Consider the following 225,783-nt stretch of genomic DNA (forward strand, 5'->3'; position numbering starts at 1 on the left):
ACTTGTTTGTTGATTTGGTTGCTCTCTCCCTTTTTTTTTTAATATAGATTTTTTTTTCCTTTTTCTGTTTTGGTGAGTGTGCATATGTATGCTTCTTTGTGTGGTTTTGTCTGTATAGCTTTGCTTTAACCATTTGTCCTAGGGTTCTGTCTGTTCATTTTTGTTTTCTTTTGTTTTGTTTTTTACTATAGTTTTTAATGCTTCTTATCATTGGTGAATTTGTTTTTTGGTTTCATTGCTCTCTTCTTTCTTTCTTTTTTTTCCCTTTTTTTATTACTTTATAATTTTTTTATTTTTTATTTTAATAACTTTATTTAATTAATTTATTTATTTTTCTCTCTTTCTTTCTTTTTTTCTCCCTTTTCTTCTGAGCCATGTGGCTGACAGTGTCTTGGTGTTCCAGCCAGGAGTCAGGTCTGTGCCTCTGAGGTGCGAGAGCCGAGTTCAGGACATTGGCCCACCAGAGACCTCCCAGCTCCATGTAATATCAAATGGGGAAAGCTCTCCCAGAGATCTCTATCTCAATGCTAAGACCCAGCTCCACTCAACGACCAGTAAGCTACAGTGCTGGACACCGTATGCCAAACAACTAGCAAGATAGGAACACAAACCCACCCATTAGCAGAGAGGCTGCCTAAAATCAAAATAAGGTCACAGACACCGCAAAACACACCACCAGAAATGGTCCTGCCTACCAGAAAGAGAAGATCGAGCCTCATCAGCCAGAACACAGGCACCAGTCCCCTCCACCAGGAAGCCTACACAACAGACTGAATGAACTTTAGCCACAGGGGGCAGACTCCAAAAACAATGGGAACTATGAACCGGCAGCCTGCAAAAAGGAGACCCCAAACAGAGTAAGTGAAGCAAAATGAGAAGACAGAGAAACACACAGCAGATGAAGGAGCAAGGTAAAAACCCACCAGACCAAACAAATGAAGAGGAAATACGCAGTCTACCTGGAAAAGAATTCAGAGTAATGATAGTAAAGATGATCCAAAACCTTGGAAATAGAATGCAGAAAATAAAAGCAACATTGAGCAAGGACCTAGAAAAACTAAAGAGCAAGCAAACAATGATGAACAACACAATAATGAAATTAAAAATTCTCTAGAAGGAATCAATAGCAGAATACCTGAGGCAGAAGAACACGTAAGTGACCTGGAAGATAAAATAGTGGAAATAACTACTGCAGAGCAGAATAAAGAAAAAAGAATGAAAAGGATTGAGGACAGCCTCAGAGACCACTGGGACAACATTAAATATACCAACATTTGATTATAGTGGTCCAAGAAAAAGAAGAGAAAAAGAAAGAGACTGAGAAAATATTTGAAGAGACTATAGTGGAAAACTTCACTAATATGGGAAAGGAAATAGTCAGTCAAGTCCAGGAAGTGCAGAGAGTCCCATACAGGATAAATGCAAGGAGAAACGTGCCAAGACACATATTAATCAAACTATCAAAAATTAAATACAGAGAAAAAATATTAAAAGCAGTGAGGGAAAAACAATAAATAACACACAAGGGAATCCCCATAAGGTTAACACCTGATCTTTCAGCAGAAACTCTGCAAGCGAGAAGGGAGTGGCAGGACATATTTAAAGTGAAGAGAGGGAAAGAACTACAACTAAGATTTTTATACCCAGCAAGGATCTCATTCAGATTCGTCAGAGAAATTAAAACCTTTACAGACAAGCAAAAGCTAAGAGAATTCAGCACCACCAAACCAGCTTTACAACAAATGCTAAAGGAACTTCTCTAGACAGGAAACACAAGAGAAGGAAAAGACCTACAATAACAAACCCAAAACAACTAAGAAAATGGTAATAGGAACATACATACCGATAACTACTTTAAATGTAAATGGATTAAATGATCCAATCAAAAGACATAGACTAGCTGAATGGATACAAAAACAATACCTGTATATATGCTGTCTACAAGAGACCCACTTCAGACTTAGGGACACATACACACTGAAAGTGAGGGGATGGAAAAATATATTCCATGCAAATGGAAATCAAAAGAAAGCTGGAGGAGCAATTCTCATATCAGACAAAATAGACTTTAAAATTAAGACTATTACAAGAGACAAAGAAGGACACGACATAATGATCAAGGGATCAATCCAAGAAGAAGATATAACAATTGTAAAGATTTATGCACCCAACATAGGAGCCCCTCAATACATAAGGCAAATGCTAACAGCCATAAGAGGGGAAATCAACAGTAACACAATCATAGTAGAGGACTTTAACACCCCACTTTCACCAATGGACAGATCATCCAAAATGAAAATACAGAAGGAAACACAAGCTTTAAATGATACATTAAACAAGATGGACTTAATTGATATCTATAAGACATTCCATCCGAAACAACAGAATACACTTTCTTGTCATGTGCTCATGGAACGTTGGCCAAGATAGATCATATCTTGGGTCACAAATCAAGCGTTGGTAAATTAAGAAAATTGAAATTGTATCAAGTATCTTTTCTGACCACAACGCTATGAGACTAGATATCAATTACAGGAAAAAAATCTGTAAAAAATACAAACACATGGAGGCTAAACAATACACTACTAAATAACCAAGAGATCACTGAAGAAATCAAAGAGGAAATCAAAAAATGCACAGAAAGAAATGACAATGAAAACACGACCACCTGAAACCTATGGGATGCAGCAAAAGCAGTTCTAAGAGGGAAGTTCATAGCAGTACAATCCTACCTCAAGAGACAAGAAACATCTCAAATACACAACCTAACCTTACACCTAAAGCAATTAGAGAAAAAAGAACAAAAAAAGCCCAAAGTTAGCAGAAGGAGAAATCATAAAGATCAGATCAGAAATAAACGAAAAATAAATGAAAGAAACAATAGCAAAGATCAACAAAACTAACAGCTGCTTCTTTGAGAAAGTAAACAAAATTGATAAACCATTAGCCAGACTCATCAAGAAAAAAAGGGAGAAGACTCAAATCAATAGAATTAGAAAGAAAAAGGAGAAGTAGCAACTGACGATGCAGAAATAAAAAGGATCATAAGAGATTACTACAAGCAACTATATGCAAAAAAAAATGGACAATCTGGAAGAAATGGACAAATTCTTAGAAAAGCACAACCTTCCAAGACTGAACCAGGAAGAAATAGAAAATATAAACAGACCAATCACAGGCACTGAAATTGAGACTGAAATTAAAAATCTTCCAATAAACAAAACCCCAGGGCCAGATTGCTTCACAGGCGAATTCTACCAAACATTTAAAAAGAGCTAACACCTATACTTCTCAAACTCTTCCAAAATATACCAGAGGGAGGAACACTCCCAAACTCATTCTACGAGGCCACCATCACCCTGATAACAAAAGCAGACACAGATATCACAAAGAAAGTAAACTACAGACCAATATCACTGAGGAACATACATGCAAAAATCCTCAACAAAATACTAGCAAACAGAATCTAACAGCACGTTAAAACATCATACACTATGATCAGGTGGGGTTTATCCAAGGAATGCCAGGATTCTTCAATATGTGCAAATCAATCAATGTGATACACCTTATTAACAAATTGAAGGAGAAAAACCAATGATAATCTCAATAGATGCAGAAAGCGTTTTTGACAAAATTCAACACCCATTTATGGTAAAAATAATAACCCTCCAAAAGCAGGCATAGAGGGAACTTACCTCAACATAATAAAGACCATATATGACACACTCACAGCCAACATCATTCTCAATGGTGAAAAACTGAAACCATTTCCTCTAAGATCAGGAACAAGACAAGGTTGTGCACTCTCACCACTATTATTCAAAATAGTCTTCGAAGTTTTAGCCACAGCAGTCAGAGAAGAAAAAGAAATAAAAGAAATCCAAATCGGAAAAGAAGAAGTAAAACCATCACTGTTTGCAGATGACATGGTACTATACATAGAGAATCCTAAAGATTGTACCAGAAAACTACTAGAGCCAATCAATGAATTTGGTAAAGTAGCAGGATACAAAATTAATGCACAGAAATCTCATGCATTCCTATACACTAATGATGAAAAATCTGAAAGAGAAATTAAGGAAACACTCCCATTTACCATTGCAACAAAAAGGATAAAATACCTACGAATAAACCTACCTAAAGAGACAAAAGACCTGTATGCAGAAAACTATGACACTGATGAAAGAAATTAAGAATGATACAAACAGAGGGAGAGATAAACCATGTTCTTGTATTGGAAGAATCAACATTGTGAAATGACTATACTACCCAAAGCAATCTACAGATTCAATGCAATCCCTATCAAACTACCAATGGCATTTTTCACAGACTACGACAAAAAATTTCACAATTTGTATGGAAACACAAAAGACCCCGAATAGCCAAAGCAATCTTGAGAAAGAAAAACGGAGCAGGAGGAATCAGGATCCTGGACTTCAGACTATACTACAAAGCTACAGTAATCAAGACAGAATGGGGGGGGCTTCCCTGATGGCGCAGTGGTTGAGAATCTGCCTGCCAATGCAGGGGACACGGGTTCGAGCCCTGGTCTGGGAAGATCCCACATGCCGCGGAGCAACTAGGCCTGTGAGCCACAATTACTGAGCCTGCACGTCTGGAGCCTGTGCTCCGCAACAAGAGAGGCCGCGATAATGAGAGGCCCGCGCACCGCGATTAAGAGTGGTCCCCAATTGACGCAACTAGAGAAAGCCCTCGCACAGAAACAAAGACCCAACACAGCCATAAATAAATAAATAAATAAATAAACCCAAAGTTTGGTCTTCCCTGGTGGCGCAGTGGTTAAGAATCCGCCTGCCAATGCAAGGGACATGGGTTCGAGCCCCGGCCCGGGAAGATACCACATGCCATGGAGCAACTAAGCCCCTGCGCCACAACTACTGAGCCTGAGCTCTAGAGCCCGTGAGCCACAACTACTGAGCCCATGGGCCACAACTACTGAGCCCATGGGCCACAACTACTGAAGCCTGCGCGCCTAGAGCCCATGCTCCGCAACAAGAGAAGCCACGACAATGAGAAGCCCGCGCACCGCAAGGAAGACCCAACAGAGCCATAAATAAATAAATAAATAAATAAATAAAAAAAAAAAAAAAAAAAAAGACAGAATGGAACTGGCACAAAAACAGAAATATAGATCAATGGAACATGATAGAAAGCCCAAAGACAAACCCATGCACATATGGTCACTTTATTTTTGATAAAGGAGGCAAGAAATACAATGGAGAAAAGACAGCCTCTTCAGTAAGTGGTGCTGGGAAAAATGGACAGCTATATGTAAAAGAATGAAATTAGAACACTCCCTAACACCATACACAAAAATAAACTCAGAATGGATTAAAGACCTAAATGTAAGGTCAGGCGCTATAAAACTCTTTGAGGAAAACGTAGGCAGAACACTCCATGACATAAATCACATCAAGATCTTTTTTGACCCCCCTCCTAGAGAAATGGAAATAAAAACACAAATAAACAAATGGGACCTAATGAAACTTAAAAGCTTTTGCACAACAAAGGAAACCATAAACAAGACCAAAAGACAACCCTCAGAATGGGGGAAAATATTTGCAAATGAAGCAACTGACAAAGGATTAATTTACAAAATTTACAAGCAGCTCATGCAGCTCAATACCAGAAAAAACAAACAACCCAATCCAAAAATGGGTAGAAGACCGAAATAGACATTTCTCCAAAGAAGATATACAGATTGCCAACAAACACATGAAAGAATGCTCAACATCACTAATCATTAGAGAAATGCAAATCAAAACTGCAATGAGGTATCACCTCACACTGGTCAGAATGGCCATCACCAAAAAATCTACAAACAATAAATGCTAGAAAGAGTGTGGAGAAAAGGAAACCCTCTTGCACTGTTGGTGGAAATGTAAACTGATACAGCCACTATGGAGAACAGTATGGAGGTTCCTTAAAAAACTAAACATAGAACTACCATATGACCCAGCAATCCCACTACTGGGCATATACCCTGAGAAAACCATAATTCAAAAAGAGTCATGTGAGGAACCAAGATGGCATAGTAGAAGGACGTGCTCTCACTCCCTCTTGTGAGAACACCAGAATCACAACTAGCTGCTGGACAATCATCGACAGCAAGACACTGGAACTCACCAAAAAAATACCCCACATCCAAAGACAAAGGAGAAGCCACAATGAGACAGTAGGAGGGGCGCAATCAGAATAAAATCAAATCCCATAACTGGTGGGTAGGTGACTCACAGAATGGCGAACAGTTATACCACAGAAGTCCACCCACTGGAGTGAAGATTCTGAGCCCCACGTCAGGCTTCCCAACCTGGGAGTCTGGCAAACGGGAGGAGGAATTCCTAGAGAATCAGACTTTGAAGCCTAGTGGGAATTAATTGCAGGCCTTCGACAGGACTGGGGGAAACAGAGACCCCACTCTTGGAGGGTGCACACAAAACAGTGTGTGCATCAGGACCCAGGGGAAGGAGCAGTGACCCTGGGGGAGACTGAACCAGACCTACCTGCTAGTGTTCGAAGGTCTCCTGCAGAGGTGGGGGGTGGCTCTGTTTCACCGTGGAGACAAGGACACTGGCAGCAGAAGTTCTGGGAAGTACTCCCTGTCATGAGCCCTCCCAGAGTCTGTGATTAGCCCCACCAAAGAGCCCAGGTAGGCTCCAGTGTTGGGTTGCCTCAGGCAAAACAACCAACAGGGAGGGAACCCAGCCCCACCCATCAACAGTCAAGTGGATTAATGTCTTACTGAGCTCTGACCACCACAGCAAGAGTCACCTCTACCCGCCACCAGAGCCTCCCATCAAGCCTCTTAGATAGCCTCAACCACCAGAGGGCAGACAGCAGAAGCAATAAAAACTATAATCCTGCAGCCTGTGGAACAAAAACCACATTCACAGAAAGACAGACAAGATGAAAAGGCAGAGGGCTATATACCAGATGAAGGAACAAGATAAAACCCCAGAAAAACAACTAAATGAAGTGGAGATAGGCAACCTTCCAGAAAAAGAATTCAGAATAATGATAGTGAAGATGATCCAGGACCTCGGAATAAGAATGGAGGCAAAGATAGAGAAGATGCAAGAAATGTTTAACAAAGACCTAGAAGAATTAAAGAACAAACAAACAGAGATGAACAGTACAATAACTGAAATGAAAACTACACTAGAAGGAATCAATAGCAGAATAACTGAGGCAGAAGAATGGATAAGTGACCTGGAATACAGAATGGTGGAATTTACTGCCGTGGAACAGACTAAAGAAAAAAGAATGAAAAGAAATGAAGACAGCCTAAGAGACCTCTGGGACAACATTAAATGCAACAACATTCGCATTATAGGGGTCCCAGAAGGAGAAGAGAGAGAGAAAGGACCAGAGAAAATATTTGAAGAGATTATAGTCGAAAACTTCCCTAACATGGGAAAGGAAATAGCCACCAAAGTCCAGGAAGCGCAACAAGTCCCATACAGGATGAACCCAAGGAGAAACACGCCGAGACACATAGTAATCAAAGTGGCAAAAATTAAAGACAAAGAAAAATTATTGAAAGCAGCAAGGGAAAAATGACAAATAACATACAAGGGAACTCCCATAACGTTAACAGCTGATTTCTCAGCAGAAACTCTACAAGCCAGAAAGGAGTGGCATGATATACTTAAAGTGATGAAAGGGAAGAACCTACAGCCAAGACTACTCTACCCGGCAAGGATCTCATTCAGATTTGATGGAGAAATCAAAAGCTTTACAGACAAGCAAAAGCTAAGAGAATTCAGCACCACCAAACCAGCTTTACAACAAATGCTAAGGGAACTTCTCTAAGTGGGAAACACAAGAGAAGAAAAGGACCTACAAAAACAAACCCAAAATAATTAAGAAGATGGTCATAGGAACATACATATCGATAATTACCTTAAACGTGAATGGATTAAATGCTCCAACCAAAAGACACAAGCTTGCTGAATGGATACAAAAACAAGACCCATATATATGCTGTCTACAAGAGACCCACTTTAGACCTAGGGACACATACAGACTGAAAGTGAGGGGATGGAAAAAGATATTCCACGCAAATGGAAATCAGAAGAAAGCTGGAGTAGCTATACTCATATCAGATAAAATAGACTTTAAAATAAAGACTGTTACAAGAGACAAGGAAGGACACTACATAATGATCAAGGGATCAATCGAAGAAGAAGATATAACAATTATAAATATATATGCACCCAACATAGGAGCACCTCAATACATAAGGCAACTGCTAACAGCTATAAAAGAGGAAATCGACAGTAACACAATAATAGTGGGGTACTTTAACACCTCACTTACACCAATGGACAGATCATCCAAAATGAAAATAAATAAGGAAACGGAAGCTTTAAATGACACATTAGACCAGATAGATTTAATTGATATTTATAGGACATTCCATCCAAAAACTGCAGATTATATGTTCTTCTCAAGTGTGCACGGAACATTCTGCAGAATAGATCACATCTTGGGTCACAAATCAAGCCTCGGTAAATTTAAAATAATTGAAATCGTATCAAGCATCTTTTCTGACCACAACGCTATGAGATTAGAAATGAAGTACAGGGAAAAAAACGTAAAAAACACAAACACATGGAGGCTAACCAATACATTACTAAATAACCAAGAGATCACTGAAGAAATCAAAGAGGAAATAAAAAATACCTAGAGACAAATGACAATGAAAACACAATGATCCAAAACCTATGAGATGCAGCAAAAGAAGTTCTAAGAGGGAAGTTTATAGCTATACAAGCCTACCTAAAGAAACAAGAAAAATCTCAAGTAAACAATCTAACCTTACACCTAAAAGAACCAGAGAAAGAAGAATAAACAAAACCCAAAGTTAGCAGAAGGAAAGAAATCAAGAAGATCAGAGCGGAAATAAATGAAATAGAAACAAAAAAAAACAATAGCAATGACCAATAAAACTAAAAGCTGGTTCATTGAGAAGATAAACAAAATTGATAAGCCATTAGCCAGACTCATCAAGAAAAAGAGGGAGAGGACTCAAATCAATAAAATTAGAAATGAAAAAGGAGAAGTTACAACAGACACCGCAGAAATACAAAGCATCCTAAGAGACTACTACAAGCAACTCTATGCCAATAAAATGGACAACCTGGAAGAAATGGACAAATTCTTAGAAAGGTATAACCTTCCAAGACTGAACCAGGAAGAAACAGAAAATATGAACAGACCAATCACAAGTAATGAAATTGAAACTGTGATTAAAAATCTTCCAACAAACAAAAGTCCAGGACCAGATGGCTTCACAGGTGAATTCTATCAAACATTTAGAGAAGAGCTAACACCCATCCTTCTCAAACGCTTCCAAAAAATTGCAGAGGAAGGAACACTCCCAAACTCATTCTATGAGGCCACCATCACCCTGATACCAAAACCAGACAAAGATACTGCAAAAAAAAGAAAATTACAGACCAATATCACTGATGAACATAGATGCAAAAATCCTCAACAAAATACTAGCAAACAGAATCCAACAACACATTAAACGTATCATACACCACGATCAAGTGGGATTTATCCCACGGATGCAAGGATTCTTCAATATACACAAATCAATCAATGTGATACACCATATTAACAAATTGAAGAGTAAAAACCATATGATCATCTCAATAGATGCAGAAAAAGCTTTTGACAAAATTCAACACCCATTTAAGATAAAAACTCTCCAGAAAGTGGGCATAGAGGGAACCTACCTCAACATAATAAAGGCCATATACGACAAACCCACAGCAAACATCATTCTCAATGGTGAAAAACCGAAAGCATTTGCTCTACGATCAGGAACGAGACAAGGATGTCCACTCTCACCACTATTATTCAACACAGTTTTGGAAGTCCTAACCACGGCAATCAGAGAAGAAAAAGAAATAAAAGGAATACAAATTGGAAAAGAAGAAGTAAAACTGTCACTGTTTGCAGATGACATGATACTATACACAGAGGATCCTAAAAATGCCACCAGAAAACTACGAGAGCTAATCAATGAATTTGGTAAAGTTCCAGGATAGAAAATTAATGCACAGAAATCTCCTGCATTCCCATATATTAATGATGAAAAATCTGAAAGAGAAATTATGGAAACACTCCCATTTACCATTGCAACAAAAAGAATAAAATACTTAGGAATAAAGCTACCTAGGGAAACAAAAGACCTGTATGCAGAAAACTATAAGACACTGATGAAAGAAATTAAAGATGATACCAACAGATGGAGAGATATACCATGTTCTTGGATTGGAAGAATCAACATTGTGAAAATGACTATACTACCCAAAGCAATCTACAGATTCAATGCAATCCCTATCAAACTACCAATGGCATTTTTTATGGAACTAGAACAAATCACCTTAAAATTTGTATGGAGACACAAAAGACCCCGAATAGCCAAAGCAGTCTTGAGGGAAAAAAACGGAGCTGGAGGAATCAGACTCCCTGACTTCAGACTATACTACAAAGCTACAGTAATCAAGACAATATGGTACTGGCACCAAAACAGAAACATAGATCAATGGAACAAGATAGAAAGCCCAGAGATAAACCCACGCACCTATGGTCAACTAATCTATGACAAAGGAGGCAAAGATATACAATGGAGAAAAGACAGTCTCTTCAATAAGTGGTGCTGGGAAAACTGGACAGCTACATGTAAAAGAATGAAATTAGAACACTCCCTAACACCATACACAAAAATAAACTCAAAATGGATTCGAGACCTAAATGTAAGACCGGACACTATAAAACTCTTAGAGGAAAACATAGGAAGAACACTCTTTGACATAAATCACAGCAAGATCTTTTTTGATCCACCTCCTAGAGTAATGGAAATAAAAACAAAAATAAACAAATGGGACCTAATGAAACTTCAAAGCTTTTGCACAGCAAAGGAAACCATAAACAAGACGAAAAGACAACCCTCAGAATGGGAGAAAATATTTGCAAACGAATCAACAGACAAAGGATTAATCTCCAAAATATATAAACAGCTCATTCAGCTCAATATTAAAGAAACAAACACCCCAATCCAAAAATGGGCAGAAGACCTAAATAGACATTTCTCCAAAGAAGACATACAGACGGCCACAAAGCACATGAAAAGATGCTCACCATCACTAATTATTAGAGAAATGTAAATCAAAACTACAATGAGGTATCACCTCACACCAGTTAGAATGGGCATCATCAGAAAATCTACAAACAACAAATGCTGGAGAGGGTGTGGAGAAAAGGGAACCCTCTTGCACTGTTGGTGGGAATGTAAATTGATACAACCACTATGGAGAACAATATGGAGGTTCCTTAAAAAACTAAAAATAGAATTACCATATGACCCAGTAATCCCACTACTGGGCATATACCCAGAGAAAACCGTAATTCAAAAAGACACATGCACCCGAATGTTCATTGCAGCACTATTTACAATAGCCAGGTCATGGAAGCAACCTAAATGCCCATCGACAGGTGAATGGATAAAGAAGTAGTGGTACATATATACAATGGAATATTACTCAGCCATAAAAAGGAACGAAACTGAGTCATTTGTTGAGACGTGGATGGATCTAGAGACTGTCATACAGAGTGAAGTAAGTCAGAAAGAGAAAAACAAATATCGTATATTAACGCATGTATGCGGAACCTAGAAAAATGGTACAGATGGGCCGATTTGCAGGGCAGAAGTTGAGACACAGATGTAGAGAACAGACATATGGACACCAAGGGGGGCAAGCTGCGGTGGGGTGGGGATGGTGGTGTGCTGAATTGGGCGATTGGGATTGACATGTATACATTGATGTGTATAAAATTGATGACTAATAAGAACCTGCAGTATAAACAAACAAATAAACAAAACAACTAATACTAAACTTTCATTGGGTTATTTGTATGGAAATATGTTAATATAAGTGTTTCAGACATTACATGAAATTTCTAAAAATCTTATATATTCTGGTATAATGTTATAAGTCATAATTCTAGTTATTACTTTAAAATGTACATCTCAGAAATAACTAAATTTCCTTGTCAATTGCATTATTATGAACTTTCATCAAATCTTTAACCGTGGTCATTTTTAAGTCTTTTGTCATTTACAGACAGTTCTGGGTGTACTCTGATGCTTTTGCAAATACGTTCCTATAAAAGGGTTTCATCTTCAAGGAATTCATGGAAAAGACTCCGACAAGTACAGGTTTCTGGTAACTGACTGTACTGCTGAACTGAATGAATAAGCATTTTCAGAACTCTAATGAAAAACTGATGAACTCATAAAAGTGCTAACAAAAGATCAAGATGAAAAAAAAAATTAATTACATGGGACTGAGTGAACTGATGAGGATGATTATAATTTTTGTGACTTTCTGTTTGAATTAAAAAAAAAAAAGAGTCATGTACCACAATGTTCACTGCAGCTCTATTTACAATAGCCAGGACATGGAAGCAACCTAAGTGTCCATTGACAGATGAATGGATAAATAAGATGTGGCACATATATACAATGGAATATTACTCAGCCATAAAAAGGAATGAAATTGAGTTATTTGTAGTGAGGTGGATGGACCTAGAGTCTGTCATACAGAGTGAAGTAAGTCAGAAAGAGAAAAACAAATACTGTGTACTAACACATATATTCGGAATCTAAAAAAAAAAAAAAAAAAAGGTTCTGAAGAACCTAGGGGCAGGGCAGGAATAAAGATGCAGATGTAGAGAATGGACTTAAGGACACAGGGAGGGGGAAGGGTAAGCTGGGACAAAGTGAGAGAGTGGCATGGACATATATACACTACTAAATGTAAAATAGGTAGCTAGTGGGAAGCAGCCGCATAGCCCAGAGAGATCAGCTCAGTGCTTTGTGACCACCTAGAGGGGTGGGATAGGGAGGATGGGAGGGAGACGCAAAAGGGAAGAGATATAGGGATATACATATGTATATGTATAGCTGATTCACTTTGTTATAAAGGTGAAAGTAACACACCATTGTAAAGCTATTATACTCCAATAAAGATGTTAAAAAAATAAATAATAAAAATAAAAACCTGGGCTTCCCTTGTGGCGCAGTGGTTGAGAATCCGCCTGCCAATGCAGGGGACACGGGTTCGAGCCCTGGTCTGGGAAGACCCCACGTGCCGCGGAGCGACTGGGCCCGTGAGCCACAACTGCTGAGCCTGCGCGTCTGGAGCCTGTGCTCCGCAGCAAGAGAGGCCACGATAGTGAGAGGCCCGTGCACCGCGATGAAGGGTGGCCCCCACTTGCCACAACTAGGGAAAGCCCTCGCACGGAAGCGAAGACCCAACACAGCCAAAAATAAATAAATTACTTAGTTAATTTTAAAAAATATATGTACTTAAAAAAAAAATCCATCCTCTATGCATTCAGCATGCAATGGTTTCCACTCAGGCAGACGTCTGCTCCATTTACCTTCAACAGCATCTCTAGCTCCACATGGAGAAAATCAAGTGTCTATTATCAACTACGTGGGGAAAGGGAAGAGAAGACCAGTTAAAGAATGTTTTGTTTGTATATACATGACTGAGAGGTAAGCAAAAGCTTCAAAATATTTGGATGAAAGACCCAATGCAAATGTGCAAGGTTAATTTAACACATTTTTTTCAGTTTGATTTCTAATATACTTTATCCTCTGAAGTCCAGAGATATGTTCCCTTTTAATTTTTTTTCCAGTCACTTAAGCAGCGTTATTTTAAGCACTGTATTTTTGACTTTCTCACAAGACAGTCCTGCAGTTTACCACATCTGGGCAACAGGAAGCTCCAGAAGGCAAACAACTGGGGGACATGAACAGATTCTTCTGTACACATCACAGTAGAATCCACACAGCATGTTTGACAGTTGAAAAAAAACTAAAGGTTAGCCTTTAACCTATTGCATAAACACTAACATTTGCTTCCCGTGTCCATTCACAAGTCTTATGAAAGCTTGGATAGACATATACAACTTTGTTGTACACTATTCGAGGGAGGATGTGCCAAACATTTCAATGGCAATTAATGTGTCATCAGGCTTGGAAAAAAAATAATAAGATGCAGAATCACAGAGCATTCCTCCAGGGAGGGTTAAGGATTACAATACCAGAGTTCAGCAGAGCTCTGTACCATGCAATAAATGGAGCTGTTGGCCGTGATACTCCCATCACAGCCTAATTAAAAGATTAGCACACAATTAATTTGTAAGGTGTTTAAAATTTTGGAACTGAACAAAATCTCAGCTGTTGGGAAGTTTTCAGCTAGTTTCCCATAATGCCTGGTTCATACCTCAACTATGCCATTTACCATATTGCTTGTCATCTGCTTGATTGTTTATTTCCCTCACCGGGCTCTGAACACACAGAGAGTGGAGCCTCTGTCTGGAAATGTTTGTAGTGCTGGGTACATTGAAGCCAACTAATAGATCTTTTCCTTTTATGATCATTATATAAAAGATTGAACAAACTTCTAAATGATTCAATTCAAAGAAAAAAGAATATTTACTCAAAATCTTTCAGCTTATGAGTGGCTTATAAACTCCATCACCCCAGCATTTCATGAGCTTAGACTCATCAGAGAAACTGGAGTAACTACTCTATCTTTCTGAGGCATTTCATTCAGGAAGTATACCTATAATCAATGAGGCGGATCAGGCCTCTCCAAAGACCTGGGTGGGTCAGGGCACTCTGACACTCAGTGTTACCTGACCCCAGGAAACATAGAAAGAGCAGGCCATCGTAGTGAATAAGGGCAAGATCCAACGGCCCTCTGCAATTGTCTAGACTGGCATCATACACAGTCCTTCATTTCTTTTATATCCTTTAAGAAGAAGGTTGCTCCAGAAACTGCAGAGAAAGTGGAGGGTGGAGCAGTAAAAATCGCACAAAATTGACTTTGAATTTTCTGGTGCAAGTGTCAGCCCTGCTACATTCTTTTTTTTTTTTTTTTTTTTTTTAATTTTTTAATTTTATTTTATTTATTTATTTATGGCTGTGTTGGGTCTTTGTTTCTGTGTGAGGGCTTTCTCTAGTTGCGGCAAGTGGGGGTCACTCTTCATCGCAGTGCGCGGGCCTCTCACTATCGCGGCCTCTCTTGTTGCGGAGCACAGGCTCCAGACGCGCAGGCTCAGTAATTGTGGCTCACGGGCCCAGTTGCTCCGCGGCATGTGGGATCTTCCCAGACCAGGGCTCGACCCCGTGTCCCCTGCATTAGCAGGCAGATTCTCAACCACTGCGCCACCAGGGAAGCCCCCTGCTACATTCTTGTCTCATGGCTTCCTGTAGTCTTTTGAACTCTCTAAGGCTCAGTTCTTCTCAACATAAAATAGAGGCCACTTGCCATCACCACTTGGCAGGGCTATGGTGAGGTCGGCGTAAGCTAATGGGAAAGGAAGAACTTTGTAAAAAGCCATAATATTTGAGAGGTTACCATCACCATTGTCAAGCAATAATGTATGGAACAAAATCCCCTAAATTTAGTCCTTTCTCATTGACAGAACCAAACCTCAGCATTTTTTTATTCCAGGAGAGGTGCTTTGCTTGAATCAAGGGGCTGTGACTGCATATTTGTTTCATTAAGCCTAGGAAATAACCATGCTACGATGAAAGTGACATTTTGGATTATAGCAGACTTTTACAGCAATGAGAGAAGACTCCCTAAATCAAAGGAGTGGGGCACCAGGTGTGACAGCAAGCTGGTGGCAGTGTGGTCATCGAGATGAGAAAAGCTCTTTTAAACTAGCTGTCTATGCTCTTTGAGCTAAATGTTCTCCTTTTGCCCCCAGGACTTCAGCTTAAAATCACTAAGTGCCATTAAACTGTTCTTTGTATCTTTTTTAAATATCTTAAATAGTTTATAATAAAATTTTTTAAGACAAATTGAAAAGAAACCACTAAATGCAGCAACACTAACCTATCAAGCCCTCAGAAAGATAAAGCTATTTCTTTACGGATTGTGGGATGCATTGGCTAGCCTACAGAACTTTCTAAAGGTTACCTAATTATAATCTGCAGATTCAGAATATTCACTTACTCCTTCCCTCTTCCTAGAAATCTGCACACCATTCCTCAGCCCCAATACATGTGCACACGTGCACACACACGCACACATACACACACACCGGCAGTCTTATTCATCTTTCAAAACCAAGCTCAAATGTCACCTCCCTGACTCCAGCCTGCTGGCAAATCGCTCCCTGTTCTGTGCTCCCTCTGAACTTTGTCCATTTATTTCAATAAATATCTGGGATTTGTTAAGACTGTGTCTTCATCACTTATATACACTCAGCACCTAGAACAGTTCCCATCTTGCCTCTTTCCTTTTTTTCTCCCTTCCTTCCTTCTTCCTCCCTCCCTTTGTTTCTTTCAGTTCCTGCACCTGTAGCCTGGGAGCACAGCCCCAAACCATGGAGTCCTCATTAACTCCTCTCCCATATGCCCACCCTAAATCCAGACTGTCAGGAAATCCTCTCAGCTCTGCCTCTAAAGCTGCATATTCAGAAACTGATCCTCTCTCCAGCCCTACTGCAAACAGCCCGGGTTGAGCTGCTGTCATCTTTCTTGCTTGATTACTGCAAGCTTCATGGGTGTCCCTGCTTTTAACCTTTCTCCCTGAGGTCAAATCTCAACACATATCCAGGGAAATCCTTTGAAAACCTAAGTCACCTCTGCTCAAATCCTTCCAATGGCTCCCTGTTTCACTCAGAGGAATGTTCTATACACAGATTCAGAGGCACTCTTGGGTAGATTGGTGCCCCCTAGGCCATTATTTTTTGATAAATGGAGGACCAAGCCACCTGGGTTCACTTTTACATTTTAGTGACAATTATATTTTTAACACATTTGTATTAAAAATATAATCAGAACAAACAGCATAAAACTAAACATTTGGCAAATTTTGTAGAATGAGTAAAACCAGATCATGGGCACAGTATTTGAAGGGGACTTGGTGTAAGACCTCTGAGAACTCATGACTGAACTGGTCTGGGAATGCAACCCATGACCAAGGTGGGGACAGAGGTGGTGGGAACGTTGAATCTTTCAAAACGCACAGCCACAAAGATTCATTTAGATTGTGAATTGCTCAAACATAAGAAACAAGTTTAGGTTGGAATATCAGGACAAAACATGATCTTTTTTAAGGAGTCATTGTGTCTTCAGTCTCAGGATATTTTAGGCCAACGTATCAGGTAGACAATATTCATCATTTCACTTCCTAATGCCTCTGTAATATGCCGTACCTGCTGTTTCTGCAAAACATGTACACAGGACCTCATCACTCTTGGCCAGTGGCAGAATAAACACATCCATAGACCTTTCAGTATCCATTCTTTCTTTTTTTTAATATATTTATTTATTTACTTATTTATTTATTTATTTGGTTGAGCCAGTTCTTAGTTGCAGCACGTGGGATCTTTGTTGCGGCATGCAAGCTCTTAGTTGCGGCATGTGGGATCTAGTTCTCTCACCAGGGATCGAACCCGTGCCCCCTGCATTGGGAGCATGGAGAGTCTTAGCCACTGGACCACCGGGTAAGTCCCCTCAGTGTCCATTCTTATGAGTCAGAAACTACCAGACAGAATTCTGTGATGGCCTGGGGGCTACACACTCAGGGGCCAAAACAAAAAAAGAATCCTTCTCTATTTTGTATGCCCTGGGCTTGTTTCTTAGCCTCTGAAGATCCATACAAAAGAGAATAAAAATGTGATAGATTTTTCCCCTGTAGATCTTGTGGAATAATTCTCAGCCAATATTTAATTTTTTCACCCCACACCTAGTAGTCTTCACCATCCCTATGTTTGCTCAGTGAAGTTAAATGTAGACATAACCCCAGTTATCTAAAAATTGCACACAAAATCTAATCCCAATCAATTTCATAAGACCTGTTCTTGAAGTGCTTTATAAAAATAAATACTTTCTTGAACTCTAGTAAATTATATGCATACTGAAGTATTTAGGGAGAAGTGTACTGATGTCTATAATTTACTTTAAAATGCATTTTAAAAAGATAGATTAATGGGTGGGTAGAAGGATGGATATGTGATTAAATAACTATATTAAAATGTTAATGGTGAATCTCGGTGATAAGTATATATGTATTCTCTGTGAATTTTTAAAATTTTGCTATATGTTTGAAATTTTTCATAAAAAATCTAAATAATCACCATAAAAAAGAACGAAACAATGCCATTTGCAGCAACATGGATGGACCTAGAGATGATCATACTAAGTGAAGTAAGGCAGACACAGAAAGACAAATATCATATGATATCACTTATATGTGGAATCTTAAAAAAAAAAAAAAGATACAAATGAACTTATTTAAAAACAGAGAGGAAGGAATCAAACCCCCAAGATGGCGGCGGCATCGGAGGAGCGGATGGCTGAGGAAGGAGGCGGTGGCCACGGCGACTGCGGCTCCCCTTCCGCCATCGGCTCTACCCAGCGACTGCCCCCAGCGACCCCGCCCCAGCCCCTGCAGCCGGGGTCCCAGGCGCCCCCAGCCTCGGCGCTGGCTCCGGACCAGCTGCCTCAAAACAACATGCTCATGGCGCTGCCCATCGTAGCCATCGAAAACATCCCCAGCTTTATGTCCCAGGACAAAATTAGCCAGCTCCACCTCGTTTGTAAAAGAATGGACTTGGTCTGCCAGAGAATGTTGAATCAGGGATTACTAAAAGTGGAGAGGTACCATAATCCATGTCAGAAACAAGTTAAAGCACAACTCCCAAGGAGAGAGTCAGAAAGGAGAAACCATTCATTAGCTCCTCATGCAGACGTCCTCGCTGCTGTTGAAACAAGGCTGTCTCTCTTAAATATGACTTTCATGAAGTATGTGGACTCCAATCTCTGTTGCTTCATCCCAGGAAAGGTGATTGATGAGATTTATCATGTGTTGAGATATGTCCATTCTACCAGAGCCCCTCAGCGAGCTCATGAAGTACTTCAAGAGTTGAGGGATATTTCCTCCATAGCAACAGAATACTTTGCTGAAAAGATTGTTCCAGTTCTAAAGAGGAAAGTACCAGGATCAGATGTATCTGCAAGGCTCATGGGCTCTCCTCCAGTTCCAGGACCTTCTGCAGCCCTGACAATAATGCAGCTCTTCTCCAAGCAAAACCCTTCAAGACAAGAGGTTACCAAACTCTAGCAGCAGGTTAAGACAAATGGTGCTGGGGTGACTGTTCTCAGGCGTGAAATTTCTGAGCTTCGCACCAAAGAGCAAGAACAGCAGAAACAGCTTCAAGACCAGGACCAGAAACTGCTAGAGCAGACCCAGATTGTAGGTGGACAGTAGAGCAGACCCAGATCATAGTTGAACAGAACGCACGGTTGGCAGAGCTGGAACGCAAACTACGAGGAGTAATGGAAAGTGCAGTAGGAAACTCCTCAGGGTCTGGGCAGAATGAAGAGTCCCCTTGGAAACGAAAAAGGCCGCAGAAGCCATAGACTCTCCTTAGGAAATCTAAACATCTCCGAAATAGAAAGTAAACCAGAATGTGCTTCTAGCTCCAGAGGAAGACCTGACTTCGTAGCTTGAGCAGTTCTGCATATCAGGACACTGTGAGCAACATGGTGTGCCTTAGCTCTAGGCTTTCAGAACACAACTTAAACTTGAACTCTCATGGTTGGGACAGTCTTTTCCTGCTTCTCCTGGTTGAACTGATGCACAGAATCCTTTTCTTTGCAATAGATTTGTACTAACCAGACCTATCCTATCGTGTTTTGAGAAGTTAACTTTATTTCTGTGCAGATAATGTTTAAAGCAAGTTTATTTGTTTCTGCATATATGCACATCACATAAGGATCTTAAACCAGTCTTGACAGACTAGAAGTTTAATACATAAAATGTGCTGTTCACTTGAAAGAAAAGACCTACTTTTTAAATGGACAGTATCTTGTTTTTAAAAAAGAAAAGTTGACTTTTTGTTATAAGTGACATTTGTCTGGAATGTCTGAAAAGTAGTCAACGCATTTTGGTATTGAAGTAATGGGTAACTAAAACGGACTTCCATAGTATTGACTGTAGAAGGTATCTCTACAGTATTGACTATATATTTTTATAGACTACTGGCAAGGGACTTACCCAGTTGTTATATACATGTTTTCGGTTCTCTTTTGGGGCCATGTCCTACATTTGCATGGATGGATGCATGCATTGCCTAGTCAACTCACTTAAAAAGCTCTTGCACTGGTATTGATCTTGAACCTCTACACTTCTCCACTTTTTAGAGCAGCGTCTTAGTTCATTTCAGCGCTTAACATCTTCCACCACAACAGCTTGCCTCTGGGGGCAGGGTGGTATTTGTATGTCCATTTGTCCTCCACTTTTACAAGAATAAGAGGGTATTAAAGCCCATTGTTTTATCTATTCTCTGTAGGGTTCAGGTACACTGGCTAAGGCAGAACCCCAAATTCTTTACCTTGAAATCAGACTTCTGGTAACTAGTATTCTTCCTTACTCACCACTGTGTATGCTCATTGATCAAATGTGGTCATGGCCAGTGGTGTGAGTAGGAAACCCAACCTGTGGGATGCAGTTTTGCTATTGAAAGAAAGTTCACTGAAGAAAATTATACTATGAAAAAGCATTTTGATCACTTCATTTCTGGAGGATGACCTGAGGGAAGCATTTTAATATTAATTTCAAGCTTTCCTTATCCTGCAACTTTAAACAAAAGCTTTAATTTCGTTTGCACTCCTGTTTTGAGCTTGTAACTGGAAAAGCATGTCTTGCACTGTTCAACCTTCCAAGTGGTCACTTTAACAACCTCCAAATTGTGTACAGTGGTTATTTTCCCCAGTTGTATATTTTTGAATATACAAAATATACAACAATTACTGTCCTAGTTTTACTTTAATGTACTAAATTATGTAGTCATTATTTGCCTGTTAGTTCTTTTAAACAACTGTTGCCTTGGGCTTTAATTCTTTAAAGTAAACTTAGGTGTAGTATAGAATACTATCCCTTTCCAGGTGAGAGTTTGACACCTGTATAAAACCTGAGGTTTTAGTAAGTACCTTAGTTGAATAAAAGCACAAGGTCACTACTTTTTTTATCTGTCCAACATGACATGGTTATGCATCCTTTAGATTAACCTCACCAAATGAAACTTTTTCTTGTCCACTTTTAACACTGTCCTTACATAATATTGTCCTTAGATTTTGATCAATTCTTTGTCTAACTTTGAAACTCCATTTACAATGTAGTATGTTTTCAATGAAAAGCCATAAAATAACATCCAAGTGTTTCATGGTTTGTTGGGAAGGTAATTTTAAAATAAACAATTTCCAAAAAAAAATTTAAAAAAATAAAAACAAAAAGAGACTCACAGACAAAGAAAACAAACTTATGGTTACCGAAGGGAAAGGGGGAGGGAGGGATAGGAGGTTGGGATTAACATATACACACTACTATATGTAAAATAGATAAACAACAGGACCTACTGGATAGCACAATATTTTGTAATAACCTACAAGGGAACAGAATCTGAAAAAGAATATTTATTTATTTATTTATCCACCCTGTGATCTTTTTTAAAGGAATCATTGTGTCTTCAGGCTGTGCTGTATCCCTAAAACTAACATGACATTGTAAATCTATACTTCAATTTTTTAAAAAATCTAAATAATCATTTATTTATCAAAATTGTGTATAGTATTCAAATGTAAAGGGAAAATGGTAGTCAAATTATATGAATCCTGGCAAGCTAGACAGAAGAAAACAACTCCTGTTTCTAACTCAAAATTCCACTATTGCCCCTGGGAATGCTCTGGGTGGGAGTCATTTTTTACCTGTGTTTTCTATCTCTTCTAAACTTGTTTGTTCATTAACTCTTTAAGTGTTTTCTTCTTCCTTTGGCCTTACCATTCTAACACTAAGCTTCATTTTAAAAGTCTCTCAACGATTTGCACTGGTGAAATAATTTATGGAACTCACGTGAGTCCCCATAAGTCACTTTCCCTGTCCACAGAGATGGTAAATTCCAGGTGCAATCTCAAAATATTTCACATCTTCCTACTCAATAAAAGTTCAGAGAATTACAGACCCCTTTTTAACATAGTTTTCATTTTAGAGGTTACTCTTTCTCTGTATATCTAACAGATATTATTTGGGGTTTTTTCTCTGTGTCTTTATCCCCATCTCTATTTCTCTCCATGTCTTTGCTGTCTGAGGTCTCCCAGTCTCTATCCGTTTCTCCTCTGTCTGTCTTCGTATCTCTGTCTCTCTCTGCCTGGAAATGAAAGAAAAGCAGTGCATTTGCAAAAATAGATGGAAACCAGCTAGAGTTCCCACTTACATAAAAGTATCCCTGGGAACAGGAATTTCATCTTACCTGGCCAAAACTTTCGGCCTGGTCCTTTCAACTTCTCCTGCTTACCTTCATTCCTTAAGAAGCTGCTTAAGCCTCATGAATTCCCTAGAGTGCAGGAAGGCCCAAGGGCACAATGACACTTCAGCCTTTCCAGTGTTTAATACTCTCCTTGGGGAAATGAAGGGGGTGAGGGGAGGAGCAAACACTGTGTTTATGGGGACTGACACAGCCCTTGTGCTCACGCATGTTTTCTTGCCATTAGATAAAATGGTCCTTCATTCTGTCAACACTGGTCTCAAAAATGAATACAAAAACTTGCCAGGGAGAGCATTCTCAAAAAATAGTACTAATATTAATAAAGTAATATAAATGAAACTAGCCTTTTTAATTTTAATTGGAATTTCCTAGAAGAAAAATTTATCATAATTATTCCTATTTCATTGATTTACTCTCCACCTAAAGTCTCTAAACTATAAGCTCCTTGAGAGCAGGGTGTGCTTACCATTCATCTTTGTGTCGCTCATATCCCCTAGCAAAGAGTCATACATATTAGGTCTCAAAGCAGCATGTGAAATGATTGGATGGATGGATGAATTAATTAATGAACTGAACAATGACAAACACTCCCTACACTGATAATCTTTACTCAGTCAGGGTAAAACTCAAGTGTCTGTAATCATCTTGGAAGCTCTAAACTAGCCCACACCAACCAGATTAGAGATCAGGATGGAGTCAGAGGAAATATAGAAGTATTTATAGAAGTGTATGCATGATTGAGCATAAGAATCAAGCTGCCATAGCATGAGACCTAACAATAATATGAGTTTAAGAACAAAGATGGTCATTTCCCTCTGAGATAGTTCAGTCCAAGGTGGGCATTCCAGGTCAGTAAGCGGCTTTCCTCCACACAGTCATTCAGGGACCCAGGCTAATGCAGACACACCATATTCAACATGTGACATCTGAGGCTTCTGTAAGTAGCACCAGGGTAGCAAGCAGGAAGTGTGAACAAGCTAAACCCAGAGACTTTCTCCTAAACGAAGTGAAGCAGAAGTTGTTCACATGCCTTCCACCTACATTTTGCTGGGCAGAGCTGAGTGTCACAGCCACACCCTGCAGCAGGGAGGGCTTGAGATTTGATTTTCAACTAGGCAGTCGTGTGCCCAGCTCAACTCCATTACAGTGGAAGGAGGAGAAGGATGGATGGGGGAGGGGTGTCAGCTACCATTCACATCACATTTGTAAACATGTTCATCACCGTTATCTAAATCTGAAGACACAACTTGGAATCAAGTGTTGTTTAGTTTTTGGCATAAGTATTTGAGGAAATGGAGTCAAATGAGGTTTCCTGAAGGAAAAAAAAAAAAAAAAACTGTCAGAGAAGGACAGTCTATCATTAACAGAGTTGAATTCAAGCTTCTGTATTTTTCCAGGATTGTTAAATGTGACATAAAACCTAGAGAGCCTTCTACACAGAGGATAACCTCCAAAGTGATAGGCTAGTTCACGCTTCACCAACTGTCCCTTAATCATTCATGATGTGGGGACAACAGGGGCAAAGTCACCTTCGACTTGGAAGTAGGGTCACCTCGCACGTAGCTGAGAGGCAGCAGGTGCTGACTAAATGTTCTGATTCCCTCAGGAAGATAATCAAGCTCTCATATGTAAAATTCTTCAGCAAAAACGGTGACACTTGGATATTGAATGCCAACCCGTGCTTTCAGTCTCCTGTTCCCTCTTCGGTTCAGAAGCCATCCACACATTCTCCCCTCTGACTCACCCACCCAACAGCATTCCCTTCCTGTAAGCTCCCCTCCACTCCGTAGGGCAGCAGCTTAGACCCCAAGATGACTTGAGGCTCAATGTCTTGAACTCTTTCCAACACTGACCCTGGTTAGGTAGTAAGATCCTTATTTCTTCTGCTACTTCAGAGTACTTCCCACTCTGCTCGGCTCTGGATCCTCTCCTTGACCTTCAAGCCATCTTCCCACTTCTCCCACAGGGAGAAAGCTTTCCATCTTAGTTCCCTGAGACGAGGACTTGGGTGTAGGCAATTTATTTGGAAAGTGATCCAAGGAAACAAGTGGGGGGATATGGAAAGTAAGACCTGAGGAATAAAGCCAAAAGTGTGCCTTCATGAAAGCTACCTCTGCAGGCAACTGGGGTTAAGTCCCTCTGGAGACCCTCTGAGAAACCGAGAATGACCCTCAGCACTGCTCCAGGGAGAGGCAGTTGCCTTAGTCACCAAATGTCGCCCTTCAGTGGGTGAGGACTGCCCCTGGTAGCAGGATGAGGAAGCCCCCCTAGTGAGGGAGAAAGCCCTTGGGCGGAATGGGAGGCTGTGCGCATGCTCAGGAACTGTCCACCTGCCACAGGTGAGCTCATAGGTGCACGGAGGGGACTGGGGCACGGCATCGACGGCGTCTTCCCAGCTTCTTCAAAGAAAAATCTCCTCACTTAAAACCTCAGACTCCCCCTCCCACTGACTGTTCTCACCATGAGTGGAACCAAATTCCTCAAATCAAAGTTCACAACACTTCGCCTTTGCTCTTGCAAACGTTTATGCCAAAATCCACTATTGAGCTCATCGTGGAGTACTGGGTTAGTTTCCTTCCATGATGTTTCCATCACTAAATTGTGAGCTCATCAAGGATAGAAATTCTATCTCTTTTGTAATGATTGGCACATAGTAGGATTTCAACAAATAATTGCAGAGAGAATAAATGGCAAATAATCGCCTCAATAATATACCTCAACTCCAAAAGACCTTCTCCAATTTCTCCTTGTAACTGACAGGACATTTCCTCTTAGCTCACTCCTTGTTGTTTGACTACAAAACTATTCTGTTATTTCAAGAGAGACCCTGATCAAGTGTATATCTGATAAGTCTCAGAAGAATCTCTTCTGAGAAGCTATGGGGGGAAAAATGCTTTTGTTAACAAAAGAACATGAGAAAACTTGTTCTCTAAAATCACAGACTATCAGAAACTTTGCTGTTTGCTATCACATTTAGTGAGAATGAAACACCTCATTCTTGCCTGAAGGACCTAAGTTCTTTTAATACAGAAAAATAGCCTCAGTTTCCAACCCAGGTGCAGAGGTTCAGATAATGGTTTTGCACACAACATTCCACATTTATCTTAACTTGGTCATTCCCAAGGAAACAGGACCCTGGATTGTCATCTCAGCCCAGGCCTGGTGTCAGCCTCTTTATACATGGCCCTGCCTTGCTTTGAGCCAGTAGAGCACTGTTTTGTTGAAATTTTACCTGAATCCCACCCCTCCCCCAAATACTATAACCAGCCTGTGTCTTCCTTTGTCCGGTGAGGCACTCCAGCATTCCTCATCCCTCCTTGCTCAGCAAGTTAACATAACTTTGTATCCTGTGTCCTTGGTGGTCTTTATCAAGTGGACTTTATCACCTGTGCCAATTTGTTTGTAGCATAGATTTTTTAAATTGAAGACTAGTTGATTTACAATATTGTGTTAGTTTCAGATGTATAGAAAAGTGATTCAGTTACACATATATTTTTTTCAGATTCTTTTCCATTATAGGTCATTACAAGATATTGAATATAGTTCCCTGTGCTATACAGTAGGTCCTTGTTGGTTATCTATTTTGTGTATAGTGATGTGTATCTGTTAATCCCAAACTCCTAATTTATCCCTCCCCCTGCTCTCCCGTTTGATAACCATAAGATTGTTTTCTATATATGTGAGTCTGTTTCTGTTTTGTAAATAAATTCATTTGTATTACTTTTTAGAGTCCACATATAAGTGATATCACATATTTATCTTTCTCTGTCTGACTTATTTCAGTCAGTATGATAATCTCTAAGTCCATCCGTGTTGATGCACATGGCATTATTTCATTCTTTTATATGGCTGAGTAATATTTCATTGTATATATACCACATCTTCTTTATCTATTCACCTGTCAGTGGACACTTAGGTCGCTTCCATGTCTTGGCTATTGTAAAAAGTGCTGCTATGAACATTGGGGTGCATGTAACTTTTGGAATTCGAGCTTTTGTATTTCCCTTATACATACCCAGGAGTGGAGTTGCTAGATCATATGTTAGTTTTATTTTTAGTTTTTTGAGGAACCTCCATACTGTTCTCCACAGTGGCTGCACCAATTTACATTCCCACTAACAGTGTAAGAGGGTTCCTTTTCCTTCACACTCTCTCCCACATTTGTTATTTGTAGACTTTTTAATGATGGCCATTCTGACTGGGGTGAGGTGATACCTCATTGTAGTTTTGATTTGCATTTCTCTAATAATTGACAATGTTGAGCATCTTTTCACGTGCCTGTTGGCCATCTGTATGTCTTCTTTGGAGAAATGTCTATTTGGGTCTTCTGCTCATTTTTTGATTGGGTTGTTTGTTTGTTTTTTGGTATTGAGTTGTATGAGATGTTGGTATATTTGGGAAATTAAGCCTCTGTTGGTAACATCATTTACAAATATTTTCTCCCAGCTCGTAGGTTGTCTTTTCATTTTGTTTATGGTTTCCTTTGATGTACAAAAACTTTTAAGTTTGATTAGGTCCCATTTGTTTATTTTTGCTTTTATTTCTTTTGCCTTGGGAGACTGTTCTAAGAAAATATTGCTACAATTTGTCAGAGAATGTTTTGCCTGTGTTCTCTTCTAGGAGTTTTATGGTGTCATGTCTTATATTTAGGTCTTTAAACCATTTTGAGTTTATTTTTGTGTATGGTGTGAGGGACTGTTCTAACTTCATTGATTTACATGTGGCTGACCAGCTTTCACAACACCACTTGTAGCACAGATTAACTTATCAAGGTTGCTGTTCTGTACCATGAAAAGTACCTAGGGTTCGACACAGAGAAGACTGGGCAGGTAAACTTCAGTCAGGAGCTCAGTCACAATTTTTTTTTAATTTATTTATTTTATTTTATTTATTTATTTATGTCTGTGTTGTGTGTTCGTTGCTGTGTGCAGGCTTTCTCTAGTTGTGGCAAGCAGGGGTGACTCTTCGTTGCGGTGCGCGGGCTTCTCATGGTGGTGGCTTCTCTTGTTGTGGAGCACGGGCTCTAAGCATGTGAACTCCGTAGTTGTGGCTTGGGGGCTGTAGAGTGCAGGCTCAGTAGTTGTGGCACACGGGCTTAGTTGCTCCATGGCATGTGGGATCTTCCTGGACCTGGGCTCGAACCCATGTCCCCTGCATTGGCAGGTGGATTCTTAACCACTGTGCCACCAGGGAATCCCTCAGTCACAATTTTTTAAAAGACCTACAGGCTTCCAGGGTGTAGTGGTCTTTTAAGAATGGCAAGTTTATATAGTGGACCTGACCTAGAGGAGAAGGGGTAAAGGGAGCAATCATGACAACATGAAACAGCTGCCCACCTGGAATGGTGACCACCCTCCTTACAGGAAAATTCCATCGACCCTCAGCTCCAGTGAGAGCTGTACCACAGAACACAGTCCTCATGCAATGATTGGCCAGGGAATCAGCATGTGACCCAAGCCGAGCCAATCAAAATCCTCCCTTGGGTTTTTTCCTAACATCTCTGGTTATGAAGCTTTAAAGGTATAATGCTGAAGTTGCCTGTTGCCATGGCTTCTGTTTTGAGAGGCAGTCAGCTCCCAAAACACAGAGGAAAGCAGAAATGAAATCCTGAGGACATTCAAGGACCTGCCCTTTCCACTTTCTCTTCTTTCCTTCCTTCCTTCTTCCGTCCTTCTTTCTTTCTTTCTTTCTTTCTTTCCTTTCTTCTTTCTTTCTTTCTTTTCTTCTTTCTTTCTTTCTTTCTTTCTTTCTTTCTTTCTTTCTTTCTATCTTTTCTTTCTTGTCAGTACATTACCTACCTTGCTTAAGCTAGCTCAATTATGAATTTTGGTCATTTTTAACTCAGAATAATCCCTATGACTTTCACATAGACCCCATGTAAAACGTTTTCCAGGATCCTATGTTATACTTTCTTACTTGAGCTTTATTCCAGCTCTGCAGATGCAAGCCTGCACTTTTTTTTGTCAGACAATGAACACCATATAATTCAACATCTATTCCTATTTTCTTCTGCTACCAGGAATCCAAAACCAAATACAACATCCAGCTGCAGCAAATGTTTGTACATTCACAGAATTTAGCCCTGGAAAGGATCTTGTGAATCATCTAGTCAAACCTTATTATTTTGCAAAGAAAACTTGAGGTCCAAAAAGGTGATGCAATTTGCCCAAGGGAGGCATAAGCAATTAATAGCCATTTTCTTGGGTAACTGATCACATCTCTCACCCTACTCTCATTATATTCTCCCTGACCTTTTATTTGAAAACTGCATCAGTAAGAGTGTCTCCATTTTCATCTTCACTGATGGGAGGGCAGATGGCAGAAAATGAGGGATGATCCCAGGAAAATAAGGAGGGAAAGGGGCAGAGATAATGACATTTAACCAAGGAATTAATACTATTCAGACACTACAAAAGCCTGGAAGTTTACCTAAGAGACAGAGTTCACAATGATTTCAGGAAGGGAAGGGATTATAAAGGAGCCAGGGAGAAGGACTTGTACATTGGCAAGAGAAGATTTTGACCTGTCCTGTGCTCAGGAGTTCCTAAAACATTTCAGTGCTCTAAAAACTTAAAGACATTTACTCATGCTTAATAGAATGAAGGAAACAATGCTAGTCACAAATGTGTAGCTTAGTGTATTCAATCAGAACTGTGTAAAAATCAGGCTGTGGAAGAATCTCAGATGTAAGCCACCCTTCACACACCCTTCGTGGGTGAGAAATGACGAGAAGGCAAATTATGCAATAAATGTAATCTGTGATTCAGAATATCTTTGTGGGAGCTTTGAGAGATAAGATGCTAGCAGCAATGAAGAAGAGGGGTCACTGTCAACTCCATGAGCCAATATGAGACTCCATCAGAAGAGCATGTGCTTATTAGTGGACAAACTAGCTTCCATTGGTAACATCAGACTCATCTCCCTCTCAAACACCTCTTGATCTGGAAGCTGGAGGAGATACTTAGGACCACAGTCTTGCTCCCTACCCCCCAGCCCCTGTAAACAGAGACATAAAGGCCTCTCATTTGGGGCCAGACAGGAAGGCATCAGGGTTTGAAAACTGTCTCCCTCCATCCTCACCCCCAAACTGGATCCCTGCAGAGACGAAGAGCCCCAGTCATCACCACCAAATGCTGGCTGAGTATCCACAGTGGGAACAGCACTCTCCTGGCCTCTTGAAATCCAAGACTAATCCCAAAATCTATGTTCCTTGGAAAGACATGATTGATGCACCCACGACAAAGAGCAGACAAGAAGGGATTGAGAAACCAAACATAAACCAACAACAACAACAAAAAATAACTAACCTTTGTACAGCCAAAGCTGGGGCTTTTTGGTCATTTGTATGATATCATTTTCACATCTATACCCAGAATGTTCAGTAATTCTGTTACACAACTTCATCAAGTTTCAGGGAAACAGGTCCAAACCCATTGTGGAAGAGAGAATTGGCTTTGTGTCTTCACCTGGAAAATCACATGTTTAACATTTAATTGGATAGAACTTGTAGAAGGAAAAATAGCATTCCTTGTTCCAAAAAAATTGCTCAATTTTCATATAATGACTAGTTGATTACAACAAGGTCAAGAGGTCATAGTCAAGGCATCAATTATCCCAAGGTTGGCCATAGATTCATCTTCTTGTGGCAAACATAGTTTACAGTATTAAGTGATAAACACTGCTCTCTGTAATAAATATTCTAACAAATGTAGTTCCTTATAACACAAACTAATGATCTCAAAGTTACTAGTCAATAGTCTTTCTAAGGTTTATATTAAGTAAACTTTTGACTATTCCAGGAAACTCTGCCTTTGTAGAAAACTGACTTAGCCCAAAAATCAACTTTCTGGTGAAAAGATACACGTTAAAAATAAGTTTAACCCCTGACATTCTTTAACAGTTTGGGGTATACGTAACCAAGCTGTGTGTATGTATGTAAAAGAAAGAGACAGCCAGCCAGAATAAATGTGATGAAATTGCCCCTGCTCCAAAAATAAAAAAATAAATAAGTTTAACCCCAATTTTTTTGCAACTGGCATGTAAGTATTTTCTAATCTTCCTAATCTATGTAAAGCAGTGTTTTGCCTTCTCAAAAGCACTTGCATTGACAACTTACTATTCTTTCAAATTTACTGCTATGGAAATTATTAAACTTAATTTTTTTTTTGATTTTAATTTATTTATTTTTATTTATTTATGGCTGTGTTGGGTCTTCGTTTCCGCGCAAGGGCTTTCTCTAGTTGTGGCAAGCGGGGGCCACTCTTCATCGCGGTGTGCGGGCCTCTCACTGTCGCGGCCTCTCTTGTTGCGGAGCACAGGCTCCAGACGCGCAGGCTCAGTAATTGTGGCTCACGGGCCCAGTTGCTCTGCGGCATGTGGGATCTTCCCAGACCAGGGCTCGAACTCGTGTCCCCTACATTGGCAGGCAGATTCTCAACCACTGCGCCACCAGGGAAGCCCTAAACTTAATTTTAATCAAGGCTGATTAATTCCTACACCGGCCAGATAGAGCACAGTGAGTTTTCCCATATCCTGGATGTGATGTGGTTGGTATATTCTTTAAAACAATTTCCCACAGTATAGCATGTGGATTGTAGTTTTCAAATGCACCCTAGGAGCAGTGGATTGCCCTAATGTGATGCTCAAGTAGCATTTAATCAAAAGGTCACACACTAGAGATGGCTACAGCCAGTGCTTCAGTTGTCTCTATCTTCAACCAACAGCAGGCATTTTGTTAATTAGCATAAGGACCACTGGAAATGGAATTTCTCTGGTGAAATCCATGATGTTCTAGATGGGTGGATTTGCCAGAAACACTTTTAGAAACACTCCCATTACAGGGTATAAGAATTTAACAAGCCTAGTGTACTTTGGGAATATTCCGCTGAGTCATGCTTCTCAAAGATTCTGTGTTCAAGCCCTGATTTGGAAGGATTCTTGATACCCTCACTCACCTAAGTAGTGAGCCAAAGCCTGAGCCTAGAACACTGTCACATTGGCCTCTGGAGAGTCATTCTTTCACGCAAAGAATGTCTTGTTTCTATAAGACAAATAACTAGCCCTTTCTTCCTCTTGCCAAGCAGGAGGTCTGTAAACTAATTCTAACCCTAACCCTCTGCCTGTTTTTGCCTGCTTATGTCTAACTGGGTACATTCAGTCTGAGACTTGCTATCTTCTAACATAATAGCAAAGACATATTTAAATATGTTGCTCTAGCTTTTAATGATTGGACATTACAGATATGAACCAAAAACTAAAATAAAATAAAAACAAAGAGCCTAGTAATTGTGAACAACCACATCAGCATAGGTCAGGGTGTGGTACTGAGGCATCTACCTTTTTTCTGTGGATTGATTTTTCTCTGCTTAGTTACAATAGGAATTTAAACAGCTTATAATAAGAAGGTACCTTAAATAATAAACACAGAACAAAAAGAGACAGACCAAGTGACAAAAAAGCAAGAAAGGAGGAAAATAAATCAAAAACCACTGGCTGAGTAAAGGAATAGCAGTTGAGCATAGAACTTGGCTCTGAGCTTCCAAACAGGGAAGCCTTGTGTGGCTGGTCTAGAATGGTGTCTTAAAACAATCCTGGTCCACCCCAGTGGGGATGCACCCAAACAGAGTGACACTTGGCAACCTTGTCGTGCTTATGGCCTTTATCCTGAACTGCTCACCTCAACGTTTCTCTTATGCCTTTGACTACTTTCCCGTTTACTGCCTCAGCTTCCTCCTCAGACCTAAAAATGCCCGATACACTTTGCCGAAAGCAAATTTGAAGGTTATCATAATTCTTCTATGAATAGCTAGTAAGCACATTCGAAGTTTTATTCAATTCATTAATGCAGAAACGAGCAGGAAAACAAAGCCAGTCCCAAGAGGCTTTGAGAAATTTGGTTTGTACAGTCAGTGGAATAAAGGCAAGCTGAAATAGGAGTGCTAAGTCAGATACAAGGCTGATTAACATCCTACAAGGCAATAAAACCTTAATCTTTGGGATTATCTTCTCCACTGGACAAGAAAAAAAAATGTCCTTTCTCAGTTTAATACAACTTAATCTCTGACTTTTCAGAGCTGTAAAACAAATGGGATCTAATCAAATTTCAAATACCAAGTCAAAGTTCTATTCCCTGGGATTCAGATGACCCTGAGGCAACCTTATTAGAAAATGCCCTAGCGTGGCATTAAAATGTCAGGTAATCCTCTTTTTACTTTATTCCCAACTTTTAGATAATTTTCCTGAACTGCTTCTTTTTTTTTAACTTTAATCTACAAGTAACCTGCTTTCTCTCTGACTGCTCAGCTGTGAACAGAAGCAACTCCCCCTGACATACACACACACACCATTGCCACCCCTTGCAACTGGGGCATATTCAGGAGGTTTGCACTAGCCATCCTGGTGGTCCTTATATATTACTTAACTTTCTTTGGTCAACAGTAGGATGCCAGTTCATGGGTGAAGCAAAAATTGTCCAGACACAGCAAGGAGATCGCAAACGTTGGTATACATAGAATCTTCTAGGGAATTCTGATTCCGTGAACTTGGAGTGGGGTTCAGATATCTTTAACCGTCGTCCTCAAGGGATTCTTGCTTTTCTACCTTCTAGTCCATAAGCTGTCCCATCTCCTGATTTGCTTACTTCACTTGTTGGTTCCTGGGAATTTACAAGATAAAAAAGATTTATAAACATATATTTGCTATCAGTCTGTCCTTCCCCAATTCTTACTTCACATGTTGGTTCCTGGGAATTTGCAAGATGAAAAAGATTTATAAACATATATTCGCTATCAGTCTGTCCTTGCCCAATTCCCACCCTGGTGGGAGGAATCAGCACTAAGATTCTTTGTCCCTCCCCCGGTCAACCTCATGAACTAAATGAAAACCCACTGTTTCAACACAACTGAGGAGGATTCAGCTGGGTGTCTGGGGAAGAGACAGCAGAGGCCATTACCTGGGTTGAGAAGGGGGGCAGAAATGTCCTGAGCCTCTCCCTGTGTGCCCCCTGAGCCCCAGGAGATGGCAGCCTGTGGTGGAGGCCTGACCAGGGCAAATCTGAAGCCCAGGGCAGCCCAGAGGGCTGCTTCTCTGGTTTGCTTGGTGCAGGTAGGAGAACCAGCCGTGTGGTGGCCACCACTGTGGAACCAGGGAGCAGTGGCCCAAGTGGAGGTACCTTGGACTCAGGACCCCCTCCTGCTCCAAGCTGAGGATTCTTATTTGACCCTGTGGAGATGAGAAGAGAATCCCAATAATGTCTGAGGTTGAATTTCCTACCAGCCAGGTAGAGGCAAGTAAAGGTAAATCCTTGGAAAACCCCATCACACTGAGAGAAAAAGACACAGAGAAGAACTTTAGTGTAGTCATCAAGAGCAGGGACTCTGGGGCCTAAAGTTCTGGTTTAAATCCTGGCCCTGCCTCTTACTAACTGTATATCCCTGGGCGAATTTCTTTCTTTTTTTTGATTCTATTGAAGTATAGTTGATTTACAACATTGTGTTAATTTCTGCCATACAGCAAAATGATTCAGTTATACATATATATTCTTTTTCATATTCTTTTCCATTATGGTTTATTACAGGATATTGAATATAGTTCCCATGCTGTACAGTAGGTCCTTGTTGTTTATCTATTTTATATATTGGGTTGGCCAAAAATTTCATTCAGGTTTTTCTGTAAAATGCAATATAATAGTTTGCATCTGCTAATCCCAAACTCCCGATCCATCCCTCCCCCACACTCCCTCCACCTTGGCAAGCATGTCTGTCCTCTATGTCTGTGAGTCTTTCTGTTCCATAGATAAGTTCATTTGTATCGTACTTTAGATTCCACATGTAAGTGATATCATATGGTATTTGTCTTTCTCTGACTTCACTTAGTATGATAATCTCTAGGTCCATCCATGTTGCTGCAAATGGCATTATTTCATTCTTTTTTATGGCTGAGTAGTATTCCATTGTATGTATATACCACATCTTCTTTATCCATTCATCTGTTGACGGACATTTACATTGCTTCCAAGTCTTAGCTTTTGTGAATAGTGCTGCTATGAACATTGGGGTGCATGTATCTTTTTGAATTATAGTTTTGTCTGGATATATTGGGCCAATTTCTTAATCTGTCTGTGTCTCAGTTTTCTTATCACTAAAATGAGGATAGTAAGAGCCCTGATCTTGTAAGATGACTGACAAGTTTGAATGGGTTAACATAGGCAAAGCATTAGAATGACGCCTGGCATATAATAAGTGCTACATAGGTGTTTTCTATCATATTATCCTAAAACTCAAATACTGTGGAGTAAAAGTCACACCAGCCACATTTACAGGGCACCCTGATGAACTTCGTCCTCAGGAACAATTTTTACCCCTCTTCACAAGTGTTTCACTTTTGACTGTTTCTAACTTTGTTCTTCAGCAGAAAGTTGGGTTCCTGAGATTAAATCTTATTTTATAAAGCTGCTCTGGGAGGGGGTGAGGGTTGATGTTGGGAGAGAGATTTGGACAAAGTTTACAGGAATTTGACTTAACTGAAGAATGATATCATATTTATAGAAAATTTGGAAGTTTTCTCCTAAGAATAGGAATGAAACAAGATTGTCTGCTATTACTGCTTGTATTCAACACCATTATAGATGTCATATTTGACGCAATTTAACAAGAAAAAGAAATAAATCTTATAAGACTTGGGAAGAAATAAAGCTATCACAATTTGAACTATTAACAAAAAGAACTGAGGAATGAAATAAGAATGTGATTTTATATAGATAGATAGATATAGATATATATACCCTCTATATTCCGCTGTTTTGATGATTCATTTCTTTATTTCACAAATAATCTGTGCACTGAATTTATTTTTTAACCAAATATGTTGCACACACACACACACACACAAATGCACACAAACATGTTCTAAGGTATTAACAGAAAATCTAAAAAAAAAAAGTAAGCCTAAAGAAAAAAGAAATATAACCCATAACTACAATCCACCACCCGGAAATAACTTCAGGGGTCCCTTTTAAAAAGGAAAGTGCACCTTGCTTTGCTCTTTGAAGGTTGTTTTCCTTCTACTGTGTTTGGCTATGGTGGAAGATGAGCTGGGTGCAGCTGAGAAAGAAGAGCTGGGCCCAGTGGGCAGAGATGAAGAAATGTCGTGGCCGCGTGACCCACCACTTGCTGAGCTCATCTCTCTGATCTACATTGAGCAGGTCACAGGCAGGGTTTTCTTGGCAGGTCTTTTCTGAATCCAAAGGCTAAAAGCTGAACTTTGAGCAAATTTTAGCCTCTGGCCCCAGATTCTAACCACAAAAGCTGGAGATGTCAGCCCCTCTGCAAAGCTCATTCAAAAGCTGGAATGAATGAGCTGATTGCTGGATGAAAGAGGAAAATCTCTGCTTCCCCATCTATCCAAGCAGAGCTTGGACCAGCATTCAGGCTGCTGGGCACACTTACAGCCCAGGGACACTGATCCAGCCACACTCCTGGCCCCCAGGACTGTGTTCTCCCTGAACGGTTTCCATATTTCTACTTTGGAGAAAGGCAGGTCTCTTAGTTAAAGCCTTAGACACCAGGACTTGAAGGGAGGTGATAACTTGGAAGATGAGTCCAGGAAGCAGGAGGGAGGGAGCAGGGAGAGCCAGGTATGAGTCTTTGTCTTTAGATCCATCGCTGCTGCTGTGAGCAAGGGGGGCTGGACCCCCTGCAACCTCCCAAGAAGTTGGAGAAGTGTGCCTCCTGGAATCGTCCCCCTAAAAGATGAGAGGCCAGGACACTTACCTGTTCCGTGTTGGTTGAGGGCTACTCCCAAGGCATCAACTTCAGGCCAAGCTTACTAGAAGGCCCAAAGGATTCCCTTTAGCATTAGAGAAAGCCCTGCGTTAGAAAGTGGAAAGACATAGGATACACACTTGAGGGGCAGGTCGCCAGGGTCGGGGGTCCAGGCTCTCCAGAACTCTCCACCACGGCTGCCGCTGAAGTCAGAGGTGGCCCGAGGGGGCGTGACCTGGGGGCCAGCAGTGCCTGCTCAGCACAGAATGAGCTGGCTGCACCCCACCCGGTTCCACACTTCCAGATGCCTGGCTTCAGGCCCATTTCACAGATAGAACAATCAAGACTTAGAGAGTTTGAATGGCTGCAATTTTGCACCCCCAGGAAGTGGGAGAAAAGCAATGAACCTGTGTCTCCTGCTGCCTGACCCACTCTTCCTTCAGCCCCCAAGCCCACTCGCAGTAGAAGAAAACTGGGATCTTCCTCTCTGTCCTTTTCTGCTAAAAAGTTCCCCCACCTGGCAGCCTAGAGCACACTGACTCTTCTGCTGGGGCCCCTGGTCCTGTCAAGAGGCAGTGTATGTAACCTGGGTTAAACACATGAGCTCTGGGTTCCTGGCTCATCCCAGCTGTTTGATCTTCAGCTGGTTACCCTGACTCTCTGTGTCTCAGGTTCCTCTGCTGTAAAATGGGATAATTATTGTACCCAATTCACAGCACTGATTGAGGATTAAATGAATTAATACTTGTAAAACACTTCAAAGGCAGCACTCAATAAATTCATTCAGCACTCACTCAACAGTATTATTGAGCAACTACTTTATTTTAGATACTGTTCTAAATTCTGAAGATGCCGCAGCAAATGAACAGACAAGGCCTCTTCTCACCCATTTCCTACAGCAGCGATTCTCATTACCCTGGACGAAATGGGCACCATTAGGGGCAGAGAAGTAACTTAGATCACTCTGTGAGGTGGGAAATAGGCTATTCCAGAGCAAAGATGGGAGCAGGGCAACCGTTGAAGAGACTATAAATATCGGTTTTAGAGAAGTATTATTGAAGGGAGGGGCTCCCGTAATAAATCTGGTGCTGCCCTGCCTGGAAGGACACACAGCCCAGACGTGCAGCACTTGCAAAAAACTCTTCTGCATCCTGTCTCAACTAACTACTGTGTGTTGAGACAATCAGTACTATGCATTCCTCCTACTTCATATTATTTAATGTAGGAAATTCCTATTATTGAATCAAGAACTCCATGAGCTAAGTATTATCAATACAGATAAATAGATCGAGACTCAGAGAGATGAAGTAGCATCTTTCCTGAATTCTCACACCGAGATCTCTCACGCGTCCTTGTATACCTCCTCGATAACAGTGGAAGATTGCAACTACCTAACGAATAACTTGTTAAAATTTAACTTAGTGTTCATTCAGTTTGTGTCTATAATGATACCATTCTTACTCGCTTTCTCCTGTGTTTTCTTTGGCTGGAGAGGACTGGAGTTGAGCCAGTGATCTAGAAACTACATCTACCCCCGGTCAACCTCTGGGAGCTGAATATAAAAGGTTTTCTGGGGAGGCTGAAAATAAAGTTTAAGAACCACCGTAGAGAGAGTCCAAGTTAATATTGCTACATAACAAACTACCCAATACTTAAATGCTTAGAACAATCATTTTAGCTTGCTCACAATTTCTTTTTTAGCATAGAGATGGTGTTTATTTGTATTATTTTTTTTAGATTCTACATGTAAGTGATATCATATGATATTCGTCTTTGTCTGGCGTACTTCACTTAGTACGATAATCTCTAAGTCCATCCATGTTGCTGCAAATGGCATTATTTCATTCTTTTTTATGGCTGAGTAGTATTCCATTGTATGTATGTACCACATCTTTTTTCTTTAATTTATTTTTTATTGAATTATAGTTGTTTTACAAGTTGTGTTAATTACTGCTGTACAGCAAAGTGACTCAGTTATACATATATATATATATACATTCTTTTTCATATTCCTTTCCATTATGGTTTATCACAGGATATTGAATATAGTTCCGTGTGCTATACAGTAGGACCTTGCTGTTTATCCATTCTCTATATAATAGTTTGCACCTGCTAACCCCAAACTCCCAATCCATCCCTCCCCCACCCCCTTCCCCCTTGGCAACCACAAGTCTGTTCTCTATGTCTATGTCTGTTTCTGCTTTGTAAATAAGTTCATTTGTGTCATATTTTAGATTCCACATATAAGTGATATCATAGGGTATTTGTCTTTCTCTTTCTGAATTACTTCACTTAGTATGATAATCTCTAAGTCCATCCATGTTATCGCAAATGACATTATTTCATTCTCTTTTATGGCTGCATAGTATTCCATTGTGTATATATACCACATCTTCTTTATCCTTTCATCTGTTGATGGACATTTAGGTTGTTTCCATGTCTTGGCTATTGTGCATAGTGTTGCTATGAATATAGGGGTGCATGTATTTTTCTGAATTATAGTTTTGTCTGGATATATGCCAGGAGTGGGATTGCTGGATCACATGGTAGTTCTATTTTTAGTTTTCTGAGGAACCTCCATACTGTTTTCCACAGTGGTGGCATCAACTTACATTCCCACTGACAGTGTAGGAGGGTTCCCTTCTCTCCACACTCTCTCCAGCATTTGTTATTCGTAGACTTTTTAATGATGACCATTCTGACTGGCATGAGGTGTGTACCACATCTTCTTTATCCATTGATCTGTCGATGGACATTTACATTGCTTCCATGTCTTGGCTATTGTAAATAGTGCTGCAATGAACACTGGGGTGCGTGTATCTTTTCAAATTATGGTTTTCTCCAGATATATGACCACGAGTGGGATTACAGGATGATATGGTTGCTCACAATTTTGTGGGTCAGGAATTCAGGACAGGCTTGGCTGGTGGTTGTCTCTCAGGGGTCTCTGATGTAGTCGGAGTCTTCGATATCAGCTGGGGTTGTGGTCATCTAACGGCTCCACTGTTCTGGACGTCCAAGGTGCCGCCCTCATGCACTTGGCCAGCAATTTGTCCTTTCTGTAGCTGGGCGTTCTGCTGGGCTGTTGATCAGAGTGCCTATACGTGGCCTCTCCAACTTGGTCTCAGAGTGATCAGATTTTTTCCATAGTGTCTGCTTTCCATAGAGTGAGCATTCCAATAGAACAGGTAGAAGCTCCATGGCCTTTTATGACAGAGCTCAGAAATCATAGTATCACTCCTAACACAACTATTTGTCAATGCTGTCACAGCCCATCCATATTCAGAGGGAGGGGACACAGACCTCACTTCCCAATGGGAGATGTGTCAAAGAATATGTAGACGTACTGTAAAACTTCCACAGAGAATTTGTCATCTGGCAGTGTTCAAGAACTGTCTGCCTAACTCATATACTTTGCTGGTGGGAAGGTAAATATATATTCCATGATATAAGCCTCATGGAAACCAATCTGGAAATATTTATCAAAATTATAAATGCATATATTCTTAGATGGAGCAATTCCACTTCTGGGATTTTACCTTATGGTATGGTCAACTCAAATCACTACAAGTCATCTTTAATATTTCAGGAGTTTTAAAGATGCAGGGCCAGCATTTTCACTAAAGAAAAGGTGGGTGCATTTGCTAAATTTAAGGAAACCACAAAATTATTTAGTAGTCAGGATTATTGAGTTTAATGCTAACTATTTTTTCTTGGCCTCCAATGTGGCCAGCACGCTACCTGCTTTACATCCATTATATCTAATCCTCTGTACAACTCTCTAAGGTTCATTATTTCTGTTTCTCTGCAGCTGTGGAAAAATGGAACTTGCCCAAGACCACACAGCTAGTTAAGTGGAGGACCTAAAACTCATGATCCAGTTCTGCCTGCGTGAACTATGGTTCTCCAGCTCACAGAACCATAGTTCAGTCTTTCAAGCTACATGCTTTCATGTGAAAATCTCTGGTCTCTCTACATTTCTAAACAGCACAATGTAAGAGACTATTTCATTACAAGTTGCTTCCTGTCAGAAGTAACATGTAAAGATGATTCTATACAATTCTTTGAAGGAGAAAGACTATGAGATTAATGTTTGTACTGAATATTTCCTTAGAAATGGAAATTATTCTTGCAGTGTGTAAGTAGAACACGTGTCAGTTTGCATAGCTTGTTAAGAAATTCCCTGGAAGTTGAATCTCAGTGCAGTTTGCCCCCATCTCTTCTCTTGCCAACACTGCACAAGGACAGCTGGAAGATTTGAGAACTGCAATTAATACAGATAAGTAATGGCCTTTTACCACCCAAAATAAGGAGTAGGCATAGATAATGAAACAAAATGTTTTGCCTTAGCAAATTAGCCCACATCCTCTCCACTTCCCGATTCCTCACAAGTGTCATTGGAGGGAGCTGCCCAAGTAGGAGCTGCCCCGTCCCAGCACCTACACACTTACACACTTACACACATAGGCACGTGTGCACAGCCACACTCTTTGCACCTGAAATTTACCCTTGCTCGTTTCCCTGAACTACAAACGCACAGAAAATGCTCCATCTTAGCAAACTCTTGGAGCAGTTTCTTAGGCTGAATGAATCACGCCCCTGCTGATTTACAATAGCTCCATATTGCTCTAAACTCCTTCCATGAATAAATTTAAATGTTCTTGTAAAAAAAGAAAAAAAAATATATATATATATATATGAAGTATCACTCACTCTGTCCCAGCTTTCTTTCTTCCTGCTTCACCTAATCCGGTCTCTGACACTTCTGCATAAACCAAATCCACTCCCCTTCCCAGGCTTTCTGTGTTCTTTTCCTCTCCACGTATGCCCCCTTCACTGTCCTCTACCTTTTCTGATTCTACCTGCCCTGTGAGCCCACATCGAGATCCAGCTCCTCCAAGAACCTTCCTGTAGTGCCTACCGTCCCCAGTGGCCTACGGTATTTTGATCCTTCGGTTGGAACTTAATAGTCTACGGCCCTGTGACTTTTCTAAGGCAGTGCTCCGCAAATGCTGGTGTGTGTAAGAACCACCTGAAAGGTCTGAACAGACTGCTGGGCTCCATCCCAGGGTTTGTGATTCAGCAGATCTGGGCTGGGGACAAGAATCTGCCTTTCTAGCAAGTTCCCAGGTGCTGCTGCTGCTGTGAGAATGGCTGGGGCAGAGCACAGAGCATGGGGCGTGCCATCTCTCTGAACCTGGGCAGTTAGTTACTTCTGTGTGCCTCAGTGTCTTCACCTGCAATGATGTTACTTCAGAGAATTGTTGTAAAGAACGGAAATAATGTATTTTAAAGGTTTAGTACAGTTCCTCGTGCATAGTGAGAGCTCAAAGCACGGTAGCTATTATTCCTAGCAGAAAAAAATATAAAACTTCTTGGGGATTACCTATATAACAAGCTAACTCTCAGACTGTGGCTTAACAAAGCTCTGGGTTGTGGGCTTATTGGCCAGGCTGCTGCATCCCATGCCAGGGTTTGAAAGGAAGCTACATGAATCTTTATCCACTCCCTTATTTAAGTCTTTATCTGGGAGGGGCAATTGAGGATAACATTTGTCATGTTTATAAGACCCCTCTCAAAGCTAAACACCTGCGATTGACTCAACTTTCGATTCGAAATAGCTATGTTTTCCAACTAGTTATTCTGTAGAAATATTATTTTTACTTTATTGTAAATTCTATGAGACAAAAAGCAAAATATCCTATAGTTTCCCCACTTGGTTCTTCATTAGGAAAAACAAACCCAAAAGAAAAAAACCAGTAGACTCTTAAGAAAATCTTAGGAAATCATTTATAATTGCAAAACCAGTTCTGACTACTAAGAATATCTGAGAAGAATGTCAAAGTTTATAGAATATTGGACTATGGGGGGCAGGGGGTGCAGCCTATTAGCTGCAGCCTAATCCAACCAGGGGAAAGGGATGGGATGGGGGGGGCGGAAGACGTAGCATCCAGCCTGCACAGACCCCACCCCACTCACCTCTGGCAGGCAGAGAACCGTCTTCTGGTTCCACAGAGCTGGTGCTGGGCCAACACACTGGCTTTGACAGCTGCAGTCTGAGGCCTGGACTTTTCCTGGGACCTCCCGGGAACTTGGAATCAAAGAAGGAAGCTGGCAGAGCAAAACCAGGGAGTCTACTGTGTCCTCCAAACCCCCCACCCCATTGTTTCCCCTGCCAGCTCCAGGCGGAGATCTCACATTTCTTTAAACCTAGCACCTCATTCACAGCACCTGGGGCATGAGAAACGCTGATTTAGTCAATCAAGCCATTAAACAAGGTAGTTGTTGAGAGGTCTTCTTATCTGATATGACACTAGTGCAGTGGCTGTGGTAAATTCAGGAAACTGTGTTGGCCATGAGAAATCAGTGTGCGTATATATAGGCATCAAAGTTCCTGACTGTGTTTTTTTCCACACCTGTATCAGTCAGGGTTTGGTCGGAGAAGCAAAAATACTAGAAGAAATATAAATAATAAAAGCTGTATTAAACAGATTTGAACTTACACAATCGTGAGAGCTCGTTCAACAGTTTATGGAGGGCTGCTGTTTCCACATCTGGTGTTGGGGACTGAGTCAGCAGGGCCGTCGGCCGAAGGAAGGATGGATGTGAAGTGGGAGAGAGCAGAGCAAGCTGGAGGGTGCCGGGAAAGCACAGGGCGGAGGAACCACGACAGCTCTCACCGCCTGCCAGCCTCCACCTTCAGTGATGTGATGACCTGCAGGTGAAGTTCCCTTTGTCATGGAGGGAAACACCACGCACCTGGCCCAGAAGTTGGAGAAGCCGGAGAGGAGATTTGGCAGAAGAGGGGAAGCTGTGGGCCTGGCTGGTGCCCCACATCCAGGTGAGCCAGCGGATGAGTGACAACCAGCCTGAGCGGCCACAGAGACAAGTGCCCAGCACCAGCCTTCAAACCTTAAAAACAGTGTCGTTGCTGAGTCTCTCCTGCCCTCCACGATTCACACAAAGTGTCTCAGGGGCCCGTGCGGGACGGGAACTATGCAGGGAAGGGAACTATGGGCAATGCAGTCTGACTTAGATAAGCTGACAGAGTACAATCCACCACCACCCCAGGGGAGCTGACACCCACCCAGTGCCCAGCGATGGGTCCAGAATCACATTCTCCTGAGGGTGAACTGCCTTGCTCCAGCTCAGAGGATCAGGTGGGCCAGCTGGCGATCAACCCTGACACACAATTCGTTTCTAGAAGAGACGCTGAGAAGAGGAACAGAGTTCAAACTGCCACCTTGTTAATTTAGTACATATAATTCATTTCAGAAGGTTTTAGTACCAGTTAGACACATGAAACGGCTAAGGATGTATTCCTGATGAGCTAGCCCTCCAGAGCGAGATAAGGAACATGAGCTAGAGTCAGGAATTCGACCGCATAAAAATCCCCTGCTGTTCAGGTGAGATGCACACTCCAAATCTGTGTTTAACTAACACCCAGAGACGCTCAGGCAGATCTGCACTTCCAGAAAGACTTCTCCAGAGGCCTGCAAGTCGCCTTGCAAACTCCTAAGCCTTTCCTGTCTGCAAAAGCAGATGACCGTAGGCTATTATAAGTGAGGGAACAGCAGAGAACATCTTTATAGAAAGGCAGCAGTGGGAAATAAAAACCGCAATTTATTTTAGCATGATGTTCTCAAGGTTATTTTAGAATTCTACTTATTAAGGGTTCATAAATGTTACTTGCTCTATTAATAAAGAACTTGAAGGCTGACAGATTGCATCCTCCACCCGGACTGGTCTAACGGCCCACGCATCTTCGCCACCGCCAAGCAGCCGCATGTGCGCTGGCGCCACCTGGAGGCCACATGAGCATGTGCTAAGCGCAAAGCAAAACATCTTTGTGCTTGTGTCAGAACTGAACTTTGGGAACCGACAATGGTTGGAATTTGATATCTTAGTCATAAATAACTTTGAGCATTTCTTGTGTGTCCTTCCTTGACTGTTTTAAGAGCACAGAAAGATCATGGAGTTTGGACTTTGGCTGACTTGGTTTAAATCCCTGCTCCAACACCTATAAGCCATGCCCTTCCTTCTGTGCCTGACGTCCCATCTACTCGGCTCAGCAGCTACATGCAGGAGCAAGGTGATGGCAGCCTGTCTCAGCTACACGGATTACAGCTTAGTGTCTGCCCTCAAGGCTTGTCTAAGGCAGGGGATGCTTGGGACAACAGTGGGAACTTATCAGCTGTGTGTACACCCCTGCAGTAACCTTAACCACAAGGATCCAGAACCCGTAACAAGTTATTCACTTTTCTCTCCTGGGCTGGCCATCCTAAGGAACATTCTACCCAACCCCTCAGAAGATTCCAGGACAAAACAGTGGGAAGCCCCCTTTGCCCAGAGTCATGACAAATTAAAGAAAATCCACCCTCGTATATTTTTTCTCCTTCCATCTCTGTTCCCTGAGATCACTTGCCAAAATAAACTTCACAAGCCCCTGTCTCATGTTCAGCACTCTCAGGGGATTCAGGGTAAGAAAAAGTAAAACCTTAGGCAATTCATTATCCTCTGTGGGCCTTTGTTTTCTCAGCTGCAATATGAGATTTTTTGTAATATATGACATCTTCACAAGGATATTGTGAAGATAAAGTGAAATTCTGTTGGAAAACACTTCAACAGTGCCTGATTCATAACAGAACCCTCTTTTCAGGGAAGACAGCCGCATCTCTGCTACCTGGTAACTTCTTGATGGGGCTATTTCTTCTTAAAGCTGGGCCATCACCACCAGCATCATATTCACCACCACCATCACCACCATCACCTCCACCCCCCATCATCACCATCACCTCCACCCCCCACCACTACACCATCACAACCACCCCCACCACTACACCATCACTTCCACCCCCCACCACTACACCATCACCTCCACCCCCCACCATCTCCATCACCTCCACCCCCCCACTACTACACCATCACCACCACCACAACCAACACCACTGTCACCACCACCATCACCACCATCACCTCCACCCCCCACCACTACACCATCACCAACAACAACACCACCATCACCTCCAGCCCCCACCATCACCATCACCTCCACCCCCCACCACTACACCATCACCTCCACCCCCCACCATCACCATCACCCCCACCCCCCCACCACTACACCATCAACACCACCACCATCAACACCACAATCACCTCCACCGCCCACCATCACCATCACCTCCACCCCCCACCAGTACACCATCACCACCAACACCAACCCCACTGTCACCACCATCACCACCACCAACACCACTGCCACCACCACCATCACCAACAACACTGTCACCAACAACACCATCACCTCCACCCACCACCAATATACCATCACCACCACCGTCACCACTAACCCATCGTCGTCATTATTCTCACCACCATCACTACCGTCATCACATATACACCACCTTTACCATATTCTCACAAGTCAATATGCAGGATTCACCTAGTAGAAGTCTAGTCAATTCTTTTCAGCTAGAGAAAATATTCGACGTGTCTCTGTTATACCTCTGCCTCTGCAAAAATCTAAAGACTAGCCAATGTCAACATTTCCAGCTATTCTTAACCAGAATTTTTGGCTAATTAAAATCTTGCAACATGGGAATTCCCTGGCAGCCTAGTGGTTAGGACTTGGTGCTCTCACTGCCAGGGCCTGGATTCAATCTCTGGTCAGGGAACTAAGATCCCACAAGCCATGCAGCATGGCAAAAAATATATATTTTTTTTTCACAACAGAGTTAACATTTTGGCTATGACATATATCTGCAGTATGTTTGAGTATCTTCTAGGAGTCGGGTTCAAGTAGAAAAGGATAGAAGTCTCATAGTAAAATCACTGAAGTCAGATGGACTGGATTTCTTTAATAAACTTAGTTTTTAGAGCAGCTTTATGTTCACAGCAAAATTGAACAGAAAGTACAGAGAGTTTCCATATGCCTCCAGCTCACACACACAGCCTTCCCCACTGTCACCATCCCGGCATCACAGTGATGTATTTGTTACAATTGATAAACCTACGTTGACACATCTTTACCACTTAAAAGTCCATATTTACATTAGGGCTCACACATGGTGTTGTACATTTTATGGGTTTGGAAAAATGTATAATGACATGTATGCACCAGTATAGTATCACACAGAGTAGTTTCACTGCCCTGAAAATCCTCTGTGCCCCACTTATTTATCCCTCCCTCCCTTCTAGCCCCTGGCAACCACTGATCTTTTTACGGACTCCATGTTGCTTTTTCCAGAATGTCATACAGTTGGGTCATACAGTATGGAGCCTTTTCAGATGGGCTTCTTTCACTTAGGAAAATGCATCTACGATTCCTCCATGTCTTTTCATGGCTTGACAGCTCACTTTTTAGTGTTGAATAATATTCTATTGTTTGGATGGGTCATAGTTTATTTCTCCATTACTAAAGGATATCTTGGTTGCTTCCAAGTGTTAGCAGTTATGAATAAAGCTGCTATATACATCTGTGTACAGGTTTTTGTGTGAGTATAAGTTTTCATCTCACTTGGGTGAATACCAAGGAGCATGACTGCTGGATCATATGGTAAGAGTGTGTTTGGTTTTCTAAGAAACTGCCAAACTGTCTTGCAAAGCGGCTGTACCGTCTTGCATTCCCACCAGCAAAGAATGTCAGTTCCTGTTGCTCCACACACTCACCAGCATTGGTATTGTCCGTGTTTTGAATTTTCACCATCCTAATAGGTTTAGTGGAACCTCATTGTTGGTAAATTTGCATTTCCCTAATGACATATTATGTGGAGCATCTTTTCACATGCTTATTTGCCATCTGTATATCTTCTCTGCTGAGGTGTCTGTTCAGGTCTTTCATCCACTTTTTAATCAGGTTGTTCATTTTCTTATTGTTGAGTTTTAAAAGTTCTTTGTATATTTTGGATGACAGTCCTTTATCAAATATGTCTTTTGCAAATATTTTGTCCCAGGCTGTGGCTTGTCTTCTCATTCCCTTGAGATGAACTGGATTTTAACCCTAATCATGTTAGTAATAAATTATAAAAGCCATAAACCATAAAAACCTTACAACTAAGTTTCTTCTTTCATCCAATAAGTACTTTAGTACTACTATGTGACAAGCATCTACTAGGCACCGGCAAAGAAGATTCCAGGCCTTTCTTTCAGGGAACTTTCTTAGTAGTGGGAGAGACTGACAGGCAAAGAGGTGGAACCACAAGGCAGCTCATGACAAGCTCCATAACTGGGGAAGGTGAGGAGAGCCTGAGCCAGTTGGAGATGGGGAGTGTTCAGGGAAGCCTTCCCAAAGGAGATGACCTAAAGGAGGAGAATCTAGCTAGGTGTAATTGGGAAGGGGCGGTAACAAGCCTCCGGGCAGTAGGGACAGCACGGGTAAAGTCCCAGAGGTGATTGATAGAACGTACGCATGGCTTCACAGGACTGACTATGGCTGTGATGCAGTGTGCAGGGCAGCAGGAGCTGGGACCACATCACAGAGGGAGCATATGCCACACTGAGGAGTTAGAACTTGGTTTTTCTATATAAACAGGTTCCCTAAAAACATTTTTTTTTTCTGAGAAGATGGCCTTGTAACAAAGCTAGCCCAAACCAGGTCAATGCTTCACAAAGGAAGGAATGTTTTATTAGCACCTAGTTTTCTGGAAGATTCTATCCACCAAGAATTTAGAGAGAGGGTGGGGTTCGAAGGGTATTGATGGACCTCATGGCCACTTTCCACTCCTCCTGTGGTGACATCCATCGAAGTCACCCTCACACATGGGCAGGCGTGTGCGTGAGTTCCCATATCGGTCTGACGGCTGTGTCTAGTGCTTCTAAGAACCTTCCTGCCCACACCCCTAAGCAAAGACAACCAAACCCTTAGTCAGTGCTGCCTTCTAGGAGTCATAGTATAAGGAAAACAGTACTGCTAACACTGAACCCAGCTATCAATTCTAAGAAGGAACCAGCAGGGATAATCTCTAAGGTGACCCTGTGTGCCCCTGGCCACCAAAGTGAAGGCTCCTTCCATGCAAGGTTAGTGTTTCTCCTTTGAATCTACCATGTTTAACCCAGTGCATGGTTTGAGGTAAACAAATGATAAACACATGCGTTAAATAGACTGAATTTAACACACTAACAAATGATGTAAAAGTCAGCATGGGGGTATTTGATAATTAAATGTTTCACTATTTATAGGCTAAAAGAAAACCTCTACAACTTTAACCTTTTACACTCACTCAGGAAAAATTTTCTTGAAAGAATAAATTTTTGAAATATTCTCCTAAATCTTCCCCTTTACCTTTTTCTTCTTTAGATAAACGGACCAAAATGCAGAGAAAGTGAAAAACTTCCTCTCTGTAAACAGAAAAAGAGAAACTGGAAAACACAAAGAGCTTGGTGGGACTGATTTTTCCTGGAATCCCCTGGTGCCATAGATACACATTTTTTCCCTCTCATGAAGTGACTCTTTAGTGCAAAGCTAACACAAAATCCCTTCACAAGGGGAAATTTGTCATCTTTCCTAGAATGAAACCTGTGAAATGTTTTATTAGAAATTAGTTTACTGGAAAATTTTAGTCACTAAGACAAAGAAAGAGAGCAGAAAACTATGCATGTTGGTCGACTTGAAAGTTGTGAGCTTTGCTCCCCTGTGGGAACTGGTGATAATAGAACTCTGGTCAATTGTGTTTTCCAACCATGGCTGCAGCAATAGCTCCCTGCCACATGCTCATCTACCTTGCCACTCCCCGATCAAGAGGTGGCATCCGTGTCCCTCCCCATTTAACTTACTTGTGACCAGTAGAATGTGGTGGAAACAACGCTGTGTGATTTCCAAGGCTGGAGCATAAGAGGCCGTGAAGCTTCTGCCTTGTCCTCTGGGCACTGGTGTGTGGAGCCCCACACCACCGTGTAACAAGTCCAACCCAGGCCGCCATGCTGTGAGGAAGCCACATCAGGTGGAGGGGCCACGCGTAGACTCAGTGGGCTTAGTCTCTGTGTCCTTCCATCCCAGGCGCCACACATGTGAGGAAACATGCTTCAGATGAGTCCACCCCAACTGCCTTGCCACCCCCAGGCTTTGGGGCTTCTCAGTCGAGACCCCAGACACTGTGGAACATGAACAAGCTGTCCCTGCTGTGCCCTTTCCCAATTCCTGACCCACAGAATCCATGAGCATAACGAAATGGTGGTTGTATGCTATGCCACCAACTTTGGGCTGCTTTGCTACATAGTAGTACTCAGTTAAACCACAGCTCACACACACTTAAAATTCACCGTGTGCTAGCACTCTTCTACGTGCATTACACATATTAACGTTGTTACTCTCCTCAATAATCTTATGAGGTAGGACCATTATTACCTCCATTGGCAATGCAAACATTCTATCCAGCACTGCATGATCAAGGTGAAGCAGAAGCAAGTGGTGCATTTGTGTTTTCATCTGAGAGGTGGGAAATTGAAATATCGCCTACAGACCACATTTTGGCATTTCGATCCTTTGCAAAATTAACACTTTTTAGTATTTTTGTGTATTCGTGCAATACACAAATATACCCTCGTTGTAAAAAGCATCAGACAACTGCTAGGCACCATTTCAGATCCTCTTGGCCCCAATAGTGTCTCACTACAATTGCTGCTGCTGCTGCCACCAGTTCTTTGTGGGTTTGGACTCCCTTCCACCGATGCAACCCACAGAGCCTCCCTGAAGCCCATGCCTCTTACCTGCTGTGCTGTCTTCCCGTTGACTCCACTGCAGAAGCCCACTCAGCACCCTCACTCATGCAACCCAGAAGGCCCAGAAGAGTTAACACCCCAGAGGCCAGTGGGGAAGGGTGGATATGTTCTTCCCCCTTTTCTCCACTACTCCTCACAATCCTGGGGCTCAGCTCTTTCGACAGCTTCTTGCCTAGGGGTCCCACGGGGTTAAACAAACAGTCACACTTGTAAATAGTCAATTCAGTAACATCTCTGTACAGTCCCCCCTCTTCCCTGCCTCACAACCATCACCCTCACCCCTGTTCCCTGGGCTTGTGCTTCCAAATAGCAGATAAGCCTGCGCTCTGGGGAACCAGATGACATCACTTAGTGTCCAAGCAGGATTCAGGTGACCTGAGCAATATGGGAAATCTTCCCTCATAAACCATCCCAGCTCTTCCCCCCACACCCCACTCCCTCCCCAGAGGAAACCACTATCAATAGTTTTGTGTACCTCCTTCCGGTCTCCTCTCTACATATACATATACATACACATACATGCATACATATGTATATACAAATAATGTTTTCATATACATAAATATATATATATCTTTTTTAATTTACGTATATAAAATCTACTATTAGCCCGATTCTGAGTGTTTTGGGGTTTGGAGGGTTTTTTAAATTGAAGTATAGTTGATTTACAATGTTGTGTTAGCTTCAGGTGTACAGCAAAGTGATTCAGATATATATATATATATATATATATATATATATATATATACATACACATATATATACGCACACACATATACACACACACACATATATATACACATATATATATTCTTTTCCAGAGTCTTTTCCCTTATAGGTTATTATAAAATATTGAGTATAGCTCCCTGTGCTATATAGTAGGTCCTTGTTGGTTATCTATACATAGTTGTATGTATATGTTAATCCCAAACTCCTAATTTATCCCTCCTCCCCTTTCCCCTTTGGTAACCATAAGTTTGTTCTCTATGTCTGTGGGTCTGTTTCTGTTTTGTATCATTTTTTTTAGATTCCACATATAAGTGATATCATATGATATTTTCTTTGTCTGGCTTACCTGACTTAGTATGATAATCTCTAGGTCCATCCATCTTGCTGCAAATGGCATTATTTCATTCTTTTTTATGGCTGAGTAATGTTCCATTGTATACACACACCACATCTTCTTTATCCATTCATCTGTCGATGGACATTTAGGCTGCTTCCGTGTCTTGGTTATATTGTAAATAGTACTGCTATGAATATTGGGGCACATGTATCTTTTCGAATTAGTTTTCTACAGATATACGCCCAGGAGTGTGATTGCTGGATCTATGGTAGCTCTATATTTAGTTTTTTAAGGAACCTCCATACTGTTCTCCATAGTGGCTGCACCAATTTATATTCCCACCAACAGTGTAGGAGGGTTTCCTTTTCTCCACACCCTCTCCAGCATTTATTGTTTGTAGACTTTTTAATGATGGCCATTCTGACCGGAGTGAGGTGCTACCTCATTGTAGTTTTGATTTGCATTTCTCTAATAATTAACAATATTGAGTGTCTTTTCATGTGCCTTTTGACCATTCTGTATGTCTTCTTTGGAGAAATGTCTATTTAGATCTTCTGCTCATTTTTTGATTGGGTTGTTTTTTTGTTTTTTGTATTAAGCTGTATGAGCTGTTGAGCGTTTTATTTTGTTTTTACTTATCAGTATATCTTAGATATCTTCCCATGACATTTATTTTTGTCAAAGAATGATTCGTACATATAGCTATCGATTCTGCACGTACTTTGTTGTTTCCCATGCAAAGGGTTTACTCCTGTGTGAGGGAGTCAGTTAGCAAAATGAGTGAGGGAACAAGGGCAAAAACAGAATTTATAAGAGACAGGAAGACCACAAAACTTACAATGGATCTTATTTGCACATTTTGGTGGGAAAATTTTTTAGCTGGCAAAGACGCATCCTGTCCAGAGTGATTCTGTAGTTGAACAGACCAACCGGGCACATGAAAGAATGCAATTTTAGTGGTTTCACAGATTATCTAGAAAACCCTGGAGTGAGGTGGTGGAGCTTCACGGTAGCTGATTCTGGGGAACGTCACCCAGGATGTCCTATATCACCTCCACCTGCTCCGCCAGGTCTGTGACATTCACCAGGGCAGAATTCGTCCAACGTTAAGCAACTCAGAAGTGCTTGGTCAAAATGCCCTCATCCCACCCTCCGTCTGTGGGGACCCCCACCCCCCATGGAGCTGGCAGAGACCGCAAGAGAGGGGTGAGCTCGAAAAGACTGGCCACACCCCTGCTCAGGAAGCCCACGCTGTTTTTGTTGAATCCCTGGCTCCCTCCCTACACACGGCTTCACAGGCAGAAGCAGCGAAGCATCCTTGTGAAATCCAGGCTTGCAGAGGCTTATAAAAACAGGACTGTCTGGGAATCCTCCCAGGTAGATGGGGGGAGACCTTTGGTTTCTCCCCTCTTCAGCTTCCTTAGAAGTTCAACCTCTCAGCCTCCACCAGAATATGGAGCCCCCAAGCATGGCTTTTCCTGCACGCTTGTGGAACACAGGGAATTTCCCACCATGTACACGGATCTCTCTCTCTCACACACACACACACACACACACCCTGGCATCATATGTTCTGAGGAGTGACGTGGAAGGACCAGGATAAAGGACAAGCCTGGCCCCATCCCCATCCTCCTAGGATGTAAGTACAATTTCCTGTCACAGGGCAGGTCTTCTAGAACTCTAACCTGTACGTGAATCCCAGGGAGATCTTGTTAAGGGCTGGTTGTTACTTAGCGGGCCTGGGTGGGACCAGCAAGGCTGCATGTCTAACAAGCTCCCAGGTGTTGCTAATGCTGGTCCAGGGACCACATCTTTTTTTTTTTTTTTTTTTTGAGTTTATGTCCATACTGACTTTCTGCCTGCTGGATCTATCTATTTGTGAGAGAGGGGTGTTGAAGCCGCCAACTATGATAGTGGATTCATCTATTTCTCCTCACAGTTCTATCAGTTTTTGCCTCATAGCATTTGAGCTCTGTTGGGAGGTACATAGATGTTAAGAATTGTTATGTGTTCTTGCAGAATTGACTCCTATCTTGTTATGTGATGCAGGGACCACATCTTGAGCAGCAAGGTCACAGAGCATGTGCAGGGCATCTCTGGAACTGGAGTGCACGGCCTAGGAGGCTGTGGCCAGCAGCCCCCGAAGGTACATAGGTCTGGCCTCCAACCTTGTCTGCGCCAGCTTTGAGTGCCCTGTCACCCTTCCCCTCCCCTCCCTATGGTCCCACACCCAGCAGTCAGAACCCCACCACCCCAGCTCTCCAAAGCACTCAGCCCAGGGCTTTCCTTCCATTTTATCACACCCAAGGCTGAGTCCTTGCCTCAGAAGAGCCATCACAAACTAACCACGTGACTTGGGCAAGTCACTAAACTGATTGGAGGGATGTTCTCCCCTTTCAAATGGGTAGTGATACACTTGTATATTTATCCATCCATTCGACAGGTATTTACAGACATTCACATGGGCCAGGCCCTCCCCTGACAGATCTCCCAGACTTTGTGAAGCTCAGAGAAGATGTGTATGAAACTACATAAAAGCAAAAAGTACTTTTACCCAAAGCGTGGTCACAAATGTTTATAGCAGCTTTATTCTTAAAAGCCAAACACTGGAAACAACCCTAATGTCCAAAAATGAGTGAATGGATAATCAAATAATGGTATATCCACACAATGGAATACTACTCAGCAAAAAAATACAAATCATTAATGATATACACAAGGACATAGATGAATCTTAAACACATTATTCTGAGCAAAAAAAAGTCAGACACAAAAGAATACAAACTGTGATTCTGTATTTCTAAAACTCTAGGAAAGACAAAACTAAAACATAATGACAGAAAGCAAGTCAGGGCTTGTCTGGAGTTGGAGGGGTGGGAGGTTGATTTGGGGTGGGGTATGTGGAACTTTTGGGAGTGATGGTGTTTACATGGGGTAGATAATTTGTCAAAATTAAAATGTGCACTTTAAACATGTGCATTTTATTATTTGTAAATTGTACTAAAATAAAGCTGCTTTATAATCTATAAAAAAATAAGAAAGACTGCATAAATATTAATTTTTATTTTTATTATTATTATTGCATTTTAAAGTTGCTAGCCAAGCAATGGTAATTTGTTATTTCACTCAACACATTTTTTATTTTTTTAATTTTATTGAAGTATAGTTGATTTACAATATTATGTTAATTTCTTCTGTACAGCAAAGTGATTCAGTTATACATATATATGTATATTCTTTTTCATATTCTTTTTCCATTATGGTTTATCACAGGATATTGAATATACTTCCCTGTGCTGTACAGTAGGACATTGTTGTTTATCCATTCTATATATAATAGTTTACATCTGCTAATCCCAAACTCCAAATCCATTCCTCCCCCACCCCACTCCCCCTTGGCAACCACAAGTCTGTTCTCTATGTCTGTGAGTCTGTTTCTGTTTCATAGATAAGTTCATTTGTGTCATATTTTAGATTCCACATATAAGTGATATCATATGGTATTTGTCTTTCTCTTTCTGACTTACTTCACTTAGTATGATAATGTCTAAGTCCATCCATGTTGCTGCAAATGGCAGTATTTCATGTTTTTTTATGGCTGAGTAATATTCTACTGTGTATATAACACATCTTCTTTATCTGTTCATCTGTCGATGGGCATTTAGGTTTCTTCTATGTCTTGGCTATTGTAAATAGTGCAGCTATAAACACTGGGGTGCAAGTATGTTTTCAAATCAGAGTTTTTTCTGGATATATGCCCAGAAACAACACATTTTTAAAATTCCATGGGCCAGGCACTGGGAGTTTTAGGAAATGGACAAAACAGTTTACCTAGTAGAACGAGAAAGACTCACACCCACAGTTTGAACACCAACTAATAATTGCTAAGAAAGAGATTGGTCAGGAACTGGGAGGCCCAGAGGAGCAACATCAAAATCAGCCCAGGAGAGTCTCACGTCATGTCCCAGAGGAAGGGATGCTTGAGTCAAGTCCCAAAGGTGGAATAAAAGCAAATAGGAGAGGAAGAGAGGATGTCTCAGGCTCAGCTAGAGGCCGGAGCACTGAGCCCTGGGCATGGGGAGGACGGTGACTCCTTGGGTCTGGCTGTGGGGAGGTGGTGGCCATGAGACCTGAGAGCCATGCTTCCCACACTTGGGCTGAATCAGGATCACCCAGAGGAGGGGGCCTGCTCATACCCAGATTGCTGGGCCCACCCCCAGGGTTTCTGATTCTGTGGGTCTGGGTAGGGACCTGGAATGTGCATTTCTGACAGATTCCCAAGTGATGCTGATTCTTCTGGCCCAGAGGCCACACTTAGAGAAGCACCATTCTAGATTTGAAAGGAGGCATGGGAAACTCAAGTCTGTTCCCAGCCAAGACCCTTGACCGTGGCCCATGACCTTGAAATTCCAGCACTCAGGGACTCAGCACATTGTGATGATGGTGCCGAGACGGGGTGAGTTGATTTCCTTCCCTGCCGTCCTGCCTCTGCAGTGTGGGTCTGTGTCCTTGAAGTGTCTTTCCTTCCTAATTGCTTCTTCTAAGACCCTTCAGGGTACTTTGCTTTTGATCCTGAGATGCGTCTGACCAAGCTTCACCATCTCGCACACTTGTAAGGAGATGGAGCTTTGATGAGTTACCTGCGTGCAGGTGAGTAACCCCGAGGTGCTCCCATACCCCTTTCAGACCCCATCCCTGATGCCTCAGGCCCCAACTTCTTACAGAAACTGTCAACCCCAGTGACCCCCTTCCCTTCCCATGCAATGGGAAAATGAAATAACTTCCCTACCCACAAACACCGCCTATGACTTCCCATGTGTGAAAAGCAAAACCAACTGTTTGTCCTTGGTTTCTTGGTAATATTGGCTCCCTTACTCTGATAAGGGACCAATTTTTCATGTCATTGACAGATTGGGGACATTAAAATTAGAAACTGATGGAATTCCCTGGCAGTCCAGTGGTTAGGACTCTGCACTTCCACTGCCGTGGACCAGGGTTCAATCCCTGGTTGGGGAACTAAGATCCCACATGCCACACTGCGTGGACCAAAAAAAAAAAAAAAAAAAATTTAGAGGGATAAGGTTCTAGTGAACGAGAACACAGATAAGTTTTGTTTTCTAACAGATATAATAACTTTGGTCCATTTGAAAAATGTTAGGTCCAACTATATAAAACTGCCATGTTGGAAGGCCAAAACACTCAGTTATTTGCAATTTCATATGGTTCAACATAACTATGTATTCTAGTTATATTAAATATATAAAATTCTATATACATCTTAATTTTTTGTAAATATTAAATATGTATCCAAAGTTATGCCCTAATTTCACATGTCCTAACTATATATTTTAATAGGTATTACATATTAATTATACATCTAATTTTAAAGGTATTTTAGCTGTGTATTCTACTATATAATCCTTCTATATGTACAAATCATATATATTTTAATCACATGTGTTACTTAAATATATGTATATATATATATCAAATTATGTATCTTCTAATTTTAAACTCCCGTATTGTATATGCATGTGTGTGTATGTGTAGATAAAGACATATACATCAGGATATATGTAAAATTACGATATATGTATATCATTGAGGTTACGTGCGCACTGTCACAGCAGATGGAATTCAGTCTGGCCAGTAAGGAAGATCAGGACTGATGTTCACTTTGTTTGCATGGCAGGCGCTTGTGGATTTCTGAGAGCACAGCACCACTGTGTGTCTCCTTGCAGAGCTACATGTGAGTATCAGCGTGTTGCCCTGGGGAGGACTTCGGGTCCCTTGTTTATCCATTTAATAAATATTTATTGACCACCTGCCATGAACCTCGCAGTGGGATAGACTCAAAGCAGGGGTTTTCCAGTCTGAAGCCTCCCTGGGACTCTCAGGGCACATTAGTTCCACCCACCCCCAGGCAAAGGATGTCAGTGAGAAGCATGCTGGTTGGAGGACGGGAGTTAGAGAGTGCACGTCCCACAGAGCTGGGGCAGCACGGCTCAGCCCTAGACAGCTGCTCCAAGAAGGGAATATGGGCCTAGAATGTTTTTTCCAAGAAAAACCAGAAATTCAAGTGTTGGTTTGAAAATCCCTGGTTTTTAGATAACAACTAATTCTAATTATTTCTAAATACCATGAGCCGATATCAGGCATCTGTGGACTACATTAAGCTCACACCCTGCCGGGTTTGAACCCTTGGTTTGTGCTTTCTTTAACCCTTCCCGTCATTCTAGGGTGTCTCGCCAATGAGAGGAGGCAAATGCTGATCCCTGAGATGCAGTGGTGAGCAAGAACAGACACAGCCCTCCTCTCATGAGGCTACAAAAATGGCAGTTTTCCCGAACTCCTGATTTATCCCTTGGGATTAACATATACACATTACTTTGTATAAAATAGATAACCAACAAGGACCTACCATATAGTACAAGGAACTATACTCAATATCTTGTAATAATCTATAAGGGAAAAGAATCTGAAAAAGAATATATATATATATATATATATATATACACACACACACACACACACACACATATATATATATACACACATATATATATATATGATCACTTTGCTGTACACCTGAAACTAACACAACATTGTAAATCAACTATACTTCAGTAAAAAATAAAATAAAATACTAATGATTTACTTAAAGTTATCATCAATAAACAAAACCTTAATGTGAACAGAAAGAAAATAGCAGTTTCCTAATATCTACATTAATGAGAGAATTTTCTAGACTTGGAAAAAGCATACCCACTGACCTTGCTCTAGAACTATCTGTCAGTCTGCCAGTCCTGAATTCTTGCAAGCCACAGAACAGAGACTAGGTGATAAAGGGGAGCTAACAAGAGTTCCTACAAAAGAGCTAAGCATCTCCTTAATCACATTTAACCATCCCAGGTGGGTGTTAAGTTGATAAAGGAAAAAGTACACAAAACTAGAGATCAACCATACCCCACAGTGTTGGTGGCTTGGCTACCCACTCACTGGGACTAGATCAGGAGAACTAAAAAATCTAAATTAGAACCCACTGGAATGACTAAAATTAATAGGCTGACAATATGAAGTGTCCGTGAGAATGTGGAGCAACTGGAACTCACACGTGGCTTGTGGGTATGTAAATGACTACAACCACTTTGGAAAAATATTTTTAAAGCTGATCATATGCATTCCTTCTGATTCAGCAATTCCCTTCCCAGGTATATACCCAGGAGAAATAGTGCTTGTGTCCACTAAAAGCTAGGTAGAAAATGTACCTAGCAACTTTATTCACAATAGCACAAAACTGGAAACAACCAAATGTTCATCAAGAATGGAATAGATGGGAGTTCCCTGGTGGTCCAGTGGTTAGGACTCAGCGCTTTCACTGCCGGAGCCCAGGTTCAATCGCTGGTCGGGGAACTGAGATCCCACAAGCCACGCGGCACAGCCACAAGAATGAAATGGATTAATAAATTATGCCATTACACAAATGAATATCATATGGTAGTTTTAAAGCAATAAACCATTGATACTGTACATTCAAAATTATAGATAAATCTCAAAGATATAATGATGAGTTAAAGAAACCAGACTAAAAGGGCACATAACTACGTGACTCCAACAGCATGAAATTAAAGAACAGGTAAAACTAATCTACAATGAACCAAGTTAGAATAGTCGTCATTTCTGGGAGTGAAGGGAGATACTGCCTAAGAGGTGACACAACGGAGTCTTCTAGGATGTTGAAGATGTTTTCTATTTTAATTTGGGTTCAGTTAAATGGGTGCACACAAATGTAAAAATTTATTGAGGTATACACAAAAGACTGGTGCACTTTAAGTGATTATTATAACTAAATTTTTTAAAGATTAAGCAAATTAGAATCCTTAGGGCATATGTAATTTGGAGCTGGATATACTAGCAAAAGAGTGGTTATTATTAAATTTTATATGAAATTGTTCAAACTATTGACCCTTATAGCAATCCCTGGAAATTGAGGGAGGGGATCTTGGAATGTGATACATATATATTTATAGTATATCACTTTCCAAGGGGTTATGAATATTCATTGTATACCACTTTCCAAGGTGTATGTGTGTGTGCATGTTTCATGTTAAAAAAAACAAAAACAAAACAAAACAGAAAAAAACCCATAATTTGGCGAACACAGAGATGTTCTGCTCAGAACAACAAGAAAGAACTCAGTGCCCAGCTGAGAAGTGTGGTTAGCCCCTAGCCTCCAGGTGTGAACCCCATCACACCTGCTTCAGCTCTCAGTGGAGGGCATGCTCTTCTTGGAAAAGCCCCCAACCAATAACCAAGCAAGGCAGCAATACAAGGCCTGGCCATCTGTGCCCAAAGTGGGACACATCTCCAGAGCAGTATTTGCTTGGTGTCCCCATTAGATTGGAAGAGACTTTGTCAGGTCTACGTGGCAGGCTGATGGCTCCCCTTCTCAATCTTTCTTCCTCCCATTCTCTTTCACAAACGTTCCAAATAAGACTCCTTTTTGTCCATTTCAACATCTGATTCCCTGAGAACCCAAAATATGACATATGAACAGAATACCACCAAGACGTTGCCTGAAAAGCAAATGTTACAGTCTGAAATGCACTAATGGAATGTCTTAGGATAATGCTGCTAACAGAAATATAATATTAGCCATGTCGATGGAAATAAGCAATAAGCAATCTATAATAGGAATAGAAAAGAGTTTTCTTTGAGTCAAACTGAGGACTACAGCCTGGAATACAACCTCCCAAATAACTCTGAGGAACTGCTCCAGAGAAGCACGGTTTTCAGCACAGTTTTATATCTTGTCAGAAAAAGAACGTCAAACAAGTCAGGAGTACATTCCTTCAATGTTGAAAAACAAAACGGACCAGCACATACATTGCAAGTCAGCGTGGCTTTGGCACCTGGGAAGGGAGTCTTATCATCAAAGGAGGACCAGCATTGGAGTGCCAGGAAGGGAGGCATTTAATCTTTATTTTTAACATAGACATTCTTTACTTCTGGTCAATGCACACTTTTCTTTAAAAATTAAAGCAGATGTATAATGTATGTTTGATAGGCCACAAACAGGCTGTTCTAGTTAGCATAAAATGCTAGTTAAATCATGTATAAGCCAGAATGACTTCCCCATACCTCAATGTGTGAAAATTTCTTTCATCAGCCACCTGTGTAATTTTAAATTTTCTAGTAGAAATATCGTTCCATAGAACAAATATTTAAAAAGGAAACCAAACAGGTGAAACTGATTTTTTAAATGTATTTTATTGAATCCAATATATTTTAAATATCATTTCAGCATGTAATCAACATAAAACATAATGAGATGTTTTACACTCTCTTTTGTACTAAGTCTTTGAGGTCTGGTATAAGTTTTATACTGCAGCACATCTCAGTTTGGACCAGGCATATTTCAAGTGTCCCAAAGAGGAGAGGTCTGCCAAAAATAGAGAAATTGAAGAGCATTGGTGGCAAAGGAAAAGAGTGGAAATGGCATTTGTATTTATAGCATGAATTAATATGATTGTTTCCTTCCGAGGTTCTGACTAGGTAGCTTCACCCCACCAGCCCTTCTCTTTTTCACTTCTGTGAGGTAGAACACCCCTCCTTTTCATCATTATCAGATCTCAAACCTTAGTTTGTTTCCTCAGACTCATGAAGATTTGGGCACTCGACACATTGTTGTCACCAGGCAGAGTCACCGATGACATTACTATCTCCGTGGATACCCCAGCCAGTGTTCTCTGAGGGCAGCCTAATGTTGCCCGGTGGGAGGATGTAGTCATGGGTCTCTTTGGGGATCTTAAAAATTATGGACTATTTTTCAGGGAAAATGTTTATCAACAAAATTTGCATCTAATTTCATGGTATTCACAATACTCCTGAAGCAGTATATGGACCCCAGGTTAAGAGGATCTGTTCTTTAGTTTATTATTTCTTCCATAGAACAAAGTCCAAGTTCCCTTACATACCATGTGAGGCCTTCTGTGATCCGATACCTGCCACTGGCCTCATCTGCTGCTTCTCATTTGCACTGTTCACAAGGGCTCCATCCATTCTGAAATTACCTTAGCTCGTTCTGCTGTTTAACTCATCTGCACATTTGTACGTCCTGTTCTCTCTACTTAGAACCCTTCCTTGCTCCCCAGGTGGACTCCTCTGCAGCTCAAATGTCAATTTGGAAAAACGTTCCCTGACTCACCCTCTTCCCATCATTAAGTCAATAATTTCTGCTGTGCATTTGCTCGCATGGGATACTTCTAGCCTCGCATTTGGTACTTTGTGATACAACTGTTTGCTTAAATGTCTGTCTTCTTCCACAAAACTGTGAAACTACACCTTCAGGGTAGAGACTCTGTTTTCCACATTGTACCCCTATCACGTTGCATAGCATCTGGAATATAATTAATGCTCAACTGATGTTGATAAAATACTGTTTACAGAAATGGTTTTTTAACCTTTAGAAATAGCTTAAACCGTGAGATGGTGGCAGATATATATGAATTTTATATATTAATTCTTATACTAAGGATATTTGTTTGGACCTTGAAGTAAACTTGATTTCTCAGAAAATTTAAATGTGAGAAGAAAAAAACATTTTTCTCTGCCTATACTTTCCCCTTCATTTTACAGGAGAAACATTGAGTGAATTCTGGACAGTTCTTTTAAAAAAATCAAGTCAACAAATGTTAAAGGAACACAAACTCCAATGAGAGCACTTTTTCCTCTACTATCTAGTTCCTTCCTGAAAAGCCTTGTAAAAATCCACAGCCATGTGACTCGCCAGGACACAGGGAGATGGGAGAAAAAAATGGAAATGCTCAGTAAGTCAGGAACTAGCTAATGACTCACTGACATGAAGAATTTTGTTAACATATCAAAGGCAGGTAACTTTGTCCTCATTAGGTTTGTCCTACTTTGACATTAGTCATAGTGTACAGTGTTGCTATTATGTAATTCAAAATTATATTATCCTATAGTTAAAATCTGAAATAAACTGATAAAATTTGTTACTTTTTAAAAATTTAGGGCTTCCCTGGTGGCGCAGTGGTTGAGAATCTGCCTGCCAATCAATGCAGGGGACACGGGTTCGAGCCCTGGTCTGGGAAGATCCCACATGCCGCGGAGCAACTGGGCCCGTGAGCCACAACTACTGAGCCTACGCGTCTGGAGCCCATGCTCCGCAACAAGAGAGGCCGCGATAATGAGAGGCCCGCGCACCACGATGAAGAGTGGCCCCCGCTTGCCACAACTAGAGAAAGCCCTCGCACAGAAACGAAGACCCGACACAGCCATAAATAAATAAAAATAAATAAATAAAAATCTTTAAAAGATAAAAAAAAAAAAAATTTATTTTATTGAAGTATAGTTGATTTACAATGTTGTGCTAATTTCTGCTATACAGCAGTGATTCATATATGTATGTATATATATATATATATATATATATATATATATATATATATATATATATACACACACACACACACACAGAGATACACACACATATTCTTTTTCATATTCTTTTCCATTATGGTTTATCACAGGATAATGAATACAGTTGCCTGTGCTATACAGTAGAACCTTGTTTTTTATCCATTCTCTATATAATAGTTTGCATCTGCTAATCCCAAACTCCCACTCCATCCCTCTGCCACATGCCCTACCCCTTGGCAACCACAAATCTGTTCTCTATGTCTGTGAGTCTGTTTCTGTTTCGTAGATAAGTTCATTTGTGTCATATTTTAGATTCTACATATAAATGATATCACATGGTATTTCTCTTTCTCTGACTTACTTCACTCAGTATGATAATCTCTGGGTCCATCCATGTTGCTGCAAATGGCATTATTTCATTCTTTTTAATGGCTGAGTAATATTCCATTGTATATATGTACCACATCTTCTTTATCCATTCGTCTGTCAATGGACATTTAGGTTGCTTCCATGTCTTGGCTATTGTAAATAGTGTTGCTATTGAAACTGCTAGGTGGCATTTCAGGGGGCCTCTGAGGAGTTCCAGTCCTTTGTCTCAGTGCAGAAAGAATTCAGCAAGAGGCAAAGTGATGGATAAGAAATGATTTATTAGAAGAGGATGCTTGTGGGATGTACAAGGGGGCAGGCAAGAGGGTGCCATGCCCCGAGAACTTAGTGAGCTACAGTTTTATAATCAAAGGAAAAGAGGGGAGGGGGAAAAGACCACCTTCTTCCTCAGTCTTGAGTAGATGTCATGCTTCCATCATCAGCTCCTCCTCCATATCAGGTGGGGGAGATTTCTTGTCCTTACATGGTCAAGCCCAGTCTGTCATGGCACAATGGAAATGAGCAAAAAGGCGGTAACATATGCTAAAAATGGTAAATCATCTCAGGGTTTAGTATAACATTACCCTTTCCTTACACTTTTGTCGTTAGTGCACGCAGAAGAGTGTGCCCTAGGAATCATTAAATTACTGAGCTCACTGGGCAGGATGTGGGTCTCATGCCACCATTGTTCTATTGTTTTGGGACATGTCTCATGCTTCTGTTGCATGGTTTTGTTGCTAAGCAAGCCTGCTTGGTTTTGTGGTTAAGCAAGCCTGCTTCCTTGTGTGATCATTAACTTATAGGGGACTCCCATACTTTTTTCTTTACTTACAATCCCCTAGTGGGATTAACTATTAAATCACCTATTTTGTCCCTTTACTCTGTCCCTATCACTATGAACATAGGGGTGCACGTTTCTTTTTTAATTATAGTTTTGTCCAGATATATGCCCAGGAGTGGGATTGCTGGATCATATGACAACTCTATTTTTAGTTTTTGAGGAACCTCCATACTGCTCTCCATAGTGGCTGCACCAATTTACATTCCCACCAACAGTGTAGGAGGGTTCCCTTTTCTCCACACCCTCTCCAGCGTTTGTTATAAAATTTGTTACTTCTAATACTCTGTAGTATGCATTCCTTCTAGACATGATACATGTTTCTGGCAAACCTGGTATTCTGCAAAATTAAGCACTGAAGGCTTATGGGGAAACACAGGCCTGTGAGTAGGTCACTCAGAACATAAACAACTTTGTCACCAAAGCCCTAACAAAAGAGATCATTGTTACCTTGAAATAATCATCTTGGCAGGTTTCCCTGGATGTCTAGAGACTGCCTCAGAGGATATTTGTAAATGCACGAAAACACCATGTGGGAATCCTGGATGGCATTCTGAGACAAGCAGGTGGACTCTCCATTCTCTCTGAGCCAGTGGCTTCTCTTACTTAGGGCCAGCCCAGGAAGAGGTACACCCCACTGAGCAGTGTGTAAATCCTGGTGTTCATTGTCAGTTTGTTTAAAATGGAGCTGAAAAGGCTCCTGGCTGGGTGGTAGCCATCTGAGAGCTTTGCCTTTTGTTTCCTGCTGATGTTTTAAATTCTGCTCATATTACCTGTCCCCCCCATGCCCAGGAAAAATTGTGTATAAACCAACACAACTGCGACCTATTGGATAATAGGAATATCTGCTATAGCAAAACATAATTTCTTTGGAATAGGGGGGAAACAATCATATTTTCAGTTTCTACTTAATAAACCAGGTTGAGATCATCAGAAAAGTATAAACTTGCTTCATTTGATATCATTACACATTTCACCTGCGGACGAGGAAGGTCGGCTGCCATATCAGTTAACAAAGGATGTTGCGGCCATCAAGCCTCAAGCCAGAAGCTACTGCAGCCACCCTTGACTGTGCACCCTGAGAGGATTCAGGATGGAGAAAAGCAGGCTACTGGTCCCAGGTAGCTGAGGTGCATATCAAAGGAATGATTTCAATGAGCTCAGACTCTTGCATCTTCCCATACATAGAAAAGCACTAAACTAATAAACTTGAGATGTCTGGCTTTTCTTTAATTAACAGTAATCTTTTGATGTTCCAACTACCTCTGTGTTGTTGCAAAAATGCCTGTGCATCCTAGCCCCTTCCTTAGCTCTGCGGAGCAGTTCCTCAGAGCTATCTGAGAGGCTGTCTCCCAGGCTTAAGTCCTCAAAAAGTCTGTCCAATAAAACATAATTCTCGACTTTTAGGTTGTGCTTTTGTTTTTTTTCAGTCTACACACCTCTGGGGATTTGTAGAGTGGAAGCACTTTTAAGTGGCTACCCAGAGAGGGATTGTGGATACTATTTTAGACATCAGCCAGATGGATGCTGTAACTACAGAAACAATGAGAATCCCATGTTCTAGTCCCAAGAAACTTTACCTACTTTACTGGAAACAATGTATTCTTTCTTTGTTCCGGATCCTACAATCAGTTGGCAGAGTTAACTACATTGTATAATAAAAAACATATTTTAATTATGAGATAGAAATTATTAGGAGATAGAAACCATACAAGTAATTTGAATAGGGAAATTAAATGTGAAGAAACACTAGATCTTAAAAGGAGGTAAACTACTAAAAGGGATTATTTTTAAGGGTTCTCAGTCCTATGGAAGTAGTGTTACCCAAAAACTGGGTTCGCCTCTTGGTGGGTGTTGAGCCAATAGACACAACCAAGCCAAAGATCAGGAGAAGGAAGGATTTATCATTACTTACGGCAAGTAAGGAGAACACCAGAGATCTTTCCCAAAGCAGTGTCTCTGTGAACAGCAAAACTGGGGAAGTTTTAAGCTCAGGGTACATGCATATTCATGAGGGGACTTGAGCAGAGGAGAATTCAGCATAGAACTGGGGCAAAGGTCGACAGAGTCCAAGCTTTAGTGGACTGAAGTCAGGAGGGTCAACGTCATCATTCCATCCTCCTCCTGGGTGGGGGCCTGAGTTCCAGCAGGACTCAAAGATATATTACTATGGATATCCCTTGAGAAGGATCTAGGACCCTGCTTTATCACTACACTGTTGTTTGACTGCTTTTTTTCTGTTCCTGCATTCCTTTGTTCCCTTAAGATCATTAATTACTGAGACCTGTTCAAGGGCAAGCACTGAGGCCAGGCTTAGGACCCAAAATAGCTTAGGCCAAAAGTGTGTTCTCTTACGTCAAGAAAGCCATGCTGGTTCTCTTTCTCTGGGGACCCTCTAATCTATCTACTTACAGTAGCAATTGCAGAAAGCAGCTACTGCTTGTAGGGCTGAGAGAACGTGAACAAGGAGGAAGTGAGAAATTTAGGCAAGGGCCACATGCCCTGGAAGGCTGAGCTGCAGGTCTCTTTGCAGAGGGATGTGCATCCTATCAGAGCAACTTGCCGGAGGGCCTGGGTGGAAACTGGTCCATATGAGTAACCTGCCTTCAACCATCATGGCATCAGCTTGATCTCACCATCTACATCAGGTTCAGGTGTAGATGAGACTCGCTGGGTGCGATTCACTGGGTGCTGCTCCTTTAATAAGAGTCCTTTGTATTGGAGAGCTGTTGATTAAAGAGACAAGTAATCGGCTTCCTTCTCCCTCCCCCATCACATCCAACAGACAACAAGAAGACAGCTGTAGGATGGTCACTACAGAAAATCCCAGCAGGTGGGGAAGGCGGGCACACAGCTATAGTCCACACTTATTCTGAAATCCAGCTGTGTTTGTGCAAGCAGCAGTTTGCCTGAAACCAACCTCAGCAGGAAGCCCCTTTCCTTGTCACTTTAGCAAAGCTATATTGTCACTAACTTTTAAACGAGGCACCCCCGTACTCTACTCATCTGTGGCCCGAGCACACCTTTCAAATCTTTTCATCACACAATACCTTGCTAACTTGTTGGTTTTTTCCACAGATCAAAGAAGTAGAAATGAAGAATAAGTAATTAACAGATGACCAGATCTCTTCCCTACCTTCCCCTTCAGTAATCTCACAAACAAACCGTGTGACCAAACTGTGTGAACAAGATAACACCTAGAGGAAAATCACTGAGGAGTTGACAAGCCTGCACACAGTAGGGGATGGCAACGACTCTGATCCCTTATCTCAATGGTTAACTGAGATTGATCTCGGCTGGCCTGCAGTGGCTTGAAGCAGGATCTCAGTTCCACAACCAGGGATTGAACCCAGGCTGCGACCATGAAAGTGCCAAATCCTAGCCACTAGACCACCAGGGACTAGTAGCTGGCTCTTTGTCTGCTTTGAAGAAGGAATTCAGCAAAATGATGGAAAGCAGCCAAACAAGTAAAGTGTTTATTAGGGGAAAATATGTATGTGTGGAGAGACACACAGGTGGGCTCAGAAAAAGAGCCACGTGCTTTTGGGGTGGATTAAATCACTTATATGGGGGCAGTTCTTCTGGGTTTCCTCTGGTCAATCATCTTGCTTTGTCTGGCTTTGAGTCCATATTTGGTCTGGCTCAGGGTCATCCCCTGTGTGCACACACATCTTGTAGCCAAGATGGATTCCAGCGTGAGGGTTTCTCGGAAGTTGACAGAATGTATTATGGCCTGGAGCCCCCTTCCCTTCTCTGACCCCTGAGGGACCTTTCTGCACATGTGTAGGGTGGGAGGTCTCCTTGACCTCAAGAATGAGAAATATGTGCTCTCTTTCTCTCGTATCAAAGCAGGACTCAGATCCTCCTTGATCCTGTCATTATCTTTGTCTTGAAGTATCTGTCCACAGGAGACAGATTCCAGCTGCTCAGCCTGGGCCCCATCTACCTCCTGCCTCAAGATTACTTCCCTTTTTCCCTTTAAAACTTTCATGTTCGAACAAAATCTTCAGAGGTGGTTTTTGGGGACCCTGAGTCCACCGTCTCCCCAGATTGCTGGCATTCTGGTTTAAAGCATCTTTCCTTTCTACCGACATTTGTCTCTCTCTTGAGTATTGATTTTTGAGTGGTGAGCAGCCAGACCTGATTCAGTAACATCTGGGCTTCCAATTCCTTCTCAGGACTCTCAGGGGGTTGTGTCCTGTGAATTCCAAATTCTGAAACACATCTGGCTCCAAGGATGTGATAAAGGACGGTAGACCTGCACTCATAGACTGTAAGAAAAGGACCTGATAAACACTCACGTTGCCTGTTAACAATGGAGCTCTTCAGATGATGCTGTTGGGCTTCTGTTTCCCCGCAGAGATCAGTCTCCAGGACATGGGATTCCAAGCAGCTCAGAGGCAAGACGGTTCCAGGACCACACGTTCTGCCCCTGAACTGACAGATCACTCCCTGAAACAGCCAGAAGAGTAATGAGTACAGTCAAGTGGAGCAGGACAGAGCTTGGTCAAATATCTCATATTCGCCAGGTGCTGTGCTAAAGGCTTTATCTCATTCAATCTTCCAGAAACTTAGCGAGGTAGGTACTGATATCCCCATCTATGTCAGCTCATTTGTCCCCATTTAGATGAGGAAATTGAGGCTTAGAGATGTTAAGCAGTGTGCTCAGGTTTGCAAACTAGAAAATCATAACAAAAATTGTGACGCAACTTTCTCTGTCAATTTTCTTATCTTTGCTATTCTGGTGGAAATTTAAAATTCTGACTTCTCAACTTTGTTCCATGAAAACTAAAAGGGTAAGACTGCTGTATTGTTACAATGCCAATTTCCTGTTCAGATATTGTACAATAGATTTGCAAGATGTTACCATAGGGAGAAAATGGGGAAAGGGTACCTGGGATTTTTCTGTATTATTTCTTACAACAGCATGTTAATTTAAAATTATCTCAAAATAAAAGTTTAATTTAAAAAACAAAACTAAAACTGCCCTACAAAGATGGTTTCTCCAGACTTCTTTTATATCTTTTTGAGAGATGATGCAGTACTTTGGCAATGCAATGAGAAAACTGAAGGGTGATGTAATAGTGATGATTTATTTCATTATTACTTCATTGATTTATGCATTCCATCCTTCTTCTGTTTTCCTGTTATCTTAGTATTTCTTAAGCACAGATTGGAATTATTAATAATGAAGTAACTTATAGAATGATAAAATAGCAAAATATTATAACACACAGAAAAAGATCCCCAAAGGTTGCTTAGATACTAAAAGGTAGCTGTGATCTCTAAAAAGATCCAATAGACCCATATGATAATTGCTAAATAGAATGATAGATTTTAGATAGATGGATGAATAGATAGATAGATAGGTAGATAGATAGTAGGTAGGAAATTTTTTCTTGGTTCCTTGGAACAACTTTAATGAAGAATAAAAGTCATTGAAATATCAATCCCTACAAATAATTAAAATTCCTCAAGAAAGCAACTCAGAAACTAAAATTGGGTCTAGTGGTCCTTATGGTGTACTGAGGGTTAAGACAGAATCCAAACCCTTAGCTTGGCCAACAAGGCCCTGAATAGTCAGTGCCTGCCCCCCGACCTCCCTGGCTTCTTTGTACACCTTGACCCTCTCATGCTCTCTGCACCAGCCACACCAGCCTTCTCCCCAGTCTTGTTCAGTCTTGTCACAGGGCCACTGTACAAGCAGGTCCCTCTATCTGGAGGGACATCTTTGCTGACCGCCTAGTTAAGGTCAGTTTCTTTTTCATAAGCTCTTACAGGATGGAGTTAATTACCTTTGGAGCACTCCCTCCATCTGTAACTATTCATTCACCACTGGATTTTTTTTTATTGAGGTCTGTGTCCCCTGGGAGACCAAAAGCCTGTGAGAGGAGGGCTGTTCCCATTTCCACACACCACTGCATCCACAGCTGTCAGCAGTCACCCGCATCCTCCCTGAGATCCCTCTAAAATTATGAAGAGAAATAAAGTACAAGCCAGAGGATCAAAATGGCAAGATGTGGGCCCAAGGTAGCCTGCAGATCTGCACTGTTGCCTCATAGTGTTTAGAAAAACACTGGAATTTGTGTTCATTTAAAAATCAGAGATTTTCACACTAAAATTTGAATTTCTGGCTTCTCTTGATTAAAAAAAATAAATTCTGGGCCCACATTCCCTTGAACTTTCTAGAGCTGAGCAGTGGCTGCCCCAGTTAGCAGGGCATCTCTCTTCAACTCAGCTGTCTACCACCAGCCTGCTTCCATTGTCCCTATTTCTTGCCTGCTTCCATTGTCCCTATTTCTTGCCTCAGGGATGGAGCTATAAACCCCATAGAGCCCCAGGGAAGCTTGGGACTGGGAATCACTGTGCTCTTTAGGGATCATGGTAGGTGTTTTAAATAACTGTTCATTGAAAGAATAAATCAGTGACCATAAACATCTGTGTGGTAACCTGCCACTACGCCATACAGGTGCAATGCCACATGGAAACACATGGTGACAGTGTGCTCTCAGAAATTCACAAATCTATTGTGGCTGGTAATGCTTTGCAGTAAACAGGATGAACTGTCCTACAAACCCTTTTTGTTTGGTTTTTGCTTGGTTTTCAGTTCTTGATATGCTTGTTTGTTTGTTTGTTTGGTGAGATGGCAATGTAATCCTGTGTCCAAACAAGCACTTTCTCAATTTTTATCACCAGCCAGACTTCAAATTCAGGACCATATGAGTGTGTGTGTATGTAGTTAGGACACGTATAATATTAGGATTGTATAAAATTAGGAGACATGTAAAATTAGGATTATGAAATTTGTATATTAAATATACACAAATAAATTTACAGTGTGTATAAATAAAATGAAGATATGTATATATAGTTAGGATATATTTAAAAATTAGAATAGAGAGACAGAATTAGGGTATCTGTATACATGTGTATATATGACACATTCTAATTTTGTATATCTTCTAATAGTGTGTGTGTGTATATTTTTATATATATATTCTAATTTTAGGTATATATTTGATTAATTGAACATATGTCATTTACATATTATATATACTTAAGCTATATATAATATAACCTACTATATATAATATGTAAATTACATATATATTCAATTAATATATCATTTATATATAGTTAAGACATGTATAAAATTAAGATACATGTATATAATTGAAATATATATTTAATTTAAGATGTATAATTGGAATATATAGAAGTAAATAGGATATATATACATTTTGGGATATAAAAATAATTAGGAGATATATATGCATAGCAGGTTGAACCATAGGAAATTGAAGATTGCAGCAGAAGATATTCAACTGTTTTTGACCTACAAAAATGGCAGTTTCATATAGTCAAACCTAATATTTCAAATGGGCCAAAATAACCATATCTGTTGGAAAATAAAACTCATTTTGTACAATCTTCCCTCAGAACACTCTGTTGTCTGTTTCTAGTTCCAGTGTCCCCAATCTGTCAATGATTTGAAAAACTGGTCCTTGATCATACTCGTGAGCAACTCTAACAAGAAACCAGGATCCAATGATGGTTTTTCTCTTCCCATGTGGGAGGTCACAGGGTACTGTTTGTGGGAAAGAATATTATTTCATTTTTCCATTAAAGGCAGACCTCATTACAGATAGCGTGTTTTTTACTAATTGAAGGTTTGTGGCAACCCTGCGTCCAGCAAGTCTATTTTTCCAACAGCATTTTCTCACTTGGTGTCTCTGTGTCACATTTTGGTAATTCTCACAATATTGCAAATTTTTCATTATTATATTTGTCACAGTGATCTGTGATCAGTGATCTTTGATGTTACTATTGTTATTGTTTTGGGGCATCACACACTGTGCCATATCAGATGGCGAACTTAATCCATAAATGTTGTGTGTGTTCTGACTGCTCTCTCTCCCTCTCCCAGGGTCTCCTTATTCCCTGAGACACAACAATACTGAAATTCGGCCAATTAATAGCCCTGCAATGGCCTCTAAGTGTTCAAGTAAAAGGAAGAGTCACACATCTTCATTTTAAATCCAAAGCTAGACGTGATTAAGCTTAGTGAGGAAGGCATGTCAAAAGCCCAAATAGGCTGAAAACTAAGCCCCCTGCACCAAACAGTTAGCCAAATTGGTGAAAGCAAAAGAGTTCATGAAGGAACTTAAAAGTGCTGCTCCAGTGACCACACCGATGATAAGAAGGTGAAAGAGTCTTATTGCTGATATGGAGAGAGTCTGAGTGGTCTGGATAGATCAGACCAGCCACGACATTCCCTTAAGACAAAGCCTAATCCAGAGTAAGGCCCCAACTCTCTTCATTTTTATGAAGGCTGAGAGAGGTGAGGAAGCTGCAGAAGAAAAGGTTGAAGCTTAGCAGAGGTTGGTTCATGAGAAGCCACCTCCATAACATAAAAGTGCAAAGTGAAGCAGCAAGTGCTGATGTAGAAGCTGTAGCAAGTTATCTAGAGGATCCAGCTAAGACATTCATGAAGGTGGCTACACTAAACAAGATCCCAGATAAACTCTTCTTATTCACAGCTTCCTGCATTAATTTTTCGGTGGACAAATTCAAGCATCCCTTCCTCTGGGACGTGGTGCGAGCATCCACTGGGCTGATTTGGATGCTGCTCCTCTGGCCCTCCCAGCCCCTGACTTACCCTTCTCTCAGCAATTATTAAAGGCTGTTTGAACTGTTGGCTTATGCATGTCTTACTCACTACAGAGTGAGGTGTTTTGGTCATTTTGTTTTGATCCCCACTGTCTGGCCAACAGAATTACTATTTGTTGACTGAAGTAATAAATTACCATTACTGGGTTAGCAGCTTTAAAAAAGAGTAATAGTACTACTACTACTATTTTTATTACACTATTGCTACTATTACTATTACTACTACTACAACTCTGTTTTCTACTTACAGTGGCTCAGATGGTGCTATTTCCATTAGCCTCTGCAAGGCTGGATTTCACAAGGATGCTTTGCTGCTTCCTCCTGTGAAGCCATATGTAAGAAGGGAGCCACAGATTCAACAACAACAGCGTGGGCTTCCTGAACAGAGGTGTGGCCAGTCTTCTTGAACTCACCCCTCTCTCTAGGTCTCTCTCAGCTCTCTGGAGGGTGGGGGCCCCCATACTGCAGGATGAGGGCATTTTGACCAAGCACCTCTGAGTGCTTAACGTTGGGCAAATTCTGCCCTGGTAAGCATCACAGCCCTGGCAGAGCAGGTGGCAGTGCTACTGGACATACTGGCATACATTCCCCAGAGGCAGCTGTCATGAGGCTCCACCACCTCACTCCAGGGTTTTCTGGATAATCTGTGATTGCAGAATATAATGTCAATATATAAATATCAACTGTATTCCTATATACTAGCAAAAACAATTGGAAATTGAAACTAGATAAACAACGCCATTTAAAATAGCATCAGAAATATGAAATGCTTGGAGATAAATCTGCCAAAAGATGGATGTATAAGACCTGTGCCCTACAGAACATTGCCGAGAGCAATGAGAGAAGGCCTGAATACGTGGAGAGGTTTACCATGTTCATGGATTGGAAGTCTCAATGTTGTTAAAGACTGCAGATACTTTGAAGCTTCGACTTGCTTTTACCCAGCTTTATCTCACACTCTCATTTGTCTTTGTATTTTCAATGTGTCACTCTGTGCCTGGCACCAAGCAGGCATCCAGTGTTCAGTGAATAAGTGAACAAGGAATAAGGGAATAAATGAGCAGGTCCCAGGAGGGGTCACAACTGCCTGGGAGAGTTAGAAAAGCCCCCTTCAAGGTGGGCTAGGAATTCTATAAGCTGAGATGAGAGGGGAACATTAGACACAGAAGTCCTCTTACGAGCGAGTAAAACTGCATTCATCTGCTGTAACTTGGGGATCAGTTCCTGCCAGACAGTGGCTACAGACACCTTCGGAACACACCCTGAGCTCCTGTTCTGAATGACCTTCTACTATGTGTTAAGGAATTTCTATTTCATTCTTTAGAATAAAGATGGGGGAGGGCGCATTGAGTATATTTAGTTGGGAGTTCACTCATTCAACATTTTGAAATATTTATCCAACAGCTGCTCTGGGCCAAAGCTTGGGCTTAATTCTGGGATAAAACTGGTGAAGACAGAAACCATCCCTGCTTCAGTTATAAAACTGTTGTAGCTAATGATGGGAATGATGTTTGTGCCAGGCAGAGTCAAATTCTCCACCTATGCTCTTTACAACAGTCCAATGAGATAGTTATTACTATTAACTTCACAAAATGTGAAGAAACGGTTAAATTAAGAAATGAGTCCCATTTAAATGCAGGCCAACTGACTAAATTAATTTTTTTTTTTTTTTTTAGAAAGTGAATTTTTTTTTTTAGTTTAATTTTTATTTATTTATTTATTTATTTATGGCTGTGTTGGGTCTTTGTTTCCGTGCGAGGGCTTTCTCCAGTTGTGGCAAGTGGGGGCCACTCTTCATCGTGGTGCGCGGGCCTCTCATTATCGCGGCCTCTCTTGTTGCGGAGCACAGGCTCCAGACGCGCAGGCTCAGTAATTGTGGCTCACGGGCCTAGTTGCTCCGCGGCATGTGGGATCTTCCCAGACCAGGGCTCGAACCCGTGTCCCCTGCATTAGCAGGCAGATTCGCAACCACTGCGCCACCAGGGAAGCCCTAAAACAATTTTATTGAGGTGTAATTAAGAAAAATTAGAAGCATGCATTTATCTTTTTTTGCTGTACAGCAAAGTGATTCAGTTATATATACATATATTCTTTTCATATTCTTTTCCATATGGTTTCTATATACAGTAGGACCTTGTTGCTTACCCATCCTATATATAATAGTTTGCATCTACTAATCCCAAACTCCCAATCCTTCCCTCCCCCACCCCCCCTCACCCTTGGCAACCACAAGTTTGTTCTCTATGTCTGTGAGTCTGTTTCTGTTTCGTAGATATGTTCATTTGTGTTGTGTTTTAGATTCCACGTATAAGTGATATCATATGGTATATGTCTTTCTCTTTCTAACTTCACTTAATATGATAATCTCTAGATCCATCCATGTTGCTGCAAATGGCATTATTTCATTCTTTTTTATGGCTGAGTATTATTCCGTTGTATATATTTACCACCTCTTCTTTAACCATTCATCTATCGATGGACATTTAGGTTGTTTCCACGTCTTGGCTATTGTAAATAGGGTAGTAGTACACATTTAAAATGTACAGTGTGATGGGTTTTAACAAATGGATGTACATTTTGACATCACCCACCAACAAGATACAAAACATTTCCGTCACCTCCAAAGGTTCCCTTATCCCTTCCCAACCATTGATGTAATTCTGTCACTGGATGGGATCTCTTTGAGGGCGAGAGAGTGGGCTCTTGTCCAACACTCGGAAATGAATTGTCCGTGGAGACACCGCACTGACAAAGCAAAAGACTTTATTGGAAAGGGTCCCTTAGGCGGACAGCAGCAGGGTAAGGGAACCCAGGAGAACTGCTCTGCCTCACGGCTCGCAGTCTCAGGTTTTATGGTGGTGAAGTTAGCTTTCTGGGTTGCGGTTGTCTCTGGCCAATCATCTTGCTTTTGCCTTCATTTGGTCCAACTCAGGGCCCTTCCTGGTGCATCCTTCAGTCAAGATGGTTTCCAGCGGGAGGATTTCTGGGGAGACTGGCAAGACATCTTATGGACTGGTGTCTCCTCCGCTTCTTGGCCTCTCCTGGATTTTCCCTGGGTTGGTTGTGGGTCCTTCACTGGTTTTGTGTTCTTTTGAAGCATCCTGAGGTGGGAGACTGAAGCAAAGGTGTTACGGTGCCCCGCCAAGGCAGGCAGTTTTAGTCAATGGCTCCCTAACAACTTCTTACGTTATTGATTAGATTCCTCTTTGCTAGTGTTCCCTGTAAACAAAGTCGCTCAGTCTGTATTCTTGTGTCTTGCTTCTTTGACTTGGCGTGAATTTTGAGTTTTATCCGTATTGTGGAGCCTCTCACTAGTTTATTTTTATTATTTCTGAATTCAGAGTTTTAAGGGAGAGAGAGAGACATTAATCAAATAATCACCTAATTGAGTATTTAATTACAACAGCATTAAGTTAACCTAAGGAGAAGTACACGGGAAAATGCATTACCTTGTTTGTTGACAATTCAACCAATACCATACACTGGGGCATGTATACAGGGTTAATTAAGACTCAGCTTGTGGATATAAATGTTATTAAAAAGTATCACATAAGAATCGTATATCCTTACTTCACTTCCCTAATTTAAAAAAAAAAGTCATCTCAGATGATGTTGGAAAGCACTGCTCACCTTCTCTTTACACTCAAGAGGGGAAAAATGTTCCAGGAGGCGCATGCGCCCCTCCTCCTAGCCTGGCCGGCAACAGGCTCCACAGTAACTGCCCGGACAGGCCGACTGCGAAGCCGGCAGCCGCTCAGACGTGGCACCTCTTTTGCCAGCCCAATCCCGGGCGCCCCGGCAGTCACGTGCACACGGCACCGCGCAGGCCGGGCCCTGCCCACCACCCGCGCCTTCCCGCACCCTCCGGCGAGCCCGGCAGCCCAGGCTACCGAAACACCTGCGCCGGCCGGGCTGCGCCTGCGCAGTGTGGCCGGTGGGCGGGACGGGGAATGCGGCGGCCGCGGAGCGAGGCTGCCCGCGGGCGAGGAGTCGGAGTTTTGCCGAGGGGCCGGTCGGCGTCCTCTCTCAGCCGCCGGAAGTGAGCTCCGCCGCTCTTTCCGCGCGGCCCGGGTCCTCGCCCGGCCCCCGGGCGCGCGGCAGTCGGCGGGGGTCCTCGGCGCTGGGCAGCCATGGACTCGGCGGCGCTGGAGCGGGACGCGGTGCAGTTCGCGCGGCTGGCAGTGCAGCGCGACCACGAGGGCCGCTACTCGGAGGCCGTGTTTTACTACAAGGTGGGCCGGGGACGGGTCCATGTGCCGATGGGACGGGCGCGCTCGGCGTGGCGGTCCCCCGTCCCGCTGTCCCTCTCGGGGCGGTGGCCGGGCTGAGGGGTCAGGCCTGCCCCCGCCCCAGGGTCCGGCCCGCGGCGGGCTTGGTCGCCGCTTTGGGGTCGGTCCTGGCCGGCGAGTCCCCAGGTGACCGCTCCTGAGGGCGGCGGCGGAGCTGGGCTGTCAGCTCGCAGCTTCTCACCGTCACGGATGTACACGGAAACAGTGCTCACGGAAGAACGCAGAAAGTCAATCAAAGAATAAAACATCGCGTATCCTAGTATCTGACATCTACGTATCTTTGTTTTTCTACGCATGTATGTGTACACACCTTTTTAAAAAAACAAACTTGGATCAGACTGTTTATACTTTTTTAAATCTGTTCTTTTCATTTGAACTTTTAAAAATTTTTGATTTTTTTAAGGTTTCATAGTATAAACTTGTTAATGATAGATGTATAGTATTCCATTATGTGGGTGTGCCATAGTTTATTTACAAACTCTTCTGGCCATTTTATGTTCATTGTGGTTCTTCAGCATCATAATACCCTTATAGCTAATGCTTTACACGTTTCTTTGATATTTCTTTTGGGTAAATTACTGGGGCCAGAAATATTAAATCAGAGTAGGAGCTCACAGCCTACCCCTGCTCCCCAATCCTGAGTATTTGCAAACACACCCCTCCGGCTCCCCGTGCAGGTAGCTGTATCCTCTTGACATTGTCATCTTTTCTTTTAGAAAGAATTCGATAATACAGTAGTCGTAATTTTTTTCCATAAACCTGTATGCTGTCAATAATGTGTGGTTTGCTTTTCTCAGATTAATATTTGATTGCCTTCATTTTATAATCTATATTTAGAGACTTTGGGTGTGTTTCAGAATCATTCTTTTTGGACTTTTTTTTTTGACAATTTCATGACGGTGGTATTTCTTTAAAAGTAAAACTGTGTTTTATTAGTTTTGTGAAATAACTGACAAATGTTCATAGGTAAAAATAGTGCCATATAAAATAGCTTTTTTAAAGCGAAAGGAAGTACTGTACAGTGCCTCTTGTTTTGCTGTAGGATGACACGCATGTTGTTACAAAGAATTTCTTTTCCTTGAGAGAATCAGAAAAGTGGTTGTGTTTCTAGGAGCTATTTATGTAAACTGTATCAGATATTTAGTGTTTTCTGTCTTCATGCTGTTCTGTTAGGGATGCCTTCATTGTTAATCACTTTCAAGTGTAAACAAAATGAGCAAAATAAGGTTGATACCAACAATTTAAAAAATTAGTTTTAATATTTACATGTAGAGTTATATTTTCCTCCCCTGAAATATCTGAATTGCAGAATCTAGGAAAACATATCTTTTCTACCCCCAATTTCCATTTGGATCAAAACTGTACTCATCTTACTGATTTTGTAGGTTCAGGGAAACAACTCCTGCTCCAATAACTGGATTCAAAAAGTGATGCTGAGTAGATGGCTTCTTTGGATCCAGATAACGAGGCGTGAGGTTCCTTGAAGTACACACGCTTAGATTACTGCAGGGAAGGTGGTGGTACTTGGGAAAGTCTCTCTGTGGTTCTTGTGTGTGGTAGCGTTGGTCACCCTCCTGGAATGGTGATGGCGAGAATGGAGGCTTTTCCTCGCGAGCACAGCCTAACTGGCTGAGAAAGTCATGGAATAACTGGAAGACAAATCCAGTTTTTCTTAATTAAAATAAGTTTATTTCATACAACTGAAATCTGCCTTAAAATGTGTCCCCCTTTTGACAATATTTTCTGTGGAGAAAAAGATTTTCTTTCCACTGTGAGATATTTAACCTTTATAATTTCTGATAACCTTTTATTGATATTTAATTTAATTGTATCAGGTATTATCTGTTCTAATGTTTTCGAGACTCAGTTCACCTTTTAACAGTGTATAATTTCAAGTCTGACCTATTGCATAAAGAAAAAGGAAAACAGAGAACATATAAATCACAGTTATTCTAAGAAAATACTATAATCAACCCCTTCTATTTGACTTCATAAATTTTCAACAGTAGGAGGAAGAGAGCATTGAGAACTGAAAAAAAGTAGTAAAGGAATATATAACTCATTTACTTTACGAAAAAAATTACTGGTATCATAAAGACATTCTTGTTTTGTCATTCATAGAAACCAATAGTTAGAAAGTGGTAAAGAAAATTCAAATTGTAATTGATCTGTTAGATTCCTTTGAATTCTTTTTTTACTTTTAGGAAGCTGCACAAGCTTTAATTTATGCTGAGATGGCAGGATCAAGCCTAGAACATATTCAAGAAAAAATAAATGAGTATCTGGAAAGAGTGCAGGCTTTACATTCAGCAGGTTGGTAAAGGACTACTAACCATGTCACTGTATTGTTTTTTCTTCTGTCCCATCACATCTTACTTTTCCCCTGTGTTTCTCTTTCCTTTTCGTTTTCATCTTTGATTCTTGATCCTCACTTGGTTGCTGCTCATTTCTTTTTTGGTAATCACATCTTTGAAAATCATAATGTGGAAATAAGTGATAAATCTGTGAAGAGGAACCTTAGAGGTGATATAGTCTGATATCCTAATTTCCCAGAGGATAGAGATGAACTATCTACATTTGAACAGTGTATCATTGGCAGAGTCAGTATTAGGACCCTGTTAAAATATGCTTTTAAACATCTGTCACATGCCCCCTCCTGCTATTAAAATTAAATGACTCCTCCTCTTCAGTGTCTAAAGACTTCAACAGTGGGTTCACAGTCTTTACTATATCGATATCCTCAACCTCAAGACCTTAGCTAAACTCTTGTTTTAAACCATATCTTGGAAAAGGGACATGTAAGCAGAGACCTGGAACAACCTGTAGTTATTTTTGCAAACGCTGTGAAACAAGTTCACAGGCTTAATGATCACAGTTCTGTTAGAGGTAAGTGGTTCCTGGCGAAATCTGCTGTTCACGTGGTAGGAAAGAAAATGATCATCTATTGACATTTTGTTTTAGGAATGCGTTCATGTCACTGAGGACTCTTTTTAACCCCTTTTTTTCTGTGGCTGTATAATAAAGCCACAAGCTTAGAGGAGTCTTATTCAGCATTCTCTGATGGACTTTGTGCTACTTTCTACCACTCATTCTGAATAGATATGAGCAGTTACAAGCTCATAGTTAGGATAAAGTAGATTTGATTGTTGGATTTCTTGTTATGACAGTCCCCTTACAGACATGGCACTTTTCTTTAAGACAATGCCCAGAAATTGCATGCATTGAAAAGTGGACTGCCTGTGTGTCAGGGCCTCACTTAATACAGAGTTATACTGATTCATGTATTCAAAATACCATGGAATTCAGAGGCACTTCATTTTCCCAGCTAAGTAAATGAAGTTTTTAAATTTATAAATGTGATGTTTATATGATACTCAGGCACAGAATGAGACAGCCCTAATCTCTTGAAGAATGAAAACTTACCAGTGAAACAGAAGTAAAGTTCAAAAAGGATTTTTAAAGCATAATAATACATTAAATGTTTTGCCGGTTTTTCGACCTATTTTGTTCAACAAATGGCATGTAATTTGTAGAGAATTAAATGGTTTACTTAATTATTATTTCAAGCAGGAGAGTCCTTTATCAAATAAAAATCTTGTTCAGAATCCCAATTTTTAAAACAGATAAAGTCTGCTGACAGTCAAGAGACTTTGAGAGATGGCTTGACTTTAGGGTTGGGGAAAGGTAACCCAGTTTGAAATTCACCAGTGTAGTATAAGAAACTCAAGACTTGGAATTAAAAGATCTAAGTTGAGTCCCTACCCTTCCATTGTAGCTGTGAAACCGTAGGCTAGATAGTTATTCTCAATTAGACTTGGTTTTGCCCCTCAGGAGACATGTGGCAATGTCTGGAGAGGTGTTTGGTGTTTATGCCGGGGTAGGGATGCAGTATACTACTAGCATCTGGTTGGGTAGAGGGCAGGGATAGTGCTGCAGGGAAAATCCTATAATGCATAGCGCCGTCCACAGCAAAGAATTATCCAGTCGAAAATGTCAGTAGTGCCAAGGCTGAGAAGCCTTGAGCTAAATATTTTAACATTCATTTAATAAATGGGATTAATACATACTTTAGAGAGGTGTTACCGAGGGTTACAGTTTTTAAAAGATCAGACACAATTTTGAGACAAACAAAATTTAAAACTTATTAAAAATAGTTTTATTGAGATGTAATTCACATACCATAACATTCAACTTTTTACAGTGTACAGTTCAGTGGTTTTTAGTGTATTCCCAGAGTTGTGCAACCATCACCTCTAACTTCAGAACATTTTTGTCACCCTTAAAGAAACCTCTTAGTCATTAGCACTCACTCCCCATTCCACACCCTAGGCCCTAGCAACCACTAATCTATTTTCTGTCTCCATGGATTTGCCTATTCTGGACATTTCATATAAATGGAGTCATCAGTATGTGGTCTTTTGTGTCTGGCTTCTTTTATTTAGCATCATGTTTTCAGGGTTTATCCATTTTGTAGCATGTATCAGTGCTTCATTTCTTGTTATGGTTAATACACCATTGTATTAATATACCACATTTTATTTATCCATTCATCAGTTGGTGGACATTGGCTTGGTTCCACCTTTTGTCTATTATTAGTAATGCTGTTATGACCACTTGTGTCTAAGTTTTTGTGTGGACATATGTTTTCAGTTCTCTTGGATATATACCCACAAGTAGAACTGCTAGGTCATATGGTAGCTTTATGTCTAACTTTTTGAGGAACTGCTAAACTGTTTCCCACAGTGGCTATACCACTCTACAATTCCACCAGCAATGTTCCATTTCCTTCACATCCTTATCAACACTTGTTATTTTCTGTCTTTTTTTATTTTAGCCACCCTAGTGGGTATAAAATGACATCTTATTGTGGTTTTGATATGCACTTCCCTGATGCCAAATGATGTTGAGCATCTTTCCACGTGCCATTTGGCCATTGAATATCTGCTTTGGAGAAATGGCTACACAGATCCTTTGCCCATGGTATAAGTCAGGCTTCTCCAGAGAAATAGAACCAGTAGGATGGACATAAAGAGATTTATTATGAGGAATTGGCTCATGCAATTATGGAGACTAAGAAGTCCCACTGTTTGCCCTCTGCAAGCTAGAGACTCAGGAAAGCCAGTGGTGTGGTTCAGTCCAAGTCCAAAGGCCTGAGAAGTAGGGGACCTGATGGTGTGAGTTCCAGTCCGAGGTCAGGAGAAGACCAGTGTGTCAGCTCAAGCAGTCCTGCAGTGAGGGCAGATTCTCCCCCTCTGCCTTTTGTTCTGTTCAGGCCCACAGTGGATTAGATGATGCCCACCCACACTGGGGAGGGCAGTCTGCTTTCAGTGTCAATGCAAATGCTACTTTCCTTCAGAACCATCCTCACAGGCTACCCAGAAATCTTGTTTAGCCAAATAGCTGGGTAACCTGTGATCCTGTCAAGTTGACACAAGTTGATGACATAATCATCACACCCATTTTAAATTGGGTTTGTCCTTTTATTGTTGAGTTGTAAGAGATCTTTATATGTTCTAGATGCAGGTCTCTTATGGATACATATCTTTATATTAAAAACAAACAGAAGCACTTATTTCAAAGAGCAGTAAAAATATAGCTTATTCTGGACCCAGATGAATGGGAAACGGCATGCATTTTATTATCAAGGCCTAGTATATTATATAATTATTGTCTATACTGAATAAAAATTTAAATTACCTTAAAACATAATTGAGTTTCTTTCGATTTAGTCTTTTCCAAGTTTCAGTTTTGTTTTTTGTGGGGAGAACGCCTATGTTTTATTTTTTAAATGAAGAAAGTGCTGGTAGGGACAGAGAGAAATTCAGGGGAAATTTTTTTAAGGATTTTTTTTTGACCTTGCTAAGCTTTTTAAATGAAGGATTATAGAGTTTTGGTAAAGAATGTATTAAAATGGTATGTTGTTCCCTGGATACATATATAGGTATGTGGCTTTCTTCCTATGCTAGTTCTTCTATGTGGCTTTTTTTCCTATCCTAGTTCAGTCAAAGAGTGCGGATCCTTTGAAATCAAAACATCAGTTGGACTTAGAGCGTGCCCATTTCCTCGTTACACAAGCTTTTGACGAAGATGAAAAAGGGAACGTTGAAGATGCTATAGAACTGTATACAGAAGCTGTAGATCTCTGTCTGAAAACCGTATGTATAATAGCTACAAGTTAAGTTTGGTGGAATTATGCTAAGAAATTTCTCCCCTTACTAGTGAGTTTTACTTAACAATTCCTTAAAGAAAAAAAATTATCCTGTTATTATACATGTAACTAAGTTACTCCTCATTAAAAGATAGTGAAGAATAGAAAATTAATAATGGACTTTAACATCTTGTTAAAAATTTGACAGTATTGAGATTGAGTCCCTTGGCAATTGTTTTTTAAATTATAAGTACCATTTTTGACCTTTTTATACCCCTATAACTAAAATTAACTTATTATAGGAAGAATTCACCATCACAATCTGTGAATTTAAAATAAACTTCCTTGGGGAGGGATAAATTAGTAGTTTGGGATTAATAGATACACACTACTGTATTTAAAATAAATAAACAACAAAGATGTACTGTATAGCACAGGGAACTATACACAGTATCTTGTAATAACCTATAATGGGAAGGAATCTGAAAAAGAATAGATATATATGTTTAACTGAACCACTTTTCTGTATACCTGAAGCTAACACAACACTGTAAATACTTCAATTTAAGAAAAAAAAAAAGGGAAAAAACAACTTTGGTTCATCACAAAAAAAATAAAACTTCCCCCTTTTTTTCAATTTCATACACTAAGAAATAAGTTAGTGGTTTGGGAGAGCTTTATTAATTTGCAGTGTAGAGGCTATATGTTGAGCGGTTTTTACTGCTTCCCGAGGAGCCCGGTGGGCCTGTTAGCTCTCCGGGGCATCTAGTGTGTAAGAGTAGCGCATTGACAGGAGCATGTGACGTGGTCGAGAGTGGTGTTCTCAGCATTGTTCAGAGGGCCGGCTCTTTGTCCAAGGACTTTTATTCAGAGGAACTATCTAGCCTCATTTCTGTAGGTACCTGAGTCTACGGGTAAGTGCTGGGTTTTTTTGTTTTTAATTATGTAAGTTTCGGTGCACAGTACAGCATTATAATTCGACATCTGTATGCACAGCAAAGTGATCACCACCGCAAGTCTGGTTACCTTCCATCCCCATACAGATGACCCCCTTCGCCCATTTCACCCGTCCCCCAACCCCCTTCCCCTCTGGAAACCACTAATCTGTTCTCAGTACCTATAAGTTTGTTTTATTTTGTCTGTTTATTTGTTTTGTCTTTTAGACTCCACATATGAATGAAGGCATAAGGTGGTTGTCTTTCTCCTGCTGACTTATTTCACTTAGTACGGTAGCCCTGCTCTTCTGGGGTTCCTGCTGCCAGGCCTGTGGCACTGTGATTATACGGTTGTGTTCACCCGAATTAAGTGGTGTTAGGGTTTACCTCAGTGACGAGTTTTCAGCACAATTTAAATGATACCTTTAAGGACAAAAATAAAGTGTCTTGGTTTATTCTCTCATAATTTTAAGAAGTGTAATGTGCATTGTAATTTTTTTTTTTTGCTTAGAAATATCATGGATCAGGCAAATTAATAATTATGCTTTGGAACATCTGTCTCTCTTTCTCTTAAGTCTTATGAAACCGCTGATAAAACTCTGCAAAACAAACTGAAGCAGTTGGCACGACAGGCACTAGACAGGTGAGTTTTGGTCCCTCGAGTTCGTATCTGTGGATGGCAGCGTACTGTGTTACTGCAGTGCGACAGGTTTATATGAATGTGTGGTGGAGCTCGTGGTAACAAACCTGAGATCCAGAGCAAAGCTGCCTTCTTCCTCTGAGTGAATTTACCCCTCTCTAGTTCCCTGCTGCTTTTTTCTACATGTCATTTTGGCTCATTAGATGGTGAACTCCTTAGGGGAACAGAGAGCATCTTAGTGTCTTCATCCCTGCTTTAAACTCAAAAAATAACAAATGAGTCAAGAAATATTTTATTTAGTTTTTGCTGTGTCTAAAACAAAAATGAGGTATTTGAAATGGAAGACTCCCTTCTGTTGTTTAATATCAGACTTCCAAAGAGAGAACTTCCAGAGAGCCTTCCAGAGCTACTACTAGAAATGGAGAAACAGAGTGAGCCAGCCGTGCAGATACCTCAAATTATACATGTGTGTATCTCCCTTAACTCTTTGCTCAAATGTCAACTTTTCAGTAAGGCCTGCCATCACCATTCTGTTTAAAATTTAATCTCCTCCAGTACTTTCATCCTGCTTTGTCTGTTCTAATATTCTTTCCTGTAGCTCTTACTGTTTTCTAAGGTATATGAAATTTACCAGTTTATCATATTTGTTATCAATGTCTATGTCCCTTCTAATCACTGTCCCCCAAATATAAGCTCTTTGAGGACAGAGAATTTTGTCTTTGTTCAATGCTGAAACCAAGCACCTAGCAGAGGGCAGACATACAATATGTGCTCAGTAGATATTTGTTGAGAAATAATGAATGTATTTGCACAAGAGAATTATACCTCTTGTATAGACAGAGCATTGTAGGCAAAGGAAAAGGGTGGAATGGCATTTATAGTTATAGCACGAATTAATAAAATATCTCCTTTTGAGGCTCAGACTAGGTAGCTGTGCTACCCCCAGCCCTTCTTTTTTATTGAGGTATAGCAGTTATCCCTCCTTTTCATTACCATCAGCTAACATTTAGTTTGTTTCTCCAAATTCATGAAGTTATGGGCACTCGACACATAGCTATCTTCTCCATTTTTACTTCTTTCCCCAGTCAGAATCATAGATGGCTTTTATTACCTATGTGGGTAACCCATCTAGTACTCTTCTGAGTGCATCCTCAGCGCAGGGGCATGGGTCAGTCATGGGATCCTTTGAGGATCTCTTCTAAAGAATGGACACGCTCTACGGAAAAGATAACGTAACATTTTATTTGCATATAATTTCAGTGTTAACAAGACTCATATAAGGACCTTAGATTAAGAGCTTCTGTTTTTAGCTTGTTAGTTCTTTGACGGAATAAAGTCAAAATTCCCTTAAATACCATGTGAGGCCTTCTGTGATCCAGTCCCTGCCACTGGTCTCATCTGCTGCTGCCTCTCATTCGTACTGTTACAGGGGCCCCGTCCATTCTTTTGAAATTACCTTAGCTTGTTACACGTTTGCTCATGCTGTTCACTCTGCTTAGAACCCTTCCTTGCTCCCCAGGTGGATTCTTCTGCAGCTCAAATGTCAATTTGGAAAAATGTTCCCTGACTCACCCGCTTCCCATCAAGTCAGTAATTTCTACTGTGCATTCACTTGCATAGAGTACTTCCAGCCTCGCATCTCACTTTTGATGCAACTGTCTCTCTCCCCACAACGCTAGGAGCACCTTGAGAGTAGGGTTTGTGTTTCGTACATTCTTGTATCCCCCTTACTTTGCATGGGATCTGACATGCAATAAGTGCTCAATTAATGTTGTCAATAAAATGTTGTTTGCAAAAATACTTACCTTTGGGAGTAGCATAAGTAGTGAACTGTTGACTAGTATGTAGGAATTTTATATACTAATTTTACATTAGGGATGCTTGACTGGTTCTTGAAGTAAATTTTATGTTCTGGAAAGCTTAAATGTGAGAAGAAAAACTAGAACAGTTTTTCTGTACCTCTCTCTATTGTAGAGCAGAAGCATTGAGTGAGCCTTTAACAAAGCCATCATGCAAAATCAAGGCAACGAATATTAAACCAAAGCCACCTCCAGTGAGAGCACATTTTCCACTAGGAACTAATCCCTTCCTTGAAAGACCTCAGCCAGTTATAAGTCCACAGTCATGTGATGCACAAGGACAGAGATACACAGCAGAAGAAATAGAAGTTCTCAGGTAAATAAATCAGTTTATGATTGGTTGTAATGAACAAAACCAAGTTTTGTTAACATAATCAATGCAGGTAATGTTACTCATTAGGTTTGCTGAGTTGTAGTCACATCTTTGGTATAATGTGTCGTGCTGTTATGTAATTATAAATTATGTTGTCACATGGTCACAACTTGAAATGGTTAAAATTTCTTCTAATATATTTTAGTATTCTCATTTCCACTAGATGTATTTTTTTCTGAAAATCTAGCATTCTTCAAAATTGAATAATAAAGGTTATGGGGCAAAGTAGAACTATGGCAGACCATTCATCATCTCTTCCAGCTTGTGACCAGAGCCCTAATTGTTACCTTGAAATAGCAGTCTAGGCCAGAGTCAGCAAAGGGCAGCCTTAAGCTATGAATGGTTTTTTTACATTTCTTTAAAGGGTTGCAAAAAAGAAAACAAAAAAACCCAGAATATGTGACAGAGACCTCACTGCAAAGACAAAACTAGATACCGTCTGACCCTTTACAGAAAAAGTTTGCCAACACCTGGGCTGGGAAGCCAGCTCAGTGTCTGGAAGCAGCCTCAGGGGATATTAAAAATACAAAAGAACAGGCTGTGGAAATCCTTGATCGCTTTCTGAGCCGGTGCAGCTGCTCTTCACTTGGGCTTTGAAGGAGATCAGCCTGCTTAGAGCTGCGCGCGCGTCATGAAGTTGCTCTTTCTGGTTTGCTGGAATTGCGCTAGAAGGGCTCCTTCCTCTTTAGCAGCCACCTGAGGGCATTTTCCTCTCTTCCTGCTAAAGATTTTAATTCTACTCCTACTAATCTGGCTCTCTTTGCCTAGAAAAAAATGCATATGAACAAGCACAATACAAAGGAGGACAGAAAGAGTGGTTTTGGACCTGAGAGACAAGTTAGTAACAGTCCAACACTTTGGCTACTCAGCGTCCACATGCTCCCTTCTGCACACGTTTGAAATTCCGCACTACTACAGAACAGCTCTGTGTTTCTACCTAACAAGATGCAGCTGTCCTTCATACAAGTGAAAAGCTCTCACCATCTCAAGATGAGGGTACACAGATGTTATGTTCGTCACCCGCTGTATTAATTAGTCCTCCAATTCAGTCATTGTCTCATTGTATATTGTTACCTAGAGACTAAATTGTGAAGTTACCCTGCAACTCCTTCTAAAGGAAAGGAGGGAAAGAAACAGAAGGAAATAGCTAATATATGCAAGTAAACATATAAACAAAACAGGAAGAGAACATGCAAAACTACTACAAGTCACATTTCTTAAATTTGTCAAGAGGCTGTAACTGTTATCTGTGCCACTACCTTCTTCACTACCCATTCCTTAGTCTAATAACCAGGAAATATAAAGAACATATTTCCCAGAATTATAAATGTTATGTTTTCTAAATCCCCAAATAACTAAGCAATTGCTTTCTCTCTTGGGGCTTAGGAAACAATTCGCTTTGTGTCCTGGTGACACTTTCAGTACCTCTAGTGTAGCCCTATCTTGAGACAGTTGTTTTGTTGTAAAGGATGTTAGTCTTAAAAGAATAACTCTGATTGAATTGAATTGGATTAGTTATTTTCTGGTATTCAACTATTTCGTGAAAATTTTGTTCAAATAAAGTTATCAACATTACATGAGGTGGTGAGTTTAATTTTATTACAGTACCATACCTTGTCATTTAAATTTTAAGAAGTTTAAATAAAACTGGTAATTAAGGTAGACTTGAACATCTACTTTAGATTTTTTTCTTGTATTTTATAGGACAACGTCAAAAATAAATGGTATAGAATATGTTCCTTTCATGAACATTGATCTGAGGGAACGTTTTGCTTACCCAATGCCTTTCTGGTAAGTAAGCACTACTGCAATGTTTACTTTCAAAATTATTTTGATTTTTCAGTACTTTTCCCATCCTCTAGAGTCCAATTAAATCCATAGCCTTGAAATTAAAATGCGTAATAAAAAAATTCGATTGGGAAGGAGGTGTGGCAGCATCGCGAGAGTGCCTCCGACCCTTCCCTGGTGACGGGGCGCGCGCATCCTTTTGCCTAAGGTTATACTCATAGTGTCTGACGTGGTACCTGGCACAAGGTAAGTAGTGGGTAAATATTTGCCCAGTTGGTGTTGGATCACAGCAGAAAGGCAAGTCAGCAGAGATGTTGAATGGAAAGGTGGAATAGAATGACAGGGTTGTTGTTTACTAAGAAGATCCAATTCAAGAAGAGGATTCATTATGAAAGTGTTAGCACAGCCTGCCAGGACAGTGGCAGCTTATGTCAAGAACCTTAAAACCATTGTTTGTTTCAGGACTCCCAGCTTCTAGCCTTCCCAAGGAAACTAAAATTTGGTCAAAGATGTATATAATAAGAGCATTTACCAAAGTGTCTGTTACAGCAGAAAATTATTGAAACAAAGTTGGTATCTAGCAATATGGGAGTGATTAAATAATGGCACGCCTATATTATTATATTACATAGTATGCTCTCCACAAAAAATAAGTCCAAAGAATATAGGGAAAACGCTTGCGATATATGAATTTTAAAAGATAGAAAATTATATATAACATCCAAATTTTATTTTTCTTTTCTTGTGTTTATAGATATATAGAAAAACATGATGTTAAGTTATACATCAAAATGTTTATAGTGGTTATCTCTAAGCAGCAAAATTAGGTGATTTACTTTTTAAAACATTTTTATTTTTCAAAATTTCTGCAGTGAGCATGTTATATTGTATTTATTATCAGAAAGCATCAGAGAGTTGAATGCTTATTGTGTACAGAATATATAAAGACTATAAAGAACAAAAGAGCTGCTCTCTCATTTCTAGTGTTTTGCTGTTCTTGGATAGGCAGAAGTTAAACATCTCAAAGTCAGTAAGTTATCAGCATAACGTTTTCCTTAGGCACCCATGTGATGCTAGTGACTGATTTGGATCTAGGAAATGTTTATATCTAAGAAGCTTATAGCACTGATGTTAAGGGTACAGAATCCAGACCACGCTCTCCACTGCAAGTTTTTTAATCTGTCTCAGATTTTAAAGTAATAATAGAATCCACCTCATGGTGTTACTGTGATGGTTAAATGAGTTAATAAAATATAAAGCACTTACAAGGGTGCTTGTTCTGTAGCAAGCGCTATATAATAAGGATTAACTATTAGAACATAATTATTTTGTTAAATACTAAGTTATATTACATAATTTGGCTGTACATTTCAAATACTTTAAAAATGTTTATACCCCTGTGACCAGTGATTTCAGTTCAAGAAACCAATTCTAAAAAATATTTACAGGTCTAGTCGAAGATTTATATAAAAGATATTCATCAATATTATTATAATTATGAAAATGTGAATTAGTTATTCTAGAATGCTCTTAAATGGTTATATCGAAGTAGAGATATAAACTTCTGTTTATAAGTAGTTCCAGTCTTTGTGTAACAGATTGAGATAAATCATATTTTTAGTGCTCATACAACAGAATGTCCCTAAGAAGAATTTTGTACAATCATGAACAATCAAGTTTTCAAGAAATTAAGTAACATGGGAAAATGCTTACAATGTAATGGAAACAGAAAAATATAACTGTACCAACTCCCTTAGTTTAGGCATGGCATTTGTCAGAGTTGGGATTTTACATTGTGTGTGTGACCCCTTGCTCTGTGCTTGTCCTCTACATGGGACCATAAGCTGCATGAGGACAGAGAACATGTGCCTGCACAGTGTCTGGCATGTGGCAGGTGCTCAGTGAATACTTACTGAGTTAATTAAATTTTAAGAAAAATCAAGTAAAATTAAATGCTCTAACTGGCAAGATTTTTCCTTTCTTGTTTTCTGGATTATTTTACAGTAAGAATAATCGGAAGAAAAAGTAACAGTAAACATTTTAAAATTCAGAGATAGCAGACTGATGGCTAAAAGCTCCCCAGTGTATGAATCTTTGGTTAGAAAGATTGGGTGACTAAATTTTTTTCTTTTCTGGTCATGTATTATAATAAACATTATATTTATAAAATATTTTAAATATTTTTAAAGTTCTAAGAAATAAACATTGAATTTGTTAATTTAGTGGTGACTTGAGAGAACAGATATTAAGGAGTCTTGGATTTACTGAATTCTGGTTTATATGGCAGGTTAGATTTGACTCAGCCTTATTTTTTCTCCTAAGTTTTATGATAGCTGTCTTTAAATTCTTCTCAATTCACCCAGCTCACTGTCTGTTTAGTCAGGTCCTGATATTACACAGGTACCAAAATGTTGCCTAGAACACCAGTGGTTCTATGAGATGCATGAGATGATCATCAAAAAAGTTTGAGAAGTGTTATATACCATATTCTGCTCTAAGAGAGTTCCAGTAAACATTGGCTTATTAAAGGTTTAGAGATGTCCTTCCAATGAGAAAAACCAATACTTTAACGAGGAGTTTTCAGATCCCATCTGACCACAAAACTCTCTCTCTCCTAATGTCTATCAACAGTTTTTTTTTAAAAAAAGTTATATTTTTTCGGTTTGCATATCATACAACTTATATTATCCTAGAAATCTTTTGAAACCCAAAGATTTGTTGCCCTTGCTCTAGAAGCAGCTTGAAGAAAGGTAGATTTTTAAAATTTTGTGCTGTACGTCAAGGTTACAGAAATATTACACAGTATATTCCTTACACAGTGTGAGTAGAGGGTAATGGGTAAGATGGTGGATTTGGCACCAGAGACCTGGATTCACATACCCTTTCTTCTTCTTAGCTCTACGACATTGCAAGTTATTTAATCACTTAAAGCTTTTTCCAGAAAATTTGCTTTAATAGAATTGTTTTGAAGATTAAATGAATAATGTATGTAAAATACTTTTGTGTGATGCCTGGCACATGTTTATTACTCAGTAATTAGATACTCTCATTATTAGCCTTGCAGAGAAAAGTTTGTCCAGAGCCAGCATAAAGATCTGTAGCTTCCTCGGTCCTTTTGAATGAATCAGTTTGTATTGTTGTTAATGGCTCCATTTTACTGAAACTGAATTTCTTGAATATAACCATGCTAAATTAAACTCTTAAAGTATATTCTTAAAATAAATATAAAAGAGTTTAGGTTGCTCTTCTGTTTTCAGTTTTCTATGTACATTTTTTTTTAATTGAAGAGGATAATCAGATTGGATTCAAGGTTAAGTGTAAAGAGCCAAATTTGACCAGAGGGTTTTTTTAGGATTATATAGTTTAGCTGTGATCACTATACCAAAAAAAATTCTCTAGGAAATTTAATTTTGCTTTTGAGTCATCTTTTAAGATTAATTTTATCATTATTATTATTATTTAATTTTTGTTATCACCTCAGTGATAGATGTGGCAAGCTACCATTAGCACCTAAACAAAAAGCTACATTTTCTAAATGGGTACGACCAGAAGACCTCACCAACAATCCTACAATGATTTATACTGTGTCTAGTTTCAGCATAAAGCAGGTAAACTTTTGTTTTGTATAATTTTATATAAAAAGCCAACATTTTAAAGTAATTTGAATATGCATTTGCCTTTTTTTCTTAGATTTTTATTATATATTTAGATGCGTTAGTATAATTGGAAAAATTATTCATCCTGCATACTTTGACTTAGACATACTGAGATATGATAACTGTTGAACAATTACAGATTTTTATATACATCCTATTTATTGATATGTGCTTGTGGATGAGAAAGTTGAGAATCTGAATTTCACCTTTGATAAGAGAATAGATATGAAAGATAGAAAGGTATTGGGCTTATTTAAAACACTTCAGTGGTAGAACAACTCTGTGACTTTATTGTAAACTTTATTAATGACATTTGAGCATTGAAGTCACAGATGTTTTCCACATGAGTATAAAAATAATGGTCCTGAAATACTATGATTCAAATCTTTTGATGTGCATATTCATTTTAATTGGTCATATTATAGTAAACCAACTTTTTAAAAATGCCCATAATTTTTTGTCATTAAAAAGAGTGTGGGGCTTCCCTGGTGGCGCAGTGGTTGAGAATCTCCCTGCCAATGCAGGGGACACGGGTTCGAGCCCTGGTCTGGGAAGATCCCACATGCCGCGGAGCAACTGGGCCCGTGAGCCACAACTACTGAGCCTGCGCATCTGGAGCCTGTGCTCCGCAACAAGAGAGGCCGCGATAGTGAGAGGCCCGCGCACTGCGATGAAGAGTGGCCCCCACTTGCCACAACTAGAGAAAGCCCTAGCACAGAAACGAAGACCCAACACAGCCAAAAATAAATAAATAAATTAATTAAGAATGCAAAAAAAAAAAAAAAAGAGTGTGATTCAGTTGAATATGCTTTTTATCCATGTAGGAATGCTTCATCCATATTTAATTATTCTAACTTAACTTAATTGAAATACTTTGTTTTTCCTAGGATTTGTTGGAACAAAATATGTGTTAGTTGGCGCTATGGCATTTCTATTTATTATTTTCCTGTTCAAGCAACAGTGAAGATATTTAGTGTAAAAAGTTAGGCTCTAGATGCAATGCTTAAATATTGTGGTAATGTTGAAATTGCATGAATAAATGAATGTATTAATAAATTCTTATTAACAGACAATAGTATCAGATTGTTCGTTTGTGGCATCACTGGCTATCAGTGCAGCTTATGAAAGACGATTTAATAAGAAGTTGATTACCAGGTAAAATTTTATATTTGTCCCTTTAGCCCTTTTCATAGGATTGTCTCTTAACTAGAAATTAAAAGCTTGGGCTTTATCTGCACAGAAAGTGAGGAGGGCATATCACTTAGAATATTAGGGCCCTTGTGTGTCAAGCAGATGGTTTGTGAGTGTGGAAAGATTTGCTAAGACAGTCTAAGAACATATGCACATATAGTTAGAATAATATAAACGAAATAAATATGTTTTGAAATAAATGAAATTGGTCAAATTAAAATCATATCATATTTATAATTGCACTGTACTGTATAGTAGCCATAAGCCATATGTGGATATTACATACTTGAAATGGGCTAGTCTGAATTCAGATAGGCTATAAGTGTAAAATGGATCAGATTTTGAAAACTTAGCGCCAAAAAATGTCTCTTGGAAAATATCTCAAATTTTTATATTTATTATTTATTGAAATCATAATGTTTTTGATATATTGGGATAAAATAAGACTTTAAAATATAATGTATGAAATATAAAATAACATTTTTGTTGGCTAGAACTGCTTTAGAATGTACTGAAATGGTACTGGGAAATACTTCTTCTTTCAATTTTTAAAAGTTTTATTACCTTAAAATTATTCATTGTAAAAATTAAGCATTATAATTTTTTTGTACAACTCTTCCTGAGTGGTTTTTGTTAAGTCCTGAAAGTACAAAGATGAATTAGATACAGACCTTAGTTTCAAGCCATTTGCCATTGGATAAACAGACCATGTAAGTAAATAATGTGCAGTTTGTGAAAGAAAATTGATACTGATAGTTTCTACAGGTTTCTTACTAGATAATTTTGTGTACTTTATCGGAGTTCTGCTAACTTTATCTCTGTCAGAGTTATAATTTCCTTAGTTGTGGTTAATTGAAATGGTCTTCTCTTTATGTCTTGGGGACAAAAGTAGATTATTTTAACTGGCTTAAAATATATCCACTTAATAGAAAATTTTTTATAGCATATAATTAAAAACTGAGCATTTTTCAGAATATTGTAAAATATATGCTCTGCTGTATGATTGCATAAGATATTTTCTTCATTTATTTATATTGAATAAGCACTTTGACTAGGGTAAAATTCTTTTTCTATTACAGGCCTATTATAGACAAATATTCTTATGTTTATTTTTATAAAATCTCTAAGACAATAGCATATGTTTAAATAAAATGTAATAATCTGCATAGTAGTTTATATTGAATATTAATGTTGGTATTTCACTATTTCTTTTCCTCATTAAAGCATAATTTACCCTCAGAATAAGGATGGTGAGCCAGAGTACAACCCATGTGGAAAGTACATGGTAAAACTTCACCTCAATGGTGTCCCTAGAAAGGTGAATGTTTCTCCCCATATCGGCCCCTTCTCTCTTCCCCACCTTTGGCTCTTGAGTAGAATCATTAAGAAATGTTATTTGTATAAACATTTTACAAGTCAGTTTAGTTGATTTTGACTCTGTGATATTATACATATTTCTACAGTAAGATCATCAGTAATAATTAAAAATAAAAATCATGACAAGCATAAAGTCTTTTAAAAAATGGGTTTGGGAAAATTTATAGAAAGTTCCCAGAAGTGACATTGAGCTAATGATTGCTAATGCTTAAAATGAATTTTAATCTGTTGTTAATTTTCTTTTTGATTAAAAGGATATCAGACATACTAAGTCTGTTAGGTCAGAACAATTTAAGTGTACAGTCATAAATTGAGATGTAAGATACCTTTAATATTGTTTTCCTTTGTGAAATATATACATAGTTTTTAATTGCACATCTTGGGACTTCCCTGGTGGCGCAGCGGTTAAGAATCCGCCTGCCAGTGCAGGGGACACAGGTTCGATCCCTGGTCCGGGAAGATCCCACATGCTGTGGAGCAGCTGGGCCCCTGTGCCACAACTACTGAGCCTGTGCTCTAAAGCCCACGAGCCACAACTACTGAAGCCCGCACGCCTAGAGCCCGTGCTCCACAACAAGAGGAGCCACGGCGATGAGAAGCCCGTGCACTGCAGCAAGAGTAGCCCCCGCTCACGGCAACTAGAGAAAGCCCACGCGCAACAATGGAGACCCAACGCAGCCAAAAATAAATTTAATAAATAAATAAATAAATAAATAAATAAATAAATTTCACATCTTTAACTTCTTTAAGGATTCCGAACCATGTTGTAAGGGCCTTGTGTTGTTAGGATTCTCTAGCTCCTTTCGACTCACGGAAGTCCAGGGATCAACATTAGCATCACCTGGGAATTTGTTAGAATTGCAGAATTTAGGCCTCATCCTGGACTTGCTGAATCAGAACATGCATTTAAACAAGATCCCCTAGTGATTCCCGTGTGAGAAGCTGAGAAGTTGCTCTGTAGTTGAATGATAATCAAACTGTATTGTGCACAGGATCACCTGGAGAGCTTGTTAAAAAAGATTGCTGGGCCCCATCCCTAAAGTGTCTGATTCAGTAGGTCTGCGGAGGGGGCCAGAATTTGCATATCTGACAGGTTCCTAGGCGATGATGATACTGTTGTCTGAGAACACCCTTTCAGAACCACTGCTCTAGCTGATTTCTTAAAAACTAAACAAAATTATTGAGGATGTGGTTTTTCTGAACTATAATTTTTAGATAACCTCTTGTTTAAAGAATCTTTCAAAATGCAGTTGCATACTTCTTCTGTTAATATTAGATAAAAATTCTTATCCTCTTGTTTCCCAAATCACTCTATAATGTGAATTAGAAGCCGTATCTTTGTGGCGATTACTTCTATATTTCTGTACTATTTAAATGTATTTTTTAGCCATAACATTTTACAACTAAACACAGCATGAATCTTTCTGCAGGTTTAGGTTAATATTGTTATTTAGCTTAATAGTGAGAAGCCCTTTTGTAATTATTTTAGATATAGTATACATTTCTACAATTTCTAACAATTTTGCTGGTAGATCCATAACATTTAACCAACCAGTTGGCTCAAAGTTAATACCTGACAGGGAGATTAACTTGTCAACCTGAAGAAAGACATCACAAAACATTTTATAATTGATCAGATTCTAGAAATATGAAACTATCATTACCTTAACAATAGGCATAGCATGCCTTTTATTTTATCGGTATGAAAGGTGTGGAGGTTTTTTGATAGAAAGGATTTTAAGATATTTTGTACCACCTAAGGAAATTAATGTTCTCTTTCTCCAGGTGATAATTGATGACCAGTTACCTGTGGATCATAAGGGAGAATTGCTCTGTTCTTATTCTAACAACAAAAGTGAATTATGGGTTTCTCTCATAGAAAAAGCATACATGAAAGTCATGGGAGGATATGATTTCCCAGGATCCAATTCAGTAAGTAGTAAGATGATCCAGGCACAGACTTTTGCTATCTGATATGATTGTTTCAAGTTCGAAAGATTATAGATGATATATTTGGTTTAAATGAAAACATTATCAGCCCCTGAAAAATGTTGATCAATCACCTTATCATGGGAGTACATATTTTCTTTTGTAAGATTATATTTGCACATTGTATAGATTGGGTGTTCAGGAAAGCCTAGAGTGTATGTGTCTACTGTTCTGGTGGGATATATGGCCAGTTAAATACAGTGTACCTTTCCAGAGAAGCCTCTGCAGATCAAAGGGATATGTCATATTGTCATCCTTGTATATTTTTTTTGATTTGTAAATTCAGGTTCAAGGAGTTTGGAGTTAGTTTTTCCCAACCTTAACACAACTTAACCTGTAAAATCAAGGTATGTGCCAGTGTCCTTTAGTTGTAAACCACTGGCCTTATGCCAGAAATTATTCAGACTAGCATGACTTTGAATTATAACACTAATCAGCCTGTTGCCTTAGAAAGGTATTTACCCTTTCTTAGCCTCTTTGCTTGTCTGTGATAGGATAATACCCACCTCTCAAGAACTGTAAAGATTAAATGAAGTAATATATGCAGACACCCATTATTCATACCTGGTTAGTATCCTTGCCTAGTACCCAGCCTCCTTCATCCTTCTGGTTCTTATAATGCTAGTCAAAGAATGTATAGTTCATAGTTAAAGGTAATAGGATGTTAAAATTTCTTCCCAGCCTCCATGTTCAGTTGCTCTGTCCTTCAAATATTTTTAGTTTAGCTTTCTAATCCATTGCCTGTTGATTTACCCAGTCAGCTTAAAGAGAGAAGGAATGAGCATATATGTAAAATGTTAGGAAAGGTGACTGTCATATTGTAAAAACTCAGCAAATGGTGAGTGACTGTCATCATCATCATCAAAGCAGTTTTTTCTGTTAAACGTTTTGAGTTTTCATCATATTTATCAGTAAAACAATTCTTTGAATTCAGGAAAAGCAGCAGAGATTGTAAGAAGAGAGGCTTCTGCTTAAATCCAGGTAGGAAGTTGAGTTAAATAAGAGATTTATTACTGGTAGAGAACAACTTACTACCTTCTGATTTATTTCTATCAGAATCATCATATCAGATCAAAGAGATTTAATAACTACCCTGGGGATTTATTTAAGAGCTTGAAAACCACGTTGAGAGTCCTGACTGTGTTTATGTTGCAGAATATTGATCTTCATGCACTGACTGGATGGATACCAGAAAGGATCGCCATGCATTCAGACAGCCAGACTTTCAGTAAGGATAATTCTTTCCGAATGCTTTATCAAAGGTAAACATTTCTCTGTCTCTGTCTCTGTCTTTTGTACTAAAAGAGGCTATTTAGAAACTTCATGTTGGGACTTCCCTGGTGGCGCAGTGGTTAAGAATCCGCCTGCCAATGCAGGGGACACGGGTTCGATCCCTGGTCCGGGAAGATCCCACATGCCGCGGAGCAACTAAGCCCATGCGCCACAGCTACTGAGCCTGCGCTCTAGAGCCCACGAGCCACAACTACTGAAGCCCGCACGCCTAGAGCCCGTGCTCCGCAAAAGAAAAGCCACCGCAATGAGAAGACCACACACCGCAACAAAGAGTAGCCCCCGCTCACCGCAACTAGAAAAACCCTGCATGCAGCAACAAAGACCCATACACAGCCAAAAATAAATAAATAAAGAATAAGTTTATTTAAAAATGTTAAAAAAATAAAAACTTCATGTCTTATTTAGAGTGGATATTGCAGAGGCTGTCATTTTCAGTTATTAGGGAAGTCGTGTTTTTAAAATAGACTTCACTTTATGCACTCCAGCCAGCCCTCAGTCATCCTCACTGATGCTTACAGTTAATCCAGATGGTAGATAATCCAAACATTTGAATCTAGAATATGTAATTTTGTACTTCCTGAGTACTTACCAATTTGAGGGAAAGTGGGAAGAGAGAAGGGTGAGAACATAAAGAGGAAGATAGCTTAAGCCTTAAATGGATAATCCACATGAAGAACCGGAAAACTGTCTGTACAATAATACACATTCAGTATTGAAACCAGAAAGCTCACTGATTTGATAAATGATGTGGCTTTGGGAAAAATACATTTGGTATTTCACATCTTCACCTTTATTTGTAAATCATTTGAAAATTTAGCATTTATTTGCCTTCACTGATAGGTTTCTACCTGAGAATTAAGTTGTCTAAAACTGGGAGGGAAAAGAAGGAAATGTGATAGTTTTTCTGATTTGCTGTAAAATAGAAATGTACTTGTTAAAAGTTCTCTGAGGGCTGTTGGAAATAGCCCATTTTGGAAAAGATTTCCACTTTGTGGAAATTTTCATGTAAACCATGAGGCTAAAGGAAAGATGGTGTGATCTGAGAGTACAGATGTGTTTTCCTTTGATTATTGGTCTGTCGGGTCCATTCCAGGTTTCACAAAGGGGACGTCCTCATCACCGCATCCACTGGAGTGATGACTGAAGCTGAAGGCGAGCGGTGGGGCCTGGTCCCCACACACGCGTACGCCGTGTTGGACATCAGAGAGCTCAAGGTTTTGCCTTGCATTTGTTTCCCTTGTTTTTCTTGTGTGCTAGTAAGACGTTGCAAGGATTCCAAGTGATACATGAGCCTTTTAAATACTGACAAATCAAGGTTTAGGCCAGGTTTTAAAATCATTCCACCTATTACATTAAACAACTTGACCTCTACCATTGGAAATTATGAATAAAAAGATGGGAAATGTAATGACAGTAGCAGCACAGATATTGATGACAGAACAGGAACATTGTATGCCTCTTTTTTTTCCCATAAAAGTAGCAGGGTCGAAGTGAAAACATGTCCCTCAAGGTTCTGGGCTGTCTGTTGGCGTTGGGGGTCAATCGCAGTGTCAGGCTATAGAGCATAGTAGACATTCAGTGAATAGCTATGCACAGACGAAAAAATAAGAGGATACCTATGAATAGGAAACATGCCAGTGGGTTTGCAGGTGTTTTCCTAACAGCCCTTGCATGCTATGAGGCTTTTTTCAGACCCTTTTTCTGTGTGTGGCTGTTGGCACGGTTGACTTCATTACTTCTCATGTTATTAATTAGTTATTTTTCACTGAAAAATAGATCTGTTCTATGGATTAGAAAATACAAAAATTATTAAGGAAGGACTCTTTTTCCCTGATGGTATAGAAACTAAGCTGTCTAGTTACTGGAAAGTTTAACTAGCAGTGTATTCCAGTTTCTTCTGTTTAAACTTATAGAAAGAAGTAGTGATTAATCAGCAAGAACAGAGTACTACTGTGTATTAATTAGTCTGATTTTCTTATGTGGCACATGGAACTGTATGAATTACAAAGGCAATTGGGACCTGCTGCAACATTTAAAGATTTATAGTCTCAAAGCTTTCTAAATCAGCCCCCATTGTGGTGCCTCCAAACATTCTGTGTAGAATTGTCTCTTCCTTTTAAAGTGGCATAAAAATTGACTACATAAAGCAAAAAATACAAAAATTTATGTGAAATTGAATAAGCTGAGAGGTTTGTGTTTGTTTCAGGAATGTAATTTGCCACAAACACCAATTAAAACATTGGGAATAACAGTTGCTATTATTTAGTAACAATTTTATTGTTAGAACATCCTTTGAGATAGGTGTTAATGAATGTGTCTGGCAAGAGATTTAAATTTAGATAATGAAACAGTATGAAAGTAAGCTTGAATATGAGGAAAATTTCTGTAAAGATGTATCATTTACTTCAAGTAATAAGACTGTTATGTTTGTTCAAGGGAAACCAGAAAAACAACATATTTAAGAGAAAAATAGGTACCTGTGGTTTGACTTGAAAACAAAACATTAAAAAGTTGTTAAATTTCAGTAAACATTTCAAATAATAGCCTTGTTAAAAATCAGTTAACATTGTTTACACAGTATCAATCCCATGTGTCAGTTATTCTGTAATGATTAAGGCTGCTTGTTTTTTATTTTTTTATACATTTTATTTTTTATTTTAAATTGAGGTATGATAGATGTACAATACTGCATTAGATCCAGGTGCACAGCATAGTGATGCGATATTTCTACATGTTTTAAAATAATCACCACAATAAGTCACCATCTGTCACCATACAAAGTTATTACAATATTATTGACTGTATTCCCAGTGCTGAACATTTCATCCCCATGACTCATTTATTTTGTAGCTGGAAGTTTCTGCTTCTTAATCTCTCTCGCTTATTTTATTCATCCCCCCCAGCCCATTGCCTTCTGGCAACCACCTGTTTTTTCTCTGTATCTAGGAGTCTGTTTCTGTTTTGTTATGTTTGTTCATTTGTTTTGTTTTTTAGATTCCACATGTAAGTGAAATCATATGGTATTTATCTTTCTCTAACATTGCACTTAGCATAATACCCTTTAGGTCCATCCATGTAGTTGCAAATGGCAAGAATTCATTCTTTTTTATGGCTAACATTTCAATGTATATATGTATACCAGATTTCTTTATCCATTCATCCATCAGTGGACACATAGGTTGTTTCCATATCTTGGCTCTTATATATGATGATGCAGTGAACATTGGTGTGGATACGTCTTTTTTGGATTAGCGTTTTTGTTTTCTGTGGACAAATACCCAGAAGTGAAATTACTTGATCATATGACAGTTCTATTTTTAATTTTTTGAGGAATCTCCATACTGTTTTCATAATGGCTGGACCCAATTTACATTCCCACCAAAAGTGCCCTTGAATGGAGTTAGAGTTCAATGTTTGTTGGCTGATGGGTGGCAGGGGCAGGGTGAGGCACAAATGGTGTAGAAGAGATTGAGAACAGAAACTGTATTAATGAGATTCTAGGGAATATGGCCTGAGAGTAATTAGTCTGGCTTATGTCCAGAAATCACATCTTCCCCAGGCCATGATTTGCCACATTTGAAATAGCAAAGGAATGGGGTTTTTTTTCAAATGTCTTCCAAATAGTTTGATTTGTGACATCATTAGAAAAAGAACTCAATTCTAAGTTGACTCCTTGAAATAAGACAAATCTTTTGGATTTACAGGCTCTTTTGTTTTTCTGAATTAATGTAATCAACTCTGTAGACATGCCCAGTATTTACTGAGCACATACTGTGTTCCATAAACTCAGTGGAGACATCTGAAAAAGGATAATAGTGTTACCATTTCAAGGAGTTTACAGTCGCACTGGGGAGACAAGACTCCTGCATTTGCACAAGTAGGAAACGTTATAAGATAGGATATTATTTGTTGTAAACTAACGTAATACAGATTGTTAGCACTATGAACTTTAAAGGAGAGGTAGTAATTAAAATGAGAAGGAAGTTGCTAAGTGCTAGAAACTTTGCATATGTTACTCCATTTAATCTTCACAACAACTCAGAGTAATGACCAACCAAGGCCCATAAAGCTGATAAATAGTTGAGCTGGAATTTGGTCCCATTTCATTAGGACTCCAAAGTTCATGTTCTTTTCATTGCTTCAGTCTTCACTGAGAGACAGTGGAGAACGAAGCTAAAGACGATCTAAAAGGGATCAGAGAGCGCCTTCCAGAAACAGGAGCAGTATGAGCAAGGGCATTTAGAGGTGAAACTGAATAAGGATCATTTGTGGGACTGTGAGAGGAAGGGCTCGATTAGAGCCAAATACGTGGGGGCATGGGTACTGGAAAACTGAGACCAGGGTAGAGTAGGCTCTGAAAGGACAGGAAATACCTGATGCTCTAAGGCAGGGCAGCCCAGTAGAACTTCCTGTGATGATGAAAATGTTCTGTGTCTGTGCTGTGCGATGCATTTAGCTACTAGTACACTTGGTCCTTGAACTTTTGAAATGTGGCTACTGTGACTAAGGAACTGATTTGTAAACTGAATTACATGATACCAATTTTTTTTTTTTTTCTTTTTTTGGCTGTGCCATGAGGCATGAGGGATCTTAGTTCCCCAGCCAGGGATCAAATTTGTGCCCCCTGCATTGAGAACTCGGAGTCTTAACCACTGGACTGCCAGGGAAGTCCCGATTTAATTTTAATATAACTAATCACGTGTGATTAGTGGCTACATATGGACAGCATAGCTCTAGGGATAGGTAGCCATTTATAGTTTTTGATCAGATATGGGATTCGGGGAAGTATTGATTAAAGAATAGTAATTTCACATTTATTTGTAGGGAAAAGAATGGATAAGTATTCAAATTGCATCCTCGCTTGGAGAATGATATAACTAATAAAAATATGGTAAAACTGTTTTGCAACTTCGTTATCTCCTGTTTTTTTAAATAGGGGCTGCGATTTATCCAACTGAAAAATCCTTGGAGTCATTTACGTTGGAAAGGAAGATATAGTGAAAACGATGTAAAAAACTGGACCCCAGAGTTGCAAAAGTGTTTAAACTTTGATCCTCGAACAGCTCAGAAAATAGACAATGGTAAATATCTTTTTAATTTAATAATATTTGATCTTTAAATAAATAACATGCTTTTACAGTGTGAAATGTACTTAACTGACAAGTCATTAAGATTTTTAGACTAACAAAGACGTCTGATTTTCAGGAATATTTTGGATCTCATGGGATGATCTCTGCCAGTATTATGATGTGATTTATTTGAGTTGGAATCCAGGTCTTTTTAAAGAATCAACATGTATTCACAGGTAACTTTTTTGCACATTTCAGAATATGCTTTATAGTAGTCTCCCTTTTTCCATTTAAAATAAAATTATTTGGGAAGACTAGTATTCTCTCTCTTTTTGTCATGCCCACAGATGACTATCGTGTAATATTCTCTGTATATGCTTCTTGGTTACGCCAAAAATTTAAAAAACAAGAAAACCCGATAACCTAATTGTATTTGAAACACAAAACAAAAATAGTATTTCAGTTTAGCTCTATGAGAAATTTAATTACTACTTTCTTTGTTGATTTTGTCCTTTAGCACTTGGGATGCAAAGCAAGGACCTGTGAAAGATGCCTATAGCCTGGCCAACAATCCCCAGTACAAGTTGGAGGTGCAGTGTCCACAGGGGGGCGCTGCGGTTTGGGTTTTGCTTAGTAGACACATAACAGACAAGGTACTGATACCCTTCTTATATCCCATACAGAAATTCTTTTAGACATAATTAGACCATTGTGAGCAAGATATGTAATTTGATCACCAGCCTGTTTCATTTATATAGGTTGCTTGAAAATAGTGTTTACTTAGATAAATGAATATTTTCCTCAAAGGAAATTGGTCATTTATAATTATACACTTAAAATCTCATTCAAAAATCATCTATGAAGAAAAATATGAGGGAGTTTATGCTTTCTAGAGAGGGTTTTAGTGTTGATTCTATATGCTTAGATCTTAAGAATATTAACATAAAAATATGCTAAAGAGGGTTTGGAAATGTTGATTCATTGGGCCTGATTTTATAAAGGGTAACCATAATTTTAATGGCTTTAGAGTGGTTTTTTTAGTATCTTGCTTCATACAATATGGTCATCTATTGAAATGACAATTTAATTCAGAAAAATGACATTTTTTAATAACACTAAATAGAAATGCTCTTAAACTTAGAAATAATCTCCTTCCCCTCCCCTCCCCACCTCCATACACAAACACACACACACAGGAGCATTTTGAGCCCATTTTCCTAACCATATCGGACTCTTTGTGCTTTTAGGATGATTTTGCAAATAATCGAGAATTTATCACAATGGTTGTATACAAGACGGATGGGAAAAAAGTTTATTACCCAGGTATGTTTAGTAAACAGACATTCAAACAAACATTAAAATTCTATTTGTGTGATTAATTTGAAAATGACAAATTTTATGTAGATAATATGCAGAAATTAATAATTATGCTGATAGACTAATAGAAACTACTCAAACAGTTGGGTAGGTATTTATGCTACTTGTGTGTTTTGTTTTGATTTATTTTTAATTTAGAGACCTCAGGAATTTGGGATTTCTGCACTCTTGCACATTGGTGTCAGAGCTTTGTTTCTAAAATTTAAATCCTGTCTTTTTTCCCTGATCAAAAATTCTGTGGTTTTCCATGGACTCTTGGATAAAATCCGAGCTCTTCAGCTTGATGTCTAAGGCTTTTTATATTCCGGCCTTCACCTCACTGTCCCCCTTTATCTCATGCCCCAGCATTTCACAGTGGGTCTGGCTTCTCCTGAACACACCCTGCCCTTGTTGCCCCTCTTTTCACACAGTTTCTTCTGCCGAGAATCTCTTCTACCTGCCCTCTGCCCACATATTCCCTTTACCCTATTCTGCGTAATGAATGTGGTTAGGATCCAGTTTATGTTATTTTCTCTGTGATAACCTTCTTGCCAGGCAAAGTAAATCTTTCCCTAAGGCATTAACATACTGTGTTGAGACCATTTTGCTTTCACATTAAAAAAAATTTTTTTATCACTTCATGATAGGAGCTGTTAGTTTATGTTCTAATTTGGGAGACAAACAATAAGAAAAAAAAGACCTGATAGTGACACATATTTGTAAAGAAATGCATAGGGTCACATTGGTTACTTTGGTTGGGTGGCCATGGAAGGCCTCTTTGAGAAGGGATAAGAGGAACTCTGAATCACGAACAGGAGTCAGTCATGCAAAGAAGTAGAGGTAAAAAGCATTAGAAGTAGAGGTAAAAACATTATAAGCAGAGGGAACAGCAAGTGCAAGGACCCTAAAATGAGGGAAAGATAGGTGTTTTCTGGGAACAGAAGAAAGGCCAGGAGACCTGGGAAGTGTGGTATCACAGAAATGGTCAGAGGTATGCAGGCTTAGATCACAGGAGGTCTATCAGCTCAGGAAAGGGTTTGGATTTTGCTCTAAGTGTGATGGGAAATCTTTGGAGGGTCTTAATCAGGAAAATGGCATTATCTGATTTTTTTTTAAGAAAATTCTTTGTAGAATATATTGGAGGGGACAAAAAATGGAAGCAGAGAACCCAATTAGGTGATTTTATTTATGTGAGAAGTGATGGTGATTTGAACTGAGGGTGCTAAAGTGGAGATGGGGAGTGGACAGATTTGGTTTGGGTTGGTTAGGGTTGTCAGGACTTTGGTTTGGGTTGGTTAGGGTTTGATTTGGGTTTGGTTAGGGTTGTCAGGACTTGGGTTAATGTGTGGTCAAAGAGGAGTCAAGGATGATCCCTGTGTTTTGGGCTTGAGCCATAGAAAGGTGTAACGTTGACTGAGATGTAAATGTTGGTGGGAGCAGGGGAGGGAGCAGATTTGTTGTGGAGTAAAATCAAAAGTTAATTATTGGTTTTGTTAAATTTGAGATCCCTGTTAGCTCTCCAAGTGAAGGTGCCAAGTAGGCAGTTGGGGTTTTGAGCAGAATTCTGGGACAAGGGTAGGGCCGCAGGTACAGACGGAGGAGTCGGGGATAAGGAAGGCATTTGAAGGTAGGACTGTATATAAATCACCTACGGAGAGAGTTGTAGGTTCAGAGATGAACACCCAGCACCTGGCCCTTGGACTCTGGCATCTTACGGTTGAGCAGAGGGCAAGTTACCACAGAAGAATTTGAACAGAGTACCTGACGAGACAGAGTAAGGTTTCACATAACCCAAAGGAAGAAAATACTCCGTGCGGGAAAGAGTGGACAGCTCCACCCATTGCTATTTCTGAGGTCCAGTGAGATTAGGCTAGAGAAGAGACTGTTGGACCTAGCGCCCTGGCAGCATCGTTGGCCTTGACAAGAACAAGAGTTGGCGAGAGGTTGGGCTGGAAGCCCAGGTGGAGTGGATTGAGGATGGCCTGAGGTAAGGAAGCAATCACTGACCGTTCTTTCAAAAAGGCTGTGCAGAGAAATGGGCACTGATGGGGGAGATGGGATCAAAAGTGGTTTTGTCCAGGTCGTTTTGCTTGATCATAGGAAAACATGGCCTTCTTCCCCATTATGCTGCACTGAGGGTATCCCAAGGTTTTCTGGGATGTGCATGGCACACTGTAGGTCCAGTGATAAATGTCAAGTTAAACTAGCTAAATTTTCCATTTTTCATGTTGGTCATTATATAACCAAAAAAGCACAAATTTTGTGAGTATATTCCTAGCATTAACATGTTACATAGCTTTTGAATTTCAACAACTTGTTACTCTTTGTACTTGGATTTTTTAAAAAACAATGCTTCCTCTCTTACACATAGTGACTTTGCCATTTCAGGATACTTTCTGGTTTATAGTTTTATTTTCATCACAATACTCTGAGGTAAATCAGACTGTTCTCCATCTGACAGGAGAGTAAACTGAGACATAGGTCACACCTTTCAGGACCACAGACGTGCCCATTCTTTTCCCCTTCACACTAGATCGCACCACCTCTAAGCTTGAGAGACTTATTACCTGTTTGAGATACTAAAATTTTTTCTACAAATTACATTATAAATATTCAGTGTTCCTAAATAACCTCAGTGATATAGCATTGATCTTAAATGACTTAATTGACATGCATGAAATGATTTTATTGTATCAGCCTTAATTCATGAGACTGTGAAAGAATATGACAGGCAGCATTGTGTGTGATAGCAAAATATTGGAAATAATCCAAATCTCCACATTGTCTGAATAACTGGATGAGGGAGTATAGATAAAATATATCCTATTCATATGATGGCATATAATACTGTTCACATGGATTTAAAAGGAATAAACTGTATCTATGTAGATCAACATGGATCTCAAAAACTTGAGTGAAAAATGAAAGATAAGACATATACTGTCTGTTTTTTTAGATATATGCTCGTGTGTGTGTGTGAGAGAGAGAGAGAAAGTCTGAAAGGATGCCCATCAAATCCATCAGAGCGGAATGGAATATTAAGGGTGGTGGTTGAAAGGAACTTTGTTTTATAAAGAAGCTAGTGTGACAAAAATATGTTAATTTAATTCTGAGTGGTGGGAAATAGATATATGTTTATATACTTCTTTGTATCTTTTTAAAAATTTTCCTTAAAAGAAAAAAGTTAATCTTGATTTTAAAATCCTCTACCAGGAGAGAAAAATAAAACATAGTGCAAATAGCAGGGATTATCATATACCTCATTGGATGTATTCCAAAAGATCTCTTTTTATTTATTAGAAACTATTTCATTTTAAAGTTTTAAATTGCTTAATTGTAAAGTTTTAAATTGAAATTGTAATTCTTTAGTACGTTATATTTTAAAGATGAATTAATTAAGGGGTTGTCCATCCATTTAATTATTTTTCCTACATCAACCATACAACTTAAATTAAAAACTAAAGAAAATAAAGTCCTGTCTTCTGTAAACCTACTTGTTTATTTGCAGCTGATCCACCTCCGTACATTGATGGGATTCGAATTAACAGCCCTCATTATTTGACTAAGATAAAGCTAACCACACCTGGGACCCATACCTTTACATTAGTGGTTTCTCAGTATGAAAAACAGAACACAATCCATTACACAGTCCGGGTAAGTAAACCAACATGACAGAACAATAATAGAAGGTACATAACATGTCTGCTTTGTAAGTGGGATTATCTACAAAAAAGGTTTATTTATAAAGATTGATCTATATATTGTTGAGTGTGTGTTTATCTGTATAACAATTCAGTATTAAATTATGATGATGCTTCATGCAGAAAATAATGCTTTTGAATGGTAAAATTTTTATTTTGAATGAACATTTTAGTTTTTAGAGTAGTAGTTTAGTCCTGAGGTAATTTGGTATGTTGGACTGATAAATTCACAGAGCAATAAAAGCTCCTTTAGTCTACATAATACTTTTATTGAATTAAAAAAGAAGACCTTGAACTTAGTGAAAGGAAATCGATTGCCTATAAACATGGCTCTCAGGTAGCTGGGAAGGTCATTGTAGTTTTGTTCTGCGTAGATCAAAATCTGTCGTAGATCAGTCAAGAAGCTCAATTTGAATAGATTCTTAGTGACGAAAGGGACTTTGGGAGCTGCTTTCACCCCTTCATTCTTCACATGCAGAAGCCAAGGCCCAGGGAGACTGTGGTGTGTCCTGAGTCATACAGTGAGCAGCAGACAGAGCCTTAGCTGCCCAACCCGCAGTTGTTTATTCCTGCCCTGATGCCAGGCTGCCTACAGAATCAGGACTATTATATACGCCAACTAATTTCTTAGTCTTCCAAAACATTCTTTCATCACTTCAGTGTTTTTATAAGCATAAATTTTATCACTATAATAATTTTTTTGTTTTGTTTTACTCTAGGTATACTCAGCATGCAGCTTTACTTTTTCAAAGATTCCTTCACCATATACTGTATCAAAACAGGTAAGAGAATTTTTTTCTCTGGGTCATAATCTCATTGAAATCTTAGAATTCCCTTTCCTTTTTCTCCTTTTCTCATTTTTTTTTTCATGTTTAACAATTTCTTACAAAGTAAAAACATTCTGGGACTTGACAGGACTACAAGGGAGGGAAATGTGAGTAGTCTCCAGTCTGGGTTGGAATACAAGCTCTTCAGTGAGCACCGTTAAGTGATTCTGTGGGAAAAAATTAATTCAGAGAAAGAAGACTGATGCAAACCTTGGTCAGAAGGGAAGGCCTTAAGCAGAATTTGAGGTTGACTCTGCAGGGCGGGCTGGACGTGTGGAAGAGGATTTTACGGAGAATTCTTGGCAGGGCAGACTTGAAGGCTGAGAGTTGGAGACAGGGCTGAGAGTAGCAACGTGGCCGGGCTGACTTGGAGAGGGATGCTGGCTGCCGGTGGCAATAAAGCCTGGAGAGAGAGGATGCAGCCACGGTGGAGAGTTGCTTTTTTTTTTTCTTTTTTCTTAAGGCCCAAAGGAATTTTGTCTTTAAGGTAGAATTATAGAATGTGAAGTTTTGTTAATAAAAAAGCTTTGTTTTATTAGATTAATGGAAAGTGGAGTGGTCAGAGTGCCGGAGGATGTGGAAATTTCCAAGAGACACACAAAAATAACCCCATTTACCAATTCCATATAGAGAAGACTGGGCCACTACTGATCGAGCTAAGAGGACCAAGGTTTGTGATAAGTAACTTTCTTAAATTAATAATGTTATATTAAAAATGAGTTTAGAGGAACAGAATAGGGTTTTGAAATATATATATGTATGGTCACTTAATTTATTATTAAAGAGGAGTGAGGAAAGGGCACCATTCAGTAATGGTGCTGGAATAATTAATATCCACATACCAGAAAGGTGATTAGACCCCTGTCTCACATCCAATCTAAAAATCAATTCCAGGTGGATTACTAATACAGGAGATAAGAACCTCAGGATAAGGAAAGACTTAAGACACAAAGAGCACATAAAAAGATTTGTAAATATCCTACATTAGTAAGAAAAAGTCTGCATTTTTGGTTTATCTTGGCTGCGTCGGGTCTTAGTTGCGGCACACGGGGTCTTCGTTGAGGCATGTGGGATCTTTTGTTGCGGCGCATGGGCGTCTCTGTAGTTGTGGCGTGTGGGTTTTCTTTCTCTAGTTGTGGCGCGCAGGCTCCAGGGCGCGTGGGCTCTGTAGTTTGCAGCATGCAGGCTCTCTAGTTGAGACACACGAGCTCAGTAGTTGTGGCATGTGGCCTTAGTTGCCCTGCGGCATGTGGGATCTTAGTTCCCTGACCAGGGATCAAACCCGTGTCCCCTGCATTGTAAGGTGGATTCTTTACCACTGGACCACCAGGGAAGTCCCAAGTCTGCAGTTTTTAAAAAATAAAAACAAAAATAAACAAAAACTTGAATAGGCATGTCATAAGAGAAATAATCCAAATGGCCAATAAATTGTGTAAGAGCCAAAAATTAGAAAAGCCAGTGTTCATCAGTGGCATTTAAGATTATAAAACAGTCATACAGTAATAGAGTCCTCCATAACAATGAAAATAAATTACAGCTCCCCACAACATGGGTAAGTCTTGGGAACAAGGCTGAGTGACAGAAGCCACATAACAGAATATGTGACTGTTTACCTGTTCTTGACTGTCACTTGTATGAAGTCAAGAACAGGTAAAACAACTGTTGTTGAAGGATGCACACTTAGGTAGTCAGACTATAGACAAAGCAGGAAAGTGATCACCAGACGAGTTAGCTCTGGGGGACAGAGGCGGTGACGAGAAGGGAGCACACAGGGACTTCTGCGGTGCTGAGAGGGTTTTGTCGACTGAGGTGGGGGTAACCCAGGTGTTTGTTCACTTTATGAATTATTTGTTAAGCTGTGTATTTGTTTTATGTGCACTGTGTTATATTTCACAATTTAAAAAGGTTTAAAAAATACAGAGAATACAAATAAAAATAGTACTAGCTTCTAAATAAAACTAGGCTTAATTTTGCCTTCCTGTAATTACAGACTATTTCGAAAGAAACTAATAATCCTTTAGATAAGACTAAGCTATTTTTCCACAGTCATTTTAAAAGGCTTTACCAGTTTGATAAGTGAAATAAGGTACCTAATTGCCCTTTTGTATTTCATTACCATGTAGCTTGAATATGGAAAAATGTTTATTGACGATATGTTTTTTCCTTTATTCATATATTTATTCATGTCTTTTGACCATTTTTCTGTTGGACTTGTCACGTTTTTCTTAATTGTAAGCGTGAATAAGGGTACGTATGTAAAGGTATTAACTCCTTCACATATTTGCAGGTATTTTTCCCAGATTAATTTTTTTCTCACATAGAAAAAAATTTTTCTTTATAATCAGATCTGTTTCTTTTGGTTTATTTTGCTGTGGGCAGGAACTCTCACCCTAATATCAAATAAATTTTCACCATATTTTCTTCTAGTTCTTTTATGGTTTTATTTTTTACATTATTTTTTTTTAGTCCATATGGATTGTATTTTATACTTGGTGTGAAATACAATTTAACAATTTTTTTTCTAAGCTTTTGTCACCTTATCACCACCTACATAAAGAATCCTTTCCCTACTGATTTGGAATGCCATCTGTACCATACGCTAATTATTTCTGTAAATTTAGATCTTATTTCAGGGTCCTCTCCTGTTCTACTTTTTCTGCCTAATACACTATTTTATCATTTAAATTTAACATTATTCTCTGAGAGCCTGTGGTAAAAATAGTCTCTTCTAAAGTAAGTTTAATAAAATATTAATCTTTATGGCATCAATTTAAAAATATAAATGGTGTTTTCTATAATTAAGAGTCAAAATAGTACGCATGTGTCTCAGAGTGCTGTTTCCTCCTACTGAAGCTTTTAGAAGCATGTACTTGATTCAATAGTCCATCTGCACTTTAGGTATAGTTATTTTGGGTATGTGTTTGAGACGACTTAATAACAGCAAAAATTTGTTTTTTACTGCTAGGCAATATAGTGTTGGATTTGAAGTTGTAACAGTTTCTGTGGTGGGAGACCCTGGTCCCCATGGCTTTCAGAGAAAATCTAGTGGTGACTACAGGTAATGTTGGCATTTTGATTGCTATCTAATTTACACTTTACTTTCTGTGGCATCATCACCTGAAAACCTTGTTCTTATTTTCCCTGAATATAGGTGTGGGTTTTGCTACCTGGAACTAGAAAACATACCTGCTGGGATCTACAATATCATTCCCAGTACTTTTTTGCCTAAACAAGAAGGACCGTTTTTCTTGGACTTTAATAGTATTATCCCCATCAAGACAACACAACTGCAGTGACAGAGAAACCTCAGCAATAGCTGGATCTTATACTCACCAAACATCAACTCTTCAAATGAGGACACAGATCTCCAGGACGACACTGAACACAATCATCAGAACAGAATTAATCTCTAAAAACGTTCCTGTGGAATCTGGTGCTGAAGTCAGGGTGTGTGGTGAGAACTGTATGTATGTAGTCAGAATTACCCTATGTCACTTAGGAGTACCATTCACATGGTTTTGTGTATATACGGAGTGGGCTTGCATTTAGGGGCCGCATTGTACAAAGAAGTGTAGATGCTTAAAGATTAGGCTCAGTCAAGTACTGAGATCAGTGCCCTTGCTAAGAGGGAACCGAGACCAGACGAGGAAAATGAGGGGTGTAGACTCACTGAGTGGAACAGTAGGCTGGGATAATATTCTGAAGTATTTACATTATGTTGTCTTCTTGGCAGAGCATGTTGTAAGGTAGACCTGCTTGTGTCGTGACTCTCCTGTACATCCTGGGCACCTAATTACCAAATGAATCATGTTAACCATGAGATTTTAATTCTGCATTATTTATGGCTTTAAATGTTTACTGTTGCCTATAGGTTATGAAAGGATAAAGTTTTAATACTAATTAACTTAGCATGAAGATGCTCATGCTTAAGAATGAAGGTTGTTGAAGTTAGATACCTGTCTCCCATTGACTCATGTAAAGAGAACTGAGGTATATTCATCATCAGTGTAGGTTTATCAGGTTGATGAAAGTAGTAGTCTGAGACATTGAAGACATTACAATTTAGTTTGTATAGTCTTTTTTAAATTGCTCTGTAGTTCAGTGTTCTTATGGTAACATCATCACTCTAAAGAAAATACAATTGAGGATTTAATATATGGTAATTGGGTTGCATTTGAAAAAATTCCCAGTTGTTTACATAAAAATTCATCAGAGTAGAATGATGCTCAAGATTTTAAAGATCTAAAAATTAACACAGTGGAATTTTTCATCATCTCTGATTATTAAAACTTCTTTTGTATTTCTATTATCATCTTTAATTGAAATAAAATGTTTATACTTATGGAAACTGCATAGTTTAACCTAGAGAAATTATTAGAGAACTTCATGTGGTATGTTCCATATAAAACAGAACTCATTACTTGCATGAAAATTCACACTTCTACAAAAAAAGTCTGTTCTTTTACATTCAGTGGTAGATTGTACTAGTGATAGTGAGATTTCACTTTGATAAATAGTGCTTTTACTTGTAGCATATTTTAGGTGGATTACTTTTCAATGACTTTTTAAAGAAAAATCTAAAGCATAAGAAGAGGTATATTTATTATAAACATGATCTGAAGCTTTTTTGTGTTAAAGATCTTATACGGGATGCAAACTAAGACCTAATCCCTGCCCTCAAAATCCAATGGAGGAGACCTATATAAACAATTTACTATATTGTAATGTTGAATTCTGTAACAGAGCTCTAAATAGAGCTCACGATGTACAAGTAAAGATTAATTTTGGTTGGGCCAATATAGAAAGAGAATAGAAACAACTGGGGAGCTTTTCAAAGTCCAGTGCCCAAGTATACCTGAATCACTAATCATCAACCTCTGGGGCTGAGACCTAGGAGATGCCCAGGCGCCACAGACAGACAGGAGAACCAGGCCTCCAGCATAAGCACCTCATCTTTATTTATTTTCCTGCCACTGCATCTCCGTACTGCTCGGCTTTAGTAGCAGCAGAAGTGGAATTCTAATTCAACCCTGGTAATCAGGGCTTAAATTGTTTGTTAGGATCCAGGACCTTAACTGAAAGTAAGAACAGATGACCACTGCATTCCAAGCTCTTCCTTATGGCAAGAGGATTGTCTGGAAGATGAGGCAACATCAAGATTTCTTATTTGAAGTCACAGAAAGACATTCTCGTAAGCCATTTTTATTACACTCAAGGTATTAAGACAAGTACAAAATAACCTTGTAATTAGGATACTGTATCGGTCATTAAAAAAGGAGAAAACAGGATAGTATGAAGGGATTTACAAATGACAAATATATAAGCTTGACAGACTTAATGGGCAACTTGAATGGGGGTTGCTTTTTTTTCTTTTAGAAATGCTAAGTTTTCTTAACAAAAAAGGACAAATAAAATACAATGCTCTAAATATGTGTAACCATGAAAACAAGAAAAGCAGTAATAGAACACTTATACACTATTAGCATAACAGACACCATTGCTTCTATTTAACAGCCTTTGCCAACATGTGCCTCCTCCCTTTCCTAGCTGTAAAGAACAATTTCCTCTAAGAAATACTAGTGCAGCATAACCCTTAAATAATTTTTTATTTTTAAAGTTACAGCCTACAGAGAAATTAACACCTTGTCAATCTAGAACAACACTGGCAACCATTCCCCATGCACTTCTTAGAATAAGTCCCCTGGGCCGGTAGGATGAGGCTTACGCTGTAGAACCTTTTCTTCCACAGCCACGAACCCCCTTCTGCGACAGGCCCCTGCTGCCCTCGTCCCCCCCATCCCCACACCGGCATTCACCTTTCCCACCCCCAAAAGTGCAGCTCTCGGTGACCTTTTACAGAAGATGATTTTAATGGGTGTCCCAGCAAATTCACTTTTTTAAAAGCCCCCTCTGAAAACCAGAGATGATGAAAATGAATTGTGTCCTTGGATTTTTTTTTTTTAAGCCTTCATTGGGTCGAAAAGGTGTCGTTCTGAATATTTGAGTTTTGTCTTGTGTACTTGTTTTCCTTTAGATCCCCTGGGATATAAAGGAGAGAACAAGGCAATTTTCCCAATTGAGCCAGCCATTGAGCCCGCTGGGGCTCAGCTCCCCGGCCCCTTTCCCGGCTCGGGGGTTTTTCCTGGGAACCGGTTACTGCGTCCACAGCACTGACAGGGGACGTTCCACAAAGCCCGTGGGCCTGGTCACAGCCCACCTGCAACGACTCTGTGCTAAAAAACACCAGCCTGAGAGCTCTTACCCAGAAGAAACATCTTCAGCTCTCAAGCTCACTGAAACATCATTAGTGCAGTTTAGAGGCAATGCTTGGGATTTGGCATATATTAAATGATTATTGGCACAATTGTTCTCCATACGGTTTCATGTCTAAATACTGATATGCGCTTGGGCCAGAGCCGCGGCTCGATCAGCCGATCTGCACCACGTCTATGTCCGCGATGACCCTGTCCCTGCCCTTCGAGCCCTGCAGGGACAGCTGCCGCATCCTGTCCTCCAAGGCCTGGCCCTCGGGGGACGTGCTGCTCGGGCTCTCGCCACTGTCACCGCTGCTGCTGCCGAGACCCCGAAGGTTGCTGGCTTTGTCACTTGCTTTATTCTCTGCCCCTTCTGCCCTGTCTCCTGTAGAAACGTAAAGATCACGGGGTGAGTACCGACAATTCCAAGGGTCCCCTGGGCCCCAGCCCGTCAGCCGGCTCAACCTCCAGACTCCCAGTGTGGCACCACTGTGCGCATCACACAAGGGCTTCCATCACAGGACTGCCTACTGCTTTCGTTGCGTGGGAAACCGTATATGTCCCTCATCTTTGCAGATGCAATCTGTCACACTCATGTTAACAGTTGGGAAACAGAAGCCTCTCTAGCAGGTGCTTGTCAAGAGGACTGTTGTGATGGGAGATACAGAAGGAAGCAGGTTGGGAGTGGAGCTGGGAGCCATCTCAGGCCGCCACACCACAGCATGTGCACCGAGGCCCTGAGCGCGGCCTCCAGGCGGGCACCCCCGGGCAGGGGGCTCAACTCACCTCGCTCCACCTCGCACTCAGGGGAGGAGGCCCCGCTGCACTCACTGCGGGGGCCCAGCACCGGGAACATCATCCCGAATTCCGACAGGGACATGGGGCTGGGCAGGTCCAGGCTGCCGGGCCTCACGGCTGCGGCGAACTGCTCGGGCATCTCCGACGGGCTCGTGGGTCCCGAGCTGAAGCTGGACACGGACTGGGTCTCCGAATCATCTTCAGACACAAAGGTGCTGCAGTTGTCATCTTCGAAGGCCTCGGAGGCCACTAGGAGGAGAGAGAACAGCCATCACCCAGGCCTGACAGCCAGCCACCCAGTTCCTTACACGTCTCCAGACGCGTCCGCTGCAGGCAGGAGCTAGACAGGGCTTGGCAGCTGCAGGGTCCAGCCACCTGATCCCAGGATCAGGGCGCTGGAGAGGAGTGACGTGGCCGTCCTGAGCTCGCGTGACCAGACTCCAGAGCACCTTGCAGGGAAGCCGCTGGACCCCACGGATAGTCAGTGTCCTAACCATCACTTTCCAGCCCCTGCCCTAGAGGTCACCGTCACCAGACACTGCCTGAACGTGGAAGCTGAATTCAGCCGCAGATCAGGGGTTTTATCCACCCCAGCCCCCGAAACAGATCCCCCTGTACACAGGAAGAGGGCTGGCCTGAGTAACGCACCCTGAACCAAGCCAGCCAGGCTTCAGGGCTGCCTCCTTCCACGGGATGGGCAGCGGAAGCTGCTGGACGAGACGGCCCTGCGTGGAGTGTCTGCTGGGACCATCTTCTGAGTAACTTGTGATCTCATAAAAGACATGCTCGGAGCCCAGCTAGATCACTACTGGCCACAGAAGAACACAATTCCCTTACAGTGCTCTGTGGCTTGTGCCTCGTTTGTTTTGTGGACCATTATGACCAAGGCCCAGAGACACGTCATTCTCACGGTTTGAAAGCCGCCTCAGCTTTGAACTATTTCCCCCTCAGCCCGCACGTGATCCCACTCCCCTTTCCTCCTCCCTCTGCTTTATAAACAGCCTGTAGCATCCCACAGATGATCATCCACGAGAAGTACTGTAATGCTGAGCACAGAAGATGGGCTCAGCTCTGAGTTCAAATCCCATATCCACTACTTGCTGTGTGGCCTTGGTCAAGGTACTTAACCTCTCTGAGCTTTTACGTTCCTCTCCACACAGGGTTTATGAGATGATGTATACTAAACTACTCACATCACTGTTGCTCAAATTAGTTTCCTTTTCTTTTACCTGGGGCCTGGCACTTGAATGTTTATTGGCTGAATTAAGGAACACCCAAGGGAGGAGTGTGGGGAAGGGCCAACAGCCATCATTCCACAGAAAAGGCAAAGAAGGATGTGCGCAGAGACAGTGCTGGGGTGGCTTTCTGGACTGACCTAGAGGGAGCCACCACAACCCTCTGTATCCATTTCCCAGGGGTGGTCCTTGGAAAACAGGTCCCCAAGGACAGACGCATGTGCGGTGACCACTGGGGGCCGGTGCTCCTTCATTTAATCCTGACTACTGCTCTCCGTAGTGGACGACAGGGACCATCACGTGCCTCCCGCTTTACAGGGGAAGAAACAGACAGGAAGTTACACCCTGGCCCATGTCACGTACTAGTCATAGTGGGAAGGTCAGGACTTGAATCAAATCTGATTCCCAAGTCCCTATTCCAGACGACTCTTCTTCCCTGCGGGACTTCTCAGAGCCTTCAATGCCCTAACATGTACTTGGAATCTCGGGGGTGCAAGTGTAACGTTTCCCAAACATGTCTAACCACAGAATCCTGACTCCGAGGATGCTCAGTAGCATCGTGGTGAACACAGTGTCCCACCGACGGGGGAGGCCCCAGGAAGCAGGCCGCACTAGCTGCACACGTGCCCCTGACTCACCAGAAACAGCGTCAGGCTCGGGCTTGCGCCCCGACAGGTCCTCGGCAGCCGGGCTGCCGCCCTCGGCCCCGACACCGCACCCACGGGGCCCCATGGCGCTGGAGCGCCGCCGCTCGTGGATCTCGTCCGAAATCGTCTCCAGGTTCCTCAGGGCCGTCTTGTACTCGCCCTTCGCCAGGGCCAGCTTGGCCTGCAGCTCGTCCACCGTCTTCTTCAGCTGCTGCTCGGGAGAACGGGAGGCTCTGTGAGTGAGGCCACCCCCGCCGGCCGGGCGATGCTCTTGAGTGACGGGTTCAAACATTTACGCCCATCACTCTACTCTCAAGACACGACTGGGGCCCTGATCCCCTTCCACAGCTCTCCACGCACCAGATACGAGAGCAGCCGCCACCCCCTAACTCCCAGCCAGGTGACAACTTAAGCCCTATACCCAGGAGCAACCACTGGGAATAAGCCCATCAGGGAAGCAGCAGTGGGAGTCAAGGTCCCACAGAAGCCCCACACTCCAGCCATCTGATCCCGGGGCTGTGGTCCTCACACTTGAGCTGCATCAGGACCCCCTGGAGGGTGTGTTAAAACCCAGACGGCTGGGCCCCGCCTGCAGAGCCTCTGTTCAGTCGCTCTGGGGTGGGCCTGGGAATCTGCACTGCCAGCAAGCTCCCGGGCCCTGCTGAGAACCACTAGCCGGGTACAATACGGAAAGTGACTGCAGCAGATTCAGAGGGCGTCAGAGAGCACTAAGGACGCAGCAAGACCACTCTGAAGCCTGAAGACTTGGTCAAGAACGTGTCCCCCTCACTGGCAGCCATGGGGCCATTTGAAAGCCCACTACAGAAAGGGGGGCTTTGAGGGCAGAAAACTCCGATCTGCTTCAAAGCCACAGGCCACACGTACCTCAAGCTGCATGTAGTACTTCGCCTTGAGTTCAAAGTAAGGCCTGTAGAAGACAGGAAGGAGACCCATAAGAGCACGATAGCAGTGCCCCCAAAAAACTCCACGGGGTGTCCAGGGGGCAGTGGCTGCAGCTGGCCAGGCCATCCTCCAGCATTTACTCAGCTCTGATGAGCCATGAGATAAGGGGGTGCTCCCAGCTCCCAGGCCTGATGGATACAGACGCTCCCCCAGGCCCGAGCTGCCAGAAGGCCTATCTCAAGACACGGGGAACCCACACACATGCACACGTATCCCAGGGCTCCAAACCCTGGCTCACTGTACTCTCTGGGGGGCTGTTCAAGGCCACATGGGGTGTGCCCAGCAGCTAAGGTGGCCCAGCCTCCTCTCCTAGGGACGCCTAGCAGATGAGGCGGAGAAGAAGCTGCCTCGACACACGCCAGCTCTGCCGAGCTCACCCGGGGGAGGGAGAGGCACCACCGTCCCTCACTGAGCACAGCGGGGCCACCACAAGGACAGGGGCTCAGGTCGGCCTCTCGGACTCTGTGCAGGACGAGGGGGCCTGGACAGCGTGCAGACCCAGCCAGGTCACGGGCAAGAGAGAGGACAAGAAAGGCCAGCATTCTACGGGCCGTGGGTTCTGGGTCAGCGGGAAGACCGCTGGCTCTTTCAGGAACTCGGGTGTCCGAGCATGAGGAGTTGACAATACTTTATTCTTGAGCCCTTCACTCTCCATGAGCTCGGGGTCTGTCTCTGGCTATGGGGTCTAGGCCATTCCAGGTCCTGTCTCTTTGCCTGGAGGCCCAGCAACTGTGAGTGAAGCTGGGACTAGTCCCCAAGATCACCGTCACATGACAACATATAGGAGTGGTAGTGAGAGAAGCGGAAGAAAACCTCCATTGAAACCAGTCTTCCCAACACTGTAAATCAACTATACTTCAATAAAAAATATATACATTAAAAAAAAATTATTCCTTTGGGCCCATCTGTGTGTGTAATAAGATGAATTGTGCTTTCAGTGCTGTTTTATGGCCTACCTTTATTACATATAAATATTATGAATATATTTATATACTAATGAAGACAGAATCTATGTCATTATTTTAACTGCTCTAAACTATTCCAGTGTTTGGAAGTGTCAAGACTTATTTAACCAAAGACTATATTGTTGGACAAATTAACTGTTCCTAGTGTTTGGTATAATTGTAACAGGGAAGAGGAAAATCTGACTCCATGTTGGATCTGTTTCTTTGACTTTAACCTTTGCTTTTCATTGCTTTTGTTATTATAATCATACATAATGGCCTGCCTCAGGAAACCCTGCCCCTCTGCCTGAATATTAAAGTGCCTTTGTTCAGCTCACAGGGAGACAATCTGACCCTGCCCACCTGAGAATGGCTGCAGAAAAGAAGAAATTAACACAACCCCTCCCCGATGCTGGCCAAGCCAGGCACAACTAATGGCCTTTTTACTTTACTTCCTCACTTCCTCCCCCTCTCTGTTCTATAAAAGAAACTGGCATCCAGACCCCAAAAAGTTGGTTTTGGGGGACACCAGTCCTCCATCTTCTCCGTCTGCCGGCTTTCTGAATAAAGTCGTATTCCTTGCCTCAACGCCTCATCTCCCGATTTATTGGCCTGTTGTGTGGTGAGCAGAGTGAGCTTGGACTTGGTAACATTATAAGAAACTTTTGAAATAAATATCCTGTGAAAGAAAGAAAGGAAGGAAGGGAGGGAGGGAGGGAGGGAAGAAGGAAGGAAGAAAGGAAGAAAGAAAGGAAGAAAGGGAGGAAGAGAGGAAGGGGAGGAAGGGAAGGAAGGGAAGGAAGGGAAGGAAGGGAAGGAAGGAAGGGAGGAAGGAAGGAAGGAAGGAAAAAAAGGAAAGGGAGGAAGGGAAGGAAGGGAGGAAGGAAGAAAGGGAGGAAGGGAGGAAGGAAGGGAGGAAGGAAGGGAAGGGAGGAAGGAAGGAAGGAAAGGGAGGAAGGGAGGAAGGAAGGAAGGAAAGGAAGGAAGGGAGGAAGGAAGAAAAGAAGGAAAGGGAGGAAGGGAAGGAAGGGAGGAAGGAAGGAAGGAAGGAAGGGAGGAAGGGAGGAAGGAAGGGAAGGGAGGAAGGAAGGAAGGAAAGGGAGGAAGGAAGGGAGGAAGGAAGGAAGGGAAGGGAGGTAGGAAGGAAGGAAGGGAAGGGAGGAAGGAAGGAAGGAAGGGAGGAAGGAAGGGAAGGGAGGAAGGAAGGAAGGAAAGGGAGGAAGGAAGGAAGGAAGGAAGGGAGGAAGGAAGGAAGGGAAGGGAGGTAGGAAGGAAGGAAGGGAAGGGAGGAAGGAAGGAAGGAAGGGAGGAAGGAAGGAAGAAAAGGAAGGAAGGAAGGGAGGAAAGAAGAAAAAGAAGGAAGGAAGGAAGGGAAGGAAGGGAGGGAAGGAAGGGAGGAAGAAAGGAAGGAGGGAAGGAAGAAAAGAAGGAAGGAAGGGAGGAAGGAAGGAAGAAAAGAAGGAAAGGGAGGAAGGGAAGGAAGAAAGGAAGGAAGGAAGGAAGGGAGGAAGGGAGGAAGGAAGGGAGGAAGGAAGGGAGAAAAGAAGGAAGGGAGGAAGGGAGGAAGGAAGGAAGGAAGGAAGGGAAGGGAGGTAGGAAGGAAGGAAGGGAAGGGAGGAAGGAAGGAAGGAAGGGAGGAAGGAAGGAAGGAAGGAAGAAAGGAAGGAAGGAAGGGAGGAAGGGAGGAAGGAAGGGAGGGAGGGAGGGAGGAAGGAAGGGAGGGAGGAAGGAAGGGAGGGAGGGAGGAAGGAAGGGAGGAAGGAAGGAAGAAAAGAAACCAGTCTTGCTCCATTTCATCAGCTCTTGGTCTACAAGGATGTGTATTATGTACATAGTTCACCCCATTGTGCTGACAGGTAATGAGGGACAGGGCCTCATCCACACCATCAGCCACAGAGCCAAGGGCACACCCTCAGCTTCCCAAAGCCCAGCCCCAGCCCATGGGCCAGCTAATGGTTTGCTCTTGAAGTTCCTCTTCCTGTGCTCCCAGGTCGGAGCAGCCCCACCCCTGGGGGCTTACAGAGAACCAGGGGGGCACAGGTAGCCTGGGCAGGGGGCTCTGGTGGGGCGGGCCACAGAAAAGGTTGAGACGATGAGGAAGAGGAAACAAGCACCAGCCCAGGGACCCGCTCGCCCAGGCTCACTTGGACTTGTTGATGGCTCGCTTGAGTTTCTTCTCCAGCTGCCGCATGCGGCCCATGGCCGCATTGTACCTGGCCGCCGTCTCCTTGTGCACCAGCTCGCTCCTCGTCTTGGTCTGCTCCGCCTCCATGACCTTCGAATGACAGCAGAGGTCAGCCCGGCCAAACCCAGAATGGTCCCTTGTTGGGGTATTACTTACGTCATTTAAAAAAACTAGGAATTTGGGATTACCATGTACACACTACTATATATAATGTAGATAAACAAGGACCTACTGTAGAGCACAGGGAACTAAACTCAATATCTTGTGATAACCTATAAGGGAAAAGAATATGAAAAAGAATATATATGTATATATATAAAACTGAATCACTGTGCTGTACACCTGAAACTAACACAACATTGTAAATCAACTATACTTCAATAAAAATTTTTAAAAATAAATGAAAAAAAATTATTTGAGGAAATTAGTGGGCAGACTAAGATTAAATGAACTTCCAAAGAGAACAGGATTATTTTTCCCTATTCATCTATTCTGGAAAAGTCATGTCAGATAAGATGAAATAGATCGGCTGAGGCAATGAGCAGGAAAGAAGAGAAGGAAAAACAAAAAATCAGAGGGGAAAAAAAAAAGAAACATTCTCTGATTCAGTTGACATCCACTTCCTCTGAGTAGCCACTGTGGGTTCCTCCTGCTCTCACCTGGGGTCAGGGACTGAGGGGCAGGCAGGCGGTACCAGCGGGAACTCAGACATCAGGGACCTGGGAGCCCTACAAAGCCAGGTATGTGCGCATCAGGACGGCAAGGCAATGGTGACCTCAGCTGTTTGGCTCCTTCCCAAATATCCTGAGTTAGCTGGTGGACAAGAATCCAGGATCCAGAGGGTCAAACTGAACAGATTTTGGGGTTTACAAAGATTTGTGACCAGGTGACCAGTCAGCGTTCTGGTGGGAAATTCTGGTTTTAAAAATGAGTTCAAAACCCAACAATCAAGGGCCCTCCGTGGCAGCTCAAAGGCACATTCCTAGAAACAGGGACAGTGTTGGTTCTCTCCCCCATCACCTAAAAAGCATCAGAACAAGGCCAGCTGGGAGGAGAGATGATGCAGGAGATAAACAGCAGTTTAGGCCACATCAGCGGCTCACAACTTCCTTCTCATCTTTTACTTACAACTCACCCAAGTGTTACGGGATGAACTGGAAAGGCAGCAGTGAGGTGGGGCGAGAGGGCTGTGCTTTATTTTACCCAAAGAGCAGCAGGGAGGAGCCCCGAGGGCTCTCAGGCCACTGGTCCACTGTCTCAGACCCAGCAGGACAGTTGCAGGAGGACACCACCCAGGAGGAAGCCAGCGGTCCATCACCCACTCCAGGCAACAGCCACGGTCAGCCCGGGGAAGTTTACTTATGCACTTACAATAAGGGGTTTTTTAAGTGTCAGAAAAAATTCTGAAAGACTTTGATATGAGCATAAAACGACTGGGTGTCCTGTCTAATACCCCCTTCCAGGTTATCTCTGCCTTTCGTTGTCTTGGAGCTATTTTATGACCCTGTAAGTTGGGGAAAACTGATAGTAATATAAATGATTCTTACCCCTAGAAATGAAGATTGTGTCCGGTAGAGATGCATTTGATTATTGATTGCCCTGTAAATATTGACCAATTTTGTATCTTGTAAATTCATTTCAGCATTCCTGAACTTCTGTATGAGTGTGTTTTTTGAATTCTCCTTTGAAAGAGCTGTAACATCTTATTAGTTCCGTCCTTAATGAGTTAAATAAAATCTTTGACAGGAGAACACTTTATACTTATCAGAGTTCAACCTTTACCTTCTTTAAAATGTGTATCTTTTAACAATCATTTTAATGCTTGAGATACTTTTAAAAACAGAATTAAAACAAAGTCAGAGAAGGGAAATAGGGAACCGAGACAAGTTGGCAATGTAGTGACAGGCTTGCTAAAATGACCTCTCAATCAAGACCAAGGGGCTCGGAGAACCCTTCCCCTTGGCTTCTAACACCAAAGATGTCACAGTGACATAAAATGCACTCAAAACCTCCCCAGCTTGGTCACTTAGGGAAACGGTAGTAACTCTTCAGTCTTGTCTTAAATCTTAAGCTTTAAGGATTTACTGGTGTAAACCTTTATGAACACACAAAACCCAAGCACAGCAGACAGATGAAGGCAACGTATTGTGGTGATCTGTTCCACTGCAAGAGGATTCAATGCAGGGTTCACCTTTAAGGACCTGTCTGAAAGCATTTTAAACAGACGATCTACAAAAGCTGTGATCTGAGGCTACAATACAGAGCATTCCCTGCAAGAAGCAGGGCTCTCACCGACTGCACACAGGCCCTCGTTCTTCCTTGGCCCTTCGCCTGCAAAAAGCTTCCTAAAATTAAACACTCGGAAGGCTCCGAGCACTTGGCGACATTGCCAGCGCAGAGTGAGGCCGCGGCAAGGATGCCGTCCCGATTCACCCCCACCAGGCCATCTACCATCCCCCGTCCCAACCCCCCGACCCCACGTGCACATAACCCCCTGCTCTCGGAGGAGAGCCCCCACTCCGCTTCCTGCCTCTAGGGAGAAAGTCCCCAAGCAGGTCACCTTGGTTACGTCTCCTAGGTAACCAAGCAGCCCCTGAAACATGGAACCAGCTGTGAACTGTGTGCCCAGGGGTGGGAAAGGAACGGGGGGATAAGGGCGGATGCTGGGAAGGTGGAAGCCACAAATGGAAGCACAACGCAGATGTCCCTGCAGACTTCAAGGTGGCCAGACGCACGTGCAACCCAGCCCTGGGGCGCCAGCGCCCAGACCTCCGCGAAGGCTGGGCTGACAGATATTCGGCCTGGACTCTGGGCCCCTGAGCCCCCGCTCAGCACCACGCTCTTCAGTTTACCACCAGCATATTCAACTCAGAGCTGCGTACTCTGATTAAGCACCTACTGTGTGCACAGAGCAGACTGGAGACCAAACCCGGACCGCCAGCCTCACGGGGCAGACGCCCAGCAGCACCGCGCTACTCGGGCAGCTGGGATCCAGGCTGTCAGGGCCACCGCGGCCCAGGGGGGTGGGTGGGGGCTGCCAGCAGAGGCTGCGCTGGGGGGCTCGGTGCGGGGTGCTGGGGGAAAGGGCGTGGGCGGGGAAGCACTTAGGGCTGGGGGTGCTTAGCAGAACCACCCGTCCACTCTCCGCGGGCAGCGCTCAGCTTCCCGCCTCCTTCCCCAGAGCTGGCAGACTCCCGGAGAAATCACTGTCTGGGCACCAACAGCCCTGGGCCCCTCTTCCTCAGGGGGACCATGTCCCGGGGCTGACCCACGGGCTCTGTGCTAACCTCTGGGGGCACTGGCCTCTGCGGATCCTAATGACTAAGAAGTCAGCATCCCTGGGGTTCCCAAAACCCACAGACACACGCTCCTGCCCCCCACCCCGGGCCGGCTCCAGATGCCCAAGGACTGACCACCCGCTGCTGCCCAATGGGAGGCTCTGAGGCCCCAGGCGTGAGGCCTGAGTGACCAGAACAGCCGCAGCACCACGGCCCAGGCAGGCAGCAGGTAGCGGGCCCCGGAGAAAGCATGTGGGGAGGCCACCGCTGGTGCTCGGGACCCTGAGAAGCCACAGGCCTCCCCCGGGGTCAGCAGAATAGACAGAATGGGGCCCAGCAGTGCTGACGGGCCCCCTCCCGGGAGCCACAGGGCAGCCCAGGTCCTCCGCTCACAGCAACACACAGATGATGCTCAAACAGATACTTCCTACTGGGACACCAACGGGCACTGCCAGCCAGGCTGGGTCCCCTGCCGGCAGAATGACCTCAACTGACCAGCAGACGTCCAGCCAGCCCGGCTCCTCTGCCTCACATTCAGCTCTCCCAACCTCGAGGCCATCCAGCCTCATCCCCAACATCCCGGAGCTAAGAGCAGGGTCCTCCGCTCCCGGGAAGGTGGTTTCACGGTCTCCTCAGATCCTCGGCCCATTCAGGCTGATTTCTGATTCCTCCTGCAGCCCTGGGTGCATAGGGCCAAGGAGGTAGCTTCCCAGGGCCTTGGGGGACGGGTGGTACAAGCCCACCAGCACAGAAAAGCTGGCCAGATGGCTCATGTGCATCCCAGGGCTCAGATCCACGCCCCCAGGGCTTTCCTCTCCAGGAGCTGCTGGTCCCTGACAGTTCATGCCTCCCCACACCCCCTCCCTAGAAGGGCTGCTTCGCGGCCGAACCGGGTGAAGCTGGAGGGGCCTCAGCTGCCTAAAGCCCAAGTGGGAGCGGGAGGGACCCCACATCCCCAGGGAGGCCACTCAAGTGCATCGCGGCTTCCAAAGCCCTGCTGATCCCAGCTCTGAGTGCAGAACTGTTCCTCTGTCCCTGCCCGGGGCACTGCATGTGGCGTAACAAGAGAGACCCCGGGGCTCCAGCCTGGCTCCAAGTGGGGCTGCCCGCTGTCACCCTAAGTCGAAGGAACAGAAGGGACACACGGACGGCCTCAGGTAAGGAATGTGGGGACCCCAGGGTCCTTCCACTGTGCCTGGGGTGGAGGTCACACAGCCCAAAGCACTGCCACTTGACCTCAAGACAGCCTGGACCTTTCTGAGCTCTGCATCTTTCTCTAGACTCTTACGTGGCAGTTTCTTCAGAAGAGGGTGAGATGACGCTCCCTTCTCCTGAAGAAACAGGCTTCCTGGAGGATCCAGAAGTCAGCCAAGGCCGGGGACATATTCCAGACCGTTCGTTGTCTTCGTCCACCAGCACTCAGGAGGCCGAGTGTGCCAGGCCCACATGGCCCCGGGAGCAGGCTCAGTCAGAGGGCGGCTCACAGCAAAGCCACACACGAGCGTCTGTACCATCCGTCACGTCCCTGGAGCGTGCCCCCTCCAGGCTGGATTTCTCAGTGACACGGGGACACGGTCGAGGACAGCTCTGCCAAGGGCTCTCTCTTGCTGGTGTCAGTTTCCAACTCTCCTTCTCCCTCATCAGGTCAAGGAGCAGCATCTGAGGCCCATAAAACTGGGGAGGAATCTAGGGAAGAGGAACAGCAGCCCCAGGGTGGCAATCCTGGCCTGTGACCCAGAAAATCTGCTCATCTGCAGGGGTTACCCCCATGACCAAGAAACCTCCAGTGGCCTCAGTGAGAGCACACATCAGATGACCCTCCCCGGGCCCTCAGGAGCCCCATGCGATGTCAGGAGGCCCAGGGCCATTTGGTACAGCCCCACAAGTTGCACACTGCACAACCCCAAGAAGCGCCATTCCCAAAGACTGGTGTGAATGATGCTTCCGGAGTCATGGGCTGTGGAGGTCTTGAGGACACCTCTCCTGGACTGCCACTCACCATCCACTACGGTCCCAGGACTTAAAGAGTAGAAGGAAAGAAAAAAAGCAGAAACCCATTTTGTTCTTTTTTAAAGAACAGATTAAGTGATTTCTGAATGATTCTGACTAGCTTGATTTGGATCTTGTTTGGGGTGGAAGGAAGGCAGGAAAGAAAGGCAGGCCTTCAGCTAATTTCTTGGAAGGAGCTACTCTAATTTTTTTTTTTTTTCCTGTCCTTTTCACTCTGTCAGGCTGTGGCTTGTAAATTTCCAAGATTTCCAACCTCCCCTTTGGCGTTTCCCCAGTGGACCCAGGAAAGCTGTGTTTGGCTCTCCCAGCATCGTGTCCACTAGGTGGCAGGAGGCCCCAGGCCACACAAGCCCAGCCGGGAGCCCGGGCTTCAGGGGAGGTGCTACAGAGTCGACCCGCATTTGACACCAAGTCCAAGCAGTTTGTGCGTCAGGCATTCTATTTAAGGAAGCACAAGGCCATCTTTAATTATCAGGTCCCCCAGGACTTGAGCCACCGTGGCAGGTGACACTGAAAAGGTTCTATTCCAGCCCCGCAGGCGGCCTCTCAGGGAATCCAGACTAGCTCCCACCCCCTACATCACCCTTCATCCAAGGCCTCACCCACCTCCCCACAGCAAGCCAGCTGGAGGAGGGGAGGAAAGAGGCGACAAGTCCAGCTATACCCACCACTTCTGATTGTCAGCAATGTGGCCAGAGGGCAGATCATGGGAGCTGGTAAAGGGCCAAACAATGATGGCACCAAACCTAGGAGTCAAAGTTCACTTCCTGTGCATACACTGGTTCCCCAGACCCCAGCCCAGCCCGAAGGCCAGCCTGCGCACCCCCTGTATTCTGGCCTCATCTGCTGTGGCCGCCGCTTCTCACCAACTGGCACCCACCCCTGAGTCCAGGGTCAGCAAGTAATCAAGGTCCTCCACCCGGGCTCCAAACCCAGCCAGACCCCTGGGACTCAGAGGGAGGGGACTCTGGAGAACGATCGGGTCCCTCGGGGAAGCCCCATCCACAGTCAGGACCGTCAGGGGTGATCTGAACCAGACGAACCTCAAACGACAGGGAAGGGGCAGGTACGCCTGTCACCGGGTGACTGTCATCGCGGAGTACGGCTCAGTCCCAGGCCCGCAGAGACCCCATGGAGATGACCAACTGTGACGTACAACATGCCTGGGGGTGTGTTTCCTCTGCTCGGGGAAACCAGCGGGGAGTCTGGGTGTGATGGGCACCTGCACCCCGAGGCCGCAGGAACGCAAGGCGGACGCAAGCCCAGCCCCTCTCCCCACCCCACGCCCACACGCAGACGCATGCCCCGCCCCGCCCGCCCCTGCCCACAGGCAGGCGCAAGGCAGAGGCGCGCACCCCGGCGCAAGCCCAGCCCGGCCCTCGTCCCACGGGCGCGCTCCGCTGAGACTCATACCCTCTGGGTGGCGTGGTTCAGCATCTCCTGCCAGGCCGAGTCAAACTGCCGCTTGTCATCCTCCAGCAGCCGCTGCTCGGCCAGGGAGATGGTCTCCTTGGCGGCGCGGAGCACCTCGGTGGCCCTCTGGAAGTCCTGCGTGGCTCTCTGAGCTTCCAGCTGCGCCTGCGCGAGAGAGAAACCGCATGAGGCCTCGGACACAGCAGGGGCTCCCGCTGGCTCATCACACCCTCCAGAAGGTGGGCGTCCCGAGGGCCTGGACGAGTCCTGTCCTCCTCTGCCTGGGCAGCCTGGGAACAGGCCGGGCACCCGCAGGTCTGTGTAGACGCTGGATGGGGGAGTGGAGGGTCTTCACAGCCCGGGACCCAACATACCAGATAAACATGCAGGCTCTGGGTCAGAGTTAGAGGCAGCGAACTGGCCCATCCGTGGTGGGTACAGTGTCGACCGTGGCCCTTCACAGAGATGATCTCATTTGCTAATGAGGCCAAGGGTATCAGTGTCCCCAGCAGCAACCCTGCCCAGACACATGGTTCAGCTCACAGCACGTGAGAATCAGAAAAGCCCCGGAGATTACTGTCCAGCAGCGTCATCCTGAGTGGGAACCGTGGCTTCGACAGGCCAGGGCCGTCCCTGAGCTCATGCAGCTGGGACCAGACTCCAGCCGCTCCGAGTCCCAGCCTCCCCGTGCGGTGACCCTGCGGGACAGGCCCCCACTCAAATCACACGCGCCGACACCTGCGATGGGTGGGGGGAAGGCCCTGATCGTCACGATGCTGTCCCTGCTTTCAGGGAACTTCAAGTGGGAGAATCAACAGAAGCGGCAGCAGAGCCCCTTTAGCCTGGATTATCGAGAACATGAAACGTCACTGATCCAAACTGAGTGTAAAACACCCCACATTTTAAAGTCTTAGAACAAAAAGAGAATAGCGATCTCCTTAATAACGACCATGTTGATTACATGATGAAATGACAATATTTTGTACCTAAGGGGTTAAAATATATTATTTAAAACTAATTCCACCTGCTATTTTTAAATTTTTTACTCGGACTAGAAAATTGTAAGTCACATAGTTGACTCGCATTCTGTTGTTTTCATGCAGTAGAAACGCGTCCCCCAGGAGTGGGCCATGAGGTTGCACCAGAAATTTGCAGCAAGTCCTTGTCACTGCTCTCAGCAGGCCCACCTTGAACTCCCCGCCAGGGTTCAGGCAAGCCGCTGCCAGATGCTGGCCCGCTGCAGCCTCCCACTCACCCCTGGCTAACCAGATCCCTCAGTCAGTTACATAAACTGGGGGACATCCCCGAGGCAGTCCCTGGGACCCAGGAGGTGGGGGGAACATCTGGGCCCACACCCATTCCCAGAGTGAGTCTCACGTGACTGAGAGGAAGTCTTCGGATACCACAGGCCAAGGACACTTTTCAAAGACAGTTGAGAGGAACAAAACCGGACTTGGAGCCCATCAGCCCCCAGGGTGAGGGACAGCTGTGTGACCCCTCGGTGTCCCCTCCATCTTTGTGATCGTGTAACTGCAGGTCACACCCGACCCGACCCGACCCTCTGGCGGCAACAACCTGGTCAGGGAGCCAAACTGGGGAGGGAGTGGACATTCAGAAGTAACAGAGTGAGGGGACATGAAGGAGAAATTTATTCCCATGGAGGGAATCCAGGACGGCTTCTTAAATGAGGACGACCCCGAACTGAGGGCTGGAGATGGGGATGATCTGAAAATGCGGGTTGGTGGGGGGCCTGGAGGAAGAAGCAGAGTTATGAAACAGTGTCTGTAGGAGGCTTGACAAAGGCTCCCATCAAGGTTTCAAAAGGGAGTCAAGAACAGAGGCTGTGCATGAATGCCAGGCTAAAGCTTCAACCAGGGGACCTGCCTGCTGCAGACCCACTGTGTGGCCCTGGGACCACACAGGTGTGCCTCAGGGACACAGTGGAGACCAGGGGCCGCCCTCTAGGACAAACCACTGAGAAGACAGCACCACCTGCTGTCAGCAGCACACTCACTGCTCCAGAGCCCGAGCTCCAGGCCCACCATGCTTCTCCAGTGTGAGGACAGCCCTCGGGGGCCCTCCACCTGCCCAGACGTGCTGGAGGGCACCTGGCACTAAGAAGCTGCCCCATGCTGAACCACAGACCACCTACAGGCTTCAAACCAGGACCATCAGAGCATAATTAACCCCACAGGATTCTAATATTTTCTAAGAAGGGATCTGTATTTAAGGAAATTTTAGTATTTCAATTCAGCCACGTCTCCCTGCTTGAGTGATGAAGCGTTTCTTTCTTCAAACAAACCAAAAACAGATGCCCTCATGGGGACCTTCTGAAATGTGGCTGCCGTGACCCAGGCCCAGCCCCTCCTGACCCGCTGCTATGCATCTGCTGTGTTCCAAATAAGGGAACCAGATCCCTACAAAGAGGGAAAAGAGGATGCCCATCTGAAGTGGCCCTGTAGAACATGCTCTCTTTTGAGTCCCTGGGGAGTTTCTGAAGTTTCCTTAAGGCTCTGTCCCTCTTGTGGTATCAGAAATGTGCTTTCCTTGTCATATTGTGGATCCTGCCAATATGAGGGTTTGGTATACATTTGGCCCAGATGGCATCTCTCCATCACTTATCCCCTCACTCATTCATTCATTCAAGTAAGTGCTGGGCATGTGTTCTGTACTCACTGTCTATTCGCTGCATCTTTCTTGGAAATAGAGCCCCCATGTCTCCAGGTGAGGCAATGTTCCAGCTAAAACCTACTTCCCAGCTGTCACTAACTTTTAGCTAATGAGATGTAAATAGATATTGAGTGACGCTTGTACCCCTGTTACCAACCTTGTTGCTAACTTTTAGCTAGTACTCCTGTTACTAACCTTTAGCTAATGAGATATAAATAGATATTGAGTGAGACTTTCAGGAGAGCTCCTTTGTCTTTCCATCTGTGATATTAATATGACAGCTGGTGCTTCAACAGCCTTTTTGGATCATGAGGCAACTCTCTTAAGGATGAAGGAACAGTAAATTAGGTCCCTGCCCTGAACTGACTTTTTACATGACAGAGAAAATAAAGTCTCATATTCAAGCCAGTGTTATTTGGGGGTTTTCTGTTATGTTCAGCCAAATCTAAACCTAAATGATAACACATCTTCCCCTCCACACAGCTGGGCTATTCTGTAAACCTGACAGACATGACTACAGCAGCCCGCATAGACTGGTCAGATCTCCCTCAACTTCTTTCTTGCTGCTCACAGCCTATTTTATAACTGTTAAGCCCAAGGAAACAACTTTGGGGGCTTCCTAAAGAACCCCAAAGCACATGGCCTCTTTGTAAGGCATTTCATAAAACATTTTCTAAACCCTCACACACAAGGAAGGACCAGGTGGGTGCACACAAGGTGGAGAGAGGAGCATGCCATCACACCCCCCCAGCAGGACACGAGCCACTGGACATTGATGAGGCATCTCCTGGGCGCTGAGTTCTGGGGGGGAGGGGTGATGGAATGCTCCCAACATTACCCCCAACATAAGGGGTTCCAACTCAGTCGGGTAAACAGACACATTCATTACAAACTCCAATTCAAGACAGACAGTGACAAGTGACCGGTGTAAAGCACATGGGAATGTTGGAAAGAGAGAGTGATTAGTCGAAGGTTTCTTAGGGAAGAGTTCTCGAAGCAGAGGGTGTCAGGCACCAGGCACCATGGAGCACAGGAGGCATATCCAAGAGCTCACACCCATGTCTAACTGAGGAGGCTTAACTCAGAGACTACTTCCCAGCCTCCTAACAGGAACACGGGACCTCGAAAATCAGAAGCCAACTTACAGTCCAAGAAAAGAGCAGGCTATCTGGCTCTCACCATCATATGAAAGATGATACCTAGAAATCTTTAGCACAGCCAACTAGGTTTGACCTTCAAACTCCAACAAAGGACCCAGGCCCTGGTATTAATACATTATCTGAATAAGGGCCCTACACTCCCGGGCTCCCCAAGCGTGCACACGGCCCAGCGGGGCTCACGCACGGCAGGGAAGCCCAGTTAGCAAACCAGAGAGCTGAGGCCTGCCCGACACAGCGCTGAGTGGGCGATGTTAGCAGAACCAGACTGGAGCTGTACAATGCAACACAGGAAAAAGGTGAAATATCTTCACGACTCGTGAACACTAATGGCTTTCACGGAAACAGCGCTGTGGAGAGAGTGTTAAAAGGCTGCTCGTGAATGGATTTGACAAGTGGGTTCCCACGGTGTCATCAACAAAGGGGGAGAGGGTGGAGAGGCCGGCCACTGTCGAGGCCACGGCCACGGCCTTCACTCCACTCCACGCCAGCCCACAAGCGGCCTCAGGAAGGAACAGGAGCACCCGGATGTTTGTGCTGGTTGCAGCAGAGGTAGAAGGCGGAAGGAGGTTTGCAGGTCAACCAGTTCAACCCCTCATTTTTCAAAGGAGGGCCCAGAGAAGCAAGGCCACCTGTTAAATGTCACACAGCTACTTGGTAGATGGCCAGAGCCAGGAAACCAGAGCCCCCAACCCTTGGTGGGGCTATTTCTGCTCTACCACAAGGTGCCCGCAACCTGGGTAACGTTGCCAGTGACATGATCGTGGGGCAAGTGGACAGTCTACCCATAAATAATACACAGCCAGAGGAGCTGCTGAGGGACCAAAGACCAGATGGCGGCTCAAACTGTGCAGGATTGCACCCCTACCTGGGATTCACACCAGTCAGTGAGCTGCAGAAACTGAAAAAGAGTAGGGGTCGTGTCACTCGGCTGCCCAAAGCCATGCTGTAGCTACGGGTGGCTCCAGATCACGCAGAAAGCCTGCAAGACGAGAGTAACGCAGTACCTGACTCCTAACAAACCTTAAATGTGGATTTAGATGATTACGAAGAAAATCATAGCAGCTACTGCTGGAGCATTTATTCTGAGTATAATATATAATAAGGTGTTCTGGGACACGTCTCATTTAGATCTCAAAATTACCCTGTGAGGTCGTCCAAGTGTCATCCCTACTTTATAAAGGAGACCAAGCTCAGAAAGGTTAAAGAAGTTGCCCAAGGTCACACAGGTAGCAAGGGTGGGTCCAGATTCAAACCCTGACCCAGTGCTTCATGCTAAACTTCTACCAAATACCACCCACTGGGCTACACACTCCTGACCAAGAGGTGCTGGTCAAGCAAGGTCCCTCTTTTTTAATTAATTTATTTATTTACTTTGGCTGCGGTGGGTCTTCGTTGCTGAACGTGGGCTTTCTCTAGTTGCGGTGAGCGGGGGCTGCTCTTCGTTGCGGTGCGTGGGCTTCTCATTGCGGTGGCTTCTCTTGTTGCGGAGCATGGGCTCTAGGCATACAGGCTTCAGTAGTTGTGGCTCGCAGGCTCAGTAGTTGTGGCTCGCGGGCTCTAGAGCGCAGGCTCAGTAGTTGTGGCGCACGGGCTTAGTTGCTCCATGGCATGTGGGATCTTCCCGGACCAGGGCTCAAACCCGTGTCCCCTGCATTGGCAGGCGGATTCTTAACCACTGTGCCACCAGGGAAGCCCAAGCAAGGTCCCTCTTACTTCTCCTCCCTAATCACAGGGCCACACTGGCCACTGCTAAATAGATGGGGACGGGTAGGGGGTTTGCAGGGAGAAAAGATGTCAGCCACCAAGGAGAGCACGTTTCCCTTCCACAGAGTGCGAGTGAGGGGGTAAGGGATGTGAGATCCCTGGTGTAAGAGCTGAGCTCATTCCTAGTCAGGAGCCGGGGAGCAGATGGTGGGGTCTATAGAGGCTGATGCTGAAAGCTCTCTGAGTGTGACCTCTCCTGCACCCCGACCCTGTTCCCTCACCTGCTCTCGGCAACAATTTGGACCCCACTCCCAGGGGAGCATGGGGCAGTCACAATTTCTATCAAAACCACACTCCCATTCAGGTCACAGGCCCCTGGATGGCTTTCCCTATTCCCTATGAACGCCATTAGCACTTGAAACCCAAAGGGATTCTCTGGGTTTACTTAGGAACCAATGGGCTCCATCTGCACGCACCTCCCAGTGCTCGATGGGAACAATCACGGATCAACAAGAGGCTTCTGGAAACCTCGGGACACATGGGGTGCCCCACTGCCTCCTAAAGAGGATCAGAAAGTCACCAGCCTGGGGAGAGCAGAGGCCGTCCAGAGTGTGAGGGCAGCAACAGCCCTTTGGTGGCCATGGGCCTCAGAGCACCACAGGGAGGCCTGCCTTCTATGGCCCGAGTGCTCTGGCTGGGATGACCCCACCCCACAGGAGAGCAGGACAACGTCAAGGTGCCTGCTGCACTGGACAGCCGCTGGGGGGAAGCCCCCTGTCCTTGCCTTTTTAAAAAAAAAAGATACAATTTTGTCCTTGCCCCTTTACGGTGACTGTTCCATGTGCTGCTGGAAGAATCCATCCCCCAGCTAGAAGCTCATGGAGAAAAGCCACAGATGCCTCTCCAAGCCATCTGAGGAAGATCAAAGATCCTCAGCGAGGGAGGGATATCAGGATGAACATCAAAGCGGGCAGGAGACAGGGCATGTGTTCTCGGTTTAACTCAAGCTCTGGTTGTCCGCCGGTGTTCTGAGCAATCCCAGGGACGGGAAGTTGCCAGAGTCTGAGACTTTCAATTCTGCAAACTTCCTCCTTCCACGCCCTTTCAAGCCTGTCTGAGGTTAATGGAAGAGTGGCCAGAGATGGGCATTGGCCACTTTGACCCTGAGGATGTCCCGGACACAAACATTTTAATCAGAAGCATTTTCTGGAGAGAATGTCATGAAGTCCATTTAGTTCCTTGATTATTTTTCATATCCAGTGTTCCTAATTTTTTTCATTTTTATTTAGTCAAAATTATTTTCATTAGGATCAGTTCTTTTCAATTTCAAATCAATTTGAGCCACGGAGCAGTTTCATCCACAAACTTTACTCATTATACAGCCTATGCCATGGAGTTTTCCATTATTTCTGCCAAACTCAATTTTCCTGGACCAATTTTTGCAGATCTAAAAATGTGTTGAACATATGGGACATCAATTTTTAATCAGTCCCGAATGTTACCATGTACAGTTTGAGCCATTATCAGTTAATATTAAACTGTATAATATAAAACATATTAAACAATATATATTACAAATTACATGAAAGATCTATGGTGCGTATCTCTCATTAGAGAAATACGAGGAAGCCGTGAGCAGTCTTAAGAGACATTGTACAGGGCGGCCTGCAGCTGGTTTAGTGGAAGGCTCGTCAATAAATCAGAATGTCAGGAGTCCTAAGGGATGAGAAAAAAGCAAGGTCAAATAGTTTTGCTCTGTCCTGGGGTTAAAGATGAGCGGTTTAAAAACAAAAATTAAAAAGCTATTATATCAGCTTCAAAATAACACAGAAGGGAGAGCTGGGGTGGTCGGGGTGTGGGGAGGTAAAGACGAAACAAGACTGGCCAGTGGGTTAGTGATTATAGAAGCTGCGTGAAGGGTATATAGGGCTCCACTACACTACTCTACTTTGTATATATGTGAAATTTCCTATAATAAAAAGTAAAGAAAAAAATGATTCTCATTTGCAATTACCTACTTACTATTCTCTAGATCTGCAATGTCTTATACAGGAGCCACTGGCCACAGGTGGCTGTTTACATTTAATTACAATGAAATAAATCAGGTTTTCAGTTACTCGGTCGCACCAGTCATATTTCAAGGGCTCAGGAGTCACATGTGACCGGTGGTCCCACACTGGACAGCGCAGACACAGAACACTTACAGCATCACGGGAAGTGCTACTGGACGGGCTGGCCTAGACACTGGCCAACAATGAGTGAAGGCTGGTGGAAGGTCTCAGCTACCATCCACAATCTCTGGTTTGTGTTCATCAAAACGGCATCTTCGGGCTTCCCTGGTGGCGCAGTGGTTGAGAATCCGCCTGCCAATGCAGGGGACACGGGTTCGAGCCCTGGTCTGGGAAGATCCCACATGCCGCAGAGCAACTAGGCCCGTGAGCCACAACTACTGAGCCTGAGCGTCTGGAGCCTGTGCTCCGCAACTGGAGAGGCCGCGATAGTGAGAGGCCTGCGCGCCGCGATGAAGAGTGGCCCCCGCTTGCCACAACTAGAGAAAGGCCTCGCACAGAAACGAAGACCCAGCACAGCCATAAATAAATAAATAAATAAATAAATAAATAAAATTTAAAAAAAAAAAAAAAAAAACGGCATCTTCATGCCCATCACTGCTAATTAGTAGAGAAATGCAAATCAAAACTACAGTGAGGCACCACCTCACACCAATCAGAACGGCGTTCATTAAAAAGTCTACAAATAACAGACGCTGGAGAGGGTATGGAGGAAAGAGAACCCTCCTACACTGTCGGTGGGAATATAAACTGGTGCAGCCATTATGGAGAACAGTACGGAGGTTCCTCAAAAAAATAAAAATAGAGTTGCCATAACATCCAGCAATCCCACTCCTGGGCATATACCCAGAGAAAACCATAATTCAAAAAGATACATGCACCCCTATGTTTATTGCAGCACTGTTTGCAATAGCCAAGACATGGAACAACCTAAATGTCCATTGACAGAGGAATGGATAACAAAGATGTGGTACATATAATTCAATGGATAAAGAAGGCATGGTACATATATTCAATGGAATATTACTCAGCCATTAAAAAGAATGAAATAATGCCATTTGCAGCAACGTGAATGGACCTGGAGATTACCATATCAAGCGAAGTAAGTCAGAAAGAGAAAGACAAATACCATGTGATATCACTTATATGTGGAATCTAAAATATGACACAAATGAACTTATTTACAAAGCAGAAACAGACTCACTGACAGAGAACAGACCTGTGGTTGCCTAGGGGGAGGAGGGTGGGGGAGGGATGGATTGGGAGTTTGGGGTTAGCAGATGCAAACTATTACATGTAGAATGGATAAACAACAAGGTCCTACTGTATAGCACAGGGAACTATATTCAATATCCTGTGATAAACCATAGTGGAAAAGAGCATGAAAAAGAATGTATACGTACGTATAACTGAATCATTTTGCTGTAGAGCAGAAATTAACACAACGCTGTAAATCAACTATACTTCAATAAAATAAAAAAATTTTTTTAAAGCAGCATTTTTGGTCCTGCTCTGTTTTATAAATAATCATACAGTTAAAAACCTGTCATAAAGGAACCCTGGGGGTACACTGTGGTGAGACCCTGGGTGCAGGGACGGCCCAGCCACTCAATAGGGTGCTATGACCCAGTTTCTGGCAGGACAATTCCCACTTCCCCGGGTCATCCAGGGCCCCAGAGTGACCAGGGCTGGGTCTGACTCAAGGGTTTCGGTTGGGGGCTTCGGGGAGGTTCATCTGGGATGGAGCCCACCTTGCTTGTCTCCTGTGTGAGGCATCAGCCTGCGCCTGACCTCTGGGCCCAGCACGCACGTCCACACCACACCCGGGGGCTTCCCGCTTCACTCACCTGCCACTTGTCCCTCGGCCTCAGGTGGGCACCATCTGCCTCCCTACAGACGGTCCCCGGTCCAGCCAAAAGCTGCTGGCAGGAGGGAGGGCATGGGGCTCTTAGCCCAAGTCAGCAGGTCAGGGTTGGCCAGCCACGGCCGTCTCTGACCTTCACACTCGGCTCTCCCTGCACGATCACTGTGGCTCACCCAGCCTGCCAGCCACGCGTGGCGGGGTCTCCGGGAACGGCACATCCCACGCGGGCCCCCAAATCAAAGGCTTGCTGCCGCTGCTGGGACCCAACAGATGCCGAGCCTCTCTCTGCGCCCCCCTCCCCAGCCAGAAAAGTGCCTCCACATCCACCCCCTGGGCTCCCTCTTGCTCCCATGCTCATGTGGCTGGGCTCCAAGCTGGCAAGAGTCAGTCCAGGGCAGGCCTGAGGCAGGGGACGGTGCCCAAGGCCAAGGCCCTCGTGACCCAGCAGCACGCCGGGAGCTACCACCACACCCAGACCCCTGGCCCACGGGGGTCAAATCACGAAGTCTTTGGGCTCGAGGAGATAGAAACAATGGAGACCAACCGTTTTCTTTTACAGAAGCGAAATCAAGAGGCTAACAAGTAAACTGGCCTGCTCAAAGGGACAAGTCACATACCACCTCTAACTTCCTCAAATACGTGCTCACTTGGGGAGCCTCTCTGCTGTGGAGGGTTCCCCAGATTCAGCAGGGCTGTACCTTCTTCCCCGCAAATCCTCCCATTTATTTCTATCTCCGCCTTGTCCCCAAACCGCCCCCCACCCCCCCCCAGGTCATTCCCAGGACACAAGAAGCACAGCATCTCCAAGTCTCGGGGTCAGAAATACACACGCACCCGTGAGGGAAGCTTCCCTGGAAAACAGCACAGATCCCGGGCACGACAGGGTGCCCGACCATGGCCCGAGGTTTTGAGGGAGGGGAGGGGGCTGCTTTGCGTGGGCAGAGCCCCGGGCTCTGTAATTACGCCTCATGACAGTCCTTCACAGCTCATGAGTGGCTGCTGGTTTCCCATGGGGAAGAGGGAGCATGGGAGCCAAGAGGTGGGTGGATGAAGAATCGGGATGCCAGGATGAGGAACGGCATCTCCCTCCGCTCAGCCACAGCCAGTCTCGCACCCGAAGACAGCAGCTGCCTTGGCAAAGCTCTGTCCCTGCTCTCACCTCCTACTCCTCTCCTTTCTCTCCGGCGGGGAGCCAGGAGGCTGGCTGGCCCTCACCCCGTTCTGCCTCTGTGGGCACAGCCCTCCCTCTACCTGGGGATTGTGAGCAGAGCTGCCAACATCTCCAGGGCCTGCTCTCCAGAAGGCAGGCCCACCAGGACCACGTGGACAAACATGCCCCTTGCAGCTCTCCAATCCCAGGGCCCCCAGTTCTAAACACACCATGGTGCTGGCGAAAGAAACCTTCCCCTGCCCTGCACAGAACTGGCATTGATCTCCTGGCACAGCTGGGCCACTGTGAGGCCCCGTCCTGTGTCCAAAGAACTGGGAGCAGCAGGGTACACTCCCAGCACCAACAATGACCATTGTCTTGGGTCTTCAACCTTGAACAAGTCACTGGATGTCTCAGACTGGAGGTGAAAGGGCGAGGCCTCTCTTATCTCCCAGTGAGCCTGGTTCCCAGTACAGAAGACATGTAATTACAGCAGGATTTTTGAGGCCGTGGCCTGGAACACAGCGTCTGGCTTAGACATGTGCAAACAGTCCATCAGCAGGTGAGTTTACCACTGAGCTAGTCTGCTTTTGCTGTCATCTTTATTGTATATATTTGCAAATTTTCCGTAATAAAAAGCTTACAAAATTGCTTCTTGATGCACTTCTTAATCAGCTGTTACTTTGCTATTTATCTACCACATAGTTCTTTCCTCACACTCAAAATTATGTCACTGGGTTGAGTAAGGGCATCACATGAGGGAAAAGGGGAGGCCCACCCTATTTATCAAATCAAAATATAACAGCTGTTTCTAGTCAAATGCTTTAAACAGATCATAAGAAAAATACATTGTTCAAACAGCCAGGGAAATCTGAAAAAGGATTGGGCATGAGATGATACAAAAAGAACTGTTATTCATTTTGTGAGGTGTGAAAATGTGATCTTTTAAAGGTTCTTATCTGTTAGAGATAAACACTTAAGTATTTATGGGTAAAGTGATATGGTATCTGTGAACAGCTTTACCATTAAAACTGGGGACACTGGGGAACACAGGATTGCAAGATATTGCTGCTGATGCTGGTTGACGGGTGCCTGGGGTTCACTGACAGTCTCTCTACTTCTGTGCACGCTTGAAACATGCCATAATAAAACGTGGTAAAGAAATGTCTTTTGAAGGCTTTGGTTCATCAGTTATCACTTTTGCTATTTACCTGCCACGTAATCACAAAACTCAAGAAAATGCTATTCACTAAAAGATTAGGGAAACCAAAGGTATTTATCAAAGGTGCTCCTCACTGAAGGCAAAATTTAAGCTAAATAAATAAAATAAATAAAAATTTAAAAAATAAAACAAAACACCTGTAGGATTGCCAATGAGGGGAGGTAAAGAGCCCAAATTTTAGCCAAGTGAGAGACAGGTTTACAAGACTGGAAAGGCTCCTGACCCCTCGAAACCCACCTTGCCCACATGGGCAACTTACCAAAAACATGGTGGCGTCCAACACGGGCCCCCCCCCATCCTGTTAGTGGCCAAACCACTCCGGCTGCCCAGAATGTCTCACCTCTAATCCTGATCTCTTCTGCTGTGATTTAAAAACCTCGGCTCTTTCTCTGTCCCTCGAAGAGAGGGGGGGAGGGGGGAGGGCACCCACTTACAATGACAAAGCACATTATCAGCACAAAGCACTTCCAAGGAGAGCAGAAACCAAACTGCAGAAACCTGGGTAAGCCCTGCCCTGCCCTGCACCTCACTTCTACTGCCAAAAGGATAAAAGGAACCAGGTCAAGGGTGTTTATTAAACTCCTGCTGTACCAGTATTCACCTACGGAATCTAGCCTATAGCCCTATTGTGTAAGTATTGCTGTACCCATTTGAAACCCAAAGAAACGGAGGTTAAGGAACTGATCCAAGGTCACACGGCTAGAAAGAAAGGAGACCGAAGTAACCTAAATGTCCATCAACAGATGAATGGATAAAGAAGATGTGGTATATATATATATATATATGCAATGGAATATTACTCGGCCATAAAAAAGAATGAAATGCCATTTGCAGCAACATGGATGGACCTAGAGATTATCATACTAAGTGAAGTAAATCAGACACAGAAAGACAAATACCACATGATATCACTTACATGTGGAATCTAAAAAATGATACAAATGAACTTATTTACAAAACAGAAACAGACACATAGACATAGAAAACAAATTTATGGTTACCAAAGGGGAAAGGGGGGAGGGAGGGACAAATTAGGAGTTTGGGATTAACAGATATAGACTACGTATAAAATAAACAACAAGGACCTACTGTATAGCACAGGGAACTATATTCAATACCTTGTAATAACCTATAAGGGAAAAGAATCTCAAAAAGAATATTTATACACACAGATATATGTATCACTGAACCACTATGCTGTACACCTGAAACTAACATGACATTGTAAATCAACTATACAAGAAAGGGAGGGAGGGAGGGAGGAAGGAAGGAAAGGAGGAAAGAAAGGAGACCAGGCTCGGACCCAGGTGCCGTGACTGCAGTGCCCTGGAAGAGGAAAAGCACCAGCACAGGCCCCGTATTACTCCACTTGTCCAGCGGGGGGGCTGACAAGACCGATGTCTCTAGACCCTGATGAGAAACCACAGAACCCACCGGGCCACCCTCAGTTTGACAAACTATCTCTACAACGCCATCTGCACATTCACTTTGCCCAGCCCTCTGGCCAAGGCATTCTCTCTGTAGAGCATCCAAAGCTGGACAAGTCCCGGCCAACCTCCCCACCCCCAGCTCTGTACCAAGGACCGAATGGGCTCCAAAGACATTTCCAGCCTCTACACTATTAAAATAAATGGGCTCAAAAAACATTCCTCCTGGGCTTCCCTGGTGGCGCAGTGGTTGGGAATCTGCCTGCCAATGCAGGGGACACGGGTTCGAGCCCTGGTCTGGGAAGATCCCACATGCCGCGGAGCAACTGGGCCCGTGAGCCACAAATACTGAGCCTGCGCGTCTGGAGCCTGTGCTCCCCAACAACAGAGGCCGCGATAGTGAGATGCCCGCGCACCGCGATGAAGAGTGGCCCCCACTTGCCGCAACTAGAGAAAGCCCTCGCACAGAAACGAAGACCCAACACAGCCAAAAATAAAAATAAATAAATAACTATGCCCTACGACAAAAAAAAAAAAACATTTCCTCCTGCCTCTGAGATAAGAAATACTCAGAAGATATAACGGGAGTATCTGTCAAGGGCCCCTTCCCCGCCAGTCTGGGATCCACAAAAGGGGCTTCTCAATTGGAAAGCTTCCTGACATTGGCCAGGACTGGCCTCCCCACAGCCGGTGCCTCCGTCACACAGCTGCTTGGCTTCACTCCCAAGAGGCTGCTGTTAACGGGGGCAGGGGACATGCCCATTCCAAAGTGACTTCCATTCACACAACTTACTTGGCAACTAAAGATGGATGATTGGGAAGAGGATTCGCAAAGCTTTCTACTCTTGGCCTGGAGGGCTGGAAGACACCCACAGAGGAGCCATGAAGGGAGACAGGGAGGAGGGGGAACAGTAGGGCAACTCAACCCCTGGGCCCCCAACACATGCTGGTGACCAGAGACACCTGGTCAGTCCTCCGGGCTGAGGGCCCTCAGAGCTGGTGCCACAGCAGAAGAGCTCACAGGGAGTTTCCATGATCTCTCTACAGAGTATCACCCAGTGACCCGGGGAGCCCTAGTGACGGGGAGACCATTCCTGAACTTTTAATTCCCAAAACCTAGCCAAGTGGCTAGTACATGGCAGACATTTAAGAAATGTCTTATTTTAATAGTGTACTCTGTTTAGTTTAGGTACCAAGCTAGGGTACAAATGATAAGCCACAAACAACTTCCTGGTGGTCAGTCATCCAAATGCACCTTGTAATTTTCTCCTTCTGTGGCTCCAGACCAATGGAGACATTGATCTCTCTGGGCGCACATATCCTCGGAAGTGCCCATTTACGTGATGTGAAAACTCACCTGAATAAGGACTTCACTGTATACACTAAATCGTGTGATGTGAATGTCATTCTCTTGAGAGCTAAATAATTCCCCTCCTACTCGACCTCGCCTCCTCCAAGCTGACTGATATATAACCCAGGTCCCAGTGGGTCGTCAGGAAATTTGTTGCCAGGTGAAATTTTACCCTCTGAATTCACAAGACCAAACTTCTATACTTATATTTCAACAGTTTGCCATGTTATTAACACTGTGAAAACTGTCCAACGTATGAACATACTGACAACGTATCTCGAATTATTTTATCCTTCACTTGGCCTTCTTGACAAGACTGCTAACTCCTTGAAGGCAGTGATGTTTTGTACATCTGTGAGACCCCGCCACCAGGACGGTGACTTGGAAACAGGAGTTATTCCAAGCCCTTCATCGCCAGGGACCTTGGCTGCCCCCTTCCCACCTTCTCCGGGTTTCAGCCTGCCCTGGATCATCTGGCACCAGGGGTTGCCTGGGACACTGAAGCACAGCCAGAGGAGCAACTGATTCACTGAAAGGTCAACCCCCCTCCCCTCCAACTCATCTTCTGCCTCTGGGTTAGCATGACTTGGCTTAATTTTAACTACCACCGGCAAGATGAACCCCAAAAGAACTCAAGGTCAGGAGGACACAGATGAAAACAAGGGCCTAATATAAATAAGAGTAAGCACAGCACACCTCCCGCCTAGCTCGGTATATGGAAATGCCAGCAGCCCCCAGCCAGGGCCAGAGCAGGCCGTCACTGCAACAGGACACAGAAGCAAGCACACCCAGGCCTCGGAGCCCACTCCACTTCAAGCCACCTAGGGCGCTCTGAGAAAGATAGGAATGGCCTTGTCCTAGGGCCAGGGTGCAGCGGGGCCCCCAGCTTGGGGAGGCCAGGTGGGCACCCACTGGCTTTCCATCTGGTATTGCCAAGTAAAGCAGGTCTGAGGGACTCAGGGCCTCTCCCGGCCCTAGGGGGTCAGGAACAAACCGCAGCCATTGGAAGAAGAGAGACAAAGGAAAAGACACCCAGGGGAAGAATCCAAGGTCTCAGGGCCGTGACAACTTTGCCTTAAGCCGCTGTATTACTCAGGCGGTCCCAGCACCCTCCTTCCACCCAGCGTTCATTTCACTTCTACCACGCACCATGCGTCATGAAGATCTGCAAAGGTCAGAAAGATAAGATGCGATTTCTGTCATCAAGGAGCTCAGATTCAGGGCGGGAGGTCAGGGTTCTCAGCCCTCGTTGGAAAGGTTAGGAACCCAGACGCGGGACTTGGGCTGCCTGGGTCATTAGCTGAGTGACCCTGAGCACTTTAATTCTCGGTGCCTTGGTTTCTTCATCTGCAAAATGTGGACAACAGAAGCCACCTTGTGGGGCTGATCTGAGGAGCAAGTGAGTTAACACACGTAAAGTGCTCAGAACAGGCGTGCGCGAGCAGGACAGAAGTGTCAGCTGTTACACCAGCAAGCATGACGTAGTATTAGCTCGTCGTTATTAACCCACAGGACAAACCTGTCCTGTGGGTTTGTTATTCACCCTTAAAGGGAGCTGACGATTACCTTGAAATTGTGTTTATGATGTATACACCCCCGTGCATATCCGTGTGTTCCCGGAGGATGACATCACAACTTTCATCCAGTTCTCAAAGCAAAGCTGCAGGAAAGCTCAGAGCGGGAGGGGGCCTGCATGCAGCAAGAGTCTCAAGAAGGTGCACTGACCTGTGCCTTCATTTTATCAGGTCATCAGGCAAAGGGCAAAAGCTTCCCATAGAACTTTCTGCAACCATGGAAATGTCCTCTGTCTGCACTGTCCCCAAACAGCCACCATCGGCCACCTGTGCCCAGTGAGCATCTGAAGTGTGGCTGGTGAGACCGAAGGACTGAACTTTTGGTTGTATTTCATTTTATTATTTATATTTAAGTAGCCACGCATGGCTACTGGCCACTGTTTTGAACCTCACAGACCTAGTCAGTCTGGGGAGGAAAACGTCACAGGCAAAGAGAACAGGGTGTGCGCAGATGCAAAACACCCCATGACGTACCCAGAGGTTGTGACTGAAACAACACGATGCGGCCAGCAATCGTGAGTAGCGGCGGAGGCGGGCGCACGCGGGGCTCAGCACGGAGAGGAGCAGACGCGGAGGAGGAGGTAAAAGCCTTGTGTGCTCTGCTCAGAGCTGGGCGTGTCACCAGAGACAGAAGGAGCGCTGTGTCAGGCAGCGTCCTCCGGAGAAACAGAACCAGTGGGCTGTGCATACACAGCCGGTCCCTGACTCACGATGGTTCAACTTTTAAGTTATCGACTTTGTGACAGTGCAAAAGCCATATGCATTCAGAAGAAACCACACTTCAAAGGTGGACCGTTCCCTGGGGGACCGGCGTGCAGTACGACCCTCTCTCTGATCCTGGGCAGGGCAGCTGCAGCCCCCAGTCACGGGGGTGAACAACCGATAGATACACTGACAACCATCCGGACCCGCACTCCATCCTGTTTTTCCCTTTCAGTGCAGTATTCCATAAACTCCATGAAACAGTCAACCCTTTATTATAAACTAGGCCTTGCGTTAGAGGGTTCTGCCCACATGCAGGCTAATGTGAGTGTTCTGAGCACGTGTGAGGTGGGCGGGGCTGAGCTGGCATGTCCGGGAGGCTGCGTGTATCAAATGCATTTTTGACCTATGATATTTTCAACTTATGATGGGTTTATCAGGATGTCATCCCATCATAAATTGAGGAAGATCTGTGTATAGAAAGAGATTTATATTAAGGAATTAGCTCATATGATTATTTTTGAGGCTGGAGGTCCAAAATCTGCGAGGTGGACCAGCAGGCTGGAGACCCAAAGCAGAGCTGATGCTGCAGGTCAAGTCTGCACACCTCTGCTGCATAACTGCCTCTTGCTCGGGGGAGGGCAGTCTTCCGTTGTAGTCAGGCCTTCAGCTGATTGGGTGAGGCCCACCCACACCATGGAGGGCAATCTGCTTACTCAAACCCCACGGAGGTAAATATGAATCTCATCCAGTAAACTCCCTCACAGAAACATTCAGAATAATGTTTGACCGTGTATCTGGGCCCTGTGGTCCAGCCAAGTTGACACATAAAATTAAGCAGCACATCCACTACAGTTTTTGAGCAGGATTATCAGCAAAACTGACTTCGCCAAGACTGAGTTGGGAGGTTATGGGTGAGAAGTGGAGAAGGGGGACTGGGAGAGGCAGAATTCCAACGGAAAAAGGCGATTTCAACAATCCGGGCAAGACATGAGGGCTTCCACCAAAGAAGTGGTGATGGGAAATGAGTCGTTTAACGAGTGTGTGTTAAAAGAAGGTATGAATGGATTCTGTGACTTGACGAAATCACACACACACACACACACACACACACACACACACACACACACACACACACACCTTCCTTTATGGTAAGCTAGCATTTTCTCCTAGGATTCCAACACAATGCAAAGGAAAGGAACTTTCCCATGTAGCAGAAAGGGACAGAAGTGATGGAGCAGAGAGATACGGGGTTTGCAGCAGTTCCCTCCTCGGAGGAGTCCTGTGCCTGCTCTACGGGTCACATATGCCCACTTCTAAGTCTTTCCAACCAAGAGCCTCTCTAGAAGATGAATAAACCACAGCACAGACATGGCAGAGGTGGTTAGCTGCCTCTCAGTATCCATGCTTCTCTTCATCCTTAGAAACAACCCTGCTAGCTAAAACGCTCCAAGCCAAGCCTTTCTTGCTACCCACGACCATGCCCAGGGTCAGTGTGAAAACACCTCCCAGCCTTCTCTGTACAAAGAGAAACTTTGTTCAGCTGTACGCCTGAGATCAAGAGACTTAAATTCAAAGAATGAGAGAACCAGCAATGAAAGAGAAGCAGCGTGCTGCCTGGGACTTCCGGGTAGATTCTTTAAAGTACAAGGGGCATACGTCCTTTCCCCTTCCTCTTTTCCTGAAATACAGATGAGATGGCTTGAGCGTCTGGAGCTATCCTGGACCAGGAGGTGACTCTGAGGATGGGACTCACATACTAGGATTGAGCAATAAATACAACACTGGATCTCAGATGACCCTGGACTCATGGCATCAACCTAGATTGCCTAATTCAGGTCTTCTTTCAGGTGAGAGAAAGTATTCTTGTGTGTTTCGGCCACTGTTTTTAAGCCCTGTGTTACTTGCAGCAAAATGCAATTCCTGGCTGATACAGGATGAGGCCATTATTTTGTGTACAAGGCAATATAAATTTCAGAATTTTAGGTTGTAGAAGTTCATCTGTATATTTTTTATGGGCTTGGGGTGGAGCCAGATTGAAGAGGAACCTACCTAAACTAATACATTGCCTCACATATCAATTTCTTTCCAACAACTGCTCTCAGGAGAGCCCGCTACAGGTGCCTGCAGCCACCCTGGTTGAGTGCCCAGGGTCAGTGTGAAAACACCTCCCAGTCGTCTCTGTATAAAGAGAACCTTCGTTCAGTTGGCTTGAGCCTGAGATCAAGAGACTTAAATTCAAAGAATGAGAGAACTTAGAAGATACACCACGATTTTCAGAAATAAAAAAGGCCCAGCACCTTCTCTGCAGTACAGTGCTTTGCCAAAAGGCTGTGGAATGCACTGGAGGCCGGTAACAAATTGATGAACGCATGGTATTTTGTTTTTTTTTTACTTCCATTTAAACCACTTCTTCAAAGTGAGGCTTCCTAAAGCCAGCTGATCACTGCCTTAATTGAAGCAAAGAGGCACCCTTTCCTCTAGTGCCTAAGGAAGTTCTAAATGGAAAAATGAATAAACAAGCAAATGAATAAATGACCAAACTAACTAATAAACGCACTCGAGGATGGGGAAGGGGAGAGAGCTGGAGGGAGGCTGACGCCCGGCAGAGGAGGAAGGACAGCTGGGGAGCTCACCTTCTGGAAGGTCCTTCAGAGGAGACCCAGTGGCGTGGCCTCCCATGAGGCCCTCCGGAATGCAGCGATCAAGCTAGGGAGGGCCAGGAAGGGACAGGAAAAAATGTCAGCCTCAGGCACCTCTCTTAGGAAGCCCATTTCCGCCTAGAAGCACCAAGCTGAGGGCATTTTAGCCATCTGGAATCCTAGCACAAGCGCCTGTCCTGTACCTGCCAGGTGGCAAGGCGGGGACCACAACTCTCCACGGCTGAGCGCTGTGACTTCAGGAGCCCCGAGAAGGGGCGGCCAACTCTGAAACTACTTTCTCCACCTGGCTGATGACTCAGACCACAACCTCCCTCCTCAGCAGGGCTGCCAGATTTAGCAAATAAAAATACAGGACTCCCAGGCCCATTTGAATTCCAGATAAACAAATAATCTGTTTCAGTGAAGTGTGTCCCAAGGTTTACATGGGACAGAGTGATGCTTAAAAGAAACGATCTGAAATTCAACTTGAACTGGGTGTCCTGTATTCTATCTGCCGACCCTACCTTTAGGGCTTAAACTCCACAAGGACCCTTCTTTCACCAGGCAGAAATGAAAACTCGTCTATGGCCTGGGCTCCTCAGCACCTCCCGCTTGGTGTGATGGGCATGGTTCCTTTACACACATTTCAAGAAGTTCCCCCTGTGTGATGAGCCCCGAGCTGGGAATCAGCCATCCCACCAGGCAGGAAGCAGAACCACCCAAGCTATGGGAGTATTTCTAAGCAGAACTACTTGAACATCCAAAGACCATAAATCTCGAAGCCTTATCAGTCGTCCACTTCTCAGCGTGAATCAGTCCATCAGATTCTTAGGGGGAAGTTTTCCTAGAAGGGAAGGGGGAACATGAAGTCACACTGGGAAGGGTGAGGAAGGGGGAGAGAAAAGGAGGAAAGTAGGGTGGGCAGGGGGTGTCCCCAGGCGAGGAAAGCTAAGTCAAAATGTTCAAGAGAAACGTCACCGCTGGCTGGGGACCAAACCCTGTCGCCTGGCAACATAAGAGGCCTACCCGTGTTGACAAAACTGATAGCAAAAATACATCCCATACTCTGATTTTCTTCAACTGAGAAATCAGTCACCCTGCTGCCCCCTCTAGGGAATGCCAGTGGTTTACAGGAGGGGGAGGGAAGGGTGATCCATGTGGAAGCAGCAATTTCATTGATTTTATTGACAATAGATGGAAGGGGGGACGGAGGCGGGGGAGGGAAGAAAGAAAAGGAAAAGAGAAACATCCAAGGAGCCTCATGGTTTCAGATTCGGTACAGAACTCCACATCCTGCTTCCCCTCCAACCGCTGTCCTGCGGTGACAAACCACATCTGTCAGCTTCAAGCCGCACTTATGGGTATCAGCCAGGCCTCAGCAAAAGGCCACTGAAAGGAAAAGGGGACTGTCCCCGAGACGCCCCCAACAGACCAGGCATCGGTGGGGGACGCAGGGGCAGCACCCCCAGCATCATACTGCCCCGCTGAGACCCTGCTGGCCACGAGCCCCATTCCTGGCTTCCTGCTGCCCGCCAGGCAGGAAAGGGTCAAATGCAGGTGGTCCTCGCGCCACAGAAGAGAAAACCTCAGATCAGCCGCACTCCCTCTCCAGTCATGGGAGAGTGGAGGATGCCTGAAGCACAGCCAGCCCAGCAGGAGGGGCAACAACGGCTCCAAAGGGGGGTGGGCCCGTCTGGAAGCCTCGAGACCTGTTCTACGTCAGGAGCCTTCACCCTGGGTCAGAGGCTGCCCCTCGTCTCCCCAGTGACCCCATCTTGACGCAAGATTCCAGGCCTCCCAATGCAGCTGCTTCTCCCCCGGAATCTCCAGCCAAGACTGCAAGGCAGGGCGGTCCTGCGGGCCAAGGAGGGTTAATATAGCACATTTCCCTCCTGCCGTAAATCACCAGGGACTCTGCTTCGGGACAGGTGCCCCGTCACCCAGCGGCCTGCCCTCAGCCCGGGCACCTGGGTGATGCAGTTCCCAGGAACTGGCCTGTGGCCGCCCAGTGGGAACGTGACCAGGATCACAGGGACGGACGTCACTGACCCAGACCTCCTCACCCGAGCCTCACGCAGACAGCTGCCACCCAGGCAGGCACAGGCTCAGCAGAAACAAAAGTGACCGGGAAAGAGGGAGGCAGGACGAAAGTGCACTCAGCTCCCAGGAGGGGAAGAAGTTTCAAAGGGCCACCGATGACTTGGCAAGAGCCTCCCAGGTGCCCCAGGGCAGCAAAGGCAGGGAAACAACTGCAGATGAGCCCAGCATCTCCCCTTAGCCCTACGAGTTGATTATTTCTCTTACCTGTTTCCACAAGACGTGCCAGGGTGTGGTCAGGTTTCCAACAGTCCCTAAGTACTGTCAGAGTGCCAGCACCAGGCTGCAGGCAACAGCCAGAAGCAGGGAGATGGGGGTTCAAATCTTCGCTCCTCTCCATGGGGGTCTGTGGTCTGGGCACGTTCCCTTACCTCCCAAAGCCTTAGTTACCGTCCCCTCCGTGTGACGGCAGTAATGATACCATCGCCTGGCCACCTTCCATCAGGCCCCAGTGGGTTCATGTCTATAAGGGACCCACCCCTGCAGGCCCAGGCACCCCACGGATCTGAATAAATGAGGGCCGTGGGAGCCCCTTGAATAACCTGACTTTCTCTAAGCCTCAGTTTCCTACTCTGCAGAAGGTTTTTTAAAAGTACTGCCCTGGTGCTTGGGAAAGTGCACTTGGGAAAGTGCCTGGTGTACAAAGAGTGTTACAACAACTCTCCTTCCCCTCCTCCCCTCCATCCTTGACCTCTGATGGCTCTGTCCACACCCTGTCTTCCCGGAAACAGTCACCTCCGTGCTGCCCAAGCCCAGCGCCCCCCTGCAACGTGCCTACATCACTGTGAGGCTCCCACTCGGGCACCAGGTGCTGCTAGAACTTTCAGGGGAAGAGGAGCTCACCACCTTCTCCCAGGGCTACACCCGACTGCGCTTCAACTGCCTGCTGCCTCTTCGGGTCACAGCCTTGGAGTTCTCATGACTCACTCTTGGCAGCTGGTTAACGACTCAGTCCGATCCAAACCCCTCCATGTCCTCCCAGATCAGATCACAGCACGGGAAAGGCGCATGTGAAGGCCCGAGTGATGGTCTCTGGGCTCCGAGGCTAGTTTCCTCATCTGTATTATGGGGACACGTGGTGCCTGAGACACCGCTGGACCTCCACGTGGAGCTGCCACCAGTACGGACCCAACATGTGGCATCAGTGCCCCATCAGTTTCTCCAACACAACCTGAGCCCACACGCAAAAGCCACCGCGGCTACTCTACCCAGGCAGGAGGCTAGGCTGAGGCTGCACCCTCCCTCATCGGGCCATGCGGTTCCCTCCCTGCCTGGTCCTTCAGCTGCCCGAGGCCCCACCGCACAGCCCTGGAGCTGACGGACTCAGGCCAGGTCCTGTCCACGCCGGCTCCCCCCTCAGATTGCGGCTCCTCTGTCCTTTACCCAGACTGTCTCATACTCAGGGGCTCAGGTGTGTTTCCAAAGCTTTACACACACGCGCACACACCCCGTGACCTCACTCTACCGGCCTCCTGCACACACCGTCTACACCTGTGCCATCTATACCTGTTCTCTAACAGACGCTCCTCCCCACTGGGCTCTCCACTTGTTGAGTACGTTGATCCTCATCATTCAGTGGATTCCATGTTTGTGAATTTGCCTACCCGCTATGACTTACCTGTAACCCCAAAATCAGTATTTACTGCACTTTCGGAGTCATTCACGGACCAGTCCAGAGAAGCAAAAAAACGTGAGTCTTGATGTGCACGATGCCAGCTGAGGCCAAGCAGAGAGGACATCCTGCCTTCTGTTCCAGCTGTCAGGTTGCAAACACCCATCCTTCTCACAGTCTACTGAGTGCCATGTTTTTCACGTTTTTGTGCTTCTCGGTGGTGGTTCCTCTCTAAGGTGGCCCCCAAGCCTAGTGCTGAGTGCCGTCTGGGGTCCTACCTAAGCACAGGACAGCTGTGACGTGCCTTACAGAGAAAATACGTGTTTTAGATGAGCTGCTTCCAGGCGTGAGTCATCGTGCCGTTGGCCATGAGTTCACTTTTAATGAATCAACAATACAGTACATCCAGAAAAAGGAAGAGGAAATGTGCACATCCGTACAAGATGCTGCTCCAGTAAGCGCCAACGTCAAGTCTGTAGTGCAAGATGAAGCCGTGGAAACGCGGCTAAATGTGTGGATTCCATCTGGCAACAATGCCTGAGAGGTCACGACGGAAGCACAACACAGTGTGGGGCTGAAAGCCAGAGAAATTTTTGGTTCTGTCACCCAGGGGCAGGGAAATGTTCATCCCTTCTGGGCTAGTGTTTCATTGTAAAGAAACATTGTATAGAATTAATTATTCATAAGACATATAGATTAAAGAAGGTGTCTTTAAAGAGAAACATACATAAAACAAAGTTGTGTTTGATGAAATTGTGACCAGAGGCTCTCAGGAACAATCTTCTGTTTCCCTGGGAGCAGTGCTTCACTCCAATTCTCAAATGAAGGGGGAAAAACCACACACACACACACACACACACACACACACACACACACACACGTGAATCCAGATCAGTAACAAAGATTCTACTTTTGCCCAAAACATTCCATCCCACGCAACTTTTGTAAGACTGCTAAGAGGGGACTGTCAGCTCTACAGGACAGAGTCTTTCTTCCGTTCTTGACAAGTGGCTAAACTAGTGCATGACACTTAGTAGGAACACTGTAAATATTCGTCGAATGAAAGAAAATAATGAATTAGAAGAAAAAAATTCATGGACAAGTAGAGTATAACCTGTATTGACATACACTTGCATTTTCGTCCCATCTCTGCAAAGCCCAGGCTTCCTGTTCTCCACTTAGGGAAGGTCTTCTTTAAACAAAATCAACATCCAGATTTCCCAACAACAGAAGACTACAATAGTGATTAACGTAAGAATTCAGGGGATTATCTGACATATTTGACTTACTCCTTTCATTGGAAACATGACTTCCCTTCCATTCAAGGTCCCCGCCACTCATCCGTTTGGGCTTGGAGGGCTTTCCATCAGTCGCAAGGTAAGTCAGCTATCCCCTCATCATCAATTTCGATCCTCTGCCACATTTTATCTTCACAAGCAACTTGGTATGTACCCACCCTGCCTGGGGTCACCCTTCTGTCTCTACATCTTCCATATCCCCTCCCAGCCAGCAGAGGACTGTTTCTTCTTCCACCCACAGGGTATTTTTTTGTGGTGGCGGTGGTGTTTTTGTTTTGTTTTTTAACATAGCAGATTCACCTTGGAGATATAATATTTGATAGAAAAATACATCTGGAATAATAACTTAACATTCATTTTCTTTCATCCAAATGCTTTACATGAACTAACTTAATCACTGTGGTAAACTGCAAAAATGGCCGTAATACTTTGCAGGTATTTTTGCAGGTGGAGTTTGCTTTTTCCCTACCTCTTGCTTTTGGACGAGCCATGTGACTTACTCTGACCAGCAGGACATTAACAAATGTGATGCAAGCAGAGGCTTGGAAAGGGCTTGCCATTTCTGTTCCTAGAATCCCAGCACCATATGAAGAAGCCCACACTAGCTTGTTGGATGAGATGCACGTGGTCCAGCCACCCGACACCTCAGCTGACAACAAGCCAACTGCTTGACAGATAAAGCCAACCCAGATCAGCCAACGCCCCAGCCAACCCACCAACTGACTGCACATTCATGAGATCAGCCAAAACCTGAGTTCAGAAAACTTGCCCAGCAAAATCATGAGCTAAGTAAATGTATTAAGTCACTGAGTTTGCTTTGTTTCATAGCAACAACTAACTGATACACAATTCCATTTTAGAGATGAAGAAATTAAAGCACAAACATTAACCTGCAGAGGCCCCATAGCTATTAAGTGGTAAATTGGGATTAAAAGCCAGGCAGTCTGGCTCAGAGGCCAAGCTTTGCCAGTGGTCCTAAAGTTAAGTCAGCTAAGTTTCAAACATTTCCCCAACCACTTACTTCCCCCAAAGGAAGTTAAAGCACGTGGACGTACCTGGTCCCATAAACACAAAACGGGCAACTGTCAGCACTGAATAACCCTCACTATTTTGCATTTATGCTGCCCTTCAGGGTTCCAAAGTCTCCTGACACATTCCAACCATTTAAAAATCCGAAGGTCCACCAATGGATGAGTGAATAACAAAATGTGGTCTACACATACAGTGGAATATTATTCAGTCATAAAAAGGAATGAAATTCCAACACAGGCTACAACATGGATGAACCTTGAAGACATTACGCTAAGTGACAAAAGCCAGTCACAAAAGGACAAACTCTGCACAACTCCACTTACATGGGGTACTTAGAGGAGTCAAATTCACAGAGACAGAAAGTAGGACAGTGGTTGCCAAAGGCTGGGGGAAGGGACGAGTGGGGAGTTATTATTTAATAAGTACAGGGTTGCAGTTGGGAAAATGATAAAGTTCTGAAGGAGGATGGCGGTGAGGGTTACACAGCAATGTGAATGTACTTAATGCTACTGAATCGTGTACTTAAAAACAGTTACAACGGTAAATCCTATGCTAAATACAGTTTACCACCATTTTTTAAAAAGGAAAATACTCCCAAGGGTTGGGACTGGCAGTGATAAAATGCCAGGCCCGGGGCCACTGTTGGACTAGTTAGAACACAGGGAGCCAAGGAAGCAAGAAACTCTCTGCCATTCAAGTTTGCTGAGTCACACGGGCTCCACACCCACCCCCATCCCCCTTCAGAATGTCCCCTGCCACACACAGAAGGCCAGATGGGCTGGCAGATATGTCAAAGCCACCTTAAAAACAAGCTCTGGCTCACGGACAAAACCCTCAAATAAATCAAAGTCAGTTTCCTGCCCCCACCTGGCCCAGGAAAAAAAACAAGTGCTCTGCCTGCTCTTGGCAGAATGTGGATTGGGTTTTCAAGATCACAGAACTGGATCCGACTCCTGGTAGGAAAATGAGTTGACATCAGGAACAATAAAGTCAGTGCAAATTTCTGATGATCAGACACAATTCCTACTGGCCCAACAATCACAAGTCTTTGTAAACTCTTTATGGAAAACCAAGCTGTAGAAGTCTTTTCCTTTGTAAGTTGTTCGCTGAGACTCTAGATGGACCGACAGGAGCATTCCAGACGTTATAAAACCATCATTACAGTATTACCTCTTCTTTTTTTTTTTAAAAGGAGGTATACATCAAATATTAACAGACGGTATGGGGACTTATTTTCTTCTTTTTGTCTATTTTCTGAATTTTCTACAATCTTTTTTTAGTGAAACCAAAATCTAAGATCATACAGGGATTCCATCATCAAACATTAGCTCATTTAAGTCCTAAGGACACCTCAGGACTCTCATGGTCCATGACCATCACTGTTTCACTGTTTTCAGATCACTGTTTCCACAGAGACGAGGACGCTGAGGCTCTGAGAACGCAGTGCCTCATGAGACACACTTGGAGGAGACGCTTTGAAGGCATCTCTCAGAGACCATCCCTGTTACACACAGTCAGAGGGGTTTGTAAATATAGAAAGGAAGGGGTGGGGGTAAGACCAGAGGAAGGCGCAAAGCCACACTTCACTGCTGCCCAGCAGTGGGACCCTCCCAACGTAGCTCCCTCCTACCTCTTTTTCCATCAAAGAGGACTGGGGTGCGGAACAAAAGGGAGTGGTGTGAAATCTATTCCAGGTGTGTCAGAGCCAACTGGGGACCCACCCACCAAATGAGATTTGAATGAACCCAACCCAGATGAAGCTGGATTTGCCAGTCATGCTCCTATCCCTCTGCGGGGAAGAAGTTGTGAGTAAAGCGGCAATTGAGAGGGAAAGCTCGGGATGCCAACGGAAGGCCGGGAGGAACATCTGGTCAACCTCATCATTCACTCATTGGTTCATTTGTTTGTTTCCTCAAGACTTGAACACCTTCTGTATGCTGGCAATGACCCAAACAGACCAAATACCCTGTCTGGGAATTTGTGGAGTTTCACTACTATAAACAAGTAAACAATAACAGGTCGGGGGTGAGAACTGCTATGAAGAAAAAGCCAATCGAGGAATGAGGGCTGGGGTGGCAGAGACGGTGGGCTGGCAGTTGTCATTTAAATGTCAGCCCAGGAAGGCCTTGTTGATAAAGTGACATCTGAGCAGAAAGCTGAAGGAGATGGAGTGGACCATGCAAATCCTATGGTTAAGACAACAACAAACAGGGGGAGCAGCAAGTTCAAAGACTGAGGTAGGAGCATGTATGACATCCGTTCTGCCAAAGGAGGAGAAGGCCCATCAGCTGGGGCTGCTGGTCTAAACGGCCAACCTCCAGAGGCCCCTGAACACAAAGGTCCCTTTACCAGCTCTGCTCCAAAATCTGAGCTCAGGGGACCCAGTGGGGAAACTCCCGGGGGGAAGCCACTGCCCAGGCTCCAAGGGGATGCTTTCACAGACCACTGTATAATCACCCCACGGCATGGGGACATGGATGTTTTTCTATAGATACTTGTGTCCTCAAAGGGACCATAAATTCAAGTGTTGAAGACTTTCAGAAGAGGAGGTTTCATGACCTCCTCAGCACTGACCCAATGTTTACATTAAAGTATCAGAAATTTCTCCTCAAACCTAACCAGAAGCCTTCTCACTGCAAGGTCAAGACCACTACCCCCCTGGGCTATGGTGGGTGAGACACATCTCCAACGTGGGGCACTTTGAAGGTTGTGGCACAGGGCACTTTGGAGGGAGGACGCCTTAGGGTTGGGGAGCTTCTGGGGACTGGTGAGCACCTTCTGGAGAAGGGCTCCTTCTCTCTAGAAAGCTGCAGCTTGGGTGGGGCCCAGAGGGAGGCGGAGAGAAGGACGGCTGCTCAGGCTTGTTGCAGGCCAACAAGTCATGGGCACTTTGATGTTGTACAGCCCAGGGCAGCAGGACAGGGAAGGAAGGGTTTCGGGCAGCTGGTCTGTCTAGGAACAAAGGCCACATTATCTGGAAGGTTCCAACCAGAAAGCTCAGTTCAGCGTTCAGAGTGCAAAACCCAAATACGTAGCTAGGATCTCGGCAGAAGCACCAAAGCATCAAGGGGATCCCTGATGAGAAATCTGAGGGGTGCACGGAGCGGGGCAAGGAAGAGGAATGCCCAAGTCCTGGCCCCTTATCCTCGATGGCTCCCGTCTTAACACATTCCTGGGGCTTCGCTTCCCAAGGGCTCGCTTTCCCATCGCCTCCCCCGCCCCCGACCCCAGCCCAACAGCACACTGCGCACACACAGTGGGGGCCTGCAGTGGTACCTGCACTCCCTGAGCATCTGCTTACAGGTAGAGACCCTGGGAGGCGGCAGCATCTTCTGTCACATAACACACAGCAGGACAGGAACTCAACCAGGACCAGCTGCTCGAGAGTCACCTGAGCAGAAGCCCCCGTGTGGGCCAAGGGGTGTGAGAGCCCCCAGCCCAGGGCCTGGCACACAGCAGGCACCACCATGCATTGGGAGCTCTTTTCCTTCCCATTCACAGGGCCTGCATCTCAGGCTGGGAAGTCCCCACATCGGTGACGATCCAAGGGAGACACTGAAACCAGCAGCCCCGGCAGTCGCCTGACCACAGCCCCTCTGCCGCCCCCTTTTCTGGTCTTGGCTCCTCTGTTGCCTATTTGGGCTCTCAGGACAAAGAACCAATGTTCCAAGAGAAGCAGATGGCTAATTTCTCCCAAACCAGGGAGGAGAATACGAGGGAGGCAGTGTTCCTCCCGCTGCCCGACAGGCAGTCATCAGGGAGGGCGGAGGGCAAGCCCGACGCTCTAAGCACAGCCTCTGGTCCGGCCGCCTGGGAGGTGGACCTGGGTACCAGCTCCAGCGGCAGGGCAGCGCCCACTGGTGGGGGCATCCAAATGCCAGCACGCTCACCCTACTAATAGTACCAAGAGCGGGAGTGAAAGCAACCTGTGCCGGGGAGGAAAACAAGGGGCTGATTCCAAACGCACCTGTGGACACAGCCACGGCTGTCCCGCGCCCCTGAGCTTCAGCAGGAGGCCCACGCGTCAGAGGTGCGCCCACGGCGCGGGGCGGGGTGATGGGCAGAGCAGGAGAGCTTACCTGCCTCGCCACCCTCCGTGCCTCCCAGTAGGGCTTCGAGTCTTCCACAGCTTTGCCGATTTTCTTCACCAGCTCATCCAGTTTCACCGTTGCCTCAACCAGAACAGAGCGGAACTTCTGACGAATGTCCTGCAGACAGGAAATTGAGGACACAGTTCAGGCTTAAGAAGGAACGTGCGGAAATCTGCTTTACTTAACCGGAAGCACCCAGAAGGGCCTCCACTCGGCCTACAAGCCCCTGAGTTCATGCCTTTACAAGACGGTGTCTAGAGCACCACCATCCAAGAGGACCTTCCACGATGCTGGCGTGTCCTACCAGCTGCACTGGTCAGTACGGCAGCCACTGACCACACATGGCTACTGAACGCTTGACAACTGACTGGCAAGACCGACGAACTGAGTTTTTAACTTATTTCATTTTAAGTAACTATATTTAAATTTAAACAACGTGGCCAGTGACTACCTCATTGGACAGTGCAGGTTAGACTGAAAGGCTCCATCCAGGGGAAGATGTCCAGTCCGGCCACCCCTGGCAGCTTCAGTCCCTAATGATGGCACCATTTGCCACACTCCCATGATGTCCCCACCCGTGTAACGTGCTCAACATTAAACAGCGAGTACAGATTTCCCACATGCCAGACCCTGCGCTAGCCCTTGGGCTTGGTCCCTGCTTTCAGGGCACTTCCAGTTGGTGGGTGAGGGAGGCACTTACAGCCCATCCCAGCGAGTCTGAGCCAGGATGGGACCAGTACAGGTGCCGTGGAACCCAGGGCAGAGAACCTCACAGGGCCAGGTCAGGCGGGCGGGGGGAGGGGGGCGAGGTTAGAGGGAGACTCGCAGGAAACTTCCAGGGGTTACTATCTGCACAGAAGCCTGAATCATGGATGGGCACCTAGGGAGGAAGGAAAATACTGAGTCCAGAGCAGGTGGCAGACCAGGGCCCACCGGGTGGGGGGAGGGAGTAGTGTGGCGTTTTCCAGAGACTGAAGGAAGCTGGACGTCTGGAATGCGGAGAATGGCTAGAGATAAGGGCGGCCACCCCTCCCAGAGATGCCATGAGCAAGGTGGCCTGGATAAGAGTTTGGGAGATTAGAACAGGCAGGTGGGCGGTACCAGGGTTAACCGCGTTGTGAAAGTCAGGAAACCAGATCCATGGATGCCACAAGGAGGAAAAAAAATTAAAAAGACAACATTTAGTCCCAGGTCTAGGAGGACATGTTGGACGGTCGGTGAGGGCTTCAGAGACCCCACGTCCCTACCCTCTGCTCCTCTTCCCTCGGGCACTGGCCTGTCACAGCCATGCCTCGGGGTGTGTGCGTGCGTTTGAGAGGGGAAGTGGGTACTCAGGGAAGGAGGAACAACACATGATCACCAGCCATGGGGCGGCCCCAAGAGCAGCCGGCCACACTGCTGGTAAAACACGTGTGCTCCGTTGGCTACAAAGGGGCTGCCTCACTATCCGAAAACTATTTCTAAACATAAAATTATATGGGCCTCTTGGGCCAACGGGATGGCTCATGGGGGTGAGGAAAGCCCCGATCACTTCTAATTTCCTTCCCCCATCATCTCATACCGTGGGCTTTCTAGATGGGTTTGAAAGTGCCAGGGCTGCAGCATATGAAGACATGGCCTTTGTCTTGTACGGGAGCTTCTCAGCTCCTGAGCCCCATCCTACTTCTGACAGAGGCCTTGGTTGCTTCCCCCAGGCCTGTATCCTCCTCCTCCTCCTAATTTTCTCTGCCTCCCCTCCTATCTGGCCGGGCCTGCAGTCACGTGCTACAGCTACAGCTGCCGAAGACAGAACAGGACTAGGCTTGTCCTCCAGAGGAAGCGCCACAGATGCATGCAGGCCGCCAGGGACGAGCAAAGCTCCACCGAGCTGCTGTTAGACTTGACTTCCAGTACGTGGGAGGTAACATGTTGTCTAGAGCTCAGGATTTTTATCAGAGAGATGGATCTAATCCTGGTTAAACCTCTTTCTGTGAGGCCCCCATCAGGTAACTTCCTTATGAATAATTTTTATTACCTATAAAATGGTGACTTTCCATCTCATAGGGAGGGCTGTTGGAAGGAATAAAAGAGAATGCAAACGTGAAACACCTACTAGTTCCTGGGCACACAGTAGGTATTCAATAAATGCACACCATTTTTTTTCCCCTGGCATAAAAAGAGACCCACGATCCTATTAAACACCACCAAGGGGGTGGCTCTGAGGCAGGGGGAGCTGACGTGAGGGCGGGAATAACCTGCTACCCTGTGTGGGCAGAGGCTTGGCAGATGCACTCACACACTCGACTGAACCCTCCCAGTCACCACCCTGGCGGGGGAGGGGCCAGCACCACGTCCAGACCGCAGGTGGGAACACCAGGGGCCAAATCAGTCAGCGTGTGACCCAGGGCAGGTCACAGCCATCACACTGCACCTCCTCTGGGAAATGAGAATTGTGCCCCAAACCAGTGGCCTATGGGCCCACAGGCTTAGTGCCTTCAGCCTCTACGCTGTGTACTAAATGTCAGGAAAATTCGTATATTTTTTTAAATGTGGATACTCAAATTTCTCGTAAAAAAAAAACAACAACATTTTTTTAAATCAGATGATCTGGCAAAACTGGGCCCCCATTCCTACTTGGCAACCACTGGCTAGAAGTAAAGGAGAAGACACCCCTTGGAAACGGTCCTTTCCAGTCCCCACGCCCTGTGCCTGAGCCACACCCAGCCTGCTTCACTCACTGAGCTCCCCTGCCAGGCCCTCAGAGACTTCTGATTTGCCCAGAGCTATTCTGGGCACCAGTGAATATAAGCCGCCTGCCTGCACGAGGCGGGTACGGGGAACAGATGGACAGTTTCCCTTGGGGTAGACATTTACAGATGCTTTCATTCCATCAGCGTATGCAATCACTAACAACCTTACCAGGTAGGTGCTATGGTTGTTCCTTTTTTTTTTTTAATTGAAGTATAGTTGATTTTCAATGTTGTGTTAGTTTCAGGTGTACAGCACCGTGATTCAGCTATACATATATATTCTATTTCAGATTCTTTTCCATTATAGGTTATTACAAAATCTTGAGTATAGTCCCCTGCAGGTGCTATGGCTGTCATCCACATTTTACAAAGAGGGAAACTGAGGCACAGAGCAACTAGGTAGCTTGCCCAAGGTCGCAAAGCTGGGAAACAGCACAGCCAAGATTTAAACTCAAGCAGTAAATAAATAAGCACCATGCAGTGTGATAAGTACTAAGACCTAAGTCTACACACCGCAGTGAACACACAACCAGGAAGGACACACCCAGAGAAAGCACCATCCCAGCCAGGCCTTGGACGAAGGAGGATTTCACCAGACAGAAAAGGGGGCATCGAGGGACCAGCAAAGCGAAAGGTGGCAGGTGGGAGGGCTGGTGGGACGGAAGAAAGAAAGGCACGTGGGCCACACTGAGGCCTTTGAAATCCATCCCACACAATGGGAGACAGGGTGGGTTTCTCGTGTGAGCCTCAATTTACTTGCCACGTGCCTGTTGTCAGCAATGCTTGAAGAATTCTCTACCACAAAAAACAAAAGTTCTCATCGTTCCCTGGACGGCATGGCTGTGAATAGAGCTTTCCTAGCTGCAACAGTGTAAACGCCAAACACTGACTACAACGCGGTCCTGCTGGGAGGGATGGGGGTGGAGGAGGACACAGGAGGAAGGAGACTAAAGCCTCATCTTCCATAGGGGGTGTCCACAGATAAGAACTAAAACTAAAAAACTAAAAAGTCAAGAAGTAGCCACGCAAAGCCTACTGTTTAGAGCCACAGAAGTAACATAATCCAACAGCACATTAAAAGGATCAGACACCATGATCAAGTGGGGTTTATCCCAGGAATGCAAGGATTCTTCAATATATGCAAATCTATCAATGTGATACACCATATTAACAACTTGAAGGATAAAAACCATATGATAATCTCAGTAGAAACAGAAAAAGCTTTTGACAAAATTCAACACCCATTTATGATAAAAACTCTCCAGAAAGTGGGCATAGAGGGAACCTACCTCAACATAATAAAGGCCATATACGACAAACCCACAGCCAACATCATTCTCAGTGGTGAAAAACTGAAAGCATTTCCACTAAGATCAGGAACAAGCAAGGGTGCCCACTCTCACCACTATTATTCAGCATAGTTCTGGAAGTCCTAGCCACGGCAATCAGAGAAGAAAAAGAAATAAAAGGAATACAAATTGGAAAAGAAGAAGTAAAACTGTCACTGTTTGCGGATGACATGATACTATACATAGAGAATCCTAAAACTGCCACCAGAAAACTGCTAGAGCTAATTAATGAATATGGTAAAGTTGCAGGATACAAAATTAATGCACAGAAATCTCTTGCATTCCTATACACTAATGATGAAAAATCTGAAAGAGAAATTATGGAAACACTCCCATTTACCATTGCAACAAAAAGAATAAAATACCTAGGAATAAACCTACCTAGGGAGACAAAAGACCTGTATGCAGAAAACTATAAGACACTGATGAAAGAAATTAAAGATGATACCAACAGATGGAGAGATATACCATGTTCTTGGACTGGAAGAATCAACATTGTGAAAATGAGTATACTACCCAAAGCAATCTACAGATTCAGTGCAATCCCTATCAAATTACCAATGGCATTTTTTACGGAGCTAGAACAAATCATCTTAAAATTTGTATGGAGACACAAAAGACCCCGAATAGGCAAAGCAGTCTTGAGGCAAAAAAATGGAGCTGGAGGAATCAGACTCCCTGACTTCAGACTATACTACAAAGCTACAGTAATCAAGACAATATGGTACTGGCACAAAAACAGAAACATAGATCAATGGAACAAGATAGAAAGCCCAGAGATTAACCCACGCACCTATGGTCAACTAATCTATGACAAAGGAGGCAAAGATATACAATGGAGAAAAGACAGTCTCTTCAATAAGTGGTGCTGGGAAAACTGGACAGCTACATGTAAAAGAATGAAATTAGAATACTCCCTAACACCATACACAAAAATAAACTCAAAATGGATTAGAGACCTAAATATAAGAGTGGACACTATAAAACTCTTAGAGGAAAACATAGGAAGAACACTCTTTGACATAAATCACAGCAAGATCTTTTTTGATCCACCTCCTAGAGTAATGGAAATAAAAACAAAAATAAACAAATGGGACCTAATGAAACTTCAAAGCTTTTGCACAGCAAAGGAAACCATAAACAAGACGAAAAGACAACCCTCAGAATGGGAGAAAATATTTGCAAATGAATCAACGGACAAAGGATTAATCTCCAAAATATATAAACAGCTCATTCAGCTCAATATCAAAGAAACAAACACCCCAATCCAAAAATGGGCAGAAGACCTAAATAGACATTTCTCCAAAGAAGACATACAGATGGCCACGAAGCACATGAAAAGATGCTCAACATCACTAATTATTAGAGAAATGCAAATCAAAACTACAATGAGGTATCACCTCACTCCTGTTAGAATGGGCATCATCAGAAAATCTACAAACAACAAATGCTGGAGAGGGTGTGGTGAAAAGGGAACCCTCTTGCACTGTTGGTGGGAATGTAAATTGATACAGCCACTATGGAGAACAATATGGAGGTTCCTTAAAAAACTAAAAATAGAATTACCATATGACCCAGCAATACCACTACTGGGCATATACCCAGAGAAAACCGTAATTCAAAAAGACACATGCACCCGAATGTTCATTGCAGCACTATTTACAATAGCCAGGTCATGGAAGCAACCTAAATGCCCATCAACAGACGAATGGATAAAGAAGATGTGGTACATATATACAATGGAATATTACTCAGCCATAAAAAGGAACGAAATTGAGTCATTTGTTGAGACGTGGATGGATCTAGAGACTGTCATACAGAGTGAAGTAAGTCAGAAAGAGAAAAACAAATATCGTATATTAATGCATGTATGCGGAACCTAGAAAAATGGTACAGATGAGCCAGTTTGCAGGGCAGAAGTTGAGACACAGATGTAGAGAATGGACATATGGACACCAAGGGGGGAAAACTGCGGTGGGGTGGGGATGGTGGTGTGCTGAATTGGGCGATTGGGATTGACATGTATACACTGATGTGTATAAAACTGATGCCTAATAAGAACCTGCAGTATAAAAAAACAAACAAAAAAAAAAAAAAAAAAAAAAAAAAAAAAAAAAAAGATGCCACTAGAGTCACAGATGTAAATACCTAAATAATCAGCTAAAATATGTTAAACTGATCAATTAAATTGCCTCTTAGGGAGAAAAAAATGGGGACGGGGTGGGGGGAGGGTGTTGTTTGTTTTATTTTGTTTTTGACCTTTTTAAAATTGTAGTAAAGTATCACGGTGGATTTTTAAGTAGAGGCATCACCAGACCAAATCCAGGTTTTACCAAAGAGTGGACTGGGGTCTTCATGTGAGTCTGGTCGGCAGATTCAGGGACCACCAGCCTGGTCAAGCGTGTGACCATCAAAGGGTGTTGGGCCCAGGAAATATGATCTGACGTCAGCATCTCCCTGTATAAAAGAGGCTGTGTTGCCAGAGAGGATGACGCATGGCTGGCTGACAGCCAAGCACCAACAACTTATTCATCCAAGACGTGCTAAAAGCTAAACACAAAGCCAGCCTTCTTCCCGATAAAAAAGAGTGGGCCTAGTTCTGGTACCATCCCACAAAGGGTCATGGCTACCTGAGTAATAATTCACTACAAATACTGGGGTGTGGGAGCCCACAAACCAAAACCTTTCCTTCCTACCCAACAAAATAGCCCTGATTTTCCCGGGCCTCACCCTGGTCCCAGAACTGGTCCCATGCCTGGCCAATCAGTCGGGGATACTCCTAGCCTCAGTGATTGCTGAGGGAGGGCACGGAACCGATCAGAACCAGTAAGATTTCATTCTGGGACTTTTCTGAAACTGTTAGAGGAACTTTTTGCACTGAGATGGCTGAGAAGATGGAATGAAAGCTGGAGCAGATGGCAGCCATCTTGGCACCATGAGGGCAGAGCCTGCCAAAGGCAGGGAGGGAGTCCCTATGACACTTTGAGCTTTTGGACCTAGCAATGCTTTACAGTCTAACCCCATACTCCACTCTCCTAGAGCCAAAATAGTGTACACACACACCCAATTGTCCCCCCTTGCTTTATGTTGTGTTTAAGCTAGTTGGAATTGAATTTCTATCATTTGCAACTGAATTAAGCCTTTAAAAAAAACTGAAAAATACTGTATGCCTTAAGGTAGTCATATTAATGTATTCAGGGAGGGGAAAGTCAATCTACAGTCTATACCGTGGCAAAGCACTGTAACTAAATACAGGTAACTGCTGGAGGGCTTCTGCCCCTGAAAATAAAGCCATGCTTATAAGGAGCAGGGTCTGGGGAACTTAATTCAACCTATCCTGTATAAAGCATTTCTTTTTTTTTTTTTTCAACCCATCTTAAGGCCAGCTGGCCACAACTGAACTTGTGTTTTTTGCCTTATTTCCTAGTTCGAGAAAAGACTCGACCGTGGTTCTTTGTCTCCTACAATTACAGGCAAATGTGTCTCCCAAGATCAGAATGGGGACTGCTTCCAGGAGTGTCCAGGGAGGAGAGCTGGCTGTTTTCCCTACGGTAAGTGATCCATGGAGGGAAGCAGTTCAGAAGTACAAACACCTCAGGAGAACGAGCAGAGCTTTCACCAGTCAACAAAAATAAGCCACATACCAGCCAGGGCTGTTTACCAGCTGATTTTTTTAGATCAGCACTTGAAAGAGTTCTAAAAGGGCTCCCTCGGCCTGGATGAGGCCTCAGATCTTCCAGTCTCAAAACTGTGTCACATCCATCAGGTGACTCAGACTGAGGGCAATTTATTCACGCGAAGAACTGCTGAGGGTGGCAGTCTCCCTGTTTGAATATGTCAGTGTGTCAAAAATGCAGCCCCATATCAGACAAGAACCTCAGCCCCACGAAACCAGCACCAGTGTGCCTTGGAAACAGCGGGCAGGGGTCACCACCCTGGGGACAAGCCCGTTTTCTGGCCAATCCACTCACCCAAGCCTCGATGATCTCGCCTGTAAGCTGAGAAGGGCAGCCTCTCCCCTTCACAAAGGCGTCCCCAGAACCAAGCGAGATTAGGACACGATGTCAGTTTTTAAAAATAACTGTCCTACAAATTAAAGATGACACCAAACTTCAGAAGATCCCTAGTAATGCCATTTATAAATACACTGCTTTCTGCTCATGGAAAGATTTCACAGGCATGATCTGAGACTCACAAGGACCCTGTAGGACAGGATGGCCAGGCTCAGCAAGAAGGGCGGTCCCCAGTCTCCAGATAAGAGACCTCAGCCCCAGGGGAGAAGTGCTGGCTTGACCTAAGGTCACACGCAGGGGAGCGGCAGGCTAGCGGCAGGAGCACAGACCGCTAGTTCTAAGTTCCATGTGTCTTTCCCTTCACTTGTGGTTCCCAAAGTCTGGTCCAGGGAACACGGGGGTAGGGGCTGGGGGTTCCCTGAGACCTTTTTTGGGAGTCTGCAAGGTCAAAACCATTTTCATAATTGAGTTCGACTTAATTTGCCTCTTTCACCTTTATTCTCTCATGAGCATTGAGTGGAGTTTCCAGAGACTACTTGAGCGGTGACATCACGAGACGGAATGAAGAAGCAGAAATGAGCATCCAGCTCTTCTATTAAGCCAGACATGAAAGAGACTCACAAAAACCATAAAATGACAGCTTTCTTTTCACGATTTTTTTTAAATTTTTATTTATTTATTTATTTATTGGCTGTGTTGGGTCTTCGTTGCTGCGCACGGGCCTTCTCCACTTGTAGAGAGTGGGGGCTACTCTTCGATGCGGTGCACAGACTTCTCACTGCGGTGGCTTCGCTTGTTGTGGAGCGTGGGCTCTAGGTGCGCAGGCTCAGTAGTTGTGGCTCACGGGCCAAGCCGCTCAGCGGCATGTGGGATCTTCCCAGACCAGGGCTTGAACCCGTGTCCCCTGCACTGGCAGGCGGACTCCCAACCACTGCGCCACCAGGGAAGCCCACGAATTTTTTTTGGTTTGGGAAAATAGTTATTTTTGATAAGATATATTCTTTACGCTGACAGGTAATAGGCTTATTACTGTCATTTTTAATGAATGAATACAAGTGTTTAAAACAACTTTGTTTTAATCTCTAACATGGCAGATACTGTAGATGTTCCCCACAAAAAACAAAAGCTCTCTGAAATGCTCAGTGATCACAGGAGTGTAAAAGGAACCTCAGGCCCAAAAGCATCGGGTCAGGTTTGCAAGGCACAAATAGAGACACGGATATAGAGAACAAATGGATGGACACCAAGGGGGGAAAGTGGGGGGAATGAACTGGGAGACTGGGATTGACATATGTACACTAATATGTATAAAATAGATAACTAATAAGAACCTGCTGTATAGCACAGGGAACTCTACTTCACTTTGCTGTACAGTAGAAACTAACACAACATTGTAAAACAACTATACCCCAATTAAAAAAAAAAAAAAAAAAGCATCGGGTCAGCTGGTGCCACCAAACCACACCCTCCCCCTGGGCTGCCCTGCAGAGACCCTGCTGGAGGGAAACACCAGTGTATTTTCAGTAACAGAGAAACAGCTATTCCTTCTCAGGCCTTCCTTTACTCCTGATTTTCCCAAGGAGAAAGCCTCCATTTGGGGTCACTATCTCTTCATAGCCCTTCTTCACGTTTGCTAATCTCCTTTTTAAGAAAGGGGGAGTTAGGCTCAGAGCCTTCCCCAAAGGGAATCTGCTAGAATTTGATAAGCAAAACAATAAACCCACTGGAAACAAAAGAGCATTGCTCCGCAAAGTCAGCAAGCGGGACCCTATGAGCTGCGCATGTCCATATGATTCTTCACTGAAGTGAAAGAGTGGCATTAACATATATACACTACCAAATGTAAAATAGATAGCTAGTGGGAAGCAGCCACTTAGCACAGGGAGATCAGCTTGGTGCTTTGTGACCACCTAGAGGGGTGGGATAGGGAGGGTGGGAGGAAGGGAGACACAAGAGGGAGGAGATATGGGAATATATGTATACATATAGCTGATTCACTTTGTTATACAGCAGAAACTAACACAACAATGTAAAGCAATTATACTTCAATAAAGATGTTAAAAAAATAATAACAAATAAAATAAAATAAAATGTTAAAAAAAAAAAGCCTGCTTGAAACAAAGTTATTTCCCTTTCATGACTTTTCACTTCTGGTCATGAAGTCTCATTTTCGAACAAACTTAAGTACAAATGTGAATCCATGTAAAGGAAAATACAGAATAAACAGTACATAAGAACTAGAATAAGGCAAAAATTATGACAGAGGCAGAAGAACGAGAGAGTTGGGATGTAAAGTCTCTATCAGGAATGTTCCAGAATTCCAAGATGAAAGGCACCACCGGAAACACTCCAACTTCCCGACCAATTCTAAGGTACCTGAAATGTTTTTAATGTTACTTCAAATCATGTTTTTTCCCCACCCATCCAATCTATTCTTTAAGAGCACCTGTGGTAGCTACTAAAACACACAAAGAAACCACTTTCCTAGAGCTTCGGTGAAAGGGATCAAGTGCCCTCCAGGGCTGGCTGCTAGAACTTTCTGCAACAGTGCAGATGTTCTGTATCTGTGTAGCTCACTACAGAGGCCACCGGCCACATGCGGCTAAATGAAAACTTGAAATGTGCTTATTAGTGCAGCTAACTGGATTTTGTATTAAATTTTAATTTTTAAAGTATAATTCAAATCGCCCCATGGGGCTAGTGGCTGCCATCCCGGACAGCACAGGTCCAGCTCCTGGACCCCAGATTTCACTCCGCTCCCCACTTGGAGAGATCACACCATGCTCCCGGGTCCTCCTGCTGCCTTGTCTCCTTGCCTCTGCCTGGTTTTTCTTGCCACAAGGAGCGGCTGTCACAGCCCTGTGAGAAGGGCAGCCAGGACAATCTGATTTCACCTTCAGGAATTCTGCAGCAGAGGCAGAAGTGGAAAGACGGCGCCAGGGCAGAGCCGTGACCTGGGGAGCCAAACCAGAAAGGCCAAGGCAAGAGGGCCCAGGAGCAGAGAAGAGGCAGAGGTGGAGAAGGTGGGGCGAGGGCAGAAGCCCCCGGGGGGCTGGAACCAGCCCCGTGAGGACCACAACCCCTCCCCGCCCAGCACCCCTCAGGCCCAATTCCCCATCAGCGAGTTTCATCCAACCAGGGAGTCTGGTGAAGACAGCTGCAAAGGGGTGGAAATGTGCATGGAAAAGAAAGAAGGGAAAGACAGTACCAGGGCCTCTGAGTTGGAAGCAGCAGAATCACTACCAGGGACCACTGCCTAGCTCCCTCCCTCCACCCCCCTTTCTTTCCCACCTCAAACCCCAACTTCAGAGGCAGAGGCTTCTTGAGGCATCTGCCAAACCCACCTTCTGTGGGGACTGTGCCTCACGTGTAAGCAGAGCCCTGCTGCTGTGCTTCTGACACAAGACCCTCTCCCAGGGGACAAACCGGAGGAAGCCAGATGGGGGAGAGATGGGGACACAGAGAGAGATGACCGAGAGGGAAGAGAAAGCAAAGGAGAGAAGAGGAGGCAGCAGAGGAGGGATACGGGCGATGATCCCGCTTCCCAACCCGAATTCTGCAATTACACAGCCAGATCATTTACCAACCCAACCAAGGCACCTTTGAGAGTGAAGACCAGTGAGGTCCTCGCAGTTAGGACTGCGAATAACGATGCGGGGATGTTTGGTGTCCCTGCTCAAGGCTCTACAATGCCCTCCCCACCCTTGGGGTTCATGAAGGAAAATCCTGCCTTTTATTTAAGCCGTTTGAGTGGTTTGGAAGAAAGTGCAGGGGATTCCACCCCAGCTCCAGACCCAGGGGCAGGCCCTGTGCAGCTCGGCAGCCTTGGTGACAAGGTCAGCCCTGCTTCCTCTTTCCACAGCACCACACCACCTGTCCTGGTTCTGGGCCACCAAGAGCTTCCTTCCACTGAGAGAGGAGAGAAGGAAAGTAAGAAAAGACAGCTGTCAGCATGGTTTCCTGGGGCCAGTTGGCCTCTTCCGAGGTTATCAAGGGTCTGAGAGCTTTTTTAGGCCTAAGTGGAACCAAGTTACTCCCAGGCAGAAAGGCTGTGCTCTAGAATTCTGATTTGACAGAGGGATGTTTCCAAACAAGCAGGTGAGGACCCACTCCCGTCTCCCAGAGCACAGGCAGCCCCCGCAGCTGTCCCCACACTGGACCACCCAGCTTCGTGCAACATCAAGATTCCACAGCCATTTGGAGGCCGAGTTAAGGCAGTCGGTAGGTCTGGGAATAAGGAAAAAGCTCTTTTTTAAACTTTTTTAATTTAAAATAATTTCCAACTGGGAAAAAATGAGGGTAAGATGCAGACATGATGTCCCTTTACCCTGAAATACTTCGGTGTGTATTTCCTAAAGATGAGGACATTCTCTCACAGAACCAGAGTACGATGATCACAGTCAGAAAATTAACATTGATACGATGCCATTAATCCAATCTATGACTTTGTTCAAATTGCATCAACTGTCCCACCAACATCTTTTACAGCAAAGGGAAAAAGATATTTTTCCTGGTCCAGGATCCAGTCCAGGACTCACATGGCATCTACTGTCAATCTCTCTCTAGTCTCCCTAATCTGGAAGCATTCTTCAGTTTTTCATGGCCTTGAGAGTTTTCAATAATATGAACCAGTTATTGTGTAGAATGTCTGTCACTGGGAAAGACTCACTTTCAATTCACCTTTTTTGTTGATGTTACATAGGCAGGAGCCACCAGGATAGAATCTAACCCATTACAAAAAATACGTTTAAATAGCCTAAGGTCCAAAGCACCACAAAGGAGAAAACCCATCAGCCCTTTAGCCCTTTAATTGTAGGAGGCCCAGGAGGAGGGACAGAAGTTACATAACCACCCTACACACACATACACATACATACACACACACACACACACACACTCACTCAGACACACATACACAGAAAGACACAGGCACACTCATGCACACACTCTCACACACACAGTGACACACACATACATACACAGCAGAGCTGAGAAGGCTGACAGGACCCGCTGCTTTTTTCATTCAGAGCCAAACACATGTTTTTAAACCCACAAGATTCTTTGTGTGAGAGGAGGCAGAATTGCTGAAACTCAGGCATTTTATGCAGTTCAACCACAAGTGAACTATCTACACGTCTGCACGGAAAGGCTTAACATATTTCCTCAATTTTAAGACTCACTTTTTTTCAAACATATGTAAATATTAGGGGAACTTCCCTGGTGGCCCAGTGGTTAAGAATCCGCCTGCCATTGCAGGGGACATGGGTTCGATCCCTGGTCCGGGAAGATCCCACATGCTGTGGAGCAACTAAGCCCATGCGCCACAACTACTGAAGCCCGCGCACCCTAGAACCGCAACTACTGAGCCCACGCACCGCAACTACTGACGCCCGCGCGCTCCAGGGCCTGTATGCCGCAAATACTGAACCCACGTGCTTCAACTACTGAAGCCTGTGGGCCTAGAGCCCGTGCTCCGCAACAAGAAAAGCCACTGCAATGAGAAGCCTGCGTACGGCGACAAAGAGTAGCCCCCGCCTAGAGAAAGCCTGCACGCAGCAGCGAAGACCCAATGCAGCCAAAATAAATAAATAAAATAAAATAGGCCTTCCTATTAAAAAAAAAAATGTGCACATATCAGATTTTAGACAGATCATACAATTAATGTGAACATTTATCAAGGGTGATGTTTCAGCCACCCATCAAGCAGTTATGCAATACAAGGTCTGTTTTAGAATTAACGTGAGTGTCAGCATGAGGGCAATGGTGAGTTCACGGCCCGGCCTAGGGAAGCTCGAGGGACCAGGCAGTGAGGCCTCTGTGGAAAGCACCCACTCCCCGCCCAGCACTCCAGGGAAGCTGCTGCCTTGCTCCTCTTGGAGGACCTTCCTTCTAACTGCAGCTCACAGAACAGAACGGAAAGAAAGGAGGACGAAGGGTGCAAAGGAAACAAAGTAAAAATCCACTGCCATTGGTTTAAGAGACATGGAAGAACCCAGAAGAAGTGGCTAAAAACAGGAAAAGTGGCTGCTTCTAGCAGAACTGGGGGTGGGAAGGAATGAGGCAGAGGACTTTCATTTTCTCAGGGCCTTTTCTTCAACTATGTGCAAGTATTGCTTCAATAAAGATCAAACTTTAAGTTGGCTGCAGCACAGATTGACCAATGTTTTCCATTTCCCCATCACCAAGACTGAGGGGGACTCAGCTCATTCAGCATGTGGCTAGATTCAAATCAAAATCTCAATCATTCCAGTAAACTGGTGCAGTCACTATGGAAAACAGTATGAAGGTTCCTCAAAAAACTGAAAATAGGGACTTCGCTGGTAGTCCAATGGTTAAGACTCCACGCTCCCAATGCAGGGGGCCCGGGTTCGATCCCTGGTCAGGGAACTAGATCCCGCATGCCACAACTAAAGATCCCACGTGCTGCAGCTAAAAGAACCTGCATGCCACAACTAAAGATCTCGCATGCCGCAACTAAAAGAGCCCACATGCTGCAACTAAAGATCCCGCATGCCTCAACTAAACATCCTGCATGCCGCAACTAAAAAAGATCCCGCATGCTGCAACTAAAGATTCCGCATGCCACAATGAAGATCCTGCACGCAGCCACAAAGATCCTGCATGCCACAACTAAGACCCAGCGTAGCCAAATAAATAAATAATTTTTTTTTTTAACTGAAAATAGAGCTGCCATATGATCCAACAATCCCACTCCTGGGCATATATCTGGACAAAACGGTAATTCAAAAAGGTACATGCACCCCAATGTTCATAGCAGCACTATTCACAATAGCCAAGACATGGAAACAACCTAAATGCCCATTGACAGATGAATGGATAAAGAAGACATGGTACATATATACAATGGAATACTACCCGGCCATAAAGAAGAATGAAATAATGCCATTTGTAGCAACATGGATGGACCTAGAGATTATCATACTAAGTGAAGAAAGTCAGACAGAGAAAGACAAATACCATATGGTATCACTTATATATGGAATCTAAAATATGACACAAATGAACTTATCTACAAAAGAGAAACAGACTCACAAACATAGAGAACAGACTTGTGGTTGCCAAGGGGGGATGGGGGAGGGATGGATTGGGAGTTTGGGATTAGCAGATGCAAACTATTATATAGAGAATGGATAAACAACAAGGTCCTACTGTATAGCACAGAGAACTATATTCAATATCCTGTGATAAACCATAATGGAAAAGAATATGAAAAAATGCATATATATGTATAACTGAATCACTTTGCTATACAGCAGAAATTAACACAACATTGTAAATCAACCATACTTCAATAAAATAAAAATTTTTTTTTAAATCTCGGTCATTCAATATCAGGGCTGGAAAAGCCATTGCCCATCAATTAGCTTAGAGGCTGCCATTTCACAAAGGAGGAAACTGAAGCCTCTCCCAAGGATGTGTATGTATTTGGCGAGTGTCAGGGCAAAGACTGAAAACTTGGTCCCCTAAGTTCTAGATCAGCATTCTTTCATCTCACCAGCCCCGGTGAGGACCTCAGAAGATAAAGCCTCCACACCCACAAACACACATATTAAAAACTACTTCAGGGCATGGGCTCCAGCCTCAGACTCCTGGATTCAAATCTTGGGTCCTCATCCCATTGGCCATGTGACCCGTGAGAACTGGTTCAATCTCCATGTCTCATCAATGTCCTCAAGACACTGTGTTAGTTTTGAGAACTAACAGGATAAACTACACAAACCACTTAGCACAATGCTTGGAATACAATAAGCTTTTGATAAATAGTCGTGGCAGGTGTTGTTATTCAATAAATAGCAATGGTTAGAAAGGGAAGGACCGAAGCTGGCTGAATGTTTTATATGCTAGGTACTGTGCCAGGCACTTTAAAATCATGACCTTATTTAATCCTTAACAACCCTGCAAGATAGGTATTGCTCTTCCCACTTTAGAGAGAAGGAAATGAAAAGCCCAGAAAAGCTAAAAACCTTGCCAAGACTGCACAGCTTATGAAAAGGCAGAGGGAGAATTCAAACCTAGCTCTCCTGAACTCCCAAGCCCATGCTTTTCCTCTATTAGCTCCAAAACAAGTTTTCCTATGCTTTTTTGATCCCAAGGTTCACAGCATCAAAGTATGATTTGCTTGAACAAGTTCCAACTTGGGGAGTGGATCCAACTTCCAGCAAATGCATGCAATACCAGGATCCTATTTCTGCAGTGGGGACGCTAGCAAAACCCGTAGCAGGGAAAGAAAGCAGCGCTCAAGAGCTATCCAAGGAGCTTAAGAACCTCCCCCCTGAATTTATAAAGTGTCTGTCTAGCTACTGTACTTTGGGGACTCTAGGCTCCACTAATTTTCTGTAATAGGCATTGAAGTCACGGCATAATATTCTCTCAGACAACATTTTTAAGAAATAGGCAAAGCAAAGAATTCCCTATCGCAAGACCCATAGCACAGCTCAAAACTGCTCCCTCTTGCTTTAATTGTCGCTGGCTGGTTTAAGGGTTACTGACAGTACAAATCAAAGTCCTTGCTCTGCTGGCTGGTTAACTATTAAAGCAATTCGGCAAGGCACTCTGAAATGTGGCTGTTCATGAAGCAAACGGACATCCTGCGGGCCTCAGAACGAGTCACTGTCTCTGTATCACCACCAGGAGTGTGGCCATTCTAAAACAGGGCTCAAAATGCTTTAGGACTGCTCCCATCAAGAGGTGGCGTCTGGGCCATCTCCTCTTGAACCTGGGCAGGCTCATGGCTGCTTGGACCAGCAGAATACGACAGAAGTGCTGCTATGAGACTTCCAAAGCTGTGATGCTCCCACCTGGTCATCTTGGGATGCCCACTGTGGGAAGCCAGGCACCATGAGGAGGTCACAGTACCTCGGACCGCCGTGCTGGGACGGTCGGATGTAAACACTGACCACTGACCAGCTGAGCCCCCAGCCAAGAGCCAGTATCCACAGCCAGACACAGGAGTGGGCCTCCTCGGACATCCAGTCCTGTCGGGCGTTCGGATGAGCACACCACCACACCCCAGCCCCACCGACATCTGCCTGCAACTGCTCAAGACTCCTCCAGCGAGAACCACCCTGCGGAGCCCTCTCCAAATTCCCAACCCAACAAATCATGGGCAAAATAAAGCATTTGATTTGGGGTAAAGTAGTTTGGGGGGTAATTCATTAGGTAGAAATAGTAACCAGAACCACAAGGAAGAACATCTTCGTTTCATCTCTTCTTCCAAAAAAGCTGGGACTCCCCTGGTGGCAGAGTGGTTAAGAATCCGTCTGCCAATGCAGGGGACACAGGTTCGATCCCTGGTCTGGGAAGATCCCACATGCCACGGAGCAACTAAGCCCGTGCGCCACAACTACAGAACCTGCGCTCTAGAGCCCGCGAGCCACAACTACTGAGCCCGCATGCCACAACTACTGAAGCCCGTGCACTCTAGGGCCTGTGTGCTGCAACTACTGAGCCTGCGTGCTGCAACTACTGAGCCCTGTGCTGCAACTACTGAGGCCACGTGCTGCAACTACTGAAGCCTGCACACCTAGAGCCCATGCTCTGCAACAACAGAAGCCACCGCAATGAGAAGCCTGTGCACTGCAACAAAGAGTAGCTCCTGCTCGCTGCAAGTAGAGAAAGGCTGCGTGCAGCAATGAAGACCCAACGCAGCCAAAAATTATTAATTATTTTTTAAAAAGCCAAAAACCAGGGAAGAGAACATCAAATCTGCACGTTTCATATCTTATCAGAATGAAGCTGAAGCCTTTTGCATGTTGGCAACAAAAGGGTCAGGTAGATGAAAATACCCGGACCCCGTTCATCATGCTTGGGGTGAGTCTGATGCCACAGAGTATGCGTTTACATTAAGTGGGTTTGGCTGCAGTGAGAATAAACAGCGGATGTTCCTGTCATTGTCTCCCTGCTGGCAGTTTCTTTCTGTCAGAGCAAACATTAATATCTCTTGGATAATCCAGCAAAACACAGCAAAGGAAAAAAGTCAGGCAAAAATAGAACGAAATTGTTTTCCATCTTCCTTTAAGGAAATGAAAGAGGCTGATTCCCTGAGCTCAGAGTGCCTTTGCAAATTTGCAAATTATCGTGAGACTCTTGGTTAAGATGTGTTGCATAAAAGGGATACAGTCTCTACTGTTAGAAGCATCTATGTGGCGATAGGCAGATTAAGTAACTCTCGGAAAGGAGGGCTGGGCGAAGATACCCGGGTTGCTGCCAAAGGATGAGGTTCAATAGATGTTTAATTCATCCAGCCAACACACACACAAATACACCGCTATGTTCAAAGTTCCTACAATAAACGCTCAGAAGGAAAAATAACAGCTCAATATTAAAAGGCTGCAGCCCACAGGGACCACAGCTCTCTGCCAACAGGGGTATCTGAAGATTCTATCAACCGCGGGGACAACAATGGATCTGCCAACCGTCAGAGCCTGTCTTCTTTTGCGGTGGGGACACCCCTAGACACCCTGGAGTCAGAGGGAAGGTATCCCGGATAAATGTGGGGACACAGTCATGTCACTGTACTACAACAGCAATGGCCCATGTTCCCACAATGGTGCCAGTTAAGGGGCCAGGAAAGTTTACATACTATTTCACTGGTCTTCATAGTTTAAAAGAAAGACACATCTGATTTTTTTTTAATTAATTAATTAATTTATTTATTTATTTATTTTTGGCTGTGTTGGGTCTTCGTTTCTGTGCGAGGGCTTTCTCTAGTTGCGGTGAGCGGGGCCACTCTTCATCGCGGTGCGCGGGCCTCTCACTATCGCAGCCTCTCTTGTTGTGGAGCACAGGCTCCAGACGCACAGGCTCGGTAGTTGTGGCTCACGGGCCTAGTTGCTCCACGGCATGTGGGACCTTCCCGGACCAGGGCTCGAACCCGTGTCCCCTGCATTGGCAGGCGGATTCTCAACCACTGCGCCACCAGGGAAGCCCCCACATCTGATTTTTTTAAAGCAGTAGACTCCATTTCAATACTGACAGCTATTTCTATATTCTAGCCAACAGCCCACACTAATATCATTTTGCCTAAGTGACTACAGTGAATGATGCCCACTTATATGTGCCCACAAGTCTTTATCCACGTAGAAAGGATGCTACTACTCAAATCCATATAGTAACTAAGTTTGAATATCTAAATATTCTTAATATTTGGAATGTTTTCCACTGTTCTATCTTGGTGATTGTTTCGTATTTTCATAAATGAGGGTCTCTTGGCTGCAGACAATTCTAAAATGCCTTTAAGGCACTTTTCATCCCTCCGTGAATTACCACATGAGAGTTTAACAATACAATAATTCACCAAGCAAACCCACCAACATCTGCGTTTATCTACAATTAGGGCAGGGACTACCAATCTGAAAGTTTTTTCCCACCAGCCTTCATCGTTCCTAAAATTCCTTCCGAAGACATTCCTCTCTTTGACTCATAAAGACATCTTTTTATAATGGTGCTTTGTTCTCCACCCTCATGCCCTGCCTATGAAAATGATAAAATATGGTCATTGCAAATAATTCAGAAAACATCAAGAAATGAAAAATTAAAATCACCAGCATTCTTAGCGACCAGCACTAACCACTAGTAACATCTGAGGGTACATACTTCTCAGACTCTGCGGTAATGCATCCCTCCACCCCATCACCAACCAACATGAATCAACACTTCTGTAGAATACAACAAAAATAAACTAGAAAAGTGAAAAGCCACTTGGATGTCACAGCAATGTCAAACTGCTAAAGAGAAGAATTTCTAAAGTCTTACTCTCAATCTCTCTATGTACTTCACCTTAACTGGTAACAAACAGATCATAGCCTGTGGACCACACTATGAATATCTCTGTTCTAGACATTTTTTCTGTTAAATGTACATGTTCTTTTACTGTATGTATATATGCTTTTACGTATACTCTACACATAGCTTTATATGTTTTCCCCCACTAGATTTTTTTCCACTAAATAGATCATGGTCATGGGTCCACAACCACACATGTCATCCTACTTTAATGCAAAACACTCTTCAAACCCTGGCATCTCCAAGCAGGGCAGAAACATATACCTCCATGAGCTAAGACCTCTGGGAGTGAGGGCTTAGGGGAGGGGAAGGAGGTCACAGGTCGTGCTTTAGCAGTGTTGCCATTGTGCCCAGGGTTGGCCCTGCCTAAGGAAAGCCCAGGGACAAGTGCATTTCCAGAGCAGGCACTAGGGAAAAGGGACCTGCCTGTTTTGCAGGACACTGTGTATGGCAACGCCAAGAGCCACGAGTCCACGAGGTGTTTGGTTCTAACCACAAACTCTAGCCATTCATTCCGACGTTCATCATACCCCTGTGTGCAGGCACCGCATGAGATACCCTAGTATCACAAAGATGGGGAGGCCAAGCCCCTCCCTCCAGGGGCCTAGTCCAGTGGGGGAACCAAATACACAAATGACCAGAACACAGCCTAATGGATATGCGTGAGGCTGCTAGTGCCGGTGAGGACAGACTCCTGGGCACCGCCGCCCCACCACCCCCCACCCCAGGAGATTCTGAGTCATCAGGTCTGGGTGGGGCCCAAGACTCTGCAATTCCAGCTTGGTCCTTCGATGCAAAGACCACACTTTGATGGCACTGCTCTAGGGCACTGGTTCACCACCAGGGGCAACTTTGCCCCCCTCCCCTGGGACACTTGCAAGTCTGGAGACATGCTTGTCTGTCACAACTGGGGGGTGGGGGTGCGGTTGACTGGCCTTTAGTGAGTCGATGCTGCTAACCCTCCTACAGTGGGCAAGACAGCCCCCCACAACAAAGAACGTCAACAGACGACGTCAACAGCGCAGTTGCGCAACTCCTCGAGAGCAAGACACTTGAACTCCAGGCCTCAGTTTTGTTATCAGCAAAATGGGGATGATAGAATCTATCACAGAAAGTCGTGCTGAGCATTCAGTGACTTTATGCAAAGTGCTTAGAACAGGGTCTGGTACATGGTAGGCATTTATTGTTATTATTGTTATTATTATTAGCTATCATTATTATTGAAGAGCAGACAAAAACAAGCAGAAAAGACATTCCAGGATGGACACAAGTCCTTCCTGCAAGTAGCCACCGTGCTGCGGCCCTCACCTGCCCTGCTCCAGTAACAGCAGCAATGATGTTTATTGATGGCTTACTACGCATCAGCAATGGAATGAGGAAACTGAGGCCCAGAGACATTAAGTAACTTGCCCAAGGTCACACAGCCACGAAGGGGCAACCTGTCGACGTTCATCCACTCAAACATCTACTGAGCACCCATTATGTGCCAGGCATATCCCAGGAGAAGACAGCCTAACACAGCAAGGCTCGTGCAGGGAAACAACTGATTTCCACACCCTGCAGACCAGCCACAGAGCAAAGCCCTGTTGCTCCAGAGACTGCAGAGTCCACCCTGCTGTAATCCTAGCCTTATGAGCCCTCTCTCTGGCCCCTTGCCCGGAGCCGTTCTCTGACAAAGAGACGTCATGGCGGGGCCTGGGGGGAAGAGGGCAGAGCTGCGGTGGGCCTGGCTCCAATGCACATCTGGATGGAACCTTCTCTGCATCCGGCGGTCCCCGGCGCTCGCTGCCAGCCCCGCACGCAGGAAGCCTCTCCCTCACCCAGGCTGTGCAGCTAGCAAAGCCCTCCCTCACACAGTGTCTCCTCCTGTCCCCCAGGCCACCCAGGAAGAATAACAACCCCAATTCACAGACGAGGGGACTCAGGCTCCAATGGGGCAAGTTCCCCCAAAAGTCAGCAGAGCTCAGGTTCTAACCACGTCACCTGATGCCAAAACGTCCCTCCACCCACCCCTTCCCCATGACTTTGGGGTTTTTTCCCCCTTGACTCTTAAGTAATACAAATTCAGTGCAAATAATTCAGAAAATACAGAAAAGTATAAGGAGAATACGTCTTGCTCAACTCTCACCAGCTATAACTGGCATGTAATCCTTTCCTGATATTTTTATGCATATAAACATATTTTTTAGAATAGCATCATGAGTCTAAATCATGACTCCAAGCTTTTGGAACCTGTTTTCCATTCAGATGCCTTTCTAGGTTAATAACAAGCTGTGTCATCATCTAAAAGCCTGGATTCTCTTAGCTATCGCCCGGGCTTGGTATTCATTTATTTCCTCAACCCCCTACTGACAGTCATGCAGATTCACAATTTTTCCAACATTTTTAAACAATGCTTCAGTGAGCACTGTTGGACCTGCATCCTTGCCCAGTTAACCCCTTAGAATAAATTCTTACAAGTGCAACTGCTGGGTCAAAAGTCACGGTCCCCCAACATCCCAGCAGCAGTGTGGGACCACCACCCAAGCAGGAAGCCCTAAGTCCTACTATTCCGATGGCCAAACTTCAGGTCAGAGCTGTGGGGACAAAAGTAGCCCCAGCTCGGGAGCCCAGGAGGCCCAGTAAAGACCTCAAGTGTGGTGATCTTTACAACCAGCCAATGAACAAAGGGTCCCATCAACAATGCTCCCCGCCCCTAGCACTGCACAGTCTGCAAGGGATGTCTGCACTGGTCCCCCCCGATCCTCCCAAATAACTTGGGTCCCCAGGCCTTGACTCCAATGCCCCCTATTGCAGCAAAGCGTCCCCCGGCTCCCAAGACCCTGCCCGGGTCCCTCGCTCTGTGGCCAAGGCTTGAATCCAGGACCCCCTCACCGCCCCCCCCCACCGCCCCCCTGCAAGGTGAGAACCCCACACAGGACTCAGCCCGCAGGGGGCCCTCAATGCCAGTTCCATGAACGCCTCCAGGCCACTGTTCCACTGTTTCCTCAAACTAGATCTAACCTGGCTACAAAAGAGATCCCAGCCTCACTCATGCACCACACACACACACACACACACACACACACAGTCTTCAAGGGGAAAGTGCTAAGATGTGACGGCACTGTCCTCTCAGAAAAGAATCTCTCTCTTCCCCTGACTCGTGTGAAAAATTCATTACGAGAGAGACGAGGTTGCTCCCAATTCACCCCCTCCTCCCCGCGACCCCGAGTTTCCAAGCTCAGGACAGTCTCTTTTTTTCTTTCTTCTTTTTTTTAAAGAGAAAATGCTTGCTGGTTTCTGGCAGGGGCAAAGGCAGATTCTGGGTGCAGGCCTTATGCGAGTCTGAGGCACACAGATGTCCAGAATCAAATGCTTTTCAAACCGCCCTGGCCCAAGCACTGAGGGGAAGCGCACGGCCATTTACAATCAACCGCCTTTGCCTCCCCAGCGAAGGACAGGCTGGAAAAGTCAGCTTGTGATTACTCAGAGCCAGAAAAGCTGTCTGTGGGCAACTAGGCCTGGCTGTGTCCTTCCTCTTCCTCCTCCTCCTCCTCCTGGACCATTTCACACCCTAGAACAGCCCGCCTTCAGAGGAAGCAGAGGGAATACAAAAACACTACACATCATAGTAAAAAATAAATAACTGGCATGGACTATTACAAATCTTGATTACAATGATTTAGAAATTCTCTGTGCTGCCTCTTGTTTTAACAAACATTTGAGAAGAGATCGCTCTATTGGGTACGCACTGTAAAAGTGCATCAGCACGTTTACCTGAACTGCCTCACCTGGCAGGACTGCTGCACACTGAATGACCTGTTTATCTCTCTCCATCCATTGCTCTCCCCACCCCCAGCGCACTGGCCCCCCTGGCTGGTCCTCAGCCGGGCCAGGCCCCTCTCTCTCTCTCACCTTAGCACTGGCTGTTCCCACTGCTGGAATGCGCTTCCCGCACAAGGCCCCGAGGCTCTCTCCCTCCAGATGGGCTTTCACAGAAGCAAATAGTAGGTGCTCAAAAAACACTCCATGAGTTAATAATTAAAGCTGACTAACCAATGCACCTGTGGGAAAATACATGTGCTTTCTTAACTTGAAACATCAGGCTTATATCCAAGAACCTCTCTGGTTAAAAGGTTAGCCCCTTCAACAGCTTGAAAAGGCTGGCTCTCTCAACACACATCAGAGTGCCAAGGGGATACCATGCTGTCCAGACAAGGTCAGAGGCAAACCGTGGTCATGGGAAGGGGCAGGTGTCTGCCTGACAACAGGCCAGCCATCAGACACCTTTGGTCATCTCCCATTTAAACTGCCGAGACATGGAATGGGATCCAAAGGCGAATCCCAGCTGACACCTCAGCTGCGGCTGCCCAGAGGCAACTGCGCCACAAACTGGTCACCAATTCGTTGTTTTTTCAGTTTTTTTATACAATTTGGAAAGGTTACTTTCCATTTACAGTTATTACCAAATACTGGTTATTTTCCCCGTGTTGTACAATACATCCTTGAGCCTCTCTTACACCCAGTACTTTGTACTGGTAACCACTAGTCTGTTCTCTATATCTGCGAGTCATTTCTTTTATGTTATAGTCACTAGTTGGCTGTATTTTTTAGATTCCACATATAAGCACTATCATACAGTGTCTGTCTGCCTTATTTCACTTATCATAATGCCCTCCAAGTCTATCCATGTTGCTGTAAATGGCATTATTTCATTTTTTATGACTAATATTCCATTGTATATATGTACTGCATCTTCTTTATCCATTCATCTGTCAATGAACACTTAGGTTGCTTCCATATCTTGGATATTGTAAATAGTGCTACAAACATTGGGGTCACCAATTTGCTTTAATCACTCAAAGTCAGGAGGGGTGTTGGGCCCTGCAGACCATAATCAAAAAGCAAAGGAAAGGAAATGCAGACAGCAAAAGACCCTCCCCTAGTGGCTGCGAATTATATAGTCAGTCCTCATTATTTGTGGATCCCAAATTTGTGAATCTGCCGACTCACTAAAACTGATTCCAAAATCAATACCAGGCCGCTCTACATTCATTTGTGGACCTGCACAGAGTGGCAAGAAACTCCAGTAGCCCAACGTGCCTGCTTCCAGGGAGGACGAACAGACGCCCTCCACCCTGGTCCAGCTCTCATGCTGTAAACAAACATCCTTTACACAGTCCATTTAGTGCCATGTTTTCTGCACTTTTGTGCTTTGTGTTGGTGATTTGGCTGTTTAAAACGGCCCCCAAGCCTAGTGCTGAAGTGCTGGCTAGTGTCCTAAGCCCAGGAAAGCTGTGGTGAGCATTATGGAGAAAACATGTGTTAAATGAGCTTCAATCAGGCTGAGCCATGGTGCTGATGGCCAAGTTCAACCAACAATACACATTAAGTAAGGTGTCTTTAAACAGAAACACACATAACACACAGTTACATACTGATCAGTGGATGAAGGTGTTGGGACCAGAGGCTCACAGGAGCCTAATGAGGTTTAAGTTCCCGAAAGCCTCTGGTCACAACGTCTCCCTTGGGAGCCATGGCTCAGTATTCACTAATTCAAGGTTCAGGGCGACCTTAGTGAAATAAGGACAACCGCGAATAAGGACAACTGACCATATACTAAGGGGGCTGCTTCCTGCCCCGCGTCCTCTGGCATCCCCACCCCCACCCCCCGCCAGCATCCCCACTGCTCTCTCCATCTGCCACTCCACACACGGGCTCCCTTGCTCGGCAGGCTTCTGCTCAGGTGTCTTCTGGAGGCTCCTCTGTCACATCACTCTTCTACTGGACTCATCACAATCAGTAATTACTAGCCAACCCTCCACGCCTCACCCCCACCTGAAACGTCAACTCCCGGAGGCAAAGCCTCTGTCTTGTACCCATATCTACCTGTATCTGCAGGGGCCACAGTGCCCAACACAAGGTGGGTGGCCAGTGCTCGCCTGAAGGGACACAGCCCTCCACACACACGGCCACAAGGTCCCTGGCGGGTTCCGGGAGCATGACAAGCATCCGGAGGGCCTGCACAGAGGCTGAAACCCCCCGATTAGACGCCCACTATGGCCCAGGGCCACGCGCACCTCCTGTGCACTTGAAACGTGGCTGGTCCAAAGTGAGATGTGCTCTAGGTGTAACAGATGCACAAGATTTCCAAGACCTGGTACAAAAATATATGTAAAACATCTCATTCATGATTTTATTGATTCCATATTGAAATTATTGTATCTTGGACATTCTGGGTTAAAGGAACTAGATTAAAATTAACTTCGCCTGCTTCCTGTTGCTTTTGAGCGTGGCTGCTAGGAAGTTTTCATGACATACAGAGCTTGGCACTATACTTGCCTGAGTCCACCTGGGTTATAGTAATGCCATGGAAAGGGCAGCCAGTGACACAGGCCAGCCCTGACCACCTCTCTCGGCTACTGCCGAATACTCTCCAGAGGCAGGCAGGAAACACCTGTCCCGTGGCTTCCTGTGACACACAAAGACCTAAGTGTGTTCCGAAAGAGGGCTCAGAAATCAAGGCTGAAAAGAGTTAAGAGATGAAACAATTGTGCCCTCAGAAGGGGAGCGCCACCAGAACAGGGGCCAGCATCGAGCAGGCCTACAGATATGTGTTGAATGAATAAACCAGTACTTTGCAAAAAAAAAAGAAACAAAAAAACAATTTCTAAGTTGTCTGTTCATATTTGGGATAGAATACGAGAGCTGGAGGGGACCTGGAAAACGACCAGGCTCTGCCATGTCGCTGAACAGTGAGGACGCTGTGCTTCCGTGTCCTCCCCTGGAGAAGAGGTGGTCCCTGCCGGTCCCTACCTGCCAGGCCCACGCCGTCCAGTAGAACTTTCTATGATGATGGGAGTCTTCTCTGATCTGTCCAATACAGTGCCTACTGGGCCCTCGAAACGTGGCTACTGTGACTGAGGAAGTGAAATATAATCTTATTTAATTGTAATTAATTTAAGTTTAAATTCAAATAGCCACACGTGGCAAAAGGCTGCCATCCTGGACGGCACAGCTCTGGCCTGCTGTGACAGACAGGAAGGAGAGAAAGCTTGTAAAAGCACTTTGGAAATGCCAAATCCTGACAGAAATGGTAGAGGTTTTGTTGTTGAATGTATTACAAATGCGAGATTCTGAGAGATTTCAATTGCCCAACGAAGAGACTCGATTCATCGTAAGTGAAAAAAATTTAAACACACAGATTGTACTTCACCTGGGGGAGAAGAGTGTTCATAGACACCTGTAATCAGAACAGAGCAAGAACGCTTCACACACAGCTCAGAAAACTAGCTTTAACCCTCTGGGCCACAGTACCTCCAGGGCCTCGACATGCAGGCAGAAATCAAGGTCGCCAGGCTGTTGCTGCTAAGATTACATTCCTATCTCCCACCCCCTCACTCTAGGCACCAGCGGTGTCTTGCCCCTTCCGCTGACCTTCCCTGCCATTCCTCCTGCTATAGAAACGGGTCCTCCCACAGCTCTCAGACCCTCTCAGGGGGTTGTTCAAATCTGATGGATGGTAAAACCAACCAATGCTGAAAAGGGATGCGGACTAAGTGGGAGCTGTGAAGAATGCTAATCTGTTTACACTCAGGTTGGAAGATGCTCATGAAATTCAAATCAAGTTCTCTCGGCTCCCAAGATTCTTCCCAGCAGGAAAGCCCTTCCCAGTCTAAACAGCTTTTCAGTACCATTAAGATCATTATATTCTACGCACAAGCAGACAATAAAGAAAAAAAAGCAGGGGAGTGGAAGGGGGGTGAATGATTAGGGCCGGAAAGTCAAACAAGTCTAAGTCTTTCTGAGGAAACACACAATATTTCCAAGTACCAGTGTAAGAAGCCACCCTAAAATATTTAAAAGATTTTGTGAGCTCATTCATTCTTGTCCATTAAAGAACACAGCTACTTTTCCTCTCAGTTCTTTTAACTTTTCCACAGACACGTTAACTTTAGGGCTTAAGCGTGTGTAATGCCCTTGGTTTGGGCCCCTCGGAGCTTCCATGATGAAAACCACGTGACACTGAATCCACACGTGTTCCACCCACCAGCTGGCCTCAGTGGTGTAATTTATTCTGTCAGGCAGCAGGCTGTTGCTCAACTTCGAGGAGGGAATGCGAGCAACCACCCTCCAGCTATTAAAACAAAATGAACCAGCCTGGAGTCAGCGGGACAGACGCCACTTCACTGAGAAAAGAGACCCAGCTTTCCGTACCTCAAGTTCGGTCTCCCGTCTGTTGATATCATCCGTGGATTGATTTAACTTCTCCAGTTCTCCCTGATCAAGAAAAGGGACAGAAAAAAGATTCAGGGATTTGTCTTTTGTTTCCAGTATGACTCAGCCTCAGTACCTGCAAATTACTCTGGCACAATTTGTAGGAAGAGGAACGAGTCAGTGTTAATTCTCAAGGAAAACAGTTGAGCCTTGGCTGGAAGAACAAATAAATGTCAGCATTTCTGAAACCTTTTTCTTGATGGTGGCCTTTTTGAAAATGACTTTAAGGTCCTAGGAATTTGTCTTTTCTTAGAAGGTCAATTATTTATTCCAGGTATGTGCCTTCAGGTAAACCCACCTGTTACAAATGGCTTAGAGGCTGAATCAAAACAATGCTTTCTGCTTTAGAGCAAGGATTTTGCAGAAAAGATAATAAAAGAAAACAAGGCAAAGCCTAAAGTATAAACCCAATGAAACAATTTAAATCAAGAGTACAATTCTGGCATTATCTCATCCATGGTTGAGTATTTTTCTGTAGGAATGAAAAGTCTTTTCAAACTGCCAGTTATTCAACCTACCTGGCTGTTTTACAAAACAGACAACTAAAACTAGCTTTAATCCTGATCCTTTAAATAAACATTTACAAACTGACATTTTGTAAAAAAGTGCCCAGCATGGAGTTAACTCATTTTACTCAGCAAACAAAGGACCTTGTGAACAGAATTCCCCTACCAAGAAAACAAAATTTAGTAGCCAGAACTGATTTTATTTAATAGAATTCCTAATGCAAAGATTTTTCCACCTGATTTTTATCTTGCTAACCTGCCATAACAATTCATTCAAATGCAACAGCTGAGTTAAATGAGCTTTTAATTGATCTGCGCGCTGAAAAACCCATTAAGTCTCCAGAAACTGCAGCGAATGCTGAAAAGCAATATATTTTTTTTTAAAAAAAGAAAGCTTTATGGAAAGGGTAGAAAAGGGGGTCTTGGAAAGGGATGTGCTGTGCTTTTTGCTTAGAGGGTGAAGAGGTTAAGCTGTCACTCCGAGACCTCGGCTTGGAAATTGTTTTTAATCATTTCCCAGAGAAATGGAGGCACAGGAACCAGGCCAACCCTCCCGCCTTCTCGCGCGTCAGCTATGCGCACCGCTTGTCCCAGATTTCTGTTCACACCCGACCTCATAAGGAGGAAAAGCTGGGTTTTAAACCGTTGGAGGCCAAGCGGAGAGGTGAGCCAGCGGTGACAATAAGCCCTTCGGTTTGCTAACAATGAATCAGAGGAGACGGGAGATGGCTCAGGCCGGGCACCTCTGCCAGCGGGAGGCTCCGACCCCCAGGCACGGGTGGCCGCCCGCCTGCAGGGGCCGACGACGCCCACCGCCCCGGGAGCCCGCGCCTAAGCGGCCGGCCCGGCTCCCGGAGCCCGGAGGTTGTGCAAAGCCCGCCGCGCCGCGAGCCTGGCCGGGTACCCAGACGCCGGCGTGGCGCCCCCGCCCCCTTTCCTCTTTGTTGCGCAACCGCCCGCAGCGCGGGGCACGCTGCTGCGACCACCGGATCCTGCCGGGGAATCCCGGCGATAGAGTCAGGCTGCGTCCACGCGGGCACCGCAGCCTCCCAGGAACCGGGTGAAACCGGGTACTCAGACCCTCTCCTCCAGCCCCGGACTTACGCTGCCACCTCCCGCGGGCGCAGGCACCGGTGGGGGATTGGGGGAGGTGGCTGCGAGGCGGGCTCAGTGCAGATGCCGGGGTCCTTGTGCACCCCCGCGCGCCCTACCTGGATCCGGGGGTCCACCTCTTCCTCCTCCTCCAGCCCCGGCTCCATCCCCTCCTCCTCCTCCTCCTCCTCCGAGTCCCGGGCTGGCGGCGGCAGCTCGGCCGGCTCCTCCGGACGGCTCCGCTTCGGCGCCGCGTCCATGCGGGCGGCGGACTTGGGAGCGCGGGGGTGGCGGCCGCAGACTGGGCCGGAGCCGTCTGGCCACCGCCCGGCGCGCTCGGAAGGCGCCGCTCGCCGCCGCGGGCTCCCGGGCCCAGCTCAGGAGGAAGTGGGCGCGGTCGCCCCCTCTCCGCCGCGGCCGTCAGCGCAGCGCCGCGCCGCCCGCTCCGCCCCCAGCCCGCCCGCTCTGCGCGGCCCCGACTCTAGACCTGGCCGGCCGGGGTAGCCGGGGCTCCGTCACAAAACCTCACTCCCGGAAAGCGTGAGGGTGGCGAAATGGGGGGAGCCCTCACCCCCTTTTACCATAGCAGCCCGAATAGATCACAACTTACCCAACGTCGGCCGCCTGGTGTCAGGGTGCTTTTCTCTCCCTCCCTCCTCTGCTGAGGCAATTGACTGCGTGGAAGGAAAGTTTGGGGTATTCCCGCCATCTGAAGGCACCCTTAGAAGCTTGTACTCAGTGACCCTGGACCAGTTTCAAGACTCACTCAAACCCCTGTGTACACTCAAAGCACTTTTGTCCCCTTGGGTTAACCTGGGGAAATGGGTGTACCTGAAGATTTCCCCAGAAAAGGGAACTGAAACATATGCTCGCATAGACACAAAAGGACAAAGAAGGGAGCAGCTGCAGCTCCTTGCGCGGATTCGTTGCCCAAAGGCTGTGGACCCCATTGAGCAGAGCTCCATACGCACGCTCCTGTGCTTTCGCAGTTGCGGGATGGTCCTACCTGAAGAGGCAGGAAGCATGGAAAATCCATTGATCAGGGATGTGCGTGGGTGAGTGGGTGCCTGTGAGAACAGCCTTCTCAAGGAGATGCGAGTGTAACCCCTGTTAATGGGCACGCGCCATCCAAGGATTTATGAACTGGTGAGGTTTCCTGCCCAACCTGAATGAGCGGAGAGCCAGAACTTGCCTGGCAAATTCAACATCACAAAAAGCCAAAGAATAAGGGGAATGTTTGTGCTTTTATGAAATGGCAGGGCCAGTGTGATGTCAGGAGAGCAGAAGGTCAGATGACCTTAGCAAAGCAGGCAAGGACATTGCCACTGGCCATTGCTAATGTCTCCTTCACTACAAAAATGCAGAGCGTACACACTTTCTACACAGAAGCTTGTGGCCTGTGGGCTCTGTAAGTTCGGAGGGCAGACTTGCTTGAGAAAGGAGCTTCTTTCCATGAGCTTGTCATTAAAGCCAACCTTGGGAAACCTGCTTATGATGGTATTATCAAAAGCTAAGTTGGGGGGGGTTACTCCTTGGGCAAGACTCCGCCCTACACACTCTGGCACTGTGGTCCACCATCCCAGGAGCTTCCTTGTCTCCTGGAGGTAACACAGGTGTACACCATGGGTTTGGTTCTGAACAGGTCACACCTGTTCACTGTTTTTACATCAACTGAGAGGCAGCAATTCTTTGTGAGATGTTCTCAAGTTCCCTGCTAAAGACATAGTTGCTTTTCATTTTCCAGTGATGGTTGAAGGCAGGGTCAAGATGGCCATTAAGAGTCGCAAACTGAGACAGAGGTTGAAAACAAGTGAGGTCAGCCCTGATTCTAAATGCTTCCCAAGTGGTGGAACCTCATCATCACCATTCAAACAATAGCCTCCAAATTACATTACTGTTTAAGCTTAGATCTAAGAGCAATAGGGTGGTTCAAAATGCCTTTATGGGAGGACTTCCCTGATGGCACAGTGGTTAAGTATCCGCCTGCCAATGCAGGGGACACGGTTTTGATCCCTGGTCCGGGAAGATCCCACATGCCAAGGAGCAACTAAGCCCGTGCACCACAACTACTAAGCCTGCAATCTACAGCCCGCGAGCCACAACTACTGAGTCTGCATGCTGCAACTACTGAAGCGCACGTGCCTAGAGCCCATGCTCCGCAACAAGACCGTGAACTGCAAAGAAGAGTAGCCCCTGCTCGCCACAACTAGAGAAAGCCCCCGTGCAGCAACGAAGACCCAACACAGCCAATGATAATAATAATAATAAATACATAAATAAAATGTAGTCTCTTTAAAAAAAAAATGCCTTTATGGGATATAGGGAAACTGCTTCTGAACACTGAACATCACTGTAGACTTTTGTTGTTTTATTTTTAGAAGACCTGGGTCAGCTATAGCATGATGTTCTAAAGTTAAAATAAGGGAAATAAATAAACTACAGCAGTACTGTATATTTCTGTTGACACATACATATGCACATCAATGCATAGAAAAGGGTCTGGAAGGAAGATTCATACCCAACAAAGACTGGCTAGCCCTGGAAAAGGCAGTATGGAGGGGCCCAAGATTGGCTAGGATGAGGTTGGGCATGTCGAAGGGAACTTTTAATCTCTTGATAATGTTTTCATTTTTTACAAGGAGGATGTATTTATGCTTATTTGTGTAATTCTAAAATAAATTTAAAATAGTGCATACTGTATTAGTTTTCTATTGCTGTGTAACAAACTACCACAAATTTAGTGGCTTAAAACAGCACTTGTTCATTACCTCACAGTTCTGTAGGCCTGACGTTGAGGCAGGGTATGACTAGCTTCTCTGCTCAGAGTCTCCCAGACTGAATCAGGGTGTTGATCAGGCTGCATTCCTTTCTGAAGGCTCTGAGGAAAAAGTCCTTCCAAGCTCACTCAGGTTGCTGGCTGAATTCAGTTCCTTGTGGTTGTAGGACTAAGGTCCCCATTTCCTTGCTCTCAGCCAAGGGCCAACCCGAATTCCTTGCCACATGGCACCCCCCATCTTCAAAGCCAGCAGCAGAGAATTTCCTTGGGTTGAATCCATCTCACACTCCAATCTCCTCTTCAGGAAAAGCCCAGTCCCTTTTAAGGATTCACTTGATTAGGTCAGGTCCACACAGAATAAAGTCAACTGTGCCATATTCAGAACCTAATCATGGTGGTGACTGCCCCATCATATTCACAAGCTCCCACATTTTACAGGAATATGTACAGCAGGGGGCAGGAAATGGGGCAGTCTTATACTTCTGACTACCTCACATACTAAGAAGGCAAGCCATGTAAGTGGCTCGTAACCCAAGCAAATGCTTAGTATTTATTTTAGCTGCCATGTTGATCTAGATGAGTGGTTCTAAAGGTATGGGCTGGAGACCTCTGAAGGTCTCTGAGAACTTTCAGGATGCCCATGAGATCAAAACTAGTTTCAGACAAATACTAGACAAGACTTGCTTTTCCCACTCTCATTCTCTTACAAGTATTCACTGGAGTTTCCCAGAAGTTACATGACACATGATACAACAGATTGAATGCAGAAGATATGAGAATCCAGCTTCGTCTTGCTAAAGCCACCCGTTAAAGAGATGTGCAAAAATGTAAAACAATGCCCTTCTCACTATTTGTTTTGTTTTGGAAACAATTTTATTTTTCATTTTGGAAATGAGTTATTTTTCATTAAATTAGGATATTTATGTTAACATGTAACGAATGTGTTGTTATTTTTAGATGAATTAATAAAAAAAGTTTTTTAAATTGCTTTAATTTCTACACAGTAACCACCTGTAGATGCAACCACATAAACAACAGCTCTTTGAGATCTTCAATGGCTTAAAAAAATATAAAGAAGTACTGGCAACAAAGAGTTTGAGAACCACTGAGCTAGAGGAAACATATCCTCCAGTTTGAGTTATCCTTTTTTGTTTCTATAAATGTTCCACTGCCTCCTTCACTCAAAAGATTCATCACCCCTCCCAAGACCCCGTTGGTGGAGTATTTGGGGCACAGTACATTTTTGCCCATTTCAAAAGACTTTAAATATAATTTAATAATTTAAATGATTGAGATCATTAGATAAGGTGCTGCTCATGTATGGTTATTTCCTGGGATCTATATTTTGTCAACGCCTATGAAGAATTCATCACCCAGTTATAACATTGCCCCTTTGGAGAAACAGTCAGCTTTTTAGTGCCTTGTGTGTGATGTGGTTTCCAAGAACACGCCTCTGCTTGCCAGGCTTTGGGGGGTCCCTAGTGGTGGGGGGCACACCTGTACCAGAGCTGTGATTTTTGGCAGCCTGATCACATGGTGCGTGATGTGGGCAAAGTGGGGATGGCCGACGTCTTAGCAGAATCCCGAGGACTGCTTTACTAGGAGACATACTCCCTGCTGTCCACTGAAGAAAAATGCACAGCCTAAAAGTTGCGAGTTATGTTTTATTTGGGGAACGTCCTGAGGACTATAGCCCGGGAGGCAGCCTCTCAGGCAGCTCTGAAGGAACTGCTCCAAAGAGGTGGGGGAAGCCAGGACATTTAAAAGTTTTTGCTCAGGGTGGGGGGAAACATGTAGCCAAACATCAAAAGATGACTGCTAATCACAAAAACAGACATCTCAAGTTAATGATTTTCATGCTTTTCTATGTATGTGAAGATGCAAGCGACTGGGCTCATTGAAATTATTCCTTAGATGTGCATCGTAACTATCTAGGGCCAGTATCCTGGTTTCTCCATCCTGAATCCCCGCAGGGTTCGCCAGCAGGGCTGATGACTTGATGGCTGCAACATTCTTTGTCCACACTGTTCAATTTATTTTTACTATCTCCTTGTAGTTTGGTTAAACTGGGAGGAAATATGTGCGTTTGTTCCCTGCCCCTCCACTTCCTCAAGCTGAAAGTCTTCCTTGATGAAAATCACAGCCTCTGTGCTGTCCCAGTTGCCACAGAGCACAGTGGGCTGACATTTAGAAAGAAGGAGGAAAAAGGTATCTGGCAGGATGAGCCTAGGTTTACATATTTCTCCATTATTGGGTCCTTACTTGTCATGATCTGGTTTCTTTCATGGGATTAATGTCAACCTCTCCTTTTGTAACCCCACCTCCTCACTGGTGTCACACGTTTATCATCCAAGCCTCCTCCTCCCTGAATTATAAAGCAAGCAAGTGTCCAGCAAAGAGAGACCCTCTCCTTATTTAGTCCCCCAGTTGGAGTGAGCGTTTGGGGATGTTTCTATTTCCATAGGTGTGGAAAGAAACTTGGGTTTATTTAATAAACATGCAAAGAAAATCCTGCCATGTTCAAGGGACCTCACATTCCTGTCTTCAGGTGAAGAGAGGGTCTCCAACTGTGTTTAAAATGTTCTCGGCCTTTTTTGTGAATAGAGAAACGTGACCTTTTCCCCCAAACTCATGAACACCCAGGAGTGGAGGCCTGAGAGGAAGTAAGGAGGTCTGCTGACCTCAGGGAGCTTGGATGGAGTTTAGGGCAGAATGAGGGATAGTGCTGGCCATTCACCTGGCTGAAGGAGCAGCCCTTTCCCTCCTGGCTGCTGTAAAGGGCTGTGTCACACTCTGTGGGAACACAGAGGTCATCCCATCTTCTGCCTGCAAGGGCCAGCGTGGTTTTATGGAGAAGATGACACTGGGCCTTGAATAATAAACAGAATTTCCTCAAACAAGGGAGGAGGATTTTGCCAAAGAAAGAAAGAAAGGGCTTCCCAGATAGGCAATAACATGGGGAAGTCATGGAGGGGGTGGACCGGTCAGGAATAGCGAAGAGAGAGACCATCTCAACTTGGGACCCAGGAGGAACAGTGGGAAGTGGAAGGGGCAGGGGATGAAGCCTAAAGTAGGGTCTGGGGCAGGTCCTCAAGGGTCATGAGTGACAGGCTCAACCTTTGAAATACAGACCATAGACAATGAGATGCTGTTCATTTGTTTGTCCATTTATTCATCCAACAAATATTAACTGAGTACTTAATATGTTTTAGACAGTATGCCAGAGGTCAAGGTATCACTATGAACAAAAGACACTACCTCCCTGCTGTCATGGAGATAAATGTACAATAGGTCAGGGTGATCAGGGCCAAGGACCAAGCAGGGGATGGACAGAGAAAGAGGGGTGCCGTTGTGGTTATGGAGAAGGCTCCCTGAGAAGGGCACTTTGAGTCAAGACCCCAAAGAAATGAGAGAGCAAACCCTGCGTCCCTTTGGGGAAGAGCACTCCAGCGCCTGAAGCGTGTGTAGGGGGTCCCAGGAGCTTGGTGGGAGAGAAAGCAAGATAGTTAGGCTGGGAGATGAGGATGCCTCTTCTGGTTACTGCCCTTTTCTCAGTGAAATTGTGAGCAAGGTCATCGGCTGTGAATAAGGGGGGCATGGGGGGCATTGGAGCAACCCTGGAGGTTAGAGGAGAGATGTGAATGGCTATCCAGCAGAGCTGGGAAGTGAGTGCCCAGGGGAATGTATTATAATTGTCAGGCTGCACTGAGGACCCATCTGTGGCTGGAGATTCTCAATGAGACCACTCATCACAGGATGAATGGTTTTGCCTACCCAACTTCAGCGTCAGGATACAGGTGGAAAGTAGTAAGAACACGAGATTTCACCAAGGCTGGGATTATGTTGGGTTCCCACAGTGGTGGGGAAGAGGGGTGAGGGAATCGTGGGTAACAGCAGGTGTAGGGATTTAACGGTGGCTCATGGGATCTAAGCTGGATCAAACGGGAAGGGCGGGCGTAAGGGGATGAGGGAGGGGCTGTTAAAATAGTTCCAGGGAGCAATGATCCATCCCTGAATCAAGGGATAGAAAGATGGGAATGGATCTGAGACTACATGGAAGCTGGTGATTGGTAAGATGTGGAGGGAGAGAGGGAGGGAGGGAGGGGGGGAGGGGGAAGAGTCAAAGATGATTCCAAACTTTCCAGTTTGAGGGTCTGGATGACACCATTAATTGGGACCTATGCTATAAAAGTTTGGGCTGGAAAGATAATAAATTGTCATTTTTCTAGAACATACTGATTTTAAAGGGAAAACCCTGACAGTTCGACTCTCTGTTGTACTTGGAAATAGGGATCCAGGTTACCCAAGGGTTGAACAAAACTCTTTGGAAGACCTTTCCTGTGGCCTCAATACACTTCCCTACCGTAGCAAGTGGGGTCCAGCTCACCTGGTCTTCAAGGATCATGCGGGTTTTATTCCTGACATTGGGGGCCTCCAGGAAACAGAAGTGCAGTGGAAATCTCTTCTTTTGGTGGGGCTCCTGGAGAGCTGCAATGACAAAAATGATATCTTAACTGGGTTCAAATCCCAGCTGAACCCTTTGTGAGCTGACTTTGGACAAGCTGAACCTTAGTATCCTTGCCTGTACAATAAGGGTAATCACACCGGTGCCTCCCGATCAGAGAGGTGGAGATTAAATAAAATGGTATTTACAGAATTACTGGCACATGATGAAACTTCATTTTACTTTTTAAAAATATTTATTTATTTATTTATTTATTTTGGCTGCACCAGGTCTTAGTTGCAGCACATGGGAGCTTTTAGTTGCAGCATGTGGACTCTTAGTTGTGGCATTCATGCGGGATCTAGTTCCCCGACCAGGGATCCCTGCACTGGGAGCTCGGAGTCTTATCCACTGGACCACCAGGGAAGTCCCCTGACAAAACTTTAATTCATGGTGCTTCCTTTGTCTTCTCTTCCTCTGCCCCATGGCTTAGACCTGAGGGAACCAGGTATTTTACACAAGAGATTTTTTTTAATGTTTTTAAAAGTGAAAACTGCAAGCTGAAAGTGGTCAGAAAAATGAATTCAATACGTTTTTAAGCACCTCTGACATGTATGCACAATTCCAGGTGCCAATTTGAGTGCCCCAAACACGGAGATGACAAAGTCATAGGGTCTTCCTACTTGGGGAGACACGTCCCCACCAAACTTGTGCCCCAAGGAAGCAATCACGGGATTCCTTCCTGTGAAATTAAGGCTCTTCCTGTCAAACTTCAATGCCATTTAAATGAAGATTCCCTGCAACACGGATTTTTTAAAAATTATTTGCATCTGCTTATTAACCCCTATAAAATAGGAACTGCTCTTCTGGACTAAGCAAGAGTGGATCTGCATTCACACCACATCCTGGGGGCAGTGGCTGAAGAAATTGACATCAGCATCTTCTCTTGGCCACCCTGCCATCTTTACCTGCTGCCTTAGGTCAGAGGTGGCAAATTGGGAGCTCCTGACTGGATCAGACGGGAGGACACATGTTGTCCAGCTGGCACAGTGCTCTGTAAATTTGAGGCAGCAGTTAAAATCCAGGCAATACAACAAAATTCACACTTCTCTATTTGGCGAGAGTCCAGAGATGTGAGGAGTGGCTGACCCTCTGGAAAGGATATGTTAGCCTCAGAGCCCTGGAGGCTGACCTGCTCAGTCTCACAGGCCACACCCTGGCACTAAGGCGATGCTGTAAGGTGACGAGGAGATGCAGGTTCCCTCTGCCTTCCTCCCACCGTCCCTTCTCTTCCTACCAACTCCAAAGGACCACGGCATGTGGCAAGAGGGAAGAGAACCTTAAAGCAGACCTCAAACCCTTCAACAATGCTTTTCGCCCCCAGATGACTGGTTCTCAGAACTCAAGGAGCCGTAGAATCCAGTTCTTTGAAAGGGATCAGGGCCTCCAGATCACAAAGCATCTGTTTAATTCTGTGACTTGGTATAGTATTGCCAAATTTTCTTGCACTGTGGCTGCTCCCCTCTAATGAGAACCTTTATTTGTGTCCTAAATTGAATTAAGCTCAAGTGTCTTGACCCAGATGAACTATAGGCCAGAGTACTTAGAAAACCCAGGAAAGAAACTTTGAATGTTTATCTGTGGTCTTAAAGGACCTGCAGATATTTTAACTGGTGCCAGAATCATGGAGACAGAAAAGTGTTCCATTAAAAAGAAAGAGGGTTCCACACACTGCAAAACTCACTGCAAAAGTGAGTATAACAGATTGCAGGCGTGATTCTAGAATGGATTTTAAAGGGAAAGGTCATTTCTGTGCCCCAGAAGAAAAATGATTGATCACTGTGATCTAGCTTGGGTTAACCAAGAACAAATTATGTCAGCCTTGTCCTTCCTTCCTTATTCCACAAGTTTATAAGTCTAGCCAAGGAAGGAAATACGCAAGACAGGAGATCTTCATTATTCAAAGATAACTCTGGTAGAGGAAAAGGCCACTTAAATAAACCCACTTATAAAGGAAACCAAAATTTCACATTAAATAATGAAAAAAGACTTTTATTGGGGCTTTACTCTGCAAAATAAACTTAAAATTATGAAAATAAGTTTTTTCTTCTCTTTTAAAGACTATTTAGTTGACAAATATTTACCGAGCATCTGTTATGTGATGGCCTCTGGCAATGAAGACCCAGCAGTGAACAAATTAGACAAAATTCCTGCCTTCATTGTGGTTTATAGTCTAAGGGAAGACAGGAAAAAAAATTAAATACATAAGTAAACAAAATAGTTGCAGTTAGTGATAATGATAATTGCCATGATGAGCAACAAAAAACATAGGAAAACCAAATAAAGAGTCTGGAGGGTGGAGGCTGCCTCAGACGGGAGATGGAGAAGGCTCTCTGTGGATACGGCTTTTTTTTTTTTTTTATTTATGGCTGTGTTGGGTCTTCGTTTCTGTGCGAGGGCTTTCTCTAGTTGCGGCGAGCGGGGGCCACTCTTCATCGCGGTGCGCGGGCCTCTCACCATCGCGGCCTCTCCCGTTGCGGAGCACAGGCTCCAGACGCGCAGGCTCAGTAGTTGTGGCTCACGGGCCCAGTTGCTCCGAGGCACGTGGGATCTTCCCAGACCAGGGCTCGAACCCGTGTCCCCTGCATTGGCAGGCGGACTCCCAACCACTGCGCCACCAGGGAAGCCCCGTGGATATGGCATTTGAGCTGAGATTTGATGAGGAGGAGGAGCGGGGCAGGCACACTCTGAAGGAAGGAGTGATTGGGATAGCACAGACCCTGAGCAGGGAGCTGGCTGGACAGCCCTTGAGATGGCCAGAGAGTGAATAGGGAGGATGGGGTGTTGAGATGAACATGGTCACATATCAGATGATGTGGGGCCTGGGAGGCCACAGGAAAGAGTTTGGATTTTATTATAAATGGGATGAGAAGCCACTGGAGGGATTGAAGTTGAGGAATAGCAAGATCCATTTTACATTTTTAAAAGATGACCGTGGCTGCTCTGTGGAAATGGGATGGCCATGAAGGCAAGAGTGGGAGCAGGAACACTAGTTAGCAGGCTGTCACAGGGGCCCTAGCAAGAGACATGGCTGGGCCGGGTAAATGGAGTGAGTCAACTGAGGATGTATTTTGAAGACAAATCCAACAAAACTTACTATTGCATTACATGTGGGAACGGGCGGAGGCAGAGGCATTATGAATGACTCTTGAGATTTTGACTTGAGAAGTGGCTGAAAGATACTGCCATTTACTGAGCGAGGCAGGGAAGACTTGAGGAAAAGGTTTGCAGTCAAGAGGTATGTTTTTGCAGCTTAAATGTCCATTGACAGATGAATGGGTAAAGAAGATGTGGTATGTATATACAATGGGATACTACTCAGCCATAAAAAAGAATAAAACAATGCCATTTGCAGCAACACGGATGGACCTAGAAATTATCATACTAAGTGAAGTAAGTCAGACAGAGAAAGACAAATATCATATGATATTGCTTATATGCAGAATCTAAAAAAAATGACACAAATGAACTTATCTATGAAACAGAAACAGATTCACATAGAGAACAGACTTATGGTTGCCAAGGGGGAGAGGGGGTGGGGGAGGGATGGAGTGGGAGTTTGGGATTAGCAGATGCAAACTATTATATACAGAATGATAAACAACAAGGTCCTACTGTATAGCACAAGGAAATATATTCGGTTCCCATAAAGGAAAAGAATATGAAAAAGAATATATATATATGACTGAATCACTTTGCTGTACAGTAGAAATTAATAAAACATTGTAATTCAACTATACTTCAATAAAATAAATTTTTTAAAAATGAGGTGTGTTTTTGGACACCTAATTCTGAGAGGCTATTAAATGCACAAGTGAAGATGTCAAGCAGACAGGAGGATACACATCTGAAGGCCAAGTCCACAGATACAAATTTGAGAGTCAACTGCATATGGATGATATTTAAAACCATGGGACTGGATGAGACCACTTAGGGCAGGGGGGATGCTTGAAGGGGAGAGGACCAGGGTGAAGCTGGGAGCACACCAACATCGAGAGGCAGGGCCTTGGAGAAGCCAGGAAAGAGTATTGCCACCAGCTCATCAGAATAGCAATACCCACCACCACAAAAATGATCAGTCAACTGACAAGGATTTTTTTTTTTAACATCTTTATTGGAGTACAATTGCTCCACGATGCCGTGTCAGCTTCTGCTGTACAACAAAGTGAATCAGCGATATGCATACATACATCCCCATATCCCCTCCCTCTTGAGCCTCCCTCCCACCCTCCCTATCCCACCCCTCTAGGTCGTTGCAAAACATTGAGCTGATCTCTCTGTGCTATGCAGCAGCTTCCCACTAGCCATCGATTTTACATTTGGTAGTGTATATATGTCAGTGCTACTCACTCACTTCGTCCCAGCTTACCCTTCCCCCTCTGTGTCCTCAAGTCCGTTCTCTACATCTGCGTCTTTATTCCTGCCCTGCCACTAGGCACATCGGTACTGGTTTTTTAGATTCCATATATAAGCGTTAGCATACAATATTTGTTTTTCTCTTTCTGACTTACTTCACTCTGTATGACAGATACTAGGTCCATCCACCTCACTACAAATAACTCAATTTCGTTCCTTTTTATGGCTGAGAAATATTCCATTGTATATATGTGCCACATCTTCTTTATCCATTCATCTGTCGATGGACATTTAGGCTGCTTCCATGTCCTGACTATTGTAAATAGTGCTGCAGTGAAGATTGTGGTACATGACTCTTTTTGAATTATGGTTTTCTCAGGGTATATGCCCAGTAGTGGGATTGCTGGGTCGTATGGTAGTTCTATTTTTAGTTTTTTAAGGAACCGCCATACTGTTCTCAATAGTGGCTGTATCAATTTACATTCCCACCAACAGTGCAAGAGGGTTCCCTTTTCTCCACACCCTCTCCAGAATTTATTGTTTCTAGATTTTTAAAAAATTATTTATTTTTGGCTGTGTTGGGTCTTTGTTGCTGCATGCAGGCTTTCTCTAGTTGCGGCAAGTGGGGGCTACTCTTCATTTTGCTGCACGGGCTTCTCATTGCGGTGGCTTCTCTTGTTGCAGAGCACAGGCTCTAGGGGTGTGGACTTCAGTAGTTGTGGCATGCAGGCTCAGTAGTTGTGGCTCGTGAGCTCTAGAGCGCAGTCTCAGTAGTTGTGGCTCATGGGCTTAGTTTCTCCACATCATGTGGGATCTTCCCGGACCAGGGCTTGAACCCGTGTCCCCTGCATTGGCAGGTGGAATCTTAACCACTGCACCACCAGGGAAGCCCCTGTTTCTAGATTTTTTGATGATGGCCATTCTGACCAGTGTGAGGTGATATCTCATTGTGGTTTGATTTGCATTTCTCTAATGATTAGCAATGTTGAACATATCTTCATGCGCCTGTTGGCCATCTGTATGTCTTCTTAGGAGAAATGTCTATTTAGCTCTTCTGCCCATTTTTGGATTGGGTTTTTTTTTTTTTATACTGAGCTGCTTGTATATTTTGGAGATTAATGCTTTGTCAGTTGCTTCATTTGCAAACATTTTCTCCCACACTGAGGGTGGTCTTTTCATCTTGTTTATGGTTTCCTTTGCTGTGCAAAAGTTTTTAAGTTTCATTAGGTCCCATTTGTTTATTTTTGTTTTTATTTCCATCTCTCTAGGAGGTGGGTCAAAAAGGATTGTGCTGTGATTTATGTCATAGAGTGTTCTGCCTATGTTTTCCTCTAAGCGTTTGATAGTGTCTGGCCTTACATTTAGGTCTTTAATCCATTTTGAGTTTATTTTTGTGTATGGTGTTAGGGAGTGTTCTAATTTCATACTTTTACATGTAGCTGTCCAGTTTTCCCAGCACCACTTATTGAAGAGGCTGTCTTTTCTCCTTTGTATATTCTTGCCTCCTTTGTCAAAGATAAGGTGACCATATGTGCGTGGGTTTATCTCTGGGCTTTCTATCCTGTTCCAACTATCGATATTTCTGTTTTTGTGCCAGTACCATACTGTCTTGATTACTGTAGCTTTGTAGTATAGTCTGAAGTCAGAGAGCCTGATTCCTCCACCTCCATTTTTCTTTCTCAAGATTGCTTTTGTTATTTGGGGTCTTTTGTGTTTCCATACAAATTGTAAAAATTTTTGTTCTAGTTCTGTGAAAAATGCCATGGGTAATTTGATCGGGCTTGCATTGAATCTGTAGATTGCTTTGGGTAGTAGAGTCATTTTCACAGTGTTGATTCTTCCAATCCAAGAACATGGTATATCTCTCCATCTGTTTGTATCATCTTTGATTTCTTTCATCAGTGTCTTATAGTTTTCCGCCTACAGGTCTTTTGCCTCCTTAGATAGATTTATTCCTAGATATTTTATTCTTTTTGTTGCAGTGGTAAATGGGAGTGTATCCTTAATTTCTCTTTCTGATTTTTCATTGTTAGTGTATAGGAATGCAGGAGATTTCTGTGTATTAATTTTGTATCCTGCTACTTTACTAAATTCATTGATTAGCTCTAGTAGCTTTCTGGTGGCATCTTTAGGATTTTCTATGTATAATATCATGTCATCTACAAACAGTGATAGTTTTACCTCTTCTTTTCCAATCTGGATTCCTTTTACTTCTTTTTCTTCTCTGATTGCTGTGGCTAAAACTTCCAAAACTATGTTGAATAATAGCGGTGAGAGTGGGCACCTTTGTCTTTTTCCTGATCTTAGAGGAAATGCTTTCAGTTTCACCATTGAGAATGATGTTGCCTGTGGGTTTGTCATATATGGCTTTTATTGTGTTGAGGTAGGTTCCCTCTATGCCCACTTTCTGGAGAGGTTTTGTCATAAATGAGTGTTGAATTTTGTTGAAAGCTTTTTCTGCATCTACTGAGATGATATGGTTTTTATCATATGGTTTTTATCCTTCAAATTGTTAATATGGTTTATCCCATTGATTGATTTGCATATATTGAAGAATTCTTGCATTCCTGGGATAAACTCCACTTGATCATGGTGTCTTATCCTTTTAATGTGCTGTTGGATTCTGTTTGCTAGTATTTTGTTGACAATTTTTGCATCTATGTTCATCAGTGATATTGGCCTGTAATTTTCTTTTTTTGTGACATCTTTGTCTGGTTTTGGTATCAGGGTGATGGTGGCCTCGTAAAATAAGTTAGGGAGTGTTCTTCCCTCTGCTATATTTTGGAAGAGTTTCAGAAGGATAGGTGTTAGCTCTTCTCTAAATGTTTGATAGAATTCACCTGTGAAGCCATCTGGTCCTGGGCTTTTGTTTGTTGGAAGATTTTTAATCACAGTTTCAATTTCAGTGCTTGTGATTGGTCTGTTCATATTTTCTATTTCTTCCTGGTTCAGTCTTGGAAGATTATACTTTTCTAAGAATTTGTCCATTTCTTCTAGGTTGTCCATTTTATTGGCATATAGTTGCTTGTAGTAGTCTCTCATGATCCATTGTATTTCTGCAATGTCAGTTGTTACTTCTTTTTCATTTCTAATTCTGTTGATTTGAGTCTTCTCCCTTTTTTTCCTGATGAGTCTGGCTAATGGTTTATCAATTTGATTATCTTCTCAAAGAACCAGCTTTTAGTTTTATCGATCTTTTCTATTGTTTCCTTCATTACTTTTTCATTTATTTCTGATCTGACCTTTATGATTTCTTTCCTTGTGCTAACTTTGGGTTTTTTTGTTGTTCTTCTTCTTTTTTGTCTAATTGCTTTAGGTGTAAGGTTAGGTTGTTTATTTGAGGTGTTTCTTGTTTGTTGAGGTAGGATTGTATTGCTATAAACTTACCTCTTAGAACTGCTCTTGCTGCATCCCATAGGTTTTGGATCATCATGTTTTCATTGTCATTTATTTCTAGGTATTTTTTTATTTCTTCTTTGATTTCTTCAGTGACCCCTTGGTTGTTTAGTAGCATATTGTTTAGCCTCCATGTGTTTGTATTTTTTACAGTTTTTTACTGTAACTGATATCTAGTCTCATAGCGTTGTGGTTGGAAAAGATGCTTGATATGATTTCAAGTTTCTTAAATTTACTGAGGCTTGATTTGTGACCCAAGATTTGATCTATCCTGGAGAATGTTCCGTGTGCACTTGAGAAGAAAGTGTATTCTGTTGTTTTTGGATGGAATGTCCTATAAATATCAATTAAGTCCATCTGGTCTAATGTGTCATTTAAAGTTTGTGTTTCCTTATTTATTTTCTGTTTGGATGATCTGTCCATTGGTGTAAGTGGGGTGTTAAAGTCCCCTACTATTATTGTGTTATTGTCAATTTCCCCTTTTATGGCTGTTAGCATTTGCCTTATGTACTGAGGTGCTCCATGTTGGGTGCGTAAATATTTACAATTGTTAGATCTTCTTGGATTGATCCTTTGATCATTATGTAGTGTCCTTCCTTTTCTCTTGTAATAGTCTTTATTTTAAAGTCTATTTTGTCTGATATGAGTATTGTTACTCCAGCTTTCTTTTGATTTCCATTTGCATGGCATATCTTTTTCCATCCCCTCACTTTCAGCCTGTATGTGTCCCTAGTTCTGAATTGAGTCTCCTGTCAACAGCATATATACAGGTCTTGTTTTTGTATCCATTCACTCAGTCTGTGTCTTTTGGTCAGAGCATTTAATCCATTTACATTTAAGGTAATTATTGATATGTATGTTCCTATTACCATTTTCTTAATTGTTTTGGTTTGTTTTTGTAGGTCTTTTCCTTCTCTTTTGTTTCCTGCCTAGAGAAGTTCCTTTAGCATTTGTTGTAAAGCTGTTTTGGTGGTGCTGAATTCTCTTAAATTTTGCTTGTTTGTAAAGCTTCCGATTTCTCCATCAAATCTGAATGAGATCCTTACTGCGTAGAGTAATCTTGGTTGTAGGTTTTCCCCTTTCATCACTCCCTTCTGGCTTGTAGAATTTCTGCTGAAAGATCAGCTGTTAACCTTATGGGGATTCCCTTGTATGTTATTTTTCCCTTGCTGCTTTTAATATTTTTTTTTGTGTTTAATTTTTGTTAGTTTGATTAATATGTGTCTTGGCATGTTTCTCCTTGAGTTTATCCTCTATGGGACTCTCTGCGCTTCCTGAACTTGATGATTTCCCTTCCCATGTTGGGGAGGTTTTCAACTATAATCTCTTCAAATATTTTCTCAGACCCTTTCTTTTTCTCTTCTTCTTCTGGAACTCCTATAATTCGAACTTTGGTGTGCTTAATGCTGTCCCAGAGGTCTCTGAGACTGTCCTCCATTCTTTTCATTCTTTTTTCTTCTGCTCTGTGGCAGTTATTTCCACCATTCTATCTTCTAGGTCACTTATCTGTTCTTCTGCCTCAGTTATTCTGCTATTGATTCCTTCTAGAGTATTTTTAATTTGAGTTATTGTGTTGTTCGTTACTGTTTGTTTGTCTTTAGTTCGTCTAGGTCCTTGTTAAACGTTTCTTGTATTTTCTCTATTCTATTTCTGAGATTTTGGATCATCTTTACTGTCATTACTCCGAATTCTTTTTCAGGTAGTTTGCCTATTTCCTCTTCATTTATTTGGTCTTGTGGGTTTTTATCTTGCTCCTTTGCCTGCAAGATATTTCTGTCTTCTCATTTTGTCTAATTTACAGTATTTGAGGCCTCCTCTCCCTAGGCTTCAGGGTCGTAATTCCTCTTGCTTCTGTTCCCTGCCTCTGGTGGTGAGGTTGATCCAGTGGCTTGTGTAGGCTTCTTCTTTTTTTTTTTTTTTAATACATTTATTTATTTATTTTTGGCTGCGTTGTGTCTTCGTTGCTGCGTGCAGGCTTTTCTCTAGTTGCAGTGAGTGGGGGCTATTCTTCATTGCGGTGTGTGGGCTTCTCATTGCAGTGGCTTCTCTTGTTGCAGAGCACAGGCTCTAGACACATGGGCTTCTGTAGCTGTGGCACATGAGCTCAGTAGTTGTGGCTTGCAGGCTCTAGAGTGCAGGTTCTGTAGTTGTGGCGCACGGGATTAGTTTCTCTGAGGCATGTGGGATCTTCCTGGACCAGGGCTTGAACCTGTGTCCCCTGCATTGGCAGGCAGATTCTTAATCACTGTGCCACCAGGGAAGTGTCTTGTGTAGGCTTCTTTATGGAAGGGACTGGTGCCTGCGTTCTGGAGGGTGGAGCTGAGTCTTTTCCCTCTGATGAGCAGGGCCATGTCCGGTGGTATATTTTGAGGTGTCTGTGAGCTTAGTATGACTTTAGGTAGTCTGTGTGCTGATGGGTGGGTTTGTGTTCCTGTCTTGTTTGTTGTTTGGTGTGAGGCCTCCAGCGCTGGGGCTGCTGGCAGTTGGGTGCAGCCAGGTCTTGGATTCAGATAGAGGCCTCCGTGAGAGCTCTCAGCCATTATTCCTCCCTGGGGCTGGGAATTCTCCAGTGGTCCAGTGTCCTGGACTTGGTGCTCACACCCTAGAGCCTCAGGCCCGACTTTCGGTCAAGCAACCAAGACCCTGCAAGTCTCTCATCCATGCAATACAGGGGATTTAAAAAAAAAGAAAAGACTAACAAACCCCCAAATGATAAAAAGTAAAGTCAAACAAACAAAAACAAAAACAAGGAAACACGCACACACACAAAAGAAACAAAAACAGAACCAAATAAAACAAAACACAAGAGAACAACCAAACAAAAGAACCCAAGAACAAAATCAAACAATTAAAAAGGAATCTGACAAAAACGCAAAACCAAAAATCAAAACCAATGCAGAGTGCCAGCTGAAGAATGAAGCAAAGAAACAAAACAAACTGAAAAAAATGATAAAAAAAGGAAAGAAAAAAAGAAAGGGGAAAGAAGATAGAGCAGAAAAGCAGCATAGATATAGAAATATAAAAAAGTAAAATAGAAAATATATTAAAGAAAAAAGAAGACAAAATCCCAGAGAAATGGTAAAAACGAAATCAAACAAAAACAGAAAGAAGCAAACACACACACAGGCAAGAGGAACAAAAACAGAACCAGATAAAACAAAAAGCAAGAGAACAACCAAACAAATAGAAGAACTCAAAAATGAAATCAATTAGGATCAAAACTAACAAAAACACAAAACCTAAAAACAAAACCATAGCAGTGTGCCAACAGAAGAATAAAGCAAGGAAACAGAACAAACCGATAAAAATGATTTAAAAAATAATGATAAAATAAAATATAAAGGGAAAAAACACAGGACAACAGAATAGCAAAGTAGAAATGGAAATATAAAAATAATTAAAAACATATTAAAGAAAAAGAAGAAAAAATTAGGGAAAAGAACACAGAACAACAGAAGCAAAGTAAAAATAGAAATAAATTAAAAAATAGATAAAAAATAAAAAATATGTTATGAAACACGAAGATCCCAGAAGACTAAATAAAAAAAGAGCACTTAAACAACAACAAACAAAAAAAGAAAGAAAAAACAACAACAAAAGAAGCCAGACCCAACAACAGAATGAATCAAAACATAATAAAATTAATAGTAATAACTATGTTTCCCTGGGGTCTCCGCTGTTAGTGTCCTTGCATACACCGTGAGCCACAGCCCACCTCCATCTCCCCAAGAGGCTGTCCTGCCTCTGGGCTGGCCTCTGGACCTGCTGTGGTACCTGTGGGGACCACTCAGACTCTGATCTGGCCCAGTTCCTGCGTGTGCTGCCCCCAAAGTCCACAGTTGCCAGAGCTAGACTGTTTTCTTTCGTGGGAACACTGATTGTCTACTCAGATATTCCATAGACGCAGGGTCTACCTAGCTGATCGCGGGGATTTAACCTGCAGGTTGTACAGGTGATGAAAAGATTTTCAATCCTCTTCCTCAGTCACCCTGTCCCTGGGGTTCAGCTTTGGTTTATCCCCACCTCTGTGTGTGGTCCACCCACAGGAGTCTGGTCCAGAGGCTGCCTTGGAGCTCTTGGGCCTGCCCCAGTGAGGACAGGGTGCAGAGGTGGTGTGAGTGCTTGGATTGTGGGAGCCCGGGCAGTGCCAAATGTGCAGGGAAGCCAGCAGCCACGGGCGCAAGAGATGTGGCCCGAGTGAGGGCCTTTTCTGGTGCCCGGCATAAGGCACGTGAGGGCCAGCCCTGGCTGGGGTTTTTCTGGCACCCGGTAGCAGGTGCGCAGGGCCAGCCCTGAGAGGGCTTATTCTTTTAATTGCCCTGCAGCCGGCAAGTGAGGGCCAGCTCTGAGGGGCTTTTTTTTGTTGCTCAGCAGCCAGTGTGCAAGTGCCAGCCCTGAGCGGGCTTCTTTTATTGTCCTCGGCAGGCGCTGGTGTGTGGGGAGAGAGAGGCTACAATAGTGGCTCCTCCCCCAGCGTGTGACTCAGCAGTAGCGCCTGCTTCCATGGCAGTCCGGTCTTCCTCCATAGGCATTCCCTGCCGCGGCTTTCCTCCCTCCCGTCCCCTCAGTCTGTCTCCCCACAGCCAACAGCAGTTCTCACTCTGGGCCTGTTCTCCAGTCCCCACACTCTAGCTCCCAGCCCACTTGCACACCTGTGAACACACGTCCCAGTCGGGACACTTAGGGCCCCGGTACAGATCGTCTGTGTCTCACTCTGTCCCCGTCTTCCACAGATCGGCTGCTTCAGCATCTTCCGACAGCCTCAAATGCTTCCCTTCTGTCCCAATCGATTTCCCCATCGGGGGTTTCCCCAGTGGAGAGGGGGTTTCCCCGAATTTAGGAATCTCTCCTCTGCTTCAGCTCCCCTGCCCTGGGGTGCAGGTCCCGTCCCACTTCCTCTCCTCCTCCTTCTCCCTTCTTTTTTCCGTCCTACCCAGTTATGCAGGGATTGTTATGGTCCTTTCTGGTGTCCAAGGTCTTCTGCTAGTTTTCAGGTGGTATTCTGTGAGAATTGTTAAATCTATAGATGTATTTCTGATGCACCTGTGGAGAGAGCTGAACTCCATGTCCTCCTACTCCTCTGCCGTCTTTGAGGATTTTTTTTTTGGCATATTTTTCTGATAAACTTTTAATATCATATAATATGAAATTCTTCAATTAAGATTTGACTTTCACAGCACAATCATAAACAGCATAACTTTGGCAAAAATACTTGAGGCGTTTGTTGATTTTTTTCCAGTTGTCTCTCTTACTCTTTTGACGTTAATATCATTCTCAAAGTGTCTTTTTGGTCCTCATCCTCATTCTCTGATCTAACACTACCATTTCCTCGTTTGTCAATGGCTTTGCAAATGATGAGGGCAGTTCCCCAAAATAGCTTTCCTAATCTTGAAATCTAGCTTATTTTGCAAGACTGACAGTTTCACTTTGCCATCAATTTTGATGTTATTTGCCTTGTATTTGCATTATGTTGTTGTAGCCTGACAACTCTAGAGGGGATACTGGACAAAGATTTCAACCCAACAGACAGGGACAGAAGCTTGGTTTTAAAAGGAAGGAATGTGCGTGAGGTCAGTTTTTTAGTGATTAATCTTGTGTCATGATGATGTTAGTCACCTATAGTGGAGACCACCAGCTGTTCACCGAATCCATTCTCCCTTTCTTTAAGCACTTAGCTAAACAGCATTTTCCTACCACCCGTTTGGCTGAATGTGGCTTTGCTGAGTAAGTGAGCGGCAGTGATATGGCATTTTCAGGCCTGCCCCACAAAAAATTCCCACGTGCGCTCTCTTATGCTCTTTGCTCTTTTGGGCTGGATACAGATGACAGTGATGCCCTGGAGAATGGCAGACCCATGAGGTGGAGAGAACCTAGGTCCCCGAGGGGCTGCCCGGAAGAGAGTACCAACCTGAGTGCCTGAGTTGTTACCTAAGCTACAGACAAAATTCCACTGTGTTTAGCCATTCAACATTTGGGTCTGTTTACTACCGTGGCTTCGCCTATCCCAAATAACACACGGCTCTACTTACTTTCAGGAATGGGATCATGCATACCCAGTAATGAGGAGCCCCTTATGTGTTTCATCAAGATGCTTAGCTGGTGTCATGTGACTTCCTACAGACACACTGAGAAATGGGCAGTTGCTAGCCCATGTCACAGAAGGAGTGACTGACTGGACAACCAAACCCAACAGCTCATGGATCATTGTCCAACCACACACACTCCTTTGGGCTTGACTCTCAGCTCTGTCCCTTTCAACATCTGTAGTGATGACTCAGCTGAATATAGAGAAGGCATGCTTTTCAAACCTGCAGGATACACAAGGCTGGAAAGGGTACCCAGATTGCACAACCATGATTCATGTGGATCGTGGCATTGGATTTCCATTGTGTTGTTGTACTATGGCAACTATAGAGAAAATAATTCACAAAGACTTTGACCTAGTGGGCAGGGGCAGAAGCCTTTAGGGTAAGTGGGACATAGAGAACAGAGTGAAATTCACTGGGGCTAAATATAAGGTCCTGAACTTAGTCTGAAATAAACTAGAACAAGATGGAGAAACATGGCTTAAGACATAACATTTTTTGAAAGATTTGGATGTTGTAGGCTGCATTACTGAAGGTATTGTCTAGAGAGAAGACAACTAAGGGAGACTCCTTCCTGGAGTCTGCAGTCAAGTGCCACGCTAGATGTGAAGTGTGTTCAGAGGAGAGCACCAGGTGAAGGTGAAGGGACAGGGATATGGATTTTCATTTTAGAAAAATAATTTTCTGTCGGTTTAGTTTATCTAATTTTCAATTGAGCTGCCGCAATAGGTAGCGAGTTTCCTGTCTCTGGAGGTGTTCAAATAAGTTAGCCAGATGAAATTACTGATGTTCAGTCACTTTTGACCTACAAGAACAGCAATTGCATATGGCTTAACCTAACCCTTGGTGGAGATGGTGGAGGGTGAGTCGAATAATTGAGCAAGTGGCAGAAATACAACTCAAACTGACTTAAGAAAGGCAGGGAGGGGTGACCGTGGAGTGGCAGATGTACTGGTTCGTGTAACTTAAAAATCCAAGGAAATTCAAGTGTCAAGTATGGCTCGATCCAGGCGTCTCTCTCACCATCTCCACCTCTCCTCCCTGCTCTCCCCTGTGTCTGCTCTGTTCCCAGACAGCCCTGCCCCTTGTGGTGGACAGTTGGGCACCAGCAGCTCCAGGCTTGAGTTAAACCTGCCTAACAACCCTCGCCCACAATTCCTGGGACTGACTCTTATTGAACTGACTTGGGTCACACGTCCATCCCTGAATCAGTAACTGAGGCTGGGGGTTGGGGGTGGGGAGAAGGAGAGTGACCGATTGGCTTGGCCATTACTGCAAGTTGATTCTGGAGTCCAGAAAATGGGGGGATGCAAAGAGTGGGCGTTTGGCCGCACAGCCTGAGCAAAGAAAGGGCAACTTTCCAAAACAAACAACAATAACAATAACAAAACCTGATGTGCTATAGGCCAAACTGAGGGATGAAAAGGACCAGCCACGTGAAGACCTGGGGAAGGTGTGTTCCAGGCAGAGAGACCAGCTGGTGCCGATGGAGTAATGGGTTTGGGGGACAGAAAGAAGGCCAGTTGTTTCCATTATCTATGGCTGTAAGACAAAGCACCAACATTTAATGGCTTAAGGTGCTAACCATTTACTTTCTCACAGTCTGTGAAATGACCAGACTCACCCGACAGCTCTCTCTCTGCTCCATGTGATTCCAGCTGACCTCAGTCATCTAAAGGCTGGAATCTCCAAGGCGGCTCGCTCACATGGCTGGGGGGTCTCTGGGACGATGGCCCAGAACTCCGTTCTCCTGCGTGTGGCTTCTCCGTGTGGCTTTTGTTTTTTCACAGCATGGTGGCTGGACTCCAAGACAGGAGGTGGAAGCTGCCAATTTTCTTAAATCCTCAGCTTGGAAGAACATCCCTCCCACCACTTTCCACTGGCCAAAGTAGTTGTAGGGCCAGCATATTCAGGGGTTGTGGCTTTAGTGTGTAAGGACCAAAGGAACTGGTGGCAGCCGTCTCGGAGGCTTTCTACCCCAACTGGCTCGGCTGGCCACAGTGAAGGGCAGAGTGGTGTGCGACAGGGTTGGAAAGGCAGAAAGGGGATAATAGATCAGGGTCAGCAAATTGTGACCCACAGGCCAAATCCAACCCACTGCCTTTTTTGTAGATGAAGTTTTCTTGGAACCCAGCCACACTCATTTGTTTGCCGTATTGTCTACGGCTGCCGTCATGGTCCAACAGAGCTGAGAAGTTGCAACACAGACCGTACGGTTCACAAAGCCCCAAATAGGTACTACCCAACCCTTTACAGGAAAGTTTGCCAACCCCTGGGCTAAGTCAGGGGGTGCCTTATACGTCTTCGTGAGAGATCTGAATTTTATTCTAAGTCACAGGAAGCCACTGGAGGGTTTTAAACCAGTGAATCACATGATCTGACCTCCATTTTTAAAAGATCTGCTCTGGGAATGGATTATAGGAGGATACAAGTGAACGCGAGAAAACCAGTAGCAGGCTATGGCAATCATCCAGATGAGGAAGGACAGAGTAAAAAACCAAGAGAAGATGAATTTGGCACACATGTTGAGAAGAGGAAGCCCACAGGACTTGCTGAGCCATTGGCTACAGAGATGAGAGGAAAGAGGAATCAAACATGACTTCTCAGTTTTGGCTTAAACAACTGGGCCAATGGTGGTCCCATTAACAAAAAGAGGAAAGGCTCAGGGAGGAGCAGTTTTGTGAAAAGAGCGTTCAAGAGTTCTGTTTTGCACATACTACATTGGAGATGTTTGTCAGGCAGCCAAGAGGCAAAGTCACGTAAGCAGTTAAACACTTGAGTCTGGAGCTCAGAGTCCAAGTTTGAGAATCATCCGTAAATAGATTAGTATCGAAATCGAAAGCCAGAAGCCGGGAAGAAATATCTCCTGGGAAGTGGTGTGGAGAGAGCCCTAGGCTGGGCAAGAACCAGAGGCCAGTCTTCGGCATGGAAATCAATGGAGAGATTAAGAAGGAGTGTCTGGGAAGGCAGGAGGGAGCCGGGAGATGATGGGAAGGAGTGGTCCACTGGCTTGAAGGCCACTGAGTGGTGGAGGGACAGGTGAACAGAGAGGTGACCACCAAACTCGGTGACAGGAGGTCTGTCTGAAACCTTGACCAGAGCAAGGTCAGTGGGTAGGGGTCCTCGACACTGACTGGACGGGACTGAGGAAAACATGGGATGTGGGCCAGTGGACGCAGCAAATACATAGAGACCTCTCCTGACGAGATCTGCTAACGAAGGAGTCAAAACCACGCATTTCCACGGCAGGCTCATGGCCTTGAAAGTCCCTTTCAGTGTTGTGGAGCTCTGGCTCCATGAGACGCCTACTCTGGGCCAGCTCATCACTTGTCTGTGACGCTAATGAGGCATTTCTCCCTGATAGCTCATTGGGAAGTTGGACGGAGCAAAACAGAGATCCATGCATAGCGATTCAAGAAAAACCAAAATGAAAAGGAAAGCTTGCAGCCACAGAGAGACGAGTGTAGATTTTCATGGGTTTCTCCCCATTGTCAGAAGGCAGCAAACCCATAAGGCCAGCAGTTTCATTTCTGCTGGGTGGGACACACAGTTCTTCCCTCCTCTCTTTCCCAAGGAAGCTAGTTCATACAAACTTCTGAAATCTGTTGCCAAATATAAGCGTGCGGCCCAAAGGATAAGCAGATTTCTGAAACTGGGACACAAATGCATCTTGCAGAAGGATACAAAGGATCATTTTTGTTTCAATTTTTTTTTTTTTCTGGGAAACATTTAGTTTATGACAAACATCCAGGACAAAACACTCACACATTCATGCACACAGAACCTATTGTTATTTTTAAAACTATTTAATCACAGACTGTAAAGAAGACACAGAGATAATTTTGTACCTAATTCTATTCCCCGAGGGTCTTCGAAGAGATGATGTGACCCCAAAATCTGAGCTGTGAACCGTTGGCCATCCTATTTTATAGAGGTGCAGGCTGATCCTTTAGGTTGCCTGTTTTCCCGGATCATAGAAAGGGGTATATACAATCATACACGAGCCACATTTCTGTCTTAGCCCATGACCCGGTTTAGAATCCCAGGTCTGCTCCTTATGAGCCTGTGTGACCCTGAGTGGGTCCTTAACCTCCGTAAGCCACGGTGGCCTCATTTGCCAACTGGTGATAATAGATCTACTTTGCTGTCATGTATTAAACAAGCTAATATAAATAAAGCTCTGTGTACGCATTCTGAGTACAATAAATGGCAGCTGAAGGATAGTATCTATTAGGACACCCAACCCTTACTAAAAAGGCCAAGCTATGCCATGACTCTGAAGGGTCCCAGATCTCCTGGGTAATCCTATCCTACAGTCCAGTTTGTCTGTGTGTCTGTTTTAAGAATGACCTTGATGCTTTGGGAATCCTATGATTAGTAGCGTAATTTTAAGCAAGTTTATCTTCAAAGGTCACAGGCTTTAGAAGGTCATCTGTTGACGTTAAGTGCCTCCCATAAGCAACACCCAAGGGCTCCTTGCTAAGCTCCCCAAGCTCTCCTCTTCCCAGACCTGAAGTCCTCAGCAGCCGTCTGGACTTGCTTTGGTTGCCCCAAAGACGAGGCACTTCTCCCCTCGTCGTTTCTACATTTGAAGATGTCACCATGGGGACTGCTCTGCGGTGGAAATAAGGGCAGTCCCCATTTGGGACAGTTTGCAGCTTGGCTTTGAATGTTCCCCAAACCACAGCTTGCACAGTAGGGGAAGGTTCTATCCCCAGGCCCCGTGTGACTCTGGGTCAGCTTCATATAGACTGATGAAGAGTGACGACACGGCAAGGGAAGACCACCGTTTTGGCCTGACTTTGGCTACTGAAACACATCTAACTTAAGAACAGACAGGAGTTAGAAGACTAGGCCCTCCAGGGGAAAGGGCCCTTGCTTTGGCCCTGACCTGACCATGTGTAAGCTGACTGTCTTTGAGGATTCCATCCTCTTGAAATGAAGAAACAGCTGCAGGAGTTACATCAGGTTGTGGGGACATTTCCATTTAAACATATTTGGTTTTTGTTTTTTTGAGGGGGTGAGGAGGACCGTGAAAAAGCCAGTGCTTTTGTGTTCTCCACCACTTCCCCTCTGGCCTTCCGGGGTTTCAGCTGTAGCTGAGGGGACATTCTCTGTGCACACCACCAGCACCCACCTTGAGCTCCTTCCTCAGGGCTTTTTGAAGCTTCGATGGTTCACTTTGCCCTTACACTGGCAGCCCGAAGAACAGGGGGTGTTAATATTCCCAGGGCAACCCTCAACCACTGCGGTGGATGGAAAGTCGGTGGCCTCAGTCTCTGGTTCTTCAGGGGTACAGTTCTGGAAGACATTCTACGCCATTCCTTGGAGGGTCCCCAGCAAGAGGGAGCCCCTGATGTCCACGACAATAACCAGTGGATGCACACAGCCTTTACTGGCTTTTTTCTCCTCTTACCCCACTCCCTCTCTCCTACCTCCCGGGTCCCCTCCCCAAAAGGCTACCTGCACCCAAGACCCAAGTCTCTGCTGAGGGTTTGTTTGGGGGAGAACCTAAACTAAAACATGCATCAGTGAGCATGATGGGAGTGTGTTTATCTTGAATGTTCAGAAATAAGGTTGCTCCTTTACTGAATGAGAACAAAAAGGGAAACTGCACTGTTGGGAAGAGGAGTGTCCCAGAAGCTGAAGAAGTGGGATTCAGCTCTGCCCACTGGTAACAAAGTGAGGCTGTCAGGTTGACTCTTGACATAGGCCAGGGAGGAGAGTCTGGCTGATCCTGGGCGTGGATGTATTTCACATCCCTGGCCCTAGTGTGGAAGGTGTGAATAGGAAAGGCTGTGGGTTGAGAGAGAGACAAATGTTCCAAGCAGACCGTGGAGGCCCGGGAGGCCTGAATTGAGGTTACAGGGTCAGAGAACAAGTGGGTAGAGCAGACTTGTGAAGGGGAGGTGGTCTAGATCAACTGCAGGGACCAAGGGTGAAGGTCTCTATCCCACCCCTACAGTAGTGGGAGGGACCTGCCATGGAACGACACCCCTAATCAGCCCGTGGCTCTAACGGCAAGACCATCCCTGGCTGTGGCGCTATTTGTATGGCAGGAAATGAGGAGAAGGAGACAGGGATAAAAAGCAGTCCAATAGGGCCCAATAGGGACACACCTGCAACCCAAGGGCACAATTTTAACCCATGGAAAGGAAGAGCAGAACAAAAGGTCACCATTAGCAAAGGGGGATTTCCAAGAACAATCAACAATAACTGAGAAATCAAACAATCACTTGCCTTCCTCCAGCTGATTTTATGAGGTTGCTTTATTCTTATTTGGATCTGTGAGTTGACAGAGAAAATGTAGTTCTTGTGTTTCTGGGAAAAGAAATATTTTTTCAGGTGCTCCAGCAGCAGAATAATTTTTATTTCCACAAGAGAGCTGGGTAGTTAGCTACAAGTAGAATTGTCAAAGTTGGACCGCGAATATTGTAGAATTAATCAGATTCTCCTGTAATGAGACAGCAGACTAGAACCCATCAGTGAATATATATTGTAAGAATCTTGACAGTACTTTAACTGGTTGTATTATCCCAAACTGGACAACCTCTATCTCACCCCTAATCAAACCAAACCAAAAAAGTCCACCTGAGACCCTTTCAACTTGTAGGTTGAGACAGTCTGTGATGCCGTCATTTCTAGATGGCTGATATTTAGAATTCAATAATTACAATAATCAGACTTATTACTGTAGATCATCACAGCTGTTCCCTTGCGAGGACAGTATGCAGTTTCCCGATAAAGGACATACCTTTAATCTTAACTAAAATCCTTGCTTCATAACTCCTAGTCTCAAAATGCCTCCTTTGCAATATTAATTTTAAACACTGCCATGTGTGCTGACCATAGGGATTTAACTGCCAAGACCTGAAAATGAAACTCACTGAGTACATTAAAAAATTCTTCAGGACCATATGAAAAATTCATTTTTTAAAAAAATGACGATCACAGAGATGAGTATGGTTTTATACAATCCAACATATACCTTTCCTTGTTTGTTTGTTTAATTAGCAGTGGAAGTCTGCACGAAAACCATTCTCTCGTCGAACAATCTGAAGTCTCTGGATGGTCCACAGGATGCCTCTAGGCTGAGCTGTCCAAGGCAGTAGCCACCTGCGGCTTTCCAGCACTTGAAAATGCAGCTGGTCGAAACTGAGATGTGCTATTGGACACGTATCAGATTTTGAGGATTTAGTGTGAAAAAAAGAGTGTAAAACATCTCAATAATTTTTACATTGATGATATGCTGAAATGATCATACTTTGAACACATTGGAAAATATATTATTAAAGTTAATGCCATCTGTTTCTTTTTTAATGTGTCTACCAGAAAATGTAGAAGTACAGACGTGTGGCTCCCCTTGTGTTTCCAGGGGACAGTACTGTGCTGGTCCATCTGTTCCGAAGGGGCCGAGGGGCAGGCAGTCTGTTGGAGGGGAGGGCAGGAGGTTTGTCTTGAAGTTCCCTTGCAAAACAGGTCAGTTTTCCCCTAGAGTGCGTGTTGGGGGTAAAGGTTTATTTGCAGTGGCTGCTGGATGTTACTTGCGAGTGAAGGTGTTATAACTCGTCCAGCAGGGAGCTTTTCTACCCCACAGTAACTAGAAGTTGTTGTCTAACCTTTTTTTGCATTTTAGAAATGGTGTAGCAGTGCACAATTCCCAGTGCTTTCCTCCTTCCCTCTCTCCCTCCCTCCCTTTCCCCTTCTCTTTCTCTCTCAAACAGCTTTATTGTATAATTTACATATTATAAAATTCGTAATTTGACGAATTATACTACATTTACACAGCTATGCAGCCATCACCACAATACAGTTTTAGGACAACTCCATCACCCTGGAAATTTTCCCCTGCTCTTTTATACTCAATCCCTGTTCCCAGCAGCCTCTAGGAAACCGCTGATCTCCTTTCCATATCCATAGTGTCTCCTCTTTGCAGAAATTTCATATAAATGGGATGAACAATATGTGGTCTTCTGTGTCCGGCTCCTTTCACTTAGCGAACTGGTTTCCAGGTTTATCCGTGTTTGCAGTGCCCCTCTGGCCAGCCCCGGTTTTTTGGTCTACTTTTAGAGGAGACAGAAATGGGTGGTAGGAAATTTGGGGAAATTCCTCAGTAATTTGATCTGAGCCTAGGAAAGTTGCCCAGGGTAATAAAAGGACACCGAGAGTTTCATGTCACACTGGGATTTGATGATAGGTTACTGCTGCCCTCTCCTCCTTCTGTTTTAAAAAGAAAATGAACTGTATTGGCAAAACCATATTCATTTCCCCATTTTACCTTCCTGTTCTTGCCCATAAAGTTACGTAATTCCTACATTATTGTACTCACAGTATAGATAAAAATGTGATATTCTACAGTTCTTTACCTTTACTGAGCGCTTTTTAAAATAATGATGATAAATTTGCTTCCCAGCATCCATGGTCTCTCACCTGGAAACTGAGCAGATGTAACTGCTTTTTATGGAATTTAACACTGTGACAGTCACTCATTTATTCAAAGAAGTGCGAGCTCTTATGGCTCTACTTACATTGAAATCTAACCAGATGAATCTAACGTCCCACGGTCCTAAGATTTTACATTGCAAGTCCTGGTGGTTTGTTTGATTAACAGACAACAGCAAAGAAGAATCACTCCAGGGACTAACTCAATTTTCTTTGCTAATAAGCAGGTACCAAAATAATGAATATATTATGACACAACCCTCTCCCCCCACTTCAAATCCCTGACAAGTTTACCCATGATAATACGCGGGCTTTGAAGTGTGGGTGGCTGGGATTTCTGATAAACACACCCATAAAGACCAAATCACACAAAAATTGCTACAGGAACCTCGGATGAAAATCACAGCCTGTGACAAGAAGGGGCGGGCAGGAAGGAGTTGAAAGATGCAGGCTGGGATCAAACCTCCTTCAGTAACATTTTTAATCAAATAAAGGGGAAACTCATCTGTTTCCTGTTTCTTTTGCAGACTAGGGCGTGTTTCCCTCACCATCCCCACTGAAGCAGCACTGGCCGGGCCCCTCCGTGTGGTCCCCTTGGCTTTGGAAGGCAGCTCCACACACACTGGCTTTTCCTTCGGGCACCCACGTGGCCGCCTACGGGCTGCTTCTGCCACAGCAGCTGGCTGGGCCGGCACACAAGACCCCCAGGCCAGCCTCAGAGATGAGGGAGAGGAGCTGGTGAATGAGCCCACCGGCCCTCACCCTCATGGGACAGCTGGGCATGTGCTCTGCACAGCCTCTCAGAGGGGTCACAGCAGGATTGAGGCCCCACTGGCCTCATGGGCAACCTGCTCGTTAACTCACCCTTTTCAGCTTTGCTCTCTTCTCTCCCCCACTTCCCTGCTTCCCGCTCTGCTTCCTGGGATCGCTTCCCAAGGATGACTTGCCACAAATCCTTTACCTCAGGGTCCACTTTTGGCGGGAGCTCAGCTAAGACAGCTACCCAAATTTTAGATAAATACAGACTTTAAAGAGATTCTATGACTACTTGCTACGTTTTTAGCAGAATCTTCCAGATCATCCTTAGGAAGACCCAGAAAAGAGAAATGAAAACAATGAGAGTCGCACCAAATAGCGGCTGTGTTCTTGAGCAGTGTCACCTGATGTCATCATGTCCCCCTAATTCTACTGTAAACACACTGTGGTCTGGGACTAGGAGGCTGGACACTGTGTAGAGCGTTACGCGCATTAGCTGATCTCATTCTCACAACAGCCCCCTGAAGTGAGTACTACTGTTGTCCTCATTTACAGAGGAGGAAACTGGGAGGTGAAAGTTAAGTTCTGCTGCCTAGAAAAGGCAGCAGCAGGATTCCAGCTCGGGCAGCCTGGTTCCAGATTCTCAGAGTAAAGCCTCTGACAGAGGCCTGAGCCAGTGACAGGTGTTTGATAAATGTTCGCTTGATTGGGGAGTTACTACATGTGGAGAAAGGAAAGAAGATGGTCTATGTAATATCTTCGAACGTTTGACCATGAACCCTTTTAGCAGTCTGTGAAGTCCAGAGTCTTTCCCAAAACAATATACCGCACCTCACGGCATGCGGGATCCTAGTTCCCCAACCGGATATCGAATCCGTGCCCCCTGCAGTGGAAGTGTGGAATCTTAACCACTGGACCACCAGGGAATTCCCCAAAACAATATTTTTAAGTGCATAAAAGAAAACATATAAGATTACAAAGGAAACCAATTATATTGAAATGCATTTATCAAAATGTTACCACAACTTGTAACCTAGTAATACATACCTTCATCCTATAGGGGTGATTACACATTGCAATGGGCTCCATAAATGTGTCAAATCTGTCTGTGACAGGACTGGGCTGAGCTGCCCAAGAGGCTGGTTTCAGGACAGACCTCAGTGGTTGGCTCCAGAACCTGAATTACAAGACCTCTTCCCTCCAAGTCACCCTCCACCTTCATTAACTTCCTAAAACACAGGTTTGATTGTATTTCTCACCCATTCTAAACCTTTCAAGGCCCGCCCTCCATTGGCTCCGGAATAAAGTCTAGGATGCCCAGGATGACGTTCAAGGTTTGCATGATCTGAACCCAACAATTTACCTTACTAACCCCCGGCCACTGCTTCCCATGTTCCTTACACCCCAGCTGCAGTAAATTCCCTGCTTCCTCTGCCTGGAATGAGGAAGGGCCCCATGGCAGAATCCTTTCCCTGCAGATGAAACTCCTTTGCAAAGTCTTCCACCATGGTCCCTCTCCCAGGTAAAATTAATCACTCCTCTGAGTGCACATAACTCTTTCCACATGCCTCTACCATAGCATAAGTAACACATGATGTTATAGTTACTGTGGGCATATATTCTGGCTTACTACATGAACAATACCTTGTTCATCTTAAACAGGACCCAGCAGAATATCTAGCCCAGGATGAGAATTCAGTTAATGTTGGTTAAAACTGATTTGAAGGTGGGACATGGGTATTTGATTTGACACAGGTTTGAGATAACCGTGTGGACTATCTCAGTATTTGCCAGCAAAGATGATGGATCGTTAGGAGTCTGGGAACAAAGCTTGAAGTGATCCACCCAGATCACGAAACTTCCTTGAAAATGTGTTATCTTCAAATTTCCTGTAAACCTGGCTGTCTCTTTCATAATATATTAACATTTGTTATCAGAGTAATGTCATTGGTTTTGCTCAAATTTTTAAGAAAAATGGACATTCCCGAAAAAAAATCTGCCCTCTTTCTCCTGTTTCTTCTTCTACCCCCTGGCCTGCCAATAATCCAGTGGGTGCAAGTACCCAGGGACCTAGGGCTCCTCTTCCTGACCCGGAGATGAGGGCACCATTTGGCTGACTTTAACCAGAAGTCCCAGGAGAGCTCTCCTCCCACCTCCTCAGGCAGCTGAATGCTAAATACGCCGCATCTGGCAGTACTCTGCCTCGCAGTAAGTTCAAGTGAATAATTATTCCACAACTTATCCATTTTCTCATCTTCCTCCGAAGTCTTTCAGGGATGACTCACTCTGTGACATGAAACAGCTGGTTGGGTTCTTCCATGATGTCCCTTTGTGTTTGTTTCTATTGTTTTCACAATTCTTTGGTTGCTGTTGGGACTTTATTACCCCTGACTTCCTTCTTGTCCTCAAACTTTTCTTTGACTCAGGAAGGCCTGAGCAGTGCTCAAGTTTTCCCCTTCCATTTGAGTTTGATCTCCTTCCTTAGTTTTAACTTTGGTGGAGTGGGAAGAGCATGGGATTTTCAGCCAAGTAAAGCTGCTTGCAGTCCTGGGTCTGCTACTCACTGGCTACATGACACCACGCAGACAGTATCACCTCTTCCAGCCGCAATATACTCATCAGTAAACATGGGAACAATCAAACCTATTTTCCAGGATGTTACAAGAACTAAAGGTTAGGTGTGTAGATGCACTTTATACAGTATCTGGCGCAGAGTAAATGATAAATGAGAATTTTCATTTCCTTCCTTCTACTAGAGAGAGAGTCTAGTTCTGTGGTCTGAAAGTCTGGTTAGTGTTGGTGCCCAGTGAAGAGCCAGTGGCAGTGAAATCTGCAGGTGGCCATGCCCCTGGGGGGTTCAGTGCCTTTGCCTCAGTATCTCCAGCTCCTAGCCAGGTGGCATATAGTCGTGCTTCAACAAATACCTGTTGACTGAATGAATGAATAAATGGATAAAGGAACGAGTGGATACATTCCTCCAGAATGATAAAGGATTGGAGATGAATAACCAAGTTACGTCAAAGCAATCAAATAATTTGTAATATGTGACGCTTATTTCAAAAATCCGTCTGCTCCCCGCACCTCTGACACTGCATGATGACAAGTCGGCAGTGGAGGTCCACCACGCTAGCAGGGGGAGAGGCGGGCAGAGGTGGCCAAGGCCTGGGGGGATCAAGCGGCCCATAAAGCCAGAGCAGGTGGGCCGAGCAGATCCCGCGCCTGCAGGAGTAGGCTGTCGGGGTGATCAGGAGTCAGCAGGGATGGCCTGAAGAGGAGCTGCCCTGTAATTACTATTGTTTCAGCATAAATACATGCTGTTGTTGTTTTGTTCTGGCAGGTGACTGCTGTGTTTCTGGGCTGCAGCGACAGGTTCTGACTGTGGAGGTGTCTTTGGGGAGCGAGCTCAGATGACTAAGCTCGGCTTGGTGTCACCATGGCTTGCCGCGGCCGGCATCCCTGGCCTCCCAGCCCGTGTCCTGCCTCTGGCTGCGCCATCCCAATCCCTTCTCCACACCGCGGCCACAGCAACCTCTCCAGCCCCGATCAGATCTTATCAACCTCCCTGCCTCCCAGCTCCCACCCCTATTTCCATGAGAAGCCGAATCCCACCGCCTCAGTGCTTGGCACCCAGCGCCTTGGTGACCCAGGCCCTGCGCAACAACACCGCACACTGGCTCCCCAGACACTCCAAGCCCACGCCCCCTCACGGCCTCTGCGGCTCCCTGGGTCTGCAGAGCTCTTCCCGCCCGTCCTCACAGGGCTGGTCCTTCCTCCTCACTCAGCGCTCAGATCGGTTCATTCCCCACAATGCCCTTCCCTGACTTTCTGAGCTAAAGGAGCTTTCTCCTGCCCCATCTCTGTGCCTCTACATTCTTACTTTCTCCATATCCTTATGCCCACCGAAGATCACCTCATTTGTTTATTTTTTTAGTCTGTTTTTTGTTCATTTTCCCTTCCCCTGATGAAATACAGGGCTTAGGGGTTTACATCCAACTCGTTCACTGCTCTGTCCCCAGCACAAAGTGGCCCTAATAGGTGCTCAATCATTATTTGTTCAGTGATTAATAAATAAAACCTGTCCCACCGAGAATAAACAAGCTCGTGTGGCAGAATCCCTGCCAGCTTCTCGCCATTGCTCCTGCAAGGTGGAGAGGGCAATGTGTGGAGGAAGAGCTCACAGGCTGGCCAGCGTTCTCCCCGGAACATAAGAGGCAATGACTCCGCACAGCACAATGGTTCCAGGAGCTCTTTAGGAATCCCTGAAACCACAAGGTAACCTGGAAGAGCTGGCAAACCCAGAAGCTGCTGCTGATCCCACTGCCACAGAATCCTACTACAAGGCCCAGAAAATGACTTTGGTAATTGTCACCACAGCTGACGTGAACACCAATACGGATTCCCGCACTACGCAGCCCTCTCAGTTAAGAGTGATGGTGTTGTCCAGGAATAGTTCAGCAGCAATGAGAATGGACTCTGGGTATCTCAACAAAATGGGAACTTACTAGAACGATATCAGAGGCTCATAGTTCCAGAAGGAAAAATGGACTGGCATGATTAATCCAAGGAAGCAAGGAAATGCAGGGCAGAGTAGATGAACCACAAGAAGACTAGCCAAGAACGCTGCAGGGGCAGGAAACCCATCCCATTTCCCAGGGACATTAGGTGGGCCCCTGCCTTCTCTCTTCCATTCCTTTCAGGGTTGGGAAAGGGCAACCTTGTCTGAAGCAGGATGTCTGAGGATTTAGGAAGCAGCGCACTTTCCCCGCCAGATCTGCCTGTTGAAAAATAGAGGTGACAGTCACGTCTTTGTCACCCACCTCCAAAGGACCTGATCAAGCCTGGGCCTTGCCAGAACCACAGGGGCATGGTGGCCCCAGCAAGTCTGGGCTAGGCCCATCCTGGCAGCCAAGCAGGTGTCAGAAAGTCACATGTCTTCAGGGGCCAGCAGGTCGGGGACCCGAGTGAAGCCAGTTAGGTGAGAGACAACACAGGGATGCGGCCTGGGCCTGTGTGGAGATGGAGCCCACCTGAGACATCCCATCCTGAGCGCACTTGTGATGTGACGTTCTTTAAGGTCACGTGTTACTCTTCTCTAATATACTGACAGAATGGATTCATTGGTGGATTTCCTAACTTTGAATCAACCTCTAGTGGTGAGAGGCAGCGAACTCTTATCAGATTGTGAGAGCCAGTTGTTTAATTTTCAGGAATTTTCAAGCCAGTTGAGGTCATGGTGGTAGCTTAAAATTAACTATGCTTAAAATTAGTCTTAGTAGGAGTATTTACACCCCAGGAATTGACAAGTGCTACAAATCAGGCCTTTTTTAAATTAATTAATTAATTAATTAATTAATTTATTTATTTATTTATGACTGTGTTGGGTCTTCGTTTCTGTGCGTGGGCTTTCTCTAGTTGCGGCAAGTGGGGGCCACTCTTCGTTGCGGTGCGCGGGCCTCTCACTATCGCGGCCTCTCTTGTTGCGGAGCACAGGCTCCAGACGCGCAGGCTCAGTAGTTATGGCTCACGGGCCTAGTTGCTCCGCGGCATGTGGGATCTTCCCAGACCAGGGCTCGAACCCGTGTCCCCTGCATTGGCAGGCAGACTCTCAACCGCTGCGCCACCAGGGAAGCCCAAATCAGGCTTTTTAAATCTATCTTTCCCAGAGAGCTGGTTATTAAACCAGCATACTACTGTTTGTATTCCTGAAATAAACTCTGCTTGGTCTTACTGTATTTTTATCATTACTGGATTTTATTTTTAATCATAAATGAGATTTGTCTATAGTTTCATTTTGTTTTTTGCTTTGTGGGTACATTCTTTGTCAGCTTTATTTCTTAAAGCTTTCCATATTGTTCTATGGCCCAGTTTAAATTTCTAATTTTCAATCATCTGGGGAGTATTTTTAAATGCAGATGCCTAGGCAATGCACCTGATTAATTAAATCAGAATCTCTGGGGGTGGGATTCAAATGCCAGTATTTTTAAAACTCCTCAGATAATTCCAATATTCAGCCAGGGTTGAGAACCACTGCCCTAGCCTAGTGCTTCTTAATCACTGATATACATGCCATCACCTCTCTAGGTGAGTGAACTCCTGTTAAAATGCAGAATTTAGTTTAGTAGGTGGGGATGGGGGCAAACAAGCTCCCAGGGATGCTGATGCTGCTGGCCCATGGACCACACTTTGAGTAGCAAGGATTTGAATAACATGGTAATTATCTGTATTTTAAAGGTTAGATAAAATTCACTTATGCAGCCATTTCATCCTGATGCCTTTTCAACATCAAATTTCATTACTTTTCTAATCTCTTCTATAATAACTGATTTATTTAAATTTTCCACCTTTTCCTATGTCAATTATTGGTATTTTACATTTTGTGAGAAATCTTTTTTCTAGGTTTTCAAATTTGCTACCATAGAGTGACATTTAACAGTCTCTTTCATTATTTTAAACTCTCCTGTATCTGTAATTACAGCAATTCAAAATCAATAGTTCAAAAAATATTCATCCAATCAGCTAAACATCTGTGGGCTGACTGATCCTTGAGTTTCCAATTTGAGACCCTGCCAAAGACTCCCAATTACTCCAATCATTTCTCCAGTTTTTGAGTTGAGCTTTTGACTCTGTTAAGACATGCTACCAAAGAGGCAATCTCAGAAACAGTTTCAGAGCTCAATTATGTTTAACACTATGTATTGATAATTCAATCATTTTATATACCGATAGGGAAACTGAGGCCCAGAGAGGCATATGACTTACACCTCTGATAGAAGCCCAATTAGGGGTAGAAGATACATCGCCTCTATGTCCTCAGCATAACTCCTACAGTTCAACAACTTAAGAACATCACCAAATGTGAATGATGTATAAGGCACCCAAGGCCTTTCATATTCAGACCGCTTTTGTGATGTTCACACCTTTTTCCCCTGGTCCCAAGGAGGAAGTGCTGTTATTAAGAAACCAATGACTGGAACTCGTGTACCATTTGTGAGAATGTAAAATGGTACAGCCACTGTAAAAAACAATATGGTTCCTCAAAAACTTGAAAATATACTGTATGATCCAGCAATCCACTTCTGGGTGTATACCCAAAAGATGTGAAAGCTGAGTCTCAAAGAGATATTTGCAAACCCATGTTCATAGCAGCATTATTTACAACAGTTAAAATGTGGAAGTAACACAAGTGTCCATCAACAGATGAATGAATAAGCAAGACATAGCATATACATATAATGGAATATAATCCAGCCTTAAAAAGGAAGGAAATTCTGACATACATGCAACACAGAGGAAAGGGGGGAGAGTAGCTGTACGCAGAGGCCACAAGCACGCCCTCATTCACCACTGACACATCAAGAGTGTGGCTGCCGCCGCCCCGACCATTAAAATCACTTCCTCTCAGGAATTCCCTGGCAGTCCAGTGGTTGGGACTCCATGCTCCCACTGCCAAGGGCCTGGGCTCGATCCCTGATTGGGGAACTAAGATCCTGCAAGCTGCACAGCACAGCCGAAAAAAAAAATCATTGCCTCTCCTGTTGAGTAAAAAGCCAAAGCCCACCAGTTCGTGCTACTGAAACTGCC

The 225,783-nt window shown here is 44.0% G+C and overlaps 2 protein-coding genes and 1 pseudogene across 4 annotated transcripts; 2 read left to right on the forward strand and 1 right to left on the reverse strand.

The window, feature by feature from the left end:
• Positions 1-18,398: 18,398 nt before the first annotated feature.
• Positions 18,399-19,637, forward strand: LOC132365247 (F-box only protein 28-like; annotated as a pseudogene).
• Positions 19,638-76,087: 56,450 nt separating this feature from the next.
• Positions 76,088-112,996, forward strand: CAPN7 (calpain 7). 2 transcript variants are annotated; one of them, XM_059920362.1, is made up of 21 exons: positions 76,091-76,485; positions 78,747-78,855; positions 82,540-82,697; positions 84,201-84,268; positions 86,240-86,440; positions 88,202-88,288; positions 91,767-91,893; positions 93,011-93,096; positions 94,357-94,450; positions 96,295-96,441; positions 97,654-97,760; positions 98,885-99,005; positions 102,728-102,872; positions 102,997-103,096; positions 103,378-103,513; positions 104,108-104,183; positions 107,725-107,870; positions 108,637-108,699; positions 109,284-109,414; positions 111,710-111,802; positions 111,896-112,994. In XM_059920362.1, the coding sequence occupies exons 1-21, from the start codon at positions 76,384-76,386 to the stop codon at positions 112,038-112,040; spliced, it is 2,442 nt and encodes an 813-aa protein (XP_059776345.1). In that variant the 5' UTR covers positions 76,091-76,383; the 3' UTR covers positions 112,041-112,994. The 2 variants fall into 2 exon arrangements, with proteins under 2 accessions (XP_059776346.1, XP_059776345.1); XM_059920363.1 differs by lacking the exons at positions 103,378-103,513; positions 107,725-107,870 and having other exon boundaries at positions 76,088-76,485; positions 111,896-112,996.
• A 934-nt stretch (positions 112,997-113,930) lies between these two features.
• Positions 113,931-188,250, reverse strand: SH3BP5 (SH3 domain binding protein 5). Of its 2 annotated transcripts, XM_059920364.1 has the most exons (9): positions 188,006-188,250; positions 186,229-186,291; positions 158,125-158,253; positions 128,472-128,636; positions 121,730-121,860; positions 118,564-118,606; positions 117,670-117,889; positions 115,785-116,045; positions 113,931-115,383 (listed from the first exon to the last, which is right to left on the reverse strand). In XM_059920364.1, exons 1-9 carry the CDS (start codon positions 188,144-188,146, stop codon positions 115,172-115,174), a joined length of 1,365 nt encoding a protein of 454 aa, XP_059776347.1. In that variant the 5' UTR covers positions 188,147-188,250; the 3' UTR covers positions 113,931-115,171. The 2 variants fall into 2 exon arrangements, with proteins under 2 accessions (XP_059776347.1, XP_059776348.1); XM_059920365.1 differs by lacking the exons at positions 158,125-158,253; positions 186,229-186,291; positions 188,006-188,250 and adding an exon at positions 128,846-128,868.
• Positions 188,251-225,783: the final 37,533 nt, after the last annotated feature.

Source organism: Balaenoptera ricei, chromosome 4 (genome assembly GCF_028023285.1).
Source record: "Balaenoptera ricei isolate mBalRic1 chromosome 4, mBalRic1.hap2, whole genome shotgun sequence".
Classification (NCBI taxonomy): domain Eukaryota; kingdom Metazoa; phylum Chordata; class Mammalia; order Artiodactyla; family Balaenopteridae; genus Balaenoptera; species Balaenoptera ricei.

What these genes read in the sequence shown, in the direction of transcription:
- CAPN7 (XM_059920362.1), top strand. Translation starts at nt 76,384, where the DNA reads ATGGACTCGGCGGCGCTGGAGCGGGACGCGGTGCAGTTCGCGCGGCTG. An exon ending in AATAAGAAGTTGATTACCAG is followed by an intron (nt 93,097 to 94,356) that starts GTAAAATTTTAT and finishes TCCTCATTAAAG; the next exon opens with CATAATTTACCCTCAGAATA. An exon ending in CATATACTGTATCAAAACAG is followed by an intron (nt 108,700 to 109,283) that starts GTAAGAGAATTT and finishes TTGTTTTATTAG; the next exon opens with ATTAATGGAAAGTGGAGTGG.
- SH3BP5 (XM_059920364.1), bottom strand. Translation starts at nt 188,146, where the DNA reads ATGGACGCGGCGCCGAAGCGGAGCCGTCCGGAGGAGCCGGCCGAGCTG. An exon ending in GACGGGAGACCGAACTTGAG is followed by an intron (nt 158,254 to 186,228) that starts GTACGGAAAGCT and finishes TCCTGTCTGCAG; the next exon opens with GACATTCGTCAGAAGTTCCG. An exon ending in TGAACCACGCCACCCAGAGG is followed by an intron (nt 121,861 to 128,471) that starts GTATGAGTCTCA and finishes TGTCATTCGAAG; the next exon opens with GTCATGGAGGCGGAGCAGAC.